General features: G+C 40.1%; 4 protein-coding genes, 1 non-coding gene and 1 pseudogene across 19 annotated transcripts; 2 read left to right on the top strand and 4 right to left on the bottom strand.

Annotated features, from left to right (window-relative positions):
* Positions 1–259: 259 nt before the first annotated feature.
* On the bottom strand, positions 260–117,149 carry Setd2 (SET domain containing 2, histone lysine methyltransferase). Of its 6 annotated transcripts, XM_074059457.1 has the most exons (22): positions 116,918–117,148; positions 96,084–96,099; positions 89,633–93,972; positions 85,922–86,053; positions 83,734–83,862; positions 77,266–77,389; positions 75,785–75,862; positions 72,734–72,831; positions 71,514–71,640; positions 64,012–64,146; positions 62,984–63,103; positions 60,733–61,392; positions 39,129–39,177; positions 35,262–35,445; positions 29,648–30,317; positions 22,979–23,113; positions 22,273–22,412; positions 18,450–18,561; positions 7,285–7,337; positions 5,216–5,250; positions 3,523–3,603; positions 1,401–1,502 (listed from the first exon to the last, which is right to left on the bottom strand). In XM_074059457.1, exons 1-21 carry the CDS (start codon positions 116,983–116,985, stop codon positions 3,560–3,562), a joined length of 7,449 nt encoding a protein of 2,482 aa, XP_073915558.1. In that variant the 5' UTR covers positions 116,986–117,148; the 3' UTR covers positions 1,401–1,502; positions 3,523–3,559. The 6 variants fall into 6 exon arrangements, 4 of the variants coding, with proteins under 4 accessions (XP_073915556.1, XP_073915557.1, XP_073915558.1 ...); XM_074059455.1 differs by lacking the exons at positions 5,216–5,250; positions 7,285–7,337 and adding an exon at positions 260–1,073 and having other exon boundaries at positions 116,918–117,147; XM_074059456.1 differs by lacking the exons at positions 5,216–5,250; positions 7,285–7,337; positions 96,084–96,099 and adding an exon at positions 260–1,073 and having other exon boundaries at positions 116,918–117,115.
* Positions 41,122–41,194, bottom strand: Trnat-agu (transfer RNA threonine (anticodon AGU)). Its single transcript has one exon. It is a non-coding gene; the product is annotated as a tRNA-Thr (tRNA).
* Positions 74,523–74,911, top strand: LOC109689471 (2-iminobutanoate/2-iminopropanoate deaminase pseudogene; annotated as a pseudogene).
* Positions 117,150–156,181: 39,032 nt separating the features above from the next.
* Positions 156,182–219,360, bottom strand: Kif9 (kinesin family member 9). 9 transcript variants are annotated; one of them, XM_074059735.1, is made up of 22 exons: positions 218,841–218,976; positions 217,665–217,888; positions 213,253–213,350; positions 210,787–210,952; positions 207,998–208,104; positions 204,894–205,118; positions 189,895–189,978; positions 189,695–189,787; positions 188,852–188,999; positions 187,788–187,852; positions 181,792–181,869; positions 175,172–175,240; positions 174,679–174,783; positions 173,400–173,455; positions 172,183–172,273; positions 171,658–171,791; positions 170,012–170,206; positions 167,896–168,110; positions 167,087–167,263; positions 166,684–166,799; positions 166,225–166,329; positions 156,182–161,545 (listed from the first exon to the last, which is right to left on the bottom strand). In XM_074059735.1, exons 2-22 carry the CDS (start codon positions 217,681–217,683, stop codon positions 161,495–161,497), a joined length of 2,397 nt encoding a protein of 798 aa, XP_073915836.1. In that variant the 5' UTR covers positions 217,684–217,888; positions 218,841–218,976; the 3' UTR covers positions 156,182–161,494. The 9 variants fall into 9 exon arrangements, with proteins under 9 accessions (XP_073915836.1, XP_073915835.1, XP_073915834.1 ...); XM_074059734.1 differs by having other exon boundaries at positions 213,244–213,350; XM_074059733.1 differs by having other exon boundaries at positions 217,647–217,888.
* On the top strand, positions 219,312–268,389 carry Klhl18 (kelch like family member 18). 2 transcript variants are annotated; one of them, XM_074059736.1, is made up of 10 exons: positions 219,312–219,447; positions 246,036–246,166; positions 248,882–249,022; positions 253,411–253,609; positions 256,493–256,653; positions 257,862–257,998; positions 259,349–259,586; positions 262,533–262,637; positions 264,228–264,339; positions 265,058–268,389. In XM_074059736.1, exons 1-10 carry the CDS (start codon positions 219,319–219,321, stop codon positions 265,442–265,444), a joined length of 1,740 nt encoding a protein of 579 aa, XP_073915837.1. In that variant the 5' UTR covers positions 219,312–219,318; the 3' UTR covers positions 265,445–268,389. The 2 variants fall into 2 exon arrangements, with proteins under 2 accessions (XP_073915837.1, XP_020018177.2); XM_020162588.2 differs by having other exon boundaries at positions 259,364–259,586.
* A 10,828-nt stretch (positions 268,390–279,217) lies between these two features.
* On the bottom strand, positions 279,218–283,233 carry LOC109685651 (15 kDa protein A). The gene is made up of 4 exons (XM_020162587.2): positions 282,974–283,233; positions 282,288–282,389; positions 280,429–280,530; positions 279,218–279,897 (listed from the first exon to the last, which is right to left on the bottom strand). Exons 1-4 carry the CDS (start codon positions 283,145–283,147, stop codon positions 279,763–279,765), a joined length of 513 nt encoding a protein of 170 aa, XP_020018176.1. The 5' UTR covers positions 283,148–283,233; the 3' UTR covers positions 279,218–279,762.
* Between the last annotated feature and the right edge of the window lie 5,125 nt (positions 283,234–288,358).

Here is a 288,358-nt window from a genome sequence, read left to right on the forward strand (position 1 = left end):
GCCTTTGGTTATACTTCCTTTGCTCTGGAATGCCTGCACAAATTGACCCAACCCCTGATCGCAGCCTCAAGATCTCAAATCCACAAGTGTCAGCCACCGGCAAATGTCTGTCTCAGCCACAGTGGGACCGCAAGACCTGTAGTAAAATCCAGTAGCAAGGATTAATCTTCACATACCAGTGGCCACTACTTCTCCTTTTTCTTTCCAGGCAATCAATACGTACAAACATGCCCGATTAACTTAGGGAACACACATACCATGTTCTGTAATTGATTTTATTTTTTACATAAAAAGTTCAGTAAAAATTGGATAAAGTAAAGTGATTTTAAGCAGTAAATCAATCTTATCAACATAGCACAAGGCTGGCCAAAACCACAAGGCAGCCTGCTTTGGAATATTTACATGATAACAAATTAAACCTTGCAGGAGAACTTAAACCATCCTTACAAAGTTTTCCTGTGATCCTAGCACATAGAGGCTAAAAGCAAAACAAAAACCAAACAAAAACCAGGAAAAAAACAAATTATTTTCAATATATTCACATATACATTAAAATATAATACAGATCGTCAGGGTAAAGGGTCTTGGATAGGGATGCGCATGGGTCTGTGCGCTGACAGCACCGCCAAGGAGACCCAGATTTGAGAGTGGGGTCAGGACTGGCCAGGGTCTTCCCTAGGCCATTGTCTCTAATGGCCTCTAACCATACCCCAGTAGCTCACAAGGGATCACTTGTAGATGGAGCTCTTTTTTATAGCTTTCAGTTGACACTTGCAGGTTTGAATTGCCCAGGGTGATGTGTAATCATTACCCCACAGCCCTGGCCATGGGGTGGGGAAGAGGCCATAGGATTTCTTCTCCCCAAAATCTATCCTACCTGATCGCCTGTCCTCCTACCCTGGCACCATAAGTCACTCTAATTCAGTGTCCTCTTTGGGTTTGTAAACAGCCCCAAACTTCTGCATGTACTTCTTAATATACTCCTTGGTTTTGTGTTTCACATTCTCATTGCACTCCAGGTCTTCAGGGTTCTTACAGTACTTTAGCTCCTTATTCATAACACCATGAGTCAGCTGTACGAGGCACAAGAAGAGAGACCATAGCCACCATTAGAGTAGAAATGATTCGAGGGGCAGAGTAACCCAGCCTGCTACTTGTGGACCCTTTTCAATGGGAATTAAATAATAGGTAGATTGACAGGCTGCGTGGGGCTCACCAGAGAAAGCTCAGCTCTGAAAAGTTCTTAGAGAAATACTTCTTTCAACAGGGTGTTCCCCTCTCCAAACCTTCCCTCATATTCCTGGGTACCCAGCCCTGGCACCTGGCATTGATGAAGGGAGCCATCTTAGAAGGTAAATAGTTTGCCAAGAGTACCAACAGACTAGAAGCATGGGGAGTACCTTGCGAGCGAGGTGTTTGAAATCTTCAGTCGTGGTGATTCTGCCCACTTTGCAGTCAGGTTTCCGGTAAGGATTCAGGCACTGGACGATGAACTGAGACATCTGCAGACAGAGGAAAGGGAAGACACTGCTCAACAGTGCAAAGGAGCCAGGGAGTGGTGCTGAGGAAATAATTAGAAAAGTTAAGTACAGCAACTTCTCCCCTTTTCTTCCTCAGGTGCTGGTCCAGAGAGCAGAATGCTAGTAAGTCAGTGAAAGATCAGAGAAAACCACCCTGGCTCAACCCTAGGGGGAAGAACACACAGACCAAGCCTTACTGGGAGCAGCTCCCAGTGAGGGACCCAGCAGCAGAACTCACAGCAACCTCAGGTTTCAGCAAACATACTATGTCCTCACATAAAGAGTTTGTAGCTAGGACAGGGCAGAGCAGGTGTTTCAGAGCCACTTGAAGGCTTTGCAACCCCAGGATCAGAAGGCAGCAATTTGCCCTTGAAAGTTACTTACTTCAAGTCTGTAAGCATTAATACTTTGTTTGATTCATACCACAGCCATAGGAAGCAGTTGGAAAAATGATACAACAGCCAGAAAAAGATGACTGGGGGCAGGGCCCTTTTTATTCCAGCACTTCTAATGTCTTCCTTGGGTCATCTCTATAGGGTCTATCTCAACCAGCGGTTTTCAAAAGAGACTCCAAGCACAGGACCTCTGAAAGTAATTATGATATAAGATCACAGGGGACAAAGGGAAGAAAAAGGCCAGTGACAGCTACTGCCTCAGGAAGCACCTTGAACATGGTCTACCTGTCCCTGAAACTCCATGAGCCTCAGGTGTTCAAAGAACAAAGTTGGGTCAGAAGATAGGCACTAAATAAGTAGCTGCTGACTGGCTGAGCTGAAACACCAACACTTTCACATAGGGACAGTGAGAAACTAAGTTTTATTTCTGGATACGCTTTTTGAACTAGAAGCATTCATCACCATGCCTGGCTGGATAAGCCTTTTACTCAAGTTATCTACAGTTGCCTGGCTTCCATACACTCTCCTTTCAATCTATCCCTCAAATATAGTCAGGGTTTTTATTACCCCCTGCTTAAAATCCTGTTGGTGGTTCCCTGAAACCAACAGACACAGCCTCTATATGAAGGGCACAATACTGTCCAAACTCATTTCCAACACCCCTCACATGCCCTGTGCTACAGTCCGCAGGACTACTTACAATTCCCTGGAAGAGACAACGCTTTCTCTTGCCTCTGTGCATTCTACTGCCTAAAGTTACATACCTTCCAGATCCTTCTTGACCAATTTCTATCCGATTCAAGAGCCCTCTGACACTGTGAATAGTGGTCTCCAGCCCTACCATGGCACACTCTTCACACAGCTCCCATTACTTAGTTCATGTCTGTTTCCTCCAACACACCATGAGCCCCTTCGATGAATGTTGACTGGAGTTTAGAATATGGGTGCCTTGAGGCAGGCAAGAAGTTCAGTGTACTGATAGCTAGAAACACACACTGCCAACAGCATAAAGAGGAACTGCTTTCTCTCCATCTCTTGATGAGTAGGCAGCCATCAGAGCAGACATCAAAGAAAGAGAACTCTGACTTAAGCCAGAAGGCCTGAAGTTCAAGTCTTTTGTGAAGAACTTGGCATTCTCTGAACCTGAGTTCTTCCACCTATATGAGAGAATAACAGTTTCTGTCTTGACTACCTTAAGGGCTATTATGGAGATAAAATGAAGTAATGGATATGAAAGTGCTTACCCAATTATAAAGAGTTATACCAATGTGTAATCATTTAACCACACAGTCAAATCACAGAACTAGGGAAGTACCCAAAGATAAGGCAGCCTAACACTTACATATAGTTTTTCTTTGCTTTAGATCCCAGAGAAGGCCCACAGTGAAACACATAAATGTGGCCTGCAGAGTGGCTCCTGTCAAGCCAGTAAGAAACAGTTGAGGAGTTCTTGATGGGTAAAGCAGAACTTCAGCAAGATACTCAAGCTAAACCTTATGTTCCTTCCCAAAGATGGGCAAGAGAGATGTACATATTTAGGAGAAGAAAAAAAGAGCAGCTCAGGTTTAAGCCTGAGAACCTAAATGCCCACATCTGCTAAACCTTACCTCTTTTCTGAATACTTCTTTGCTTTTCTTAGCCAGTTCACTGGAAGTGTCCGCTTCTGCTGTCTTGGGCTTTTTCGATGTCTATAAATGGAAGAGAAAATATAACAGTGCTAACAATGAGAAGTCAGCTTAGTGCTGTCCTACTGTCCTAAAACCCTCCTTTGTCCTTAGCTGGGTTACCCAACTCTTTAAATTAGGATCCACTTAGAAACCCTGACTCAGGAGCATGATCTGGAGTCAACTTGGCTGCTATGTTTCAAATCCTGTCATCTGGCTCTGGCCTCCTTTACAAGCCAAGTTCCAATCCTTTTCCCTAACTCAAAAGTTACATTCTTGGTATCGGTATACAATTCCAGATCCAGAGTCATTCTCTGCAGAACAACATGCTATATGATTTGGACCCTCAAGACCCTATCCTGAGCTTTATCTCCCCACATTATCAAGTGAGATCTGGACTCAAGGATCTTGACCTCTCCCCAGCTGACATTCTAGGATTCCAGGATAAAGTTAAGTGCTCTCTATTCTGAAGATCCTTGGTACTTATTGCCTTTCCTCCAAAGGTGAAGTTGCCCAGACTATAGAAGGCAGTCTCAGCATGCAGGAGACTCCTTAGAGGTTGGCACTTCTAATTCAGGAATGAAGACTATGGGGGTGGGCATAGGATCAGGGGAAGGGGAATGACGGTCATTCAAAGCCAGTGAACAAATGAGTGGATGCTAAGACACAGAAGATACTTTGTCCCAAGATGGTCAAGATTATAAACCCAGGACCACTCTCTTTTGGTACTGCTAGAGGACAGGCTGCCACATTCTTCCAAACCAGGCACTGCCAGGAGGTGATGAACTAAAAGCTGTGACATTCAGAGCACCTGCATGCAGGCCATCTCCTCACATCTTTGCCTATGACTCGCCATGAAGCCCCTTCTCAGGAAGTGTGCTTCTCCATGCAAAATAATCATCATGAGCACTCCCCTTTAAATACAAGTTGTTTCAGATGGATCTAAGGTTTTTTTTTTTTCTTTTAAATTGGTTGAGAAAGGATCTCTCAAACTTTTTGCTTGGGCGAGCATCACACCTCTATCCTCTCAATCTCTGCCTCCAGAGAAGATAGGATTACCGTTGCACCAGTACTTTGAAATGGATCTAGGTGTTATAGGTACTTCATACTTTTGCTAGGGGCCTAAAACAGAGAATTTTTTCAATTCCTCACCTACATCCCAGTTCTGTTTTCTCCATTTTCACAAACTGTACAAAGGCTTCAGTGCTGAAGAAGCTGTTCAACTCCTCCTGCTCTGGACTTGCCCCTGAGAAAACCAAGCACTTCCTTGGTTCTGGGTTGCTACAAATCAGCTTTTCTCTGATTTGTTATTTAAAAACTTTACATATTTTTCATTTTTTACTTTTTTTTTCTGTGGCAGTGGGAGAGTGTGGATGGGGTGGGGTTGGAGGATAGAGTAGAAAGAACATACAGATCCAACTTCTGTTTTCAGGACAAAAACCCACAAGTAACTATCTTCAAATGTTTTGAGATTTTTTTTTTTCCCAGTTGTAGAAAATATGGGTGTGTTTCACAATAAGACTTCAGATAGTAAGGGGTAAAGCTCTGAATAAGCTAAGAAAAATTCAATATATTCCCAGCTGTTCTCTTGTAGATCTCAGAAATAAGAGGCAACAGCAAGGAGTACAGAAAGTACCTTCAGATATGACAGCCATCTCCAGGATCCTGGTCCTATGGAAGAGTCCAAGCTTAGTGAGGGTACTGTGTACCTAGGAATGATTGTTCTATTTCCCTCTGAATAAGGTATGTATTTAAAACTAAGTAAATGCTAATTTAATCTTTGATTTAGTGAGGTTGGGAGAGCTTTAAAAACACTTATAAACCACAATCCACTGAGTTCTGTCTATGAGTTCTCTTGGTCCCTTTGAGTGCTAAGCAATTGGGATTAAGATAGAAAATGTTCAAATGAATGTTTCCATGACTTACATCATAGAAACCATAAATTAAAATGAAGTATTGCTGGGAGTACTGAAATTCATGAACCCCATTTTTCTTGGTTTGTGGTCTGCAAGTGGCATGGGAAATAATTTCAGAAAGTAGCTAACACTTCCTCAAGCCCAATGCCGAACAAAAGAGTCAGAGTCAGCGCCAAGGATAGTACTTGTTATCAACATGAACAACTTTGAGACTCCCCCTGCTCCACTCCCAAAAAGTCCCATTTAAAATTTTAGTTCCATTAAAATTTTAGCTTTTCTAATAATAAACTCCCAAGTCCAAGTGCTATTAACCCCACCCTCCCAAACCAATTGTCAATTAAAAGTCCTTTAGCGCCAGAAGACACTAGACTGGACCAACGGTCCCCAACATAGAACAGGCTACCTTCATAGGGCAGGGAATATCTCAGCAAGTAGCCTGAGATTTGTGAAAATCACCAGAGCAGGATGAGGACTATAACATATAAAAATGCAAAGTGTTCCTCCGAGGTTCTCTACAATAATTAGCTTGCTTTTTAAAAAAATTTTGGTTTATACTGTCAATGGAACATTCTGGTGGGAATCTATGTGAGCAATGGCCAGATGAGAGCACACAATGAAATGAGCAGGCAAAAGGGCCTAACAGAAAGTCAGAGCCTACTGCCTTTCGAAGTTGACCCTGCTGTCAGCCTAGAGCACATCTGGAATTGCAGAAAATCTGGTCTGGACATGACGAGGGAGGCCTTATAGCACCTTACACCTTACCCAAAGTAAGGCTTGAGTCCTTCTGGGTAAGTTGGCGATTGCCTTAAGCTTATTGAGTGGCTCTGGTACCTGTACACAGAATGTGTAATACGACAAATGCAAATTTGATACTTTATTATACATACAGACACAACCAGGTCACAAAGGCCATGTGCCTTAGAACTGAGGGTTGTGGCTTATTAAGCCATAGAAATGGGTTCTGAAAAAGGAAGGACAGAATATATTCAGCTACTACTTCTCTCTCCCTGATTTTAATTACTGTTTGTAATATGAAATGTAAGCAATTATTTAATGGAGAACTGTATTTTGGGGGACAACATGAATCCAGAAACAGAATAAGCTGAGCCATCAGAAACACAACACATTCAATTCAACCTACGTTTTCCAACACACAAATCTGGGTGTACATTAATTAAAATGTTAATATAATTTTTGAAAATAAAGTAAGCTTAGTGTATTCTGTTTTAGAGTTGCTGCCACTTTTAGAAACAACAAAAAAACATTTCACTGGGTGCTTCTAGACAAAGCTCTAAGCTGCAACTTCATTTGTTAAAAGAAAAAAAAAGGATAAGGTGTGGTGGGGAGGGGAAGAACAGGAACAAAAGGATCTCTAAGGTACATTCTAGCAATAGTGTTTCAAAAAAGCAGTTTACAAAAAAAAAAAAAAAAAAACAAAAAGGGGGGAACAAAAGTTCTTTAAGACACTACTAGAAACCAGTGGGCCTCCTATTCTGGAGGTGGTCCAGATTTGTGGATTATAAATGTACAGCAAGCCCATTGGTTTACTGCTCTAACTCCAAAACTGGTACCAGTTGAAAAAACTCTTGGCCCCTGATACCACCCTCTGCAACTTCCTGAATCCAACAAATACTAACATAACATACTTAGGGACATCTATGACTTGTGATGAATGTTAATCTTAAACCAGGAAGTAGCAGTAAATAAACTGCTCCTTCTCAATTGTGTCAACAATAAGCAATGATTCAGTTCTGAGGTTCTCAAAAGGAAGATTTGACTTAACACTCACCACATGATGGATGATGGAAGAGAGTACAAGATGATCAAGAGTAGGGAACAACACTGGAGGAAAACAGAGAAGGAAGGCTCTCATAGGTGCTTAGTCTCATCATCAAAAGCTTTTACTCTTGGACTGGGGACATGGCTCAGGTGGCCTTGGGTTCAATCCCCAGTACCACAAAAAAAGAAAAAAGGAGAAAAAAAAAAAAAAAAGAAAGAAAAGCTTTTACTATCACCCAACACTCTTCAAAGAATTCTCTGCCCATTACATATCTTCTCTTGGTCATTCCATACACTTCTGTTTCTAACAAGTACCAATTTACTGATATTCTAACCTAGATTTGATTGCCTACTGGTATTCTGAATCCTGTAGGGAGCTCAAATTTTACCTGGAATTATCTCCACATCTCCTCCTGCTCTTTTCTTCATTCCCTAGACTGAGTGATGGGATCTTCTCCACCCAAGCTAACAGTCAGGGTGATGGGCCATTCTTGCCTCTTTCTTATATACTAGGATTGCTAAATCCTAAATACTGCCTCTCACATATCTTCACATGACTTGTCAACATCTCTACTCTAAGTTCATTTGCCTTAACTATTAAAACTCTCCAATCCAATCTCCCTATCACTAATCTCACTATTTCAAACAGGCCTGTTTCAATAGAGAGAGACACAGTTGATTGTTTGACTCCTCTGCATTAAAAGCATTCACTGGCTCCCAAGTATCTGTCATACATTAATCACATTAGCAGAAGGCTAAGATCCCAAACAATTCATATCTGACTTACTTTTCCAGGGTCTTGTCTTTTCTTTTGGTGACTGGGATAGATCACAGGGTCTCTCACACACTAGGCAAACCCTCTACCACCAAGCTACATCCCCAGACCAACTTTTCCATATTTCTGTCTTACTCAGTACCCCATATGCACCCAAACTCTCACCATGCCAGATTATTTTTCACAGTTTGCAATTCTGACCTTATGCCTTTGTAAAAACTGTTTTAACTGCATCAGATACTCAATTCTGGTTATCCTTAACTACAGATACAACTGTGTTTTCTGCAACAGCTCTGATGCATCTTCTTACACCATGAACAGTATGCTCCCAAAGCATTTTACTACAGCAATTTACTACAGCTTTTACTACAGCAATTACCACACTATATTCTTGCTTTAAAGATCTATTTTACACTGATCTTCCTGAGAGACTGTTTGGAGGTTCTAGCAGGAAAAGTGAAGCTATTCTTACACTCTTGACCAAAGAACAGTCCTCCTCTATCAGGGAAGGTCATCCTCTTTGAGGATGCAACAGTTTTGGGAGGGACACACATGGAGCAGTGAGGGAGGAAGGGACATACACCCAGCCAGCCAAATCAATCCTGGCAATCAATGAAGTGAAAAATATTGCAGCCAGATCACCTTCACATCCAGATTGAACTTCCTGAAGACCAGAACCTAGTTTTATTTCTCTTTCTTTCTTTAAAAACTCATACAAAATCTGTGAATTAATGAATACTTGTTACAATGGTATAGCCTATATCTCTAATGGGATTATATTCTAAATGAAGGCCTTAAAGAAAAATGGAGACATAAAGAATGAAGAGTTTCCCCCAAAGGCATCTTTCTCCTATTATAGAGATGCTAGCTAGATGGATGCAGCTATAAAATGTGAAGAAGGACAGATGCAAATAAGTCCTAGCTGTCCAAATCAGAGTAGGACCTGTTGGTAGAGACAATGATCTAGAAAGGGATCCAAAGAACGACACCCAAAACCTTTGACTTGTGCTTCAGGGCAAGGATGGTTGGAAGATCAAAGCTCATTTGTTGTTCATCTACTGTGTCTGAATCAAAGGATTTGGTTTGGGTTTTTTTCATTAAAAATATAAGAAAAAGTAAAGATGACAATTTTTGCAAGAAGCACATTACACTTAAGAAGTTACTTAGGTATCTGTCTCTACAAATAATAAAAACTCCCCCACAGAACCATCATATACTGCTTGTAGAAATGTACAATGCTAGCTGGGTCCTGGTGGCTCATGCCTGTAATCCTACCTACTTGGGAGGCTGAAATCATGAGAATCAAGGCTCAGGGAAACAGTTCACTAGACCCCAATCTCCAAAACTTCCAGAGCAAAATGGACTGGAGGTTTGGCTCAAGTGGCAGAGTGCCTTATTTGCAAGTGTGAAGACTTAGTTCAAACACCAGTCCCATCAAAAAAAAAAAAAAAAAAAAAGTGTTATGCTCCAGCTATTTTGAAAAAGTGAAAGTTTCTTTATAAACTAAGTGTATTTATCCTATGACCCAGCGATTCCACTTGTAGGTATTTTGCCCAAGAGAAATGAAAAGGTATGTCCAAATAAAAACTTTGCACATAAATGTTCATGTAATATTATTCAAAACAGTCAAACAGTAGAAACAACCCAAATTCCATCTATTGGTAAATGGTAAACAAAATGTGGTATATTTATACAATCAGCTACTATTCAACTATAAAAAGGAATGAAATCCTGATGTAGCAGGGAGGATGACCAGCAGACAGACCTGTGTTCTGATAAAGTAGCAGGGGGAAAGGGATGGCACAGCAGAGATAAACCCTCAATAATCCAAACGTAAAGAAGATCACTTAGCACTAGGGGTAGAGGGGCACTTAAACACTAGGGTGAAGTAGCCTATAGAATTGCATATACCCATATATGGGTTAAACCTTGTTTTTTTTTCAATTATTATTTTATTGCCTCTGTAACCCGCTTGCAAGGGTAAAGTGAGACCCCTTTGTTCTCGGGGCTCAGCCTTTGGACACGAGTCCACTGAGTCTGTGCTGGGGCACAATAAAGCAATGCTTCCTTGCCTGAGTCCCGTATCTCTGTTTGAGTTTCCCATAACACTGATACATATACAAATGATAAACCTTAAATACATTAGGCTAAATAAAAGAAACCAGTTACAAAAGACTACATATTGTATGATTCACTTACATAAAATGTCCACAAAAGGCATATTTATCAAAAAAGAAAGTTGATTAGTGGTTGGATTGAAGAAGGGGATTAATTGTAATTGAGTATGAGAGATCTTATTGGGAAGATTAAAATTTTCTAAAACCAGATTATGGTAATGGTTGCTTAATTTGGTAAATTTACTGAAAGTCACTGAACTATAAACCTAAGACAGATTCTTTTTTTATTTTTAAATCTTAAATTTTTTTTTATTTTTTATTTTATTTTCAGCCATTCTGCCATCCCTTTTCATGTTGGTTATTTTTGAGTTAGGGTCTTGCTTTATGTTTGGGCAGGCCTGGATTATTTGTGCTTCCCTGTATAGCTAAGATGACAAATGCACACCACTGTGCTAAGCTATTGGTTGAGATGGGGGTCTCACAAACTTTTTGCCTCAAACCACTATCCTCCCAATCTGTGCCTCCTAGGTAATAGGATTATAGGATTATGGGCTTGAGCCACCACACACAGCTGACAGTTAAAATTTTGATAGCCATATTACAGCCCAATAAAGTTTTTGCTGTCCCTTCTCCCCAGGTCCTAACAGACTTTTGCTTCTTGCTCAGGCTAATCATTAAATGAGAAGTCCTCTCAGTGCTCAACAACTAGAACACTAGACAAAAACACACAAAGCAACATTTATCATATGCCGGACATTTGGCAGTACTGGACTATGACCTGAAACAAGAAGTAAAATGAGGTAAATCTTGAGATTAACTTAGCTTTCTACCTAGAAGCACTTATTATACTTTGGGGCAGAGAGAAAAAAACAAGCATAGCACAGTCATAGTGAGTCTGAGAAGAGTTAAAGCTAACAATTTCCAGACCTCACAGAAGGCTGAGAGACATGAGCTTGGGCCACCTGCAGTGAAGAGATCTGCATGTGAATCTGGAGCATTCAGTGGAGATCCCAGAAAGGCCAAATCTTAGAAGTCACCCTAGAGAAAAAAATTACTCTGGATCCAACTTAATAATGATCAAGAACAAGCACCTTGGCTGGCTGTTAGAACAAATGAAAAATAACAAAATTCCCAAGAGTTATCAATAAGTCATAATGTTCATTGTTCAACTGAAAATTGCAAACACATGAAGCAGGAAAACGTTACCCAAAAACCTTAAGAGAAATCAGTTAGAAGAAACAGGCCCAGAAACAGAAAAGAGGTTGGAATTAGACAACTATAAAAAAGCTGTTATAACTGTTCAAGGATATAAAGGAAAACACAGTGAAGAAATTTAAACTATACTTAAAAAAAAAAAAAAAAAGAGAGAGATCCAAGTGCTGGTGGCTCATGCCTGTAATTCTAGCTACTCAGGAGGCAGAGATCAAGAGGATCACAGTTCAAAACCAGCCTGGGAAAACAGTTCAAGAGACCCTATCTTGAAAAAAACCCATCACAAAAAAGGACTGGTGGAGTGGTTCAAGGTGTAGGTCCTGAATTCAAGCCCTAGTACTGCAGAAAAAAAGAGAGAGAGAGATTTACGGCTTGTCAGACAGTAACAACTAATCTAAAAATATGTATATAGATATGAGTTCTAGGAAAAGGGGCAATGGTACCAAAGAAATATTTGAAAAAATAATGGTTAAAATATTTCCAGATTTGATGAAAACTATCTATCTGTGAGATCCAACCAGGTGTCTGTGGCTCATGCCTGTAAATCCTGCTACTTGGGAGGCTGAGATCAGAAGGATCATGGCTCGAGGCCAGTCTAGGCAAAGAGTTCATAAGACCGTATCTCCAAAATAACCAGAGCATAATGGACTGGATATGTAGCTCAAGTAGAACAGTGCCTGTTTTGTGAGTGCCTGATTTGCAAGTATGAAGCTCTGGGTTCAAATGCCAGTGCCACAAAAAAAAAAAAAAAAAAAGAAAGAAAAAAAAGAAATCAATCTATGTTCCAAATAGTGCCAAGAACCATAAGCAAGTTAAACACAAAGAAAAACAAAGCATATAACAATCAAACTGGTGAAAATCAATTGTAAGTGACATAATTAAGATATGTGGGGGAACAAAGATAAAAATTATATTATTATTAAAAACAATTGTAATTAAAGAAAACAACAGAATAACATTGTTTTAAGTGCTAAAAAAAGGCAGGTGTGGTAGCACACCTGGAGACAGAGACAGGAGGATTTAGAGTTCAAGGCCAGCCAGGACAAAGTTAGCAAGACCCTTCTCAAAAACCAACTAAAAACAAAAGGGCTGGGGGCATCAGCTTAAATGTGAACTGCTTGCCTGGCAAGCACAAGGTCTTGGGTGCAAATCTCAGCACTGAGGGGAAAGAAAAAGAAAAAGGAAAGGGAAAAAAATGGGGGTTGGCAAAAGAAACAAATTTATTTATCTAAAAAAAAATTTTTTTTTTTGATGGTACTAGGGTTTGAACTCAGGGCTTATTCTTGTTAGGCAGGTGCTCTGTCACTTGAGCCACCCTGCCAGGCCTTCTTTGTGGGGTTTTTTTTTTGAGACAGGGTCTCATGAACTATTTGACCAGGGCTGGCTTCAAACCTTGATCCTCCTGATCTCTACCTCTTTAGGATTACAGGCATGTGTCATTAGAGCCCAGCAAAAAGTATCAATTTAGAATTCTATATCCATTGACAACATCCTTCAAAAAAAAAAGTAAGAATCTGGAAGTTTCCTACAAAACTAGACATACTCCCACCAAATGATCCAGCAATTATGCTCCTTGGTATTTGCCCAAATGAACTAAAATCTTATATCCACACATTCTGGAAAAGACAAAACTACAGAGAGAGTAAAATCATCAGTGGTTCCCAGAGACTGGACAGAGAGGAAAGGGACAAAAAGGCAGAAATAGAGGATTTTTAGAGCAGTGTAACTATTCTGTATGATATTATAATGATGGATAGTTACATGTCATTAGACATTTGTCAAACCCAGAGGTTTTGGGAGAGGAGGTAAAAGGATCTAGAGTTCAAGGCTGGCCTAGGCTACATAACAAGACCCTGTCTCAAAAATAAGCTCACTGGAAGGTAGAGTGCTTGCCTACACCACAAAAAAATAAAGAAAAAGGATAGTATATTTTAATCCCACAAACTAAGCCAAAGAGCCAAATAATGGTCAGCTATTAAGAAAACTCATTATATTATCTTCCCTTTTCTCTTTGTCATGGAAAAGTGTTCAGGAAAAACATACAAGAAAATTCTCAGATAATCCTTGGATTCTGGAAAAACAAACAAAATTCAATGGATTCTATTAGGACTGATGGGATCTAAGACTTTAAAGGAAAGTCCAAGAAGATCTTAACTCACTTTAGTCAAAGTCCAATTCAAGAATTACCTTCTCTCTGAAGTTTTCTTTGGTTTTCTCTTAATATTACATCTTTTCTCTCTACAAATGTATCCACCACTTATACTATATAATTTCCAAACCTTTTAGTATTAGGGTTTGATTTTAAGTGTCCCCCAAAGGCCATGTGTTGAAGGCTTGGTTGCCAGTTGGTGGCACTGTTAGGAGGAGAGGACTAACTGGAGGAAGTTAGGTCATTGTGGGTTTATCTTTGAGGGTATATTGGAACTGTGGCCCTTCCTCCTCTCTTCAGCTTCCTGGCCAACAGCTTTGCTCCACCATGCGCTCTCCTGACATAATGTTCTGAAGCCTTGCCATAGGCCCAAAGCAACAGGACCAACTGACCATGTGTGACAGGAAGGCAGGGAAGGGGAAGGGAGATAATGACAATGAGAGTTAATGAGTACTACAGTAAAGGAAGAAAAACCAGAGAGAAACCACTCTCCCCAGCTATGCGAAGAGCATATGGCTCCTAAAAACCTCTATTGTTGGGAATTCCTGTATCTCCCGTTTAAGAGGCTAATTCTCCACTCCGGTAGGGGACTTGATTTGCTTGGGACAAAAGTTTTATAATGACGCTACTCAGGAGACTCAGTGGTGGGGAGATCCCAATTACATGGCGCCCCAACCTCACCTGCTGGCTAACTTCTCTAAGCCTGTAATAGCCTGGAACAATCTAACCGAGGGCACAGAGTGGCAGGCGCCTAAGGGGCTATATTGGATCTGTGGGAAATGAGCTTACACAATCCTTCTCAACAACTGGTTCAGATCCTGTGTGCTGAGCACCATCTGGCCTTCTTTCTTTTTGCTCCCCCCCTCAGACAAGGTGAAAAATTAAGTCTCCGTATATGAAAAAAGGATAAACAGAAAAAGGCAAGATGCCCTACAAATAGGGGAACGGAAGGATGATGAATGGCCTCCAGAGCGGATCATTCAATATTATGGTCCTGCTGCATGGGCAGAAGATGGCTCCTGGGGCTATTGACCCCAATCTATATGCTCAACCACATCATTTGGCTTCAGGCAGTGGTTGGAATTATAACTAATGAAACAGCAAAAGCCCTTAACATATTATTAGCCAAACAACAAACTAAAATACACAATGCCATCTACCAAAACCGTTTGGCTTTGGACTATCTGCTACCTTGGAGGGTGAAATATGTGGAAAATTCAATCTGAGTAACTCCTGTTAACAGGCTGATGATGAGGAAAAGGTAATTAAAGAGATTACCAACAATATGAAAAAGCTTGCCCATGTACCTATGCAGACCTGGAAGGGATAGAGTCCCAATGACCTATTCGGGGACTAGTTCTCAATCCTAGGTGAGTTCAAGACCTTAATAGGGGCAACATATCCTTGTCTTAGGAGCATGCCTGATCCCCCTGGTACTACGGTCTTTCAGGACCCTTATAAAAGCCACTCTAATAAGAAAGACAACTGCTCATGCAATGGCACCATGGAAACATAAACCCCTAGATCAGATGATGCTCTTTGACCCAGAAGTGGGTCTGAGCATCAAAGGGGGGAATGTGGCAGGAAGGCAGGGAGGGGGAATGGAGATAATAAATGATGAGAGTTAATGAGTGCTACAGTGAAACAAAGAAAAACCAGAGTTGGGGAATGTTATCTGGAGACCAGAGAAGGGTGCCCTCGCCCCAGAGGTTAAAGCAGCCAATGAAATAGCATGTGACTATGTATGGGACAAGCTGTCCCCCGCCCCACACCCCATTTCTGTAACCTGCTCTAAATGGTATACAAGGAAGGCCCCCTTTGTTCTCGGGGCTCAGCCTTTGGACTCGAGTCCACTGAGTCACTGCCAGCCTGCCTAATAGACTTGCTTCCCGAGAGCTTTGGTGCCCTGTCTCTGTCAGAGCCCTCCTGCGACACATGGACTGAAACCTCTCAAAGTGTGAGCCAAAATAAGTTTTTACTCCTTTTAAGTTGCTTATCTCAAGTAATCTGTCATAGTAACAGAAAACTAATACACTTGACATTCCTGTTGTTCCTCAGAGGAGTAACACTGCCTTGAATCCCTAGGTCTGGGTGGTTACGCTGAACAGGAACTCAAATGTCTGATAAGCAACCAAAATGTAAAAAATGGTGGGATCTGTGTGATGTGAAATGTGTATGTGGGTAGAGAGTCCAAGCTACTATGACTCAGGAATTACCTTTGGTTGTGGTACTTCCAACACTCAACTCATGCAAAACACACACGCATTCATGTGGATTTGAATTTCCTAAGGATTTCTGATTCTGATGTAGAAGGTCTGGGGTAGGGGTTCAGATTCTACATTATTAATAGGTGATTCCTGGTACTGCTGGGCATTGAATAGACCCACTGCATGGTGCTCATTGGGAAGTCCCTGACTCCACAGGTCAGTCTCTTCAGTCCATCACCACCAGAGAGTTTTCTAAGAGGAAAGTCTGATTATGTCACTGCTCAAACCACTTCAAAGGACTTCTGCCACATACACAGTTGGCAGATATAATTGTTTAGCATGGGACATAGGCTTCCCTCTTACTTGGCTTCTACTTCTTAGTTCCTACTTTGTGCCTGGCTAGCTGGATTTCCTAGCACAAGGTCTTCATATAAGTAAGGGCTTTCTGGCTAGGCATGGTAACTCATACCTGTATTCCTAGCTACTCAGGAGGAAGAGATCAGGAGGATTGAGGTTCAAGGCCAGCTTGGACCAAAAGTTTGTGCAACTAGTCCCCCGCCACACACACACACACAAATCTCAACCAATAAAACCTGGGCATGGTGGCACACATCTATCAGCTACACAGGAAGTGCAAATAGGATTGTGGTGAAGCTAGCCTAGGTATTTGAAAAATAACTAAAGCAAAAAGGGTTGGGGGAATGGCCCAAGTGGCAGAGGACCTGGCTAGCAAGCATGATCATGGCCCTGAGTTCAAATTCTAGTACCATAAAAAAAAGTTTTCACTAAACATTAAATAAGCAATAGTAGACTTAAAAGACTGAATCATGATTAGTGGTTAAAGTGTGTATGAACTTGGCCTTATGCAGACTATTTCCAACATGCTTTATAAATGTGGCCCCAGAGTTCAGCTGTATTGCTGCACCAAAGATCCCAATCCCTGTTTATTTTTCAAAAGATGTAACTACAGAAAGAAGAGGGAATTGTGGGAGGTTTGTTTATTTTTAAGTTTATAGTTAATTTAAATGGCAATTGCCTAAACAACATCCTAGGCATATTCCTGTCTCAAAACATTATGGCACAATAGCTAGAGTAAAGTGGCTAAGAGATTTTAACACACACACACACACACACACACACACACACACACACACACACGTGTGACATGTGCTGGGTATCAAACCCAGGGCCTTTTGCATGGTAGGCAAATGCTCTATTACTGAGCTATACCCCAGCCCATAATTATGTATTTTTGGCAAATGTCAAACACATGATGAAGATTTCCTTCAAAAATTAATAAAATATGAAATGTTATGGATCTGTCTATACTTATCTTTCATTTCAGCTCCTTCCTTTCTTTCTTCTTCCCTCTTCCACCTATCTGTACTAACCTGACTAAGTACATCTTATCTTCATATGTAAAAATATACTCATGGTTTTTTGTTTGTTTGTTTGTTTGCTTGCTTGTTTTGCGGTACCAGGGCTTGAACTCAGGGCCTACACTTTGAGCCACTCCACCAGCCCTTTTTGTGTTAGGGTGGCTTCGAACCGTGATCCTCATATCTCTGCCTCCTGAGTAGCCAGGATTACAGGCGTGAGCCAGTAGTGCCAGCTAAAACTCAGGTTTTAAAACGTAAGGAATGGGTTCTGATTTCAGGCATGACACCTCATCCTTGGAGACAACAAAATCTTAAGAGGAAAAGGATAATTCAATCCCCAAGTATCTGATTTATATGACCTATAATCCCAATTACTGTCTTGTCAGAGAGAAATGAGGAGCAAGCTCTTTCTGCATTCTTTGTTCTAGTATTTCCATAGTAATTATCTCTATCTCAACTCTTAAAAGAGAATGGAAGGTTTATCCTCTTTTTTTTTTTTTTTTTTTTTGTGGTATTGGGGATTGAATGCATGGCTTATGCTTGCTAGGAAGGTACTCTACCACTTGAGCCACTTCACCAGCCCTCCTCCCCTTTTTTTGACACAGGGCCTCACTATGTTGTCCAGGCTGGCTTCAGCTTGTTCTTATAGACCAGGCTGGCCTCAAATTTATGATCCTCTTGCCTCAAGCATCCCCAGATGCTGGTATTACAAGTGTTCACCACTACACACAGCCTTTGGTGAGTTTTAACAACCAGTTTTAACTTAATTCTAGATCCACCAATACCAAAATAGCAGGACATCAAGCCACATATGTCTAAGTACATGTTCAATTTAAAGATTCAAAGCACATGTAGAAAGAAATCATCTATTCATCTCACCATCAAGAACAACACAGTAAATCAATTCAAAGAATTAAGAGGGAAAGAGTTAAGATATACTAGAAGAAGTTATAAAAGAGATGAATACTATGATGACTGTAGTTATAAAAGAAGATAAACAGTATGATTGCCACAGGGCCTCTCATGTTTTCTCCCTTTGCCTTCTGTTATCATAATCAGTGCCCCATAATATGTTTTCATGATCGCTTTATTCAGAATCCTTCTCCTAAATATATTCCTCAAATGAGTTAAATAGCTATTATGCATTTGAGTCCTTAAAAGTTTAAAAAAGGCTTTTCTTTCTTCCTAACTTTAATCTCCATTCATACATAGGAACTTTCATATATTTTTCACAATAAGGAAAAAGAATCCCAAGACCATGTGGCTACTGGCCTTACAGAATGACAGGAAACAGATTCCCAAGCAATTAGGAAATGTATGTGTAAGCCACACTCACCTTCATAGGGTTTTCATCATATGTTGGGGTTCCCAGGTCCATCTCAGCTTCATGCTCAAGGCTGGCATCGTCTCCTGGGCTTTCCCAAGTAGGAGGATCCCACTGAGTCTGCCTAGAAGGAGGTAAGAATAGCCATGCTGTCATGGCTAGAAAACAGAGAGCCCTGGCATAGGGGTTATAAAATACAACATGCAATGGGATATAGAATAAGTCAGCATTGTAAAATTGAGGCACACTTCTGATAGCTTCCAGTCAGTAATGATTCTAACTCAGACACAGGGTTACCCTCTTCACTGTTTAGACCATTGTATTTCTGAGGGTAATGATGCTGGGTATCGAAGACAGCAATAAAATCAAACATCTGTTTGCCTCTCACCTGACTCCATGTCCTGGAAATAGATTCAGCAAAGCCTAAAAAGTACACGGAATATGTGCCTGCTTTTGTTACCCTCTGCAGGTGAAGAGATCAATAGTAATTATGTACTTGGACCAAAATAAAAATAAAATAAACTACAACACAACTCTCACAAACTTTGACCATGCTTTAGTAGTCTGCTTGTTGGCAGTTCTGTTCCTTTGGCTTAATAACTGATAGCACAGAAAGATGTACAGGTTAAAAACTTGTGTCCTCTGCTAAAAATATCCTGAACTGACTGCCAAAAGAAGGGCTCAGCCATACTAACTCACTGAATGTTTATAGTTGTTTTGGAAATAAGGATATTCATGTAAAGGGGTCTGAAGTCAGCTGTCATAGGATATGTATGTATGTATGTATGTATGTATGTATGTATGTATGTATTTATGTATTTATTTATCTATCTATGGCAGTACTGGTGTTCGAACTCGGGCTCTACCACTTGAGCCACTCTATCAGCCCTGTGTTGGGTATTTTTGAGATAGGGTCTCAAAGTATTTGCTCAGACTGGCTTCAAACCATGATCCTCTTGATCTCTGCCTCCTGAGTAGCTAGGATTACAGGCATGAGCCACCAGGGCCCCACTTCATTGGGAATACTTTGAGGGCAGTCACTTAAAATGTAAAAGCCTCAAAGGAGTTCAAATTTGTCTGGCAGGTTAATACTGTCAATATAGTTTTATGCTTTTCTACCACACCAATTTTTAGTCAGCAACATAAAAGGCATTTGATGTAAACCAACTTTATAGATGATTGTGAAAATATGCTTAAAATCTGAATTGTGAAGCTAAATTTTTTTTTAAAAAGTCAAGATTTCTACTATAATAAAAGTACCACAGCAGCTATGGATTTAATTACAGAAACTAAATAGATATGTATGTGCGTGTGTTTTCTTAGGAAAACCTACAAAAACTGGAAAAGGTACACATAAATGTAAGAAATATGACCATTTTATTTTTGGAAGAATGACAGTATACTAAAAAGTTTGCTTTGAGCTGGGCATGGTGGCTCAAGTCTGTAATCCCAGTACTTGGGAGGTTGAAGCTGGAGGATTGAAAGTTTGAGTCCAGCCTGGATTACACAGTAAAACTTTATTGAAAGGAAGGAAAGGAAAAGAAAGGAAAAAAGGAAGAAGGGAAGGAAGGGGAGGAAGGGAGGAAAGAAGAAAGCAAAGGCTTGCTTTGGTGTGGAAAAACAAAGTCCTAGTTAAATTTGCAGACACTGATTTTTTTGTTTTTGCTTTGCAGTACTGGGGTTTGAACTCAGGATCTCAAGCTTGCTAGGGAGGCTCTACCACTTTAGCTATTCTACCAGCCCACAGACACCAATTTTTAAAAATCACTTCACAGCCAGGTAGTAACATAATAAGGTCTCATTTTATAAAGATATTTTAATAGGAGTAATGAAGGTATTTCTAAGCATAAAGCATAATGGGAAAATTTGTGACCACCTGATCTTTCCCTTAAAGTAGCTGGATTATGGGCATGAGCCACCAGAGCCCAGATTAAATTTATTTATCCTATAAGGCACTGCAAACAAAAATATTTGCAAAACCCTTAATGATGAGAAATAACAATGTGGACAGAAAATGAAAGATGCCCAAAACAACTCACAAAACAGTTAAATTAACCAATAATCTAATTAAGATGTTTTATTCAATAATGAAAGAACTGGAAATGAAAATGATCTCTCATCTATTATACCTACCAAGACCTACAAGATTGAAAGTTGACATGAGGGCTGGAAGAGTGACTCAAGTGGTAGAGTACCTGCCTAGCAAACCCCAGAATTGCCTTAAAAAAAAAAAAAAAAGTTGACACAAAGTCAACTGTGCATGTTTGTACATTTTTTTGGGAGTCTAGATCTGTAGGAACTACTTTTCGGATGGAAACTTAGAAAATTTCTCTATGTAAATAGTGTTTCTGTTTCACCCAACAATTCTACTAACAATCTACTTTGGATAAGTAGTAAAGTTAGTGTCCTTAAGGATGTCCAGGGTTAGAATTAAAAAAAAAAAGTGAGGCCCTCCAACCAGAGTGTGTTAAATAAAATTTGTTACAGATACACAATTGAGCAGAGGTTAGGAAACTTTTCCTTAAAAGATTGAGACTAAACTTTATGGGTCATAAGATCTCTTTCATGACTATTTCAAGTTTGCCACTGCAGTGTGAAAGCAACCAAAGGTAATTAATTACTAAACAAATTAATATGGCTGTGTATCAATAAAAATTTATTTATAAAAACAAGTGGCCCGTGGGCAAGGTCTGACAACCCTGCAACAAAGTACAAACAAGCATATAACATAGATCTATACAAGCATATAATGTAGTTGACAGAAGGTTCTACAAAACATGCATCATAAAAATTTACATAAGATCATATACTGATGCTCAGAAGACACACAGAAAGCACTGACACCCCATAGAAACTGGGGCCCCTCCAATGCTAAGCACACACTCTACCACTGAACTTCACCCTCAGCCCTGTCTAAAAAGCTATTTGAAAAAAAGTGTTGCTGGTGGAGTGGTTCTAGTGGCCTGAGTTCAAACCCCAGTACTACCAAAAAAAAAAAAGTATTAGTAATACCCAAGGATAACTCATTTAACTTTGTGTGTGTGTGTGTATATGTGTGTGTGTGTACTGGGCATTTTCAAGATAGAGTCTCATAAACTGTTTGCCTGGGCTGGCCTCAAACTTTGATCCATCTGATCTCTGCCTCTCAAGAAGCCAGGATTATAGGCATGAGCCACTACCTTTCTAACACTTCAGTTCCTTCTTAGTACTCTTGTACTGTATTTGCTTTGTACAATTAGCCTAATTAATTTATTTCAAAATAAAACATCCTCAAACAATTTTCAAAGAAAAAAATTCTCAGATATTACACACACACACACACACACACACACACACACACACACACACACACTCTGCAGAAGCTGTTAAACTATGGCTCACAAGTCGAATCTAGCCTACTACCTGTTCTATAAAGTCTAACTGGAACACAGACATACTCATTCATTTACCTATTTTCTATAGTTGCTTATACAACACCAGCAGTTGAATAGTTATGACAATGATAAATACTGCTTGGCCAAAAAAGTTTAAAATGTCTATTTTCTGGCCTTTTACAGAAAAGGTTTTGCTCTGATATATACCACATCAGAATTAAGTCACTACCATTTTTAAAAACTTCTTAGCTTTCTCCAAGTGTCTTGCAGAATAAAAGTACACCAAAATATGTTTTAGGGCCAAAGTCTAAGGTCTGACATACATTTTAAAATATGATTTGGGAAGTTCCATAGCCCTCAAGCAAAGTGAGCAGTCAGTAACTGCAAAATTCTCCTTATGGTAGCAGCTTCTTTGACCAAGTGAAAGCAGATTTGACGTATGGCCACATGGTTTCTCTTACCTTGTGATCACATGGTAGTAATAAATCTTCCCTTCTGGGTCTCGGGCTGTCTTCCAGTTCGGAGGTAAGACAATGGTTTTGGGTTTGGGAGGAGAGGGAGGTGGTAGATCCAGCAGATTGTTTGTCACAACCATTTCAGGCTAAAAACACACATACAACACACACATTTTTATCAGTGACACCTTTTTTAATCTGGATCAATAGGATAAAATAGCCTACTTAACCAATATAAAAAAATGTACATTTAGTTCCTCTTCTAAAAAAAGTAAAGGATCAGTATAATCTGGGAAATGACTAATAAGACAGTATATATGAAGAATTTCAGGGATCAGAAAATTGACAGTGGCTTCAAGTTTACTACCCAAGTTATCACATTTAAAGATATTCAGCAACTTACAACATTAAAAACACCAATGCTAAATGGCATATACCAACTCCAGGACAAATGAGCCTGAATGGACTTTAGATAGACCTTCATTTTTAAAACAGAAACAATTACAAATCCTGAAAAGCAAATATGACAGAATATTATCATTTAGCTATACATTTTTCAATAAGTTTGAAATTTCATAACTGTATTTTTTAAATCTTAGTGCCAAATTTTGAGAAGCATAAAAACCTCACAATCACTGTAATGAACAGAAAGAGAAAAGAAAAAAAGAGAATCTTCTAAAGACAACATAGGCAGCCAAAGAAAATTTCTTACTGGCTGTAAAGGCTGAGGCTGCCCTGGTGCAACTATTGCAGTCACGGCTGCAGTTGGCTGTACCACCACTCCTTGTGGGTGTGCTGTGAAAATCTGCTGACCCTGGATATATTGAAGACTTGGCTGAGCATAACTCTAAAAGACAAAATGAACAAATTAATTAACTTATACTTATCGAAATCTAATAAAGTAGTAACTAAATTCCAATCTGACAATTTTATTGGAAGATAAGTCCATAAACATTTTTAAACCTTTCCTGTGGATATTTGGATACGAATATGTAAAATAATGCCTTGTTTCCAAACAAAACTTTCTTTTTGAAATACCTCCCTATTTACTTTGATTTCATCATAAGAAAATATGAACCGTTTTTATTTTGCTCAAGAAAATGATCCAATTGTTTAGTTTTCAATGCAATTAGAGTAGCGAGTAAAGTGTTGCTCCTGGGATATCCAAAAAATAGCTTAATGTGGCTCTTTTCAGGAAACCACTGCCCTCTTTAAATTAGCTTTTTTTTTAAGTTTTTTTCAGTCTTCTAAAATATAACTCTACAAAGATAGCATAATTTAATGTACCTAAAATTCTTCCCATACACTGATTTGTATGTATGTATAAATATATATATATATATATATATTTATATATTTATATATAGTGTATTAGGAATGAAAAACCCTTTCACATGTTATTTAGACCTAACCAAATCAGAGGCAGGTACTGCCCAGGCCTGAAGTTTCAGAAGAAGTAAGTACCATTCCAGGACTTAAGCCTACTCTGAAATTATTTCCCAACTACAGAAAAACTGCTTAAATAAGAAATTATAGGAAGCCTGAAAATTAGCCTGCTGCTAATAAGTTGCATAGATACGTATCCTTTACTTAAGGATATATTTTGATCCTATGGACTAAGATTCTACCAGGTATGAAGCATTAATGTGTAAGTACTCCAAGTTCAAAAAATATAATAACTGCAAATGATACCAGCAAAAAAACCAACTAGTATGAAAAGGCCAATGTAGCTACCTAACCAATTTCTGAATTAGTGATTTGTGTAGGTAAGTAGTACTAGGGATTGTACCCAGGACCTCATGGAGTCTCTATTAAGCTACAGTCCCAGACCACAGATGAATGATTTTTAAAAGGACACAGAAAAAAGGAAATCAGAAAAAAATTGTACTTGATTCAGTATTATAAAATGGCTTAATCTACAAAGATAATAAACCACAGTCAGTGTTAAGTTCTTATGACTGAACTATCAAACAGGATAATATCAAATGACTAAAAAATGTATACATTAGAAAAGCACCCAGTGTTAACTGTTGACTGAATTATCAAACAGGATAATAGTACACAGCCTAAAAAACTATTTACATTAGAATTGCTTTAATTTCTAGGTATTCTGATGCAACATGGAAAATGTTTTAAAGTCTAGGAACTAGCAACCAACCACCCTTCCCCTTTTTTTGAGATGAGGTTTCACTATGTAGCCTATGCTGGCCTCAAATTCGTTATCCTCCTACCTCAGCCTCTAGAAGTGCTAAGACTATAGATACACACTATGATACCATGCCCTGAAACCAATTTTGAGAAGAATCACTACCAAATAAAGCAAGTTATTTCAGGAGTGACCAAGAAGCCCAGCATCCAAACCTACAACACAAAAAAAGCCAGTATTTTAAAGGCTAAAAATTCCTCTCTCAGTAACAGACACTGTATTCATAAAGAATTTGTTTGACAAGATTAGACAATTAAGTAAAGCTCATCACACAGAAATTTTAATGTGTCGATTACTGTGGAATAAAGCTTTGTTTTCTTCTTAGGGTACAGACTACCTCCAAGTATCAGCTGTGAGATCATTTCTGCAATGACATGGCATTATTCTAGCATGTTAATTCCTTGAATTTATAAGAATAGGCCCCAAATTTTACCTGTTTCTAAAATGTAAAGTATTGAAAGGATGACTATTTACCATCAGGAATAATACTAGGAAAATAATTCCCAAAGGACATGGTAAAAATGCTAAGCAACATCAGCACTGCTGGACTACTCATCCAAGACTGTAACATTCATTAAGAAACACTGCTTAATAGCTATCCTTATCTCAACTAGCAAAAACCCTTGGTCCTTCCTATTATTGCTTATACTCTCTCTTCAACAAAAGTTTCTGCCTGGTAGCAAGGAGTAGGGAGGCAGAGGGAGGGGGCGGAGGAAAGGGAGGGGGTGGGGGCAAGGTGGGAGAAATGATCCAAACATTGTATGCACATATGAATAAAAGAAATTAAAAAAAAAATTGCTTAAGTAAATGGAAAAGGACCTAACCAAACCAGATGAAAATCATATGCCAATGTCAAAAACAACAGTGGTATCTACTTATTTTTAAAAAGAAAAAAAATGGACATGATTTTGCATGCCTGCACTCAGGAGGGCTAAGACAGGAGGATAGAGAACTGAGCTACATGGTAAGGCACTGTCTCAGAAAACTAAAACAAACAAACAAAAGAAAACTTCTGGCTTTTAACAAAAAGTGCTTATTAGGTCTATATACTAAAAAAGGGGAAAGTAGTTGCAGTCCAAATGGAATAATGGAGAAGACACACGTATTTGTGAACACACACAAATAATACCACATACCTGTTCAATCTGTTTGTTGGGGAAAAACCTGTAGGAGACTGGCTTGCATTTTCAAATGACTTAAAATTACAAAAACATTGATTTCTCTAATATAAATCCTGCTAGAAATATTTTTGAAGTGTGTTCTTCCATGTTAATTACAAAAGAAATCTAAAAGAGTTCAATGCACTATAGAGAGAAAAACATAATTGTTCTGCTTTACTTTTGGGGTATGGGGTAGGAAATCACTATTATTTTATTATATCTGAGTCACTTCACTGTATAAGGTGAAAAATTATAGTCTAAGCACTCCTGTTTTTTGAGATGTGTAACTCTGTAAGAATAAGTCACTCCTAATGTCCCAAGAAAACTATAAATCCATATGACCTCTGTGAAAATTGACCTTTTGTTTATTATTCAGTTACAGCTAAAAAAAAAAAAACCCTATCCAATAACTTATTTGTTCCAAATGCCCTACTGAATATGTACATACAACAAATGCCAAAAGTTTACATTTTATCATGTTATATATTACTTTATCATCAAGGTTATGATAGTTTATGAACTCTCAGTACCCTGTTTGATATGGTTGATAATGAGCGTGCACCACACCGAACTCAAGGCTACATCCTGGAGAGCAGATCTTTGAGCCAGACAGCAGATGGAAGAACTTGACTGAGCTGTATTTCACAGTTCAGTAATGTCAATAATTCCCCCTTGGCATTATTATGGTAACTGAGTAATAACTACAATAAAATCTTCAAGATATATGGTGCTTTAAATCTATCCTTATTGGTATCCAATCTCAATCACTCTGAGGCATTCTGCTCATTTTATAGATGAGGAAACTTAACATTCAAGAATATAAGCATCTAAGAAGAAGGAAAAAAAAAACACAACAAAATATAAAAAATTTTTTAAAAGCATCTGTCTCCAGGACACAGTACATTATGACATGGGACATAATGAACAATATGTCCTATGTTTCCCATTACCCAAAGCTCAAAATTATCTCTGGTCAACTAAACTCATAGAAAGGGGAAGAGCATAGTCTGAGCCATCCTAGCCCATATATATATATATATATATATATATATATATATATATATATATATAAAATACGTATATTTTATATGCATATATAAAATGTAGACTAGGAAGCCAATAAGGACAACCCGACTCCCTGATAGGGACAGACTTAAAGACTGGAAACAAGTAAAATCATGATGCCTGAGTCTTAAGGCTGATAACTAAATCCACAAGAAAGCGCCTGCTTATTGGGATGAAAGAAAAAATAGATCGTATTTTATAAGAATAAGAATATAATCAGTATATTAAGGAGTCTTTTTTTTTTCTTTTGGTTTTTTGAGACAGGGTCTTAATATGCTCCTGCCCCAGCCTCACAAGTGCTGAGATTATAGACGTACATCACCAAACCTAGCTTCACTAAGGAGTCTTTAAAAGATATCTCCCTTGCTATTGCTTAGGCTCCAACACTAAGGACATACTTCAGGAACTGGAATGGGACAGAACTTTACTCTCTTTTGTGCAGTATATATGAACCCATGGTCTAATGCATGCTAGGCAAGCATTCTATCACTGACCTACATCCCCAGCCCAGAAGTAAATGATTTTTTATATCATTGATACATATTACAGAAACAAAAACTAATGGTTTACTCCAAGTAAGAATATGGCAAGACATAGCAGGACAAGACTTAAATAATTTGCTTAAAATTTCTAAACCATTCTATAAGAAGCAGAATCATATGAAAAAATTTGTATTTTTTATAATATATAAATTTATATTTATATATATAATATATAAACATATATATAAATTTATATAAAATATAATTTTATATAATGCCTATATTCTTACGAGCCTTATTAGCAATGTAACATCTATAAACAAATAAACAAAACCCCCATAAAGCAACTTAAGTAAGCTCACTGCAATGATTTGGAAAAGATCTTTCCATTTAAATGGTGACCCCAAGGAAATGGATAAATACTGACCTAATAAGCAAATGGGGTATTATATAGCCATTAAAATTATATGTATAGCACATGCCTATAATTCCAGCACTCGATAGGTTGAGCAAAAGAACTGCAAGTTTGAGGTAAGCCTAGGATACATAGACCGACCCTGTCTCAAAAATAACAAACAAAACAAGAACATATGTGTAAGTACATACACATATCTAAAAATATAATAATGTGGAAAACTACATTAAAAATCATGCTGAGTCCATTGCAGTTATCCATCCCTACACGTATAGGTTTCCTATAAGTATACCTCCCTCAAATAAATTCTGTCTTACCATCTTCAGAAGTCATAGTATGACGCCACTGGGCAAAAGTTCACAAGACCCTATCTTAACCAATAAAAAACTGGGCATGGTGACATGCACCTGTCATCCCAGCCACCTGAGAACTGCCGTCCAGGCTGATCTGGACATAAAAGTGAGACCCCATTCAAAAAATAAACTAAAAAGGACTGCAGGCGTGGCTCAAGTAGTAGTAGTAGTAGTGTGCCTGCCTAGAAAGCATGAGGCCCAGAGTTGAAACCCCAGCCAGCATTGCTCCCCACCAAAAAAAAAAAAATCACTATTTAATACTAAGTAATGTGTACAGTGAGTACTGATGGTAGTCTTCAACATCCAAAATAATTTCCCTTAAGGGGCTGTAGGGAGTGATGGGAGGGACACGACATGGGAATATGGCAAGAATGATATACATTTTTTTAAGCTTAAAACATACTGCTTTATTAGAATAGAGATTTAATTTAAAAACACACAAATAGCTTTGAAATTAAAAAAAATTGGTACACTGTTAAGCTTTAAAATTTAACATTACTATTTCTTACCAAAGTAATAACCTCAGGTTCTGGGTGCCAAAGTCATTCTGGCAAACATTATGATGATAATATTTAGGGTATGAAAAGTAAAGTACAAGCTGGGTCTAGAAGAAGGAAAGGGTAAGTCATCTCCTAACTCTGTAACTATACCAAAAGGTCCTATTTAGAGGAATATAGAACAAACTATATATAATTCATAAGCAAAAGGGAAAGTAGTGACCCAAAAGATAATTATACACTAATACAAGTTCTTTTCATTGTACATTGTAGTGGCCAAGGCTCCACAATGACCCCCCAAATAATCATCATTCTCCTGGTATTCATACTCTTAGGCAGTCTCTCCTTCTTTCCTGTGTGACCAACAGAATATAGCAAAAGTGGCTGTTGTATCACTCCCAAGATTATATTATAAAAGACACTGTGGCATATGTATTTGTGTACCTGTCTTATCCCCCTAACATTGATCACTTACTTTGGGGGAAGCATCTGCTAATATAGTGAGCAGCCCTAGTGAGAGGCCATGGAGGCAAGGAACTGAGGCTTGCTAACAACTATATGAAAAAGCTGCAAAGTGAGCCCTCCATTCTCATGCTAGCCTTCAAATGACTGCAGCCCTTGCTAACAGCTTGACTGTAATTTCATGGACAATCCTGAGCCAGATCATCCAAGCTAAGCTGCCTCTAAATTCCTGACCCAAGAAAAATCATGACATAATAACTACTTATTATCTTAAGCGGCTAGCCCTTATTTGGTAATATTTTGCATAACAAATAACAACACACACACATTATATATATATGATATAGCTTAGTGGTGGAGTGCTTGCCTAGTACATGGGTAAGGCCCTGGGTTTGCTACCCAACACAAAAAGAAGAAAACTGATCACTGGGTGCTGGTGGTTTATGCCTGTAATCCTAGCTATTCAGGAGGCAGAGATGAGAAGGATCGTGGTTCGAAGCCAGCCTGGGAAAACAGTTCTACAAGACCCTATCTCAAAAAACCCTTCACAAAAATAGGGGTGGTGGAGTGGCTCAAGGTGAAGGCCCTGAGTTCAAGCCCTAGTACCACAAAAGAAAAAAGAAAAGAAAATTGATCTATATATACACAAGTAATCAATGGCAGAACTTTTCCCTTTTCATCAGACTTAATTAACATCTCATGAATGGACTGTAAGAAAAGAGAGTTTCCAGAATTATTTACCTGTACAATTGGTGGAGCTGTTTGTGAATAAGGTGATGTCACACCATAGACAGTTGGACATGTCTGTCCTTGATAATATATGGTTGCTTGAGATTGTGCAGGAGAGTACTGCTGCTGTACATTGACAGACTGTTGGTTTGAATCCCACACACTGTAATTCTGTCCCTGGACTGGGCCTGGGGCTGGTACTGGCATGACAGCAACACTAGAGTCTTGGTGTACCACACCATCACTCTGAGTTACATACTGTGAGCTAGAAACTTCCACAGGAGCTGCCACATGTGGCACCACTGGCACTGGTGGAGGGGCACCAAGAGTTTCTGTAGAATGTCCCACCAAGGGCTGAGCATGATCATAAGGAGCAGGAGAACACACAGGGTCCATGCTGGGTGTGGGCAGAAGTACCTTTCCAGCATTAGGGTTGCTGGGATCCACATAGGCCTGCATGGGATAACCTGGTGGATAGCCAGCAAAGGGGTGATGAGAGGCATTATAGCCAAGAGAGTCATAGGGCAGTGGGGATGTCATTCCCAAGTTTTGCATCTGCTGTTGTTGTTTCTGAGCCTCCCGTTGGGCCACCTCTTGCTCAAACAATTTCCGGCGCTCCTCTGTAGAAAGTTTATTGCGGTCTTTAATTCGTACTTTCTTTTTAGAAGTTGGCGTATCATATCTAGAAAGAAAACAATAAAAGGACCACTAAGTTACTCTCTGAATCATGGACTTACCAAAGCACTAAAAAATATGTTTAGTGATCATTACTAAACCGTTAACTATACCAAGTCCAATTAGGTCTTGATTAAAAATCATACTTGAAAGTAGTTAAGAGTGTGCAAAGCCCTGGGTTCAATCCCCAGCACCACACACACACAAACAATTAGTTAAGGAGTCTTGCAGACAGAATAGATCCCCAAGGAAATCAACACATAAGTCAAAAATAACTCTCCCTGTGTTCTCAGATTCTACAATTTCAACTAAAAGATATACAATATAATAGTATCTTATTCTTCCTTATAGTTAGGGATGGTTCTATAACTACAGATTCTGGACCTTAAAGAAAATCCAGTGTCACCAGCCAAGAAATAACACAATATCAATCAAATTTGGTGCCCCTCAAATCCAAAGTATAGTTAAGCAGGAGGTTAGAGCTGAAGAGAATTAGTAAGTTGGAATATAAACTTCAAATTAAAAACTTTCAATGAATTCAAACCATGTAAAGAATAAGAAACCCATATATAATTAAAAAATAGAACAAGAGAAAAATCGGGTTACTTGAGGCATGTTAGCAATTAAACCAATAAATTTCACAAAAACAGTATGGAAAGCCAGGACAGACACAAAGAATACTGTCAAAGTATTGAGAAAAACTGTTAAACTAGCAAAACCTCCCTTTAAAAATGAAGTACTCATATAAGACTTGTACATAACAGCAAGCAATATTCACCACAGCAAAAATGTGGAAACAACCCAAATGTCTACCAAATGATGAATTTATAAACTATAGTACATGTATAGCAGAATACAATTCAGCAATAAAAAAGAACTACTCAGATATACAACATGTACAAAAATGTACAATATGGTAGGTGAAAGAAGGCAGATTCAAATACTATATACTATATGAGGCCACAAAAATGACTGGAAGAAAAAATTAGCAGGTCAGAAAGCAGATCAGCGCATGACAGGAGTTAGGAATATGGGAGGCACTGACTACAAAAGAGGTTTCAACTACAAGGGAATTCTTATTTGGGGGGATGTTGAACTACAATGGAATTTTTTGATATGATAAAAATGTATCATTACTGTGGTTGTGGTTACATAACTATGTGCATTTGAAAAAACTAATTTAATTCACTTAAAATGGTGAATCTTATTGTAATTTGTAACTACCAATTAAATAACTATGATTGTTAAAGATGAGAGTGAGCAATGCAAACAAAAATATGTAAGACTTTTGTTTTGTTCAGGATTTTAGTTTTAGATTTTGTTAAACTAACTAAAACCAGCAGTTAAAGAATTGCTACAATGTATTTAAAAAACTAAAATCAATTATGAACTATTTATCAGACACAGAAAGATTAAAAAGGAAGGAAAAGAGATACCAGCTAAATCCCTACCATCAGAATATTCTATTAATATCCAATAAGAGAATTTAAAACACACTAGTAATTAAATTAGAACTCTAACAAAAATATTTTAAACATACTCTGAAAATCATAATAGAAATCTGAAGCAAAAACATGCTGAAAATTAATGAGCTAAGCATTCACACAAATTAAAAATTTTTTTAAAAAAGTAAGACTGGACATGGTAGCTCACACATCTAATCCCAACTAACACGAGAAGTAGAGATTAGGAGGATCAAGCTTTGAGGCCAGCAGGGAAAAAGTTAGCAAGACCTCATCTCAATCAATAAGCAGTGGTGACATGAGCCTATGATTCCAGCTATATGAGAGGCCACAGGTAGGAGACTAAAGGCTGGCCTAAAGCAAAAAAGAGCTGGAGGGTGGCTAAAGTGGTAGAAGGCCTGCCTACCAAGTGTGAGGCTCTGAGTTCAAAACACAGTACAGAGAAAAAAATTTCAGTATAATAACCCTAAAACATAGAAGGAAATAAAACACCAGCAGCTCACACCTGTAATTCTAGATACTTAAGAGGATTGTGGTTCGAAGCCAGCCCAGGCAAATAGTTCATGAGACCCTATCTCAAAAAACACTTTATAAAATTTGGGCTGGTGGAGTGGCTCAAGATGAAGGCCCTGAGTTCAAGCCCCAGTACCACACAAAAAAAAATAAATAAAGAGTAAAAAACAATTATCAAGATAAAAGAAGAATAGTATCATTCTATAATTTGTATTAGAGATATTGCCTACAAAAAACAAGTACAGTACATAAAGATTAGAGAAAAAAGGAAACAAATTCAAATGATATGAAGTATTGACATACCAACACCAAAAAAAGGGGAAGGCACCCCATAAAATTACTGAAATTAATAACTTTTATTAGATCAATATATGAAAGTCAATTATACATCTAAACACCAACAAACCAAAAATCTAACAAAAACTTCAAAGTTCCTATAAATAAATACACCTCAGACACGTAAGTTTTATTGAAGACAATTTTAAATTTTATTAAAGAAAACTTTTATCTTTATTAAAAAAACATTAAAGAAGACCTAACTAGTCAGAGATAAGAATATTCCCAATTATAATGATGTCACATTTCCATATCTATCTCTCTTTCTCAAGGAGTACAACAATAAGCAGATTCTAAGGAAGAACAAAAGACTATACAAGCAAGAACAAGAGATCACAGAAGTCAAGAAGGTATGGAGACTTGCCTTTGTTGCTATTAACACTTTGTATATAAACTACAGTCATTACAAGCCCAGAAACAACTTCCCATATATGAAAATGTTTTGAATTAAGGCAGTACTGCATTATTAGTGATGGGCATTCAGGTTAAATGGTGCTAGAACAACTGGGCTATTACTTGGCAAAAAATGAAACTGGATCCCTACCTTACAGAAACATTAACTTCAAATGGATTTAGGACTTTAAACAGACACATACGAAACTACATAGACAGACAGACAGACAGACAGATAGATAGATAGATAGAAATGGCAGTGCTGGGGACTGAACCCAGAGTTTTGTGCATGCAAGACAAGCACTCTACCATTAAACTCTATCCCCAGCACTAGAAAGGATTTCTTAAAACACAATGAACACTAACCAGAAAGGAACTATACATTATACACAATACATTCAATTACACCATAATTAATAAATCCTGTATAGCAAGCTACAAAGAAAGTCAAAATACTACCCATGAACTGGGAGAAACCACTTGCAAAATTTATCACCAAAACAATATTTAGAATATATATATAAAGAACTTCTAAAACTTGAGAAGACAAATAAGTCTATAAATGAGTAATATATGTCACAGAAAAGGTAACAGAAATGTCCAGTAAATGACAAGATGTTCAGTCTATTCAGTAATAAGAGAAATGTGGATTAAAATCACAATGAGTTAACATTATATACCTAGAGAGCCCAAAATTAAAAATTCTGCTAAGTGCATAAAAATGGATGTTACACAGCATTTTTTTTAATTTTAAAAACAAATATAATTTTAAAACACCAGGCCTGCCAGGCACCAGTGGTTCATGCCTATAATTCTAGCTACTCAGGAAGCAGAGATCAGGAGGATGACAGTTTGAAGCCAGCATGGGCAAATAAAAAACCCATCACAAAATAGGACTGGTGGAGTAGCTCAAAGTGTAGGCTCTGAGTTCAAACTCCACTACCACCACAAAAAAAAAAAAAAGCCAGGCCTAATGGTGCATGGCTATAATCCTAGCTACTTGGAAGTGCAGACAGGAGGATTACAAATTACCAGCCAACCTGGGCAAAAGATAACAAGACCCTCTATTAAAAACAAAATAAAATCAAAACGACTGGATGTGTAGATCCAGTAGTACTACACATTTGCCTAACAAGCATGAGACTCTGGGTTCAAATCCCCTATGTAAATCAATAAATCAATAAGTCAATAATAAATATAAAAGAAAATAAAAAGAATTTCTCGAGAATGAATGTTTTCTAGCTCTCAATGGTTTGCTTTTCTACTAGCACAAGGGAATTTCTGACATTTTTAAATCAGCATTTTGGTTAATATGGAACACAATTCGCTGACTTTTGAAGAGTAACTTCCACTGTCCTTTAAAGAACAAATCTTCAGGAAAAAAAAAAAAAAGTTTAAAAAAAAAAGCTCTCTGCCTCCAGATCCCACCTGCTCCCTCTTTATTTCCCTTCTCTAACTTTCAATAAACTCCATTTACACCCACAAAAAAAATAAAAAAAAAAAAAGCTGGGTTTGGTGGCACACAACTGTAATTCTAACACTCTGGAGGCTGAGGTGAGAGGCACTATAAGTGTGAGGCATCTTGGATACATAGTGAGACCTGATCTCAAAAACCAAGAAAGAAGCCAGGCGCAAGAGGCTCATGCCTGTAATCCTAGCTACTCAGGAGGCAGAGATCAGGAGGATCACCATTTGAAGCCAGCCCCGGGCAAATGGTTTGTGAGACACTATCTTGAAAATACCCAACACAAAACAGGATTTGTGGAGTGGCTCAAGTAGTAGAGTGCCTGCCTAGCAAGCATGAAGCCCAGAGTTCAAACCCCAACACTGCCAAAAAACATATAAATAAATAAAAGAAGAACAAATCTTTGGCTCCTTAGAATAACATTTATCTTTTATTTTATGTGTTTATTTGATATGTGTGTGTGGTGGGGAAGTACTATGGCTTGAACTCAGAGTCGTAGGCTTGCTGGGCAAGTGCTCTACCACTTGAGTCACACCTCCAACCCCCTACACAGGATTTAAATGTCATCAATTAGAAACTATTCAATTACCAAAACTCTATTAATCTTCACATCCATTATTAGTTTGAAAAGAGAATCTATCTTAAGATATACCAGAAAAGCTTTATACTTATTCATTAAAAGATACTAATTCTAAAAACCACTATTGTCCAAAGCTAAAAGCAGGTTGGGAGGGACAAGTGCTTTTTGACCTACCCAAAAGAGAAAAACTCAGTCACTTACCTGTCATCTGGCCTTTTTGTTCCCCGTTCATAGGCAGAAGGAGGTGGTGAAACAGAGCCTCTTCGTTTCCTTTTTTCTTTATTTTGAGTTTGCTTGTCTGGGTCTCTCTCTCGTGATCTGTTAGGAGTCTTTGGAGCTGCTGTTTGATCTCTGAAGGCAACAGCATCCCTTCCTCGTTCAGTTACTAGGGTGAAAAGGTTTGTAAAAAATTTACTTGGTAGACTTTTCTCCACTGTAGTAGTGCATCAAATATATAATAAAACTTCTATCCAACAAAGAGACTTATGGGCTCTTTCTCATCCACCTAGTGCGGAAATAGGATGAAACGTCAGTCTTATGTGTGTACTCACTCTACTTACTACAACTCTATTCCATGAATGCTCTTTATTTTTCTTTTCCTCACCAAAGTTTCAGTCCAAGTTGTCAATATTTCTAACAGGTTCTGTAAGCATGCATGCATACACTGAGCAAGGCATTTTTACCTCATCAGTTCAAAATGAAAAAGCCTTCAACTGATCTACAACTCCCTTTATGTAACTAGTAGTAAAGAAATCTGACATGTTTAACATAACATCAATTAGAAGTTTCTTTTTCTTTTGCAATACCACTGAACCACATCCGTAGCTCCTAGAAAAGTCTCAATAATTTAGTCAGGCATGTGGTACACAACACATGGAGGCAGAGGCAGGAAGATCTGACAGTTCAAGCCAGCCCTGGCAAAGTTTGTGAGACCCAATCTCAAAATCAAAGTTTTGAGACCGTATTTCAAATACAAAATGAAAAAAAAAAAAAATTTTTTTTTTAATTAAAAAAAATTTAAAAGGGGTTGGGAGCATAGCTCAAGTGGTAGAGTACCTGCCTTGCAAGCAAGGGGCCAAGGTTCAATTCTACAATATGGAAGGAAAGAAAAGGAAGGAAGGAAGGAGGGAGGGAGAGAGGAAGGAGGAAAGAAATAGATTTCTTTAATTAAAAAAAGATTTATGGGGGCTGGAGGAGTGGCTCAAGAGGTAAGAGCACCTGCCTAGCAAGTGTGAGACCCTGAACAAATCCCAGTACCCCCAAAACAACCAACCAACCAACCAACCAAACAAACAAACAAAAAAAGAAAGTATTTATGGCCAGGTATAGTAGCTCAAGCATGTAATCCAGCTACTTGAGGTAGAGAGCAGGAGGATCACAGTTCAAAGCAAGGTCAGGCAAAAAATTAACAAGCCCCCATCTCAAAAACAAGCTAAGCATGGTGGTGTGTGCCTATCACCTCAGCTACATGGGAAGTGTAGGTAGCAGGACTGCAGTTCGGGCCCACAGAGGCAAAATTAAGAGACCCTAGCCAAAAAAAAGGCTAGGGATGTGGCTCAACTGTGGGGTCCTGACTTCAAAATCCCAGGAGTGGCAGGCACCAGTGGCTTGTATCTATAATCCTAGCTATCAGAAGGCAGAGATCAGGAGGATAATGATTTGAAGCCAGCCTGGGCAAATAGTTCACGAAACCCTATCTCAGGAATATCCAACATAAAACTGGGCTCTCAGAGTGGCTCAAGTGGTAGGGTGCCTGCCTAGCAAGTATGAGGCCCTGAGTTCAGTAATACCCCAAAAAATTCTTTTTATGAATACAACTTAAAACAAGGAAAATATTTCAAACATGGGTGCTAACTTAGGAAATTATGAAAACCAGAGAAGCACATGTCCTTTTTTTTTTTTTTTTTTTCCTTTTCCATTTGGCAATACTGGTTGTTGAACTCAGAGCCTAATGCTTGATAGGCAGACAATCTACCATTTGAGCCATGTCTCCAGCTCTTTTTGAGTTGGTTATTTGTAAGACAAGGTCTCACTTTATGCATGGGTCAACCTGGACTAGGATTGTCTTATTTGTGTTTCCTGGCATAGTTAGGATGACAGGCATATATCACGGCACCCAGACATTGGTTGAGATGGGGATCTCACAAACTTTTTGCCTGGGTTTGCCTCAAACCATGATCTTCCCAATCTCCATCTCCCTCATAGTATTTGCCACCACACCCAGCTCACTATTTAGGAGTCTCACTAATTTGGTTGGTTTGCAACAATCCTATCTCTACTTCCCAAGTAGCTGGGACTACAGATGTAAACCACAACACCTGACCTATACAGAATTTTCTACCAGCATATGGTATAAATGAGTTATTTTGAGGGAGAAAAATACTGTACTGAGAAAATATTGTACTGGTCCAGCTCAGAAAGTATCAACATTATACCATCTGTGAGGTACCATTATCCAGGTTCATTTGGATTTAGTCATGACCACTCTGTTTTCTCTTGCAAACCCATATTTCTTATTCTGATGTACATTTCCTTAAACTGTGTTTTGTTTTGGTTTTTTTTTTCCCCAACTGTACCTGGCAAAATAAAAAAGGATTCATACCAAGAATTCACATTCTGACTCTATATGTTAGAATATATGAGGCAAAGAAGTCATTCCATTTATTCAGGCTGATTTTTTTCATAAAGCCAAAGGAAATTACATATTTCCCAAAGCATTTCACAATTTTTCTGAATTTTAAAGGTCTAAGCTTTAATTGTTTGACATTGAGGGTAGAAGCCAGGTTTGTTTATAAGCATTTCCTTATTCTAAAAGCCTGATACTGACATAGAGGGTTCCATATATAAAAGAGACTAAAATCGCTACATAAAAGGTTGCCTCTTGAAAAGATTATCGCTGTCCATTAAAGACCATCCTTTGAATCTCCTAGAGGGCCATACCAGACCAGATATTTGGAAAGTAATGAGAGGAAATCCTCAGTGGTATTTAAGTTTTGCCTATAATGTTAATGGTTTCACCTAAGTGAGCCCAGATAGGTATCCTCTAATGATCAACTCTATAATGCTGCCCCTGGTTTTACAATCAGTAAAGAAAGCCCCCCATTGTCTTCTTTCTTATGGAAAGAGTTCTTTGCAGCCCTAAGCAGGACATCTGACTATGAAGAGAATAACCCAATAGAGTTTTAAAATATGCAAAGGATATAACAATGGTGCAAAGGATACCACACAGATCTTTACCAATAAGAATAGTTTAAGGTTATAAAAAGCTATACACACCAAAAATAAGGTGAAAGACACACAAGCTGCAGGGGTTCAACAAACCAGTGTCAGCCACCATAACTGTTTTACTTCCTAAAAAAAGCTTGTTAGAAACATAAGTGGTAAAAGTCTTATGAAGCAGGCTCCCATGGAATCCCTGTTATCTATTCTGTAGCAGTGATTTTTGTCTTTTGAGAAGTCATTGATTCCTTGAGAATCTGACAAAATCCTTTAACTTTCCCTAGAACAGTAAATACACACAAAGTATTTGGCAGATAAACACTCTTCCACAGACCTCTAGGACTACAGATTTAAGAATGCCTATTCTAGATCAGGTGTGTGGCTCAAGTGGTGGCAGAAACACAAGACCCTGAGTTCAAATGCCAGTACTGTCAAAAAAAAGTCTACTCTAGAGCTGGGGAACTAGCAGTAACTCAGTGTAGAAGTGTAGAGTGTTTGCCTAGTATGTGTAAGACCATGGGTTCAATATTCAGCATTGAAGTAAAAAAAGAAGAATGTCTACTCCAGTAGTGGAATAACGAATGGATGATGAACTACTCAAGACCAGAACTTAAAAAAAGCAGCAACATAGACAGTTTAAGGGAAGGGACATCTCCTTTGGCAAAAAGTCATCAAGAAGGAATAAAAGGACAAGTTTCCAAACTTTTACACCAACTATTTCATTTACCTGTCTATATGTTGTTTAGTTTCAAAAAATGAAAAAAACTGATAGTTTCTTATCAATTACTTCTGCATATACCAAAATAATACTTATAAAATCATTGACACAGAGTATCTTTGAATACCTACTTGTGCTTTCCTTTTCAGTTTGACTTTTCTTTGGAATTCGATACACCTCCTGCAAAAAATAAACCAAAAGACAGATTAATAATGTGGGGTGAAGTGAGATTGCTTTGAAACTGATTGATTTCAACAACAAAAAAGGGAGAGGGAATGGGCTGATATTAATTATTCTCCAAAGTTTAACATTTTTTGGCTTTAAATAAAAGTAAGTCCTAGCTCCGAAAAAAACAAGTAAAAATATACAGCACAGTTTTACTTCTACCAGGGTTGTATGGTCTCAATATTTAAAAAAAAGCACACTAAATGACTGAGGCATTTTATTTCTATGAGGAATCCACTTTTTGAGAACGCTAATTTTTGTATGCCTTTCTATATATGCATTGCTGCAAAAAAATCGAAATCATCTATAGTTCTTCTACTGGGAGTATTCATAAGTACAATTCCAATGTACTTACGTAACATAGTTAGAGAAAAACACTTCAGGCCAGGTACAGTGGCTCAGGTCTATAATCCCAGTTACCTGTGAGGCAGGGATCAGGATGACAACAGATAAAGGCCAGCCTGAGAAAAAGTGAGTAAGAATTCATCTTAACCAACAAGCAGGTCTTAATGGAGCACACAGGAGGTGTTAAGTAAAAGGACCATGGTCCAAAGGCTGGCCCTAGGTCAAAACACCATTCTTATGTGAAAGTAACTAAAGCAGAAAGGACTGAGGGCTTGGAGACAGAGCTCAAATGGTAGAGGTCTGGCCTACCAAGAGTAAGGCCCTGAGGTCAAACCCCAGCAACACACTCAAACACACACACACACACACACACACACACACACACACACACACACACACTTCAGAAAAATTACATGTATAAAGACAATTCCTTTTTTTTTGTGGTACTGGGGCTTTTTTGTTTGTTTCTGTTTTTTTTTTTTAATAAAAATAATTCCCATTACTCAGTATATTTTTATATTTTGTTTTTGTAGTGCTGGGGACAGAACACAGGACCTCTGTGCAATTCAGTCTATTTTCCTATAAGTACAAAAACAACTTGGCTAATAGCCAAGTGTAATATCTACTTTGCAGATGTTATTGTTACAAAAAAATTGAAAAGATAAGCACTATTAAATTATTGTCACCTAATACTATACCAAAATTCATCCTGAGAAATGTAAACTGTTTTTAAGCCTTAATGTACCTTTTCTTGCTGTGTAACTTCTAAGGCCTAGAACATAGTTTATTGCTCTGACAATTCCACAAAATTCTAGTCCATCAAGTAGTGCTTGAGCACAAGTTCTTAACCAGTCACTGTGATTGCTGTATCTCTAGCACCAACCATGTGAAGATTACTGTGACATTTCTTAAGATCATTATGTTAGTGACAAATCCCCACACTCTCAACAGTTCATAACATAATGCAGTCCTTTTATGGTAATCATGCAATGTTAATCACACCTGTGTGACCTAGCGATACCATTTTGGAAATTATTCTAAGAAAAAGAGTGATTATTTCCACATTATTGTTGGTTCTAATTATACAACTGAGGAAAGTTCAGTTGATATTGAAAATAGCAAACATGGACCATATTGATACGGGGAAATTTATATGGACGCAAATCTTTTAAAAATCTCCAATGTTATATGCATGCCGAAAAATTATCTAATAGATGGTTGTTACAGTTTTATTTATGCACTTATCCTATGAGCAGGAGTCATTCTAAATACTTCAACTGCATTATTTTATTTGAGCTTCAGAACAATCCTCTGAGACTAAGTACTACTATCTCCATTTTACAAATAGGAAAATATAAAAAGCTTAGCAACCTATTCAAGGCTGTAATACTATCAAAAAGTATTTTTCTACTGTACTAGATGACACACAATATGCCCAATTATTTTAAGATGGAAGTCTATTTTTGCAATTTCTGCACAGATGTAGTTATCTTGCATCTCCTTAAGCTCCATCCCCTCATTTCTATGTACAAGGACTTTGTTTTCTTTTATTTTTGGCACTACTGGGGCTTGAACTCAGGGCCTCATGCTTACTAGGCAGGTGCTCTACCACTTGAGCCACTCTGCCAGTCCTGTACAAGGACTTTCATTAGAACTGTGATTCTCTACTCTGGCTGCACAATTAGACAATCCCACAAAGCTTTTAAAGAAATATAACCCCAGACAAATTAAATCTCTAGGTGTGAATCAGACACCCTTCTTTTTAAAAAGCTCCTCAGAAAGTTTTGAAGTACAGAGCTAATAGCTTCTCTTAAATGTTCTCATACCTGACAGAATCTGGGAGAGGTAACTATACCAGTATGTTCTCAACTCAAGAGTCATCAAGATTCTCTTTCCTCTGCTATTCTGAGAGATGCCTGGGGTTGTGGAGCTGCCAACATCTAGCTGTGAGTAATACTGAATCAGGGATAAAGACAAGAAAGACAAAGCTGATACTCTTAGCTCTGACTTCTCTGCCTCTGATGTATTATTAGACATTAGGTAAAATAAGAATACACTCTTATTAGCTACTGCTAATAAAAGAAAAAGAAAAAGATATTCTGCTAACTTTAAGAAGCTTGAAAATGGGCTGGGGGTGTGGCTCAAGTGGTAGAGTGCTGGGTAAGCAATCTAGCAAAAGCAAGGGAACAGTCTGAAAACAACAGTCTGAAAACAACTGGGTACATTAGGTTACTCTGTGAACCTAGGCATTCTAAAAACTAACAGGTTCATTAACAAAGGATGCTTAGTATATATTGAGGGTCCAACTAACTACCTAGTTTCTTCAATCTACCTAGTTTCTTTTGCATAACATCTTGACAAGTATTTATTACAAATATCTAAAGTATTATACCGGTATCAAGCTGGGGACCCTTTCTGTGGAGGCAGTTAATGTACCGCAGGAAATGCTTCCCAAAGATAAATTCCTAGTTCCATGTGAAAGTTTAGATTAACTGCTAAAGTGAAAATATATTCGGATGTTCACAAAAGGAATGATTACTTCAGGGAAACAAGTTTAATAAATATGTACCCAAGCTCTTGGAATGGCGAATCTGATCTTCCTCTTCATAAAATCAAAGCATAAAAATTTAAAGTAGAAACTATGATTATCTACTCCTTCCTCCTCAATCTATACATTAGGAAATTTAGGTCCTAGAAATGCAAATGGAGTTTTCCTAAGTTCCACAGTTTTGAAAGCTAAGAAGGAAGTAGCCATGTGAAGATTACCGTGACATTTCTTAAGATCACTATGTTAGCCAGAGTGACATGAAAGTCTGCTGGAAATAATGCCACATCCACAGGTCACAGAATTCACTGTAGAAAATGTGTATCTAAGCTGGCTTCATTCAAATTAACCCTGGGAGACTGGCATATTATGAAAACATTGAACTATGGTTCTGAGTTCTAACTTTGCCCTCTGAAGGGCCTAAAAGAATCTTGCTTCTGCACTCCATCCAATATTCTTTACATAGTACTCCCTCTTTTACCTCTTTAGTGTCTACACACTGCTCACAACAAACACACATTCATGTACATTCAAGTTATAATTGTTATACATCAAGATTGCCTTATTCTTTGCTGTATCTCTAGTACCAGAAGAGTGTCTGGCTCTCAGTTACTTGTTCAGTGAACAAGTGAAATTCTACTTCTAATTTATAGAAATCATCTACACAGGGCTACATAGCCTCAAAGTATTGCTTATACTCCAGTGCTTTTTATAACTAAACCATCAATCTCTTCATCCTACACCAACAATTTTATACCTAGAAAGAAACCCTATAAAGGCCTCACTTATTAAAAAACGTTCTGTATTTCCAGGACTAGAGTAATAAATGTGCCTCTGCAATGCTTAGAACGCCTGCTGTTGGCAATCTCTCCCCTTTAGCTAAAAGCTCAAAATCAATCTTCAAATTGTTTGATAAACACAGAATCACTGATAAGTTCATGTAACACCAATGCATCCAACATCCTCTATTAAAATGTGTAAACACACTGGGTGTGGTACCATATGACTGTGATCCCAGCACTAAGGAGGCTACAACAGGAGCATCACAAGTTTGAGTCCAGCTTAGGCTACACAGCAAGACCCTCAAAAAAGAAGAAAAAAAAAAAGGTGCAAATGTGAGTGAAGATATTTTTAATATGTGGACATAAAAAGCGCATGAGATTAAAAACAAAAGAGCATGAGTTCTATGATAGCTACTTATGGAAGTATAATCTGCTTAACCATGTAACAAGATTTGAGTTATCAAATATGGGCTAAAATCATATATTAACACTCTCCTATGTTTTGGATGCTTCCAATAAACAGTACCTGCCATCAAGGAGTTCAAAAATAATTATAATGGTAGAGACTGTGTACTCTGTGCCATGTCCTTCAAGTACATTTCTATATACTGCTTTTTTGTTTCTTTGTAGGGGGCGGGGGGAGGACTGGAGATTGAATTCAAGGTCTCACATTTGTTAGGCCGGTGCTCTACCACTTGAGCCATAACCCTAAGTCCTTTTTTGCTTTATTATTTTCAAAGTAGAGTCTCATGTTTTGACCAGGGGCTGGTCTCAGACCATGATCCTACTACATACAGCCTCCTGTGTAGCTGAAACCACAAATGTACATCTTCATACCCAGCTTACTGATTGAGATGGAGAGTCTCACTAAGTTTTTTGCCTGGACTGATCTAAAACTGTGATCCTCCTCATCTGCTTCCTGAGTAGCTAGGCTTGCAGGTGTGATCCACTACAACTAGCCATTCTTACACTCTACTAACAGAGATATGACCATATCTACAGCACATATAAAACAGGCTAATAAAAGTTAAGTGACTATCCTAACACAACGAATTACATCCTGGATGTGAGATGCTAGCCTAGTTTTTAAAATTTTTATTTACTTATTTACCTATTTATTTATTTATTTATTGGTGGAACTGGAGTCTGAACTCAGGGTTTCGCACTCACAAAGCAGGCTCTCTAATGCTTAAGCCACATCTCCAGTACCCAAGTGAAGATTTTGTATGTCCAAAGTATACACCATAAGCCACTACTTCTATTCCTTCACAAGCGCCAATAAAACAGAAAGTGTTTGTGTGTGTATATTTAGATATATATACACATACACATTTATATATATATATATATATATATGTATATATATATATATATATGTATATCTACACACACACATATATTAGCTTATGACAGTTATATATAAAATGGTTAAGAGAAATATAACAAAAAGATACTAAAACTGGTTTGGGCTTTTGGAGAGAGGACTAGAAAATATATCCTAAAGGAAGAAGATATTTCAATTGTTTTGAAGGATGAACAGAAATACAAAGAATCCAGGTGCCAGTGGCTCACACCAGTAATCCTAGCTACTTGGGACACTAAGATTGGAAGGACTGAAGTTTGAGGTCAGCTTGGGCAAAAAGTTCACAAGAACCCATCTCTACCAATAGCAGGGCAGAGTAGTGCACCTGCCATTCCAGTGACAGGGGTAAGCATAAAATAGGAGGATCATTGTCCAGACACACCTAGGCAAAAAGCGAGACCCTGTCTCCAACATAACCACAGCAAAATGGGCTGGAGGTGTGACTCAAGCAGTAGAGCGCCTGCCTTGCAAGTGTGAAGCCCTGAGTTAAAACCCCACTACTGCCCCCCCCCAAAAAAAAAAAAAGAATTAGGTGCAAAACAAGACTGAACACACATATTTATACCAACTCCATGCTAAAGTCCTATAAAATGACAGTGAAAGAATAAAAATGGTGTAAAACCTCTGGATATCTTTTCTAAGACTATTAATCATATGTGGATTCTGAATGTATGTGTGAAGTTTTTTTTCTCCTAAACCATGACTAGTATCTTTTTTTTGATAATTCAGAACAATAGTATAGTTATGAAATAAAAGTGTTTTTAAAAAACAAAAGCAAAAAACACTACCAGGAATCAGTGGTTCACACCTGTAATCCTAGCTACTTGGAAGGCTGAGATTGGGATGATGGCAGTTCCAGGCCAGATAGGGCAAACAGTTCAAGAGACCCTCATCTTTATAACTGTGAAACCCTGAGTTCAAACCCCAGTCCCACCAAAAAAGAAAAAAGAAAAAAACTGAAAATAAGAATAAATTTTGGGTTAGTTGAAAACATTACAGAAAAAGAGGTTAAGAGTCTCCCAGAAAACTAGAGAGCATCATCTTAAGCCAGGCTCAGACGGCCAAAAATCGCATGTTCTCCCTCATATGCGGATTATAGACCCAAAACAAATACAGTAATATTATTGGACATCGGTCACACACTAAAGGGAGAACACACATGGGAGAAATAGGGAAGGAAAGGAAACTAAAACTTGAATGTGGTTTGCTCCCTGTTGAGGAGCAAATAAAGGTAATCTTAAATTGGCAGAGGCCACTATGGGAAAAGGCCCAGGAAGTACTGAAGAGGTCTGGTAGAAATGAACCAATGTGGGTTGCAATACACAAATGCATGGAAGCAACACTAGGAATCTCTCTGCATAGCTATCTTTAACTCAAACTAGCAAAAACGGTATGTCTTTCTTATTATCTCGTCTGTTTTCTCCTCAACATAATCAAAGAAGAGGGCAGAACAGGTTCTGCCCGGAAGGAGGGCGGGATTACACAAACAATGTATACACATGTAAGTAAATGTAAAAATGATAAAATAAAAGGAGAAAAGAAAAAGAAGTTTCCCAGAAAACAGAAGAAGAAAAATTGGAGATTAAAAAAAAGTAAAATTAAATGCTAAGTGCCAGAAGTTCTACATCTTATAATAGGAATTCCAGAAAGCAAGGGGAGAAAAAAAAAATGAGGGTAAGAAAATATCAAAGAAACAACACAAGAGAATAGCTTAGAACTAAAAGATATGAGTCACCCTATCTCATAGGCATGGAGAGGGCACAGGGCACCTACCACAACAAACGAACCAAAATTCTAACAGACTTCAGTAGATGCAGTAATACCCTGAACTATTTTTTTGCATGTGTGCTAAGAATTAGACCCAGGGCCTCAAGCATGCTAAATATACACTATGGACTGAGCACATCTCCAGCTACTTTATCTTTAACATTTTGAAGTCCAAATGATAATTATACATTTGACAAATTAAGAGGGAATAGAATAAAGGCATTTTTTAGGTTTAAAAGGTTTCAAAATTTTATCAAAAGAGAATGCTAAATATAGACTATGGAGTTTCTAAGAGTCAAGTTCTAAGTTCTACGTCATATATTTCATAACTGTCAACAGTGTACACTGTACAGTATTAGATACTTTAAAAAGACTTAATTTCTGAGTGATGGGAAAGCTTTGTAATGTTTATGCAAATCCAGTACATATTAATAAAATATTGATGTATATAAATTCAACAACTAGGCATTTAATAGAGGTAAAGCTTTGAAGCTTTACTTTTGGGTAATTATGTAAGAGGCGGTGGCTATTTAAAATATCTAAAAATCTTTAAAAAAAAAAAAAAAAACAGGATTTTTCTCAAACCGAGCATAATTTTGAAAAAGTTGCCTTCCAACAAAATCTTCTCTTAAGAAAATCTTAGTTATCTGGAAACTGCATTTTTAGTTAGTGCTATAGTTAGCAATAGTAACTATTTTAATTAAAAGAGTTGATGTGCTTTGGATGTTGGTTACTAGAAAAATGAAGCTATTGATACAAATTAACATTATAAAATGGATAACCAGTCTGTGGGAGAAGATTATGAGTTCCTTGAGTCTGAAGGGCAGGTGCAGAATGGTAAAAGAAAGCTGAAAACATACATGTCAAACTTAGGAAACAGACTAAAGCAAGGGATCAACAGTCTGAGGGAAGTCTTGAAAAACAGTAATTTATAATGAGGTTCTATAGGAATCAGCCTGATAAAGAGAAATGTAGGTTGATCTAGAGAAAGTAGCCTGATAGAGAGAAAAGTAGGTTGATTTGAAAGAAAATAAAACTTTGAAATACAGGAAAATTTTTATAGTTGATTCATACAGTTATGTTTTGTCCTTAAATACTTGAACAGTCATCTATTACTAGATTACATGGTCTAATCTGGAATATCTTGTGTGACAATCTCAATAAGTCTCAGTGGTGCTTGCCTAGTATGTATGAAGGCCTAGGTCAATTCCCAACACCGCAAAGAAAGATAAAAGGAAAAAAGAAAAAGTACTCATTGGGCTGGATGTGGTGGTGCATGCCTGTATTCCCGCTTCTTGGGAGACAGATAAGAGGATCTCAGTAGGAGGATCACAGTTCAAAACTAGCCTAGGCAAAAAAAAAAAAAAAAAAAAAAAAATTAGGAAAAGCCTACCTCAAAGAATCAGCCTGGCATGGTGGTGCATACCTGTAATCCTAGCTACTCAGGAGGCAGAGGCTAGCCTCAAGGCAAAAACATGAGACCCCATCTGAAAAAAAATAACTATTAAAAAGAACAAAAGTCAAAACAAAACAAAAAAAGCTGATCGGTGGAGCTTGAATGGTAAAGTGCCTGCCTAGCAAGTTCAAAGCCCTGGGTTCAAACCCAGTACCCACCACCACCACCACCCACCTACCCCCCCCCCACACACTCATTGGAACATACTCATTGGAAGCTTGTTGGAAAAGTAATGGGCATTTTTTTTTTTTTTTTTGAGGTTCTGGTGGAGGTGTGAGCCACTCCATCAGCCCCTTTGGGTGAAGGTTTTTTTGTTTTTGTTTTTTGATAGGGTCTTGCAAACTTTTTGCTGGGCTGGCTTTGAACCACAATCCTCCTCCACCTAATGGGTACTTTATTAAAAAATCACAAACAAGTTGCTAAAAAAATACAGAAACAGGATTAAAATGAAAATATGAAGCAATGTATAAAAGAACTTTTCCTGAGGGCTGGGGATATAGCTCAACAGCACAGTGCTTGTCTAGCATGTGCAAGCCTGGGGTTTAACTGCAATAAAGAAAGAAATTAATAAAAAGAAAAGAAAAATCTTTTTTGGAAAGGAAAAAGAATGCTGACTTAAGGCTGTTCCTGAGCTAAACAACATTAATGAGAACAAAATAATTTAGATTACCTGTTTTGTAATAAATAACACGTATGTTTTTAAAAAAAAAAACTAAGACTAAATTAGTTTTTGTTGGCAAACACAGATAAAATCTTGTTTGTGCCAAACGAACTTTTTCTTCTAAATATTTTGCTAAATAAAAGCAATACTAAAAAAAAGAAGGGAAGAAGAGCCTATACAAAGTTCCACTATCATAGATGGAAGAACCCACAAAAAGAGACAAGAGAGGATAAAGAGAAAGAAAATATGAAAACCAAGATAGGAGATATGGAGACTAGAAGGTCAGTACAAACTTCAGGTTAAAAAAAAAAAAGAATCCTATAAAAGGAAATATTTTAAGAAACAATGAAGAAGCTGGGTGTTGTGGTACAAGCCACCATCTGGAGGCTTAGACTGAGGATCAAGACTTTGAGGCCAGATTGAGCTACATAGTAAAACCATACCTCAAAAGAAAGATCAAAAGAGAAAGAAAGGGAAGGAAACGAGGAAGGGCAGGAGGAAAGAAGGAGGAAGAGCAAAAATAATGACAATAATATTTACAAAATTAAAGAAATATGAAATACTCAGTTTGAAAAGGCTAAGAGGGCCAAACAAGAAATTAAAAGACTACTACTTACTAAGTTTGTATCTGGTTAGTGGGAAATCTCCACTAGACAGATTTGGAAAAATTGGAAGGAAGATTTAGAAGATAATATACTTTCTAGAGGCTTCATAAAAGAAAGGAGAATGAAGAGTGACAGGGAGAAGGAGAGAGAGGGAGAACAGCATAAACTTGTCTATTTGTTTTGGTGCTGGGATGGAACCCAGGACTTTGTGCATGCTAAAGATAAGTTCTATACCATTGGGATAGTCACCTAGCCCGTTTATTTTTTTTAAAACCTTAAGGAAATATTTTTATTTCCAACTTCAGAGAGCTGGGCTCCCAAGAAATGAAAAACAGTAAGATCTGTTAATCAACTTTTACCCATATCTTAAAATAAGCAAAGAATATAAAGTTATCAGAATGCAAATAGAAAGATGTTCAATACCTGATGTGTAAGAGTTATACAAAAAAAACTATAATAATACACCATTTTTGCCCATCAGTCTGACAATACCTATGTTGACCAGGTTGTGGTGATGAGCATATTCACACATACACACACACACACACACACACACACACACACACACACACAGAGTGGATGACAGTTAAACTGGTACAATTAAGAACAATTTCGCAATGTCTGTCACAATTACAAATAACACAAATCATGACTCAACAATGCTACTTTTAGTAACTTATCTAATATGCATATTTTCCACATGTGTGTATGTGTAAAATTACTTAGGTAAAAATTAGTTGCTATTACAGCAGAGATATCTGCACATCCATGTTTGTTGCAGCACTGTTCACAATAGACAAGTTATGGAGTCAGCCTTGGTGCCCACAAAAAGAAGAATGAATAAAGAGAATGTGTTTGATAAAAGCGAGAGCACACAAGGGAGGGGTGAGGATAGGTAAGACACCTAAAAAACTAGCTAGCATTTGTTGCCCTTAACGCAGAGAAACTAAAGCAGATACCTTAAAGCAACTGAGGCCAATAGGAAAAGGGGAACAGGTACTAGAGAAAAGGTTAGATCAAAAAGAATTAACCTAGAAGGTAACACCCACGCACAGGAAATCAATGTGAGTCAATGCCCTGTATAGCTATCCTTATCTCAACCAGCAAAACCCCTTGTTCCTTCCTATTATTGCTTATACTCTCTCTACAACAAAATTAGATAAGGGCAAAATAGTTTCTGCTGGGTATTGAGGGGGGGGAGCGGGAGGGGGTGGAGTGGGTGGTAAGGGAGGGGGTGGGGGCAGGGGGGAGAAATGAACCAAGCCTTGTATGCACATATGAATAATAAAAGAAAAATGAAAAAAAAGAAAAAAAAAAGAAAAAAGAAAATCAACATTAAAAAAATAAAATTAAATTAAAAAATAAAGAAAATGTGTTCTATATATACACGATGGAGTTTTATTCATCCACAAAGAAGAAATTATGTCATTTAAAGGAAAATGGATAGAACTGGAGATGCTAAGTGAAATAAGCCAGACTCAGAAAGACACAAATGTTTTATCTGCAGAATGTAGGTTTAAAACAAACAAAGGGCATGAAAGTAGAAGGGGAACTATCTAGGAAAAGTAAGGGGATCTAGGGGGAAGGGGACAAGAGAGGTAATGGGGACTAAGTATGATCAAAATTCATTATATATATGTATGAAAATGTCATGATGAAACCCATTAAAAATACCCAAAATAATAAAAAAAAAAACCTGACTCTCAGAAAAAGAAAATACTTGCTGTTAAACCAAAGAAAGGAATCAATCTAAATGGCTATAATAGGGGATTGATTAAATAAATTATACTATATACAATCAAATATCATGCTGCCATAAAAAATAAAGAGATTCTCTGTATGCCTTTTGAATTTTTGTTTAGTTTTTGAAACTGGGTTATGCAATGTAGCCTAGGATGGCCATGAACTCACAATCCTCCTTCCTTAGCCTCCTGAGTTGTGAGGCTACAGATGTGCCCCACATATGCCTGGCTAAGAACTGCCTATATTTAAACCAAAGATACAAAGAAAGGCTCCTGCACAGAAGTAAGAGACTCCTGCTCACTGACCACATTCCTAGTGAAGACCTGTCTACTTACAATTTCTAAATGCTGCTCTTCAGTAAAGTGCTATACTGAAGTCCCTAGTTCATTATTATTCTGTTTAAATTTGTTCTTCCCACCCTATTTTTTTTTTCTTTTTTGCAGTACTGGAGCTTGAACTCAGGGTCTATACCTTGAGCCACTCCACCAGTCATCTTTTTTTTGTGATTTTTTTTTTTTTTTCCGAGATAAGGTCTCACGAACTATTTGTCCAGGCTGTCTCTGAACCATGATCCTCCTAATCTCTTCTTCCTAAGTACCTAGGATTACAAGTGTGAGACACTGGTACCCGGCTCCCACCTTATTTCTTCTCTAGCCTTGCTCATCTTGATGATGAACCAAAGCATCTCCCTTAGCAAGGATGAGTTTTATTCCATATACATCTGCTACACTTAGGCTAAGTACTAAAACATGAAAATCAACATCTGACACATTCCCTGCTTTCAAGGACCCCCTAAGTCCAGTAGCAAATGTGTGTGCAAAGAAAAAAAAAAAAAAAGAGGCGGGGAAAAAAGAACATTCATGCAGATTACTAATCACTAATGAATAATCAAGGTCGTAAGTAAATGTTTCACCAATTTCCTATTTGTTTTCTAGACAGTTAAATTCAGATCTAAGATTTTCCCTGATACATTTCAATTTTAACTACCTCCTCTATGTTTAAAATTTTAAAATTACCACAGCCCTCCAAGTGACTTCAGTGAAGTAACATATTACTACACTAATCAAGCCAACCCTTAAGTTGAGAGCAGAAGCCTTCCTGGTATCCAAGCCATCCAGAAAATATATTTTTGGACCATAGTTTATTCCTGTCCTACCCCACACATATAAATATTCCAGTTTGAGAAGCTGCTCATATTTATGGACCTTGGCCTCAGAAAAGCCTACACTCTTATATGTGATTTCAGAAGTTATGAAAATTCTTTGTTGTTCAATCATGGATTGCAGTTGAAAATCACCACAACATTAAGGAGAAAAGGATACACGAACAAAACATTAAAATGGTCCCTACAACTATAAAATTCAGACTTACTACAATTTTTGAATCAGTAGACTAAAAGAAACGTGAAAGATACTAATCAAAAATAACACAATTGCATGAACTGCCTTGCAAGGACAAAGAAATGACTATTGTTTTGGACCAGAATAGGGAGTTGAAGAATAGAGGATTTAAATCACAAGACCTAAGCCAATTTTCAATCCTCTCCCCAACTGGGCATCCGTGGCTCATGCCTGTAATCCTAGCTATTCAGGAGGCAGAGACTGTGATTCAAAGCCAGTCTGTGCAAATAGTTCACGAGACTCTATCTTGAAAAAACCCATTACAAAAAAAGGGCTAGTGGAGTGGCAGAGTGGCTTAAGGTATAGAGCCAGAGTTCAAACCCTAGTACCACAAAAAACAACAACAACAAAAAACAAAGCACCACCACATACTTCATGAGATTGAAAAGATTCATGTGCACACACACAAATATTTTCTGGCCACTACCAAACACAAGATATACTCTAGACACTCAAGAGGTAGTGTGGTACCATGGAAAAATATGACCTTTCTTCACTTTTTCATTCAATCATTTATAAAATGCCAAACTACCTAATAGGCTTTCACAGGGTTGAGGAAGTAGAAGTTGGGAAGGCTCAAGTAGTCAGGACAGAATCTGCCTCTGCCATCACACAATGCACCATTGTGAAATGTTATTTGCTATGACTGTAAAGAATGTTGTAAGAGCATATTCAAAGGGCACAGCAAACATGGTGTCCTAGAGGACAGGAATAATTTTCTGGGGAAAAGAATGAAATTTAAGTAAGAGACATCTAAAACAACAACAACAAAAGTGTTTTTAAGGGAGGCATAGTGCACACCTACAAACCCAGGTACCTGGGAGGTAGAGATGGGAAGATCACAGTTTGAGGCCAGCCCAGGCAAAAGTGAGACCCTATCCCCCAAACAAGTCAGGCCATGGTGGCACATGCCTGCGGTCCTAGCTATGATGGAGGTGGAGGTAGGAGAATTATGATGCAAGACTGGCCCTGGAGAAAAAGCAAAAGACCCTATGTGAAAAATAACTGAAACAAAAAGAGTCTGGGGTAAGACTCAAGTGGTAGAGCACTTCAACCACAATGCCCCAGTTCAAACCTTAGCCCCCCCCAATAAAAGAGGTGGGGGGTGTTCAGGAATGAGAGAGAATGTGTGTTCATTAACAGTAGACACTCACTGTTAGACCGGAACGGCTTGAAATGAAACTGCAGAAATAAATGTTGCAGCACACAGCCACATTAAGAAAAATTTAAAGGACTAGGAACAAAGCTCAGTGGCCAGGTGTTTATGTAGCATGTGCAAGGCCCTGGGTTTGATCTCCAGTACCACAAAAAAAAAACATTTAAAGATGGGCATTACGATACATGCCTATAATCCCAGCACTTGGGAAGCTGAGGTAGGAGAATCATGAGCTCAAAGCCAGACTAGACTACAGAGCAAGTTCAAGGGTGGCTTGGGGTACATGAGATCCTGCCTCAAAAGAAAAGAAAACAAATTTTACTTCAAAAGTACAATGTAGAACTGTTTAACATTTTTAAAAAGGAGTGCTAGGCATAGTGCCTCATGCCTGTAATCCTAGTTACTCAGGAGACCAAGATCAGGAATATCAAGTTTCAAAGGAAGAAAAGTTAGTAAGACTTGAATCTCAACAAAAAGTTGGACAAGGTGGCACATGCCTGTTACCCATCTACGAGGGAGGTAGGCATAAAATGGGAGGATCACAGTCCAGGCCAGTGCAGGCAAGAAAAGTGAGACCCTACATGAAAAATAAAGCAAAAAAGGGCTGGGGGTGTAACTCAAGTGGTAGAGCACCTGCCTAGCAAACTCAAGGCCCTGAGTTCAAACACCAGCAATGCCCCTCCCCAATTTTTTTTTTTTTTTCTTAAATAGCATTGGCATGAGCTGAGTAGTATTTCCAAAAGACTACTTTGGCTACTGAATACAGCACTGATTATAAGGGGCACATGGTAGTCTTACTATTGTTAAGAGATAAGTTATTATTTTTACCATTACTATGAAGACGCCACCATAATAAAAGTAACTCTTACTAAAAAGATTAAGTAATGATCTCTGCCCTTGAAGATCAAATGTTTAGGGAAAGGAAAGCAGCATTTAAATAAATAATTTTTCTATGTTACGATACTACATTGTAAATCAGGCATCAGTGGCTCACACTTACAATCCTAGCTACTCGGGAGGTTGAGGAGGATCCCAGTTCAGAACCACTGGGGCAAATAGTTCACGAAACCCAATCTCCAAAATAACCATAGCAAAATGCACTAGAATGTGGCTCAAGTGGTAGAGCTCCTGCTTTGCAAAGTGTAATGCCCTGAGTTCAAATCCCAGTCTGACCAAAAAGAGAGAGAGAGAGTGAGAGAGAGAGAGAGACAGACATTAATACATCAGAAGGAATGAAATGCAACCCTAAATTTAAAGGAAGGTATTTTAAAGATGATATTCTTAAGCAAGGAGAACTATGTTCAAAGAGAAGTACAAACAGACTGACATGACTCAGGCACTGAATATTAAGAGAAACTGTTGGCCAAGATTGTTTAGACATAGAAATAGCTTTGTTCTCTGAGTAAAAAGGGGTGTCTGCAATGCTACTAGATTCTTATTAATAACATCTGTGTTTTTAAAAGTTAATGCTGTATCATTATGAAGGATTACATGACTAGGGAAAGAACGAAAGCAAGAGGAGGTAGTTATAAGAGTTTAAACAAGAAATGACAACAGAGTCCTTAATTCAAAATGGCAAAGAGAGATATCATACATATTTAATATATATGATAAAAGAAACCTCAGGTGTTACAAGAAATACAAGTTTTTAAGGGATAGTCAGAGGAACAATAAGTAAGAATTACAGAAGGAAGCACAATAGATTCAGAAGAGGGTGTGGTCTCAGATTGACAGAAGAAAAGAGAAATAAAGAGTGACCAAGTACACTGTATATGCACACAATGAGCCTGGAACAGCATGTTATCCCAGAAGTTTAAAAAATAATAGAGACGTGTCAAAATGAGATAAAGGGGTTTACACTGGCCAAATATGGGACAGTAAAAGCATCCAATAACTGAATTAATAGATCATAACCCACTAAATAAAACAAGAACCCATAAATCTAAGCTAACATAAATCAACTTTGAATAAAAAAAATGCACAAACAGGTAAAGCTCTTGGTTTAAAAGAATGCCAACCAATAATCACAGAGATAAAAAGAATGATGGATTAGAAAAATCACTATTTGGGCCAATCATCACAATGTTTCAAGAAAATCACTGAATATTGAATTTAAGGGATAAATTTGATGAAAATGACATTTACATATTTCCAAAAGTGCTCAGATGTCACACTTTTTTTCTTTTTTTGAAGACAATGTCTCACTATATAGTCTAGGCTTGCCTCAAACTCATGATCCTCCTACCTCAGCTTCCAAAGTGCTGGGATTATAGATATGTGCCACCATGTTCAGCTATACTTTTTCATTATAAGGGAGAAAATAGTAATTCTACATTGGAGAAGCCTGGCAAACAATACTCCAATTGAGTGATCAAGGGTGACAATGTCAGTAATGGGACAAATTAATATCATACGAAGACTACTAATGTAATGTTCCGGACAAACATGCATAACCCTGAATCCAAACAAAAGAAAACTTCAAACCCAAAGTGAGGGATAATCTACAATATTCAAAAATATTTTTAAAAAGGTAAAGTTTACAAAAGACAAAGGAAGACTGAAGAACTGTTCCAGATTAAAGGACACTAACTCAACTCAATGCTGCTCTCAGACTAGATTCTTAGTCAGAAAAATAAATTATTATTGCCAAAAGGACATTATATTAGCAACGGGAAAATCTGAGTAAGGTATGCTGAGTAAATAATAGCTCTGTATCACTATAATTTATTGATTTTGATACACATACTAAAGCCACATAATAGAATGTCTCTGCTTTTAGGAAATACAGTATCTAGAGGCAATGGACCACCTTATTTGTAACTTACTCAGAAGAATTAAGAGATAATTGGCAAGATGTTAACACCGAAGAACACAAATGAAGGGGTTAAAGGACATTTTAACCAAATTTTCTCTATATTGCCACTAGAATACATACACAATATTATTCTTGGAGGTTTTGTAAGTTTGAAATTTTGTTTATAGTTAAAAGTTTAAAATAGAAGAAAATGTAAATGTTTTCATTATGGTTATATATAAGTCTAGAATATACCTCCTAATCTACACTAGAAGAGTCTCTTTTAAGTTTCTAACTGGGATGATCATGTCCTGAGGGAAGAACAACATTCCTTAAAAGTCTTTTCTAGCCTGGAAATTCTTTCTATAATATGCATTACCTTCTCACTTCTCATATAGTCTTACATCCAAATCACTTAAAGTATCTTTCCCTAAACAAAACCAAGACATTAAAAACAAAAAATAACAACACAACAACAAAAACTGTTTTCATGGGTAATTGAAACATAATCATTGCTCATCCAAAACGGTTAAGCGAAAATGACTTCTCTCAAAAGCAGAATGTGAAGAACAAGATTCTGTACTTTATCATTTAGATCAGGTGTTAGCAATCTTTTTCTAGAAAAGGCAAAAGAGTAAATTCCACAGGCTTTGCAAGTCATTCCATCTCTGTGGCAGCTGATTCTACCACTATAACGCAAAAGCAGCCAGAGAGGAATTAGCATGGCTGTGTTTTATTTGTTTGTTTGTTTTTAAAAAGGTAGGCTTTGGTGATACAAGCCTGTAATCCTAGCTACTTAGGAGGTAGAAACAGAAGAACCTCAGTTCAAGGCCAGCCCAGGTTAAGTTAGTTCAAGTCAAATAAAGAAAGCAAAAGGACTGGGTGTGTAGCTCAAGTGGTAGAGTGCTTGACTAGCAAGCAGAAGGCTCTGAGTTTAATCCTTAGTGTAGGGAATACAACTTTAAAAGAAAAAGCAAAAAAAAGACAGTGGGGAAAATTTGGCTAATTCTGATTTAGATAAAAGTATTTTATTTGACAATAAAACGAACCACAAAGTTTTAGACTATTTTGCCTTTTACAAAATAAAACATTTATTTTAAAAAATTTGAATGCAACAGTATCTAAAATAGCATTCTCTGGGGACAATTCTAATTTAAAAAAAAAAAAAAAAAAAAAAAAACCAGAGTATGTAATATTGATTTTCTCTTACTCTACTAAAGACTTCAAATTTCTGTGCCCAGAAATCTAAGGTCCACATAACTTCATTCTCAAATGTTGCATGGCATAGTTCACATACAACATTCGTGATGGAATGAAATTCCAAGTAGTGATTCAAGTATTTTCAGTTTAGATGGGCATAGCGGTACATGCTGTAATCTCAGCTACCCAAGAAGAGGAAGTAGGAATTCAGTCTGAATCTGGTCTGGGCAAAAGTACAAGATGCTACCTGAAAAACAAACTACAGTATAAAGGGCTGAAGTGTGGCTCAAGTGGAAGAGTACTTGCCTAACAAGCTCAAGGCTCTGAGTTCAAACCTCAGTACCACCAAAAAATAAAAAAATAAAATAAAAAATAAAGATAATGTCTAGATTAAGATGAAATAAGAGAAGAATAAGAGTAGTCATTAAGAAGAGCTCAATTTATCACAAATAGGAAGTGTTCCAAATCATCTAAATTTAGGTGGAAATGGAACTCCCCAGGGTTCATAGTAAGGAGAGACGCACATCCTATAATCTTAAGTGTTTGTAAGAGAGGCTCTGGAATCACTAACTACTAAAATCTCTTGGTGTTTAATAGCAATTGAGACTACCATATTCATGGGCACCTTACCTCCTTTTCACATGATCCAAATGAATAAAGATTTTCCAGTCAAGTTATAATTAGTAATTACTTGTAATCAGTTGTTTTGTGTTGTGTAATCTAGGCTACATTTTCAGCATGTGGAATGATGTACAATTCCTTTTGCAAAAAGAAGTATATGCACATGTCCCTGCTAAAAATGCAGCCCAGTAAATTTGCATTTGAAAATGAATAGATGTTCATGAGTAGTAACATATTAGGTGATGTTTCTAGTTAAGGTCTACTTTAGGAGTCAAAGTGTATAAGCCTTGTGAATTAAGGCAATGGTCCTGTGTATATAGGTATAGAAAAAGTAGCTCACTTAATCCTTGCCAGAAGTAGGGATTTTCCCGGAACGACATCCATTGTCGGCAATGGACGCATCAAAATAACGCCGGCGCCAGTGAGTTAACCACCTCTGTCCTCTTTTCACCTATTATATTTTTCATGCATCATCCAACTTCCCAACCATCTTCCTGTTTCTTCACAGAATGCACGCTAGGTTCTTGTTTTTCTTCAGCACGAAGTTGGAAATGGAGTTGAGAAAAGGAGACACATGGTCAGCTGGTGATGTTAACAAGCTCCTTGCTGCCCTGAGAAGCTAGATGGAAATGGTTCAAGTTACAAGGGGGATCATCATCAGATCTGGGAGGACAAAGAGTAATTCATGAAGCTTCATCCCATCCCTCCCACCCACTTTCATTTACTGATGATCCCTATAGTCTGCTTTCACAGCAAAACCAAGATTAAGGAATCTGAAGCAATCCCTTGCAGTTCGTCACTCCATCAAGTTTAGAAAGGTCAAGTGGAATGCATATCCAGAAATATTACAGTGGCCCCAGAAGGTCAGGGAGCATTAAAGTATCTAAAAAACCCCACAATCTTGGATGAATGCCTTTTTAGTATATCTTGGAATTAAGTATCAACAACTTAACAGGTGCTAAATAAGGTTGGTTGAACAAGACATTTTCTTTTCAATCTACTTGAACACATAGGTGGAAGTCAGACAGAAGTAGTTAACTCTTTCAATGCCGGGATAGTATGGATATACAGTGATCAAGTTAACTCAATGTATTTTCCTAAAAAGATGTTCAAATTATGGGTTCTTGATTTCAGACTTCTGGGTAAATGATATCCAAAGTATTGTTTGTGTTTGTTTTTAAAGGACACCTAGTCAGAGTTTAGAAATCAGAGCCTTAATAAATGTTAATTAGAATGATAGAAGCATTAAGAACCCCACAACCAATGTGTAACAAAATATCACAGTTAAGTAAAGATATTTCTCAGTAATGCAAATTCCAGAGCAAACTACAGTTTGAAAAAGAAGGGAGGATTTTATTTGATGGCTCCCTTGATGATAAGATTCAGGATAAATCCAAAGGCTAAGAAGGATATATTTTAAGTATAAGTAAAAATTTACACCTCAAGTCAAGAGGAACAGTAATGTACATATTATTGTGAAATTGCTTTGATCTTTCAGATAGGAGTGGAGAAAATAAGAAGGGTAAGAAATAATTATGTACATCTGAAAAATGTATGCCCAGAGTATGAGTCTGAATTACCGCAGTTATAGCTAATTAGGCTAAATATGTCTACAGAGTAATTCATACCATTACAATTACAGAAACAAACTATTATATACAGAAACAAAATATTTACTTTTCACAAATTTAAGACAGATTTATCATGACATCTTAGCAACCAGAGACTTCTCAGGCAAATTACTGAGTCTACAATGTCACTCACTCTCCTCCTATAAAACTATGATTACAAAGACTTTTTCTGTGTCTACTTGTGTACTTGTCTCCATCTCTACCTTTGTTACTGAGCTACAGTCATAATACAGGCTCCACCAGCAGCCTCCAAACACAAGAACTTCTTTTAGGGACTCCTGTACTGTCACAAAGCAGGATTTAAATAAAGACCTACCAAGTGACAATCCCATCATCTCTTTCAATTAACTGCAATTTTGATTCCTGCAGTTCACACACTGTATCATAAACAGATTTGCTATGAACATTTTCTTTCATATTTATTTTAAAAAGTCAGATTTCATAATACTTAACAAGGCTGAGTTTATGCTGAATTTTAAGTGATGAAACAGTAACGAGTTAAGAGCACTTATCAGTAAATGAAAGCTGAAACCACACCATACTAAACAAAGGGTCTCAACACAGCAAATAGGAAACACAGTATACAACCAAACACTACTCATTTTGTTCTGTGTAAGGCCAGTTCTACTGGGTCAAATCACAGAATCTAGTGGGGTGAACATTGCAGTTTTATTTTCCTGCAAACAAATCTGGATTGCTGGTTTATCTGAGTGTTTTCCCTCTGGCAGAAGAAAGCATTAACAGAAAAACAGGCCCACAAGGTCCTCAAGACCTGGATCCTAGGCCCAGATTACTTACAACCAAAATGTACTATGCCTCTCATAGCTTCATCTTGTGGTTATCCAAGACACAGAGTAGGTTTTCTGCAAGGCAAACCCTACACATCTTGCTACATTCCATATCAAAAGATTATGTATATATTAGGCATAAGGGTTCCAGACCTTTTTATTTTTCTTTTAGATAACAACTTTAGTCCAAAGAAACTGGAATTTAAAAGCAGGCCTATTTCAGAAACAATAAAGGAACTGAATGCCAGCTAGTTCCAGAAAGTAGTTTTTCAAGCTCATTTTTAACGAGAAGTTGCTAAATTACCTTGGATTTCCAATTAATTTAAGTAATATTTTCTGATTACAAATAGAATCATAACATTGTTACTCAAACAATTTTTGTTTGAAGAGCACTGGAATGACTAATGCCACTATTGTGATGTGCTTTTCTAAAAAAGGGAAAGGGGAACATCTGAATATTGGGTTTGACTGGTATGACTCTTGTCAAAACTTAAAGGACAGTTGAGACACATTTAACACTAGCTGATTGTAAGAAAGATCGTATTTCACTTTTCAGAAATACCCATGGTTAGAAAAACCTAGTCAATTTGACTTAGGGTTTATGGAACTAAACCTTAATTATTCATGTTAAAGTGAGCAAAATGTTTTCTTACCTTTAGGTCTTTCCAACTGTCCAGTAGCTTAGTGGCCAGATCACTTATGTCCACTGTTTTATCAGGCTGTTCTTGACTCCTCTCACTTTCTACATCAGACACACCCTCCTCTTCATCTTGGGATGGTGTTTCCTCAGCAATAGTTTCTTCCAGTTTTGTGCCATTGTTGTCTTTAGGCTCTATCTCAATGTCAGCCTCTAGTTCAGATGGTAGCTTACTGGCCTCAATGGTGGTTTCACTTTCAACTTTGGACTCGGGCAACTGTTGTGGGAGTAGCTGCTGCGACTGCAACTCTTCCTCTTCTTCTACAGTGATATTTTCTAACTGATCAAGGTCCTCTTTGCCATCTTTGCCTTCTAGCTCACTGGTTGCATCAGAGATTGCACTGTCCATGCTATTTTCACTTATAATTTTAAGTCTGCGAAACATGAGTTTCTTAGGAGTATCTGTGTCCACTTCCGTGGTCAGCTTGGTGGAAGGATCAGGTGTATTAAGTGGTGTATGAGCACGCGATGTATTCTCACTAGAATAACCATCTCCTTCACTCAACGGAGGCACAGAAGTCTTGGTCTGAGACCAACGTTGAATAATTGGAAGTACTTTGCTTTCCTCCAACATATTTTTAGTGGGAATGGGCAAGTGTTCCAATGTCTTTATAATCTGATTAAACATAATTAAAAAAATCACTTTGTACGGTTGATCTCTCAAACCTGGAGACTCAGATTATTTCTGTAGAAGTAGTGCATTTTAGTACTATCTTATTAAATTAAGACAAATCTGTGCAAATATAGACATATTTAAAGGTCACATTATTTTCATTGAGAAAGGAAATAAAGCTGTTTTAATAAGTCTGATCCACAATAATAAAATGCAGAGCGAGTAACTACTCACAACATAAAATGGGACTGATTAACAGTTTCTAAAGGAGTTCTCAAAACTACATAGCTGTGTACATTCATACACTCCTGGACCTAATACTGAGTTTCTTTTTCTACTAACTTCCCCAAGTGACTGTAATAGAGGCTTGGGAACTATACAACAAAATATATTTCAATTATGTCTCTTATGCAAAAACTGCAGGTATTTTCTTCTCAGCATAGGATAAGTAACTATCTAGTAAGGAGAGAACCTCTCTTCAACACATGTTTACAATGAAATCCAAGAATCTCTTACAAAGTACTCACCAGTGGAGTTCTACAGAAACCCTAAGACTTCCCCAATTTATTGCCAGATATCCTGGGAGAAGACTAGAGGCAAGAACAATTACTTCCTTGTCCACTCCAATGTTTTGTTTTAAAAAGTGTTTTATTAAATAAATGATTTTGGGATATCAGAAATAACGTGGTTTTTTTTTATTACATTTACTGTTAATTTCATGGGAAGGGATAAAAATGCAACTCCACTAACACATTGCCAATGAATCTTTACTTAGATTTCTTTTTATTTATTTATTTATTTTTTGGTGATATGGGGTTTGCCAGTACACAGATCTTGTAAAATACTTATTTGATCCTCAAAAAATTCTTACTCTTAGCCAGGTGTAGTAGTACATGCCTGTAATCCCAGCACTCAGGAGGCTGAGGTGAAAGAAATGCAAATTTGAGACTAGGCTGGGCTACATAATGAGACCCTGTATCAAAAAAATAAACAAAAGCAACAAGTCCATCCATGTTATGTACTTCACCAATTTTTAGAAACCCCAGAATTCAAGTTTTCTGTTACCCAACCATTTTAAAACTATGCTCTTCGCAGCAAACTGAATCATTCACTGAACTGTCATATTTTATCTTGTTCTTGTAGTTCCCAGGTATGAGGTACTAACTTTAAGAAGACTCTATGGGAAAAGGGCAAACTCATTTTAGCAAGGTATATGCAAGGTTATACTTATAGGAATGATACTGCAATAATATATTTTGATTATTTAATGCCAGTGGCAAATACAGTGCTAAATTCATAATTGCTGATAACAAATGTACTCAACTTAAGCAATTAACATAATTTTTGTTTTGTTTTGTCTTTTTGCAGTACTGGAGCTTGAACTCAGGGCCTACACCCTGAGTCACTCCACCAGCCCTTTTTGGTGATGGGTTTTTTTTTTTGAGATAGTCTCAAGAACTATTTGTCCAGGCTGGCTTCAAGCCATGATCCTCCTGACCTCTGCCTCCTGAGTAGCTAGGATTACAGGCATGAGCTACCAGCATCTGGCTAACATAGTAGTTTTAAGAAACAAGTGAAATGAATGTGAACTGACCTCTTCCTGAAGTTTCTGGTTACTTTCCCGGCCATCACCAAGTTCTGCCATCCAGATCCACAACAAAGACAGCCCATGACGTTCCAAAAAGGACTTCAGGCAGGATTGTGAATGTGTGTTCTTTCATGGGGGAAAGGAGGCAGGATGCAGAATGTAGTGGAGTAATACAAGACAGAATGTTACAGAAGGCCCATAGAAAGGAACAAGAGTTCATTACCAAAAAAACTAGAAACTCTATTCCTATTAATCCAACTAGAACAGTACAACTAACAAATGCTTTAAAGGAACAGATTACAATCTTTTCTGACGTGTAAAATGTATGTTGTTTTTTTTTTTTGTGATAGTGAACCTGGTCTTTACTAAAATAGAAAAATTTTAAAATATTACTAGATCACTTACAATGCAATTTAATTCTAAATGACTAAGTTAAAAAAATGCATCTACCATTTTTACTGAAAAAGCTAAAACCAAAAAATTAGTCTTTAAATAATTTCATTTTCTCAGTCATTCAAATGCATATTCAAAAGGCTTTTCCTTCCCTGTTAGGTTTTTTCTTTTCTTGGGGGTGGGGTACATGCTTGGAGTCAAATCCAGGACCTCAAGCACACTATCTTCCAGCCCTTCTGATAAGATCTTAATAAAAAAAAAAAAATTCCTATTATCCACTTTGTTATGGCATACTTAATGAACTGTAGTACATAAGATTATTGTTAAAATTCCTTGGTCTGGAATTATATAGTAAAAATATCTTTACCATACTAATAATTTGTGGAGGGAGGGCACTATAAAGTGCCATAAATTGTTTCACCATAAAAAAAAATCCCCCCAGTAGAAAAAATTCAAACCAAGTTTACTTACTACGAGTAATACTAAACTCTTCACCATTTTTAAGAGCATAAATTTTCAAAGTCATATAGAATGCATTTATCCATTTAAAAAATAAGATTAACCCTCCTCATCAGCTAGACTGTACCTTAAATGTCCCAACCCAAATTAAGACTCAAATAAGTTAACAGTAAAGCGTTTACCTGAATGAGCTCAAGACAGGTAAGTTTCTGCTCCAAAGTTTCAATTCTAACCATCAGCCGGGATAAACTGAGCACCTGATTTTTATCAGAGAGACCCTCACCATTTTCCATCAATGCTTCTAGCTCTCCATCTACCTACCACAACAAAGGAAAACATCTGGTTATAAAACAAACAAGCAACAAACAAAAAACCCCACAGACTTAGAAACTGAATAGCCTCCAAGCAAAAAACTGCTCAGCCTTGTAATTAGGAAAATAAAAAGTAAGATCACAGTGAGAAAATGTGTTATCAGACTAAAAAGAAAAAAGAAAAATTAAGCTAGGCATAGGGGTACACACCTGTCATCTCAGCTTGCAGGAGGCCAAGGCAAGAGGATCATGAGTTTGAGACCAGCATAAGCTACACAGCAAGACCCTATCTCAAACAAACAAACAAAACTCAAGAAGTCTCATATCAAGTCTAGTGCTAGAGACAATGCAATGAACCCAAACAGGAAGCAAAAAGGAAAAAAAAAAAAAAAAAAGTTGCCCTTACGGGAGACAAAAAAATAGAAAAAAAAATTATACTAGATGAAAAAATGCTGTAAGGGGGAAAAAAAAAAAAAGCATTAACTGGAAAAATAAATTATTTGCATCCCCTCAGCTCAGCAATTCCACCTGCAAGAATAAAGCCTAGAGAAACTTATGTGCATGTGAACCTGAAGATACAGAAGAATGCTCACTAAAGCAACATTCATAATAGCAAAAAACTGCAAACAACACAATTACTTGTGGCCCAAATAGATAAATGTGAACAGTCACTCAACCAAATCCACAGTGAAAGGGTAAGAGTACAACTAAATACAGTAACTTTCAATTTTAAAAACAATGTGATATGAAAAAGCAACTTCCATTCAATATATGAATCCATTTTAATACTCCTCTAAAACAAGTATTTTAGGGATACAAAAACAAAGAACTGATATAATGGCGGGGGTGATTTAACCAATCTACTAATCAGAACTGTCACTATGAATCCCCCACCCATATAACAAATATATCCTAATAAAAACAATTTTATAAAAAAATTAATGCAAAAGGACAAAGAAATAAGGATACAAAATTCACAACAGAAGTGTCTACACAGGGAAAGGGAATAAGAAAAGTGTTCACAAGGGTTTATCTCATAATTATGCTTTATAATTTACACTCATTGGATGCTTTAGTTTTAAATATTACATTTAAATAACAAGGTGGGGAGAGAGGGGTACCCGTTAAATATTACATTTAAATAACAAGGTGGGGAGAGAGGGGTAACCATCCTATCAAAGGTTGTTTCCAGCTCTTTTTCTGAAGCAGTTATAAGAGGATCTCACAGAACTTATTATTGGGAATATTAATTTTTTGTTACTTAACTGGCTATTTATATTCTAATGTAATATAATTGTAGGCAAGACACTGAACAATTCCTATTTTATATTTTACTTCAAAACTCACGTTTTGGTAAAGGGAAAGAATAAGTAAGAAAATACGAAATACTGCTTGAGAAAAGTTAAAGATACTGAAAAGTTAGTCTTCCATCTAAAGGGAAATATTTAAGATTCATTCTTTTTCATTTCTAACACCATTTCTTAAGATTTTGAATAGATTAAATTCATAAACGGAAAAGCCAATTTAGAGATTTTTTTCCTTGCATATGCTAAATGGAAAACTTCTGTATTTCAAATTCTAAGGAATTAGAATAGCAAAGATCAAGAGCTTTAAAATTCTATTCTTTCCCCGAGATATAACAGCCAGAATCTTGCTTTGATAGTCATAAGATATAAATATTCAATGGGCTAAGAGATGAGGTAATTTTTTCTAACTAAGCATGTTATGTCGCTGTAACTCTGAAAAGTATGCAACAAAAAAAAATGAGTTATTATACTACTTTCATTCTAGCAATAGATACTATTCAACCAAATAGATACTATTATTGTATACAAGGGTCTACTAGGTAATAAAGAAAATAACACCCTATTTTAAAGAAAATAAACAGTCAAAATAAAATTTTGCAAAAAATAAAATTAAGATGAATAACTCTTGAACATTATTCTTAATGTTTGTGTATTGTAATACACACACACATATATACACGCAAAACCCATAGTAATTTGGGGTAATTTTGGGAGCTTAAGTACAGCAATCAATTGTAGAATTAGTAACTTTTAGGATAACAAGGGAGAGGAAACAGAAACTGAGTTTTTTTTTTTCCTTTAATCACTCTACATTTACTAAAAATACTTATTTTTATTTACAGATCACCATCACCCAAGGATTTGTGGTAACTAAAAGTAAACACAGGGGTTGACGGAGTGGCTCAAGTGGTAGAGTGCTTGCCTAGCAAGCATGAAGCCCTGAGTTCAAACCCCAGTACCACAAAAAAAAAAAAAAGTAAACATACATGTGTATAAATGATAAGGATATATTTTAATAAATTACTAATTGAAAACTTTTATGTCTATACACAATTATATAGCATCTAAAACTTCTTTTGTTATGATTAATCAGTCCAAGATATGTATTTAATTAAAAAAAAATTGGTACTGGAAGTTGAACTGGACCACAATCCTCCTATTTGTGCTTCCCCACATAGCTGGATGACAGGTGTGCACCACCATACCCGGCCATTGATTAAACTTTTTGCTAGGGCTCACATCAAACCATGATCTTTCTGCTCTCTTAGTCACTGTGCAAGGTGCCTAAATTTTGTGTGTGTGTGTGTGTGTGTGTGTGTGTTTTGAACTCAGGGCCTCAGGTTTCCTAGGCAGGCATTCTATCACTTGAGCCACTCCACCAGCCCTGTTTTGTGTTAGGTATTTTTGAGATAGGGTCAAGAACTTTTTGCTCCATCCCTGCCCCCTGACTAGCTAGGACAATAGGTGTGAGCCATTGGTGCCTGTCAAAATACTTATTTTTTTTTTAAAACAAACACTACTCAACTTATAATACAGTTAGATCCAGATAAGTCTATCTTAGTTGAAAATATGAAGTCAAAACTTCTTTTAAGAGAGAGAGGTGAAAAAAGATTTAAAAAAAAGGAATAAAAAAAAAAGAGAGAGAGAGGTGAGGCATGATGGTGAATTATCATCAGCATCTGTTGTTTTGACTCCATGAATAAGAAAAGTGAGGTAACACAGGAGAGACTATATTCTGGAGATAAAGAGAGGAAGGACATCGGGAATCACAAAAGAGGTAGCAAGCTGGGAGAGAACCGCAGAGAAACTGAGTCAACAAAAAAGCAAAAAGGAGCTTCAAGCCTGTTCCTGGCTTCCCAGGAGGGGAGGAAAACCTGAAGCAGCCATCACAAGGAAAATGAATGAAATTGGAGATCATTATATTGAGCAAGATAAGCCAAGCTCAAAACACCAAATATCACGTTTTTGCTAATACGTGGAATCTAGAGTTCAAATGAGATGATAATGGGACTTTAGTGTAAAAGGGGACTGTACAGGGAGAAGGAGAGGGTACTGGAGGGTGAAGAGGCTTGAAGTACCATATATATGTATAATATATGTAAAATGAAACTCACCAAACATTGTTTGAAGGGTGGAGGAGAAAGGAGGGATTAAGGGAAAATAAGAAAGAAGATGAACTTGTTCAAAGTATACTATACGTATCTATGGAATTATCACAATGAAATCCCCTTGTATTATAAAAACCAGTAAAAAAATCCATTTAATGCACCTAATCTACTGAACATATCTTAGAAACTCAGTACACTGTGAATATGGTTGTTTACTCTTGTGACAGAATGGCTCAGATGGGGCTTCCTACCGCTGCCCAGCATCATGACACCATTGGAACATGTATCACTAACCTCAGAAAAGATCAAAATTAAAAATTCTGAAGTATGATTTCTACTGAATGAAGTATGATTTCTACTGCTTTCAGACCTTGGCAAAGTTAAAAAAAAATGTTACGTTGAAAGATTATTAAGCCAGAGGCTGACTGTACATTAGTACTTTTGACTTATGAGGTGACGTTTTTGTTCGGTATTTTTGAGACATCATCTTGCTATGTAGCCTAGGATGGTTGCAGCCTCCCAAATACTGGAATTACAGGTGTGTACCAAGCTAAGCCTAGCTATGAACTGTCTTCAAGGATCTAAGAATTATTTTAGATACTTTTGATGAAATAACACACACCCAAGAAAAGTATATAAGCAAATAGCAAATAAATGGGTTTGTTTTCAAATCAATGAGCAAACACCTATGGAACCATGACTCAAGTTTAAAAACAAACAGAATACTGCCAGAATTTGTGAAGTGCCTCTTATCTCCTTTCTAAATTATAACACCTTCCCTTCATGTGCTTCAGAGATAATTTATCCTAACTTTTTAGGAAATAGTTCTTTGATTTCTTCATAGGCTTATTCCTTGCAGGCAAATTCCTAAGTATCACTTAATTTTGCTATTTTTGATCTTTGTGGAAAGCTTTTTTGTCATGTTTCTATCATTCAACCTTACATTTTAACAAGTCATCCATGTTGTGTTCATCCACAACTCATTTTCATGACTATTTCTTTTTTACATGGTTATAGCATAATTTATCCATCCTAATGTTAATAAGTACTTGAATTCTTTCTACTTTTTCTACATTTTATAAGCAATGATTCTGTGATTCCTGATGCATGTTACAGATAGTTTCTCTCTGAATATATACCCAGGAGTGCAACTGCTGGCTCATATGGTTTATATACATTGTTAGTAAAAACGGTTAGAAAAAGGGTTTTCAAAAGTGGCTATACCCATGTACATCATCCACCAGCAGTGTATGGGAGCTCCTGTTGTTGTTATGAATCACAGGACTTAATTTTTATCAATCTGGTATGTAAGTGGTATCTAATAGTAATTTTAATTTGCACTCCCTGATTACTAATGAAGTTGGCCATCTTTCTATATTTTTTGCCTATTTGGATTAGTCAAGTGTCTGTGGAAGTTGTCTATCTTTTGTAATAGTTGTTTTTTTCTTATTAGTATGTTCTATATGTACATTCATCATGTATATTCTGAACACAAGTACTTGTTTTTATGTGTTGAAAGTAAATATTTCTTTGCATCCATGTGGCCCTTTACCCTTATTTTATAAATTACTTATTAAATTATCTCACAAACCGAAACATAAAAGAGACTTAGTGAAAGTTTCAGAATATCTGTTTCTAAGTTTACAAACTACAAGGAACAAGTAACTTCAGGTTATAATACAGACTAAATATATTTCTAGCAAGTAATTATTTAATTAAGCACCAAGACTAGGTATGGTGGTGCATACCTGTAATCCTAGCACTCAGCGGGGGCTGAGGCAGGATTGCAAGTTCAAGGCCAGCCTGGGCTATGAAGTCCTGTCTCAAGAAACCAAAAATTAGAATAAAGTAAAATAAATAAATAAAATAAAAATAAAAAATGGATTTTTACCTATATGATGATAAAAATTTAAAAATGAGAATTAAAAAAACAAATTACAGACATAACAAAATATGACATATAACATAAAATGCTACACAACTTTCTCTCATTTATATATATATGTGTGTGTATATATATATTTCAATGAATGTTTATATACATACATATGCATTTCAAACACAGTGCTCAGAATTGAATTCAGGGGCTTGCACATGCTAACAATATATTTTAAAATGCAGTTCAGTTTACTGGACTAAGATAAAAATATTTATTTAAGATAAGTTGAGTGTTTTCAGATAATAGATAGAAATGATTATTATTGATATTAATGACTTTATTTTATTAGATTTTGTTTCAAAGTCTGTAAGCTTAACATGTTAATTTTAATTTGTTTTTAAATCAACTTATGCAAAATACAGTTCTTTCCAAGTCTACCTACATTCTCGTAATTTGTAAGTTTCTTTTTTCTTTTATTCCATAAAATACTCCTTTTTCTTTTAAATACCAAAAAAAAATAAAATAAATTGCAGATCAAACTCCAGTACCACCCAAAACAAAGAAAAATGTGCTCTGAAATGCAGAAATATTTGACTATAATGGCCTCAGGATTGGGAAGAGATATAACTGCAATCTACAGTCTAACTGCACTATAGCATAAAGGTTAAGAGCAAGACTAGAGATCATTTCCATCATCTACTAGTGACCTCATAAACTCTGTGCCTCAGTGTGGTTCTTATCTATAAAAGGAAGAAACTACTGTTCTTGATTTAGGAGCTTATTTTAAGAATGAAAAGAGTAATGTGTTGATCATTTGGCAAAAAGTTAAAACAGATACTCTCTCTAAAAAGAGAGGTAAATCAAACACAATACTCAAAAGAATACTTGTTCACCTTAAGTGCCACACATTTGGTATTTTGTCACACAAAATATTTAAATACCCCTTTCCAATTCTTTCTATTATTTATATCCTCATATAGAAGAATGCTTTTGTTGGCTAGGCACAGCAGCTCACACCTTTAATCCCAGCTACTCTAGAGGCAAAGATCTCAATCTCATGCCAATCTTAGGCAAAAACACAAGACTATCTGAAAAATAAACTAAAACAAAATTGGCAAGAAGCGTGGCTCAAGTGGCAGAGAACTTTCCCAGTGAGTGCAAGGCCTGGACCACAATCCTCCTATTATACTTTCCCCACACCTAGGATGACAGATGCATACCACACCATGCCCACCTTTTACTGATTGAGATGGGGTCTTGCAAACATTTTTCCCTGGCTAGCTTTGAATGACAATTCTCCTGATCTCCAACTCTCTAGTAGCCACATTACAGGTTTAACCCACTATGCTGACCCAAGGACTGAATAAACAAATAAACAATAAACAGAAAGAAAAATTAAAAAAAAAAACAAAAAACCCTTGTTCCAGTTGAAAACCCCACCCCCGCCTTTTTTTTGGTGATACTGGGGTTTGAACTCAGGGCCTTGTGCTGGGATAAGTAGGCAAGTACTCAACCACTTCAGTCAAATTCCCACCAAGAATCCCTTTTAATAGGAAGTAACTCAGGTGAGACATGGTGGTTACAAATAGGTATCAACTATCAATTCGTTAAATGAAAAAAAATCACCTGAGAATATACCTTTCTCATTCTCAGGTTGCCTATTACCTGTCAAAACTCGTAATAGAGTTTTTAACTCCAAATAGAGTTTTCAGAACCTTTATGAACACTTCCATAGTTTAGAGTTCCAAACAGAAAATTAGCCAATAATAAAAAAAAAATTAGATCAGACTTAAGTGAGTTAACAGAGAGAAAAGATAGAATATTTTAGTTAAACTTAGTTTTGCAGGCTCAGAAAAACTATTAGCCCAGGTATTTTCAAGAATGCTTTAACAGTTTGCAGTACCCAGTTCTAATATCTATGTATATGAAATAAAAATAGCTAACCACATCTCTTTTCCAGTAATATCTCATCTGATTCTAGATTTCTTTGTGAATAGTATCATTTTTTAAACTTCATTCAGAAAAGCTATCTCCCTCTTAAAATTTTTATGAAAGTTAAAAATAAGATAGACCACTTACTGAATCCTTCTTGCGAGATCTCTCCTTCTTCATTTTCCCTCCTGCTGCTCTGATGCTGACTCTGTTTTCTCCTCCCAGGTAACCCCGGCAATTAGCTGACCCACAGAAACATTTTTGAGCTTCTTTTCTATTCAAGGAATATAGGAAAGAAGTTAATTATGTAGAAATAAACCATATAAAAATGTCAACAACAACAATTACATAAGAGTCATACCAGCTTAAAGGAAATGAAAACAGGAAAATAAAACTTTAAGAGATTCAAAAAAAAAAAAAATGCTACTACCTAATAGAAATTCCTAAAAATTGCTCTTAAAATATTTTTCTTTTTCCAATCTTACTTATTACACAAAACTAGCCAATAAGTTAATGAGTGATTTCTCCATTTTATGAGAATACTAACTAATGTTTGAAAATAAGAAATTATATATATATATTTGGATTGGGGGCATAGCTTAAGTGGTAAGAGTGCTCACCTAGGAAGCACAAGCCTCTGGTCTAGTCCCCAGTACTCCAAAAAGAAGGAGGAAGGAAAGGCAGCACTCATGTTTGAACTCAGGGTTTCACACTTGCTAAGGAAAGTACTCTACTGCTTGAGCCAAACCTCCAGTTCTACATGTGTTTGTTTGTTTGTTTGTTTGTTTGTTCTGGCAGTACTTGCACTTGGACTCAAGGCCTTCACCTTGATTCACTCCACCAGCCCTATTTTTGTGAAGGGTTTTTCGAGATAGAGTCTCTCAAACTGTTTGCCCCTGCTGGCTTTGAACTGTGATCCTCCTGATATCTGCCTCCTGACTAGCTAGGATTACAGGCATGAGCCACCGGTTAAAGAGTACAATCTGGGAGCATAGCTCAAGTGGTAGAGCACTTGCCTAGCATGCAACAAGGTTCAATCCTCAGTACCTCAAAAAAAAAAGAAAAAGTACTATATGGTAGAGTTCAAGACTAGTCACAAGTTGATAATTGTTAAAGCTAAATCATGATACACGAGTTGACATTTCCATAATAAAGGTTTTATATAAATAAGACAGCATGAAGTTCAGAGGAAAATGACCTAGTTCCTATCAAATCTCTCTTCATAGCTATGTTATATAGTAGTAAAATTACACAAATCTCCAAACAGTATACTATAGATAACAACTGACAGTAAATATAATTCACATCAAAATTTTATATCTCTAATTCTAAACAGCGCAGAAAAAGAGAGTGGAAATAATACTTACCCATATCTTTGGAACTGATAGTCAAATGTTAACTCTGAGCCTGAAGGAACCAGTTTGGTGGTAAAAAACCCAACTCTTAGTTGTCCATTCACAGTCCACTGAAATGAGAAGAAATGAGTAACTTGATTAATCTGTGTGAGTTTGACTGTGAGTATGTATGCAGAGATATCATTATCATCTGGGATTCAAACTCCAGTATTACCAAAAAAATCATCATCTGAATGAATTACACATGTGGCAAATGGGATTTTTTTTTCCTTTAAATAAACTACCATCTTTTTAAGTGTTGCTCTTACTTAATGAACTACCAGGTTGAATATACCTATAATTTGTCTTTTATTAATAAAAGTAACTGTTGCTGGGCTGGGGATGTAGCTCAGTGGTAGACTGCTTGCCTAGTATGTTTGAGGCCTTGGGTTCAATCCCTAGCACAGGCCAAAACAAGGGGCTAGGTATCTAGCTCAGTGGTTTAGTGTTTGCCTAACATGCGCAAGGCCCTGGGTTCAATCCCCAGTACCACGGGGGGGGGGGCGAAAAAAAGTCAGCTTAGCCAGGCGTCGGTGGCTCATGCTTGTAATCTTAGCTACTCAGGAGACACAGATCAGGAGGATCAAGGTTTGAAGCCAGCCCAGGCATAGTAGTTCTTGAGATCCTATCTCTAAAAAACCCAACACAAAAACAGGGCTGGTGGAATGGCTCAAGGTGTAGGCCCTAAGTTCAAACCCCATTATCACAAAAAAAAAAAAAAGGAAACTGCTACTTTATCTTAATACACATTTCCATATATAGATTCACTTGTTCTAACCAAAAAAAAAAAAAAAAAGAAGGGATGCTTGGTGTCACTGACTAGCACAAGCAAATCTACATTAATTTATGTTAAAAGTATAAGATAAGATGGGTCATGGAAACACTATTACCTAGGAGAAGAAAAGCTTTCTTTCATGAAGTTGTGGTCATATGATCGAGCATAATAAAAGGGAAGCAAGACATCAAAACAGATGCATAAAAGTCAAGAAATAAAATGGGTGCAGATACACAGGTGATACACTGTGTACCAGAAAATGCAAGTAGGTCAAGGACTATACAGCTCCATTCCAGACCATCTGCACATGACACTGATGAAAAACTCAGACTTAAATTAAGGACAAGGTACAGTTAGTCTCATAGTTAAACATGTGGTCACCAGCTGCAGCAGAACTAGAACCATAACTTAGGTTAAATAATTGCAGACCGGGTTCTCTTCTTTGTTGTATGATGTGGTTCTTAGAATAGCCATACATAAAATATATTAGCACAAATATCAAAGGACAAAAAATATCCAGGAGTTAAAAGCACTATTTCAGCATGAGAGGAAACCACTAATAAATATTTATCTATGGGTCAATAGCTCAATGATATATATTTATCTGGGGAGTGGGCCCATAGCTTTTTTAATGTAGAATTTCTAATCCCTCAACTTCAGCTATTTAATCCCTTATGAGTTATTAAAAGTCAAATTTCACACATGGGTATGACCTGATCAAGGATCTGACTGTGACACTACTCACTGGACTTCCTCATAATTAAAATTTAGTTTTATATTTTGGCATCTTTCAAATAATATTTAATATAATTATAAGTAAGGAAACAAATGTAATGTGAATCTGTGAGCTCCTAGCATCCCCTGCAAGCCCGCCAGTCACCTCAGGCAGAGATGTGGCATAGGGCCACTCAATAGACAGGGAGAGAGGCATAGGGTTGGTGTGGGGGCTACTTCTCCCCCTAGGGCCTGCACAAGAGAGAATTAGCCATGTTGTCCCTGATCAAAAAAGTAATCAGTACCACAAAAGCCCTAGGGGCCATTGACCCCTAGAGTCAGGCTGTGCTAGTCGACAGGACCATATACATTTTAGGACAGATAGGCATGGGCCCTCCAAAGTGGACAGAAATTAAACATCTCTTAAGAACATGAGTGAAATTCTGAAAGCTGCAAGCTGACTTCACTAATGTGGTAAAAGCAACTGTTTTTCTGGCTGACAAAAATGACTTTGGTGCTGTCAATGAACTCTACAAACAATACTTCAAGAGTAATTTTCCTGCTAGTGCTGCCCGCCAGGTTGCTCTTTGCCCAAATGAAGCCACACTGAGAATAAAGCAATAGCTATCATCCAAGGACCTCTTGCAACAGCATCACTGTAAGTGGATCCAGTGTTTGTCTCTGGGATTTCCATCTTGTCATTAAATTAACACCTTAATGTTGGGAAGTGTAAGTGTAACTAAAATATCTGGTTATCACAGAAATACTGTATCATATGGAAATTTAACAAGAATTGAAGATTAGACAATGAATCTAGTTACTGATGGTATAAATTATACTTATGTATACTCATTGTTAAATGTGAGAGAAGAGACACTGATTATATAGTTACTCAGAAAAAGATGAATCATTGTAGGAAAGATGAGGTATTATTTCTGAAAAATAATGTAATTCAATTAACTCATTAATCTCATGATATGAAATATTTAGCTCTCATGTTTGATATGTGAAGCTTGAATAGTACAGGTAAAATAAAAAGGAGTGGACCAAAATTTTATATAAGTAATATTTTTCCAGTGGAAATAAAATAAGCATGTTTCAAAAAAAAAAAAAAAAAATTCGTGAGTTGGATCTTGGACCTGAAAAGTTACAACCGTCAAAATCTGAGTAAGAGGCTAGTGGAGTGGCTTAAGTAGTATAGTGCCTGCCTAGCAAGTGTGAGGCACTGAGTTTATACCCTAGTGCCACTGGGGGAAAAAAAAAAAATTTAATAAGGTCTTTTGATTAGCCAACAGTACTCCCTGGGCATAATCATTGTATTATGATCATATATAATGTTAATATTAGGGGAAAGTAGGTGGTATATAGAAGCACATACTGTACCATTTTTGCAATACTGTATTTCTATAAATTAATAAAGTAGAGTAGGAAAATAAGACAAAATTAATGAGTACTTTTGACATAGGACCTAAAATTAATGGTCAGAAGAGGAATCTTCAATAAATATTCCAAACTCTAAATCTACCTCAACTTACTTTCTGGGTTTCACAGTTTGGTTCACAACTATGATTCATGAAACGGGAGCAATTTCCTTTCTGAGTGGCATCTATTATCTGGAGGAAGAAGGTAATTTAAAAGTTTTAAAATGAGATAAAAAATTCATGCATTTTATAAGATAAAAGCATTAACAAAAAATTAAGACAAGCATACACATACACCCCATTGCCCCCTACCTTAATTTAGATAACTTTCTCATACTAATTTACAGATCAAAGTGACAAATACCTATTTTTTTTCTAGAAAATTTGCTGAGTATAAGCATTTTAGGGGGCCCTGGATGGTGGCTCAGGCCTGTAATCCCAGCTACGGGAGGCAACGATCAGGAGAATTGCAGTTTGAGGCTAGTCCAGGCAAAACATTAGCTAGAACCCCCTACTCCCTCCCCATCTTAAACAACAAGCCAGACATTGTGGTACATATCTGTGATCCCAGCTACAACGGATGCCACAAAGAGAAAAATCTTGGTCCAAGGCCGACCCAGGGAAAAAAACGCAAGACTCTACCCAAAAAATAACGGAAAAGAGCTAGAGCCATTGTTCAAGTGTTAGAGTGCCTGCCTATCAAGTGTGAAGCACTGAGTTCAAACCCCATTACTACTTCCCCAAAAAAAGTTTTTTCTACAGGCAAAATAACCTCCACATTTGTCAATGTCTCTCCATTTTTAGCTGTATCTTATATCCTACTGCATTCCAATCTCATTTTGTATGTGCAATACTTCATTTTAAAGCATGTGCTATGCCACAGTCCAGGAGCTCTAAAACTTGAGTGTGCATCCAAATGCAATGGAGAGTGTGAAAATTTGCTGGGCCACCTCCAGAGTCATAGTAAGCAGGTCTGGAGGTAGATTCCTAGAATGAGCATTTCCACCTTGAACATAGAGATCATGAGAATCTAGCTGAACTCTATTAAGTCACACATTAAAGAGATTTGTAAAAATGCAAGACATGTCATTAACATGTCACTTTCTCAATAAAAAACTTTCAAATATTTTTTCATAACACTATATTATTTGTATTAATAAGTGATAGATTTTAATTGTTTCTTTTAAATGGATTAGTATTTCTAAATTCTGGGGGGGGGGGTTCTTTGGTTTTTTTTTTTTTTTTGCAGTACTGGGGCTTGAACTCAGGTCCTACACCTTGAGCCACTCCACTAGCCCTATTTTTGTGAAGGGTTCAAGATAAGATCTCACAAATTATTTGCCCAAGCTGGCTTCGAACTGTGATCCTCCTGATCTCTACTTCCTGAGTAGCTAGGATTATAGGTGTGAGCCCAGCTAAATTATGTTTTAATATGGTAATACTGATGAATGAAACACACAAATGTATTCTGGAGAACATAAATAATTTTTAAGGGTTGTGATATGAAGTATAAATGTGTATGTTTACATATAAATGTAAATACCACTCTCTCACCCACACTTTTGTTTCAAATTAAACACATCCACACTACTCACCTCATCATTCTTCAGAGCCATGAAATAGTAGTGGATGTTTTTATTTCGTGCATATTCCTTCACTCGAGCCTTAAATTCTTTATGATCAAGTACCTCTCCACAATATTCCAGGACAAAGGTGTTCCTGAAAAACAATAGTGTAAAAAAAAAAAAAGTTTTAGGGAAAATACCCAGGCAAAACTAATGAATTGAAAAAAACTTTTTGAAAGAGAGTTTCACTATGGAACCCAGGCTAGTCTCTCGTGATACACCTCAGTGGTAGAGAAGGTACCTTTACTCTAGATTTGACCCAAAGTACCACAAAAAATAAATAAATAATTCAAATATGGTTTACAACACTGAAAACTGTGATTCACAGCTGAACAAAAGATATGAAGAAATCAGGAAGCCTTGAAAAATCAGAAGCACTTTGTTCTAGGGGAAAAAAAAGAAAGCAGTTAAGTACAGCACTCATTCTGCTGTCTTTACTGTCAAAGCTCTCTAATAAGACAGATGATAATGTCAAATCTAGGGTCTGGCTGGATGGCTGGCCTTACCGCTCAGTGAGGAACACACTGCAAATTTGCATAAGACAGATGTACAAAATGGTACTGGAAGAGTCTTATTTGTGAGAATAACTCAAATACTCTCTTTGGTTTCACACCAGAAAATTGTAAGAGGATAGAGGTAACTGTCAAAAAAAAAAAAAAGTTTCACAAGTACCTCCAATAGAGAATATATGAAGTAACAACTTTTACAATGTATAATCTAAAGCTAACTGGAAAGCTGTCAGTTTCAGGTACTATCCCTTGGGGCTTTAAAACTCTGACAGCAGAAAAAGCTTAGAATAAAAATTATGGAGATAGGGCTGTTGGAGTGGCTCAAGGGGTGGAGTATAATGCCCTGAGTTCAAACTCTACTACTGCCAAAAAGAAAAAGAAAATTAAGGAGACTATACCTGACAAACTTCTCACACTTATAGAGGTGAGATGTTTGCAGGCACGTATAAAAGCACCAATGATTCAAAAACATGACAAACTACTGTGAGCAAATAACACCTAATTTCTTCTAGTGAAGAACTCAAAGCTAGCAAAATTCCAAAACTTGGGCTAAGAAGTAGTAGATGACTCATTCTTGTGAACCAGCTAGAAGTCTGACCGACCTCTTTGAACCATCCAAAGGACCTCCAAGCAGGCCTTTAGACTGAACTATAAATATGTCACTGGAGAGAAAAAAATATGAACCTATCTACATTTTTAGAAACACACATACACAAAACTAGTATCTTTTCTCTGTGAGTTCTTTAGCATTTATCAATAATTATTTGCTTCTCTCAGTTACCTTACATACTTGATTGCTCTGTCATTTGTCATTGGTTATTTACCAATTTCTTCTGCATTATAGTAAAGTCTCAGTCTCTTTCCCCTCCCTTTCCTTTATTCTCTAAAAGTTCATTCTCACCAAAGACTTCAAGTACTGGCTTTATGTAAACAAATGCTTCATTATGCTTTGCTCCCAAGTATTGACCTGAAACAGCCTGCCTGGGAGTTTACACCAAACAAAACAAAGATGATCTGTTACCAGAAAGAAAAAAAAAAAATTTTTTTGGTGGTACTGGAGTTTGAACTCAGGGCCTCACACTTGCTAGGCAAGCACTCTACCATTTGAGCCACACCTCAGCCTGAGATTTTTTTTTAATATAAGTCATTTGGTTTTGTTTATAACATATTAACAAATATCAATATACTTATTAAAGAAAGACTTAACTTGGTCAACTAAAAAAACTTTTGGAAAAATAAAGCAGTCAAAAATGATGAGAAAAGAAAACAAAGCAAACTCAGAAACAGGATTGGAAAAACAGCAGATATATTTATGCAGCAGCCCATCATATGTTTAAGTCTCAGTAATAAAAATCTAATTACTCATGACTAAACACACAGTTAAATTACTATCTTTATAACCAATACTTAAATTTTATTTTCTAACCCCAGAAATTTATCCAAAGTAATGTAGAATAACAACAAAATTTGAAACCCTACAATGTTTGATTCTATAGTTTTGGGATTACTTCCCTCCCTCAAAACACACATACACAAACACACACACACACACACACACAAAGTAACACATCACAGGTTGCCTTCTAAATTGTGACTAATGACCACAAAACACTCTTTATGTAGAAAATATTTCCAGTTCTTTCCCAACCAAAATTCAAATTCTCCTCCCTGAACTTCATGGCCATTTAACAGATGAGATGGAGTCTGAGGTCTGGGGATGTGGCTCAAGTGGTAGAGCTCTTGTCAAGCAAGTGCAAAGCCATGAGCTCAAACCCCCAGTACCACCAAAAAATGAAAAAAAAAAAAGAAAGGCATGGCTCAAGGGGTAGAGCACCTGCCTAGCAAACATGGGCCATGAGTTCAACTCCCAGTACCATAAAAAATAAATAAGTAAATAAATAAAAATAAAAAAGCAACAAAAAAAGAGAAACATGAAGCCTAAAGAAGTTAGGTGATTTGCCCAAGGTCATAAAGTTCCATTTACAACCCAAGAGGCGGACCTCACCTGAATAACTGCTCGCCCTTTTAACAGATGCTTTATTCCAATAAAATATTCACTTCTGACAATCATGCTCTGTAATCACCTTGTTATTTAGAAAAAGGTTCTAAGTTCCAGAACTTGACTAACTACTAAATTACTCAAGAGAAGGGACTTTACATTAGGAAGTCTGAAGGATATACAATACCCAAGGATCTAACAATTTAGGTGTGTTAAAGCAGCTGAGGGTAAAGTCTCAAAGTCTTTAGTAATTTAAGCAATATAAGAATGTCTAGACCATTCAGCTGCCTAACCTCCAAAATAAATAAGGTTAATAACATAAAGCTATCATGCAGTTCTCAAAATAGCAAAGTAAAATGTATTTGGGTGGTAGAACACTTGCCCTAGCAAGCTCACAGCACTGAGTTCAATCCTCCCAGTAAGAAAGAGCAGGGGAGTGGAGAGAGAAAGAAGAAAGGATGAATGAGGATAAGTTTGGGTTTCTTAGAAAAGCTACAACCAGCACCACAAGAAAAAACATCATACTATCTTGGCAGGCAGTGACTAAATCCCATGAAAACAGAGGCAATGATATTGGGGGGAGGAGGGAGGTTCCTCACTAACTTTTTGCCCAAGTTAATCCTTGGGCAAAAATCCTTCCATTCTCTACCTCCCAAGTAGTCATCATGCCCAGCTTACAGAATGATCTTATTCATTTTTTTTAAGTCTGCATTTTGCTCTCAATTTGGCTGTATGAGATCTCTTCACTGAACTCCTCAAAGTTTGTTCAAGGCAACAGGACTCTGTGGCAGGATGAAGGGGGCAGAAGTTATGGATGGTTAAAGGGTTAATAGCAATGTCTGCAACTTTCTTTCAACTTCATCAAAAAGACAGCTGGATAAAAATATGGACAGAGGATACAAAATAAAGAAAGTAAAATGTTAACTACAGAATATAAATAGTGGTTATACAGATGTTAACTATTCAACTCAACTTTTCTGTAACTTTGAAATTTTTCATAACGAAGAGAAAAATGGCTCCGTTTGCCCAACTATCCATTAGCTGATGAATGAATAAACAAAATATGGTATATCCAAACAACAGAATACTATTCACCTACGAAAAAAAAAATGAAGTGCTGATATATCCTACAACACAAACGAGAACTCAAAAACATGATGCCAAGTTAAAGAAGCTACACACACACACACACATATTGTATCACTTCATTTAAATGAAATATCCACAATAGGTACATCCATAGGAGCAGAAAACAGATTAGTGGTTGCCAAGCCTAGGAAAGGTGAGAATGGGGAGATTCTGTTTTATGGGTACAAACTTTACTTTTCAGATGATGAAAATGCTATGGAAGCAGACAATGACTGGGCAATATTGTCAATGTGCTAGTCTGCATGAACTGCTGTCTTTAAAATATTAATATTTGAGAGAGAAAAAAGTTACTATGCAAATTTCACATCAATTAAAAGCCACATTTGGTATCTATAACATTAAGTCAATCTGGGCAGCACTGTCTTGTATTCCTATAACTGGTAGACTTCCTAAAACTGAAGGGTTTTGATAGGGATTTGCTTGGTTTTTTTTTTTTTGTTTGTTTGTTTGTTTGTTTGTTGGTAGAACCCACCACTGTACTTTGTTTAGCTCTAACTCTGCATCCTATGAGATCTGACAAAATGTCCTTGTTAAATGGGAACACTCTACCCGTGAACATCTAAAAGGTTTTGAACTAATAATTTATAAAACTGGCATTATCATCAGTATGCAGAAATTCAAACAGTAAAAAGGAGTGGGAAACATAAAACCACTGAGGCCTAGTATATTCTACCAAAGCAGAGTTCTTTGTGAGTGGCTGAAAAAAGCTAAACAGCTTTAAGAAATTTTAACCTGCCATATGAACCAATCATATATTCTCTCCTTCCATCTCCATCCTTTCCCTTAATATAAGAGGGATCCTGAGCCATCAGTCTCTATTGTATGCAATGAGAATTTAGATAAGGTTTGAAGGTAGGTGTTTTAGCACAGACTCTGCTAAGAGCCAACATCCAGACATTTCACCCATTACTACTACCCCTGCAAGAGAGGCTTGTGTCCAAACAACAGTGAAAGAAAGAATGGGGAGGAGAAATAACAAGAAGGGATAAAAGAAAAAGAAAGTGTCTCTGAAAACATGCATCTGGTCTAGAGTTGGTGATTTTAGGAATGCACTAAGCTATCTTGGGAAGTACTGAGTTCTGTGCCATTAACAGTCTTATAAAGCAGTCAATAAATTGGATAAGGGACACAATGACATGATTTTGTGAGAAATCTGTTTCAAAGGAATAATTAAAAATCAATTTTCAATAAAGGAGATGATGGAGGGGGTAAATTTAACTAAGATATATTATAAGCACTTTTGTAAATGTCACAATGTATCCCTAGTTCAACAATAATGACAATAAACCCAATTTTAAGCTAAGATGTTCTGAAAGGGCTTTGTACAGCCCTATCGGAGAAATCTAGAATGTTCCTACTATCTACTTCTTAACATAAGAGAACATGTTTTTTTTTGGGTTTTTTTCTGGTGGGTTCCTGAAAGGGACAGACTGATATGAACATCACTACCTATCTTTATAAGAAAAAAACTTACTTTCAAAGATTTATGAGAATTCCTGTCAGAAAACCAAATTTTTATCTTTACCTGATTGCTCTGAATCCCCACAATAAACAGACTAAACCTTGTCTAACCTAACTCCAGTTTCCATCCGAGTGTGGCCATATGCTTAAGAGCATTCTGAATGAATAGTTAGTTGTCCCTGAGGTACTAGAATCCAATAAATGTTTAATTTTCTCCCTTTCTTCCTTTCCTATATTTAAAATTTTTTTCAATCACAAACACATGTATTTTTCATATATTTAACTTAAGTAAAAGGCACTCAACTTTCATAATGAGTAATTAAAACATGCTAAATATACGACAATCAGGAAATACTGAATATGGCAAAAAAACAAAGTGAACCACTACACTACATTAAAAGATACATGAGTCAGATGGAGTACACACTGTATTCATTCAGCAATTGTTTACTGAGTGATCTATCAAGTGTGCTTTAATCTTCTTCTGTGACATCCCTTGGATACTCTCTTCTACTCTTATCCCAGCTGAACTTTATGTCATCTGATATGTATTAATAAGATTTAGGGCTGTAATCTCAGCTATTCTGGAGGCAGAGATCAGGATGATCTTGGTTCTGGGCCAGCCCAAGCAAAAAATTGGTACAACCTCTTCTCATCCAATAATCTGGGCATGGTAGTATGACTATGCTCCCAGCTAAATGGCAGGTATAAACAGGAGGATCACAGCTCAGGCCTGCCCAGGCAAAAATGTGAAACTCTACTGAGAAACGGATAAAGCAAAAAAAAAAAAAAAAAAAACACGGGGGGTGGGGGGGGCGGTACTCTATTTGGGTATGGCTCAAGTGCCTAACAAGTGCAAGACCCTGAGTTCAAACACCAGTGCCACAAAAAAACAAAAAAATAAATAAAAATAAAAGATTTTTTTCTTGTTTTATTGAAGCCAGGCCCTGAGTGTGCTAGGCAACCCAGCCCTTTTATTTTTAGTTTGTTTAAGATAGGGTCCTCCTATCTTTGCCTGGGTTGGCTGCAAACTTGACATCTTGCTGCCTCTGTTCCAGAGTAGCTGGGATGACACCACACCTGGCCTTCTACTCCTTTTTATAAAGCTTCATAGACTTTGGGAATCTATAGCAAACACTTGATAATGGCTTAGAATTAAAGGAAACATAACTATATGACAAGAAAGGACCTGCCAATTTGCTACCAAATGGTCATTTTGTGCAATAATTATTAAACCTCAGTGCCATAAATTATTTTCCTACAAAACATCTAACCAAGTTCAACAAAAATGAAGTGAAAGGTGATTAAAACAGAACTCACGAAGGAAGATCTTTGGCAGCTCTTAAGCCCCAGCCTTTCTTTTCTGTAAGTATGACTTCCACATCTGCATGCTGTTTTCTCTGAAACCGTCGATTGGAACAATAATCCCCATTTGGACATCGAGAAGAACTGGAATGAGAAATTCATGAAAGTTAATTCTTTAAACAGAAGAACCAAAACATCTTCACTACAATGTGCTATACAACTACATATAACTACGTATTTTTGGCATAATCAGTGGATGTGTGTTAACCTCCAAGTCAGTCTTTCTCAGTAATTCCATCAAAAGGGACTCTTTAGAACTGAGTTTGTACTCTGTTACCTAAGTGAGTATATCCACAATACAACCTTATAATTTGGTGAAAAGGAAGGTTTGTCTATCACTCTGTGTCTACAATACACTTCAAGTTGCATGTAAGCTTGCAGTACATTGACAACTATGTAGTGCTAACATATTTAAGTGCACTTGTCCTTACATTCAAATCACCACTAACTTGAATGCAGTTAACTGTTAGTTCTATATTTCAGATACGCCAAAGTCATTAAATATAGCCTTGATTAGAGTAAACGCAACATAAAATGGCAAGGTTCTTCTCCCAATAAATTCCAGAATAAAAAATAACAAAATCAGTCACTGAACCTTAATATTCCAAAACTGGCAAATAAAAAGGATTTTAATAACTAGTTTCTATAATAGGAATTATCATTGCTAATACATTATTTATTGCCAAACCAGCAGTAAATAATATTTTTACTGATATTCAAAGGATGGTGAGTGAGGTAAGTAGAGAAAAGCTTTCATGAGGAAAAGCAGAATTGAAGTAGAATCTCTATAATCCATAGGGTATGGTTAGAAAAAAGACAGCTAGAGATACAACTATCCCTGCTTGTATGCAAAAATAGAAAACAAACACAACTGAGAATAAAACAGCTAAGGGTAATTGATATGAAAGATATATTGCTGGAAAATAAAAAGGCAAGCTAAAGATGCACTTATAAAGTACTCTGAATATGAAGCTAAATTTGAACTTAATCTTGAGGACAACAGAGAATTGCTAAAGCTTGAGTGTAAGAATGAAGAAATTCTGTATTTCATATCTGTTTAGCAAAGTTGACAGGAAACCCAGAAGGCAGAACATAGGGAGCAGTATCAATGTAGAATGGTGCTAATCCTATGTCTCCTCTTCTCACATCTATATTGTCATCTCTATTTTTAGTTTAAATAAAAGTATCCCAAAAACGCCTTCTTGTTTTTACTTTTCTTGAGGAGGTTTTATTTTACTTTTGCAATAAAACATGAACAAGAACAAAAACTGAGTTTTGGAAAAAAACCTTCATGAACATTAAAAATAAAGTACCTATGCTATAAATCACCTTAACCTTTTTCTGTGTTTCATCAATCAGATTGGTAACAAAAAATTATCAAACATTTTTAATGTACAAATGTCTACTATTTGTGAGAATAATATGAAGCAAACTGTCTATTACTAGATTAGTAACTATGGATTAACTATGAATAGGATACACAATGCAGTCAAGGGAAAATTTAGATAGGTTCATATGTACAACTCTGATTAGGTCTGGTTAGCAAATCCAAAAAAAGTAAATATAGCTAAGATTTTATTTCTAGGCATAAAAGGAGAAAAACATTGGACTGGTGGCATGACTCATGTGGTAGAGTACTTGTCTAGCAAATGCAAGGCCAAGTTCAAACCCCAGCACAGCAAAAAAATAAATAAAGAGGAAAACCTCTGCATACGTTGGCAGAGACATTAAAATTTTCCTGGGAAGACTATAAACAAAGGGATTGAGGTTTTGGAAAGGAAGGCGTTGCATTTTTGAAAGATAAGGATTTTATCTCATTTTATATTGAATGCTAAAAATACCACCTTTTACTTCCCAGGACACAAGCATTACAAGTGAAAAATGACCAAAATAAAAATTAGTATCAGCATATTAGAATTAGCAATAGAACTACTTTATAAGCCACTGAAAATGTGCCAGGTACTATAATCTACAAGGCAGGGGACATTTGTTTCCGTATTAATATCCATTTTTTTTATCACTAGAGATTTTATTATTCATCCATACGGTTAAAAAAAAGGCTAAACTTTACTCTATTATTTCTAATATTTAATGACATCTAATAGAAGAGTTGAGTAGAAGTAGAGCATTTTAATTTACTTACCATTCGATCATAAGGAGACGATTAAGACAATCTTCCCCACATGCTATTTCACCTTGAGCTCTTTCATCTTTGGAAAGAGGTGTACACTCACACTGCATTCGCTTAATATCCCGATGGGATTTATTCTTCTTTCTATTGAGTAAAATTTCATAACAACTGGTTAAATAAATCTGAAGATGATAAAACACACATAATCAAATATGTGCAAAATCTCATTAGTTTCACATTTAACGATTCCTATAAATTATTCAAATGGAGAACACTTGAGAGACAGAGGCTACGTAATGAGTTCAAGGCCAGCCCAGACTGCATAGTGAGATCTTGTCTCAAAAAGAAGAGGAGGAAAAAAAAAAAAAAGATGACAGAAGAAAGCTTAACCTTGGCAGTGGGAGGATAGATTGAGTCAAGTCTACCATTTTGGAACTCAATCCTTATTTCCTGGTCCAAGTGAGCTAAGTACCAAATTCTGAGCAATTTCAAGTGTCAGGTCATAACAAATTCAAGAGAAAATAGGAAAATTCATGAGTTTCAAATAATAACATGGCTGATTAATTAAAGTTTAAGAATCAGACCTCATGGGAACAAACAATAGTTGCGATTCAAGACTGAGGAAAAAAGGAAATGCCAAATATCAGTTTTTAATTAAGAGTTTTGAGTTAAGAATTTAATTCAACCAAATCTTCTTTATAAATCTTTAGCATTATCATACTTGAGTAAACCTGTTTAAAACAAAAGTGAATGATTTTTTTTTTTAAGACTGGGTAGAGTGGTTCCAGTGGTAGAGTGCCTGCCTAGCAAGTGTGAAGTCCTGAGTTCAAACTCCCCCACCGGAGGGGGGAAAAAAAACAAACAAAAAAAACCCCCATGAACTGTGACTATAAAATACTCAGAACCGGGTATGGTAGGGTATACCTGCAGGACCAGCTATTCAGGACATTAAGGCAGGAGGATTGCTTAATCCCAAAAGTTCTGGGCTAGCCCAGGTAAGATACTGAAACAGTCTCAAAAATAAACAAACAAATAAATGTAAAAAAAAATTTAAAAAGAAGAATCAGATAAAGATTTCAGAAGCAAAACTTTCTCAATGCAGACAAACTTATTTTGGAGAAAAACAAAACTGTTCAAAATAATTGGTGGGTGTAATTATAAACCCACACCAGAGTTTGTAAAGCAAAAGTGAAAATGTGGGTTTTTGCTTTTTGTTTTGCAATAGGTTCTCACTACATAGCCTAGGCTGGCCTTAAATTCATGATACCCCTGCTTCTGCCTTCTGAGTACTAGAATCCAATAAATGTTTAATTTTCTCCCTTTCTTCCTTTCCTATGTTTAAAATTTTTTTCAATCACAAACACATGTATTTTTCATATATTTAACTTAAGTAAAAGGCACTCAGGATTACAGGTGTGCACACCACTATGCCTGGCTCAAAAATGTGACTATTGTCTTTTACTGTACTCTTTATTTTTTAACACTGGTCGAAGTTTTTTAAAAAACCAAAAAAGATCTTAAGAGTAGAAAACTAAATGGGCAGAGTTGCTCAAGCAGTAAGAGCATCTACCTAGCACACGTGAGGCCCTGAGTTCAAACCCTAGTGTCACAAAAAAAAAAAAAATTAGAAGACTAACTCAGGGAAGAACACAGTTGTTTTAAGTGGCTATCTTAATCTCCTAACTCGAATCTGCTTTGATCTTCAGTAAGTGTTCCATTCTAGTCCATTTTATAAAGTACCTAAAAAGTACTGCAATAGTTTCAGCTAAGTTTAATTTAAAAGAATGATTCCTAGCCAGGCATGGTGGTACATACCTCTAATTCCAGCACTAGGAAGGCTCAGGTAAGAGGATCATGAGTTCAAGGCCAGCCTGGGCTATATAGTAACCATCTGCCTCAAAAATAAATAAAGCCAAGCATGGTGGCTCACATCTATAATCCCAACTACCAGGGAGGCAGAGATCAGAAGGATCACAGTTTGAGGCCAACCCAGGCAAAAAGTTATCGAGACACCACCTCAACAAAACAAACTGGGTATGGTGGCACAAGCCTGTCATTCCAGCTACTTGGAAGCTGTAAGTAGGAGGTTCAAGGGTTGCCCTGGACAAAAAGTAAGACCCTATTCAAAAAACAACTTAAAGCAAAAAGGGCTGGATGTGTGGCTCAAGTGTAGAAGAGTTGCAAAGCCCTGAGTTCAAATATTAATACTGGAGGGAAAAAAAAAAAAAGATTCTGTGGATCAACTAAAGATACAATTCACTAGTGAATCTATGAGTTCTACTTAACCTAAACATGCCTAAAGATAAACAAAATATCCATTTGCAAGTACTTGAGCTATAATTTTGATGAACCAACAGCAGCTTTATTTTGTATTGCTGTAGATGGCCATATTAGGACTCCTGTCTACAGATTTTTGCAGCTGAGTCTGTTTCCATTATTCTTTTCATTATGCTAATACTATTTTACAATAATTTGTCTTGTTAGCAGTTCCTAAGCACCTAACACATAACAGGCACTTTATACTGTTTTATAAAGACCCTGTAAATTCTACTAATCACAAGATTCCTAAAAGATACTACCTGAAGTATTCAATACTTTGAATTGAGACCTAGTTTTCAACTACCTATAAATGAACAGAACTATAAGAGGCTCTCTACAATACAAAAGTTATTTTGTAATAAGAAAAAACTTTTGGTGAAGTCTTACACTTTCCACACAAGTAAAATATTTCCTCCATTTAACAAAAACTTGAATATGCTTAAAGGGATGATAGCTGGGTTGATTCTTAACTAGGAGGCAAATTTCCATGAAGAGAGAATGGGAGGGTAGGAAAGTATACACACACACACACACACACACACACACGCACACGCACACGCACACGCACGTATGTATATATTTTATAAAGCACATTCAACATATATTTGTACCAAGAAAATTTTATAAAGGAGTGGAGGAACAGGAATAAGAAAGAGAAATAAGAGTAAATATGATAATACGTATTTATTATATGTACAGAAACATCACAATGAAACTCCCCACACTGTATAATTAACAGGGCACTAATAAAAGGGTGGGGGAATAAAAAAAGAAATTATCGAAGAGGGGTAAAAGTTAAAACAGACTGCAGACATCTGATCTACAGGAGTATGTTTCATTATCCCCTCTTTCTTTACACTTTGTTTCATGTTAGAGATTTTTAATCATCTATGTTACCATTCCAAAGTATTTGTTACACTATTGTTATGCTATTGCCAAATTTAATCCATTAAAACAGAAACTGTTTTAACCTAGTTTCAGCTTCCTAAAGTGCCTAAAGATACTTCATTGTACACATTAAAAAAAGAAGAAAAAATAGCACAGCCAGTTTTCTTCTTGCTGGGGTTATTTCATTTCTGTCACACTTTAACATGAAAAAGGAATTAAGAGAAAAATTCAGCTAGCCTAAATTATACTTTTACATCCAAAGAAGTAATAAGGGGGAAAAAAAACAAAACTAGGCAGGGGGTTATTAAAACACACATACACACACACACACACACACACACACACACACACACACACTAGAGGAAAGAATCTATTCTATTAAATTCAAATAGGTAAAAACACTATATATTTTTAATTTGCATTTTATCACACAACCCTTTATCACAGTTTGAATTCTTGAAAAATTAACAACAAAAAAAAGCTAAAATTTGTCAGACAAGTATTAATTAGGCTTACCTTTCTGTTAAATAAACATTTTCTTCAATAAGATCAAAGTAACAAGGCATCTTCCCCTGCTTGGCACATTCCTTCCATCGCTGTGGGTCCCTGAAGTCGTCCATGACACAGGAAGGTCCAATTAGCTCTGAGTGTGGAGGCACTGATGTCTCTTCCTGCTCCACCTCCACTCTAACTTTCTTTCTATCCTGAAGCTCACCATCACTTTCAGAATCACTCTCCAATTCCTGCCTCCGTTTTTTAGGAGGTCCTCTATCTTTGATATCATTTTTTTCAAAGTTTTTTGAAAACTCTTTCCTTTCACTTGCAGCCAAAGAGTCTTTAATGGAATTGCTGCTTATTTCAGGTGCTTGTACTGATCCCTTGTCCTTCTGAAGTGATAGAAGGTATTTATTGGACTGGCTTAAAAAGTGGGATCCACCTCGTTGATTCCAATTCTCCTCCTCTTCCCGGTCATCCGTTAAGGAATCTGGTACCTGACCTTGAATTCGTTCATAAGCAACCCCAGTTCCAGGAGGTCTACCTGCTGATCTTGGATCCCAGTAGCCATTGCCTTGCCAGTAATTACGGGTTCCACCATACTGTTCTGTACTTTGCTGATACTTGTGTGTACCACAGGCTCCATAGCTGCTGTCTGGTTGCTGATATGTGCTAGTAGGCCTTTCTTGTTGAGAGAAGTCCCATCCCAAGTTTCTGAGCTCTTCTGAAGAATGCAAGCCATCCATGCGAGAAATATCACAAACAGAAGAAAAATTCAGCCCCATTTTTCCCAGTCTACTATCTGGCCTGTTAGGGAAAGTGATCTGTTGCCGAGACTTACTTGGGACATCTTCAAAATCATCAGAAGAATAAACTGGCAGCTCTTCTTGCTGCCTAGACATTTTGGCTTTTACTGTATCCTCTGAATTTAGGTGACCTAGAGGGTCAGATTTCACATCTGTATGACTTGTACTATCAACCCCATCACTCTGAGGATGAGCAATGTCAGGCAAGTGCTTCTCTACTTGTTTTCTGTTGAACTGTACAAAAGAAAATTCTGGATTCTTCTCTGTTCCTTTATGAAGGAAGAACTTTTCAGTTTGAAGACATCCTTTACTTGCCATATTCTCGAATTTTTCCTCGTATGAATGTCGCCTTGACTCCACTCTCTCATCTTCCCAATGGTCAGAATAATGTCTGTAACTCTGACTGCTCCGAGAAGAACAAGGACTTGTTTCTTCCATGGGCAAAGTAGAATTCTTTGGCACAACCACAATGGACTGGAGACGGTTTCTTGGAACACTGCTATCATCAGACTCTGTATCTTCTGAATCACTTTCATCACTTGAACTTTCCGAAGAACCAGAATAATCTTCATGGACAGTAGACACAATTTCTGGAGCATGACCACTACTGTCACATTTTAAGGTATAAGGTACACTATCATTGTCTTCCATAGTTAAATTCAAATCATAAGAAGAAAATACAACTTCTGAGTCATCAGAAGTATGCACATGTCCTCTTCCTCCTTCTTCATCTAAAGAGATTTCTGGTCTTCTTCTGTCAGACAACACAGAATTCCCTTCTTCTTGAGCTTCTTGCAAACACTTCCCAGATAATCCATTATTATGCCTGTTTTCCCAAGAAGCAAATCCCTTTCTTGAATCTGGAAGGGCACTATCTATTTCTCTTGTTTCTTTACCTGCATGCTTTAAAAACTCTGTACTTATTTTACTCTTCAGCACTGCATCCAAAACTGGAGATGTGTCCTCATCACACTGCAAGAGAGTTAAACTGTCCACTTTTATTCCTGATGGAAAATTCTGAAGAGATGAAGCAGTACCTGAACTTTCTATAGGCTCATGTAGATCATCAAAATGGTTAATGCAAGCTGAACTAGTGCAACCAACATTCTGCTTAAATTCTTCACATGCAAATTTTGAGTGCTGATCTGTCAGATTTCTATTATCACATTTAACTGTTTTTGATTCCAAATGCATATTCATAAAGCTATTTGAAGAAATCTTCATAACTGAAGGGTCAATGTTTTCAGCTTCATAACATGAGGAAGAGTTACTCTCATTTGCAGTACAGTATCTATCCGAATCTTTGGTTTTGTAGCAAGGAACTCTCTTATCAACTGATTCTTTAACTACTGTTTTGGAATAATCTATAGTCGTAACTGACAAAGACATGAGTTTATCAAGGTGTGGTGACACTAGAGGTTCGGTTTCTCTAAATGGACTTTTTGACTTACTATCATCCAAGTCTTTTTCTTTGCATCTGCTAGTATTCTGAAATCCATTTGATGAAAGCATGCATGTCTTGACCAAAGGGGATACCTCTGATCCAGTCACACTATCATCAGAAGTCATGAAAACAGCATCAGTTTTAGAAGTGCAAAACGCTGCCACATCTGATCCTGCCCCAGGAGATCCATTTATATTTAATTCAATGGGACAAAAACTTTTTAATTCATCTTTCTTCACTTTTGATGAAGAGTCCAATTCTTTAATACTATCATGGCTATCATGTCCTATAAATTCAGACTTAAAAATAGGTGACTCATCTAGCTTTTTAAAAGTAGGTGAATCATTTAATTGATCTGATGGAGATGGAGACCCAGTCTTTTCTCTTTCAGGAATTTTACTATTTGTTCTTAATTCACTACCTTTTGAACAAGGAGTCTGTAAACCAAAAGAATGAGACTGTCTGCTTTCCTCATTTAATTCTGTGCAACAGAAAGAATTTTTAAATTTATCAGACTTGGATATATGCTTTGAAAGGGCAGATTTATGCCGGGAAACACTATTATCGTGCTTGGAATATGATGATCCCCGCCGGAATCCCAGGTCACTGGGGGGAGAACATCTTTTTATTGCTTCATGTTCTGAAGTCCTTTTGGATTCTCTTTCTAGTTTTGAAGAATACTTTCCTCTTCTCTCCGCCTCTAAGTAAGAGCTCTCAGTTTTGCACTCCCGATCAGATTTAGAGTAGGATGATGATGTCCTTAGGTCTCTGTAAGAGGAGGAATGAGATGAGTTGCGCCTCGAGTATGTCTTCTTATACTCATCTTCAGAGTCAGAACTCTCTCGTGCTCTGTTATCTATATATGGCCGAGAATAGCGTGTCCTCTCTCGATAAGGGGAACTCCTATGGTAGCGCCGATCAGACTCATAATAATGAGATCGTTCTGACCGGGAATAAGATAAACTAGTTCTAGAGCCTCTGTCAGTTCTAGAACGAGATCTGCTCCGCCTTCGCTCCCTTTCTGACCTACATCGAGAAGATACATACCGAGTATCTCTTTCAAGTTTTGAGTAGCTAAAATATTTATCATCTCTCTCTGGTTTAGATCGTGATGATTTCCCTAAATCCTCACTTTTTAAAGGTGCTGAGTTCTTTTTAAAATCTCTTTCCTTTTCAATGCTTGAAAATTTTAATTCATGTGATCTTTGACTTGAAGAAGTCCGTACAGAATCATCATCAGATTCTGAACCAAGAAATGTGCCTTCAAATTGTGAAGATTTCTTCTTAGAACCTGTTTTTTTAGAGCTCAGACTAATCTTAGAACTATCTAGAATTTCTTCTGCCTTCCCAATATGGGAATTTTCTTTTTGCGGGGGAGTATCCGCTTGTTCCTTCAAATTTTGAGTTATGTGTTCTTCTGAACTATTAGATACAGTAACCTGCTTAGGATCTACTTCTAAAGATTCTGGTACAACTGTAAGTGGTGGTTCTTTCAGAGGTCTAACTGCTACATCTACTGGTAAGGATACTGGTGCTGTCAGAACTGTTACTGGTGTGTGTGGCAAGGCCACAGGCTCTGTTATTGGTGCTGGTGGTGAGGGTGTTGTGACTTGAGGAGGTGGAGGTGGTGGAGGTGGAGATGAAGGTGGTGAGTCTATAGTTGATTCTGCTATGACTGCTGGTATCTGTACTGTAGGAGGAGATGGAGATACTACTGATATGGTAGTAGCCAGCTGTGGCCTGGATGTTACATGAAGCAGATGTTTCTTAAAATGAATTTTGCCCAATTCCACTCTTGATTTTGGTGGGGAAGATTCTTCTGTAGTAGATAAGGTATCCCCAATGTCCATTTTAATTTTAGGGGTTGAGTCTACTTGAAGAGGTATAGCTGGGGAGTTTGGAGTATCATTTTGTTTTTCACTGCCAAGTGCAGTGAGAAACCTATTCTGCAAAGTCTTCTTTGTAAGGCTGAAGCTGAATGACACCTTCTGTCGTCCCTGTTCCTCCAAATTTACTTTTGTCTTCGTGCCTTTGGGCAAAAACCGACTAGAAGCAACTTTGAACATTGGTCCTTTGATGAAACCTGTTTTCTGCACATTTTCAATCTTTGCCTATAAATGAACAAAACAATTACTAATACAACAAACAGCAGTTACTTTCAAATGACCAGCATCAGAGTTTAACATTTTTATCATTCAGGGAAATTTCTTCCATCACACTCAAAAGTACAGAGAATAAGCCACTAAGCATCCACAACTCCCAGCTCTGACAATTACCCATGGTTTTCCATTCTTATTTTCTCATACATAAATAATTTCATCCCTGGGGCTGGAGGTGTGGCTCAAGTGGTAGAGCACCTGCCTAGCAAGCCTGAGGCCCTGAGTTAAAAGCCCACTACCACAACAGAAAAAAGAAAAAAAAAAATCATCCATCTGGATGCAATGACTCATGCTTATAATCCCAGCTACTTGAGAGGCAAGATCAAAGTTCAAGGACAATCCCAGGCAAAAGGTTCAATCAATAAAAGGAAAAGGTGGGATTGTGGTACATGCCTATCATTTCAGCTATGCAGGAAGAACAGGAGGATCACAGTCCAGACCAGCTCAGATATAAATGTGAGACCCTATTTGAAAAATACCTAAAGTAAAAGGAGCTAGGGACATGGCTCAAGTGGTAGAGCACCTACCCAGTAAGCACAAGGTACTGAGTTCAAACTCCAGTACTGTAAAATTAACTAATTAATTATATAAATAGTCATCCAATTTTATAACTATTTTCCAGGTAACATTTTTCTTTTTTTCTTTTTTTGGTGGGACTGGGGTTTGAAGTCAGGGTCTCATGCTTGCTAAGCAGGCATTCTACCACTTCAGCCACTCTGCCAGCCCTCCAGGTAGCATTTTTCAACAAGAATTTTTTTTATGCCTGATGTTTATATTAAAGCTAGTAGCTACCATCTTAATATTCAAAACAATTTGTTCTTGTGTTATACCTGAAACATTAGAGATCAACAAACAAGCAGTTTCCTGGCATTACACAGAATCAATTAAGTGTGTGGTAGAAACAAAATCTGTGACCCACAGTCTAGGAGATACTGATTCAATAGCTCTAAAGTGAAGCAAGAATGTTTTTTTGGGGTGTTTTAATTTTGTTTGGCGGGAAGGAGCAATAAGCATCACAGGCCACAGGCAGTTCTTTTTGTTTTTTATTTGTGTGTGTGTGTGTGTGTGTGTGTGTGTGTGTGTGTGTTACTGGGGGTCAAACCCAGGGCCTCATGTATGCAAGGCAAACACCAGTGAGCTACATCCCCAACCACCAGAGGCAATTCTGATGAACTTCACAGGTTTGGGAAACCTCCGATACAAAGCAGCCTCCTACCAGATCATTTTATAGATAAAATAACCAAAGAAGGACCAGGCCATCTACCTTGCACACTGCCACCATCTCCACTTGGGCTACCACACTTGGGTAATGCCAATTTATAGGCTGATTCTACTGTGTGAGCAACAGTATATATCTAAGAAGACTTCTCCCTCCATTATTTGCCAAACTGCCAAAGGAATGGTGGGAGTTAGAAATCATAACCTAGGTTGTAGAAAAATCTACAGAAATTAACAAGCTTAAAATTAAAGATGGTATGTTTACCATCCACAAAATTTTTATAATTGATGTTTAAGAGAGTAATTTCCCCTAGAACATGATGAAATCAGAAATCAGTTTTCAAAAGTATGAAATACTATGCAAGTGGGAAAGTAAAAGTTTCACATGTTATCATAGAGCAGTGGTTCTCAATTATTTCTAAGAAACAAAATCCACTTTTCAAATTAAATCTTATATGGAAGTTCAATACATAAAAACAGATAAAAGTTGTCTTTGAAGCTGGAAGTGTGGCTCAAGCAGTAAACAGCCTGCCTTGCAAGCTCAAAGTCCTGAATTCAAACTCCAGTACCAACAACAACAAAAAAAGGGTGTCTTTGGAGCTGCCAGATTCCTCTAGCTTTCCTAAAGTTTCTGAAGCTTTTTAAAAGCCATTTTCTTATGATACATAACATTCCTTACTGGAATGAGCTATTGTAGCTCTAAAAACAAAATTAAGAAAAAATATTACATTACTTCACATTCCAAATGATAGCTAAAACTTACATGTTTTTAGCTTTTATGTAGTCTCTAAAATGTACTTAGGTCAATCCCATAATCACTGAATGACTAGTTAAATTATACTTACCTCATTTTCTTCTTCTCTATTTCCATTCAGCCAAGAAAACATGCAAAAGAACAAAACGAAATCATAAATACTTAAAATGAAATGAAAGTTGTTTTTATTAAAACAGAACACTAAGTACCTACTATTCTATATGAACTGTCCATTCTTTCAGAGCCTCAATTACATTTCGTTTAACAAGTATTTATTGAAGACAGTGGCAAGCTGTGTACTAAGTGCTAGAGATTAAATGCAAATAAAGCAGAATCCCTGCCCTTAAGAAGTTTACAGAAGCCTGTAAATTACAAAATTCTTGTTAAGAAGACAATTCCAACAAGGTTAGAAATATGTACAGTGTACCAACAAACTGAAAAATAAACAACTCAGTTTTGTAGATGATAGGAATGTAAAGAATCTTATCTAAAGAAAGGATATGTTTTTGAAGGATGTATTTATGGGAAGATCCAAGCAAAGGGACAGAGATTAAAATTTAGAGGAATATGTATAAGGAAATAACAATTCAATACTACCTGAGCATAAGATAAATGGCAGAAAGAAGCCAAAAATCAAGTGGAATAAGGGCAAGTGGCCAGGTTTCTCATCAAGAAGAATCATAATCTGAATTTTTTGTAGCAAGTCAACATCAGCTTTCATAAATGCAAGATATACACGGTGCTCCTTATAACAGTGTATTTGCTCCATGTATCAAGGCACCTGGCCTTTGAACTCAGTTATGTTCTAACAAAGGTAATCACACAGTATTCTAACTGTGAAGAAGGGAACACCAAAAGTCTTGTGTACACTAGTGCACCAAGGAATACTGGGGGACATTTTACCTAAGGAAGGGAAGCTGGATGCTGGTGGCTCACATTTGTGATCCTAGCTACTCTGGGAGGCAGAGATCAGAAGGATCAAAGTTCAAAGCCAGCCCAGGAAACATTCAAGACTCTATCTTGAAAAAACCAAACACAAAATAGCTGGCAAAGGGCTCGCAAGTATGAGGCCCTGAATTCAAAACCCAGTTTGAAAAAGACGGGAGGAAGGGACAGGACATGACAGCCAGATTTATATTTCAAACAGGTTATTCCTGTAGGCTATATGGCAAGACTAGAATACATCTATTTTAACTGCTCTTTAAAAATTCCTCTTCCCAGCTGGGTAGCAGTGGCTCACATCTGTAATCCTAGCTACTCAGGAGGCAGAGCTCAGCAGAATTGCTGTTCGAAGCCACTCCAGACAAATAGTTCTCAATACCCTATCTTGAAAACAGTCAACACAAAAAAGGGCTGGCAGAGTGACTCAAGTGGTAGCAAACATAAAGCCTTGAGTTCAAATCTCAGTACCACCAAAAGAAAAAATCCTCTCCCCAAATGTAGGCCTAACTCTATCATAATTCTGTCAAGTCCGTTCACAAATGATTGTGGTAGTCAAAACAAAGTAATGAAGAGAGTAGGATGAAGGCAGGGAAGCTGGCAATTTACAGATAAAATTTGAAGCAGTGCTAGGTTAAACTTTTTTTTACCTGTCCCCAAACTGTTAAAAATCTCCTATGATGCCAGAACTACTGTACTTCATCAATTCTATGATGAACAACTTCCGCCATATGTAGCACCTCTACAGAATGCCTCATACTATCAATGACAATGTAGTTTAACTACTGTTTTTCCTAGCTGATTGTCATAGTGTTCATTATAATCCCAGCACTCAAAAGGCTGAGGCAGGAGTAAAATGAATTCTAGGCCAGACTGACAACATAGCGAGACTCTTATCTCAAAGCTAAAACAAAAACAAGTATTTTTCCTTTCTCAATGGTTCTTCATAAAATAATCTTTTAAAATTTTCCCCTTTTGGCTCAAACTAGTCTTAATTTTTTTTATTATCTTCCATGAAATCATACCTCCTTCAGTATTTATTACTTTGCTTATAGGATAACAACAGCAACAACAAAAAAAACTGAACTTTGCTGGGCGCAGGTGGCTCACACCTGTAATCCTAGCTACTCAGGAAGCAGAGATCAGGAGGATCACCGTTCGAAGACAGCCCAGGCAAATAGTTTGCAAGACCCTATCTCAAAATAACCCATCACAAAAAGAGCTGGTGGAGTGGCACAAGGTGTAGGCTCTGAGTTCAAGCCCCAGTACTGCAAAAAAGGAAGAAAAAAAAAAAAAAAGCATGAGTCATCGTGCCTGACCTCATTAGCATTCTTTCTATCCCTGAGACATTCCAAGCCATTTCTTTTGCCTAAGGCCTTTTCATTTGCTGTTCCTTCTTAGAGTACTAATACCTCTAGATTTTCAACAGAGAGCCACTTCTCAATAATAAGAGAGCATTCCAAATATTATCTACTCTTACGTTTGCTGCATCATTCAATCTTACAGTACCTTAATTTATTCCTAGCATTTATCAATGAAGGTGCTAGTGGTGTTATGTTGTTGAGACATAGTCTTGCTCAGGCTGGACTCCATCTCTCAATTCTCATGCCTCAGTCTCCCAAATGTTAGGATTACAGGCATGAGCCATGCCTAGCAAAAAGGGGAAATTTTGTTTGTTTTGTTTTAATATAGTGTCTGTTTCCTCCCAGTAGAATATAAGCTTGTTTAGGCCACAGATTTAGTTTTATCTTGTGCAAAAACACCAATTAGAACATAGGTAATCAATAAATATTTGACAATATCATTACTATTTTCCACCTCACTCACTTAACAATTATCTGAATGCCTATCATGTACTGAGAACAATACTGCCTTTTCCTATTTGTTTTCTTACCATTCTAGATAATACTACTACTTGTCCATTCCTAAAGCATAAACTATACAGTCTAACAAATCCTTTACATTCTTGATTTGCATGTACTATTTTCCCTATCCATCTAGAATTTACATTACAAAGAAACAAAGGCAACTTGTTGCCCTTACTGTAAAATCTCCTCTACTCCTAACATTCCCATTCCTATTATAAATTCTGATTATATTTTGAATCAAAGAAATTCCTGAACAACAATACCAGGCTATACCTTTCTCATTTTAAGCAATTATCAAAGGAAAAGAGGGAACACCTCAAAACTAATCAACAGGAAAAACAAAAAGTAGGTCATAAATTAATTTATAACATTTAATTTTTTGCCATGTTCTCATTCATGAAATAGGACCCATGAAGGAAAGTGAACTGAAACACCACAAGAAACATATGTAATTTGTGTGGACAATAAAGCCATGAATACTATACTATTCTTTATCAAAGGCCTTTAAACTTTAGGTAAAACAGTCTGGGATGAGTATATTAATCTGAACTACTGTCAATGGACTTGATGAACACAAGACTACTTCTCACTTGCATTAAGTCTATATCTTCAACATACACAAGTGCCTACTGATATTCATGCATACCAATGACGTTTAGAAAAATAATTTGACAATAAAAACAGATGTTCTGATATAGCTCAAAATTGTAGTTCTCTTCCCCAATATCACACCTATCAACTATCCTTATACCCCAAAATAATTGGAACATCATTTTAATATGGAGTATCTATACAGTAATGAATAAAGCAATTTTTTCTTGAGGTGTAGCCCAGGCAGGTATAACACTAACACTAACACTAACACTAACACTAACACTAACACTAACACTAACACTAACACTAACACACACACACACACACACACACACACACACACACACACACACACACACACACACACCTCTTTCCCTCCCTCCCCTCTCCCCACCCCATGGTACTAGGGTTTGAACTTGGCCTTGTGATTGCCAGGCAGTCGCTCTATCACTTTAGTCATGCCCCTAGCCCTTTTGCTTTTAGTTATTTTTCGATTGCAGTCTCATTTTTATACCAGGGTTGGCAATCCTCCTATTTACACCTCCTGCATAGGTGGGATGATAGATGGAGCCTCCATGCCCTCCTGAATCTCTCCCTCCCAAGTACTAGAAGCATAGGCATGAAAACTTTTTCTTTAACAAAAAAAAAATCACTTTAACAATTATCTCAAACGTATCAGTGAGGCAAGGTAAAAATATCTCAAATGTTAACAATTATCTTTATACCTGAAACTTGTTTCTAAACCTGTCTTCCAAATTCTTTTGCAAGAACACTTGCATAAAATAAATTATGTTCTCCTATGAAAGCAATCTCCTTTTCACAAAACTCATACTTAGGGATAGAGTAATCTAATATGAATATTTTAGGGTCTAGTGTTAAAGACCATTGTATGCAACTGAATTCCCTTACTTTTTATTCAGTATTTTGAGTTAACTATTAAATTATCCTTTTTTTTTTTTTTTTTTTACAATGCTGGGGTTTGAACCCAGGGCCCTGTACATGGTAGGTAAGTGCTCTATCCCCAGAGAATTACCCATTATCTTTTCCCCATTACTGAATAACTCTCAGAAGAAAGATATACATAAATACCAAAACCAATAAGTCACAACAGAGTTAAACGTAAGTTCTTAGTGAACTGATCATATTATCCTCTGGCCCCAATTACTAGGCTACCCATCACCATGACAGCAACACACAATATTTTTTTATTTTTCAGGTACTGGGCTAAATGCTTTATATACATTTAATTCAATTGATCTCAAAATCTATTAAAGGTATATTATTTGTGTCACCATTGTACAAATGAAGAAACCTAAGTTCATAGCTAGTGATGTTTCAGGGTAAAGCATCAGGCTGTTTACTGTAGAACCCTTACTCTTTAAATCAAATATGTATTATATACCACACAGAACGGAGACCAAAGGGTAAAGAAGTTCAGAGACTCAATACACTAATAAATGTATCTGCCTCGTAATAGAAGGGGTATTCACATGGGGAAAAATTGTTTTTGAAGTAAGTTCAAAATACAGTCCTGATGATCATGTCAGTACTATAGAAGAAACTCCTAATCTGGGTATATGAAATCACTATTGCCCCCACCCACCAGTTTTGTTTTTTCCAACTTAGGACTAGATTCTTTTATGAGGAACAGACTCATAAAAGTATCCTAAAGCCAGTGTGGAATACAAAGAAAATACATATATGAGATAAAACCTTGACCCCCAAATGCTTAAAATCTACTTGTAATAAGATACTTATACACACACATATTGCCATTTATGGTTGCCAAGTAATCAGTGCAACAAAGCAATCAGCACTAAGTCTAATGTAAATGGCTTATTATAATCAGACTGTAGGACAGAAGATCATCTAGTTAAATGTTTTGTTAGCTGTCCTGTACTTTACTGGACTGAGTACATATGCCAGCCTTCCAGTCCTACTCTTATTAACTTTACATTAAATAGGAACACAAAAATAAGTGGTCAGTTTTCTCATGTTAATATTCTTTAATGCAAATAAGCTCTTAAAAACCCACCTTCAAAGTAAAAACAATCAAAGTAAAACATGTGATCAAGCCTAAACTGATGAAGTTGAGGTTTCTGTTTTTATTCACAAAAATAATAATTTTAGGTCTCTTTCCTTCATAAATATGTTTATTTGGTGTTAATATTAAAAATGCTTCTGGGGGCAGGCAGGGAGGGGGAGAGTGACCCAAACAATGTATACACATGTGAGTAAATGTAAAAATGATAAAAAAAAAAAAAAGCTTCTGAAGCCAGGTTTGGAGGGTCACATCTGTGACCCCAGCTGAGGCAGAAGAATCACAAGTTTGAGGCCAATATGAGCAAAATTAGCAAGACTCTATTTCAAAAATGAAATACAAGTATACAAGTTGGTGGAATGGCTCAAGCGGTAGTGTGCCTACATAACAAGCATAAGGCCCTAAGTTTAAATCACCAAAAAACAAGCAGAAAAATTAACAAAAATACAAACAAAAAAAGTTGGGAGTGTGGCTCAAGTGGTAGAGGGCTTGCCTAACACGTACCATAAGGCCCTGAGTTAAATCTCCAGCATTGAAAAAAGTGTAATATAATTGTATATTAATTATCTATAGATTGCATTAGAATTTTTTTTGTTTTGTCTTTTTTGCCCCCAGTGCTGAGGACTGAACCCAGAGGCTAGGTAGGCACTCTACTACCTCAAATATCAAGTTACACTAGAATTTAAGAAAATGCAGTTGGTCCACAGCCCTAGCTGTCCAATCCCTAGCCACTTCAATCACCAAAGGAAGTCAAATATCATCAACAGCTTAATAGGAGACCAAATCTAATTAGCTAGCATTTGTTGCCCTTAACACAGAGAAACTAAAGCAGATACCTTAAAAGCAACTGAGGCCAATAGGAAAAGGGGACCAGGAACTAGAGAAAAGGTTAGATCAAAAAGAATTAACCTAGAAGGTAACACACAAGCACAGGAAATTAATGTGAGTCAACTCCTTCTATAGCTATCCTTATCTCAACCAGCAAAAACCCTTGTTCCTTCCTATTATTGCTTATACTCTCTCTATAACAAAATTAGAAATAAGGGCAAAATAGTTTCTGCTGGGTATTGGGGGTTGGGGGGGAGAGGGAGGGGGCAGAGTGGGTGGTAAGGGAGGGGGTGGGGGCAGGGGGAGAAATGACCCAAGCCTTGTATGCACATATGAATAATAAAATAAAATAAAATAAAAAAATAATAATTCTCTTATAAAAAAAAAAAAAAAAACAAGAGTGGCAAAGTTATAGAACAATGGCAAGGAAAAAAGGAAGAGTCCAGGCAAATTTTCTATAAAGAACTACACAGTAAACATCTCAGGCTTTTTAGGCCATGCAGGCTCTGTCACAACTACCCAACATTGCCATTGTGCAAAAGCAGCCATATATGGTATATAAATGAATGAACAAGGCTATGCTCCAATAAGACTATTTATGGGCACAGAAATGTAAATTTCTTATCATTTTCACATGTCACACAATATTCTTCTTCTTCCAACTTATTTATGCCATTTTTAAAAATTAAAATCATTCTTAGTGTGTAATAATATTTACTTTGCTGGCCAGGTTGTCAAACCCTGGTCTAGGTCATACATTTTATAAAATCAAAGTATTATACTCTGTAATAAGCTTTAGAAAAAAAAAAGTACTTTAGGGCTGGTGGAGTTGCTCAAGTGGTAGAGCGCCTGCCTAGCAAGTGTGAGACCCTAATTTCAAGCCCCAGAACCACAAAAAAAAAAAAAAAAAAAAAAAAACCAACTAATAAGCCTAGGCTTACACCTATGATATTATTTAACTAACCTACAACTTCATAGAAGTAGAACAATGTTATCCTGCCCAAACTTTCTTTTAATGAAAATAAAAGATAAGAAAATTAGCTAACAGGGAAATTTCCAAATATGATCTGGGTTCAATTCAAGAGTTTTCCAACCTTTTATACCTTCTTTCTACTTATATACTACCATAAAAATGAGCACTGGAGCTGGACATAGTGGTACACACCTGTAATCCCGGCACTTGGAGGCTAAGGCGTTAAGAATTGAGAATTTAAGGCCAACCTAGGCTTTAAAAAAGAAAGTAAAAACTACTGGTTTTTAAATTAGTTTTGAATCAATGTAAAATTCTGAAATCAAAAAATCATTAATTAGGGTCATAAATTAATGATGTCAACTTAAAACTGGGGTTAGAATAATAATGATCCCGTTTCCCAAACAATTCTTCAACTAGGGAAAAAATTCTAGATATTCAACCAAGTTGCATATAATTTTCTTATTTAAAAGTAACTAATACAGGGCTGGTGGAGTCACTCAGGTGGTACAGCATCTTCCTAGCAAGCGTGAGGCCCTGAGTTCAAACCCCAGTGCCTCCAAAATTAAAAAAATGACTAATATAGTAAGGATCTGGAATGTGCCTCAAAAACCCATGTGTTAAAAACTTGGTCCACAGCTTGGTGGTGTTGAGAGTTGGTGGAAACTTAGAGGTGGGAACTAGTGGGAGGTTTTAGGTAGGTCACTGTGAACATGTCCTGGAAACGTAGTGTGGGACCCCAGCCTTCCTCTTCTTTTTTTCACATACCTATCATGAGATGAGCATTTTGCCATGTGCTTCCACTATAATGTGCTACTTCACTATGGGACTGACCAATGGACAATGGACTGAAATCTCAAACTGTCAGCCAAAATTAATCTTCTCTTTAAATGTTGTTGTACTATTTGTTACAGTAATGGAAAGCTAACACTGTGACGATGATTGTATAAACTCTCCTGCTAATCCACAACTACTTGGACTTCCCTAGTGTTAGGTATGAAGAATCTATTTAGCAAATATGTTATTATTGCTATTTTCAAACTTTGTTCATCTTTCCTAACCATGAGCTTAAGGCCCAGCAGCACTCTTCAACTTTGGACTATCCCACTACTTAGAAACAGCATGTAATGATAAGAAAACAAAAGCAGTATAAGCAACAGGACTTTTTCATATATAGGTGACATGAGAAAAGCATTTTTTTAAGTGCCCCTCTGGCCAAAATAGCAAATTACTTACATATATAATTCAATCTCCCTTAGAATGACAATGAATGAAGGTTGAGTTTCATATGGTATTAAAATTTCCAGAAAGCTCCTTTCCAATGAAGATTTCAGAATACTTAAAAAAAAGCTGGCAACCCAGCCTACTGGCTCACACTTGTAAACCTAGCTACTCAGGAGGCAGAGATGGGGAGGATCAAGGTTCAAGGCTTGCCCAGCCAAAGTTAGTCAAATCCCACCTCAGTCAATAAAAGCTGGGCATTAGGGCTGGTGGAGTGGCTCAAGCAGTAAGAGTGCTTGCCTAGCAAGGGTGAGGCCCTGAGTTCAAACCCCAGTGCCACAAAAAAAAAAAAAGGCTGGGCATTGTAGCAAGCACCTGTCTTCTCAGCTATGTGGGGAGCAGAAAGGAGGATCACTAGCAAGCCCTAAACCCTGGGGGGGGAGGGAGGGGTGGGAAGAAGAGAAAAAAAAGAGATGAAGGAAGGAAGGAAGGAAGGGAGGGAAGAGAGGAAGGGAAGGGGAGGGGAGGAGAGGGAGGGAGAAGGGAAGAGAGGGAGAAGAAAAGGGAGGGAGGAAGGAAACCTGGCCAGAGGGGCAGATCTGGACAGTCCAAAATGCAGTGCCCCTTTCACACAATTCACACTTCTAATAATCACTAGCATACACATTCACTATGTCAGAAGAATTAACTCAAATGATCCCCTGAACCCTCCAAACTGAGCTATCATGAGCATACCAAGATTAATTCTGAAGACCCCTAGGAAAACTCAGAATACATTAATCCAGCTGTTCATGAATACCAGCTAGTCCTTAACATAAATAAAAAGATAGTGTTTGACAAACTGGCAAACGAAGACACCTTCACTGAAGTTCTGACACTGCCACTAAACTAGCAGTAAGCACAGCCTGAATTTCCATGGACCTCCTTTTCACTCCTATGTAAACTGACAAGGCAAAAGCCACTCTGCCCTTTAAAATAATAGCCACGGGTAAGTCAAACAAGTTAAAGGGGGAAAAAACTGAAAGCCACAGAAATCCAGTACAATAAGGACCCCCTATACCCCTCAGTTGTTGGGCAGCAACTGTAGAGGAATGTACCTGGAAATGGACATGGGCTAATTTTCCCTCTGAACCCCCCTTCATAATACAGCCCTTGAGTACCCTCTACCATCTGCCTACCCTACCCCTCCTTAATCTGACTCACTCCTATTCTTCCAGACTAAGTTTCAAATACACTTCTGAGCAGCCCTCCCTCATTAACTACCCCCTCTAGTTCCACAGTCTGCATTAGATGTTCCTGCCATAGCAAACTGTGTCAGCTGAGGGCCAATGGCTCACACCTGTAATCCTAGCTACTCAGGAGGCAGAGATCAGTAGGATGGTGGTTCCAAGCCAGCCCAGGCAAATAGTTCAAGACCCTATCTCGAAAAAAACCCATCACAAAAAAAAAAAAAAAAAACCGGCTGGTAGAGTGGCTTAAGATGTAGGCCCTGAGTTCAAACTCCAGCACCGAAAGGAAAAAAAAAAAAAGAACTGGGGTAAAGTACAGTTTAACCTTAGTTTAAATAAGTTTCCATTCTAGAAAATACAAAAAAAACACAAAACAACTGAAAAGGTTAGGTAAAAATTTTGGTCTAGCACAAAACACTATCCTACATAAGGAAGCTTCTTATAAGGTCTCTTTGAGACCACCATCATGAAATTTCTGACTTACATGTCTGCCTACACCAGTACCAACAGAAGTATAAATAGTACTCTGAGCACTAAGGAGGCACTACCATTAAACACAAACCATTCAATTCCCTGACTCCTCTGTGCTAATCTAATAGTTACCTAAATGTCTTACAGGCCAGGCACAGTAGCTCATGCCTACAATGCTAGGTACTTCTGATGCAGAGACTGAAGCACAGCAGTTCAAGTTCAGCCCAGACAAAAAGCTCATGAGACCTCCCCCATAACAGCCAATAAAAAACTGGGCACAGTGGTGAGCACCTGCCACCCCAACTACACGGAAAGGTAAATTTTTAAAAATCATAGTCCAGGCTGGCCTGGGATGAAAAAACGATATACTATTCAAAAAATAACGAGAGCAAAAAAGGTCTGGAGCCATGGTTCAAGTGGCAGAGTGCCTGCTGCCCAAATGCAAGGCCCAGAATTCAAACCCCATTACTCCCACCACCACCAAAAAAAGTCTTACAACACATATAATATACAATCATTAATACTGCTAGGAAAACATTCACTCTATCAGCAAATTAGAATGATAGTTATGAAGAATCAAGGCACTTGTAACACTTACTAAGCACATACTACTATATACCTAGATGCTAGTTACTAAGATCCCTCCATTTAAAAGAATAACATAAGCCAGACATACTGATGCACAACTGTAATCCCAGCACTTGGGAGGCTGGGGCAAGAAGACTGTAAGTTAGAGGCCAACATGGTGAATTCAAGGCCAGCTTGGGCTATATAGTGAGACCCTGACACAAAAGATAAAATAAACAAACAAGGGGTTGGGTGGTAGCAAGTGCCTGTAATTCTACTATTTGGGAGGCAGACATCAGAAGGATCATGGTTCAAGGCCAGTCAGGGTAAAACTTTAGCAAGACCCCATCTGAACAAACAAGCTGGTCATGGTGGTTCATACCTGTAACCAGCTATGCAGGAGGCATAGGTAGGAAGATCATGGCCCAGGCCAGTCCCAGTCAAAAAAAAACCAAGATTCTACCTGAACAATAACTAAAGCAAAAAAGGACTGGGCATATGGCTCAAGTTCTAGAGCACCTGCCTAGCAAGTTTGAGGCCCTGAGTTCAGATGTCAGTACTGCCAAAAATAAATAAATAAGTCAACCTATGACATATTTATTATGGTCCCTGAATTTTCTAGTACATAGATCTACAAAATCCCTTAGGTCTACAACAAAATCAAACAGGTCTAAATCACCCAAGAGAATTAATGAATGCTAAGCCAAAAAGGCTTCAATGAAATGTTAGCTTTTTTACTACTTGTATTAGTAACCATCCAAATAATCTTAAAAATTAAAAAAAAAAGTAGGGATGTAGTTCAGTGATAGGGTGCTTGCCTAGTATGCATGAGGTCCTGGGTTCAATTCCCAGCACTAAATAAATATGTACTTATACAGAAAAATGAAAATAAAAATGCTTAATGGGTACATTTCAGAAAAGCACACAGCTAACAAAAAATTTGCAGCAAGAATATGCTCAACTGAAAAAAATATCCTACTATAGGTTCTTACTCCTGCCCATAATGTCATATCCTCAGATATTACCATTATCTTCTATAATGTAAGAAAAGTATTCCAAGTAAGAACACAAGTATTTCTTGGTAGTCTCACTGTCTCTCTAATGCACCAGACCAATACTATAGTATCAGTGTGTGGGGTGGGGGGAACTCCCTTTACATTCAATCATCACTGTTTCAATGTGTCCATATCCAGCTAGTAAGTAACATTACAAGTTGCTTTCATGTGCCAAAAAGACTACACAGCTATAGTGTTCATAATTGTGTTAAGTGGTTTTCTTAATAATTGTACAATAAAAGTTTTGCTTTGGTGGAACTGAGCTTTAAATTCAGGACACTGAACTCAAGAGTTCTGCACTTGCAAAGCAGGCACTCTACTGCTTGAACCATACCTGCAGTCCATTCTGCTTTGGGTTATTTTTGGAGATGGGACCTTGGAGAACTATGAACCATTTACCCAAGCTAGGCCAGAGTTACAATCCTCCAGATCTCAGCTTCCCAAGTATCTAGGATTTCAGGCATGAGCCACCTGCACCTAGCTGGTGGGTTTTTTTTTATTTTGTTTGTGGTACTGGGGTTTGAACTCCAATCCTCACACTTGCTAGTCAGGTGCTCTACCACTTGAGCCACTCCACCAGTCCCTTTTTTGTTGGGTATTTTTGGGATAGAGTCTCTTGATCTATTTGCCCAAGCCCTGAGCTCAAACCCACTACCACATAATAACCAATTTATTTGCTCAGTTGCAAAAGACTAAAGTAACCATTAGCCTGACCAAAATAAATGAAAACATTATCAAATTAAACATAAAGTACATTATACACGAGTTTCAAAAAACTAAGGGACTCAAATCAACATTTTATTGACATATGACAACCAAAACCACTGCACAAGGTAACTGCCTCTCATTTGAATCCATAAAAGTAGAATTACTAATATAAACTTGCATTATGAAAAACAAACTTACCTAGCTTTTTTGGCTAGCTTCAGACCATTTTCAAGAGATTGCCCTTAAATGCCTTCAGTTTTCACTTTAAAATAAATAACTAATCAAAGTAGCTATATTAAATATAATCCATGAGTACTATACAAAACAAGTAGGAATAAACATAGTAGTCAAACTCCAGAGTTGGGTGTGGTGGCAGAGAGGAGTAACCCAGCACTCAGGAGGTAGAGGCAGGAGCAATTCAAGATCTAGGCTATCCTGTTCTATATAGTGAGACTCTCTCCTAAAAACCAAAACAAAACAAAACAAAAAATCACCCTCTAAACAAAATCCCCAAAACACCATGATGAATAGCCAATAAACTTGCACTATGGAAAAACAAATTTGGAAGAGACACCTTCCATATACCAAATATGTCCTAAGAACCTTTTGAACCATGATAACCAGACAACTTGATATAATCTATCCACAATATAGAATTTTGTTCAACTATTATAAAAAAGATGAGTTCATCTTATATATAAATTGAAACATGAAGATGAACAGTACAGAGAAACAAGGTAGAAAAGATTATGTGTAGTAGTGTGAGTACACTTTTGTAAAAAAACAAAAACCAAACAAAAGAAAAAAGTCCGGAAAGGTACACAACTAAATATTAGTAGTGGTTACCTCTTGCGTGTGGGATTTGGAGAGAGGTGGAACAAGGAAGAAATATACATGGAGGATTTTTACTTTTACCTCTCTAAACATCTGCATCTTCTGATCCTTTCACAATAAGCATTTATTGTTATGGTAATTTTTTAAAAAATCATTTAAAACATACTAGCAGACCTTGCTACTGTTTTTAAACTATCACATTTATGTTCAGTAAAGAGGTAATCATAAAGTACCTCTAAAACTAAAATATAGGGCTGGGTAGCTGAACACCTAGGGCGCTGGGCAGGCATGCTGAAGGGTGGGAGGACTGGAGTTCGAATCCCAGCAACAAGTGAAAAGAATAAATAAATAAAACTAAACTACAAAGATCCCCAGAGATTGAAAAAAGATTAAGAAACATGACAATTACATGCTTTGTGTAATTCTCTACTGCAAAAAAGAGAACACTTTTGGGACAATTGGCAAAACTTAAATGTGAACGATATACTAAGTAATAGTATGATTATAAATGTTAAGATGCCTGAACTGATTACCTAAGAGAATGTTTGGTCTGATATATTATGAAACATTTAGGGAAGAAAGGTCATGATGTCATGATGTCTCTTAAACCTCTCAGTCAAAAAAAAAAGTTAAATACTTTTATAGGAGAAGGCCATACAAATATAGCAAAATTTCAATTAGTGGCTATCTAGGTTAAAAATTTGTAGGAACTATTCTTGAAAATTTGAAATAAAGTTTCAAAATAAAAAGATTTTTTTAAAGAGTAGGTATCCCCCACCCCTGCTTTAAAAAAAAAAAAAAGAAAAAAAAAAAGGAAGGGCTGAGTGCAGTGGCTCAAGCCTGCAATCTTAGCTACTCCAGAGGTGGAGACTGGTAGGATCATGAATTGAGGCCAGCAGAAGCAAGATCCTTTCTCAACCAACAAGCTTCATAGGAGACACAGGTAGGAAGGTTGCAGTCTAAGGCCAGCTCCCTACCCCCAAAAATGTAAGATCCTATCTGGAACATAACTAAAGCAAAAAAGGACTAGAGGTGTGGCTCAAGTGGTAGAGCACCTGCCTAGCAAGAGGAAGGTCCTGAGTTCAAATTCCAATACCACAAAAAAAAAAACCCTACAACACTAAGAGTGGATTTTCTCAGAAAGAAAAAGGAAGAAAATTCTACACCTTTTTTTGGTGATTCTAGGTATAAATGGCTTCATTTTCTAATATGAAATGTTTCTCAGGGTCTTAGATATAATAGCTCTTAACAGTTCCCTTGAATTAGTGGAAATTATGGAGCTGGTCATCTTTTGATTGTCTAGCCCAAGCTGGCCATCTTCTGCTGTCCAGCATGGCTATTCTAGTTTCTCTGCAAAATTGACATAAGATTCATGGAACATTATTTTGGTGGGGGCGGGGGGATGACTAGAATTTGAACTCAGGACTTCATGAATACTAGGTAGGCCTCTATGAGTTGAGCCATGCCCCCAGCCCTTTTTGTTCTGGTTATTTTGAAGGTAGGGTTTTACCTTTTGCCCAGACAAGGCTGAACCATGATCCTCCTATTTTATGTTTCCCAAAGTAACTAGCACGACAGGTGCATACCACCAGCCCAGCTGCTGGTTGAGATGCGGTCTCTCAAACTTTTTACCCAGACTGGACTGGAACCATGATCCTCCTCCCAATTCTCGGCCTCCCAAGTAGCTAGGATTACAGGTGCAAACATCTGGCACACAGCTTATGAAACATCATTGAATATTAGGGTCAAAAAATTTACAAACATTTGTAACGAAGAAATCACATCAGGCATGGTGGCCCACACCTGTAATCCCAGCACTCAAGAGGCTGAGCAGGAGGATCTCAAGTTCAAGGCCAGCCTGAACTAACACAGTGAGTCCCTGTCTCAAAATAAATGACATTGCATTTAAATGTCTTTAAAAGGACTGGGCACTAATGGTTCACATCCTAGCTACTCAGGAGGCAGAGATCAGGAGGATCATGTTTGAAGCCAGCCCCGGGGAAAAAGTTCAGGAGACCATATCTCAAAAACAGGATGGTGGAATGGCTCAAGTGGTAAGAGAACCTGCCTAGTAAGTGTGAGACCCCAAGTTCAAACCTCAGTGCTGCCACAAAAAAAAATAATAAAAGTTTTAAAAAGGAACAGATTAAATCAATTAGTTACGACAATGAAAAATGCCAGATCTCAGAAGAAACTAGGAAAGTATGAGTTTTAGAAAGATAATCATATAAATATATATATATATATATATATATATATATATATATATATGGCTTGGCAATTTTTTTAGGAAAACAGTTGCTTGGTACTTTTCTAAAGTCATAATGTATCAATAAAGGAAATTTAGAAATGAAAGAACAAAAACAGAACATGAATACTGAATGAATACTGAAGAGGCATGCCTTATCCTAAGCACTAGAATAGTTTATTTGGCAGTCTAATGAAACCCTCCAAGTACTATTTTGGGCTCCCATGTACTTCAGCAGCCCAAAGAGGATCCCCTAAGCCTATGGAACCATACCTCATCACTACAAAGCTATCCACTATCCCTTATAAAACACAAAAGTTCTGATTCGTGTACTGGCTACAAAGCTACTAAAGGTACAGATCATATATATGGAATCTGGAGACTACATTATGACACTTTCTTTTGGGTGGCTTCTCCCCACCCACTTTCCAGTGTTGGAGATCAAATTCCCAGAGCCTTGTGCATGCTAGGCAAGCACTCAACCACTAAGCCACATTTCTAGCTCTGAGGTGGCTTCTTATGGCATCACTATCTCCACTCTAAGGCAAATTATGACAATATGCTATCTTTGCTGCCTTATATTTTATCTAAAGATGCTGAAATGTTTTTCTCAGTTAATGAACTTTCTGCTGGCTAAATTCCTCATGCTTTCACATTATGGTACCTCATAAATACTGTTCTAGCTGAATCTTACATCCAATACTAATAAAAGAACTAACACTATCCTCATTCTTAAAGTCTCAAAAAAATCTTTACAGAAGATATTATCATGATTCCCACTTTATAGATAATGCCAAGGCACAGAGTAAGAAACCTACCCACAAACTACTAAGTTAAAGAAGACAGACCCTAATCCAGGAGTTCAGACCCTCTATGAAGAATTTTAACTTTTCTGCCCTGGACCATTTTGGCAGTCTAATGAAGTATATAACATAAAATACAGATGATTTCAAGACACCAATTATATTAAAGGAAAAAAACCCCACACTGTGATACAGTTATGTATATGCTTCTTTAAGATCTAGTGGTGGATCTCATATTCACTGTGATTTTGATGGTAAATGTAAACATTTTGAGATATTTATAACCATATTATTAATATAGCTGTGATTTGTACAGGTCCTAAAATCATAGGTACTATTACTACTACTATATTTCCTTATTTACACAAGTAACTGAAAAAACGCTAAATTACAGTTAGGGATTACTGAAGGGGTCACTTCCCACCCAAGTTCTTGTACCCATATCAGAGCTTTACACTACACACTAAACTTTTTAACACTGGAATTTCAAAGGACCAATTGTTGCTGAATGTGGTGGTACACTCCTATAATCCTAGCACTCAAGAGCCTGGAGCTCGAAGCCATTCTGGGCTACATAACAAGACCCTACCTCAAAACAAGTAAACAAAGGACCAATGTTTGGTCCTTTCCTCTTTCTACACTAGATCCTTTGGTAATATCAGCCAGACTCATGGCTTTGTATACTACCTAAGTACCAGACCTTTCCCCCAAAGTTCAGATTTGGACATCAGTTCAACTGAAATGTCTAACAGGTACCGCCAACTTTATCTAATACTAAACTACAAATCTAGTCCCCAGACTCTCTTTTCACTGTGATCCCTGTATTAGTGAATGGCAAATTTCTAACTTCTCAGACCAAAAATTTTGAATCATCCTTGGTTTCTCTCACATGCTACATCTAATCTATCAATAAATCATATTTCTCACACTCTCAACAAATCATCCATTTCTCATACTCTTCTTTTTACCACCTAGGTACAAGTCACCAGCATCTCTCTTCTGGATTACTAGCTTCCTTACAAGTCTTCCAGTTTCCACTGTTTGTTCCTCTCTGCAATATGAGTGACCCTTCTCAAAACTGAAAGAAGAGTTTATCATTCACTCCTCTGTTTAAAAATCCTAGTGGCGTGGCACAGTGGGGTATACCTGTAGTCCCAGCTACTCAGAAGGCTAAGACAGTAGGAACACATAAGCCCAACAGGAGTTTGAGGCCAGCCTGGGCAACATAGCAAGACATCAATCTCAAAAAAAAAAAAAAAAAAAAAAACAAAAGGAAAAAAATTCCCCAAGTCTTTGGAATGGCTCTACAAGGGTCTGCACCCCCCCAATCCCCACTGTGACCAATTTACTACCATTGTTCATTCCATTCTAGCCAAACTAGAAAGAGCTCACAGGTTAAGCCTCAGTACTTTAGCACTATTCTCTCTGCTTGAAATACTTTCTCCCCAGATATTTTCATGGTTACTTCCCCTTTAAGCCTTTGCCTAAATACTACTCTCCCAAGAGGACTGACCAGTCTACCCCATTCTATATTACAACCTCTTTCTCAACAATTCCGAATCCCCCTTACCAATTGTGCCATTTTAACAAGGCTCTTATCTTTGAACATCCTATATAATTTACTGTTTATCACCCTCATTAGTATGTACACTCCACAAGGCCAAAATTTTGAATTATACATCAATCACCCCTACTGTACATATGTTTAGCATGCATTAAAAAAAATGGCTGGCAGAGTGACTAAGTGGTAGAGCACCTGTCTGGCAAGCATGAGGACCTGAGTTCTAACCCCAGCACAACCCAAAAAAATGACTGGAAAAAAGCCACTTATCACTGTAAAGTACTTGCTCTGTCATTAGGAAAGGTCCTTGAAGACTTTGTAATTTGTAGTGCCTCCCAACACCTGTCTCTGGCCTGCAATGGACATCTAATACACACTCAAAAGATTACAGTTATTTTCACCTGAAACACAATGTCCTCTATGCTCCAAGGAAAGCCATGACATACATCTGTGTCTGATTAAGAGTGAGTGCAAAACAAATATAGACTATCAGGCCCTAATTGCAGCTCCAAACTGAATTCACATTCTCGCCTCAACTCCTTTACTATCTGAGAACCATTTCAAACTATCCAAAGTCTAAAAAGGATATTTGATCATTTCTCCCACCATGTTGCCTGCCCCCACTTAAGCCCACCTAATCTTTCATGTTCAGTTAAATCCTACCTCTTAATTTTCCCCTATGATCCCAACTAAAGCACTTACACATGTCACATTCTGTGCCAAGTGCTTTTCATGTATCATTCCTTTCAATGCTCCAAAAAGCCCTAGTAAGTTGCTACCATTAGGATAACTATTTCAAGGATGAGAAAACCCAAATTCAAGAAGTAGTCACTTGTTCAATTTTAAACTAGTATTCAAACCCAGGTCTCTCTGACTCTGAAATCCAAGTTCTTTAACCCTGTACAGCACTTCCTTTCTCCAGGGTTAGACACTAAGTAGCTCATAAATATTTCCTCATGAGGTACGCTGTCACTTCTCATTTTCTTCTCTAGGCTTCATTTTCTTTGGGTGAAACAGGTGATATTGTTCAGGGTGCCTACCGAGATCTTGTCTAGTCCTTAAGAGTATTATGAAAGACATTTTATGATTCTTTACAGACCCCGTGCAGGTTAATAAACAGGAAGAAATATATATATCAGAACTTACTTAGTCACTGTTAGAAATCTGAAGCAGTACAGGGAGAAAGCAGTAAAAATAAAAACTCCGAGTCCTTGTGTAAAACAAGTTAACATTCTTGATTCCTTCCTCACTGGTATCCACCAAAAATGCACTGAGTCCATCTTCCAGGATATTATGAAAAACTCTTTTACCCCAAGAAAGGAGAGGATATGATCCTTAAAACTTCTGAACTTCGCCATACAACCTAGTAAAAGGAACTGAGAAAAAGGCATTTTGCCCATTCAGGGGCTAGCGAGTTACTTTGTACTGGATGTGCTCAATCAGCATTTATTGAATCATGATACAGAATTTTTTGAGGTTTTTCAAGTCTCAAACCAAAAACCCGTAACATGAGCTTTGCTACTGAACTGATTTTGCAGTAAATCAAAACAATCTAATCAAAATAATGTTAACCCATGTTATATCCTTTCATGTTATATCCTTTATAACATGTTATCCATGAAAGGATATAAAGCCTTGTTGAATTAACTCACTACTCCAAGCGAGATGGGGTTTTGTTTTAGAAAGACATGATTTCTCTTTTTGTGTAGATTACCAAATTCTTTCCTGTTGCAATCAGACCCAAGAAAAATCAAGTAAGAACCAGACACTCTGGACCAAGATGCAAAGATTTGACAAAGGGCTCCAGGAAAAAAAAAAAAAAAAGGTGTAAAATGTGTCACAAGAGCAAAATTTTTAGATCATCCTGGTCATAAAAGTTTGACAGTTTCACTCGAAATCCCCATCAACTGCTGACGTTGACATGAATCGTGTATATTCCTAGGTGTAGACTTCAACACCAGCAAATGGAGTTTAAGAATGAGCTTCCAAAACAATGATTTTGTAGGAGGACTTAGGGAAAGAACTGACTCCAGGCTCTGGAGTGGAAGCTTCCTGAGGAGACGTCAACAAAAATGTTGAAAAAGTACTATATTTCGGTTCACGAGAACGGTCTTCTTTCGAGAGTCCTCAAATGATTCTGGGGTTTTAACTAAGTCTTCACAAGTAGTAAAAGTCATCTATTTAGGTAAGAGGTTCCTGTTAGCCAGGAAATAGTGTCCGAAAGTGTGCAAACCTCATCATCTGCAAGAATATGTATGCCCCCGAGGCGGCTTTCATTTTCAGGTGAAAAACAAACCCGGTGTCACCTCCACCGCGGGGCCACCTAAACCTCGCCACCATTACAAAACCTAAGTGCCAAAGGTGCAGAATGTGAAGCCGGAAGCACTCCGGGGACAGGACAGACTTCCCAGGAGGAAAAAAATACAACCCCAGAACGCAGCGCGGGCCCGGGCCGGGTGACGCGCGCTAGGCCCTTCCGGTCGGAGCTGCCGTCGCCGTAGGCCGGGCGACGGGCCGAGCTTCCACCCGAGCCCGGGGATTCTCGGCCTACACACACCGGCGCTCTCGTGCCGGCCTCGGCCACGGCAGCTTCTCCGACTTGGTCTCGCTGTTTGCAGAGGAGCTGGACACGCTGCGGGGGTGTCCGTGAGGAGCTCCGCACCCCCTGAGCTGGCCCTGTAAGGACGAGGTGGCGGCGACGGCGGCAGCGGAGGCCTTGGCCGCCCCTCCCCCACCGGGCCGACCCAACCGCCGCTGCGACGCGAGCCGCGGCGCCGACGCCGAGCGCAACCACCCGCCCGCCGCTGGGCAGAAGAGGCGGCCCGCGGTGGCGGCGCGGGCCTAAGTCCCCACCCCGACCGCGCGAGGCCGCCTTGGGCCCGTTACTCCTCGCGCCGGCCCGCGCCGCGCCACCCGTCAGGACGCGCCGCCCTCGGCCCAAGCTGAGGCGACCAACAGCAACGGGAGGCCGCCGGAGCTGAGACTTACTCAGGGGTCGGGTGCTCAGGGTCGTAGAAATCCATTTTTGGAGGCGGCTGCGGCCGCAGCTGCTTCATCGGGAGCGACTAGAGGCGGCGACGCGAGCCCCCTCCCCGCGGCAGGGCGACGCGGGGGAGGGGACGGGAGGGGAGGAGGCCGCAGGTCTGACCACGGCGGCGGCGGCGGCAGGGGCGGCCCGCGTCGCTGGCTCGTCCGCTCGCTCGCTCGCTCGCTCCCTCCCTCCCTCCGGCGCCCGCCTGCCGCTCTCTGCCTCACACACTCACACGGGAGCGACGCGCACCCCTCCCGCCCCGCAGCCTCACAGGCCCGGCCCCTTAAAGAGACAGGCACAGGCCAACGACCCTGCCGCCTGCTGGCTCGCTTGCAGCTGCCGGCAGGCCCCAGGCGGGGGCGGGGTTGCAGCCCGCAGGCTCAGCCCTGCCTACGGCTTTCCGGAACAATAAACCCGGGGCTTAAGTGCTGTAGGCGGGTCCCGGAGCTGGAGGGACCGCACCGCGACCCCCCTCGGCGATGTCGAGAGAGCCACTAGGACATCTGCCTTTTTGCCCTGAAGCGCTTCAGGACTTGCGGCCCGAAGCCCTGGAGTACGCGGCAGCGACGAGGGCGCGTCCTCCCGGGCCTCCGGGCTGTGAGGTAACGCGGCTGCCGTTCCTCCCGGACCTCTCGCCCCGCCAGCCCTTCATTTCTCCTCTCCTTCTCTCCTCTCTTTGCGTCTTCATTTCGTCCCCTTCCGCCTCTCACTGAGCTCGGAAACAAAGCTAGTCCCGGGGTGCTCTCAAAGGCCGGGGTGCCTTCACCCGCACCCCTCTTCCCTCCAACCCTCCCGCTGGGTCCTCAGCTGCCACCGCCCGCCCCGGGCCGCGTCCCCACCACCTCCGCCTTCCGCCTCTGCGCGGTGTAATGCCCGCACCCCAAAGCCTAGACAGTCACTGCTCCTTCTGCCTGGCCTCGGAGGAAGTGTCCTGGGGCGGGGGAAAAAAGTTATTCATCATTTTTTCTGCAAAAATGACAAGACGACATGCCGTAGGATAACCTGCCCAGGGTCTTAGTTGTTTTGCGAAGAAAAAAGATTGCGTAAAACTGTCAGACTTTCAGGACGTTAAAGATTTTGTCGTAGTTGGTCTCTTTAAGAACGATGGTTCGTTCATACGGTTAGCTCTTTAATGGATTTTTTTTAGGGGGTGGAGTCCCCACTAATTCTGAATCAAATTTTACTAATAAACAGTTGGCTGGAGTATGTGTCATAGTTACTGAAATGTGGGCTAAAAGAATAAGCGTCTTTCACTAGCTAAATTTTTATAGATTCTTGCTATATATGTAGGGTAGCAGGGTTTGCTTTATCACCATTGTTTCTCTTAATGGTTATTTTGGGTTTTTTTGTTGTTGTTGTCAGGTACCTATAGGTTCAACATGGAGGTTTAGGGTCCATAAGAAACCCTAGGTTCCAGTCTCCCATGGGCACTTCTTTCAGAGCATGAATGTTACTAATTTCCCTGCGATTTTCTCATTGTGAGATGGCAATATTGATATGAAGCGGTCCTCTCATTGCTGTGAGGATAAATGAGATAATACTTGGAAAACCTAAGTTTTCGATGAATGTCAGCACTTTTTAAGTTGTTACAGTGCTTTGGTTAAAGACTAGCTCTACCTAACATTGTGTATCGGCACCACTTTCTGGCCATATAACATTAGGTATCGTTGCTTCCCATACTTCCATTTGGGGTATCATCAGCATACAGATACTGTCCAGAGCATGCTTGCACAGTGCCTGGCAGTGAGTAGGTGCCCAGTGAGTGTTGCCTCCCAGGGTTTAAAGGAATAGATTGAAGCCCTGTGTCTTAGATGCCACATAAGACATCTGCAGTCACTTGATGTTGGACAGACAGGAAAGGGCTATTTTAGGTGGAGGTATGGGAGTGGCTTACACAGTGTAAAGAGAAAGGGATCTAAGCTGAGGTGAGTGAGAAAAAGCAGTCAGATACAGGTTTATGGTACCGCTTCTCTCATGGTAACATTGGTCTGGTCAGAACCTAATACAGTAAGCATAGCACGGTCAGTGGAGAATTCAAAATCCCAAACAGTGATCCTGAGTTTCAGCAGTTCTTTGAATTCTGGTTTTGTTTTGTTTTGTTTTGTTTTAGGACAAGGTCTTGCTCTATAGCTCATTCTGGGCTGGTTTTTTGTTTTCCTTTTTTTCTTTTGTTTCTTTTTTGTTATGTTTGGTGGTGCTGGTGTCTTCAGACCTGACCACTTTCTAAGAAGATACTCTACCACTTGAGTCACACCTAGGCTCTCCATTTTTGCCTGGGGCTGCCCTGTACTATCTCTTTTTTGTCCTGGGCTACCCCTGGACCTGAATCTCCCGATCTCTACCTCCCTGTACCTCTCAAGTAGGTAAGCTTACAGGCAAGCTCTCCACTGCCACCTCTGGCTTAGTTTTTTAGAACAGGGTCTTGCTATGTAGCCCAAGCTGCTCTCAAACTTTAGATACTCCTGTCTCCCAAGTACAGGGATTATAGGCATGCACCACCACACTCAGCTCTGAGCTTTTTTTTTCCTGGTTTTTTTGAGACTCATTATCACTGTATAACCAATGTTAGTCTTGAGTTCTATATGTAGCATAGCTAGTCTCAAACTCATGGTCTTCCTTCCCCTACCTCTTGCGTTCTGGGATTACAAGTGTATACCACCATGCCTGGCTTAGACTCCCATTTTTTAAGTCAAAAAAAATTCATCCTTAGTGGGGCACCAGTGGATTACACATGTAATCCTAGCTACTCTCAAGAGGTAGAGATCAGGAGAATCAAGGTTTGAAGCCAGCTGGGGCAAATAGTTCCCAAGACCCTATCTGGAAAAAAATCATCACCAAAAAATAGGGCTGGTGGAGTGGCTCAAGGTGTAAACCCTGAGTTCAAACTTCAGTACCACAAAAAAAATCGTTCTTAAAACACATAGTTGAGTCTAGCTGAAATAATAAATAATAAATAATAAAGCTGTGGAATAATTTTTATCAATAATTATTACCAATTATTATTATTAGCAGATGTTATCCCCTGCTTTCTTACATAAAGCCTTCCAAATGTGTTTAAAGGAAAAATGTCTAAAAACCTTAACATGAAACCTAGGAGGCATTCTACGTGTAGAGTACAAAAAAAACAAAGGCTTTAGATTGTTTCTGCTCTTAATGTCTCCCATGGGTCCAGAACACCTGCTTCCCAGAGGATCCCAGGGTGGCAAGTAATGACCTTCAAAGAAACTTAAATTGAGATTCTCATGCCTTACGGAAAAAGGCCAAAGTTTGCTCATTTCCCACAAGTAAGTTCCAGTGCTTTGGTAAAGGGATGGGAAAAAAAAATATTTTAGTTGGGGCAGGGAAGCACCAGTTGATCTCCTAAGCACATTCTCCAAAACTACTATTTGTGAACAAAAAAAAAAAATTGTTTTTGGTGCTGGGGATTGAACACAGGACTTCACACATGCTAGGCAAACACTGTGCCACTGAACTACATCCCCAGCCAATGTAAACAAATTTTTGAACTAACAGATTGACTGGATAGTTCTTGGGACTGACACAACACAATCAATTAAACAAGGTATTCTAAAGTATCAGTGGGTGGTGCCTTTTTTTCCAGCTGGCACCTTTTTTCTATGTACCCAGGCTAAAGTTCTGCTGACCCAAATGGAAACCTTCTAAGACTGTAGGAAAAAGGAGAAGGTCATTTCCCTTGAGTTCACCGCTGGAGCTAAGTGGGGAGACCACACTCTACCCACTTAGTTTTGCCTTTCCCATTGCACTCTCCCCACACCAAATCCTTCCCCAGATGAAGATTGTCAGAGGATGGCTGAGCTCCTCAAGAGATGCCAACCTTATCACATGAATGTATTCCCAGCATTCTGCAGACTGACGAGGACGACAAGGAGGCCAGCTTGGGCTACACAATAAAACCCTGTTTCAGAGAAAGAGAGAGAGAGAGAGAGAGACAGAGACAGAGACAGAGTAAGAGAGAGAGATACCAACTCTGGTGAAACAAGTCCCCAGGCCTTCAGGGACTTTTTTTCTTTTTTTTTTTTTTTTTTTTTTTTTTTTAATTTTTTGGCAACTTGAAGTTTGAACTCAGGGCCTCATGCTTGCTAGGCAGCTCTTAGCACTTGAGCCACTCCACCAGCCCAGTCCTAGGACTTCTTGAAGTCCCTTCCCTTTTCAGAAGGCAGGCAAAAATAGCAGTGACAATAAGGTCAGTTCAGCCTGGCAGTGTGGAAAACTATCTCTGTACATGTGCTCACCACACAGACACCTTCACCTTAACAAAGTCAGACCTTTTCCAGGTGGTCATAGCCTGTGGTTCATTATGGTCTGTTGATATATGAAAGATTGAATTTAGTATCAAAGAGGCAGTTTGGGAGTCTAAATGAATAGTGTCACAAGAATGGGTTGTAAGCCCGGGCATCCGTGGCTCACACCTGTACTCCTAGCTATTCAGGAGGCAGACATCAGGAGGATCATATTTGAAAGCCAGCTCCAGACAGTTCATGAGCCCCTATCTCAAAAAACCCATGACAAAAGGCTGGTGAAGTGACTGAAGTGGTAGAGCACCTGAGTGAGGTCCTGAGTTCAAGTCCCAGTTCCACAAAAAAGAATGGATTGTATCAAGTCAAATGTTCGGAAGTTGAGGTTTACCACAATAAGGCTTTATAAAGTTCACAACAATTTGTGAAACAATTTCCTTGATTATTTAAACACTATTCCCCTTGAGTCTCTTGTCTGCTGTTAATGATCTTAGTTTATTTGCTTTCCCAATATTCTTTTGCATAGAGGAATAGTCGATATCATATTCCGAAATGCATTCTTCTTTTACTTGGTATATTGGAGACCAAAAATTGGATGTTACTAAAGTTGTATATTAACCATAGAATCATGAATACAAGTAGATCCATCCTAGCATTAAAATAGAGTCATCATTTGGATGACTTTATTTTTTTTGAGACAGGTCTCATTATGCAGCTCAGGCTGGCCTTGAACTCAGTCCTTCCGTCTCAGTCTACCAAGTACTAGGATTTCAGGCATATACCACTACACTCAGCTTTTTGGATGTCTTTAAGTAGGAAGCTATTATATACAGTTTTAGTGATGATTTATTGCTTGATTTTAATAGATCAGAGTTGTAAATGAAACTGATTTCTTTCCAGTAATCAAAAATATAGAGAGGAGGGGAGGTTAAGAAAGTAATATAGCAAATATATTATATGCACGTATGTAAATATCACAATAAAATCTCTTTGTACAATGAATTTATGATAATAAAAATACTTTAAAATACAGTGGGAAATGTGGTTTTTCAAAATAAAGTATATTAGTCTACAAAATGAAAGGTTTGGAACAAGTGGTTGAAATGTGTATTTTCTCCTCTATAGCATAAAATATTTACTACCAATGTCTTAGCATTTTAGAGCATAAAATGAGATATCTGAGAAAGTACCCAGGCTGTGTAAACTAATAGCTATGCAATAAAAAATTAGCACCTTATAAATTTATGTAGCTGTGGCTCAATACAATTGAAAGTTACTTTAGATTTAACTAATATATAGAATTAAAGCAGCATAATTTAGAATAATGATCATTTTTAACTTCTACAGAAATGCATCACAATCTCTGGCCTTAGAACTACTTGAGGGGGAAAAGTATAATTACATTTGATTATTGTTCATGTTCATTCTGTATATACTAACACAAGGTAAAAGGAATATAGAAACCAATGTACAACTTACATTGAATCTCCTACAACTTCTGTTAATTATATGATCTGTATCCAGTCAGCACCTTTCTATACATTATTATCATACTCTATCATTTTATTTATTGTACAGTCACCCTTTCTGTTTCATATTGCTTTCTTCTTTAATAGAATAATACATCTATTGTCCCAACTCTTGTAAGTTTTGTTTTGTTTTTTGTTTTTGAGACTGAGTCTGCTATGTAGCCTAGGTTGTCCTCAAACTCATGCTCCTCCTGCTTCAGCCTCCTGAGTACTGGAATTAAAGGTGTGAACCACTGGCTTTGTACCTAGTATGGTATTTAATGAATAATTATTTTCCTACTTTTTTTCACCAACTCTTTTTCTCTTAGAAACTATAAAGTATTCACATTAGTTTATGTAAAGTCTCTTTCATGAACAAGGCAGCTATTTCACTGGGCTTGAAAGTACTAATTAAAATGAACCACACACTACCAGGTGCCAGAGTCTCATGTCTGTAATCCTAACTACTTGGGAGGCTGAGATGGAGAGGATGGTGGTTCAAGCCAGCCTGGGCAAAAAGTGATACCCTATCTGCAAAATAACCAGAGCTAAATGGGCTAGAGGCATGGCTCAAGAGGTAGAAGCCCTACCTCTCAAGCTCAAAGCCCTGATTCAAACCCCAGTACTACCAAAAAAGAAAGTGGGGGGAGCAAATCTAAAATATATTGTAAGGTCACATGTAAATATCACAATGTATCCCCCTGTACAACTATTATATGCTAATAATTTAAAATTTTTTAAATTAAAAAGAACAGCCCACATGCTTAAATGCTCAAGTATACAGAAATGTTGTTATTAGGTAATTTTTTTCCAGTATGTGTTAACCTTATCTTCCCTACAGTTATCAAACATTCCAGGAAGTGATTGCAAAGTATATTTGTATAATTCCATCTTGTTTTGAATGTTGGTACTCTTCCAGAGAATTCATCTCCTCAGGAGCTTTTCCTTGGATCTTTGCTCCCAGACTTGCTGCTCTCAACAGAGATGAAAGTGATCAAGAATTATCCCAATTTTGAAGCCAGGCACCAGTGGCTCACATCTGTAATCTGAGCTACTCAGGAGGCAGAGATTAGGAGGATTGTGGTTCCAACACAGCCTGGAAAATACCCATGAAAAAGGGCTGGTGGAATGGCTCAAATGGTAGGAGCTTTCCTAATAAGCATGAAGCCCTGAGTTTAAACCCCAGTTTTAAAAAAAATAAATAAATGAAGGGCTAGCAGAATGGCTCAAAGTGATAGAGCACCTGCCTAGCAAATGCAAGGCTCTGAGATCAAACCCCAGTACCACCAAAAAAAAAAAAAATCCCAGTTTTACAGATAAATAAACCAGTAATTCCAAAGATTAAGTACAAATGGGTCATAGGAGTAAGGAATAGTGAAGCCAGGATTGGAATCAGGTTATCTGATTCAAGATATTTTTAAACAAAAAAAAAAAAATTACACCTGATACAAGAAGGAATGATAAGCAAAAAATTTGGTAAATAAGTGTTTGAAACTAAAAACTACTTATCATAAAGAGTAGTAATATTACATAATCTGTGTGGTTAATGAATAAAGCAATATAGAACTAGTATCCTGTACGACAGTCATATAATTTGGAAGCAAAATGGGTGGGAAGTTGAAATTTTCCAAGGTACATGTATTGTTTAGGAAAAGGGAAAAATACTAAGTTTAATCTTTATTTTAGGGCTGGTGGAATGACTCAAGTGCTAGAGCACCTGCCAATTTTTTTTTTGGCAGTACTGGAGTTTGAACTCAGGGCCTTGTGCTTGCTAGACAGGTGTTCTACCACTTAAGCCACATCCCCAGTTAACCTTTATTCTTTTAAATGTACAAGTTAAAATATATGGTAAGTACTAAAAAAGTAGATAATTTTCAAATTAATAGAGGAACAAATTAGAATGAAAAAAAATGTACAATATGAACATGGAAAAAAGCAAATAGCAAGATAAATAGAAATCACAATATAAAACTAAATGCAATTACTATTTCAGTAATCACAGTAAATATAAATGGAATAAACACTCCAGTTTAAAGAAAATGCAGGGCTGGGGATTTGGTTTGGTGGAAGAGTACTTGCTTTGAGGCCCTGGGTTCCATCCCCAGAACTGAAAAAAAGAAGAAATTTGAAATAAATTTGAAATAGATAAGAAAATAAAATTTAGTCATATGCTACTTATGAGATTTTTTTTTGTATCTGTGGAAAATTTGAGAAGACAAAAGAATTCACAAACTAAACTGAAAGCAAAGCTTCCATGACATTTGAACAAGTGCAGAGGTATTATAGTAACGTCAAGTTTTCACATAGTATTATCCAGTGGAGGCTCTCTGCAAATCTCAGTGCTTTCAGATGCCTAAGGAGGAGTCCAAGGTAGCCTTAGTTCATCCTGCACTGGCCCAAATAATGTGGAATTGCCTCTGGCGGCAGTGGTAGCTCCAGGGACAGTAGTAAGCTGAAACTCAGAAGGGTCTCTCAGACAGAAGCCTCAGGACCCTTGAACAGTGACCAGACCAAGAGAGGTGTTGAGGTGGGGTTTCAGCCAGTCAATTTCTTGATGTCTTGATGTCTTATCTGCCTCTTGTGGCTGCACCTGTGTCACAGACATGGGGGTTCAGAAGTGGCAGCTGTCTGCTCTTGGAAAGTATTTATGAGCAGTTCCAGCTAAGAAGACCATCTGGAAAGCAGATTGGCTGTTGCAGGGGAGCTCATACTGTTGAGGACAGTAAGAGAGCACCCAGGACACACAATCTACTGAGCTCAAGGCTGGCGGCTTCTGGGGCTTGTACATCCTCTGAAGAATCCTCAGCCTGCCAGACACTGCTAGAGAATGCTGTTCCATCACATCCATCTCACCTCAGATATCTGGGATATATGACACTTTCTTAAAACCAAGAACAAAGAGATGTGAAAGAATGGAAAAAGAGGTCAAGCTAATATAACCATGGAAACCTGGTACACTAAAAGTAAATGAAAATTACTGAACTGACAAAAATTTTAGTACACAGGACTTTGGAATTCTAAACATGCATGTACCTACTTTTTAAAATGAGGGAAGACTGAAAATTAACAAACTGTGTTAAAAACTAAAGTAAAACAGCCAGAATTATACTTAACGGTGAAAAAAAAACCATTCCCTCTAAAATCATGAACGAGACAAGGATGCCCACTATCCCCACTCCTATTCAACATAGTACTGGAATTCCTAGCCAGAGCAATTGGCAAAAAGGGGGAATAAAAGGAATACAAATAGGTAAAGAAACTGTCAAAATATCCCTATTTGCAGATGATATGATCCTATACCTTAAAGACCAAAAAACTTACTCAAAAGCTTCTAGACACCATCAACAGCTATAACAAGGTAGCAGGATATAAAATCAACATAGAAAAATCATTAGCATTTCTATACACTAATAATGAACAAACTGAGAAAGAATATATGAAAACAATTCCATTTACAATAGCCTCAAAAAAAAATACCTAGGTGTAAACTTAACAAAGGATGTGAATCGAGAGGGTGTGGGGGCAGGGGGGAGAAATGACTCAAGCCTTGTATGCACATATGAATAATAAAATTTAAAAAAAAAAAGGATGTGAATGACCTCTACAAGGAAAACTATAAATTCCTGAAGAAAGAGATTGAGGAAGACTATAGAAAGTGGAGAGATCTCCTATGCTCATGGATTGGTAGAATCAACATAGTAAAAATGTCTATACTCCCAAAAGCAATCTACTTGTTTAATGCAATTCCCATCAAAATTCCGATGACATTCATCAAAGAGATTGAAAAATCTACCGTTAAATTTATTTGGAAACACGACAGCACGAATAGCCAAGGCAATACTCAGCAAAAAGAACAACGCTGGAGGTATCACAATTCCCTACTTCAAACTATATTACAAAGCAATAACAATAAAAACAGCATGATACTGGTGCAAAAACAGACACGAAGACCAGTGGAACAGAATAGAGGACCCAGATATGAAGCCACACAACTATAACCAACTTATCTTTGACAAAGGCACTAAAAATATATGATGGAGAAAAGACAGTCTCTTCAACAAAAACTGCTGGGAAAACTGGTTACCAGTCTGCAAAAAACTGAAACTACATCTATGTTTATCACCTTATACCAGTATATTAACTCAAAATGAATCAAGGACCTTAATATCAGACCACAAACTCTAAAGTTGGTACAGGAAAGAGTAGGAAATACTTTGGAACTAATAGGTATAGACAAGGACTTTCTCAATGGAACCCCAGCAGCTCAGCAACCAAGAGATAGCATAGATAAATGGGACTTCATAAAACTAAAAAGCTTCAGCTCAACAAAAGAAATGGTCTCTAAACTGAAGAGACCACCCACAGAGTAGGAGAAAATATTTGCCAGCTATACATCAGACAAAGGACTGATAACCAGAATATATAGGGAACTCAAAAAACTAAATTCTCCCAAAATTAATGAACCAATAAAGAAATGGGCAAGTGAACTAAATAGAACTTTCTCAAAAGAAGAAATTCATATGACCAAAAAACACATGAAAAAATGCTCACCATCTCTAGCAATAAAGGAAATGCAAATCAAAACCACACTAAGATTCCACCTCACCCCCGTTAGAATGGCCATCATTAGCAACACCACCAACAACAGGTGTTGGTGAGGATGTGGGGAAAAAGGAACCCTCTTACACTGTTGGTGGGAATGTAAACTAGTACAACCACTCTGGAAAAAAATTTGGAGGCCTCTTAAAATCTAAACATAGATCTGCCATATGATCCACCAATACCACTCTTGGGGATATACCCAAAGGAATTTGACACAGGTTACTCCAAAGGCACTTGCACACCCATGTTTATTGCAGCACTATTCACAATAGCCAAGTTATGGAAACAGCCCAGATGCCCCACTATTGATGAATGGATTAAGAAAATGTGGTATTTATACACAATGGAATACTAACCAGCCATGAAGAAGAATGAAATCTTATCATTTGCAGGTAAGTGGATGGAACTGGAGAACATCATCCTGAGCGAGGTTAGCCAGGCCCAGAAGACCAAAAATCATATGTTCTCCCTCATATTCGGACTTTAGATCAAGGGCAAACACAACAAGGGGATTGGACTTTGATCACATGATGAGGCGAGAGCACACAAGGGAGGTTGAGGATAGGCAAGAAACCCCCCCCCAAAAAAAACAAGATAGCATTTAATGTCCTCAATGCAGAGAAACTAATGCAGATAATTTACAGCAACAGAAGCCAATAGGAGAAGGGGACCAGGAACTAGAGAAAACGTTAGTTCAAGAAGAATTAATTTAGAAGGTAACATACATACATAGGAAAGCAATACGAGTAAACTCCCTGTATAGCTATCCTTATCTCAACCAGCAAAAACCCTTGTTCCTTCCTGTTATTGCTTATACTCTCTTTTCAACAAAATTAGAGATAAGGGCAAAATAGTTTCTGCCTGGTAGTGAGGGCGTGGGAGGGAGAAATGACCCAAACATTGTATGCACATATGAATAAAAGAAATTTAAAAAATTTTTTAAAACATAAAAATAATACAGATCAAAGTACAAAATTAATTAAAGAACTAGAAGGCATACAATACAGAAGCTACACAAAGCCTTTTAAAAGACTTGACCAAGTTTTGGTGAGTTGGAAGAATACAAAAAAAAAAAAAAAAAGTGAAAAGAGGGCCCAAATATGGCAATTGCAGAGGTTATTGAAAATTAATAACAAAAATGTTAGGAGAAATTTGGTCCCAGTAAATCTGAAAACTTTTAGGTCAATGTAAACAATTTTCTAAGAAAATATCAAAATAGAAAACCTGTCTTGTCCTTGAAACATTAAAAAACAATTAAGTAGTCTGGATTTCAGGCAGGTGCCTCCAGCTACTCAGGAGGTGGAGACAGAAGTATTATGGTTTAAGGCCAGCCCTGGCAAAGAAAAAAAAAATTAGCCAGACTGGATTTCGAAAAATAAAGAAGTCTGGTGATACATGCCTGTAATCCCAGATACACCAGAGATGGAGGTAGGAGGATCATGGTTGAAGACTGCCTGGGGGAAAAGCACAAAACTCTACTTGAAAAATCAAACTAAAGCAAAACAGGCTTGGAAAATGGCTGTAGTGATAGAGTACTTGCCTAGCAAGTGCAAGGGCTCTGAGTTCAAACCCCAGTATTGCAAAAAAAAAAAAAAAAGGATAATGAATCAATAGTCAGTGTTCTCACAATAAAAAATGAAAAAGGATGGGCACATAGATAAGGATAGAACAAGAAAGGAAAATAACAAAGCTGGGAGTTATCATTTGGATATGAAGCATTCCCCCACAAACTTCATGTAATAGAAGGCTTGGTCCTGATAGTGGCACTGTTGAGAGGTGCCTGGATCAAGAGGGCCTTAACTTCATCAATGGCTTAATTCATTGATTTCATAATGAATGAACTCTAGAAGTTGGACCTGGTTGTAGGAAGTAGATCACTAGGGCTATGCCTTTGAAGGATATACCTTGTCCCCATTTCCTCCCTGTCTCTGCTTCCTGGTTGCCATAAACTGAGCAGCAGTACTCCGCCATGGGCTCCCTGCCATGATTTTACCTCACCTCAGATCTAAAGCAATGGAGCCAGCTGATGATGGACTGAAAACTCTGAAACTTTCAGCAAAAATAAGCTTTTCCTCCTTCTCTCAGGTATTTGTCACAGCAACAAAAAGTCTGGCTAACACACCAGGTGGAGTAGCACACACCTGTAATCTCAGCACTCAACAGGCTGAAGTAAGAAGATCATGAGTTCAAGCCCAGCCTGGGCTATGTAGAAAGACCCTGTCTCAAAAAAAGAAAGAAAGAAAGAAGAGAGAAGGAAGAAGGAAGAGAAGGAGAAAGAAAAAGGGAAAAGAGAGAGGGAAGGAGGGAGGAAGGGAGAGGAAAGAAGAGAAGGAGGGAGAGGGAGGAAAGGAAAAGAAAAAGAATAGAAAAATATTTAAAATCAGGGACTGGGGATATAGTTCAAGTGGTTAAAACACTGTGAGGCTCTGAGTTCAAGCCCCAGTATGTGGGATGGGGGGATGGGGGGGTAGCATGTGGTAGTTCACATCTATAATTCAGCTGCTAGGGAGGTGGACATTGGGAGGATTGAGGTTTGAGGCCAACCTAGGCAAAATATTGGCTCAAACCCACTTAATAAAAACCTGGGCCTGCTGGTACACACCTGTCATCCCAGCTACACAGGAAGCATAAATAGTATTGCAATCCAAGCCAGCCCTGCCATAAATTCAAGACCTTATTCCAAAAACAAAAGCCAAAAGAACTGGGAACATGGCTCAACTTGTAGAGGACCTTCTTGACAAACACAAAGCCCTGAGTTCAAACCCCAGTACCACCAAACCAAAAAAAAAAAAAAAAAATTAGGGAAAAACAGACTTGAATCTTTTCTACTGATACAGATTAATTCTAATCTTCCATTTTAGGGATCTCAGTTGAAAGTAATGTAATATTAGGATTCTGTATTAGGTAAGACCAATAACATGTATGTACATAGTAATATAACTGTGTGTAAGTACATCTTAACAATGAGAAAGATGCCAAAAGATGCACACTAATCTGTCATGGGGTGAGGATAGAAAACAAAGATAAATCCTACATTTTTTGTCTGAATACTTGGGGAATTCATTAAACTTAGACAACTGAGGGAGAAAGAAATAGGTTAGGGGATGTGGTTAGCATTTACAATTAGAGGATGCTGTAAATATTCAGATGGAAAGCAATTTGTTTATACCAGTCAAGCAAGTAATTCAAAGCATCAATCAAGACTTAGAGAAATAAACATAAAATGGGGAGTCTTCCCCATTTACAGTTGATAAAGCTGTAGGACTACATGTGATCTAGAAGTAATAACTAGAGAATAGAAAAGGAAGCTAAAAAGACAAGGCCCATTACTGAGCACTTAGGAAGTTCCTAAGTTATAGGTCATAAAGATGGATAAGCCAGCAAAAGGACAAAGGTGAAGTTAAAAAGCAAAACAAAACAGGAGAGTGTTCTTAGAAGCCCTGAGTTTAAAAAACAAAAATTCTTTTAAATGAAAGAAACAATCAAAAGCAAGGTGCTGCTCACTCTCATCTACTTGTCAGATTTATCACTGTATCAGTTATTTATTGCTAATAGAGCAGTGGCTTAAAACAAAAACAGTAATTGTGCTCAGACATTTTCAGTCTAGGCAGGTGAGTTTTTTCCACATGGGATCAGCTGAGGTCATGCTGGTAAAGGCTGGGAGACCACTTTGCAAGGTGGCTCATTCATGCTGCTGGCAAATCCATGCAGGCTACTAGCTGGCAACTTAGCCAGTGGTGAAAATCAGGGTGTATGGTTCCTCTTGTTTGGCCTTTCCATGTAACTTCGACTTTGCCGTAACGTAGTGGCTGGTTCTAACAATGAGCCTCCAAAAAGAAGAGCAAAATGAAAGCTCTGTCACCTTTTAAGATCTAGCCTTTACCAGGCACTGGTAGCTCATGACTGTAATCCTAGGTACTCAGAAGTCATAGATCAGGAGAATCATAGTTTGAAGCCAGACCCAGGCAAATAGTTCTCGAGACCCTATCTTGAAAATATTCGAGCCAGGTGTTGGTGGCTCATGCCTGTATTCCTAGCTACTCAGGAGGCAGAGATCAGGAGGATTGAGGTTTGAAGCCAGCCCTGGGCAAATAGTTATTGAGACCCTATCTTGAAAAAAACCCATCATAAAAAAAAAAAAAAGGAATGGTGGAGGGGCTCAAGGTGAAGGCCCTACGTTCAAGACCCAGTACACACACACACACACAAAGAAATAGATAGATAGACAGATAGATAGATATAAAACCTGAACAATGGATTAAAATCTTGGAAAAGTGAAACTTTTCAAATTTAAAAAGAATCAGAAAGCTTGAATAACAACAGAGAAAATAAAAGGTACTCAAAATTTAATGCCTAAAAAGATGCCAAGCTCTGACTACTTTATTAGAAAAGAAAAACATAGTAAGTGTAAAAAAATTAGTGAACATTAACACTCATTACTGTAAATATCCTTAATCAGCTAGGAGTAGGAGAAAATTTCTTTAATATTAAACTGTCTAGCCAGGCACCATAATCCTAGCTATTCAGGAAGCAGAGATCAGGAGGATTGTGGTTTGAAGCCAGCCTGGGCAAACAGTTCTCGAGATCCTGTCTTGAAAAACCCCATCACAGAAAGGAGTGGTACAGTGGCTCAAAGTGTGGGCTTTGAGTTCAAACCTCAGTGCTGAAAAAAAAAAAATTAAGCTGTTTAGCAGAAAATTATATCAAACATCATAGTTAATGACAGAACATTGGGAAGTTTACCATTAAAACCAAAAATGATAAGTACACTGCTATGCAGCATTGTATTAGAAGTTAATACAACTGCTGTTAATTCAACTAGTAGTTTAATTAATTAAAACCATTAAATTAGATGAGTGTGGTGATACATGCCTATAATCCAAGGACTCAAAAGACTGAGGCAGAAGGATCCCAGAGTTTGAGGCCAGCCTGAACCCTGTGCACACCCCACCCCCCGCCAAAAAAAAAAAAAAAACTGAATAGTGTTACCCAGGACGGGGGAAAATATTAGACTTTTTTTTTTTTTTTTGGTACAATGGGGGTTGAATTTGGGGCCTTGCACTTGCTAGGCAGGCTCTACAACTTGAGCCTTTTTTGGTTATTTTTGAGATAGTGTCTTGCTTTCCTGGACGACAGTGATACTGGATTGTTGATCCTGAATTCATGTCCTGGCAAAATCGATGATGGAAGACTCTGGACCAGGAGTTAAGAGTAAAGCAAAGCTGGGTGCCGGTGGCTCACTCCTGTAATCCTAGCTACTCAGGAGGTAGAGATCAGGTGGATCGTGGTTCAAAGCCAGCCCAGGCAAATAATTTGAAAGACCCTATTTTGAAAATATCTAACACAAAAAGGGCTGGTAAAGTGGTTCAAGGTGTAGGCCCTGAGTTCAAGCCCTGGCATCACACAAACACACACAAAAAAAAACCAAGAGTAAAGCAAGTACAAAGTTTATTGAAAGGATAGCAAACTTCCCTGCATGGGAGGGGCTTAGTGAAAAGAGCTAAGCTGTAGTATACCTGGAGTCTAGGAGTGATATAGGGCTCTTGCCTGGCTTAGGTTCAGCTATTCTTCCTTGAAACTATATTTGTGGTTGGTCGATGCCTAGTCAACTTCTCATTGAGCCCAGCCACCTGCCCATCCTCCTCATTGAACAGAACATTCTGAGAAGGTCTGGTCAGCTCATCCTGGCCTTGGGGCCCATCAGCCACATCTTGCAGCTGCATTTTGTTATTTTGGTGAGAATCTTGTTATTTCTCTCAGAAGCCTTTTGTTTCTCACGCCCCTTTAGATGTCTGCATCATCCAAAATGGAGTCACCTCTGTTATTGCTTCCCTTACACTGGTTCTATTTATGATCCCAAATAGCTGAGATGACAGGCACACATCACCACACCTAGATTTTATTGGTTGAGATAGGGTCTCCTGAACTTTTTGTCCCAATTGGCCTCAAACTGCAATCCTCCTGATTTCTGCCTCCCAAATAGCTAGGAATACAGGCTTGAGCCATTGCTGCCAAGCCAATATTACACATTTTCTGCAGACAGTATGGTTATTTATCTAGAAAGTAAAAGAAAACCAACTAGCAAACTATTAGCTTTGATAAAATGTTAACATCAATTAGGTTGGCTGGGTGCCGGTGGCTCACACCCATAATTCTAGCTACTCAGAAGGCAGAGGTCAGGAGGATCATTGTTTGAAGCCAGCCTGGGCAAATAGTTTGTAAGACCCTATCTCAAAAAAAAAAAAATCACAAAAAGGTGGCGGAGGGGGTGGGGGGACGGCTGGTAGAGTGGCTCAAGGTATAGGCCCTGAGTTTAAATTCCAGTACCACACCAAAAAAAAAAAAAAATAGGTTGGATATAAGATGAGCCTGTTTTAAAAAATGGCAATCTGGTCCTTACCTGAGCTGTTCACCTCACCTCTCAAGGTGTAATTGCACTTTGCAAATAAATCACTTTTTCTATCTTCTTAGTCTTTGTGGTTCTTTTGCTGTACCTGGGGCAGTATCTTAATCTTAGACCTTATCCCCAAGAACCAAGGAACATCTGGAACACCCCATCCACCAGTAACATTTGGTGTCATGATTCAGATTGCCTAAACCTAGAAAGTTAAAGAAAATCAACTAGCAAACTATTAGCTTTGATAATTTGTGTGTGGAGTGGGTCAGTCCTAGGGTTTCAACTCAGGACTTTATGCTTGCAAACCAGGCCCTCTACCATTTGAGCCATACCTCTGGTCCATTTTGCTCTAGTTATTTTGGGGATGAGGCTCTCACAAATTATTGAAGTATTTGGGGTGGCCTGGAACCATGATCCTCCGGATTACAAACGTGAGCCACTAGCGCCTGGCTAGGTTTGATAAAGTTTTAACATCAATTAGGTTGGATACAAGATTAGCTTTTTTTTAAATGGCACTGGGGTCTGAACTCAGGGTCTCACACTTGCTAGGCAGGCACTCTATCACCTGAGCCACCCCATCCGTCCTTTTTGTGTTATATAGTTTGGAGATAGGATCTTGTGAACTGTTTCCCTGGACTGGCCTTGAACCACACTTGATTTTCCTGATCTGTGGCTGCAGAGTAGTATTACAGGATAAGCCACTAGTGTCTGGCTAGATTAGCCTATTTTAAAAAATGAGCAACTAGGTCCTTACTAACTGCTTATCTCACCCCTCAAGGTGTAGTTGCACTTTGCTAGTATATTACTTTTTCTGTTTTCCTGGTCTTCATGGTTCTTTTGCTGCACCTGGCATCTAATCTTAGATTTTGTACCCAAGAACTGAGGAACAGTGGAACACCCCATCCACCAGTAACATTTAGTGCCAGGATTCAGAACTGCTAAAAGGGGAAATTTGGATTCTGAAACTTCATGTTGGTAACCAGCAGTAAAGGATGAAAGAAGTACACCTTCTAACAACACAACCTGAACAGCATTTTGAGATAGTAAGACAGGGCTGGCAGAATTAAACTTAAGAATGGACTCTAGGCTACAGACACCTTTTCACCTTTGGACATGAAGGCTGCTTCATTCCATGACAACTATAGGCCTGCTGGCCCAATATGGAAATGCCATATCCTCACCACACTTGAACCATTTTCTCTCACTGCCTAAGCTCAATCAGCCTTCCTGTGTCTGGACTGAGAACTGAGCAAGACTCTGGACCCTGAGTAACCCCTGTCCACAAAAGCATCCAGATCAATCTTGCCACCCATACCCCTGACAGAATTCAGAGTGCTGAGCTCTTTGGGAGAATGTTAGCATAAGTAAGCATGAATAGGAAAGAAGAAATGGGCCTGGCTGCAAATTCAATTCTGAAACTCCTGATGCCCATCCACACCCTAGGTCAGAGATTAAGGTAGTGGCCCTCTCTCCTAAATAGAGCTCACTCCCCATTTCAAGGTCAAACAAGGTGACAGGAAAATGAAAAATAATAAAAGGCCAGATCCCAGAATTAAAATAGAACTAGGAAGTAAAGGTTGAAGCAGCAAGCTTTCCGCTCATCACCCTTCTTTTATTTTTTTTTAAATATTTATTTATTTGGTGGTACCAGGGTTTGAACTCAGGGCTTCATGCTTGCCAGGCAGATGCTCTACCACTTGAGCCACACTTCCAGCCCATCACCCTTCTTTTAGATGTTAAGTAAATTGCAATCTCACTGGAACAGAGAGACACAAAATAAAAGTCATGTCTGCCTTGTTTTAGATGTTAAGGCTTGTCTGGCAAGTTGATATTTTTTTGGATGTACTGGGATTTAAACTCAGGGCCTCACACTTGTTAGGCACTCTTCACTTGAGCCATTCTGCCAGCCATTTTATGTTGGATATTTTTGAGATAGGGTCTCACAAACTATTTGCTGGGGCTGACTTTGAACCTTGATCCTCCTGATCTCTGCCTCCTGAGTAGCTAGGATTACAGGCATGAGCCACCAGTACCTGGATGAATGCCTTAATATTAAGGAACCTATTGTCTCCATGTTTTGAGTAATAAAAGACTCTAAGTCCCTTGACTCCATGTTTTGAATAATAAGTCCTCTTCTAGGCCCTTTCTCTCCATATTCAAATGATAGCAAAGAACAGGAATGTAACAAAAAATGATTGATGGCTGCTAGGTGTCTTGACTATGGTGTCTAGATGGGGAGTTCAAATTAGAATCCCTTCAGCTCAGAGGATATATACCTGAGTTGAAAAGCTCCATTTTGAGCCTCTGTCTCTTTTGTACTTTTATCCTGCTTTGCTAAGCAAACTTTTGCTAATTTTCTAAAATAAATAAATGTTTTTAGGAATTGCATGACCTCCCTTGAGGGAGATGATTCACTGGAGTGTTTTATAAGACTCAAAGCTATGCCTTGGAAAGTCCTAAGAAGTCAGTCATAGTCTTCCAAGAATCTTTTCCTTCCTGAAGCCATACAGGACACTGTCTTTCTTTCTTTTTTTTTTTTCCTTTGGCAATACTGGGGTTTGATCTCTGGGCCTCACGCTTATAAGACAGGTGCTCTATCACCTTTTTTTGTGTTGGATTTTTTTGAGATAGTGTCTCCTGAACTGTTTGCCTGGGGCTGCCTTCAATCCTTAATCCTTCTGATTTGCGCCTCCTGAGTAGCTAGGATTGCAGGTGTGAGCCACTGGCACCCAGCTAGGACACTTATCTTTCTAGCAACAAACTATAGAGATGCATGTGAAAAGTCCCTGCCAATGGAAGCCCACTCCAGTCCAAGGATATTCATATATATTATTCATATATATATAGCTATATATATTCATATATAGCTTTTATCTGAGGTTGGGTATGTAAGTAACTCTTCTGACTACATGACCATCCACAGTAACTGAAACCAGGACCCCAACAGTGAAGAGAAGCACATCATCAGTCTGGATGTTCGTGCAAAACAATCGTGATAAGCTGATACAGCATCATTTACTGCTCTGGACACACAAAACAATATTATCAGTAAACAAAAGCACATTCCAGGGAGAAATGAGGGGGTGTTGGTCAAGGGTGAAAAATTGCAGATGATTAAGTCTACAGCCCTAATATACAGCATGTTAACTATAGTTAATGAATTGTATACTTAAAATTTGCTAAGAGAATAGAGCTTGTTAACACAAAAAAATATAACTCTGACATAACAGATAATGTTCATTAGCTTGGTTGTGGTAAACATTTCACATAAGTGTGTATATTAATGCATTACATTGTACACCTTAAACATATACAAATGCCATCAATCATACTTTGATAAAGTGGAGGGGGGACACACATTCTGAAGGCCACATTCAGGAGTTTGCCAAGGATGAACAGAATTCCATGCACCTTTAAAGACAAAGATTTGCTGTATTAACTCTTTCCTCAGAAAAAAATAATAGGTTTCCGAATTTTAACCAATTTTAAAAGGTAATAGATAAAAAGAGAATCTCATTCATAATGACAATAGGAGTTATAAACTTAGAAACTAGCAAATCCTATGTTATGAAGACTGAAAAAGTTTTGAGAGATGGGAAAATGTACATTGTACCTAGGTGGAAAGACAGTGATAATTTCTGGTTTTGATTAAAATGGAGTAGATGCACATACCTGTTCCTCCACAAAGTGCAGCTAAAAAATCTAGACATGAAGAAAAAAAAAAAGAATAAAGAAAAAAAATCTAGACATGATAAGAAACCAAAATAGCTGAAAAGTGGAGAGAAGGCTATCTGGCATGAGACCTCATGGCCACTGGATAATACAGTGGCAAGATAACCTGTTTTCTCTTTGTGCCCTCATAGACCCTAAACTGGGAGCTGGAAAAAGACAAATGGGAAATAACATCCAAAAAAGGCCCAAGAAAATCCTTTTGTCTCTAGCCAAAGAGCCAAGAAAAGACAACCTAGTAAAGGAGAAACCTTTTTGCATTAGTCAACTTTTTGCTATTATGACAAAATACCTAAGAAAATCAACTTAAAGGGGGAAAAACTGATGTTGGTACATGGTTTCAGAGGTCTCAGTCAGTGGTCACTTGGCACCATTGTTTCTGGGCCTGTAGTAAGGCAAAGCATCATGGTAGGGAGCATATGGTAAAGCAGTCAGAAAGCACAGAGAGAGGAACAGTCCAGGGACAAAATAACTCTTCAAAAGCATGCCCCCAATACCTGTTTCCTCCAACTAGTCCCCATCTTCTAAAGTTTCCAACCACCTCCCAGTAGTGCATTAAACTATGAATCCAGCCAAGTGTGATGGTGCACCCCTGTAATCCTTGCACTCCAGAGACTGAGGCAGGAGGTTGGCAAATTCAAGGCCAGCCTGGTCCACATAGCAAGTTCAAGGCAAGCCTGGGCTACACAGTGAGACCCCTTTTTAAAATAAGTAAACAAACAGCTGGCAGAATGGTTCAAGTGGTAGAGTGCCTGCTTAGCAAGTGTGAAGCCCTGAGTTCAAACCCCAGTACAACTGAAAAAAAAAAAAAGCTATAATTCCATCAATAAACTAATCCATAGATGAGGTCAGAGCCCTCATGATCCAATCACCTCAAAAGGCTCCCACTGCTGAACATGGCAATACTGGGGGCCAAGCCTTCAACACATCAATTTTGGAGGACATTTCATATACAAACCATAACCCTCAGATAATAACCAAATCCATGAAACAATCATGGCTCCTCTATATACTGCTGTCAGCAAAGTCTGAGGAGTAGAGAGACGAGAGTTCTACTCCTCCTGAGTTGTAACAAGGCACCCTTCTTTGTCTCCAGAGGGATAGTACCAGAGAAGATTGAGTGAAGAACCAGGGTTTTTCATTCCTGCCTGGTGGTAATGAAGCCCTCTACAGCGTCAATGGAAGCCACATGGGGATTCTGGACTTTCACTCCCAACCAACAAAGGAAAAATGTACCCTTCCCTTTCTCATCTGGTATCAGAGAAAGCTGAGTGTGAAGATGGAACTTCCATCACCATCCAGCAATAATGATGCCTCTCGTGCTGTAGAATAATCTCAGTACCTAACAAGGTAACCCTCCTTCTCCTAACCAAGGTGGTATCAGTCATAGTGGGAGGCCAAGGGAGCCTAAACAAAGGACTCCCTTTGTTGAGGAGAGCCCACAACAAATTTCCCCTCCCCTCTGGGGTATAAAGAAACTCAAATGAGGGTCCTCCAAAAATTATATTAATCCTTTCCTAATCATCCACAATGACTTATGATGTTTCACTAGGCCTCACTTCTCATTCCTCCACCACCCAACATTGCTACACAAGGAACTAAACTTCTAACACATGAACCTGTGGGAAACACACTCAAACCATAAGCAAATCATAGCAACCTTTATGCCTAAAGTGTTTACAATCTAATCCATTTTAAGAAGATTGCTAACCATGGTGATTTACACCTATAATCCCAGTACTCTGGAGACTAAGAAAGGAGGATCATGAGTACAAGCCCTACCTGTGCTACATAGTGAGACCCTATCTCAAAAAACAAAAACAAAAGGCAAAACAAAAAGATTGCTAAATTCTGAACTAGAAAACATAGAAATTGTCTATTACATAAATGTTAATAAAGTAATTAGCTCATGTGATTTTTTTTTTTTTTTTGGTGGCACTAGGGTTTGAATTCAGGGCCTTATGCTTGCTAGGCAAGCACTTTTACTGCTTGAGCCATTCCCTTTCATGTGTTGGGTATTTTCAAGATAGGGTCTCTAGAACTATTTGACCAGACTAGACTTTGAACCTCAATCCTCCTGATCTCTGCTTCCTGCATAGCTAGGATTACAGATGTGAGCCACCAGCACCTGATTAGTTTATGTGTATTCTGTAAATTTATATTAAAACTGCATCTAGATAATGATTGTCTACATAAACAATCTCAAAGAATTTAAAAGAGCTACTAGAATAAATTCAGTAATGTTATAGGATACAAAACACATATAAAATCATTATAATAATACCAAAGATACAAGTAAACTAAAGGAAAAAAAGAAACATTATCTTTGTACATGGCAATGAGCAATTAGAAAATTTGATTAAAGAAGGCTGGAAGTGAGGCTCAAGTGGTAGAGTACCTGCCTCTCAAGCTTAGTTCAAACCCCAGTAGAACCAAAAAGAAAGAAAGAAAGAAAGAAAATTCAATTAAAGCAAAAGTAGTGTTTACAAAAGCACCAAAAAACACTACATGAAATACTTGCATATAAGTCTAGCAAAGTGTGCAAAAGATTTGTGTATTAGTCCATTTTCTATTGCTATAACAAAATAACTGAAGCTGGATTCTTTACAAAGAGATTTATTTAGCTCACAGTTTTAGCAATTCAAGAGCATAGCACTAGCATCTCCTTGGCTCTGGTGAATGCCACATTGACTACATCAGATGGCATCATGGATGGAATGTGTGTGAGGACAGATTTACATGGCAAGACAGGAAACCAGATAGCATTCAGAGGCCAAGCTGGTTATTTTAAAACAACTTGCTTTTGGGGAACTCATTCCATGAGACTAGCATTAATGCCTTCTATGGGTGATGCCTACAATGACATAACCAGATCCCACTAAGTATCACCTCTTAAAGGTTCCATAACTTCTCACTACTATCACATCAGGACCAAGCATCCAGACCATGAACCTTTGGAGGACAACCCACGTCCAAACCATGGCAACCAATATGATAAATGCTGTAAAATACTAATGAAAGAAGTCAAAGAACACTGAAATGAATAGATCGCCACTTAGGAATTTAATTACATATATTCATTCATATTCATATATGCCATTCTTCCATATTTACTTCAATAGATTAAGACTCAATAAATATTAAGTCAGTTCTTCCTTACAAATTGACCTTGAGTTCTTTTTGTAGAAATTGACAAAGTGAATCTAACAGTTATATGAAGAAGTCAAAGGAACTACAATAATTTGTAAATGTTACATGACAGATATTTTAAAGAGAATGAAAAGGGCTGGGAATTTAGCTCAGTATTTGACTTGCCTAGCATGCAAGCCTCATGGAAAATATTTTTAAAAAAATGTACTCAGATAAAAGATCAATATTCAAAGCACATATAAAGAACATTTCAACTCAAGAAAACAAATAGCCAAACGTTTTAAAAAATGGACCAGCCAGTAGAGCGCATCCTGTTTTGTTTTGTTTTGTTTTTCAGTAGTAGGCTTTGAACCCAGGGCCTAACCTTAAGCCACTCCACCAGCCCTTTTTTGTGATGGATTTTTTTCTGAGATAGGGTCTCATGGATTAGCCACCTGGGCTGGCTTCAAATCATGATCCTCCTGATCTCTGCTCTTGAGTAGCTAGGATTACAGGCATAAGCCACCAGCACCTGGCAAGAGCACCTGCTTTGTAAGTGTGAAGCCCTGAGTTCCAACCCCAGTCCCACCAAAAAAATTAAAAAATGATCACAGCCTGTGATCTCAGCTACTTGGGAAGTGGAGATAGGAGGATCGCAAGTTTGAAGTCAACCTGGGCAGAGTTACCAAGACCCTCTCCGAGTAACTAAAAGGACAAAACCAAAGGACTAAGCTTGTGGCTCAACAGGCAGAGCAGTCGCCTGGCATATGCAAGGCCCTGGGTTCAATCTCCAGTACAAAAAGAGAAATGGACCAGAGATCTGAACACATGTTCTACCAAAGAAGATATGCAGATGGGAGATAAGGACCTGAAAAGATATTCCACAACAAAAAAATAATTACAAAATGCAATTGAATGCAAATTAAAACCACAATGAGATAACATTACACACCTCTTAGGATTGCTAAAATTTAAAAAATAAAAAACTGACAATACATTCACTTGTCAGATAACTCATCAATACCACTCCTCCCAGGTATTTTACCCATTCACACAAGAGTCTCTAAACGAAATACTTAACTGTTTTATTATAGTCATCCAAACTGGAAACAATCTAAAAGTTCTTCAATTGATGAATGAACAAGTTGTAATACCTCCAAACAATGGAATACTACCCAGCAGTAAAAACAAATTACTGATATACAAAGAACATGGGTGAATCACAAATGTATTATGCTAACTGAAAAAAAACCTGTCAGACTATATACTGTACAATTCCATTTATATAACAGTTTGGGAAAAGGCAAAAAATATAAGGACAGAAAACATGAGTTTTCCCCAGGCACCAGTGGCTCATGCCTATAATCCTAGCTACTCAGGAAGCAGAGATTAGAATCCAGCGGTTCGAACCCAGTCTGGGCAAATAGTTGGTAAGACCCTATCTCAAAAAATCCAACACAAAAAAAGAGCTGGTGAAGCAGATCAAGGTAGAGGCCCTGAGTATAAACCCCACTACCACAAAAACAAACAAACAAAAAAAAGCAAAAACATGAGTTTTCTCATCAGGGACCAATGGTGGGGCAAGAAGGTGACTACAAAGGGGTACAATGTAACTTTTTGTAGTGATTAAACTCCTCTATATCTTGATTTTTGGTGGTGATGTCTAGGGGTACAATGTAACTTTTTGTAGTGATTAAACTCCTCTATATCTTGATTTTTGGTGGTGATGTCTACATATCTGTGCCTTTGTCAGTGAACTTAATTGAAACTAATTATGCTTTAGTAAGTCTGATTTAAAAAAATATATATGCATTGCAGAGCTGGAGATGTAGCTTACATGGTAAAGCACCTGCCTAGCAAGCATGAGGCCCAAGTTCAAACTGCACTAAAAAAAAAAAAAAAAGAAGGAAAGAATAGAACAGAAATGGAAGGAAGGAAGGAAGGGCTGGTTTGTTGTGGCTCACACTGGTAATCCCAGGACTCAGGAGACTGAGGCAGGAGGATTGCAAATTCAAGGCCAGCCTGAACTACATAGTGAGTTCAAGGCAAGGCCAGCCTGGGTTGTATAGTGAGGCTCTGTCTCAAAAAAAAAAAAAAAAAACCTACATCACTATCCCTTATGAATATAAGTTAAAGCATTTTAAACAATTTTAGTAAATGTAATCCAACTATATTTTAAAAGTACAAAATATCATAATCAAATTGGCTTTATCCTCAGAATGCAGTATTGGCTTAATATTTAAAGTCAGTGTTCTGGGCTGGAGGTATGGCTCAATGGTTTGAGTGCCTGCCTAGCAAGCAAAAGATCCTGAGTTCAAACCCCAGTACCTTTAAAAAAAACAGACAAACAAAAAAAAAGTGTAAAGCCCTGAGTTCAAACCCCAAGTCCCACTAAAAAAAATAAATAAATAAAAGAGAAAGAGAAATAATAAAATATCAGTGTTGAATGTTCACAAACAAAAGTTAACTGAAAATGGATCTGTAATCTAAATGTAAGACAGAACCTATAAAAATCTAGAAGAAACCATAGGGATGATCTTCATAACAGGAGATTTGGCAATGATTTCTTGGATATGACACCAAAAATATAGATAGCAAAGGAATAGACAAGTTGAACGTCATGAAAATTGAAAAATTTTGTTCATCAAATGACATTATCAAAAGAATAAAAAGTCCAGGTGTGGTGGCACATGCCTTATAGTCCCAGCATACAGGAGGCTGAGGCAGGAGGAACTCTGGAGTCCAGGAGTACTAAACCAGTCTGCACAACACAGTAAGACTCCATCTCAAAGAAATAAAGGAAAAAAAAAAAAGCCCTGGGTTCAATCCCCAGTACCACAAAAATAAATAAAATTTAAAATTAAAATAATAAGACAACCCATAGAATGAAAGAAAATGTTTGCAAATCAAATATCTGATAAAAGATTAATATCCAGAGTATATAGAGAACTCCTGAAATTCAACAACAAATAAGCAATCTGATCACAAATAAGTACATTAAAAGATGTCCAGTCAGTGGAGAAGTAAATCAAAGTTATAATGAGATGTAACTTCACATGCATTCAGTTGGTCTTTGATTTGAATGTTGGTGACTCCCCTCCCCCTATTCAAATGTTGGAACCTATGCCCAATGTGATAGTGTTGAGAGGTGGAGGCTTTGGGGCAGTGATAAAGTCCTGAGGGCTCCACCTCATGAATGGGATTAGTGTAGAGGATGAAGGGATCTAGCTTGAAAGTACTGTAAAAATGGGACAGAATGCTAAAGGAAGAGGAAGTGCCCCTCTCCCTCTCCCTCTCCCTTTCCCTCCCCCTCCCCTTCCTTCTCCCTGCCCTGGGGAGTTGAGAAAGTAGTAGTCAGTAGATAAGCTGAACACTGAATAATGAACAGTTATTTGTCTGCCAAAAAGGCAGGCAGGTGAGGACATTTTTAGGCAGTGATCATTAACTATAGGCAGGTTTGTTAGTAACTTTGAGACCACACTAAAAGCCAAGAGAGATGTTTCCTCCTGTCCTACAGAGAAATCAGCTGTGGTCAGTCAGCTCTTTGCCATACATTATAAATATCTCAAGGTAACACAGGCTTCCAACAATGGAACAGCAGCTGGCCAAGGCAGGGGCTAAGATGAAAAACTGCCTGAAATCACCATGAAACATATGCTTATGTGAGAATGTCTGACTCACCTAACATGTTTGACTTCCTGGAGTTTGTACTATGGTGTAATACCACAGCTGCCCTCAGGAAAGAACCTTCCTCTCCCTGGAATACATTTTTGCACGTTTTTTATTTTTGTTTTTATTTTGTTTTGGTTTTATTTTTCTTATTTAGTCCTTTACAATTCTATGAAGGATCAGGAATGCAATCACAGTTTAGAGTTGGGCTCTAAAGTGGAGTGAGGAGAGCTTTTATACTCAAAGTACACTACTTAAACAATGGTCAGTTTGGATCATCACAGTTGAACACTATCAAATTATAAATTTCAAAAAAGTTGGTAGAGTGGCTCAAGTGGTCAAGCGCTTGTGAGGCTCTGAGTTCAAATCCAATTTCCACCAAGAAAACAAAATTTGGAAACATAACTCATACAAATATAATATGAACATGTGTCAAAGTTTCATATATTATTAAGTAAGGTGGTAAAGGTAGTTAAATAGCATGTTCAGGAACTATGTATTCACAGATATTTAAGAAGGAATGGAGAATGATGGAGGGGGTGAATTCAACTATGCCATTATAAGAACTTTTGTATAGCTATAGCAAGGTAGCAGGATATAAAATCAACATAGAAAAATCATTAGCATTTCTATACACTAACAATGAGCAAATGGAAAAAGAATGTATGAAAACAATTCCATTTACAATAGCCTCAAAAAAAATCAAATACCTAGGTGTAAACCTAACAAAAGATGTGAAAGACCTCTACAAGGAAAACTATACACTTCTGAAGAAAGAGATTGAGGAAGACTATAGAAAGTGGAGAGATCTCCCATGCTCATGGATTGGTAGAATCAACATAGTAAAAATGTCAATACTCCCAAAAGTAATCTACATGTTTAATGCAATTCCCATCAAAATTCCAATGACATTCATTAAAGAGATTGAAAAATCTACTGTTAAATTTATATGGAAACACAAGAGGCCACAAATAGCCAAGGCAATACTCAGTCAAAAGAACAATGCAGGAGGTATCACAATACCTGACTTCAAACTATATTACAAAGCAATAACAATAAAAACAGCATGGTACTGGCACAAAAACAGACATGAAGACCAGTGGAACAGAATAGAGGACCCAGATATGAAGCCACACAACTATAACCAACTTGTCTTTGACAAAGGAGCTAAAAATATACGATGGAGAAATAGCAGCCTCTTCAACAAAAACTGCTGGGAAAACTGGTTAGCAGTCTGCAAAAAACTGAAACTAGATCCATGTATATCACCCTATACCAAGATTAACTCAAAATGGATCAAGGATCTTAATATCAGACTCCAAACTCTTAAGTTGATACAAGAAAGAGTAGGAAATACTCTGGAGTTAGTAGGTATAGGTAAGAACTTTCTCAATGAAACCCCAGCAGCACAGCAACTAAGAGATAGCATAGATAAATGGGACCTCATAAAACTAAAAAGCTTCTGTTCATCAAAAGAAATGGTCTCTAAACTGAAGAGAACACCCACAGAGTGGGAGAAAATATTTGCCAACTATACATCAGACAAAGGACTGATAACCAGAATATACAGGGAACTTAAAAAACTAAATTCTCCCAAAACTAATGAGCCAATAAAGAAATGGGCAAGTGAACTAAACAGAACTTTCTCAAAAGAAGAAATTCAAATGGCCAGAAAACACATGAAAAAATGCTCACCATCTCTAGCAATAAAGGAAATGCAAATTAAAACCACGCTAAGATTCCACCTCACCCCTGTTAGAATAGCCATCATCAGCACCACCACCAACAACAGGTATTGGCGAGGAAGCGGGGGAAAAAGGAACCCTCTTACACTGTTGGTGGGAATGTAGACTAGTACAACCACTCTGGAAAAAAATTTGGAGGCTACTTAAAAAGCTAGACATCGATCTACCATTTGATCCTGCAATTCCACTCTTGGGGATATACCCAAAAGACTGTTACTCCAGAGGCAACTGCACATCCATGTTTATTGCGGCACTATACACAATAGCCAAGTTATGGAAACAGCCAAGATGCCCCACCACTGAAGAATGGATTAAGAAAATGTGGTATCTATACACAGTGGAATTCTATGCAGCCATGAAGAAGAACGAAATGTTATCATTCGCTGGTAAATGGATGGAATTGGAGAACATCATTCTGAGTGAGGTTAGCCTGGCCCAAAAGACCAAAAATCGTATGTTCTTCCTCATATGTGGACATTAGATCAAGGGTAAACACAACAAGGGGATTGGACTATGAGCACATGATAAAATCGAGAGCACACAAGGGAGGGGTGAGGATAGGTAAGACACCTAAAAAATTAGCTAGCATTTGTTGCCCTCAACACAGAGAAACTAAAGCAGATACCTTAAAAGCAACTGAGGCCAATAGGAAAAGGGGAACAGGTGCTAGAGAAAAGGTTAGTTCAAGAAGAATTAACCTAGAAGATAACACCCACACACAGGAAATCAATGTGAGTCAATGCCCTGTATAGCTATCCTTATCTCAACCAGCAAAAACCCTTGTTCCTTCCTATTATTGCTTATACTCTCTCTACAACAAAATTAGAAATAAGGGCAAAATAGTTTCTGCTGGGTATTGGGGTGGGGAGAGGGAGGGGGCAGACTGGGTGGTAAGGGAGGGGGTGGGGGCAGGGGGGAGAAATGAACCAAACCTTGTATGCACATATGAATAATAAAAGAAAAAGGAAAAAAAAAGAACTTTTGTAAATGTCACAATGTACCCCCAATACAACAATAATACAATAAATAAAATATAAAAAAAAAAGATTGAGGGATTCCATAGGATAAAAAAAGGAAAGTGGCAAGGGTTAAGAATGTTAGAATTAAACTGCTAGTTTAAATATAAAACTGGCACATGTTCTACAGAGCATTAAAGTCCTGTTTGCTGAATGTGGTGGCACACACCTGTAATCCCAGCATTTGGGAGGCTAAGGCAGAAGGATGGCAAGTTCAAGGCCTGCCTGAACTACATAGCAATATCCTGTCTTAAAAAAACAAACAAAATACTCATAAAACTCTAAACTTTGGCCAGGCATGGTTGTACATACTTGTAATCCCAGCACTCTATAGAGACTGAGGCAGGAGGATCTCAAGTTTATGGCTAGTCTGAACTGCATAGTGAGACCCTGTCTCAAAAACAAAACAAAAAACCAGGCACCAGCTCATACCTGTTATCCTAGCTACTCAGGGGGCAAAGATCAGACAGATCATGGTTTGAAGCCAGCTGGGGCAAATAGTTTGTGAGACCCTATCTCTAAAAAAAAATCACAAAAAAAAGGTCTGGCAGAGTGGCTGAAGGTGTAGGCCCTGAATTCAAGCCCTGGTACTGCAAAAAAAAAAAAAATACTACCATACCTGGTTTGAAATAATTTTTCTTATGCCTGCATAGTTCTTCAGCCAGGCATTTGACCCTCTATCCTCACCATCCATCCCAGCATGCCTTTGTTAAATCCATCTGCCTTCAATACCTTTCCATACTCCTCCACCTCTTCTACCTTCTTTCCTCAACAGGAACCCTATGGCTCTTTGCTGAGGTCAAGGTACCATTTATCCTCAAGTCAAATGCAGTTGGCATCTCTCCCTCATAATCTATGCTACAATGACTTGAATCATCCTTGACACTGATCTAAATTACTTAGCACCAATCTTTGTTGCCTTGTATTTAAAAAAAAAATTGGTTTCTTGGGATTTCACCATTTTATTTTCTCGGAACCTCTCTAGAGACAGCCTAATGAAAAAGTAAGTCTTTGTTTAATTGGATTTGACCGCTTGGCCACACCTACACAAAAGCTTTCAAATGAAATGTGCATTTTTGTTGTATGAGCCTAATTTAAAATTGTCCCAAGGGGACATTTTCAACAATTGCAAGGAAATTTGCCATCTCAGGTTGAGACTTAAGATGACTAAATTCAGCATTGATTGAATTTTTTGATGCAAAAAAATCACAAAACCTTGAAAATTGGACCAGAAAAAAAAAAAAGGATGATAGACCACCATTAACTGATAGTCTGTATTTCTATCATCACAATACTTAATTGTGCTAGGGTAAATTAAATCTGTTGACTTTCAGTAATTAAGATACCCTGAGAGGAACTGAACCTCATAGATCTTGGTTTCTTGAGTAGTGTAATTAAGTGGCCTTACAGGCTGGCTTTCTGATAATGCCAGAGAATGAGATGTGTAGTGTAACTGCTGATAGCTCTAGGCGCTAGGAGATAGAGGTAGTATTTTTCCCAGTTTACAGAGTCATGTACCTTATATGTGATGTGGAAGTAAATGAAGGCCAACCAAATGAAAATAGTAAAAAAGTCATTAATTCAGAGCTTACGGTAGTAAGCTCCCATCATGCAGTGTGGCTTAAAGCTTTCATAAGGGCTTTGGGTATGCCCTGATTGGAGGCTGTTCACATGAGGGGAACTGTGAGCAGGCTAATTAGAAGTAGGAAATCCCATTTGGATATCGAGCATATTTGGCTTTCTTCACGTGGTCCTAAATTGAAAGGGACCAGGTATGGTAGTACTAGCTTGTAATCGCAGCTACTTGGGAGACAGAGACAGGAGGATTGTGGTTCGAGGACAAGCAAAAGTTAGTGAGACCTCATCTGAAAAACAAAACTTAAAAAGAGAAAAGCAAAAGGACTGGGGGTGTGACTCAATTGGTAGAGCTCTTACCTAGCAAGCACAAGACCCTGAGTTCAGTCCCTAGTACCTCAAAAAAAAAATGAGGACAAAAATAAGGGAAGTTGTCAGTTATTTATCAAATCCTTGTTATTTGGGGCTGATTGTTACAGGAGTTATTTGGCTTCCTGGACTGATTGCTAAAGATAGCGACCTAGCTTCTTACAGTAGGCTGTTTATTGTAGATAATGGGTTGGTTTCTTGGCCTGGGAGGGACAGAGTATGGATCAGAGGTCCATTCTTATATCTGGCCTGGCCATTATCTATTTATATTTCTGTCTCTCAGTGTTAATGTTACTGTGACTCCAGGAGTCCCAACAAATGAGGCTCGGCTCAGCCACCTGTCATATGCCAATTAAAGAGATGAGTAGTGGTGAAAGATAAAAAAAGGAGCCTATCTATGGCTCACATCTGTATTCCCAGCTACATGGAAGGCTGAGATCAGGAGGCTCACAGTTCATGGCCAACCCAAGCAAATAGTTTGGGAGACTACATCTTCAAAATTTAACCAGAGCAAAATGGAGGTGGCTCAAGTGGTGGAACACCTACTTTGCAAGCGAGAATCCCTGAGTCCAAACCCCAAGAAAGAACAGATAAAGAGGTTCAGTAACCCCAAGTCTGAATTTAGGGGGCTCATGGGAACTTTGAGGTTTTATATAAAAGGGAGAGAAGGAAGGGTTGAAGTGTGTATAGGCTGATAGCACAGGTAAATTTGGTCAGGCCAGTTATTGGGTCAATCCTTATCTCAATTCTGGTTTTTTCTGTTGCTGGGGATAGTGTCCATCTCTTATCCCAATGATGTTTATTGGTCACTCCTGTCTTCTCTGGAATCTAAGGTGACCACAGGAGGGAGAGACAACAGAGGAAAAAATTAAAGATGCAAAACAATCAGAGCCAGGCACTGGTGGCTCGTGCCTGTAATCCTAGCTACTCAGTAGGCAGAGATCAGAGGATTGCAGTTTGAAGCCAACCCAGGCAAAAAGTTCACAAGACCCTATCTCGAAAAAAAACCTTCATGAGAGAGTTGGTGGAGTGGCTCAAGGTGTAGACCCTGAGTTGAGTTCAAACCCCATACCACAAAAAAAAAAAAAAAAAAAGAGTCAGATAGGGAAACAATAGTCCAGTGACCAGTGGTGCCCTTTTTCGTTAAAACTGTTAAAATTGTGCTCAGCCTAGGCATCATGGTACATGCCTCCAATCCCAGCACTTGTGGGAGGAAGGCCAAGGCAGGAGGATGCTTAATTTTAGGCCAGCCTGGCTACATAATGAGAGGTAGTCTCAAAAACAAACAAACAAACAAAAAAAAAACCCAAACAAAAAAGCCCCAACAACAACAAAAACCCAACTGTGGCTGTAATCCTATCTACTCAGGAGGCAGAGATCAGGAGGATCATGGTTCAAAGCCAGTCTAGGCAAATAGTTCGAAAGACCCTATCACAAAAAAGGGCTGGTGGAGTGGCTCAAGGTGTAAGCCCTGAGTTTAAAAAAAAAACTGCACTCAAATCCAGGGTTTTTTGTTTTGGGGTTTTATTTTTTGTTTTTGAAATGGGGGCTCACAGTGTTGCCCAGGCTATCAGACTCTAGCAATCCATCTCCTTTGGTCTCCCAAGTAGCTGGGGTTATACCTAGAGTCCACCATGCCCAGCTAAAATGTTAAATTGTTTTTGATGGTACTGGGGTTTGAACTCAGGGCTTCATGCTTATTTTGGCAGGCACTCTACCACTTGAGCCACACTTTCAGCCCTAAAATGTTAAACTTTTTAAAACCTGGCTACCAAATTTGTTGTGTGCTGGGAATTGATACTAGGATCCCATGAATGCTAAGCATGGGCTCTACCACTTAGCCATCCCCAAAATTTTTAATAAAAGCAATAATAATTAAGTTTGGAATTTGAGCTAAATGCGTTTATGAATAACCTCCGGTATACACAACTTAAAATCTTAAAAGATATCGCCAAATAGTTATCCAAAAAGTATATACTAATGAATAAAGTAGGTACTGCTACATACATTTTTAAGGCTCTGGGGATATACTGCCTAATCATTCTCCAGAGAACACAAACCAATTGATGCTGTCTCCAACCTTGAAGAAGAATGTCCATTTATCTGTTATTAAGGGATAATTTTTCAAAGAAGTTATAATTATGACTATCATACACATAAAATGAATATGAGTTAAAGATTTTATTTCACGTATTAACTAGAGAACCAGCAAGATTTTGTGAGTTTAGAGAGGAATTTAAAGTATAATACTTACATAGTAAGCCAGGCACTGGAGGCTTACTCCTGTAATCCTAGCTACTCAGGAGGCAGAGATCAGGAGGATCACAGTTTAAAGCCAGCCTGAGCAAATAGTTTGCAAGACCCTATCTCGAAAAAACCCATCACAAAAAAGGGCTGGCAGAGTGGATCAAGGTGTAGGCCCTGAGTTCAAGCCCCAGTACTGCAAAAAAAAAAAGAATGCTTAAAATTTGGTGGAAGAGGGGGGTGACACTAACTAAGATATATTGTAAGCACCTTTATAAATGTCACCATGTACCCCCAGTATAACAATAATATGCTATAAAAATTAAAAAAGAGATTGCTTGTTGGAGGAGTGGCTCAAATGGTAGCATGCCTGTTTAACAACCGTGAGGCCTTGAGTACCTCAAAAAAAAAAAACCATCTAAAAAAGAATGCTGAAAATAGTTTATATTTATAAATACTAGATTTTTTTTCAGGAGGGGTGGCTGGAGGAATATAATTTGTATGTCTATGGACAAATATTTGCATCTCTATCCATTATCTACCTTCACTGGGCTATAAAATAGTTCAAAAAAACAGTGAAGAGTCAGCGCCCCCTCAGAAGCTCTTGACTGAGAAGAATCTGCTAGATACCACAGGCATTTTTCCTAGCATACACAAAACCCTGGGTTCCACCCCCAGCACCACAAAATGACACCCAGTCTTCAGTCTTTTGGGCTATTTCAAAATCTTTCATAATTTTTTTTCCTACACTGTTGGCTAACTTTTCTTCTGCAAATCTTTATATTTACAGATTTGCAGATTTTATATATATATAAAAGCCCAAGCAACTGGAAAAACAGTTATTAGCTATTTCTGAACATTGGGCCCACACATCTAGACAATAGCAGCATTTTACCCACGGAAATTTTTTTTTTTTTTTGTGCTACTGGGGTTTTTTTGAGATAGGGTCATGCAAACTATTTGCCCAGACTGGCTTTGTACTGTTATCCTCCTGATCTCTGCCTCCTGAGTAGCTAGGATGTGAACCATTAGTGCCCAGTCCTTTTAAAAACATTTAAATGCAATGTCATTTATTTTGAGACAGGGACTCACTGTGTTAGTTCAGGCTGGCCTTGAACTTGAGATCCTCCTGCTCAGCCTCTTGAGTGCTGGGATTACAGGTGTGGGCCACCATGCCTGATGTGATTTCTTCGTTACAAATGTTTGTAAATTTTTTGACCCTAATATTCAATGATGTTTCATAAGCTGTGTGCCAGATGTTTGCACCTGTAATCCTAGCTACTTGGGAGGCCGAGAATTGGGAGGAGGATCATGGTTCCAGTCCAGTCTGGGTAAAAAGTTTGAGAGACCGCATCTCAACCAGCAGCTGGGCTGGTGGTATGCACCTGTCGTGCTAGTTACTTTGGGAAACATAAAATAGGAGGATCATGGTTCAGCCTTGTCTGGGCAAAAGGTAAAACCCTACCTTCAAAATAACCAGAACAAAAAGGGCTGGGGGCATGGCTCAACTCATAGAGGCCTACCTAGTATTCATGAAGTCCTGAGTTCAAATTCTAGTCATCCCTCCGCCCCCACCAAAATAATGTTCCATGAATCTTATGTCAATTTTGCAGAGAAACTAGAATAGCCATGCTGGACAGCAGAAGATGGCCAGCTTGGGCTAGACAATCAAAAGATGACCAGCTCCATAATTTCCACTAATTCAAGGGAACTGTTAAGAGCTATTATATCTAAGACCCTGAGAAACATTTCATATTAGAAAATGAAGCCATTTATACCTAGAATCACCAAAAAAAGGTGTAGAATTCTTCTTCCTTTTTCTTTCTGAGAAAATCCACTCTTAGTGTTGTAGGGTTTTTTTTTTTTTGTGGTATTGGAATTTGAACTCAGGACCTTCCTCTTGCTAGGCAGGTGCTCTATCACTTGAGCCACACCTCTAGTCCTTTTTTGCTTTAGTTATGTTCCAGATAGGATCTTACATTTTTGGGGGTAGGGAGCTGGCCTTAGACTGCAACCTTCCTACCTGTGTCTCCTATGAAGCTTGTTGGTTGAGAAAGGATCTTGCTTCTGCTGGCCTCAATTCATGATCCTACCAGTCTCCACCTCTGGAGTAGCTAAGATTGCAGGCTTGAGCCACTGCACTCAGCCCTTCCTTTTTTTTTTTTTTAAAGCAGGGGTGGGGGATACCTACTCTTTAAAAAAATCTTTTTATTTTGAAACTTTATTTCAAATTTTCAAGAATAGTTCCTACAAATTTTTAACCTAGATAGCCACTAATTGAAATTTTGCTATATTTGTATGGCCTTCTCCTATAAAAGTATTTAACTTTTTTTTTTGACTGAGAGGTTTAAGAGACATCATGACATCATGACCTTTCTTCCCTAAATGTTTCATAATATATCAGACCAAACATTCTCTTAGGTAATCAGTTCAGGCAATTTTTTTTTTTTTTAAATTTTGGCAGTAATGGGGTTTGTACTCAGAGCCTTGTACTTGCCAGTCAGGTGCTCTACCACTTGAGCCACACCTGTGTCCCTAAGGCAATTTAACATTTATAATCATACTATTACTTAGTATATCATTCACATTTAAGTTTTGCCAATTGTCCCAAAAGTGTTCTCTTTTTTGCAGTAGAGAATTACACAAAGCATGTAATTGTCATGTTTCTTAATCTTTTTTCAATCTCTGGGGATCTTTGTATTTTAGTTTTATTTATTTATTTATTTATTCTTCTCACTTGTTGCTGGGATTCGAACTCCAGTCCTCCCACCCTTCAGCATGCCTGCCCAGCGCCCTAGGTGTTCAGCTGCCCACCCCTATATTTTAGTTTTAGAGGTACTTTATGATTACCTCTTTACTGAACATAAATGTGATAGTTTAAAAACAGTAGCAAGGTCTGCTAGTATGTTTTAAATGATTTTTTAAAAATTACCATAACATTAAATGCTTATTGTGAAAGGATCAGAAGATGCAGATGTTTAGAGAGGTAAAAGTAAAAATCCTCCATGTATATTTCTTCCTTGTTCCACCTCTCTCCAAATCCCACACATAAGAGGTAACCACCTTCTAGTGCTTTTTACAGCTTTTCTGGTCAGAAATTTTCCTTCAAGGGGTTTGTTACAGGAAAATTCCACCTGAGTGCAGAAATCAGTTTCCTATAAGCCACTTAGTCATGGAATCACAGTCATAGCAGGGTCTTAAAAGTGTGCTTCTTCCTTACATGTAGGATTCTCCTTTCTATAACCTGTGTAAATGGGCAAGTGGGCGACTCTCTATGTATTGTTGGACAGTTGAACTGGTAAAAATATTTTTCATCTGTTCATAGATAGGTTGCTTTTCTTAACAAAAAAACCTTTTTTTTGGTGGTACTGGGGTTTGAACTCAGGGCCTCACACTTGTAAGGCAGGCACTCTACCACTTAAGACATTCCACCAGCCCACAAACAATTCTTTATAAATTGTTATTTTTGTCAAAAAAAGTAATTCATATTTAATGGGAAAAAAAAACATTTTAAAAGGAAAAAAATCACTTCTCGTTTTACCCAAGAACAACCACTTTTACATTTTGGTCTTCTAGTTTTCCTTCCTCCAATCCCCCCTTCTCCCAGTGCTGGGAATTGGTCTCAGGGCCTGTACATATACGGCAAAAGCTCTACCAAGGAGCTATACCCCTAGCACTAACATTTTGGTTTTCTAAATTCATATTTATATGAAGATATGTTATTTTCAATTTATAAGTTAAATAACTTTCCCAAAACTGCTTATGTAGAATCACAGAATTTGGATTTTAAAGGAATGTAGAGGCATTCAAACCCTTTCTTCCTGTTGAAGAGTTCTTGTTCATGATCCTTGACAGGGGCTTGCAAAGACACTGCTTGTATCCTCCAGGAACTAGGAAGCCCAATTTACACCAAGATCATTCATTCCAGGGTTGGAAAATTCTCATCCCATTTTTTCCTCCTGAAATTATAGAATAATCTGCCCCTTTGGACTTTACATTTCAGATTAAATTTCACTAGTTTTGGTGACCATTCCTTGCTTGACAATTTTCAGAGCCTTCCATGTTGCTGGGGGTTTGTCCACTTAAAAACTGCCTCCAAATCCCCAAGTATGGCCAGCAGATGTGGGCTATTATTTCCCTGAGCCAAGATATTTGACATCCATTGACACTGTCCAAGATGGCATTACACATATTTTTGGCAGCTACCTGGTCTCACAAAGTGAGACCCTATCTCTAAATAAATAAGCCAGAAAAAAAAAAAAAAGAAAGAAAAAGAAGGAAAACCATCACAGTGAGCATTAGTTGGAGATAATGTCATTCTAAATGTTACCTTTTCAGATCCAAAGTCTTTTTTGGTTGGAGAGAGAATAGAACATTGATTGTATGTGTATGTATGTGAGCTCACTATCTAACTAATACAATGCTGAGCACATTCACATCTGTATTATAGTTATTGTTACTGTATTACTGTCATGGCTGTTTCAGTTGGTTGAGGACTTGCTGGGCATTTTACATACACTCATTTGTTCACTTCACAGAGTCATGGAGCTTTTATCCTTGTTTTACACACAAGAAAAGGAAGGTAGAGAAATTAGATAGCCAATAAGAGAGTCCCAATCTAAATTCAGATGTCTTTGACCCAAAGCCCATGCTCTGTACCTATTTTGTATTGCCTTAGAAAAGAGCAATCCACAACCAACACTCAAGTTCAGAGTGGCACTCCCTGCACCCAGCTGGTGGTGTGACAGGTGGATTGGAAACTCCATTGGATGCCAGAGGAAATAGTAACAGAAGAATCTGAGCTGATTGGATTAAAGACAGTGGAACAGAGGGAGGACTTCCAGAACTCATTGTCCTCAGAGAATTTTAATCTCAGACCTTTTGAAAGAAACCTTGGGTATTATACTGGTTCAACCGTATCCTTTTCATTATACTTTTATTATCCATATTATTAATAATTATAACATTAAAATGACTAAATATTTAAAGAGGTTATCATTTTATTCATAATCCCATTAACAATATAACAACTATTTTTTCTTTGATTCTATTTTAGCTTTTTGTTGCTGTGACAAAATACTTGATAGAAACAACTTAGGGAGGAAAGGTTTGGTTTCAATGTATAGTTTGCTGGCTCCATTGCTCTGGACCTGAGGCAAGGCATCATGGCTGTGAAATCATGTGGTAAAGGAGGCCACTCACCTTATGGCATCAGAAAACAGAGAGAGAGGGAGTAGAGGGGGACTTTTCAAAGGCATAGTGACCTCCTCCTCCAACTAGGCCCCACCTCCTAATAGCCCATTAAAGTATAAACTCATCAATAGGTTAATTAGGGCCCACCCTGAAGCAGATGAGCACCTATGTTAAAGACATCTTTATGTAGAATGTTGCAGATAGCTTCAGTAGGAAGCCATTAGCAGAAATAGCAAGTGCAAGGGATTGTGGTCAAGGCATGACAGCATCTATTGCAGATGGAGACATTTAAGCAAAGACTTAAAATGAGGGAGTCAGTCACATGGATGTCTGGGGAAAGAATATTTCAGGCAGATGGAATAGCCATTGCAAAGGACCTGTGGCATAAACTGTCTGGCATGTTTGAGAAAAGTAGCTGGAGTAAAGTGAGCAAGGAGGAGAGTAGAGGAGATGATGGTAGAGAAGTCACAGCAAGCAAGAACAGGCAGGGCTTTGTGAGCTGTTTTAAGGACTTGGCATAAATAGGGAGCCATTAAAAGTTTGAGGAGTGTAATGTGATCTAACATATTTCATAAGGATCAACCAGGCTGCTGTTCTGGAAGCTGGGACAAAGGAAGATGTTGCAATATCCAGGCGAGATATTAGAGTAGGGTAGAAGTGATCAGAAGTGGTCAGATTTTTGAATATTGTATGAAGGTAAAGCCTATTGAATTTCTTGACAGAGTCAATGTGGAGTGTGAGAGAAACAGAGAAGTACAAAACTAATGATTTTAGCCTGAGCAACTGAGTTAAGGGAATCTGTGGATAGAGTATGCTAAGGATCAATTAGACATTCAATTTTTTGTTTTGTTTTTAGCAGTACTGGGGATCAAACCCACAGCCACACTCATGCTAGGCAAGCACCATCACAGGCATTCAGCTGTGAACATGTTGATTTGGAGATGTCAATTAGACACTCAGCAGTTGAGCAAGCAGTTGACTATGTAGATTTAGTTTAGGAGTATGGTCTAGACTGGATATATAAAATTGGAAATTGGCATATACATGGTTTAAAGATGTGAGACTGGGATCTCTAATTAGATATATACTAATATATAATTTTCCATCTTTTGGAAATGATGGATAAAATGGGTAATTTTCCATCTTTTGGAGGAAATAAGATTTGGGGCCATTTTTTTCACTTCTAGAATTTCAACTTTTTAAAGACTATGAAACTTATACTGATAACCTCTCATTTTTCATTTCCTACTTTTATCTTTACTTTAAAACATATATAAAAATATATATAGTGTGTGTGTACGTATGTGCTTAAATACACGTGCACATGCATATGTTATATATTCTCCAATAACTTAAGTCCAATTCTTCATTCATTGTGCCTCTCCCATGGTAGGTGGTTTTTCTCTGTATGATTAATCTCTTTTTAAAAAATTCTTTGAGACAGAGTCTTGCCATGTAGCCTGTCTTGGCCTGGAACTATGTAGCCCCAGAGAGGCCTTGAACTCATGATCTTCCTGCCTCTACCTCCCACATATTGAGATTACAGGCATTCATCACCATGCCTGGCTGCCTAATCTTTGAAACTCATATTTACTAGGGGTTTGTCTGGGGAACTGCTGTTTGGATGGGTTAAAGGCCACAGCATATACAGTAGACAATTTAATTTGATTCTATCAAGTGCTTTAAAATTGCCAGCCTGGGGGTAATTTTTACACTAATTTCTCAGATTGGTGGTTCCTGGGACCACACAGTGTAAATTTTAATCTCAGAATTCTCATGGTTTCAAATGCTCATGGAACCTGTTCTCCCTCATCCCTGGGGAAAGTTTTATTTCCCCATGGCAGTAAGGGAACTTTTTATAGCTTAACTCTTCACCATGGATGAAGCCTTCAGGGTGCCATCTTTATGTAGGGAGTCCCATTTCAACTTCCTCTGTGGTATGGGCCAGTCTTATTTCTCACACTACTGTGGACATTGAAGTGCAACAATCCACTCACCCACCTTCTCCTGGTGTGTTCACATGCTAGTGAATTCACATGCTAGCCACTCTGGTCTTCAGTCCCTCCTTTATCTTCAGTTGCTGCTAGCTCCTTCTTTGTTACAAAGTTAACTTTGCATTTAAAAAATGTTATACTGTTGCTAGCCTCTCTGTTGCAGGAATATGTTCAGGTCATCTCATCTGTCCCATTGATGGAATTGGAAATCCCTTCAAGGGGTGATCTGGATGTCACATTATTTCAGCAAGAACTATCTTCTGGAATGACAGGCCCAGGTAGCAGGCCAATTTGACACAATGCCAAATTGCCCCTAGTTCCTGTCATGTTGGAAGCACCTGCTTCTGCAGGGAGTTTGTGTGGAAGGGATATTCAGTGCCATCCTAATTATTTCTATGGCTCTGCCCATCCTAAGGAGTACTTGTTTCACTTTGTGCCAGAACTTACCAAACAGGCAGAGTGATGACATTTGTCTCTGATGACATAGTACATTTGTCTATGTGATGACAAATGAACTAGAGACAAATGTGACAGTGACAGCAACCAGGACCAATTGCTATTACAGAGACCCAGCTTGACCTGGCCAGCAGACCTTAGAATTGGGTGTCTCAGGATTCTGGTGGGCACGACATTCCAGCCACTGATTGGACCTGAAGGCAAAAAAGATTGTGGATACCACAAATAGCTGCTTCCTGTGGCTCCAAGATGTACTACCTGTTTGCTATGTCCTATTTCCTGAGAAACCCCAAAAGACTGAGGAGCACCAAACAAGTAATTGTAGGGGCAGAGGCAGACAGGAAGAGAAGGAAGAAGAGCTGTCTGCCCATAGTCTCTGAGAGCTGTTTCAGGACCATTATCAGTCAGTGAAAGAGAAAGAGGGCAGAGACCTCAAGGAAAGCCTCTCTGCTTTCCCTTTCTTTCACAAATCACACATCCATCTGCTTACTGATGGGCTGATGAACAGAATCATAGATGGACACCATCCAAGTAAACCTTCCCCATGAGCAGTCCCCTTGCCAGGTGATCTACTGCTCTGGGGCTCTCACTAACCACTTCATACTACAACTGCTCTCATTTTAAGCCTTATATTTTGAGGTCACAATCTGCCATTCAGCCATTTCCACCTTTTTGGAAAATGTCTGTTTCTGCCTCACATTTGGGGACCACATAAATCAAATACTATTGTTTCCATTCCACCTGGGATGCTGCCTCATTGCTTTTCCTCTTCAGGTAAGACTTCGTTCCTTCTATCTTTTCTCATGTAAAGTGGTCCAGGGCTAGACATCAACAGTAGAGGTGATCGGGAATTTTTTCTCTCATGGCTTCCCATGACAGGGCAGCCAAGTGACCAGAACCTCCTCTCCCACTGTCGGCCCCAATCACCACAGCATTCTGGGCTCACAAGGATATTAGACAGAGAAGCACTCATAGGATACATTAAGGCCAAGGCACTGACTGAATTCCAAGTACAGAGATGGGTGTGAAAGACTGAAAAGAAGATCTGAAACTTATCACCCAGTAAAAACTGTTTCCCAGCCTAGGTGTACATCAGGCAGCCTGCAAGCCTCCAGAGGGACTTGGTTTGTCCTGAGAAAATCAGTGAGCTCTTTCTCTTTGCTACACCAAGGGCACAAGCCACAACCTGAGAATGTGGGTAATGTCTTGTGCTGGAAGAATGGTTCAAGTGACACAGCATCTGTTTAGCAAGGACCTAAGTTCAAATCCCACTATAGCCAAAGGAAAAAAAAAAATTCAGTGGCTTGTCTGGCCCCTTCCTGTTTTCCCATTTTGTAAGAGAGAGACAGACAGAGAAATGTCTCATCTTTCATGCTCAACCCTCAATGTGATCCTTGTTCCTATCCAGGGTAACCTGGCCACTTTCACTTATACTTATCTGCAGTCATACAGTTTGCTCAGGACAAACTCAGGCCCTCTGAGAGCTTCTTGTCTGACCAGTGCTCTACTAGGCTGGGAAACAGTCTCTGCTGAGTCAGAAGTTTCAGAACATCCCTATAATCTTTATCTCACACCATTTTTTTTTTTTTTTTTTGCATTACTGGGGTTTGAATTCAGGGCCTACACCTTGGGCCATTCCACTAGTCCTTTCTTTTGATGAGTTTTTTCAAGATAGGGTCTTGCAAACTATTTGCCCGGGCTGGCTTCGAACTGCAGTCCATCTGATCTCTGCCTCTTGAGTAGCTAGGATTACAGGTGAACTAAGCAGCTTTTGTTTGTGTTTGCTTGTGGTGGGCCTGGAGTTCTCATTCATAAAGTAGGCACTCTACCACTTGAGCCACACCTCCAACCTCACATCCATTTCTGTTCTTGTAGGCCAGGGCCTTCCTTGGCCTTGGATATATTCCATGAGTGCTTCTCTTTCTGACATCTTCATAAGCCCAAGAGGGAAAGGGAAGTGGGGAGAGACAGAGAGAGACAGTGACACCTAGCATATGCATGTGCTGGATAGGGAAGGCTATGGTGTCGAAGGGCATATCCCTCAAAAGCTGCTCACTCATTTCCAAACACATGAACCAAACTCTTTCTCATTGTTTTCTGGAGTCACTGGCTAGACCTGGTTGCCAAGGAAGGAGGACCTCCTCCTGCCTACACTGGCCTAGGAACCAGAAAGAATGCCCTGAGCGAACTTATGGTCTAAGGGAGCTGAGAGAAGCAGGGCTTCTCAGACCAACTCACTCCAGGAGACCCATCCAAGAGAGGAAAGAGGCTGACAGAGGGATAAAGCCTGGTGGGAGGAGCCTGGCTGAGCTACCTTTTTGCTTTCCTACTCGAAACTCACTTCTAACCCAACCTATACATTGGGAAGATATCCTTTCAGACAGGAAATAAAACATAGTTCTTAGATGAGCCCTAAAGTAAGTCCAAACTAGAAAGGAATTTTATCCTGTTCCTCCATAGAAGACAGTTGAATCAAAACCAAAAGCATTTTATGGAGATGAGCAAGGATGTCCTTTGAAGGATGCTCTTCGTAGCAGGCAAGCCACTGTGTGTTCTCTGGGCTGGGTCCAAGTCTTGGAGCCAAGTGGTTGGAGCTCTGTACAGAGCAGGCTGGAGTTGCTGGTCTTGTCTTTCAAGGTACTTGCAACAAGACTATTTTCTTTGTGTCTGCTGGAGGCCCATCATCGTTTTCAAGTAATTGTGCTGGACAAAGAAAAAGAGAGAAAACAGGAATTAATCAGGAGATGTGGACTTAACAAGGACTCAGAAGCTATTTCTTTAATATTCACTCCATCATTCTTCCTGCAAACACCACAGGTTTTTGATAAAAAAAATTACCTCTGAATAGCACCAATTATATGAAAAATAACATTCCATTCAAACACTTTCATTCTTCCATTGTAAAGAAAGTGTGTAAAACTGTTTTACAATGGTCTAGTATGGGCTGGAGATGTAGCTCAGTGGTAGTTTGTTTATCATGCTTGAAGCCCTGGGTTCAATTCTCAGTACTACCAAAGAAAAGGAATAAAAGAAAAGAAAGTCTGGCAGATATGTTTAAAAGGAGGCATGCATGTTTCAAGGACCTACTTGAAATTTTCTGACAGGGAACAGGCTCAAAAAAGAAGAGGGCTGAAGATGTGGCTCCTGCTTTGCAAGCAGGAAGGCCTGAGTTCAAACCCCAGCCCCATCAAAACAAACAAACAAAAAGAATGTAAGGCCCTGAGTTCAAAATACCCAGTACCACAAGAAGAAAAGAAGAGGATTCTATCTCCAGAGGATTGGGGCTGTGATACTCTGAAAGGCCTTCCCTTTGCAAATGTAATGTTCACAATGTCTACCATTTTATTTATTTAAATTTTTGAAGGTAATTTTTTTTGTGGTGGTAGTATTGGTATTTGAACCCAAGGCCCATGCTTGTTAGGCAGGCACTCTATCATTTGAACCATGCCCTCAACTATTTAAATTTTGCCTTTAAGAGCATTGCTAGGCTCTTAGAAAGAAGGTGGGAAATGTGAGCTGAAACATAAGCAGTGGGCAGTAAGTAAGCCAATGCTAAAGCCAGCTTGGAATATGGAAAGAAATCCTAGATTCCCTACAGAATACCAAACCTGAAGTTAAGTGCCCACATTAAGCTGAATTTTTTTTTTTTTTTTTTTTGGAGACAGTGTCTGTGTAGCCTAGGTGGTCCTTTATATAGCTCAGGCTGGCCTGGAACTTTCCATCTTCCTGCCTTTACCTGAGTTTTGTTTTGTTTTTGTTTTTGTTTTTGTTTTCTGTTAGGTGGTCACTGGTCTCGAACTGTTTGACCTCTCGCTTGCTAGGCTGGTGCTCTAGGATCTGAGCCACCCCACCAGCCTTGCCTCTCTACCTGGCACGTTGGAATTCTTTTTTGGGGGGGGCAGTACTGGGATTTGAACTCAGAGTCTATACCTTGAGCAACTCTACCAGCCCTTTTTTGTGATGGGTTTTTTGAGATAGGGTCTCATGAACTATTTGCCCGGGCTGGCTTCAAACTGTGATCCTTCTGATCTCTGCCTCCTAAGCAGCTAGGATTATAGGTGTGAGCCACAGCAACCAGCTCCTAAACTTTTTGTTTGTTTGTTTGTTTGTTTATTTTTGCAGTACTGGGGTTTGAACACAGAGCCTCATGCTTGCTAGGCAGGCACTCTACCACTTGAGCCACTCCACCAGCCTACAACGGAATCCTTGATGGGCATTAAAATGGTCTTAGGTTAGTAATAGCCCATGGCTAACTGCAAAAATCAAGTGCAAACTGTGGAGGAAAGCAAGTTTAACCAAATTTGAGCTTTGTGGTTGGGTATGGTTGCACACACACATAATCCTAGCACCCTGTCTGCTCCCCCACCACAAAAATAGGAAACCTATTTTAACCTTGAAAATTCTGATCCTATATAGTTCATGTATAAAGGCTTAAATGAGAGAGAGTCAAAATATCATGGAATGGTTCAAATGTAACATCTTCATAAAAAGTTAGTGCAAGGGCATGTCTTAAATGTTAAAAATGGCCAATACAGAGTTCCCCCAGAGAATGGTGAATGGTAAAAGAATGAAATTTGACCTGTAAAATTTTATTATTATTATGTTTTGAGACAGGGTCTTGTTATGTCTGCCAGGCTGGCTGTAAACTCTTTATTCTCCTGCCTGTCTCCTGAGTATTGTGATTATAGTCTTGCACCACCAAATCCTGCTCCAATTTCTTCAACTTAAGGATGTAGAATTTAAATGTTTATCTGAGTTTGAAAGCAATTAAAGAAAATGCAAGGTTTGTCTGAAATATCAAGAGAGAAATTCAGCTGGAGGAGTAGCTGAGAGAGGTAGTGTCCACCTAGCAAGTGTGAGGTTCTGAGCTCAAACCTCAGTACTGCCACACAAAAAAAGAGAAATTCATGGTGGTAACCATGAGTATCATTTTGGTTTACTTTTTTCTATGATTTGAAATAGCTTATGCTAACTAAAGCAAATTTAAAATAATAAAATTTGTGAAGCTCTTTCTACAAAGTTAAAGATATGTTATCCTCTTACTGAAATCACATTAAGACCTTAATCAACTGGCCAAAATTAGCCTCAACAGTAATGGGACAAAGCAACAGCATGTGCCTCTTGATAACAATGTACCATGGAAAACATAACATCATTTACGTTATGTTTATGCCAAAAATGTAACAACTTGAATTGAAATAATAAGAAAACTTCAGAGAATGTCAGGGAAGTAATGGAAATGGTAAACTGAACCTTTTCTTTTTTGTTTTTTGGTGGTACTGGGGTTTGAACTCAGGGCTTCATGTTTGCTAGGCAGGCACTCTACCACTTGAGCCACTCCACCAGCCCAGTTTTGTATTGGGTATTTTTGAGAGCGGGTCTCTCAAACTATTTGCCTGGGCTAGCCTTGAACTTTGATCCTCCTAATCCCTGCCTCCTGAGTAACTAGGATTACAGGTATGAGCCACCGGCACCCTGCTTAATGTATGGTCTCAGACTATGTTTGGGACCAGAGCAAGAGGCAAGAATAGCTCTTAATGGCATCATCAAGATACCAGTCAAAAGTTGAATATGGAGGCTGGGTATGGTGGTGCACACCTGTAATCTCAGATACTCAGGAGGTGAAAGCAGAAGGATCAAGAGTTTGAGGCCAACTGGGGAACATAATGAGACCCCTTTTTTGTGATGAGTTTTTTTGATATAGGCTGGCTTTTTGCCCCAGGCTGGCTTTGAACCACAATTCTTCTAATCTCTGCTCCTGAGTAACTAAGATTACAGGTGTTAGCCATTAGTGTCCAACTAATAAATTTGTATAAATTATCCAGTGTAATGTAGTTTGTTATGTCAGCCTAAATAGACCAAGTCAACCTGATTTCATAAAATCAACAAAATAACTACCCCCCCCTCAAAAAATAGGTAAAGTCAAAAGACAAATGACAAACAGGAAAAAGTAGTTGCAACTCATACTATGAAAAGCTGATTTCCCTAAATACATAAGGAATTTCTACAAGTTAAAAAAAAAAATAAAAACCACAACGAATACAAAAATAAGCAAAATACTGGGCATAGTGGTATGTTTCTGTAATCCCAGAACTCTGGGAGGTAGAAGCAGGAGGATCTTGAGTTCAAGGCCAGCCTGGGTTACATATTGATACCCTGTCTCAGAACTCACATGCCTCCTGATACAATGTACCAAGGAAAACATAACATCATTTATGTGCAATTCCTGCCAAAAATGTAGCAACTTGAACTTAAATAAGAAAACATCAGAGCAACCCAAACTGAAGAGATCCTTCCAAATACTGGCCTACAGTCTTCAAAACTATCAAAATCATGAAACACAAAGAAAGACTGTTAAAAACAAACAAACAAACAAGCAAACAAACACAGATGCCCCTATAAGTTGGCATGGAATGATCCTCAGGATGTACTGCCACGTGTTCAAGGCAAGAAGCACAGAAATGTGCAGGGAACACTAGCATCCAGTGCCTGTCAAGGAGGACCTCTCCAAGGAGGCCACCAGTGCAACTGGCAGGGACAGAGGACTCCATGCAGCCAAGGTGGAGCTAGACACAGTTTTAGTCATAGGTTGGGCTTGACTCTCCTCCCTGAGAAGGTTGGGCTAGAGTAAAGTGTCTTCACTCTGCTAAGGCCCAGCCTAGAGCCAGAACACAGAAGGCCCTGTGGTGCTCTGCTGTGCCCAGAGGCACTTCTTATACAGCAGATGGCAGATGTAGATGGGGTAACTGTCCAGGTGAGTCCATTCTTTTAAAAATATTTTAAAATATTAAAAATAATATTTAATATAAATATATATTTATAACATTAATATAAATATTAATATAATTATAATTATATATTTATAATATATTAATATAATTAAATATAAATATTTAATATAAATATTAAAAATATTTTCATAAAACAAAAATGAGAGTGTGTACCTGTAGTCCCAGCTACTCTGGAAAGAGAAATAGATTGAGTTCAGTTCAAAAGCCTGCCTGGGAAACATTAGCAAGACTGTATCAAAAAATTTTTTATAGTTATTTATTTACATTTCCCTCTGTTCCTTGATAGGCAGTGGCCTCAGAGGACACCTGGGCCTCGTCCTAGGCTATGAACCACACATTGGTGGGGGGAGCAGCTAGCACTCATTAGCCATGGTGATGGTCTGCCATGGTCTGTGTCACCTCCCTCTGTAGTTCAGCTTATCCCAGTGTGAAACTGGCAGAGGACACCTACTGACTATGGGTGATCCTGGACCCCCCTAGTACCATTCCTTCTCTGCCTCTCTGAAATAGGGAGTATAATTCTGAGTATCCTAGTATTGGGGTTCCTGAAGCCCCTACCCTTGGAGACTGACTGAACCCCTCCTGAGTTACCTTCTGTTCTGTCTTGACTTTGGCATTGTAGAAGGAGATAGAATCAGGTCCCTCAGGCAGCACCATCTGTTGCAGCTGGCTGAACTTGTCTTGGTCATCTTCTCCCTGGGGAAAAGACCAACCCCTTCAACCTCACATTGTCATGATCCACCCTAGCAGGGCCTGTGTTGGGCATTGGGGCCCTTGCTGGGCTTGCAAATTCACCCATGGTATCCCCGTGTCTGTTGGCGTCCTCATGGATCCCTGGGCAGTTTGAGCACTCTAGAAGGTTGACAGTAGCAAGAGTAGGGTTTTCTCTGTCCCCATCCCTCAATAACTAAAGACAGATCTGCACCTGGCTCCCTGTCTGGGCTACCCACAGGAGAGGCTGGAGCACCCCACATCCTGCCATGTGGACAAGGGGCACTGCTACTGCCTTATGTTCAACTGTCACCACACTCCTACCGTTTGGTCACTCACCAGAGACACGAGCCTGTTGACAGGCACCATGCCTGGCCGGATGCTGCCACCCAGCTTCAGTGCCACCTGCATGTCCTCAGGGATGATAAAGGACTCATTGTACCAGATGTCAAATTCTGCAAGGAGGCAGGAGACAGCACCATGAGCGGGGAGAGATCCCCCAAGGAAGCAGGTCGAGGTGTGTATACCCATCTGTTCCGTACCTCCTATGGGCTCATTCCAATTCAGCCCTTGCCTCATCTCCATCTTCAACACTTACAGCCTTGGAAGCCATACACCTGAAGCCCCTGCCCTAGCCTGCTTCTGCCAGTGGCTCAGAGGGCACTTCCAGAACTCAGCCTGTAACTTTGCCCTGAGCCTCACTTGACCTCAAGGAGCCTGCCAGTCTTCCCAATTGGCGCACCCATGAGCAGGCGGTGGCGGCACTGATCCACCAGGCGCTGGCAGTACTGGATCTCGGCCCTGAGGTCCCGCAGTTCCTGGTACTCGCTGCGGTACTGCTTCTTGAGGTCTTTGAGCTTCAGGATCAGCAGAAATTCTTCCTCATCAATGATCATCATCCCTTTGTTCTCATACTCACCTGTAGGGTGATGGAGGATGTTAGGTAATAAGTAAGGAGGTGGTCAACTGTGGTGGGGAAGGAAGGCATTCCAGAAAGAGGGCACATGCTGGCAAATCACAAATGACAGGAAGCTGGAGGCATGGCTGGGCATGGCAGGGAAGCAGGCAAAGAACAAGGTCAGGCTGCTAGGGCAGTCCATGGGGAGGGGGCACTCAGATCCATGGGGCCCTACTGGCATTTTAGGACAAACAGGAGGAGCGGGTAGAGCAGGTAGAGGAGAGAGCAGAGGAGGGGGTGGAGATGGGCCATGTGACCATGCTTACTTTGATCTTAAACCCATCAGCCAAAGATACTTAGTAAGTGACTCTATTTCAAAAATGCTTCTTTTTCTTTTTCTTTTTTGTGGTACTGAGGTTTGAACTCAGGGCCTGCACCTCAAGTCACTCCACCAGCCCTTTTTTGTGATGGATTTTTTTCGAGACAGGGTCTCATGGTATTAGCCTGGGCTGGCTTTGAACTGAAATCCTCCTGACCGCCGCCTCCTGAGTAGCTAGGATTACAGGCATGAGCCACTGGCACCCATCACAGCACCTGAAAGCTGAACACTTGTTGTGCACCAAATCCCCTGTTCATCTTCCCTTCACATTTACCTTGCTTCTCCCGTAGTGACTTCTGGAAATTTAGTGCCTCCTTGGTCACATCAATCTCCTGCTTGATAGCATTGATGCGCTGGGTGGTCTCACTGGCTCTTTTCCTCCGTTCATTCAAAATGGATTTGTTTTCTTTGAAGATGCGGTTGATCTCACTACCTCGCTCATTCTTAAAGTCCTCAAAGGCCACAGGCTTGGGGGGTGGTGTGCTGGGCCTGAGGACAGAGGAGGAGACCAAGGAAGAGAGAGAAATGGGGAGGTTGCCTTGGAATCAACAAGCACTTCCTTCATCTTTCTTCCCTGAGGCTTCTGTGGGAAGGAGGCAGAAGTCCTAGGCACCACCTAGGAACTAATTGTAGGAATATTCTCTCATCTTTGTTCTGTTGAGCACACACGGCCCATGCCCACTGCAGAAGATGAGGAAAACAAAGATAAAACACAAAACAAAACAAAATCACTACTGCTTACTAGCAACTGCACTTTGGTGAATCTCCTAGGATTTCTTTGATATATTTTTTAACAGGAGGCCATGCAATATGTTTCATTTTCCGTCTTTCTCATAGAAGCATTCTCTCATGCTATTAAATACTCTCTGAGAACTCCAGTTTAATGATATAAAATGAAGTGTTGGGGTGGGGGAAGTGGGTTGATGTGGGCAACTTTGAAATGCATCAAGAAAAAGAAAAGAGCACATATGAATAAAATAAAAGAAAAAAGAAAAAGAAAAGAAGAGGGATAGATGCAAGATGAAACAAGTATAACGTATTAATTGTAGAGGTGGGAGGGTGCTCAGTGTGTGAGTGCTCACATACAGTTCTTTGACCTCAATGTTTGGAAATGTGAATAAGCTAGGGAAAAAATTCTTATGCACATCCTTGCACAACCCAAGGGTAGAGATAATTAATGCCTTTTTCTTAATGTTCATGATTGAAAGTGTTTAATTAATAATTAATAATGTAATGAACATCTTCTTTTTGTTTGGGGGTTTTTTTGGTGGTCCTGGGGTTTGAGGGTCTCATACTTGCTAGGCAGGTGCTCTATCATTTGAGGCACACATCTCAGTTCTTTTTTGCTTTCATTATTTATTTGGTGGCAGTTTGAAGTTTGCAAGGCATGTGCTCTTACCCCTTAATCATTTCGCCACCCTTTTTTGTGATGGGTTTTTTTCAAGATTGGATCTCATGAACTATCTGCACAGAGCTGGCTGTGATCCTCCTGATATCTGCCTCCTGAGTAGCTAGGATTACAGGCACAAGCCACCAGTAACTGGCATGCTTTGATTATTTTTGAGATAGGGTCTTGCTTTTATGTCCAAGCTGGCCTGGACAGTGATCCTCCTATTTATATTTCCCACATAGCTGGGGTAACAAGTATGCACCACCACACCCAGCTTTTTGTGGTTGAGATGGAATCTTGCTAACTTTTTATTCTGGCTGGCCTCCAACCATGACCCTCCCAATCTCTGCCTCCCAAGTAGCTAGGGTTACAGGAGTGATCCACCATGCTTGGCCTGCAATGAACATCTTTTTGCATCAATCTTGTCCCCAACTCTATTCCTAAAAACTCAATTACTGACCCATCATGGAGGTAGGTGAAGGAAAAAGGAAGGAATTACACTCTTTTATACCTGAGGATCTGGGGTTGGCAGAGTGGCTCATAGTAAGAGTGCTTGCAAGGATGAGGCCCTGAGTTCAAACCCCAGTACTGCAAATATATATACATATAGCTATATATGTGTGTGTGTGTGTGTGTGTGTGTGTGTGTGTGTGTGTGTGTGTGTGTGTGTGTGTGTGTGTGTGTATATATATATATATATAAAATTTTGTGCCTTGGGATGCATTACTTATACAAAAGATATATAACTTTATTTAAGTAATTGCTAGGTAGAGGGTCTAAAATAATTCCATGTTTAACTGCATATCTTGAGTGAGTTCCAAGGTGGAATCATTTTGCATATGTATAAGTCACCATGTTTCTTGTTTTTGGACTTGCTCCTAATCTTTCCAGTGATCCTTATTTTATTTATCATCTATCTACAGGTACTCTTTATGCAACATGTAAGGGTCACACTCTAATTTGGGTTGGGCTGGTGCAAGAGCTACCTTTAAATGGTTACCTGGGTGGGCGTGATTCTTCTTTAGGGGAGTCTAAGGGAAGGGGCTCAATGCTGGAAGTTTCCCGGTCCCGCGAAAGCACATCTTTGACATCCCCATCCCTAGAGGATGGGACCAGCTGGGTCTTGGAGGTTGAAGCTGCATCCAGGTCCTTGCCACTCAGAGGGCTGCCGGCACCTTCCTTTCTTGCTGAGGTGCTGGGAGGAGACAGGGAATCCAAGGGCCAAGTCATGGCAGTGAAGTGACCCAGATGTGAGGTGAGTGACCTTTCTCAGCCCTCACTATACCAGGTGACTCACCCCACTCAGCTCTTATCTTTTTGTTTGTTTGTAGGTGCTGGGGATGAACCCAGAGCCTTGTGCATGCCTGGCAAGTGCTCTATCATTGTCAGCTCCTATTTTGATCATATCTCTAGGGCAAAGAGTATGACCCTAAGCCACGCAGATGGGGAAGAAGAGGAGAGCATTTTTCTCCTTTTATCAAAACAAGGATTCCTCAGCAGTCTTAGCAAGAGACACAGGAAGAATGGGTACAGTCTCCATGACTTAAAAGTGTATGGAGCTGTCTGTGTGTGTGTGAGGTACTAGCCACACCCTGGGCAGGATTGGCAGATCCCCCACCCAGGTGTGCCTATGGACAATGGTAAAGGAGGACATATCTGCCTTGTAGCTCTGACCAGTCCATGCTCTATGCTCCCCCAGTTTGCATCAGTGCCCATACCATCTCTCAGAAAAGAAGCTTGCCATCTCTTCTCCAAGTGATGGCATTTGGTGTATCTCCCCTTCAGGAATAGCACATCTGAACAAGACTGAACTGAAAGGAAGATGCCCATGGCTCTTTATACCACTCCTTCCGCTTTTCTTTTCTTTTTGAGACAGGACCCTGTTATGTAGCCCCAGGCTTACTTTAAATGCAGGATTTTCCTATCTCCGTCCGCTGGGTGCTGAAATTATAGGTCTGTACAACCACACCTAGCCTTTTTTGACTTTGATGCTATTATTATTATTATTCCCATTTTTAGGGATGCAGAAACAGGCACAGACAATTCTTGTGCCTCACACAAGGTGATCCCATCACCATGAGAAGCACAAAGCAGGGAGATGAGCCCAGCCCACAACTCTGAAACTTGTGCCCTTGTCTACTGCTACCCAGCACCGCCTGGGTGTGGAGTGGGATGGGTTCAGTGAATGGACCTAAAAACTTTTCCCACCTTGCATATACAAATGAGTCTTGCCTGAAAGGTGAACTGGGGATTTAGGTGACCTGACAATAGTGAAGTGGAAGTGGGGAGACTGGTGACCACAGGAGATGCCATGGGCACTGCAGTGCTGGCCAGGCTTTTCACTAAAGCTTTTCTATTCAGCAGTGGTGTGACTTTGGGAAATTACTTCCCCTTTTGGAGCCCCTCAGTAAATTGGAGACATTAACTCCCACCTCACAGGGTTGCTGTGAGAGTGAAAGGTGAAACTTGGGCTATGGCTAGTTCTGCATCTGGCCTGAGTGACACAGATTTGCTAGTACTGGCAGCAGTGATGTCCGCTGGGACCATCCCGTAGCTCAGACACCAGGGGAAGATGGGGCAGCTTGTGTCCTCTTTCATGCACTAAGGATGCTAGTACTGAGCAGGTGGAGCAGGAAGATCTCTCACCTGAGCTGATCTTTCAGTGTCTTCTTGGACTTGGATTTCTTCCCAGGTTTTGTAGAAAAAGGGGCAACCCCGAGTCCAAAGCTTTGTCCATCAGGCTCACCTACGAGGTGGCCATCAACATCCACGAGCCCTGCCTAGATACAGAACTGGTCTAAAGATCATGGGGTGGGCACATTCACTCACACACCAAGTGTGGCTGCTGCTCATGAAGCTGTTCAGGCCATCCTCAGGAGAGCTTTCCCTGGCCACCCGAGCAAAAGCCCACTTTCCACCTCAGGCTCTCTACTATCCATCCCTGAAGTTCTTAAGATCTATTTCCAACCTATTTTCAGGAATTGGTGTTATTTATTAGCCATACCTCTAATTTATGGATATCATTTTCAATTCAAAAGTGGCTATCCCATGCTCATCCTGGTGCTACATTTACCTGTAGCAATCCCAGCTCTGGTTTCATGCACGACACTTGCTCCCTCTGCAAAGGTCTGGCTGAGGACGGAAATCTGAGGGGAGTGCAGCTGTGCTTACCTTCTGGACAGCAGAAATAGCTGCAAAGTCATTCTTGTCTATGAGAGTGTACTTTCTGCGCAAGGCAGACTCCACTTCCCGTTCCTGTTGGCTTGGGAGAGAGAGAGAAATAGTTTGTACTGGCGACCATGTGGAACCCACTGGGGCAAGAACCAAGTACTGAGATTAGAAGTCATTTGGGTAGAGGTGGGCATGGTGTTTCACTTTTAAAATCTCAGCTACTCAGGAGGTGGAGACAGATCAATCCTAGCAAAGTTAGCACAGGATCCTACCTGAGAAAAACTAAAAGCAAAAGGACCGGGGAGTGACTCAAGTAGTAGAGCACTTGCCTGGTGAGCACAGGACCTGAGTTCAATCCCCAGTACCACCAGAAAAAAAGAAGAAGAAGAAGGAGGAAGAAGAGGAGGAGGAGGAAGAAAAAGGAAGGAAGGGAGGGAAAGAAAGAATATGAAGACAGAAAAAGACAAAGAAAGAAAGAAGAAGAGAAAAGAAAGAAGAGGAGAAGGAGAGGAAGGAAGGAAGAAAGGAGGAAAGGAAGGAAGGAGGGAGGAAGAGAGAAAGGAGGAAGGGAGGGAGGAAGGGAGGAAAGGAGGAAGGGAGAAGGGAGGGACGGAGGAAGGAAGAGAATAGCCACCCTATATGCCAGTTGCTTCTGCTCCAAGGTGAAATTTAATGACTATAAGGTTGCCTGGTGACCATGCTCCCACCTAGGTTCTATCTCTAACAAGTGACCAGTCTGTGACAGCACCCAGCAGGAGTTGCTCAGGTAATTGATAGATCTACACCCAAACAAGCCCTAAATACCTCCTGAGGTAGAGGGTGGGGAAGATTCATGATGCCCTGCTCTGGCACTCCATAGACTTCCTGTCCAATTTTTTTTTTTTTAATTTCAGGCTTCATGGAAGGCACTCTACCACTTGACTCACACATCCAGTCCATTTTTCTCTGGTTATTTTGGAGATGAGGTCTCAGGAACTATTTGTCCAGACTGGTTTTGAATCATGATCCTCCTGATCTCAGCCTCCCAAGTAGCTAGGATTATAGGTGTGAGCCAGCAGTGCCCAGCTCTTCCTCTTCAATTACTGAACTCCTTAAACATTTACCCCACACACACTGATCTGAAAAAAAGTGCCTCTTAGAGGCACTTGCCTAGACCATGGGAAATGAAAATGGCAGCTTGAGGTAAGCATGAGGAGGGTTTGGGAGGGATGGCTCACCTCAGAACCACCCGGAACTGGTTGAACACCTCCTGGATCTGCCTAAGGTTGATTATCTGAGGGAAGAGATCAGGGCAGAGGTGAGTGGGCACCAAGGAACTAGGCTGTGTCTATGTTAGTAGAGAAATTAGGATCCTCTGACTGATAAGTGACCATCTGTCTCAAGAATGGGACATCTGCAAAAGAGCCTCCCAGTAAAGTCCTATCAAGCCCTTCTCGCGAGAGCAGAGAAAATCTGATCAATAGCTTTAAAGCTAATATTTGCTGAAGCTACTTTTCCAAGTGGAGATCTCTATAAAATCTAAGTGGAGACTTCTAGTTCTTGGAAATACTTTGTGTGTGTGTGTGTGTGTGTGTGTGTGTGTGTGTGTGTTTCTAGTTCTTGAAAATACTTTCTAAGAAAAATATCTTAATAAAATTTATTTAATTGGCTTGCTCCTCTTCTACAAGGTTCAGCCAGCCATCCTCAGATGAACCCCATTTATGATCTTTCTGTGAGGGCACAGGCACATACACATCTGTTGACCTCCTCCTGGCTTGTAAACCTATGAGCATTACCCCTAATGAAGGGTTAGTTTGAGACTGCCCCTGCTGGAAAGGTCACAAGAGCTCACCCTTAAGTTGTCCCAGGCCTGCCTCTTGCACCTGGGGGGAGGAATGTTAGCCCATATGGTTCTCTGATGAGAGGTTTGATAGCCTGTACTATAAAAAAAAGGATGCATTTTCCCCTGAAGGCCCTTCTTGAGTGGCTGTTTCCCCTCCTCTTTGGTTTACTCCAACATGGCCCTGGGGGGTCTTCCTTATAGATAACTAGCCTGAACACCATCTTTTATGAGTTTCCTTCTACCAGGCACAGCCAAGCACCTGAGGAACAGCAGGTCAATTCATTCCAGCTTGGTTTCTCTCTCTACTGCAGAGGTAAAGCCACTGAAATATCATATGCTGAGCATTTTGCCCAAGGCCACTCATCCAGGAGCAACTGCATCCAGTCAATCTGACACAGGGCCCATGCTTATGACTGAGACAGACCACCTCCTGTACAAGTGTGGATTCAAGACCACTGGCCACTCTGGGCAGTCCCACAACTTTGTAACACTAAATATGAAATCTAACGCCATGGTAGGCTGAAGGGTCCTTGACACCAGGATCCAGCATTGCCCCTCACCCACTGCACCAACTCCATAGGAGGTTCTGGGGCTAGCATCGCCACCCTGAGAGTGCCAAGGACAAGGAGGTCCAAGCCAAATGAGCATGGTAGTTCTGTGGAGGGGCTCCTTACATCAATCTCATCCAGCGTCCCATCCAGATACCTCCGAACCTGGGAGTTGATCTCAGCAATCTGAATTTCATCCATGGGGTCATAGGTCACAAAGGTACGGTTGGTCTGGAAGGAAGATGAAGAACATGTGGTAGATACACAACATGGACCTGAGTCCAATCAGGAGCAGCAAAGGCCATTCTGACCGTCAAAGGAGGGAGTTTTGGCATAGGCCCTGGCTGCCTAAGCTGGTTCTATTTGCTTCACCATCTGGTCCTGGCAGAGAAAGCCTGACACACAGGCCAGGTATTTGGGTCAGACAGGGACAATGGGGTAGGGGAGGGAAGGAAAGACTTCTGGACAGGAAGCCAGCTACTGCAGACTGGAAGGCACTGCAGACTGGAAGGCTCTGCTGACTAAGTCTCAGCAGACAACAAGGTAGGGGAGCAGAACCTCTGCTTTTAGGACCTTAAGGACCATGGGCATCAGGCCCTCCCCTCCTCCAGCCCCTTACCAGGCTGTCATGGATGGCCAGCTCCTGTTTGAGCAGTGTCAGCTCCTTCTCCAGGTTCTTGACCATTCGCTGCCAGGGAAACATAATGCAGGGAGGTCATCAGAGAAGCTTCCTTGCCTTCTCCATGTCAAGCGCGCAATCCCTCCTCCTGCACTCAGACATCCTGGCCATTCCAGGTAATCCACAGGTGTGCTCTCAGCTTCTGGGCCATTTCCTCCATGCTTGTGACCCCCTTCTGGGTGACTTTAGGGTCTGAGAGGACCTCTGCAGTCCCCGTACCTTTGCCTCTTCCAGCAGAGGAGACTGGGGCAAAGGGAACATAGGCTCCCAGGGGCTCCAGCTGCTTCCACATTTCCCAGGATGACGACTCTTTCCTTGCAGCCTAAGGACTGGAGGGCGCTTTCTGTACATGGTCATCACTCTCATTCTCTCCAACCACTGTTAACATTCCCCAATAATAACCACGTCACCTTCCATTTTTTGCTACTATAAACAAGAATATCTTTGTATTCCTTGTATTCTTATCTCCATATCCCGTAGATTTCTGTAGGATAACAGTGATCCATGAGGCTCTATGTGATATGTCCATTATCTCTTTTCTAGCATTTTCCCTGGCCCAGTCCACTCCCACCGTACTACTGCCTCTGCAAGCTTGTCCCTTCTGCAATAATGCTTTTCTTCCATGTATTTCCATGGCTTGTTCCCAAACTTCCTGAAGATCTTTGTCCAAATGCTTCTAAATTAGGTTGGGAGCCAATGCCTCACATCTGAAATCCTAGCTACTTGGGAGGCTGACATTGGGAGGATCACAGTTCTAGGCCAGCCCAGGCAAATAGTTTGTGAGAGCCCCATCTCCAAAATAACCAGAGCAAAATTGACTGGAGATGTGGTTCAAGCAGCAGAGTACTTGCTTTATGAGAACAAAGCCCTAAGCTCAAACCCCAGTGCCACCAAAAACAAAAACAAAAAGATGAGAAGGGGCTAGATGTCTAGCTCAAGTTGTAGAGCACTTGCCTAGCAAGCACAAGGCATCAAACAGTGATCTTCCCTATCTCAGACGTCCATGAACCTTGATTTTTTAAGACCAGGTCTTGCTATGTAGTACAAACTTCAAAGGTGACTCTTCTGCCTCAGTCTCCCAAATGCTGGGATTACGCATACATCACCACGCCCAGCCTCAGGTATTTTCTGATAGTGATGGAAAGCTGACACATATAAGAAGCTCAGATAGATTTGTGTTTCTGCTCCCAAGTGCTCTAAAAATGCTTGGCACACGGGAAGCACTTCAGAGATTTAGGTAAGTGCATAAATGATACACTTTAAGAAACAGAATTGTCAAGCTATTAATATTTAATCTGAGTGTCCTTCCATAGAAGAGGCACAAGGGACTTCATTCTGAGAACCCTCACTGTAAAGCAACAGGATATTCTTTAGTTGTCACAAAATGACCACAAGAGGGAGCACCTGAAACCTGGGATCCTGGGACTGACACAAAGCTGTGTCCAATCTCAGACCCAAGGTCTGCTATACTGTAGCTCTCATCCAGCCAGGTCACCTGGGCACTGAGATCCACCTGCCACTGTACCTTTATGTATCAAGGGGCAATAGACCCCTGGCATCATGGTGCCTCTGCGGCAAACTAGACAAAAAGCCTGGGATTCAAGGTACCTGATCAGAATTCAAATCCTGACTTAGACCCTTAGAAAGTCCCAAGGTCTCCCTCAAGTGTGAACTTTCTGTAGGGTCAAGGGGAGAGGCTCAGTGGCCATCTCCAACATCCCCACACTTCTTTCTCCCAGTTCTAGAAAATGCATCATGCCCCACCTAGGGAAAGTCTTGCTGAGCTGTCGAAGGCCCTAGCTGGATGACTGTTCAGTTTAGCACAGAGAAGCCAGGCTTAGACATCTGGGCCAGTCAGAGGGTGATGTGGGGAAATGGACCATCTGCTCCCATGGGGTACCAGCCTCCAACTCACACCATGAGAATGAGGAAGCTGTTTCTCCTAATGCCTAGCAGGTGTAGCAGCCTCTTCTACTACCTGGAACAAGGGCAGAAGCAGCAGAGCCCACGATTCAGGGGCTGATATATCTCTTGTTTGACCAACTGATTTATTAAGTTAGGGGCATAGGAAAATGCCTTGGAGGTGGACGTGGCATATGCACGTAATCCCAGCATTCCGGGGCCAAGGCAGGAGAATCAGATTTGAGGCCAGTTTGGGCTGTCTGGAAAAAAAAAGGGAAGGGAAGGAAAGGAAAGGAGAAAAGAAAAGATGAATGCTTTGGAAACAACAGTGACTTACATAAGTTCCCTGCTGGTCAGATGTTTTCCTCATAAATGTAATGAGGACAATTCAGAGTTCTGCTTCAACTGCACCAGGCTACCAGGCAGCTCTTGGCTCAGGCACTTCCCCATTTTGTTTTCACTGCAGCCTGCAAGTATATTTTCTCTTGGCAGAGTAGGATACCCTAAGACTACCTCTGTTGTCTGTTTATGTCTGTAGGTCACAGCATCACACACTACTGAAAGATTCACAGACTGACAGAGCAGAAGGTCAACTGGGGGTCATCAACCCAACTTCTGTGTTCACAGATAAAGACTCTGAGGCTCAGGAAGTATGAGCAATTCACCTCAGAAAGCTGGAGGCAGAGGCAGCCTCACAGCCAGTCCCACCAGCCAAGGAAATTCTATAGCTCTTCCTTCTTTGAAAATAGCATCAACACTGAAGATGATGTGCTGATGGAATGACTCAAGTGATAGAGCAGCTGCCTAGCTAAGCACAAGGCCCTGAGTTCAAAGCCAAATACTGCCAAAAAAAAAAAGACTGAAGATGATGTTGCAGATAACCTGGGAATGCTGGCTACACTTTAGGAAATACAGCAATCAGAATGTATTTCCATGTCTATCTCAAGACCTCATGTTTGCTGGGCACCAGTGGCTTACACCTTTAATCCTAGATACTCAGGAGGCAGATATCAGGGGGATCGCAGTTCAAAGCCAGCCCAGGAAAATAGTTTGTGAGACCCTATCTTGAAAATACCTAACACAAAAAGGGCTGGTGGAGTGGCTCAAGGTATAGGCTCTGAGTTCAAGCCCTGGTACCACACACACACACACACACACACACACACACACACACACAAACCCTCATGTTTTTAAAGAAAAATGCTTATTAGAAAGATGATAGACTAGGTGTGGTGACTCACACCTGTAATTCCAGCTACTTTGGAGGAGAAGGGAGGAGACTGGAGGATCATGGTTCCAGTCTAACCCAGGCAGAAAGTTAGTGAGACCCCCATCTCAACAAATAAGCTGAGCGTGATGGCACAGACCTATGATCCCAGCATAGGTAGGAGGATCATAGTCTAAGGCTAGCCTGGTCAAAAAAGTGTGAGACGATCTGAAAAATAACCTAAAAGAAAACAGGGCTGGAAACATGGCTCAAATGGTAGAGTACTTGCTGAACAAGTGCAAAGCCCTAAGTTCAAACCCCATACTGGAAAAAAAAAACAAAAAACCAAAGATGATAAACACATTCACATTGGATGACATAGAGATGGCTGTTCAGGGCCAATAATAAAGATTTCAGAAGTTAAATTACAGCACATGGAGGCTGGGCACCGGAAGCTCACACTTGCAATCCTAGCTACTCAGGAGGCAGAGATCAGGAGAATTGAGGATAAAAGCCAGTCCGGGCAAATAGTTCTCGAGACACTATCTTGAAAATATCCATCACAAAAATGGCTGGTGGAGTGGCTCAAGGTGTAGGCCCTGCATGCAAACCCCAGTACCACAAAAAAAAAAAAAAAAAAAAAAAAGCACATGAAGGATTTTGCTGTTAGGTGCAGTGTCTACCTAGCCAGGTTCCCATATGAAAGTACTGAGCCAAGAGACTATCAAGTTAACAAAAGATAAGAAAAACTTCAGGACTATAGAAACGCATAGAAAAGAAAAGAATGCCGTGAAACATGCACAGGCTATGCCAAAATCTGACTTTGACAGTTGCAATATTGGCTTCAATTTTTTTCTTTTCCTTTTTTTTTTTGAGATAGGGTCTTACTATGTGGCTCAGACTGGTCTTGAACTCTCAATCCTCCTGCCTCAGCTTCTCAAGTACTGAGATTACAGGCATGTACCACCATGCCCAGTTTAGTTATTTTAACTAATTAATTTCTTGTTTGCGATGCTGGGAATCTAACTCTGACCCAGGACCCTGGACATACTAGGCAAGCACTCAACTACTGAGCCACATTCCCAGCCTTGGTTTTTGTTTTGGCAGCACTGGGGTTTGAACTCAAAGCCTCACACTTGCTAGGTAGACACCCTTTATTGTGATGGGTTTTTTCAAGATAGGGTCTTGTGAACTATTTTCCTGGAGCTTGCTTTGAACCTTGATCCTCCTGATCTCTGCCTCCACAGTAGCTAGGATTATAGGTGTGAACCACTCTCACTCGGTTGAAGAAGAAATAGCAGCAGCTTCACAGAACTTTCTCTCTCTCTCTCTTTTGGCAGTACTGGGGTTTGAACTCAGGGCCTTACACTTGCTAGGCAGGTGCTCTACCACCACTTGAGCTGCTTCACCAGCCCCAGCCTTGTTTGTTTTTTTTTTTTTAAGAAAACCTGTTGGAGAGGTGGCCCAAACAATGTACACACATGTGAGTAAATGTAAAAATGATAACATTAAAAAAAAAAAAAAGGAAACATTTAGGATAAATATAAACCTCCTTCATAGCCCACTCCAAGCCCACTCACTTCCCAGCCATCCCAGTGGGAACCTCTGGCCTCAGATGGTCTTTTCACTTCATACATTTTCCTTTTACTGCACACCCCTATCTGTCAATGTCATCAGCATTGCTCTGCATGTTTTTACACTTGGTCTAAATGAGATGCTGTCATTCAGATCTCTCCAACCCTCAAGTAGTTTCCCCTTGAGAGTGGCTCATGCTGGTAGCTTTAGCCGTGGCTCCCTCATCCCCCAACTCCATGGCTCCTCACCTGTGAAAGGGTACTGATTTATGTTTTCAACTTGTCACTATTAGTGAGCACTGTGAGCAACATTCTGCTGGAAGTCTCCTTTCACACTCATGAGGGACTGTGTCTAGTCCACATGCCTAGAGGTGACACTACTGTTCAGTATACAGGAGGAGTGCCAGCTCACAGTTATTGACAGATCTGTGCTAAGAGGATTCTACACAGTAATTTGCTCTTCACGAGATTTTTTTTTTTTTTTTTGCAGTACCAGACTTGAACTCAGCCTATACCTTGAGCCACTCCACCAACTCTATTTTTGTGATTTTTTTTTCAAGATAGGGTCTCGAAACTATTTGCCCAGGCTGGCTTTGAACCGCTACCTTCCTGATCTTTGCCTCCTGAGTAGCTAGGATTACAGGTGTGAGCTACTGGCACCTGGCCACTCTCTGTGAGAGTGAATTCTGTCATTTCTTCCATTTACAAATGAAGAAACTAAAGGGTATTTTGCCAAGACTATACAGATAATGAAACAGCAGGTTACTGAACCTGGAATAGGACAATCCAGGGGCCAGGGCTCTTAACAACTATGCCAGTGGTTTTCAAAGTGTGGCTCACAAAGTAGCAATAACAACAGCACCTTCACCTGGGAGCTTATTAGAAATGCAAACTCTCACTAGGCATAGTGGTACATGCCTATAATCCCAGCACTTAGGAGGCTGAGGAAGGATTGCAAGTTCCAGGCCAACCTGGGTTATACGGTGAGACCCTGTCTCAAAAAAACAAAAAACAACAAACCACAACAATGACAAAAGAAATGCAAATCCTCAGACTAGACAGTCAGACTCAGGACCTGTGTGGTTCAGTGAGCTGGCCTGTTCAAGTTAGAACTACTGCTGTAAGTGCCACTCTTTCCCCGTTCATGGGTTAGTTCCACAGAGTCATAGGGGCCCTTATTTTCCTTCAGGATTTAGAATCTGAAAGTTTAACTGCTTTGTCATGAGCACAGGGCATGACAGGCCTCTGCCTTCAGTAACTGTAATCCTGTGAGCATCTTAAAGCCAAATTATCAGTAAATGTGTTTCTACTCTACTAGATGTTAATAAGATGCTCCCCCAAATGGTTGTGTTAGTTACACTCTGGCCAGGAATGGCTGAGTTCTGTTTCTCCACATTCTTGTCATCATTTTACATAACTGGGAAAAGTCTAATTTTTGCTAATCTGAGCATTTCCCTGGTTAACGGTGATGCTGAGAATTCCTCTATGTCAACTCTGCTTGTGGAGAGGGATAACTTGGGTTAGGAGGAAAGAGATTCTGTAGTGGCACAGCCAGGAAACTGAAAGATGGTCCACACTTACTCAGCCCTAAGGCAATCTCATGGAGAAGCTCAGGGTACCCAGTGTTCCTGGAGCTCCACATGGGCACTGGGAGGTAGACTGATCTCCCTTTTACCTCTGTGGCAGCCTGGAAGGGCCTCCAAAAACTCTGAAGACTCTGGCCTGTGCCAGAGAGGAAAGGGATTGACCCAGGGCATGTGGATATCTTTGAGAGAGGCAGGAAGAGAAGCCAGGCTTGTATGACATGATACCCATGTGGTAGCAAGTCCCCATATATCTCCCCCACATTGGGGAGGCTGCCCATAGCCCCTTACTACCTCAGCATCATACTTCTCATTGATGGCAGGCTCCGTAGTGACCAGCTTCATCCTGCTGGCAAACCGCAGTGAAGATAACTGAAAAACAGACCAGGAAGATGTCAGATGGCTCCCCCATTCAAGTGAGACCCCAAAAGATCAGGTTTCTCAGAGGCCCTGCCTGCCTTTCCCTGTGTCTTCAGGCTGCTTTGTCAACTATTGTGGGTTAACTTCTCTGAGGGGAAGTCAAGAGGGTGTTTAGGGGTCTAAGGATATATGTCAATGGTAGAGCAAGGCTGTGCGTTTAATCCCCAGCACCAAAACATAAAATAAGAAATAAAAAAGGGGAATCTTGGCAGTGCAGTAGGGAGCAAAGCAGAGGGAGCAGGAAGTTGGCAGCGGGCACATACTGCAGCCTGGTCTTTATCTTATACACTATGAGGATACACATTGGTCTATATCTTTTGTTTTTGTTTTTTAGATTTGCTTTGGTGATACTGGGGTTTGAACTCAGGGCCTTGCACTTGCTAGGCAGGTGCTCTACCACTTGAACCATACCTCCAGCCCTTTTTGCTTTGGTTATTTTTGAGATAGGGTGTCATGTTATATGCCCTGGCTGGTGTGGAGTATGATCCATTTGTGCTTCCTGCATAGTTTGGCATACCCAGCTTCATTGGTTGAGATGGAATCTCATGAACTATTTGAGACTGGCCTCAAACTGATATCTTCCCACTCAACGCTTCCTAAGTTGCTATGATTACAGGCTTGAGCCATCTTGCCTGGCTCATACTGGTGCATTTCTTTTTTTCTTTTCTTTTCTCTTTCTTTTCTTCTTCTTTCTTCTCCTTCTTCTCCTTCTTCTTCCTTCTTCCTTCTTCCTTCTCCTTCTTCTTCTTCTTCCTCCTCCTTCCCCTCCCCCTCCCTTCCCCCTCCCCCTCCTCCTCCCCGTCCTCCTCCTCCTTCTTCTTCTTCTTCTTTTTTTTGTGGTACCAGCACCCATTTTTGTCAAGGGTTTTTTCTATAGTTTTTGAGAACCATTTGCTTGAGCTGGCTTCGAACTGTGATCCTTCCGATCTCTGCTTCCTGAGTAACTAGGATTACAGGGGTGAGTCACCAGCACCCAGCTACTGGTCTATTTCTTCAACCAAACCCGGCCATCTTCTATTTCTAGGCCTTTGCTCAAGTCACCTCCTGCCTGCCATGCCCTTTCCTCTCCTTTTGTCCTGTCAGCTATCCCACTCTTCAATGGCTGTCCAAGGCCCAGCTTCCAGCCTGAATTCCTTGCTCCTCTTCAGAGGAAAGGCCTCTGCCTTTGCTAAAATCACAGTGCACCCACCTCACAGTGACCCCCTTTACATACTTCTTTGGGTCTAGATCAGTGAAGTATAACAAAAATATAATGCAAGTCATATATGTAAGTTAAAGTTTTCTAACAACTATATTAGAATAGGTAAAAATAAGTAGGTGAAAATAATTTTAATATATCTTATTTACAATATAACCTAATATATTCACAACAGTATTTCAACATTGAATCAATGTTTAAAAATTGAGACACTGTACATTTTTTTTGTACTTGGTCTTTCAAATCCAGTGTGTATTTCATACGTTTGCTATATCTCAATTTGGCCCAGCCACATTTGAGTGCTCAAAAGCTACATGTGGTCAGTGGCTGTCATAGTGGACAGTACAAGTCTAGATTCTGAACAGCATCTACTCAGACTTAATCCTGCTAAAATTTCCCTGAGCTACTGCAAGGAAGGTAGATGTTCAAGCAACTATAGAGTGGATTCAGGAATCCATGTGGGCGTAGGTGGTTATGCTGCATTTGGAATCTCCAGTCACATGTGCTGAGAAACACTGCTCTTGGGCATGACTGTTCTGGGGTGATAGACAAAGTCTGGACGAAGCCCCAGACTCAGCCAAATGCATCCTCCCTGCTCTTCATAGAATTTGGGGTAAAAGGCCTTACTGTTAACACAGAGAGTGGACCCTGACACCCTTGTCCTCTGTCCACATTTCCCTTATATCCTTCACTGCTGCTGAGCCACGAGGCCAAGGCAGGATAGGGTGGGATACTAGACCCCTGCTGTCTCAGCCTCCATTTAGCAGAGCTAGTACATCCAATCTGCATGAGGTATCTGGGGCCTGAACCTCCATGAATGTTCACAAAAGGGCCCCAACTTGTATCTCTCATTCTGAGAGATAATGGGCAGGTAATGAATGCCAAGTTACATACAGCCAACCTTTCCTCAGCTCTTGCTGGGCTCAGTTCTGTTCTAAGTGCTTCATGTGTATTAACTCATGTAATCTTTACAATTTCCCTTAAGAGAGGATCATCATCAGCCCCGTCTTATAGATGAGGACATTGAACCACAGAAAGGTCACACACCCACAGGGCTGGTCAGTGTGAGTACAGGAATTCAACCCAAGAGCTCTGGCTCCCAAGTGTGTGCTCTTTACTGCTGCGAGGAGGAGGACCTATAGGAAACCTCTTCTAGTACCCTATGTTGAGATTGGAACAGGGTCTGGGAACAGCCAGAGAAGCAGTTTGCCTGGTAATAAGAGAAGGGGTAAAGGTTTCCTGACAGAGAGACAGCTTGCCCAAGTGTAAGGGAGGCACGCCAGATCAACATTTGGGGGAAATGAGACAAACAAGGAGAGGATGTCACAAGAAGAGTTCCAATGGGTGCTGGTGGTGGAACTAAGAGCCTTGAATGCCTGGTGAGTGATGGGTACATGGCACATATTGAACTTGAGTACAAGCAGGTATCAGAATAGTTTGCTTTTGCTACTCAGTGAGCCAAAAATTCAGCTCAGCAGAGTTAGAAACTGTGTGTGTGTGCGTGCGCGCGCGCGCGTGTGTGTGTGTGTGTGTGTGTGTGTGTTTTCTGGTTGACCTCTGTCTTTAGACAACCACTTTCGAGTAGAGATATTTGTAAAATGGGTAAAAGGAGACCACTAAGAAAGATGAATCCTAGCTATGTAGGAGATGTAAATAGGAGTACTGAGATCCAGGCCAGCCAGGACAAAAACATAAACATGAGACCCTATTTGAAGAATGACTAAAGCAAAAAGGGCTGGGGTCTTGGCTCAAGTGGTAGAGCCCTGCTTAGCAAGCACAAAGCCTTCATTCAAACTCCAGTACTTAAAAAAAAAAAAAAAGGAAGAAAGTTTTAGGGTTGTGGGTATGGCTCACACAACCTACAGTGTGAGAGCATCTACCACCTACAGTGGTAGAGCATCTATATAGCAAACACAAGGCCCTGAGTTCGAACCCCATACCACCAAAAACAAACAACAAAAAAGGCAAACCTCTGCATAGAAACATGCTCCAAATGGTCTGTGGAGTCACTAAGTCCACAGAGTGACATCTGGGGGGCACTGTCAGAGTCCCTCTGGAGGGACAGCCAGGGGTAATTATGGCTGGAGGCCATGAGGCAGCCATATGAGCAGGCATTTGGAAAATGGCCTCACTGCATGGCTGTAGATGAGAGGTGAAGTGTTTCTCCTTGGCAGGTCCTGAGATTCCAGCTTCATATCATGCTGGGCTATTTGTCAGCAAAGGGGCCCTGAAATTGGAAGCAGGCTGAGCAGGGGGAATGGGTCACTCCTATTGGCCCTAAAGAAGACTAAGGGCTCTTCAGTGGAGGCTGATCTAATGGTTCAGAGCTCTGCCACTGACCGTCTAGGTGACCCCAGACAATCTCACCACTTCCCTTTAAAGTAAAGCAAAGGGGATCTGCCTTGTGGGGGTGTCTCATCATTATTGATGGTGTTTTTCTCCTCTTTTTTGTGGTTTGAACTCAGGGTCTTGCTTGCACTTCCTCTTCCTAGACAAGCATTCTGCCACTTTAGCCATGTCTTCAGCCCTTTTCATTTTAGTTATTTTTCAGGTAGGATCTCAGACCATGATCCTCCTACCTATGCCTCCTAAGTAGCTTGGATTACAGATGTGCACCTATCACAGCCAGCTTGTTTGTTGAGATGGAGGGGGGGGTCTCACTAATTTTTTGCCCAGGCTGGCCTTAAACTGCAACCCCTTCCAATCTTTGCCTCTAGAATAGCTGGGATTACAGGTGAGAACCAATGCACCCAGCTGTCACATTTCTTCTTTGAAGAGCCAAATCAGACCTTCCTGTTCTAAGCACAGCAGCAAATATGGTTTCTCTCTCTTTGTCTCTCTCTCTCTCTCTCTCTCTCTCTCTCTCTCTCTCTCTCTCTCTCTGTCTCACACACACACACACACACACACACATACACAGAATCACTGCATAAAGCAATAGTTTTTGCCAGCTTTAAAACATCTGGAGATGAGACTCATTAGCCTCCACACCCCTAATACACCTTTGTTTCAAACCCATGAGAGACCCAGGTGCAGAGACCCTGTGTGGGTGGAGGAAGGGGAAGGAGGGCTTCCACTGTATTGGAGGGCATGTTTCTTAACAAGGCCTCCAGGAAGCCCAAGTTTCATATGGTTCCTCCTGGGGGTTCACCTGTGCTTTGCTGAGCTGAGGGAACCAAGAGGTTCCTGAAGCCTTCCTCTTGGGATGCTGCCTCACGTCAGCTGGAGCTTCTTGCCCCAGCCTCCTAATCCCAGGGCACTGGATGTGTGGCAGGAACACTGTCCCTGGAAGCTAGGACAGTCCTCAATGCACACAGCTGAGAGGCCTTGAAGGCCTGCCTTGCCACACAGCATGCCTGGAAATGATCTGCTTCACCTGAGTGTATTCTCCAGGTAACTGAAGTTTGCCTTAAACATCCACACTTGAAAAGTAAAATGTGTGGTGACAATTTTCCAAACCTGTCCTATGATGAGGGCATTTCAGAGGAGAGGGTAGAACCCCAGCATGGAGGAGTCCAGCTGTGTGGACTCATCTCTGTCTTTATCCTTGCCTCTGATTTCTCAAAGCTTTTTCCTTCCCCAGACCACCTGGATCCTGCCAGGTGCTGCCAGGTGCTCCGTGTCCTGCACGGAGATTGGGTTAATCTCCGTGAATGACACCTGTGGCCCTGGTCCTCTCCTACTCAAATTTTATGATGGCTCCAGACACTTTGAGGAGAAAAGCCAAGAGCTCAGCCTGGCCACCAGGGCCCATCTTATCCTAGTGGGGCTCTTCCGTTCCTGAGCCCTCCCCTTCAGTAACCACGTTCCTGGTATGAGTCACACCTTTAGTCCCACCATTACCTCTGCTCATTTACCATCTATCCACTAATGCCAACCAGCTCCATGCTCACCTTTCCTCACTCTAGCTCCTGAAAAAATTCCCCTTCTCCCTCCTTCCCTGGCCTCCTCTGAATGTCTCCTCCCTGTGGGCCTCTCACATTACTTAGGGCAATGGCTTCTCTCTCTTCCTGAGTCAGGAACTCTGACTCACCTCTACTGAGATGCTGCACCCCCACCCCGACTACCTTGTACTGGCAGGTGCTTAACACTATCTGCTCATACTGGTCTTAGAACTGCAGCCTAGAAGCCTTAGTATTCTCAGATATTCAAGCACATATGATTTTTTTTTCTTTTTGCCATGCTGGGTATCAAACCCAGGGTCTCATGCATGCTAGGCAAGCACTCCACTACTAAGCTACATCCCCAGCCCATACATGTGGTTACAAAGACTAAGTAATTGCGCTGGGGATATAACTTAGTGAAGAGTGCCTGCCTCATATGCATGAGGCCCTGGGTTCAATCCCCAGTACCACACACTAAAAAGAACAAGTAATCAACTGTCCTTCTCAATCCCAACTCACAGGAGCAGCACCCCAAAAGTATGTACCTTACCCCCACAAAGCTGGCTCTCAGCCTAACCTCCTTGAATAGGCCCCTAAGCCTGCCTCCCACCTCACTGTCACAGCTTAGTGTTTGCATCCTCAGCAATTTTGGCTCAGACTTATCCCCTAGATCCCTGACAATACCTATGGATAATGCGACAGGTAAGCCAGTCTGAAGCCTGTCTTACCCAGCCCTGGCACCTGTGAAGAAGGAATCCCAACTTGGTCACATTGGCTGTTTTATTTACCGTTTCTTCTAACTGGGCAGCTTCTCCATAAATGTTTGTCACAAGAACCATATTGCAGTTTCCCCCTGTAGAAAGAAAGACATAGAAGGGTGGTGAATCATGTCAGCTATCTGCCAACAGACTCTCTTGGGACTGGTAGGGTTCCGTTATGGACTGAATGTATCCCCACAATATTCATGTTGAAATCCTAACCCCCAAATCTCACCTCCACATACCAGGTGTGATGGTATTTGGAATAGGGCCTTTGGGAGGTAATTAGGTTTAGGTGAGGTTATAATGAGATTACTCTCCTTATAAGAGCTTTCTCTTTCTTTCCATGTGAGGTCACAGACAGAAGGCAACTCCCTTCTGGATCTGCTGGCACCTTGATCTTGGACTTCCCAGCTTCCAGATCTATGTGAAATATATGTCTGTTGTTTAAGCCACCTGATGTATGGTATTTTGTTTTAGCAGCCAAGCTGACTTAGCATCAGAAAGGACAACCCAAACTGGTATGAGACTGAGAGGCAAGGGGAAGAGGGAGGGAGGGAGAGAGTCTAACAGACTCTGTACCTAAAAGGAGCCAGGAGAGAATAGCAGAGGTAGGAGGAAAGGATCAGGAGAGAGGATGTGAGCCAGGGCATGGCTCATGGCATCACTCAGCTAACAATCAGAAACCAGTGACTATATGGTTTGCCCCAAAGCAAAGGCCTGGGTCATGAGAATGATGAGACAACCCCCAATGCTCTGCCCAGGAAGCAGCAAGGGGAAGGGAGGACAGGATGGGAAAGGCCCTCCCTCTGGGTCTTCAAGGCCAGAAAGGATTCTACTAGCTGGCTTAAGGACAAAGGGAAAAGAAAAGGTATTCCCATCAGAGGTAAGAGCTTAAGTAAAGGTTCTGGAGAATGAACAGCATGGTGTGTCCTGGGTGCAAGAAGAGAGCTTGATTCTGCCTTTTCAGGTGCATCTAAAATCACTGCCAAAGAACTGCAGGAAGTCCAGGTGCCCAGGAGGGAACAATTCTCTGATCCCCAATGTCAGATACCCCCGGCCAGCACATGGACCCTCACCAACCACACCCTCACCTAAAGAATCCTTCAGGGCATGGGTAAGCTTGCATTGCCGGAAAGGGATGTGGTCTCGCTTCTGGTCCCCAAGAGCAATGATGGCCTGCTCCAAGAATGACAGCGACTTGTTGATGTAGGTGGCTTCCTTCAGGACTCGACCCTCAGACTATACAAACCAAAGGTCAGTTCTACTTTGGTTGGAGTGGAGAGGCTGCCCCCCTAAGAACAGCTACCCTCCTAGTTTGGGATGATACTACAAAGCTGCAGTCAGGCCAGAGCCTCTTTCCCAGAACCAGGATATTCTCACAGTGTTGTGGAATTGTACCTCATCCTGAGCTAATAATGGGATTACAAATACCTATATATTCATGTGAATACTCAAAGATTTACGTTAATATAAATGCACATGAAATACCTGTACACAAGCCCAAAGCAAGGAACCCTGTGAATATTCACCCAAATACACTGCCAACCATGGGGGAATGCCCTGGGAGGACTCTTGTGAATAGTTGTCCTAGCACACTCACACTGATATTTATTTGAAGTAAAATATTCATGCACATACTCATATTTATACACACAGAAACATTATACTAGCACAGAGCATTTACTGAGCACTGACTACAGTCAACTTGCTAAGAATTTAGGGAGCATCATCTCATTTAATGTTTAGAAAAATCCTGTAGCTACTGTTGCACCTCTGCTAACTGTGTTCCTCCAGCAAGCCCATGAGCTCCACTTCTCCCAGCTGGAACCCATGCTCTCAAATAACAAATGAGAGACAGCTCACACGCAGAGACACTTCATAAGACATAAGGCCTGTGCCTGGTTGAGAAGGAACCCCTTGCTTCCCTCACTTACCCCTGACTTCCCCAGCCTCTCTGAGCCTGCCAGATCCACCAAGTTAATTTTGGAAGTGATATACTTTTCATCTGATAAAGTCCGGGAATGGGCCTGCAAAACAGCACATAGGCGTTAGAGTGTACTCTAACTTCAACGGAGCTCTGACTGGGTAGTCTCTACAGGAACCAACTGCTTCTCCCTATTGAGCTCGCACCTACCTCCATGTAGATGGTGAAAATGCAGTGTGACCTCGATGAGTTCTTATTCATGGTGTGGGAGGCTATAATCCTGTTGGTCTCTCCCTGAAGAGGACGGGAAATGAATGCAACATTTTTGAAAATTAAAATAACAAGGCTTTGAGTCATTTTTCAATTGCACCAATAGCTATACAAATGATCTCATATCACTGCAACAAGCAGTTGTAGTGAGGCAAACCTCTTTTGTAAAGTAATAGAAAGGGAGACACATGGAGTCTGGACCTATACTTTCACCTGCTGCCAGGGGTGTGCAAATTGGTATAGCCTTCTGAAAAGCGAAGTGACAATAAGAATCAAGAACCTTACCATGTTCATGAATGTAGAATTGGAATCAACCTGCATATCCAACAAGTAGACATCTATCTGTACACAGAAATATCAGGCAGCCAGGAAAGTGTTGGCAAATAGTTAATAACTTGAAAAATGCAAAATCTAAAATCATACTATGGTATGCATTTGCAGAAAAAAATGAGCAGAATGCTGATACTAAGATGTTAATAATATTGTTAAAACTGGTTAAAAAAAGATGTTAATAATAATTGCTTCTGGGATGAGTTTTGTAAGAGCTTTTTTTTTTTTTTTTTTGCAGTACTGGGGTTTGAATTCAGAATTCAGTAGTAGAGGCAGGTCCTCTACTACTTGAGCCACTCTGCCAGCCCTGTCTTGTGTTGAGTATTTTTGAGATAGAGTCTTGCAAACTATTTGGTTGGGCTGGCTTTGAACTGCAAAGCCAACCCAACCAAAGGCTTTACTACAAAGCAAGCCTCAGCAAATATAAGAAAATAGTAATATTACCATGCATTCTATTTGATCACAATGCAATAAAACTAGAACTCAACAACAAAAATAAAGACAATCCTCCTAATCTCTGCCTCTTGAGTAGCTAGAATTATAGGCATAAGCCTATAATTCCTGACTGGCTAGGATGTCTTTTCTTTGATACAAGGGGGTCTCCTCAATTACTAAAGAGGCAGAGATCAGGAGGATCACTGTCCAAAGCCAGCTCCCACCAAATAGTTCCTAATATAAAACAGGGCTGGCACAATGGCCCCCGAAAACAGCAGGAGTAGCAATACTTATCTCTGACAAACCTACATTGATCAAACGAGATAAAGAAGGACATTCCATACTACTAAAAGGGGAAATAGACCAAAAGGAAATAACAATTATCAACCTATATGCACCCATTGTCAACGCACCCAATTTCATCAAACATACCCTGAAGGACCTAAAAGCATATATTAATTACAACACAGTGGTCGTGGGAGACTTTAACACCCCATTATCATCAATAGATAGGTCATCCAAACAAAAAATCAATAAAGAAATCCTAGATCTAAAATATACCATAGATCAAATGGACCTAATTGATGTCTATAGAACATTTCATCCAACTTCTATACAATATACATTCTTCTCAGCAGCCCACGGAACCTTCTCTAAAATAGATCATATCCTAGGGCACAAAGCAAGCCTCAGCAAATATAAGAAAATAGTAATATTACCATGCATTCTATCTGATCACAATGCAATAAAACTAGAACTCAACAACAAAAATAAAGACAAAAAACATGCAAACAGCTGAAAACTGAATAACTCATTGCTTAATAAACAATGGGTCATTGATGAAATAAAAGAGGAAATTAAAAAGTTCCTGGAAGTCAATGAAAATGAAAACACAACCTACCGGAACCTATGGGACACAGCAAAGGCAGTCCTGAGAGGAAAGTTTATAGCCATGAGTGCATATATTAAAAAGACTGAAAGATCTCAAATCAATGACCTAATGATACATCTCAAACTCCTAGAAAAACAAGAACAAGCAAATCCCAAAACAAATAGAAGGAGAGAAATAATAAAAATAAGAGCTGAAATCAATGAAATAGAAACCAAAAAAAATCATACAAAGAATTAATGAAACAAAAAGTTGGTTCTTTGAAAAAATAAACAAGCTCGGCAGACCCTTGGCAAACCTGATTAAAATGAGGAGAGAAAAAACCCAAATTAGTAGAATCAGGAATGCAAAAGGGGAGATAACAACAAACACCATGGAAGTCCAGGAAATCATCAGAGACTACTTCGAGAACCTATATTCAAATAAATTCAAAAATCTTAAAGAAATGGACAGATTTCTAGATACATATGATCATCCAAAACTGAACCAAGAGGATATTAATCACCTGAATAGATCTATAACACAAAATGAAATTGAAGCAGCAATCAAGAGTCTCCCTAAAAAGAAAAGTCCAGGACCTGATGGATTCTCTGCTGAATTCTATTAGACTTTTAAAGAACTGATACCAACCCTCCTTAAATTGTTCCATGAAATAGAAAGGGAAGGAAAACTGCCTAACACGTTTTATGAAGCCATATTACACTTATCCCAAAACCAGGCAAAGACACCTCCAAAAAGGAGAACTATAGGCCAATCTCCTTAATGAACATTGATGCAAAAATCCTCAATAAAATAATGGCAAACCGAATTCAACAACACATCAAAAAGATCATTCACCACAACCAAGTAGGCTTCATCCCAGGGATGCAGGGGTGGTTCAACATACGAAAATCAATAAACGTAATAAACCACATTAACAGAAGCAAAGACAAAAACCACTTGATCATCTCAATAGATGCAGAAAAAGCCTTTGATAAGATCCAGTACCATTTCATGATAAAAGCTCTAAGAAAACTAGGAATAGAAGGAAAGTACCTCAACATTGTAAAAGCTATATATGACACACCTACAGCCAGCATTATACTTAATGGAGAAAAACTGAAACCATTCCCTCTAAAATCAGGAACTAGACAAGGACGCCCACTATCCCCACTCCATAGTACTGGAATTCCTAGCCAGAGCAATTAGGCAAGAAGAAGGAATAAAAGGAATACAAATAGGTAAAGAAACTGTCAAAATATCCCTATTTGCAGATGATATGATACCATACCTTAAAGACCCAAAAAAACTCTACTCAAAAGCTTCTAGAGACCATCAACAGCTACCAAGGTAGCAGGATATAAAATCAACATAGAAAAATCATTAGCATTTCTATACACTAATAATGAACAAACTGAGAAAGAATATATGAAAACAATTCCATTTACAATAGCCTCAAAAAAAATCAAATACCTAGGTGTAAACTTAACAAAGGATATGAACAACCTCTACAAGGAAAACTATAAACTTCTGAAGAAAGGTATTGAGGAAGACTATAGAAAGTGGAGAGATCTCCCATGCTCATGGATTGGTAGAATCAACATAGCAAAAATGTCTATACTCCCAAAAGCAATCTACATGTTTAATGCAATTCCCATCAAAATCCCAATGACATTCATCAAAGAGATTGAAAAATCTACCGTTAAATTTATTTGGAAACACGAGAGCACGAATAGCCAAGGCAATACTCAGCAAAAAAGAACAATGCTGGAGGTATCACAATATCCGACTTCAAACTATATTACAAAGCAATAGCAATAAAAATAGCATGGTACTGGCACAAAAACAAGACATGAAGACCAGTGGAACTGAATAGAGGACCCGGATATGAAGCCACACAACTATAATCAACTTGTCTTTGACAAAGGAGCTAAAAATATATGATGGAGAAAAGACACTCTCTTCAACAAAAACTGCTGGGAAAACTGGTTACCAGTCTGCAAAAAACTAAAACTAGATCCATGTATATCACCCTATACCAATATTAACTCAAAATGGATCAATGATCTTAATAACAGACCCCAAACTCTACAGTTGATACAGGAAAGAGTAGGAAATACTCTGGAGTTAATAGGTATAGGTAAGAACTTTCTCAATGGAACCCCAGCAGCTCAGCAACTAAAAGATAGCATAGATAAATGGGACTTCATAAAACTAAAAAGCTTCTGCTCAACAAAAGAAATGGTCTCAAAACTGAAGAGAACACCCACAGAGTGGGAGAAAATATTTGCCAGCTACACATGAGACAAAGGACTGATAACCAGAATATATAGGGAACTTAAAAACCTAAATTCTCCCAAAATTAATGAACCAATAAAGAAATGGGCAAGTGAACTAAACAGAACTTTCTCAAAAGAAGAAATTCAAATGGCCAAAAACACATGAAAAAATGCTCACCATCTCTAGCAATAAAGGAAATGCAAATTAAAACCACACTAAGATTCCACCTCACCCCTGTTAGAATAGCCATTATTAGCAATACCACTAACAACAGGTGTTGGTGAGGATGTGGGGAAAAGGAACCCTCTTACACTGTTGGTGGGAATGTAAACTAGTACAACCACTCTGGAAAAAAATTTGGAGGCTACTTAAAGAGCTAAACATTGATCTACCATATGATCCAGCAATACCACTCTTGGGGATATACCCAAAAGAATGTGACACAGGTTACTCCAGAGGCACCTGCATACCCATGTTTATTGCGGCACTATTCACAATAGCCAAGCTATGGAAACAGCCAAGATGCCCCACCACTGACGAATGGATTAAGAAAATGTGGTATTTATACACAATGGAATTTTATGCAGCCATGAAGAAGAACGAAATGGTATCATTTGCAGGTAAATGGATGGAATTGGAGAACATCATTCTGAGTGAGATTAGCCTGGCCCAAAAGACCAAAAATCATATGTTCTCCCTCATATGCGGACATTAGATGAAGGGCAAACACAACAAGGGGATTGGACTTTGATCACATGATAAAGTGATAGCACGCAATGGAGGTATGAGGATAGGTAAGACACTTAAAAAACTAGATAGCATGTGTTGCTCTCAACACAGAGAAACTAAAGAAGATACCTTAAAAGCAACTGAGGCCAACAGGAGAAGGGGACCAGGAACTAGAGAAGAAGTTAAATCAAAAAGAATTAACCTAGAAGGTAACACACATGCACGGGAAATCAATGCGAGTCAACTCCCTGTATAGTTATCCTTACCTCAACTAGTAAAAACCCTTGTTCCTTCCTATTATTGCTTATACTCTCTCTTCAACAAAATTAGAGATAAGGGCAAAATAGTTTCTGCCGGGTAGCGAGGGGTAAGGAAGGGTAAAGGAGGGAGCGGGGTGGAAGGGTAAGGGAGGGGGCGGGCGGAAGGGGGGAGAAATGACCCAAACATTGTATGCACATATGAATAAAATAAAAATTAAAAAAAAACAGGGCTGGCAGAATGGCTCAAGTGGTAGAGTGCCTGCTTAGCGAGTGTGAGGCCCTGAGTTCAAATCCCAGTACCCCCAAAAAAGAAAAAGAAAGTAAAGGAAGTAGCCAGGGGCTAGACACAAAGGGAATCAAGAATCTAGGAACCAGTTGGGGATTTAGCTCAGTGGAAGAGCGCTTGCCTGGCAAGTGTAAGGCCCTGAGTTCGGTCCCCAGCACGGGAAAAAAAAAAAAAAAAAAAAAAAGAATCTAGGAACCGTAAGCAAGAACCAAGTCCCTTAGTGCCCTGAAGGCATCTGCAGACTGATGCTGAAAAGCTCTCTCTGGAGGTCTCCCTGTTGTTCTGAGCAATGAAAGTGACATTATATTAAAGCTGCCTCCTTTTCCCCCTAGAGCATTACTCTCATATTGTAAGGGAGGTAGACCTGGAGCCACTGTCTCCTTTCCCAACTTCCTCCACCACTAGCTCCCCCTGCCACACTCAAACCATCTGTTCTCACTCAAAGGGTGATCAAATCTTTCTCTCTCAGAGCCAAATATTTACATTATAAGATCAAGACTTTCCCTTCTTTTCCCAGGAGAGGATTTGCTTACATTCCAAAATAAAAGCAGGCTGGGGGCATGGGAGAGGCCCTGAGTTCAATTTCCAGCAACAAAAATGAAACAAACCCCCAAATTCCTCCTTGCCTCATCCTCTTTGAATTTGCCCATAATTTACTATGGCATACACACTCACATTGCAATGGCTGGCTATTCCCAAAAAATGACATGCTTCTTTGGAGAATCTCTGATTTTTTTTTTTAAAGATTTTATCAAAGGTAATCAAAATATGAAATGAAAAAATTCTTTCAAAAATGGCTAATAGAATTTAAAAAGAACAGAATAAAACTTTTTTCATTTTAAGCAATATTGAAGTTTCTTTTATTTATTTATTTATTTATTTATTTGCAATACTGGGTTTTGAACTCAGGGCCTTCACCTTGAGCCACTCCACCAGACCTATTTTTGTGATGGGTTTTTTTGAGATAAGGTCTCACAAACCATTTGCCTGGGCTGGGTTCGAAATGTGATTCTCCTGATCTTTGCCTCCTGTGTAGCTAGGATTATAAGTGTGAGCCACCAGCACCCAGTTAAGATTCAAGTTTATTAAACCACAACAATTTTTTTTATGGGGTTGGGAATCTAATCCAGAGTCTTGTGCATACTAGGCAAGTGCTCTACCACGAAGCTACATTCCTAGCCCCTACTCAACAAAATTTTTACAGTATTATAAAAATTTAATTTCATCAGCTTCAAGGTTTATCTGCTACCAAATTTTGCATATATCTGAACTTTTAAATCTGCTAACACTCACTGAATTGATTCCTCTTTGTATTTTAAGGGGAAGGGAGGGGAAGAGAAGGGAGCAGGGGACGGGGAGAAGACAGGAGGGTAGAGGACCGGACAGGAGAGGAGAGGGGAGGACAGAGAGAGAAAGGGAGGGAGGGGAGATTGAGTAGAGATTAACCTGCTGAAGAGAGAATTTAAAAAGTAGAAAAAAATTTGAAGAGAAAGATAAAGGCAAGAGGGTAGATAACAAGAAAGAGATATGGAGGACAAAGTAAGAAGACAGAATTCCAGGAGATGACACATAAAAAAAATACAAGCAATGCTCAAAAGAATTATGGCTGAAATTTTTTTCAGTTGACAGGAAAAAACATGAATCCACAGATTCATGAAGCATAACAAATCAAAAAAGGATACCCTGCACAGCATCTATATCATAGAAAAACTGTAAATGCCAAAGATACAGGAAAGACCTAAATGCAGTCAGAGAGAGAAAGACAAATCACTTAGAAAGAAACAGGAGATATATTAAAAGCTGGCTTCTCAAGAACAGCCATGGAAACTAAAGATGGTGAAACGATAAGAAAAGCTGGGCACCGGTCGCTCATGCCTGTAATCCTAGATACTCAGGAGGATGGCAGTTCGAAGCCAGCCCAGGCAAATAGTTCTCAAGACCCTATCTCAAAAAAACCCATCACAAAAAAGAGCTGGTGTAGTGGCATAAGGTATAGGCCCTGAGTTCAAACCCCAGTACCACAAAAAACAAATGTGATGAGAAAAAGAACTCAATCTCAAATTATATGCCCTGTAACAGTCTTTCAAATGAGTTCTGTCTCCTATAATAGCAGACTACATTATATAGTTGGAAAACAAAACAAAACAAAACACCATGAAGGTGCTGGATAAAATATCCTTAAAATGCTGAAAGCTAACGAGATAGTAGAAAAATGCCAGACTTAATTCCAGGAGAATCCTGTACTGAGAAGTGATGAAAATATCAGAGCACTAAGGCTATTTTTGCCCTGAGGGCATGTGTCCATCCCAGAAAACTTGGGTTTTAGTTTAGCTATATTAGGTAAGAGTAATAGAAGTCAAAGATGAAGAATCGGTGGAGAACCGCCCCCCACAACCTGCCCAAACATACACTCATTAACCTGTGACTCCAAAGACTACCCTCTGGAACTAAACCTATCCAAACCTACAGGGTTTTAGGGAAGGCTGCTTTATTACTAGACAAGGAAGAAACAGGACAGGAAAACAAAACAAAATCAAACTATCCCAAGAAGTATGGCCCAGCCTAGTAGGCTAGAGAACTTAAAACAATGATCTTGGTTGGAAAACTATAAAATGAGCACTTTTGAAAAAAAAACTAAATATAACACAGAAAATTTTTAAAAAACAATAAAATAAAAACTCAATGGATATGGTAGGCAGATTAGACTGGATGACAGAACTATCAAATTTAAAGCAAGGTCACAAAAAGGCATCAAAAATATATTATAGACTAGGCTACATAGCAAGACCCTGTTCCAAAAAATGCATCATGGGCTGGGTATGGTGGTACATGCTATAATCCCAGTACTCAGGAGGTTGAGGCAGAAGGATCCTGAGTTCAAGGCCAGCCTGGACTATATAATGAGACCCTGTCTCAAAAAACCAAAAACAACAGGGGGGAGAAATGACCCAAGCATTATATGCACATATGAATAATAAAAAAATAAAAATAAAAATAAGCATATGGTTGAGTTCTGGCTATACTGTAGCACCATGCAAAAATAAATAAATAAATAAATAAAGCCAAAAACAAGCCAGGTGCCAATGACTTGGGAGGCTGAGATTGGGAGGATCACAGTTTGAGGCCAGCATGGGGAAATAGTTCACGAGATCCCATCTTCAAAGTAATCAGAGCAAAATGGACTGGAGGTGTGGCTCTAGTGGTGCAGCACCTGCTTTGCAAGCTCAAAGCCCTGAGTTCAAACCCCAGTCCCACCAAAAAAAAAAAAAAAAAAAAAGCCCAAAACAAAATTATACCAAAAAAGTGGAAACAGGACTTGTATTAGAATTAAGGAGATGAATAGGAGAGTGAGAGAGAATACTGAAGAAAGCATGGCTGAAAATTTCCCCAAAATGATGAAAATTCCAGTTTCAAGATTAGGGATTTGTTCAAACCCAACAAAATGACACACACACACCCCTTTTCAGATAGTCATATCATTCATAGTGATACTGCATTAAAAAAAACCAAACACTAAGGCCGGCACCAGTGGCTCACGCCTATAATCCTAATGTAATCCTAGCTACGCAGGAGGCAGAGAGATCAAGAGGGTTCACAGTTTGAAGCCAGCCCCAGCAAATAGTTTGAAAGACCCTATCTCAAAAAAAATCCTTCACAAAAATAGGGCTGGTGGAATGGCTCAAGGTGAAGGCCCTGAGTTCAAGCCCCAGTACTGAAAAACAAACAAACAAACAAAAAACACACTAAGATAAACTTTTTAAAGCAGTCACACACAAAAATTACTTGTGGTGGTCACATGACTACACCACAAAGCTCCTCCTTCACTAGAGCACAGCTGACCGACAGCCTCAGTTGCTGTGTTCTAAACTGCATCATGACATTTTTTTATGGGAAGTTATGTGTGACCTCCAATAACCCATGTCTTCTATCTAGTCCTTTTTCATGTGGTCAAGAGCTATAGTTTGTTTCTAAACAACAGAATACAACAAAGGTAAAGAGATTTGCTGACTAAAAATGAAATCCAAAGGAGATTCTTCTGACCAGACTTGACCTGACCTTAAGAGGCAAACTTTTTGAAAAAGATTCTGCTATTGACCTCGAGGAAGTAACTGTTATGTTGGGAGGGTCCTGTGAGAGGGTCACCTGAGCAGACTCTCTGAAGCTGAGAGCAACCCTTAGCTGACAACTAGTATGTTACTTAGCTTCTGTGTCACTGTGACAGAATGCTTTACATAAACAATTTTATTGTAGCTCATGATTTCAGAGGATTCGGTCCATAGTTTCTTGGCCTCATGCACTTGGGCAGAACATCCTGGCCGCCTTCTTCACCTCATTGTGGATAGGAAGCAAAGAGGGAAAGAGGTTTAACATTTAAAGGCACCCCCCAACACACACCATGACCTACTCCCTACAGCTAGGCCCTATTTTCCAGTTTACACAACCTCTTAAAATAGTGCCACCAGCGGGAGACCAAGTATTCAAAGCTTTAGCCTCTAAGGGACATTTCACATTTAAACCATAATAACCAGCAAGCAAGTAGGACTTCAGTTCTAGAACTGTAAGAAACTGAATTCTGCCCACAGTCACACCTTGTGAGGCCCTGGGCAGAGGACCTGGCTTGATATACCTGGACTCCTGACCCACAGAAATGGAGATAGTACATGTGTGTTGTTTAAGTCACTACGTTTGTGGTGGATTGTTATATAGCACTGTGCTTGCAAGCACTGCTTCCAGGAAATGACTGAGTATGGCAAGGGTACTAATCCAAGTCTGTCGTTTTGGGTCAATTTTGCCTCAAAGACTTCCAACAGCCCTGTTGAACCTCCTTTGTACTGTACAGTAGTCTGGATATTCCCCTCACCCTTCCCTTCCTTCTCTTGTGAAGGCTCCCTTCATTCTTACCTGATTCTCTTCCTACAGGAATGAATCATTTTTGTACACTTAATCCTAATTCGGAATCTGCTTCTTACAGGACCCAGTCCAACATACTTTTTAAAGGGTGATAAGTAGGCTGACGGCTGAATTCTCATCATTAAAAATTGTTAAATAAAATTTTGTAGGAGAAGCTGGGCACAGTAGCTTGTGCCTATAATCCTAGCTATTCAGGAGGCAGAGATCGGGAGGCCAGCTCTGGCAAAAAAACAAAACCCAAAAAACTCATGGGACCTCCATCTCAATTAATAAAGTAGGGTGTGGTAGAGCACATCTGTCATCCCAATTACTTGGGAAGCTTAAATAGGAAGATCCCACTCCAGGCCAGCCAGATGAAAACTTGAGACCCTATTCAAAAACCACCTAAAGCAAAAGGGCTGGGTTGGGGTTTGGGTTGACTCTAGTTTTAGAGCTCCTGACTAGCTAAATAGCACATTCATGCCCCAGTACCACAAAAAAAATTTTTTTAATTGTAGGAGGCCAAGGATCTGACCCCAATAGACCAACCCAATATTGATTTTAATCATAGTAATGGTGCTTTGGATTCTTGTTGAAGCTAAGCTTGTTAATTGTGTACAATTATAATCAACTAATTGAGTGCTTGACTGACTAGGCTGTAGCCAATTAAGTTGCTTTCTATGCTTTGCTCTGAGGTTTGAACTCAGGGCCTCATACTTGCTAAGCAGGAGTTCTACTACTTCAGCCACTCTGTTAGCTCTTTTTTGTATTGGGTATTTTTAAGGTAGGGTTTCAAAATGGTATAGTATACTATAATGCCTAGTGGAATTAAAAAACAAAAACATAAAAGACAAGGCAATAAACCTAAGGTTTTTGTAAAATCCAGAAGGAAGGAAAAGGTTTTGATGAACAATTTATTTTCAAATAATTGTAGATTCAAAGTACATTACAAAGAAATGGGCAGGGAGGTTCTGTCCACCCTTTTACCTGGCCTCCCCTGATGGTAACATCTTGTATAGATGTTGTACTAGAGCATAGTATCAAACCCAGGAGCCTGACATCGGTATAATCCAGAGCTTTCTCAGGTTATATATGCACTCATTATTTGTGTGTATTAATTAAATATGCACATTCTTATTTCTAGGGTAAAACAAAATGAGAGGGGTACAAATATCAATAACTATATATATATTTATATAACTTCCAACTAGTAAAAGGGGAAGCAAGCATAATGAAAAACATTCAATAAAAGATAGCAAAACACGTTAAGAAAAATAAATGTAGAACAGATGGGACAAAAAAAAAGCATACAGTAGTATGACAAATTTAAACCAAATATATCAGTAATTATATTTAAGTGCAAATTAAATGAATATTTAAAAATCCTCCTATGAGTTCTTCACAAAAAGCCAAAACACACAGCTGGGGATGTAGCTTGATGGTAAAGTGCCTGCCTAGCATGCTTGAGCATCTGAGTTCAATCCAGTACTGAAAAAAAAAATGGCAGAAGCCAAAGGAAATAGAAGACATTTGAAATACATAAAATTGAAAAATTATATGTAGAAATCATATAAATAAGAGAAAAAGGATATCTGCAAAGAAAATATACTTATGAATAAAAGCAAGACATGAATAGGGAAGTCCAAATGGCCAGTAAACATATGGAACACTCCTTGGTAGATCAGGGAAATGCAAACCAAGACCACACTATACACTAAACAGATTGGCCAAGATTTTAAAGTCAAATAATGGAAACCCTGTTTCCAGGGTTTCCTGGAAGTGGCTGTGGGAGTGTACCATTAGGGAAAATGGTTGGCGTCACCTACGAAAGCTGAAGACATATCAGATGACCCAGTAGTTGGGGGTCCTTGGCTTTACCTAGATAAATCCATGATTATGTGAACCAGGAAATACATACAAAGAAAGTTCCCAGTGCCATTGTCTGAAATAACCCCGAACTGAGGAAACCCAAATGTCATTAGAAGTACAATGGATAACAAAATTGTACTGTATTCACATAACAATACAATGATGAAAGAGAAAAAAATGTAGTTGAATTTCACAAAAAAAGTAGGTAAAAGAATTTAAAAAAAGAATAAAACATTAGCTAGGCCTAGAGATTCATGCTTGTAATTTCAGCATTTGGGAAACTGAGGCAGGAGGACTGAGAATTCAAGGCCAGCCTTGGCTACAACCAAGATTCTGTTAAAAAAAAAAAACTGAAAAGAAAGAAAAGGGGAGAGAGTGAGAAGGAGGGAGGAAGAGATAGAAGAAGGGAGGGAGGGAGGGAGGGAGGGGCTGAGGTGTAGTTCAGTGGTATAGCACTTTCCTAGCATGCACAAAGCACACACACACACAAAGACAACAGAATTCATCCTACATGATTCTTTTTATATAAAATTTTTAAAAATAGGCTGTCAGAGTGGCTCAAGTAGAGTGCCTACCTAGCAAGCACAAGGCCCTGAGTTCAAACCCCAGTATCACCAAAATCAAACAAACAAACAAAAAATTCAAAAAAGTTTTTTTTGGCTGTTTGGTAAGCATATGTAGTATGCTACAGGTGGTAAAGCTATAAAGAAGACCACATTAATAATTGCTATACTAGTCAAGATAGTATTTCTAAGGAGTAAATATTTATTTATGATAAAAAACAAAACAACAAAAAAACCCTTCACAACTGAGGCATGAGTTTGAGGCTAGCTTGGGCTCCACAGTGAGACCCTGTCTCAAGAAAAAAAATACAAACTCTTCCTAAACTTGTACCTTCTTTAACCCTCCTTTAACCACTGAAAACCTATAAGTAAACATTCTTCATGGTGAAATGTTAGAAAAACAGTAAGATGGGAATGTCCCATTGCTGCCACCAGGGCAATTTCCTGTAGACTCAAAATATCCGGGTATAAACCACCTAAGAATACCCATGTGACTTTTTTAAAAAGTAGACTTTTTTTGGTGGGCCAGGGGTTTGAACTCACAGCTTCGAGATTGCAAAGCAGGTACTCTACCACTTGAGCCACGCCTCCAGTCCATTTTGCTTTCATTATTTTGGAGATGGGGGTCTAGTGAACTATTTTCCCATGCTGGCCTCCAACTGTGATCTTTACAATCTCAGCCTCCCAAGTAGCTAGGATTACAGGCATGAGCTACTAGCACCCAGCCCTCTGTTTCTTTTTATTGCTAGGTACTTTTCCATTGTATAGATGTTTATCCATTCACCATTTGACAGATATTATGGTTATTTCCAGTCTTTGGCTATTATGAATAATACTTTATAGGTACATATGCCTTCATTTCTTTGGGGTAGATACCAAAAATAGAATTGCTAGGTCCTATGATAAAATTTATGATTAACTTTTTTTTTTTTTTTTGTGGTACTGTGGCTTGAACTTAGGGCCTACACCTTCAGCCACTCCACCAGCACTTTTTTTTTTTTTGTGAAGGGTTTTTTTGAGATAGGGTCTCACTAAATATTTGCCCAGGCTGGCTTCCTGATCTCTGCCTCATGAGTAGATAGGATTACAGGTGTGAGCCACCAGTGCCCAGCCTGATTAACTCTTTTAGGAAACTGCCAAAGTGGCTATAGCATTTTACATTTCCACCAGTAATATATGAGTTCCAGCCTAGCCAGCACAGTGCTACACACCTGTAAATCTCAGATACTGAGGTTGGCCTTGAGTTCAACGCCAGTCTGGGCATGATGGTGAGACTCCAACACATAAACAAAAACAAGCCAGACATGGTGGAATATACCACTAATCCCAGTATTCAGGAGGCTAAGGCAGTGAGTCTGAGACCAGCCTGGACTACATAATGAGTTCCAGGCCAGACTGGGTTGCAATGCAAGACCCTGTCTCAAAAAAACAAAAATAAATAAAAGAATTCCAGCCTATCTGACTTTTAAGAGTAACATACATTTGACTGATTTGTAAGCTCTTTTTATATTAAGTATGTTAATTCTTATTTTCTCTTTTTCTTTTTTTAAGGAGGGTCTCACTTTGTAGTTCAGGCAGGCCTCAAATTTGAGATCCTCCTGCCTCAGTCTTCGAGTACTGGGATTACAGGTGTGCACCATCATGCCTGGCAATTCTTATTTATTTACTTATTGCTTTTGGTGGTACTGGGATTTGAACTCAGGGTCTTACACTTGCTAGGCAGGCCTTCTACCATTTGAGCCACTCTGCCAGCCCTCTTATTGTTTTTTTTTAATGCTACAAGTTCTTGGGACTTAATGTTAAATTTAAAAAAAGGAATGGACTGGGGTATGTAGCTCCGTGGTAGAACGCTTGCCTAGTATGTGCAAGGCGATGAGTTTGATCCTCAGTACTGCCAAAGTATAAGGAGGAGACAGGAATAATTTCAATGATATAAAGAAAAATCTAGCAGGGCTCCAGTAGCTCACACCTATAATCCTAGCTACTTGAGGCAGAGATAATGAGGATCATGGTTCAAAGCCAGCCCAGGCAAATAGTTCGCCAGACCCTATCTGAAAAGTAACAACACAAAACAGAGCTGGTGGAGTGGCTCAAGTGGTAGAGCACCTGCCTACCAAGTGTTGAAGCCCTGAGTTCAAACCCCAGTACCACCACAAAAATAAAAAATGCATAGGAGAAAGGACTGGAAGGAGGTAAACTAAAATATGCATTATTGTTGTTGTCTTAAGTAAAAAAAAATTTTAAGAACTTTTTGTTATTTTTCCAGTGCTATCTGAACTTGCCAAATAAGCAAATATTACTTTTTATTCTGATTATCAATATAAAAATCTAAGGAGGAAGGAGGGAAAGGGAAGGAGGGAGGAAAGGCAGGGAGAAAAGAGCAAGGGAGGGAAGGAAAAAAAAGGAACCCTTTGACTTGATCACCTCACCTCAAAAAGGAGACTGAATGCATCTTCCTCTTGACTGGTGAGGTGGACCGACAAACCCTTAATGAAGACCCCTTGAGGGTTTTCCACGACGGTCATTGGTGTGACTGAAGGTCCAACATAGGGCAGAGTGGACAGGAGATCAAACAGGTTCTCATTATAGATTTCCAAATAGGAAACACGCACAGTGATGGCATGTGTGGGGCGTTCTTCAATCATCCTAAAAACCTAGAGATTGCACAACGATCACTAAGAACTCCAGCAATCACCTAGTGTTAGAGGGTTCTTACCTCAGGAGAGAGCATTAAGAAGTATAATTCTGTCCTGAAGGGATTTACAGTCTAGCTGGTGTGATGGTTATCATCATAAATTATCATCACCTGGGTGATATCAACTTGTAGGGTTTGTCTTTTTTTTTTTTTTGGTGGTGGTACGGGAATTTGAATTCAAGGCTTCACACTTGCTAGGCAGGTGCTCTATCACTTCAGCCACTCTGCCCAGCCCCATTTTTGTGTTGGGTATTTTTGAGATAGGGTCTCACAAACTGTTTTCCTGGCCTGGCTTTGAGCTGTGATGCTCCTGATTTCTGCCTCATGAGTAGCTAGAATTACAGGTGGGAGCCACCAGTGCCTGTTTCAACTAGTAGTTTTTTGAGGTGACTTCCAGGCCCGGTAACACTTGTCTAGTCCCAATAAGTAGAGGCATGATGACTGGAAAGGGCTTTGGAGTGCTTTTTTTCCTTTTATTCTATGGGGTTTTTCCATTTATGTACCTCTTTCCCATCTATGATTTAATTTCATCCCCATAAATTTCTTGGGACTGAGGCACAGCTGGGGAAATACCCATTTGTGGAAGACTCCAGCTAGTGAGAGCAGAAGTGATGGCAGAACTCAGCTTTCTCAACTGCTAATAACCTCCCAATTACTTGGACTGATCTTGTCACTCTTTTGACCCTAATTTTGATTTATCAAATGGGGAGCTGGGCTGCAAAATCCCTGAAATCTTGCCTTCCTCTGATGTCAAACCTGGGCTGTTTACAATGGTGGATGCTAGCTACATGTGGCTGTAGAGCACTTGAAATGCGGCTACTACAAATGAACTGAATTTTAATTTTTTTTTAATCAGGGTCTCGCTATGTAGCTCAAGCTGGCCTCGAATTCTTGATTCTCCTGCCTCTCCCTCCCAAGTGCTGGGATTGCAGTTTTAATTTTAAATTTCAAGAGCTAAAGGTGTGGCTTAAGCAGTAGAGCACCCACCTAGCAAGTGCAAAACCCATAGTTCAAACCGCAGTACTGCCAGAAAAAGTAATTAAATATTATATACACTAAATTAAAGTGGGACTCAGTTCAGTTACTGGTAAAGTTTTTTTTGTTGTTGTTGTTTTGGTTTTTGTTTTTCTTTCTTTTTGTTACTGGTAAAGTTTTAAGTATGTTTGGAACAACTTGGGAATGTAAATTTTTTCAACTCTGAATTTTATGAAATCTAACTACAGATACAGTATTTCTGACAGATTTTTAGATCAAAATTGAAATGTACTCCAAATGTAAAGACTTCAAAGACTTAGTATGAGAAAAATAATGTAAAGCCAGGTGCTGCATACCTATAATCCCAGCACTAAGGAGGTTGAGACAGGAAGATTGCAATTCAAGTCCAGTCTGAGCTACATAGCAAAACCCTTATCTATAAATAAATAAATAAATAAAGTTGAGATGTAGCTCAATGGTAGAGCATTTGTCCAGCATGTGCATTGCTCTGGGGTCAATCTCCAGTACTGGGGGAAATAACTCTCAATAACTGTAGTATTGATTGTAAGCAGAAAGAATATTTTAGATGTAGAGTTGAAAAGTTATGTTAAAATTAATTTCACCTTATTTTTACTTTCTAAAATGTGACTACAGTCAGGTGTGGTGGTTTGTGCCTATAATCCCAGCACTTAGGAGACAGAAGCTAGCCTGGACTACATAATGAGACCTTGTCTCAAAAAGGGGGGACTGAGAGTATGGTTCAAGTGGTAGAGCACCTGCCTAGCAAGTGTGAGGCCCTGAGTTCATACACTAGTACTTCCAAAAAGAAAAAAACAACAATAAAACAACAAAAGTATGGCTACTAGAAAACTCAAAATTGCATATGTGACTTACATTGTTAGGCAGCACTAGTCCAGACTAAGATGTTGACAAATTTTCTCTTCCTTCCTTCCTTCTCTTTTTTTTTTGCAGTACTGGGGCTTGAACTCAGGCCCTAGACCTTGAGCCACTCCACCAGACCTTTTTTTGTGATGGGTTTTTTTGAGATAGGGTCTTGAGAACTACTTGCCCGGGCTGGCTTTGAACCTCAATCTTCATGATCTCTGTCTCCTGAGTAGCTAGGAGTACAGGTGAAAGCTACTGGTGTCCGGCATTCAGGCTAATCTTGAATGGGAAGATTGGGGAATCTTCCCATGTCTGTCTCCTGATTAACTGGGATTACAGAATGTGTACCACCACGCACAGCTACGTCTACACTTCTTATAGGACAGGGCTATAAAACCACAAAATGCTTTGGGGGAAAGGCCTTTTGCTTCCTACCTCTACCCAGGGGGTCCTACAGAACCCAGGGTAGTGGAAGACTCTCTGCTTTGTTTCAGTCATACTGCCGATACTTCCATGGCTGACCCAGTCCGGAAAGCTCAGGTCATGCCGTTTCTTGCCTTTGCTCTTTCATGGGCATGGGATGGAAGCAGCCAGAGCAGGCCAGTAAGGAAGCTCTAAAAGGGCCACATTCCCTTCATTAAAACCAGGAACGAGCATGATTGGGACCTTCAAATCTTTAATTACAGGATCACAGGCCATTGCAATAGCAAGAGGCTGAATAGCCTGCCTGCTCCCTCTCTCACAAATGAGGAAATAGGCTCAGTGTGGGCAAGGTCTGAAATCTACACTCCCAGTTTCCTCAGGCTTCTGGCCCCACTCCCACCCCAGTCATATGTATCCTGCCTCTGGCACCAGTACTAGCTGTAGATCTTTGAGGGTTCGACCCCACTGTCTCTAGTAGCTGACCTGGGGTCAGCAGCATCTATGGCTGAGATGAGGGGACTTGTGCGGTATCCCACCCACGGGCCCACTCTCTACCTGCTGCAGGGCACGAGGGAGGATCCCTCGGTGCTTGTAATTCTCAGTTGCCCCCGTCATGGTGTATGTCTTGCCAGCTCCCGTCTGCCCATAACACATGATGGTGCCTGCAAACATTTCAAAACATGTCTTGGTGACATCCAGGATAATAGCTCCAAGGACAGCTCTCCTATCCCCAGCATACCTGGTGCCAGCCAGGAGACTTGGTGTGAAGGTAGCCAGTGGAAGCAGACAAGGACATTGGGAATTCCACCCAATGTGAGTGGGCAGGGGAACAGGGACATGAATGGTCAAAACACAGACATCTGCCCTGAATCTGTGATCTACATAGTGCTTGACTGTCCCCTGTATCAAGAGATGATCTTGTTCTAGTGCTTGTGAGAACAGGGAGTCCCAGGAACAGAGGAACTGGAACTTATACTGAAAAGATGAGGAGGGAGACAGGAGCATTCAACTCTAGCCTTCTCTAGAAAGGCCATCAACTGCCTGGGTCTCAGGGCTAGCAGGAGGCATCAATTATCCACAGAGGCAAAAGGGCTTTCCAAATCTCCAGGAAGAGATGGAGTAGGAAGGGCATTTCCTGTCAATGGTAAGAATTCTTTGTAGACTGCAAGGTCCCACAGAACCAAACAGGGCTCCTAGTTGGTCCCATGCCACTTCCAGAAATGGACCACCATGATTGGGTCCTGATCTGTGCCCATTGCCCACACCCTGGGAAGACTTCTATTTGAAACTCTCACATTGATTAGGTCTACCATCATCACTAGGCTCTGGGACACACACCACATCACCCTTGTGGGCTACCATCTGCTCTTCCTTCTTGGCTTGGAGCCAGACCCCATCTCAATCTGCTGGGAGATTACACAGCAGACCTGCAGGGGCACACTGGGCTGTGGAAATGTTTGCTTTTGTTACCCAGATGCTACAGTTCTGAGACTGGCAACAGGTTTTACACAAGGGGCTCTAATTCAGTACTTAGGTTGGAGTCAGACCCAGTGTCTATTAGCAAAGGAGCAAGACAAAGTCACTTCAGCAGAGACTTAGAGCCTATTTGTGGTTTCACAGCACCCAGTGCTGTCTGGGACTTAGTTCCTCTATCTTTACATTCTCAAGGCCACAGCCTCTCAGGATGTCATAAAAACCAATGAGAATATCCTTGGGTCAAGGGGGACTACATCTATATATAACATGCAGGATATATTACAATGTTTGGGGTGTGTGGCTCAGTGGTATTAGCCTTGGCCTTGGGGCCTAGCGTGCATAAGGCCCCAGGTTTAACCTCCAGTACCACACACACACACACAAAGGGTTTTAGCCAGGTGTGGTAGTGCATGCCTATAATTCCAGCATTTGGGAGGCAGAGGCAGGAGGATCATGAGTTTTGAGGACAGCCTGGGCTACATAGAGACCCTGTCTCAAAAAACAAAACAAAAAAATTACAATGTTTGGATATCAGTAGTCAACAGATTTTTCTGGGGGGATGACAGGGCCTTACTATATATCCCAATCTGGTCTCAAACTCAGAATCCTTCTGCCTTCATCCCAAGTGCTGGGATTACAGGTGTGCACCATCATGCCTGGCTTTCTGCATTTTTTTACAGTACTGGGGTTTGAACTCAGGACATCACAGTTGCTAGGCAGATGCTCTGCCGTTTGAGCCACTCCACTAAGCCCAATGCTGGGCTCTCAATGGACTTTAAAATAGAAAACCTAAAACTTACAAAATTGGAGCTGGGGATGTAGCTCAGTGATATTATCATGTGCTTAGCATGTATGAGGCCCTGGGTTTGATCCCCAGCACCAAAACAAAACACAAAAGACAAAACCCTTGGAAGACCGGGAACATTCTAGTCAGCTGCCACCAGATGGCAAAGTCTATAAACTGTAACTTTTATCTTTTTAAGAACTCTTCAAGGCTTTTTAAGATTTAAAAATAATCTTAGATTGAACAAGGTTAAATAAAAAATTCCCAATCAAGCTGTTTTAATTTTATTAAGAAAATCAAACAGTACTCAAATTTTAGTGATGATGTAAATAATTCTACACTAGAATATATGAGACAGTACATTGTGCTGGTAGAATTAATGGAGAAAAGCTGGGCATGGTGACTCACACCCATCATCCTAGCTATTCAAGAGGGTGGCTATCAGGAGGATGGTGGCTTGAGGCCAGCCCAGGCCAAAAGTTCATGTGACTCCATCTTGATCAGTAAGAAGCTGGGCACAGTGGTGCGAAGCATAAATAGGAGGATCACGGTCTAGGCCAGCCTGAGAATAAAGGGGAAACCCTATTCCAAAAATACCTAAAGCAAAAAAAGCTGGCAGCATGGCTCAAGCTGTACAACACCTACCTAGCAAGTACAAGGCCCTAAGTTCAAACCTAGTACCACCACCAAAAAAAAAAAAAGAAAGAAAGAGAGAGAATGAATGGAAACAGCTCTTAGCAGGTAGTTGAGAGAAAAATGTTTGGACTCCATGAAATTCATCATAAAGACATATATTTAAAGTTAATGCTAGAGAGAGTTGAAACAGGATTATAGTCAAATCTCTGTGACCTATAAAAAGCCTGGTATTTTCATTAATCCTATAAAGGTAAGATCCTAGGACATTGGATCAAGTCATGCCCACAGTGTTATCAAGCAAATACCAAGTTTTCCACCATAAGAACATGAAGACAGACAAAAAATCATACAAATATTAGTAAGTGAGTTTATATTTTATTTTATTCACCATAAAATATGTGTACCTCTCAGGTTCTTAGATAAGACAATTGCTAATTAACTAAATTACCATTATAGCCATCGAGGGCCTGAGCAACCACATCCTTTGCGACTGTCTCATAAACCAAGTCCTGGGAGGCATCATGAAGAACTCCATCCAGCTTGAATGACCAGTCAGTCTGCTGGTTATTGACAACTCCTCTCCGAGTGTCTTTTTTTAAGTGAATATCAATGCTCTAGGAAAAAAAGAAAGAGAGAAGCCAGGTGTGGTGGCACAAGCCTGTAATCCTAGCATTTGGCAAGATGAAGCAGGAGGATCTTGACTTCAAGGCCAGCCTGGGCTACGTAGCAAGACCTGACTCAAAACAAAAAAAAAAAAGAAAGAAAGAAAGAAAAAGAGTGAGGGAGTGGGAAGAGGAGAAAACAGAGAGAGTGGAGGGGGGAGAGCAAAATGGGGAAGATGGGGAGGAAGGAAGAGAGATAACTTCTTCTTTAGGAACTACTGTACAAAATCACTGATAACTGAGGCCTGCCTGGAGAAAGTAGAGGAAGTGAACTTTAGCATGAACAGGGCCTCCCATGTGTATAGACTGATATTCTGTATGAATTCTTTGGGATGAAGACGGAAGCTCCTGCAAGGAGGCCACATGACCCTATGTTGGGAAGACAAGACTAGCACACTTACTAGTATCAGTAGCTCTCACCCTTGTTTACATTTACTGTCTATCTTGGCTCCCCCCACACTCCCATCTACAACTTGGGGTCAAGCAAATTTAGTATGTTCTTATTAAACAAGATTTAGCCATATCCCATATGTACAGAGAAGCCTTGAATTAGGCCAGAGGGAGTAGTCAGCTTGGTGACAGAGGCCTGGGCTCAAGCCCCATCTCTCTGGATACTGGTGGTGAGGTCTCCCCCAGTTCTGCATTAAGGTAAGTACTACTTAAACACAAAATGAGCCAATATGAGTAATAATGACATAGCTACAGAAAAGGCTCTGGACTTCTCCAACATGGTTACTCACTGGTGTTAGAGTAAACTGAGGGTGCCCAACCTACTTGTAATCAGCCGATTTTCAGATGCATGCACCTTCAGAGCTATCCACTGTAGCAGCTGGCTTAGGGACATAAAGGGTAAAGTCAGCTGATTCCCAGTAAGATTCCAAGCTTTTTTTTTTAGATGAGGTCTCACTATGTGGTCCAGGCTGACTCAAACTCAAGATCTTGCTCAAACTCAGCCTCCAGGGGCGCTGGGGTGACAGGCATACACATACACCACCATGCCTGGCTTATTCCAACCTACTTGATAAAGGCTTCTCAAGTAAATAGACTCTCACTGAAATCTCATATACTAGCTCCTCTAATCCAAGAGCTAAGACCTTAGGCACACAGGGAAAAACCTGACCAAGAAAGACAGTTTGGTTTATTGACATATCGAAAGTTCTGTGCTCCTTTGGTTATCGAAACCACATGTGTCTAAACACATTTCACAGGGCTGCATCTCAGCACTTTTCTGACTGCTAGGACCAGCTATGAGCAGCCAGCCCTTGAATTCCTCCTTTTAGTAATGTCTCAGGCCAGTTGAGGTAGTACTTACCTGTAATCCCTGTACTTGGGAGGCAAAAACAGGAGGATCATGGCCCAAGGCTGGCTTCAGGCAAAAGCACAAAAGCTTATCTGAAAAATAAACTAAAAGCAAAAAAGGGCCAGTGTGTGTGTGTGTGTGTGTGTGTGTGTGTGTGTGTGTGTGTGTGTGTGTGTGTGTGTGAAGCCATAGAGTGCTTGCTTAGTAAGCGCAAAGCCAGTGTGTGTGTGTGTGTGTGTGTGTGTGTGTGTGTGTGTGTGTGTGTGTGTGTGTGTGTGAAGCCATAGAGTGCTTGCTTAGTAAGCGCAAAGCCAGTGGGCCTATGCTTGTTATTGTTTGGTGAATGCTGGTGAATGAAAACATCTAGCTGAGTGTGATCTCAGCACTCCAGGGCTGAGGCAGGAGGACCATGAGTTTGAGGCCAGCCTGGGCTACATAGCAAGACCCTGTCTCAAAAAAGAAGAACCAATAAATAAATAAGTAAATAGATAACATTTAATACTCTCATGCTGTCACAGGCCTGTCAAAGGCTTCAGAAGAGTTCTCAGGACAGTAGTGATGATAAAGTGTTAGAAAAATCTCTCCAGTTTTCATAATGAGAATTTCCCCCACTGCTTCGATATGTTTAACAGTAATCAACTCAACACATTCTCACTATGAGAATAAACTCTATAAGATTACATAATGGCAGATCTGATCACCAGAATTTTACGACTGTGGGAAAATGTAAGGTCAAGGTAAATTTTATTAACAGTAAAATTATTAACAGGCGATTAAACATAGGTTCCTCATTCATAGCACTGTGAGGGCGTGGCTTGGACTTGATAGATCTAGAGTCCACTTGAACATTTACCAATTCCATTTTGGTTCTTAAACAGTTGTTTGGAAACAGGGTGACACCAGACATACAAAGAAAGGCCCAGGAAGGTGAAAGGAAACATACCACACTTACTTTGTTGTCATCTCCATATTTGATCATTTCATGAGCAAATTCATCAGTAGGTTTGACACGGACAAATGCGTGAACCTTTTTCCTAGAACCCATTCTAGCTAAAGAGAAAAGAAAAATGAAATTTTCAGTAGGCATCATCAAACAGAGGGGATGAATCATTCATCAAGAAAAGAGTGACATGCACTCCACAGTTTCCTGTCCCTCTGAGAGCCAGTCTCCTTTTCCCCCTGAGCATCTCAGTCCTCTCTCCACAGGACACTCCCCAACAAGTATGAGTACTTTCTTATTTTCTATCACTGACCCCAAAGAGACTAAAATGCAAAGCAAAAACAATGCTCCTTTTGGTGGCTAATCTTAGCTGTTGTTTCTAGAAACATTCTACATCTAAGATAAGCTTGCTTATGCTTTGCTTTGTTTATTATATTTTCTTCTGACATATTCACTTTTTAGTTTTCTTTCCTTCATTAACATACCCTGCTTCAGATGGAGTATCCCTTCATCTACATCCATCAGATTAACTGGATCAGAAACAGATACCCTACAAGTATGCTTACTCTGGTCTATAATCAAATAGTCTTTCGTCTCTCAGCCCACTGAGAGAAATATCGGTTTCCTACCTCCTCCTCTTCTCCTACAACCTAACCACATTTTTACTAATTTCTTTCACGTGATCACACATGTACTTGTCTTTACTCATTTATACTATCACAAATAATTACTATCTAAAAGTATAATAAAATGTTAAACATCTGACATGGCTTTATGGAAAAGGATGGAATCTAATAGACAGAAGTGATAGATTTAGGCAAATGACCCTTCTATTATGTAGTTATTCCATAATGGAGGAGACCTTGTGCTGCAAACACCATAGTCGTCAAGTCAAGATTCTAACTAGCAGAGATGCTGCAAAGGGGACTATCGCACTGAATGGAGGGTTAATTGGTCCTTAAGATCTTACCCAACTAAAATATTACATTAAAACTTTTAAATATTGAATTGCATAAACCCCTAAAAGAAAACTAAGAAATATCATATTTTATTAGAGATTAGTGCAATTGGTCAATAATATCTGGACCTCTCTTGGGAGTGCTTGCATAAGAATTATTTAATACTGATTGGGACACAGCTCAAAAGGTAGAGTGCCTGCCTAGCAAGTGCAAGGCCCAGCACCACCCCCCAAAATATTTAATACTAATTAGACAGTGAATTTTGGTTCTAACATTAACATACAGTAGAGAAACAAAGAAGTGATTAAATAGAGGTAATAATTGAACTAATTTTTGTTGCTGTAAGGGGTCTTAAAACTTGACCAGCTTTTCAAGGGTTTCATATATACAAGGAAAAAAATGCCAGGAGCTCTAAGGAAAGCTAAGGAAAAATCTACCTATAATAAGCATTAATTTTGTTAAATATAACTAAATTATACTAAAAAAGATAAAAGTCTGTGAAAAAACATTAAATAACTATTATTTAAAATTGTTAGGAAAATTAACATAGTAAAAGTTTAAATTGTGTTAATGTGGAACATTTCTAGTTTTACATATAAATTTTTCTTCCTAAGGAAAACATTTTCCTTTCCTTCTTTTTCCTTTTTTTTTTGTAATTTGACAATAGTATCACCTGGTTTATGATCTTATAGACTAGGTTCTCAAATTTTAAATCTTTCACTTCTGTAGAACCATACTGATAATAAAGAATTAAATACTGAGGAAAAAAATGAAAGACAAAGAAATAATGTTAAAAATCCATATGCAACTAGTATTTCATAATGTACAAAACAGAATTTGAATAGAGAAAAGGCTCAAGGGACAGGGTGTGTGTGCATGTGTGTGAATCATACCTTTTTTTTTTGTGGCACTGGGGTTTGAACTCAGGTCCTCATGCTTGCTATGCAGGCATTCTTACTTCTTGAGCCATTCCACCAGCCCTTTTTTGTGGTGTTTTTTTTTTTTTAAGATAGGGTCTCATGAACTATTTTCCTGGCTGGCTTGAAACTTTGATCCTTCTGATCACTTACCCCGAGTAGCTAGGATTATAGGCATGAGCCACTGGCACCCTGCTGTACCCTTCTCTTTTGATCTCCCCATCAGGGTTGGGCCAATTCAATAAGGAATGAAGCATTTGCCCCTAAATAACCTGTACTTTCCTGGGAGAGATAGAGTTGAGGCTAAAGAAAACTGGAGACACTTTTGAAAAGGACAATTGGGCTGAGGGTGTAGCTCAATGGCTTAGCACTTGCCTACAAGGTGTAAGGCCTGTGGGTCGGTTCCCAGCACCACACACACACACATACACAAAGAGAGGCAGCAAAGGAACTGGCTGAATTTATGAGAAGTTAAGAAACACAGTGCATAGGAAGCTGACTCAATTTCAATGTTTAATTTGGAAAATAGCAACCTCAACACAGTTATTTAGGAAGAAATAGCTTGCTTACACTTCCAAATTATTCTTCACAAACTGTTATGATATTTAGTATTTTTTTAAAAAACCTAATTTTTGAGTTATTGAAAAAACACTCATGGATAACGGATTTCTTCTTTTAACTAGTTAATCATTTTGTTTTTTTAAGCACATTAAATGAATGATAGTAACATTTTACATGTAATTTTCTAAGAGAGGTTCAGTGGTGTTACTTAATGAAAATTATTCTAGATTTTAAAAGTCTTAATGTCCTTCCACATTTCCAGGCACAAATTGTGTTATCATTCGATTTCCTCTTAAAATTACATTAACCATCATCTAGTGGTATTAAGTATTCATAGAGAAACAAGTTAAATAGAAATAGCTGCTTCTCTTTGAGCTTACAGTTTCAATGGTGTGGGAACAATAAAATCCTGATCCACTATAAACCCTTCAGCTGTCAAAACAAGTAAGCAAGCCGGGCGCTGGTGGCTCACGCCTGTAATCCTAGCTCCTCAGAAGGCAGAGATCAGGAGGATCATGGTTCGAAGTCAGCCCAGGGAAATAGACCCAGAGACCCTATCTTGAAATAACCTAACACACACACACACACACACACACACACACACACACACACACACACACACACACAAAACAGGACTGGTGGAGTGGCTCAAGTGGTAAAGTGCCTACCTAACAAGCATGAGGCCTTGCGTTCAAACCCTAGTATTGCTAAAAAAAACCAAAAAGTAAGCAAACATAGTGGTTACCTATTTGTCTATTGTAGAGCGTGTGTACGCGTCCTACATTCTTCAAGTCACTATTTCATGGGAGTCTTTTCCTAGGAACTATGGAATCATTTAGACTTTTCTTTTGGTGCTACTGGGTGGATATCAAGCTTGCTAGGTAGGTACTTTACACTTAAACCACGCCACCAGCCTTTTGCTTTTTAGCTATTTTTGGAATAAGGTTTTACAGCTATGTCTGGGCCAGCCTAAACCGTGATCTTTTTATTTAAGTTTCCCATTATAGCTGGGTTGACAGACATGACACCACCATGCCTAGCTATTGGTTGGGATGGGGTTTCACTAACTTTGACTGGGCTGGCCTCAAACTGTGTTCCTTCCAATCTCTGCCTCCTGAGTAACCAGGATTATAAGAGTAAGCCACCATGCCCTGAGTCATCCAGGCTTTTTGATTTTTAGAAAATTAATCTGAAAAATATTGGGGTGAGCAAAGATAATGGCCTGTAAGATTTAAGACCTAACATTTTTGTCTGTGAAATTGAGCTCCAGAAATAAAAAAAAAAAAAAAACACAAACAGCTCTAACACAAATCCCAAAGTGAGGAAACTGAAGAGAATATCTCATGAATATCTCATTTACAAATTCACTTTGATTTATGCTACTGAGAAATTGGAAATAGAGGGAGGTGGATTTTTTGTTGTTGTTGGTGGTGTTTATTTTTGTTTTGAGATAGGGTCTCACTATGTAGCCCAGGATGGCCTCAAACTCTCTATCCTCCTACCTCAGCTTCCCAAGTGCTGGGATTTTAGACATGCACCACCACACCCATCTAGGTAATGTGTTTTTGACTCACACTCAATTTCTACAGTTCAGGGAACCATCTCCACACCAGTCCCAAGGGCCCATCCTCTTGCCTAAGGAAGTTCAGGTGCCTTCCAAAAGGAACCATAAAGAAGCAGGGAGTTCTGGGAGCAGGTGCACAGGTCTCCCTTCCTGGAGCCCATACCCATCAACAGCACAAGAGAAGCAAAGGCTAGCTCAGAGTATCCCCCTGAACTGCCCATTCTCTGCCCAGATATTGCCAACATGCACCTACACATGCAATCACCTCTCTGTACTTCCCAAGGTCCTCTTCATGTTTATGTCACAGTACCAAGCATGCCAGGGGCTACACCCAACCTGCAATAAGCTTTTCCTACACCCTTTCTGTGAGCCTGCTACTGGGACCCCATGCCATTTTGCACTTACTGAAATACTGCTTGTTACCGTTCTTATGCCGCTTCATTTGTGTGGGTTTCAGCTCCCAAATTAAATTACAAGCTGCTTGAGGGCAACGATGTGACTCTTATCTCTTTTGAATCCCCCCACAATATCCAGAACAGTGCCCAGCACACAGCAGGTGCTCAAGAAATGATGACTGGTGGTGATGGTCATGGCTGGATGTCAGAGGGTGGCTGAATCTTCAGATGAAGGTCCATCTTCAGTTACTACTGAGAGAGCCCCAGGGGTATATGATGTCACTCCCCTCCCACACCACCTTCAACCCTGGAATCACAGCCCTTCTAGGAGGACACTTGGTTTCCAGGTACAAGAAGCCATGTTCAGCACCTCACCACACCCTCCCCTTCAGTAGTGCCCTTCCTCAGGACCTGTGGGGGATGCCCCTCCATGGTGGGCACCATCCTCAGATACTTCTGGTGTAATAAATTGAGTCCTAGTTGTTACCAGATGATCTCGGTGCTGAGTGACTCAGGATTTCCTCATTTGCTTTAGGGTGGGAATGAACAGAACAGGCCTAGCACTCCTGCAGGCCTGACAAGAGGCAAGGGAGCTTTTAATGCCATGGTAGGCACCGGGTGGGTCCGTATCTTCCACTGCTCTTGCCTAGACCAGGAGCAGCAGCAGCATTTGAACCCAAAACACAGGGTCCTACTGCACCAGGCCTTAGGCTGAACACACAACTGGCATCCAGGCAAATTAGCCATTATCCTTTTTTCCTCACCCAGTGTGCTGGAGCCTTGTGTGCAGTGTGGGTGGCAGCGGAGCTTGGACCCATTGCAGTCCCTCTCTGGGGAAGTTTGCTCATCTGTAAAGATAAGGGCTCGGCCCGGTGATCCTGCAGCCCCCTCCAGTTTGAAAACTGACAAGAGTCTAGACAACTTCTGGTGCCCGCCCTCGCCCTCTATGTCTAGAGCGACATGTAGGACCCTCGTGCGACACTTGTGGGACCAGGGAACATTAGTTCCTTAGACTTCCAAGTCGAGATCAGACTAAAAGAATCCCCGTGACCACCGCGCCTTCCTCTATCTGGGTTTCACAAATGGAGCCAAGCAAGGGACTCTACGATACAGCGGTGTTCGGATCCCAGCTACTGTGTAAGGGAGCACACCTCCATGGTGTCTCTACTCTTCCCTAACCCCACGGCTCGCGGTCCCTGCTCACCTCGAGAGGCAGCAGCGCTACCCGAGCGCGACCGGTAAAACTGCAGAGACCGAAGCTCTGCACGCGACTCCTCATCGGCTGTGCACAGTCGCCATGGCAACAGACCGTTTCCGGGGACTCCGGAAGTTACCGTGAGTTGTTGGCGGAAATGAACTCCGCAATACTTCCTGGAGGATATGTGTAAGATTAGGGCAGAATCGGAAAGTCGGGATATGGAACCGATTAATCGAGAAAGACTACAGCAGCTGTATGAGCGAAGCCGAGATCGACGCTGCCGGGAAACAACGGTTGTGTGTGAACCAGGAAGCGAGGCGGAGAGACTTCCGGCGCAGAGGAGTTTGCGACTACGGCGGCCGCGGAGGCCCGTCCTTTCCGACTTCGCGCTCCGAGTTGCAGTCGGCGTGCTCCCTCGCCCCGCCCGGGTTAGTGTGGAGCCAGCCGGCTGGCCAGGCCTGCGCAGTTGCGGCGGCCGGGGAAGATGGTGGAGGACGGCGCGGAGGAGCTGGAGGATCTGGTGCATTTCTCTGTGTCGGAGTTGCCTAGTCGCGGCTACGGCGTCATGGAGGAGATCCGGCGGCAAGGCAAGCTGTGCGACGTAACGCTCAAGGTACCGCGGAGCTGAGTGGCAGCTGGCTTAGGGGATAGGGACCGGGCGGGAAGAAAAGAAGGGTGGAGGACAGGGAAAGAGAGGTCAAACAGACTGAGGTGGTTGGCGGGGAACCGACCGGTGAGGAGAGGTGCGGAACGGGAGAGGGAGAGCCGAGGCCAAATTGGGAGAGGTCAGCCTTTCAGCCATTGGAAGGAGAGGTTGAGAGGTGCGCTTCCGAGGCCCTCAGAGTGGGAGACATAGGGATGTCCGCCTTCTTTTTATGTCACAAGAAACAAAAATGTACGTACAACCTTTCTATGAAGGAAGGGGCGGCGGCTGGCTCCACATTCCGATGGGCACCACTGAAGCATCTTGTCTTATCACATAAGACGCTTCTCTGTGCCTCTCGAGAGGCACAGCCTTGTCCCCGGGAGTCATTGCCTGCCCTTGATTTTTCGATTGCTACCTTGTCTCTTAAGCGCTCCTAGAATCATATCTGGAAGTCCCACACTGGAAGGCTCCCCACGCTGCCACCACCAAAATGTCCAGGAGGCTGGGCTGATGGGCAGTGCGGGGACAGAGATGTATGTCTTAACCACCGGTGCCCTGCCAGCATTCTGGTCTCAAGGGCCAATCGCCCTCCTGTCTTTTCCTGTGCTGCTCCCTGACCAAGCTGCTGAGCCATGTGGAGCCCTCCAGGTGGGAAGATGGGGCTGCCAGTGGTGTTCCCTGTTGGGCTTCGGCTGGAAGTAAAAACAACTAAAGACTATGCAAGGATCGCTTTGCTTTTATTTTCTACCATGGTTAAGGAAACTTTGCTTCTTCCCTAGATTTGAGTCAGACTGCCAGATTGGGTACAGTAGGGTGGTTAAATTTGGCTTTGGAGACAGAAGGATTTGGATTAAAATCCTAGTTGTAACCTTGGGCATGTGACTTAATCTCTCTAAGCCTCACTTTTCCAAATGTAAAATAGGGATGGGTTCTAATTCCCACTATTAGTGTGAGGATCAGAAAATGCGCGGTATTCTTTGCATTATTCCTGGCATAACTTTTTCGTCACTCCACACCCCTTCTAAAGGAGATGGTATTCCAGGAGAGGATATTCTCAAGTAGGGGAGGGGAACCAAGAGAATTAAGACAAGTAAGTGGGGTGGAGGTATGGCTCAAGTGGTTGAGCACCTGCTTAGCAAGTGCAAGACCCTGATTCAAACCCCATACCTAAAAAAAGCTGGACTAAAGGAGGCAAAGGTAGTAAAAATAATGGAGAGGTTTTTGTCTACAGTGATTACATGTCAAAGATGCCTCAGACAGGCCACTAGAGATTTGTAAACAGAAGAGTGATCTAGTTGTGGCAATAACATTTGGTACAAGTCAAGACAGGTGAAAAGGGAGAAGTTCTGGTTAAGGTTTAGGCTGTTAGGGTGAGCCAAGGAAAGCTTGTGAGACATAAAAGCAAAAAAGCAGGGTGGAGTGGTCATACTTTTACATAAAAGTATTTGATACAAAAAAAAAAAAAAACAAAACCCCACATATAGCAAACCTATAGCAGAAAATGCTTGTATGATTTTTTCCATTAAAATTTTGTTTTAAATTATTCAGCTGTAGTTCCAACTCAGAGTGTTAGTCCAAATGACTTTGTTAGTTTTAAGGGTCAGGGACATAAGGACCAGTACAAAGGCATAGGCTAGAGGTAGACAGGACTATAGACAGCATTTACTTCTTTGGTTCTCAAATTGTTCTGTAAAGCTTGCAGAGTAGCTCAGCAGTGGTGAGGGCCAAAGAAAAGCCAAGCAAACCAGGTTTGCTGCTTTTCACTAGCCTTCATAAGAGCTGCTCTGTGAAATATGTTTTGGTCTCTCTCTCTCTTTCATGATTTAGTCTTTCCTCAAATTTCTGGTGATTGTAGACTATTTTGTCAATAAACAGGTACTGAAAATCTGGTTCAAAGCTTAATGGAGTTTGTGATGATTTATTGACTAGTGAACCTCCGTGAAGGGCAGTGGTTCTTAAAACTTCAGTGGGCATGACAGTCACCTGGTAGCTTTGTTGATTGTTAGAGCTTACCCCAGAATTTCTGACTCAGGACCCAAATGTGCATTTCTGTCAAGTTCCCCAGTGGTGCTACTCCTTGTCTGGGATCCCATTTGAGAGCCATGGCTATAGATTAATGGACTGTCCTTTTCACTGGGATATGTTCATAGTCCATAAATCTTTCTTTAGGATTCTTCCTAGGTGGACTAAGTCTAGCTATTATCATTCTGGGAGCCTTATGGTGAAAAGGGACTGACTGGGGACTCTCCCTTCTGTACACAGACCTCCACTTAATCCCTGTGAATGGTGCCACTTCCTTGTCTCTAGTGATGCCCAAGTTCCCCAAGTCTGGAGTCACTAGTTCATCCTGTTCAGAGACTAGACCTCCAATCTCCTGCTAGGGAAGTGACAGAGCAGTGGCTTGCCTGATGGAAAAGACCAGTACTGCCTGTTTTCAGCCCCTCCTCTTGACACACCTTCAGAAAAACTGGTGCCTCCAACAACAGGTGTTGGCGAGGATGCGGGGGAAAAAGGAACCCTCTTACACTGCTGGTGGGAATGTAAACTAGTACATCCACTCTGGAAAAAAAGCTAAACATTGATCTACCATTTGATCCAGCAATACCACTCTTGGGGATATACCCAAAAGACTGTGACACAGGTTACTCCAGAGGCACCTGCATACCCATGTTTATTGCAGCACTATTCACAATAGCCAAGTTATGGAAACAGCCAAGATGCCCCACCACTGAAGAATGGATTAAGAAAATGTGGTATTTATACACAATGGAATTTTATGCAGCCATGAAGAAGAACGAAATGTTATCATTCGCTGGTAAATGGATGGAATTGGAGAACATCATTCTGAGTGAGGTTAGCCTGGCCAAAAGACCAAAAATCGTATGTTCTCCCTAATATGCAGACATTAGATGAAGGGCAAACACAACAAGGGGATTGGACTTTGAGCACATGATAAAAATTGGGGCACACCAGGAAGTGGTGAGGATAGGTAAGACACCTAAAAAATTAGCTAACATTTGTTGCCTTTAACGCAGAGAAACTAAAGCAGATACCTTAAAAGCAACTGAGGCCAATAGGAGAAGGGGACCAGGAACTAGAGAAAAGGTTAGATCAAAAAGAATTAACCTAGAAGGTAACACACATGCACAGGAAATTAATGTGAGTCAACTCCCTGTATAGCTATCCTTATCTCAACTAGCAAAAACCCTTGTTCCTTCCTATTATTGCTTATACTCTCTTTTCAACAAAATTAGAGATAAGGGCAAAATAGTTTCTGCCAGGTATCGAGGGGGTGGGGGGGAGAGGGAGGGGGTGGAGTGGGTGGTAAGGGAGGGGGTGGGGGCAGGGGTGAGAAATGACCCAAGCGTTGTATGCACATATGAATAATAAAACAATAAAAAAAAAAAAAAACTGGTGCCTCCAAAAAATGGTTGAATTTTGAAGGTGGTTCTATAGTGACTTGACATCTGTGTTCCTCAGAATTCTCCATCTAAGTCAGTTACTACTCATTTGTCTGCTTTTCATCTTCTAACATGTTGCTGACTTTTGCTTCTATTTCCTTGGGAGCCTTGCTGTTCCTTCATGATCATTCCAAAAGGCAGTATGGCACAAACTCTACCTGCATTTCAATCTTGGCTCTGCCACTTCTGTCAAAACTTAAACAAGGGTGGGGGTAATCCAACGAACGTACATATGTAAGGCTATTTGGAATTGGCACAATGAATCTCCCCTTGTACAATGAATATATACTAATAAAAATTAAAAAAACAACTTGAACAAGACTGGCACAGTGACTCATGTCTATAATCCTAGCTATTGTGGAGGCAGTGATAGGGAGGTTCTTGGTTTGAGACCAGCCCTGACAAACATTGGCTAGATCTATCGCAACTAATAAAAAGGTGAATGTGGTGGTGTGCATCTGTCATTGCAGCTAGGCAGGAAACATAAATAGGAGGATCGTGGTCCAGGCTGGCCAGGGCATAAATGCAAGACCATATTAAAAAAATAACTAAAGCAGAAAGGGCTGGGGACAGAGCTCAAGTGGTAGAGCTCCTCCCTTGCAAGGCTCTGAGTTCAAGCCCCAGTACTACCATTAAAAAAAATTCATTAAGTGCTAGTGATTCAAATTTTCATCTGTAAGATGGGGATCATCACCTACCTAAGTGTTGCATGTTCTATTAGTTAATAGACTTCAAATAATCGTGTAGTAAATGCTCAATAAGTAATAGATATCAATAATTTTTTTAAAAAGGTTTTATTAGTATATGGTGGTTGTACAGGGGGTTTCATTGTAACAGTTCTATGTATACATATATTATATCCCAATTTGGTTCATCCCCTCTGTTATTCTCCCTGTCTCCCACCCTCTTCTTAAAATGACTTCAGTGGGTTTCAATGTTCCATATTCATACATGTGCACCCTCCTTTACCCTGTTTATTTACCTTCCCCTCCTGCTATTGCCCTCCCCTGTTTTACATTCCTTGTTTAAGTGTCTGTTCATTGTTCAGAGGGATTTTGCTGATTTAATAAGTCAAACCCCTTCTATTTCTCTTTCTTATCCTTTCCCTCCACCCTGTATTGTTCAGTAGTTTTCATTGCATTTTATTGTGTCTTCTTCCTACACAGATATGATACATTTCAATATTATTCACTATCATTCTTTTCCTCTTTTCCTTCTCCCTGGGTCTCCTCTAACAGTCTCACTTTTGGAAACATATTCTCTTGATAGATAGATAGATAGACAGACAGACAGATAGATTCTCTCTATAGATAGATAGATAGACAGATAGATAGGTAGATTCACTCGATAGATAGATAGATCTTCCACATATGAGAGAAAATGTGACCTTTGTCTTTCTGAACTTGGCTTACTTCACTTAACATGATGTTTTCCACTTACATCCATTTACCGCAAATGACAAAATTTCACTCTTATTAATAATAATAATTTTTTTAAGACATGAGGTTTCAGTATGTTGCCCAGGCTGACCCCAAACGCCTGTGCTCAAGCAATCCTCCTTGCCTTGGTTTTTTGAGTAGCTGGGACTACAGGTACACATCACCAAGCCTGGTTTATTAATAATAATTTGATGAAGTTTCTAGAGGGATTGGTAATAAATGCCTATGCTCAATCTGCAGTTTGGAATATATTTTAGTGCCAAATGAATTTCGGATGATTTATTTCTGAACAAAATGTTCCTTACCTTCAAAGACTTTGTAGAACATTGCTGTACTTCAGTAGTTTGCATTTTACAGCTGAGGACCCAAACTCAGAAGGGAAAGGGACTTGTTCAAATTGAATTAGGCAGACTAGTATTAAACTCATAGTCTCTGTATTCACTAGTCTTTGTATTCAGGGTCAGGTGTTCTTTCTTGCTCTAGAGTTGCCTTCTTTGTGACTGACAGTGATGAAACTGATTTTAGCTACCATGTGAATTTGAATTAGTCTACCCCAGGTTAACTTGTACTCACTTCTAACACATGTCATCTTTTTCTGTCTTCCTTAGATCGAGGGAGAGTTTGAAAGCCAGTATTCACAGCATACCACATTATCAAAATTCAATGCTAAAATTTGAACCTAGGCTTAATTTTCTTTTTGGAAATACTTGAAATTTAAATTACCTGGATGTTTGTTGGATAGTTAAGTAGAGGCATGACAGAAAAGAAGACAATAATAGTTTTATTATAAAATCATGAATCTCTTATTAGAAAAAAAAAAAAAAGTCCTTCTCCTTATCCAGTCCTTTATCTTAAAGGCTAGGAGGATAGTAGAGCAAGACTTCTTGGCAGCCTGTGGCACATGAGTTGGTCGGGGTAGAGAGGTTTGTATCTCTGGAGGCTCTCTTCCCTCTTCCCTCTTCCCATTTTACCTCTGTTCCTCTGAGCTAACAGAAGCAGCAGCTATCAGGTTCATCTGGGTCCAGCCAGTCAGTCAGACGGCAGATTCAGTGAGTGTCCTCACACGAGATCTCAAGCCACCAGTTTGTTTATTTCAATTTCCCCTCAATTCACATACTCCCTTCCTATTTCTATGTTTGCGAGCAGAACTGGGGAGAGTATCACGAAACCGGCATATTATTCATAGACCTGCAAGCTTAGAGGAGAAAGAGAGAGGGAGAAAAGGGAAGAGGAGGGGAGGGAGAGAAGGAGAGAGGTAGAGGGGGAGAGAGAAACTATATGCACACACCTATACACATTCTTTATTTTGTAACCATTGATAAATGGTTTCTGAGATACCTACTGCCATCAGCCTTCTCAGCATTTTCCCAAGGTCTGTGGTGAAGTTTTGAACCAGGATCTGAGAATTAAGCCTTTAGAGAAACTTTTTTTTTTTTTTCAGTAGTAGGGAGTGTGCAGGCTAGGCAAACACTCTGATCAATCAAACTATACTCCCTAGTCCTTTTGTTTTTGAGACATGTCTTGCTACCTTGGGCTGGCCTCGAACCCTCCATCCTCCTTCCAAGTACCTAGGGTTACAGGCATGTACCACCATATCCAGCCCCAGAATATTTTCTTTTGATCAACTAAATTCAGGTATAGAATTTTCACCAAAACTGTCCTCAGGAGCTGCACATTTGCCAGCACTGGTGGCTCGTGCCTGTAATCCTAGCCACTTGGGAGGCAGAGATCAGGAGGATTGCAGTTTGAAGCCAGTCCTGGTCAAATAGTTCAAAAGACTCTATCTTGAAAATACCCAACACAGAAAAAGGCTGGTGGAGTGACTCAAGTGGTAGAGTACCTGCCTAGCAAGTGTGAGGCCCTGAGTTCAAACTCCAGTACCACAAAAAAAAAAAAGGTTGCATATTTGAATCTGGAATTTTGGCCAATTTTTTGTCATTGCTGGCTTTGTGATAAAAGAGTAAGTGGAAAAGGATATTGGGAAATAAAGTAAGGACATGTGGGTGCATGCCATTTTTGTTATGTGTAGTGTAGAGAGTTACACAGGGATAATTATAGAGCTAGAATAGTCATATTAAAGGAGCCTGTAGAAGTCCCCTATCAAAGCCATTAATTTTCTAGATTAAAAAAAAACCCTGAGGCTTACAGCTTTTAAGGGATTTGTCCAAGGCACAAAGCTATATTAGCTAAGATCCTACATAGCTATTTTTGTATTGGTGGAAGCAGTGCTTTTATATTCACTGTCGGATTACTTGACATGCCCTCTTGATAGTATGAGGCAGAGCAGGCTACAAACGAACCATCCTTAGTGTCATCTTAGAGCATGGAAGACAGTGAAATATATGTCCAGGTGCCACATGACTGTTCTATTTCAGCAAAGGAGAAAATGTACTTTTTCAACTGGATTTTTAGGTGTTCATTCTTGACTCTTTTTTTCCTTCTTCTTGATGCCTTTTGATTTTAAAATGACATAGTATTGGAAAAATTGTGCATCTGAATACTCAAGTGTTCATTCCCAGGGTTTTCTACTAACTTTTTTTTTTTTTCTTCTGGTGGTTGAGACAAGTTTTCAGCAGCTTTGTCTCTTTGAAATGAACAGTTAGAACTGAGATGAAGAATATTCTCAGCTACACATAGTGACTCACACCTGTCTTAGCTACTTGGGAGGTGGAGATCAGAAGGATTGTGTTTGAGGCCAGCCCAGGCAAAAAGTTTGTAAGACCCCCATCTCGACCAAATAAAAAGCTGGACATAGTGGTATACACTTGTTATTCCAGCTATGCAAGAAACATAAATAGGAGAATTGTCATCCAGACCTGCCAGGGCAGAAATACGAGATCCTATTTGAAAAATAGCTAAAACAAAAAAGTCTGCGGGGGGGATGTGGCTCAAGTTGTAGCGTGCCTGCCTAGCAAGTATAAGGCTCTAGTTCAAACCTTAGTAAAACCAAGAGAAAAAAAAAATCAGCTTTGATTTTTTTTCTTGTTCATAATATACTGTGGGTAATGCTGTTAAGTTCAGACACTGATTAAGTGAGTGAGAGAGCTTGGTGCTACCTCCCATGTGGGCAGGCAAAGACTGGGAGATGCAGTCTGGAAAATCTGTTAGCAGCAGACCAGCATTGATGGGGCCTACCCTGAAGCTTCCTAAGTGTGGCTGGGTGAATGTCAGAAGCCTATGTTGTGGGGATGCTTCTGTTTTTGTTTTTTTTTTTTTTGCACGTTACTGGGGCTTGAACTCAGGGCCTGCACCTTGAATCACTCCACCAGCCTTTTTCATGTTAAGTATTTTCAAGAATTATTTGCCAAGGCTGGCTTTAAACTGTGATCCTCCTGATCTCTGCCTCCTAAGTAGCTAGGATTACAGGTGTAAGCCACTGGTGCCCAGCTGCTGGGGATGCTTCTTACTGTAAACAGTTTCTTTATTGTTCTGTACATGAGACTTCCTTTGTTTGCCCATTGGCCCCCTGGTTTAGCTTGATGATGGAAATTGAGATGATGTTGTTTCTCTGAAGGTGTATTCCTGGCCCTTCCTAAATTACAGGCCTGGCCATCTACCTTCTTACTTTCAACTTTTAGGTGTTGGCACTCTCAGTGCCTTTTTGGCATGGAACCAGCCAGCTTCTCTGTGATTAGCTTAAGAAGCCCCTAGGGAGAAGTCAAATAGCTGACTACATCACCACTGGTTTCTAGTTAGGAACAAATGGAATGAACCAAGGTATATGTGAACTAGAAGTTGACAAGCATAGTAAATATTTTAGAATTTGTGGGTAATACAGTTTCAGTTGCAACTACTCAACTTTGATGTAGTGCAAAGGCAGCTATGCACAGTATATGAATAAATTGATGTGACTTTGTTCTAATAAAACTATGAAAACAAGTGCAAACCAAACCCAGTGTGCTGTATCTTACTGACTTCTGTTATATTTTAATACAACATTTGTAAAGTTTAAGGCTTTTAGAGTAGGTTACAGTTAACCTACTGCAGTTATTGCCCTGCACAGTATCTAGGAATTGGAAACATCTCTTGCTAAAAAGTATAGATGAGGGGCTGGTGGGGTAGCTCTGTGGTAGAGCACTTGTGTAGCATGTGGGAGGTCCTGGTTTCCATCCTTAGCACTGCAAAAAGAGTACTTATGAATCAGAAGTAAAGAACCCTCTATTTACAGCCTATTGTAGGTGATGAACATACGTGAAGTTACTGTTGAATTTTGCATTTCATCTTTAAAGTCTTGTAGCGCCACTTGAGCTTGAAACAGAACATTTTGAAAGTGTTAACTGAAGATACTGTGCTCCCTTTCTGTCTCAGTTGAAGTTGAGAATGCTTAGCTGCTTGCAGAATGGAAGAACAGAGGAGAACATGGTGGCTCCTGTTTCCAGTAAAACAGACCATCTATGTTTAGGGCCTTGAAGGTAAGGGTAAGAGTTTGGACTTTGGGCAGGAAAAGTAGAGGATTAGTAATTCAAATACGGCCCGGTATTGTGGTGTATCTTGTGAACACACAGAGGTGCTTTTTAAAAAAATAAGCTCAAGTATTTATGCACCACTGTGCATAGCAGCATTATTCACAATAGCCAAAAGGTAGAAGCCACCCAAAAGTCTATCAGTGGATAAAAGGATAAACAAAAAATAGCATATATGTAATATTATTTCACTTTAAAAAGGAAGGAAAGTCTTACACATTCTAAAACATAGATGGACCTTAAAGACATTATGTTAACTGAAATAGCTATCTGCAAAAGCACAAATGTATGATTCCACTTATATGAGATACCTAGAGTAATGAAATTTATAAAGGCAGAAAGTAGAATGGTGGTTTCCAGGGGCAGAGAGGAGGGAGAATAAGACTCCTAAAAAATTAGTTAGCATTTGTTGCCCTCAACACAGAAAAACTAAAGCAGATTCCTTAAAAGCAACAGAGGCCAATAGGAGAAGGGGACCAGGAACTAGAGGAAAGGTTAGATCAAGAAGAATTAACCTAGAAGGTAACACACATGCACAGGAAATTAATGTGAGTCATCTCCCTGTATAGTTATCCTTATCTCAACTAGCAAAAACACTTGTTCCTTCCTATTATTGCTTATACTCTCTCTTTAACAAAATTAGAGATAAGGGCAAAATAGTTTCTGCTGGGTGTCGAGGACGGAGGGAGAAAGAGGAGGTGGGGTGGGGGTAAGGGAGGGGGTGGGGGCAGGGGGGAGAAATGACCCAAGCATTGTATGCACATATGAATAATAAAAAAATAAATAAATAGATTTGAAAAAAAGAGAGAGGAGGGAGAAATGGCAAGTTATTATTTAATGGGTATAGCATTTCGGTTTGGGAAGATGAAAATGTTCTAGAGATGGGCGGTGGTGGTTATAGAACAATGTGAATGTACTTAGTGCCACAATACTGTATACTCAAAAGTGGTGAAGGGGCTGGATGTGGTGGCACACACTTATAACCACAGCTACTCAGGAGGCAAAGATGGGAGAATTGCAGTTCTAGACCAGCCCTGGCAAAAAAGTTAGCTCAAAAACAAGTTGGGCTGGGTGCCAGTAGCTTATGCCTGTAATACTAGCTACACAGGAGGTAGAGATCAGGAGGATCATGTTTTGAAGCCACCCCACACAAATGGTTCACGAGACCATTACTCGAAAAAACCCAACAACAAAACAGGGCTGGCAGAATGGCTCAAGTGGTAGAGCGTCTGCCTAGTAATCCTAGTAATGGTGAGGCCCTGAATGCAAACCCCAGTGCTATAAAAAAAAAAAAAGTTGGGCATGGTGGCACATGCCTGTAATCACAGCTGTGTAGAAGATGGAGGTAGGAGAGGAGAATTGCAGTCCAAGGCTTGCCCTGGGCAAAAGCACATGACTCCATCTGAAAAATAAAGAAAACCACAAAAAGTGGCTGAAATGATGTTTTGTGTTATATTTTATCACAATAAAAAAAAGGGAGATAATAAACTCAAGAAGGCTTATTACCAGGTGGGCAAGTGAGAGTGCTTGTAGTGCTTTGTGAGACTAAAACAGAATTTGTCTCTGGATCCAAACTCACTGATCAGTAGCATTTGAGGATACTCTTTATTTTTTGTAGTATGGTACCTCAGGTGTTAAGTGCCAAATTGTATTAGTTCACCCTACAGTTGTACTTCAGCTGGTCACATAAAAGAAATTGACTTCTATGAGGTGACATACCTAAGTGATGCACACATGCTGTGAGCTTATTTCTCTTGGCTGGTTTGTAAAATCTAAATGTCATGTTAACTTGCTATCCTGGTGACCAGGAAAACACACTGTGCTAACGTGCCTTCTAAGTAAAGGTGCATTGGCATGGTCTACAAAGCACAAATAGTTCTCAAGTCTATATTTCTACACTTTATTTTGTTCTCAAATAGTAGACCTTCATTTCCATTTGCTCTGCAGATCTTCATACTCATTACATCTAAAGTGAATTATTTTGTCCTCTAAACCATCTCTTTTGTTTCCTTTATGTAAGGATGGCACCATCCCATCTAGTCATGCACAATTGGAATCAGAATTGGCTTTGGCTTATATCCCTGCCCCGTACTCCCTATGTAGCCGAGGCCTGCCTGGAACTCAGTCCTCCTGCCTTACCCTCCCAACTGCTGGGATTACAGGTGTTTACCATCATACTCAGCTTTATCCTTGCTCTTTTATGTAAATTTTGTGGTATTTAGCACAATAGCAGTTATGTAATTGTTTATAGTTTTGTAATTCCATGAGAGCAGGGCCTGGGATGGAATTATTTACAAGGTGTCTGTATAGTAAGTGTTTAGTAAACCACTGTCCTAATTGAGATCCTCTTCACCCTTTACTTAACCCAGGATTTATTTCCCTTTACTAGCATGTTGAGAGAATTCTTGTAGACTCTTGAAGGAATGATCCTGGTGCAGTCAACAGATTGTTTTTTGTAGGCTTGGTGCTCATCTTACCTGCTCTGAGTGGCTTCCCATTTCACTTAGATTGAACAGTATACTCAGGAGATATGCCTGTGCCTTCCATGTTCCAGCCATGGCTCTACATGCCAAGGTTGCAGCAGTGAGCAGAGTAGGTCAAACATTTGTGAATGTGAGCTTGTGTTCCATTGGGCAGCAGACAGTAAATAAGTAAACTATTAGAAAATATCCAGTGGTGATTAAGTGCTATGAAGAAAAACAAAGAGGATAAAAGAACTGAAAATGCTGTTTTTGTTAGAGAAACCTGAGCAGCCTCTCTGACTAAAGGCCCAAATGAAGGCAGGGAGTGATCCATAAGGACTGGGGGAAGTGCTATTCTAGGTTCAGGAGCTAGAGGCAGGAACATACTTGGTATTTTGGGGAAACAACAGGAAGCTGGCATGGTAAGAATGGAGTGTCAAAGAGAAAAGTAGAACACCAGGTCCTCCCCTCCCCCAGCCAGCATAGTTCCTTGCTTAGAGTGGAATAGTTGGTGTAGCTCGGTGGTACAGCATGTGCTTAACATGCTCTGGATTAAAAAAACTTTTGTTTTTCTCCCCCTGGTACTGGGGTTTGAGCTTTGGTCCTATACCCTGAGCCACTCCAAAGGTGGATGTTGGGTTTTTTCGAGAAAGGGTCTCACAAACTATTTGCTCAGTCTGGCTTCAAACCTTGATCCTCCTGATCCGAGTAGCTAGGATTACAGGCATGAACCACTGATGCCCAGTCTCGAAAAAACTTTATGAATGAATCAAGAGTGAAGCCAAGTAGTAATTAGTCGTGTATTAATCTATGAATGAAGACTCAGGACAGAGCATTAGTGGTGTAACTATTGCATAGAAAGATAGGATGCGTGTTTCACAGTTCATGAACAGAGCACAGGATTTCATTTGTACTTTTCCCCATTTGGTTCAGGAGAGGTGATGCTAACAACCAGAGCAAGAGAGACTAATTCTGGCTGGTTCTTAAAGGAAATCCTATTCTTCTGTACTCAGTGAAAACCAGACGTTTGAGACTCGTGACGGAGCAGGAAGTACAGCAGAGCCTCTTACTCTTAGTGGTTCAAAAGGTGCCTCCACCGCATGTTGGGTAAAGCTTATCTTTTTTTCTGTGTCTGTGGATTAGCTCTTTAAGTCATCAAGCTATCGGGGTACTGGGGAATGTAGGAACAGCAGGTGGTGGCTAGTTTTTCAGGAGGATTTAGAAAAGAACTGCTGATTTGACTGAATCTCTAATTATTCTAAGCTGCTCATAGAAATCCATCACTATCCCTGCTGACTCAGATGCAATCAGGAGAAGTTTAAGGATTTCTGTTGTTGACAGCCAGTCCTCACTGACTTTTCTATCCTTTTTTAAATCCAGAGACCTCTATACCCTCCCCTCTCTGCTTTCCCCCTAGTTGCCTATGGTCTGCTGTATCAGCTAGCTGTCTCTTTATAACCTGTATTCGCCATGTTCTGGGCCTTCGATCTAATATTGCTTTGGTTTGGAGTATCTGCTCACCTTGCTGGGCACAGTCATGTCCATGTTTCAGGGCTCCTTTCGTATTTTCTCAAGGGGAGAGAAATGACCAAACCCACTCTCTTCTGTTCTCCTAAAGTGCTTTGCATTATCTTGTGGTCACACATCTCTTTCCTGGCCCACCTATGTGTTTCTGTTTGGCAGAGACCCATGCTGTCTTTTTTCTTTTGCCCTATTCTGTCACACTGGGGGCTTGTGTGGAATCTTTCCTCTGAGGTCAGTCATCAGGTGTAGTTGCTCCTCCTTCTTTTGCTGCACCTTAATCATTCATTTCTCAGAGTGTGATTACTGAACAATAGCATCAGCATCGCTTGGGAGCTTATTTGAAATAAAGAGTTTCAGGCCCTACCTCAGATCACCTGAAGCAGAATCTGGTGATTCTTGCATCCTGTGCACATGAAGGTTTGAGGAGCAAATTTTGCTCCTGCTCCCTTAACCATACTGAGCACAGTGTAGATGGGTTTGTTTTTTTCTTTCTCTCAAGAGGATGTGATGCTCCTGAAGCATGTGAGCCATCTAGTATAGTTCTATATACTATATACTATATATATATATATATAGTTCTATGTACTATAGTATAGTTCATCTAGTATAGTTCTGGGAATGTTTCAAATGCTCAAAAGGGTTTGCTGATTACCCTTAAGGGCCCTGGCATTATGTTTGAGATGCTCCTTCAGTCAGCATACTAAAGAACTATATTCACTTGTGCATGATGCACCATACTGCAAATAGGACTCAGCCTCTGTCTTTGATGCTTATAGATTAGTGAGATAGATAACTCATCAATTAGTAATGAGGCAAGACAGAATGTGATAAATTCTATAATTGTACCTGTAGAAACCTAAGGTGACACCAGGGAGACAAGCAGCAGATATTCAGAGGGTTTGTGACAGTTTCGTGGAAGGGATGGTATTTGATTGGTATATTGCAAGATAAGTAGGACTTTGACAAACAGACATGATGGGAGGAGGCATTCCAGGCTGGAGCAGAGGCTGTTCAAAGACCCAGGCAGGAAAGTAAGGTATGGTTACTTCTCAAGTAACTAAGATATGGATGAACAAGGTAAAAGGTGAGATTGGAGAAGTAGGTTGGATGCAGACTATGAACCTGCGCTCTCATGGTGAGCACACTAGACTGATAGGAAACAGGTCACGTGATGTTGGCCCAATTAGATGTTCAGTGATTACTGAGGACTCTGCCCTCCTGTCTACCTCCTTCTCCTCCCTTTCCGCCTTGCTGATGGGAGTGGAGGGAGGATTTAGAAGGAATTGAAATAGACCTGAATGCTTTAATCATCTCTTTATAGCCCTGGGTCTTTATTTTTAGCATCAACTGTTCAGCCACTTCTTCTTTTACCCTCTCCTGAATCACTACCCAGTGGGGCCCCCTAAAGCCCCTAAAGCAAAGAGATCAAAGTTCCATCAGTAGTGGGTTTAGACAGTGTGCTCTAAAATATTATCAAAACCTCATACTGAACCCTGTGTATTTTATTATACTTGCTTATCAGTTTCCCAGCCTGATGGGTTTGCAAGGACTGATCATTTCTTTACTTTTGTTTTGTTTTGTTTTCTTGGCAATAGAGGGGTTTGAACTCAGGGCCTTGTGCTTGCTAGGCAGGCACTGTACCACCCAAGCCACACCCAGTCCTTTTTGCTTTACTTTTCAGATAGTATCTCACTCTTTGCCCAGGCCAGCTTGGATGACTCTCCTCCTATTTATGCTTCCTGCATCACTGAGATAAGTGATGCATACCACTTCACCCAGCTGTTGGTTGAGATGGAGTCTCGCTAACTTTTTGCCTAGGCTGATCTCAAACCAGGATCCTTCCAGTCTCCACCTCCTGAGTAGCTAAGGTTACCAGTGTGAGACACCACACCCAACTAGGACTGATCATTTATGCTTATGGTGGGAAGGACAAATTTTCCTCTGGACTGGCCAGTAGGCCATCAGCATTTAAGATGAAAGGACACATCTCTCTCCCTTGTCATTTCCTTACTTTGTTAGAGACCTACTTGAACAAGGTAGCTAGCATGGCTCATTTATTTCTTCAGGGCTGGAGTGTATTGTTACCCTGGAAGTCAAGCATTTTTGTCCTGAAGCCTTCCCATCTTTTTCTCAAGCTTTTTCCTTCAGCCAATTTAATTTTCATATTAAATTCCCTATGCTTTGCCATCTTTAACTCCCACTTTGACAAGTTCCAACATTGCTGAGCCAGAAGAGCAATAGTTAAAAATTTTGTTACTTGCTTGTGTCTCAGATGTAGGACATTTTAGATGAAACAGGCTTTAGGATTCATTGTGCATGAAGCACTGAGTTAAAGAATAGATACAACCTTCCCGTCTGTGGGAAGAATATTCATCCTGGATGGATGGACATTCATTAGGCACAACATAATGTGTGCTGTGATGTAGACTTGTCCCAGGTGCTACAAGAAAGGGAGAACTGACTGCGTGGAAGTCAAGGAGCCCTTAGAGGAGGGAGCACTTGAGCTGGATCTTCAGGGTTGACGAATAATTCACTAGTCCGAAAAATAGGGGATAAGCATCCAGGCAGAGGGAACAGTGCAATTTGGTGGAATTGCTAGCATCTTAGAAGAGAGGCATGGCTGGGGATAAAATGGAATGAGGTAAATTAGGGGCAGTTTAGGGTTTGGATTGGAATTGAATTGAAAGAAGTAGGGAGCTCAAAATAATGGGGATTAACATGACCAGACTCAATTAGATGTTGCGTGTACTCATTAGAAACTTCATTCATTCAACCATATTGAATGTTAATTGCCAGAACTTTCCAGGAAACTGAAGCATACAAAGATTGCTTTCTTGGTGAAACTCCTATTTTAATAAAGATATAGGTAAGTTTATTATATCAGGCCACTATCATTTACCTTAGCCAAAATTACTATCTCCACTATACAGAATATTCCATAACCACAAAGTTCTCCCTTGTGCCACTCCTTTGTAGCCACACCCATCCCCTCCCTCGTTCCTCCATCCGAAATGGCTGGCAGCCACCAATTTATTTTTAATTTTTATCTATCTCTATCTACATCTCATCTATCTATCATTTTTGAGACAGGGTTTTGCTGTGTTGCCCAGGCTGGTCACCATCTCCTAGGCTCGAGTGATTCTACTATCTCAGCCTCCCAAATAGTTGGGATTACAGGTGGGTACCACCACACCTGGCTCCATTTATTCTTCATCTGTCATTTTGAGAATAGTTTGTAAATGGAATCATAGAGCATTTGACCTTTTGAGATTGACTTTTTTCACTCAGCATAGTGCCCTTGAGGTCCATCCAAGTGTGTGTGTGTTGATAGTTTTTTCCTTCATATTTTTGAGTAGTAGTCCATGGTTTACCATAGTTCATTTAATCATTTACCTATTAATGCACTTTTGGCTATACAAATAAACTGTGGGAGTCTACTCCCATTTCCTGCATGGGGGACAGGGAATGTTTCTTCCCTTTTTTTTTTTTTATTTCTCCCCACTTTTATATTAATTTTATTAATTTTACTAAATTTATACTAAATTTCTTTCTTAATAAACGTTACTATTACTTTTACTATGCTGAAGACATTAACATATTGGATTTTGCATGAATTTAAGTTTTCATTTTTCTGGGATAAATGTCCAAGAGTACAATTTCTGTGTCTTGCTAAGTGTAATTTAGAAGAAATTGCCAAGCTATTTTCCAGAGTGGTTGTATCTGCATTTCCATTGGCATATGTGAGTGTGGTGGTTAATTTTATATGCCATTTTGAGTAGACTGTGGTGCCCAGTTGTTTGAAGATACTTTTTGGATGTGACTAACATTTTAATCAGCAGACTTTGAGTAAAGCTTCCATAATGTGTATGGGCCTCATCCAGTCAATTTAAAGTCTTAAGAGCAGCCAGGTATAGTGGTTAAAGCCTGTAATCTTAGCTAATTGGGAAGTGGAGATCAGCAGGATTGAGGTTCAAGACCAGTCCAGGCAAAATATTTGTGAGACCCCATCTCAATCAACGTCTGGGTGCCATGGCAAGCATCTGTCATTCCAGCTATGCAGGGAAGCACAAATAGGACCACTGTTCAGGCCAGCCCATGGCTAAAAGAAAGACCCTATCTGAAAATTAACCAATGCAAAAAAGACTAGTGGAATGGCTCAAGTGGTAAAGCACCTGCCTAGCAAGTATGAGACCCTAAGTTTAAACCCCAGTACTGCCAAAACCAAATAAATAAGTACATGAATAAAGATTAAGAGCAAAAACAGGTTTCCCAAGAAACTATTCAGCCTCAAGATTTCAAGAGGGTTGGGGGCTCTAGCTCAGTTGCAGAGTGTCTGCTTAAAATGTGTGAGACCCTGGGTTCAATCCCCAGTACCACACAGAAAAAGAAGAAGAAAACAAAAGGGAAAATTTGGAGTGGGGCTAAGGAGAGGCGTAGCTCAGTGATAGAATGCCGCCTCAGCATGTGTGAAGCCCTGGGTTCGATCCGCTGTGCTTCAGGGGGTGGAAAACTGCCTGAATTTCCTGCCTTCTTGCCTGCCATGTCTATTTCCTACTGGAGACTATAACGTCTAATCCTTTTTTTTTTAAAGTTTTAGCAAGGAGTTATTATAGTTTACTTGGATAAAGTACAGAGAAGTGGGGGAAAGAAAAACATTTCCTGCAAAGACTGAGTAACATCAAATCTTATCAGCCCACCCTACAGATTTTAGATTGCTAATCCCCACAAACTCATGAGGCCAGTTCATCAAAATAAATTCCTCCTGTTTCCATGGTACAGTTGACTGGCCCTGTTCTTTTACATCCTCACCAGCATTTAGTATTGTCACTATTTTTTATTTTGGTCATTTTGTTAAATGTGTAATGATAGCTCATCATTATTTTATTGTGCATTTCTCCAATGGGAACATTTTTTTCATGTGTTTATTTGTCGTGTGTGTGTGTGTGTGTGTATCTTCATGTCTTTTTCCCATTTTCTATTTGAATTTTTTGTGGTACTAGAATTTGAACTCAGGCCGTCATGCTTGCTGGGCAGGTGCTCTACCCCTTGAGCCATACCCTCAGTCCTTTTTGCCTTGGTTATTTTTCAAATACGGTCTCATGTTTTCCCCCAGTGCCAGCCTGGACCTCAGTCCTCCTATTTACACTTCCCTGTAACTGGGATGACAGGTGTGTATCACCATGCTCAGCTTTTTTGTTGAGATGGGGGTCTCACTAACTTTCTTCCTGGACTGGCCTCAAACCTTGATCCTCCTGAGCTCCACCTTCCAAGCAGCTTATAGGCATGAGCCACTGCCCCTAGCTCATTGAATTATTTTTTTGTTTGTTTGCTGTTACTGTTGAATTTTTAAAGAGTATATAGTTTTTTATGAGTATATAGTTTGATAATATTTTCTCCATGCCATAGATTGTCTTTTAATTCTAACAGATTCCTTCACAGCAAAAAAGTTTGTAAATTTGATTTAATCTGTTGCCTGGTTTTTGTCCTCTGTGAACTGTACTTTGGTGTCACATCTATAACTCTTCACCAAGCCCTAAATCCTTACAATTTTGTTCTATGTGTTCTTCTAAAAGGTTTGCAGTTTTAAGTTTTATACTTCAATCTGCGATCCACTGACCTAATTTCTGTATCATCCATGGAAGGTGGAGAAAGAGAATAATTGTGTAAATTTGGTTAAGAAATAAAAGGGCACATTAACTGTGAATCGCTCTATTTTAGGCTCTGCTTATTTGCTTTTATAAAGCAGCAACCATTTTGTATAGGACATGGTAATCTTCTCTAGAGAATGTGCTCACTTCTCTCTTCACAGTATTTGTTTCCTGTAACTTTAAGCAGAAGTCAGCAGTTTTTTTTCTATAAAAGGACAGTATTTTTGGCTTTGCAGGCTATTGGTTACTGTCACAGCTACTCAGATTTGCCACTGTATAGGAATGTCTTTGTCCCAATAAAACTTTATATATGGACACTGAAATTTGAATTGTATATAATTTTCATATGTCTTGTGTGTTAATTGACTGGTCACTGTGACAAAATACCTGACAGAAACAACCTAAGGGAAGAAGGATTTGTTTTGGCTCACAATTTCAGAGTTTAGAACCTCTCTATTTAGTGCCACCAACTGGGGCCAAGCCTTCAACACATGAACTTGCAGGGGACATTCTGTATTCAAACAATAGCATCTTGAAGTATTAGCCTTTTATTTCCCCCCAGCCATTTGAAAGTATAACAACTATTCTTAATTTATGGGCCATATAAAACAGGAGGCAGGGCAGAATAGGCCCACAGATCACGGATGCTAACTCCTCCCTAACAGTCTTAAAATTAACATATAACACTCTAAACTTGAGGACATCCTTTTTATTTATTTATCAAGCACTTAATATGTACCATGCATTGTTTTAAATGCCTTTAGATGTTAGATAATTTTATCCTCATAATAACCCATGAGGGAGGTACTGTTTTTCCTACAGATGAGTAAATTAAGGCATAGATAAGTAACTAGCCCAGTGTTATCTATTAAACAGTGGGACCTGGATTTGAACCTGAGTAGTTTGCTTCAGAGTACTTGTTCTTATCCACCATGATATGCTGTCTCTCTTAAAAGAATTTGTATTTATCCCTAGAAAGAAATTTTAGAGGGTAATCCATCCATATGACTTCTCCCTTTCATTTATTTTTGAGCTGAGACCTGGCTGTATTACCTACCTTGGTTATGTTGACCACATTGGTCTTGAACTCATGGGCTAAGGTGAACCTCCCACCACACCCTCCCCAGGAGATGGGACTACAGGTACACACCACCACACCTGGCTCTTTGCCTTTCCATTTTATAGACTCATTTTTACACAGCAACTTCGTAGCCTTTATGATTCAGTAAAATTATAGGTTGTTTTTTACAGTGCACTTTTGGCATCCCTCTGCCTACCTAAAAGCTTATTCTTACCCGACCATTCCTAACGGTATTTGTTCTGGCTGTTTACTGTTTTATGTTTGTTCATTGTGAGCTCCTTGAAGGTAAGAGCAGTAGTATCAAAGTGTTTTCCATCAAAGGGACATCTATTCTGGGTGTATCTTTTGCTTTCTTTGGGAACACCTATCTCAGATTACTCCTAACTCAGATTTTTCCCATCTGCCTTTCCTGCTTGAATAAGCAGCTGCTTGCATGCTGAGCCCCACCTGCCTATGCCAGGGAACAGAATTTGTGGTTTCACCTATATTATCCCTGTAATCCAAAGATACCACCAAGGCATGGCTGGGAGTGGAGAGTTTTCAGTTTTTCCAAGAAAGAAAATGGGAAGAGAGAGAGAGTGTGTGTGTGTTTTAAAATAAGATAATTCTGAGTCAGTGGACAAGGTGCTCAGGATTTCTGGTTCCTTTTGTTTATTCATAGTCTTAGATTGTACTAACCAGGTGGACCTCAGAGCATCTCTGATGCAGGGATTCCCATGCCTCAGGGATTCCAGAGTTATTGCCCTCATATCCGTATGTGCATCAGTCTGTAGGCTAGATAAGCATCTTTTACATGTTTGTACAGATACTTTTCAAAGGTATATAGATCCCTTCACAGTGGGTGCCGATGGCTCATGCCTGTAATCCTACCTACTTTGAGAGGCTGAGATCAGGAGAATGGAGGTTCAGAGCCAGCCAAGGCAGATAGTTTGAGAAACCCATCTCCAAAATAATCAGAGCAAAATGGATTGGAGGTGTGACTCAGGTGGTAGAGAGTATTCTTTGCAAAGGTGAAGCCCTGAATTAAAACTCTAATCTGTAGGGGGTGAATTCAACTATAATATATTATAAGAACTTTTGTAAATGTCACAATGTACCTACCCCCAGTACAATACTAAAAATTTTAAAAATCCTACCCCCCCAAAAAAATTAGAAGAACTTTTCTAATTTTTAAAATTTGTGTTAAGCTATTGTTACTTAGCACCACTACTATCTACTGGGAAACCTGATGAGTGAAGCCCCTTACTTTATAGATGAAGAAACTGAGGCTCAGAGGTGAAGGGAAGATATTTGCTCTGGTTGTTCAGAAAGCTCACACCTGGCTTGGAAACTGATGTGGTCTGTATGTATCACATGGCTTGTGGTCTCTGTCTCTTTAGGATAGGCATAGGGTAAAGAGGGTGGCAGCTATTTTGACATTTAGTACTGTGCTATACATTCTGATATTGTCTAAAGTGTGATTGATTGTGTAACATTTACAAGTATTCATAGTACTTGAGTTTCAAAAGTTTTACTTATTCCTTGTATGCTCCCACTAGTAATAATTCTGTAATATTCTAACATGGAAACCTGAAGCATGGTAAAATTGGGAAGCTTGCTTCTATCTATGGTAGAACTATACCTAAACTTCAGAGTTTTGACTTCTGGATTAAGGTTCTATTCATCAGACTGAACTTGCAAGAATTTCAGTTATTTATGTCTTTGATGCACTCAGTCAGATGCAACAAAATCTTTTGTTAAATCTCTGCCAAGTTCCTGTTGCTGTGCTAGGTATTTTTACATGTATTTATATGATTTAATTTAATGAGGCCCCTCTCAGAAAAAGCTAAGTAGCTTCAATCTGCTGCAGAGTCCATCTGTCCAGTCATGTATTCATCCATTCACCTCTGTGTGTCAGATTTGAAAATGTGTCTCAAGTCATAGCCCATTGGGACAAATTGCTGCCTCTCCCACAGACCCAGGATTGGCAGCAACATCAGCTTGGTCTGTACAGCATGACACTTTTTATTTCTGCTGACGCTTCAGGAATTTGGAGTGGCCCTGGTGATTTGGTTAAATGATGTTCATATCAATCATTGTACACTTTTATATTTGATCTTAAAAACTCTCAAGGGACCAGATGAATAGGAACAGTCTCATTTTATGAGCTGAGAAGCCAAACTTGGAGGAGGCCCCTCTAAGTAACATAGCTAGTTAGGGGCCTTCTAACTCCTGTGTTTATGACACATTATTATTGCCTGTCTGACTATCGCTGCTCCTGTACCCTTCTCTACTTCCATACTATTCCTTACTTCTCTTCCATTTCCTTCCTTCCTTCTTTCTGTACTCCCCTTCTGTGTCTTCTTTTCAAACGCATCTTCTGTTAGGTGATCTTTAGGTGTTGGAGTTCCTCAAGGCTGTTTTATGCTCCTTCTCTTTGCACTTGGAGCTCTCTCCCTCTCTATACTAATGATTCCCAGAAGTGTCATTTGAGCCAAGACTCATCTGTGTTCCAAATTTATCTATCTTCTTCCTACATTGTTTCTTTGTTTGAATGTCTCCCAGCTGCTCCTGTCAGTTTGTCCAAAACTACTTGGTCTTCTATCCCTAACACGATCCAAGTAAGTAGTACCTCCACATACCACATTAGCACTAGTAACCTGGAAGTCATCTTGACCCCTCTATTCCCTTACTCTCATATCCAAGTAGAAAGTCATAGTTATTCCAAGTTCAGTAGCTTTCTTTTCTTTTGTGGGGAAGGCAGTACTGAATTTAGGGCCTTACACTTGCTAGGCAAGCACTCTACCACCTGAGCCATACCTTCAACCCTTTTTCCTTAGTTATTTATCAGATAGGGTCTTGCATTTTTTTTGCCCAAGACCATGACCTTCCTACCTATGCCTGCCTCTTTTATAGCTGGGATTACAGGTATGTACCATCATACCTGGTTTGTTCTTTGTGAAAGGGTCTTGCTAACTTTTTTTTTTTTTTTTTTGCCCAGGCTGACCTTAATATGTGATCCTCCTATCTCTGCCTCCCTAGTATCTGGGATTATAGTAAGCCACCATGCCCAGGCTTTTTCCTGAGTCTGACCTCATTTTCCCACACTACCATCCAGACCAAGCTCTTCTTTTCTTTCCTCTGGACCAGGCAATGGGCTCCTGGTTATACTCCTTGCAGCAACTTCTGCCTTTCTGGTTGATGCTCTGCCTCCACAGAGTGGCTTGATCAGCTTGGAATTCCTTCCTTAGAACTGTTCCCTGGATTCTTAACATTCTACAGTAAGACATAGAATTCTTGAGGACCTTACCTACTTCGGCTTTACATCATATCACTTTCTCTTTCTTATCTGTACTTGAATGCTTTGATGATTTTTTTTTTTCTTTTGAGTCAGGGTCTTGCTGTGTTGCCCACATTGGTCTTGAACTTATGATCCTCATGCCTCAGCCTCCCAAATGGCTGGGATTACAAGTACACAACACCACCACTTCCAGCTTTTACCTTTAACATTTGCCAAAGCAATACTATGTTCATGATTTTAAAAACCAAGTATAGTGGAATTACCTTGCATGTGCATGTAAGGTACCCATTGATTTTAGAACCTAATCAGCCTCCCCTTCATGTAACTCCATCACCTTTTTTGGACTCCAAACAGCATTGTTGACAAGTATTAAAGTTACAGTGGCTTAATAATAAATTAAATAAATAAATAAAGTATGAAGGAACTCTATAGGCAGGCAAGCAGGAATACTTCAGTTTTAATCTTCAGAGCATCTTATGCAGAGACTTGCTCAGAAAGCGATTCTGTATCTACTCTTTGCAGAAGCCAGGTGGCAGGAGTGCTGAGTCTTTGCTGTAGTTTTAGTGGGAGTGGTTTGGGCTTTCCAGTTAGACTTTTTTTTTTTTTTCTCTTAGAAACAAATGAGGGGTGTATGTACCTAGGAAGTCCTGTGATTGCCCCTAATTTGTTTTTTAGGTGTTATTCACTGAAGATCATTGCACAGTGGCTAAGTGGCTGGTACTGATACGTGTGCTGGTTAAGTGCTAGTGTGGGCACAGGCACTAGGTACATGCTATGTACATGAGGAGATCTGTATCCTGATCCTATGTGGCAGCTTCCAGCTGTGTTCATGAGCTTAGCTCTTTCAGTTCAGAGTCTGCCAATACATCATAGACTCCTTTCCTCCTTCCTCCCCCATCCATCTTGGACTTTAAACCTGCCTCTTTCATTTCATTAAGAATACTTTATAAGTGAGGGACTTCTTTTTTCTTTTCTTTTCAGCGGTACCAGAGTTCTAACCCAGGACCTTATGCATGCTAGGCAAACACAGAAGTACTGTTTTAGAGGTGGGTGTGTAGCAAAGTTTGATTAAAGATAGAGATACATACCAAATGGCCCAAGTTTTCTGACCAACCAGTTACATGTTTCTTATTGATGATTTTTTCCTAAATTCTGTTGTGCTAGTTTGTGTTTCTTTGCTACCTTAGGGTTGGGGAAGAGGAAAAGTTAGCAAGACCCCATCTCAACAAATAAGTGAGTATGATGGTACAGTCTATGGTCCCAGCTATGCAGGGAATATAAATACAAAGATCACAGTCTAGGCTGGCCCTGGGCAAAAATTTGAGACCCTATCAGAAAAATAAAGCCAAAAGGAACGGGGAGCGTGGCTCAAGTGGTAGAGTGCCTGCCACTCTCAGGGCCCTACTCAGGGCCAAGGTTGAGGCCCTGAGTTCAAGCCCTAGTACCACCAAAAAGAAAAAGGGAAGAAAGAAATTACAGTGTCTCTTATTGCTAGCTTTAAAGATCACTTCTTTATTCTTTGGTCACATAGACCAACCCTGATACATTGAGGGAGAAGACTGCACAGGGTGTGAGTGTATCTGGGGGAGGAGGTCATTTGGGGGCTGGGTGCCACAGAATAATTCTAAGTGAAAATTCAAGAAGTAATATATAGCTGGGCATGGTGGATTCTGTCTATAATCCTAGCACTTGGGAGGCTAAGGTAGGAGAATCAGGAGTTTAGAGCCATCCCGGGCTACATAGTGAGACTTTGTCTCAAAAATATAAAAAAGTAATATAAGGACATATTATTTAGAAAGATGGATATAAATCCCAGAAGAGATTTTTCCTGAGAGCTGGACATGGAAATGGGATCAGGGGATCAGAGACTAATGTTTTTCATTATAAACAACTTTAAGAAATATGTACTTGTTTTACTGTGATTTTTTTTTAATGGATTCTTGCTGTGTTGCCCATGCTAGCCTCAAACTTGCCATCCTCTTGCATCAGCCTCCTAGTACTAAGATCACAGGCATGCACCACTGTGCCTGACTTTACTGTGATTTTTTTAAAAATTATGATGACCTCCCCAAAGCATGTAGCCTTTTAATGGCCCCAGTATTGGTAACAGGGCAATACCTGGGTTATATGAGGAACTACCAGAAATTAAATCTGGTAAGAATTGTCATTTGGAAGATCGTGTGATCTCAAAGGAATGTTTATGGGTAAGAAACCTGAAGTTAGTGAAAGAAAACATAGTGATGGAACTTGAGTAAATGTGACACAAAGAGATGAGCATGAGGTAGTCAAATGGCCTGGCATTCCACTATTATGGAACCTGAGCAAAGGGGAGTGAAGAAAGGCTGTTTTGATCTTTCTGGAGAATGGAAAGTTCTTAAGTAGAAATGTTTATGTAGCATGGAGCTATAAATGGCAAAGATTATTGAAGGGAATAGCCTTTTGGCAGATAGTTGGAAATCACTTTATAGAATTCCTCAAGCATGTGTCATTGAGGGTTTGATACAAATTGGAGAAAGAATTGGCCTCTGTGTCTTTGGGCCATACAGAGCACTGGCCTGTTTGCAGTACCTGTCATTCCTCTTGACTGCTGCCAAGGTCATTTTCCCCAAAAGAGCTCTGGGCTGCCTGCTGCCTACCTCAGCCTGCTTGGTACCCAAGCACTCCCCATTTTTTGAGCCCATCTTGCCTGCTGTGTCCTTGGTCTCCCCTGCAACTCCCTGCCCCATTCAAGTTCAGTCCCTTTTCTCCCCACCTTTTCCTACCATGATGTATTTACTTCTCTTGGGAACACCAGCTCCAGTGTTCTCAGGCAGTTTGTTTGTATATTTCATCTGCCTTCCAATAAAACTGGGTTTGAGGTAAAGTATTGAAGTATTGGGTATTTGAGTTTGTGGAGGAGTTGCAAGGGGTGCATTGGATGCTATCAGATAAGTAAAACCCACTTGAAGCTTTCAGGCTTATTTTTTTTAACTGTTTTAACACCTCATTAAAATGTAGTGTTTACATTCTTCTGCTGAATATAGACTGAGTATATTGAGTTTAAAATAATTTAGGGTGTCTGTGATGAGCCTTGCTGTCATGCCTGGGATATCTTTGGTATCATTGCAGTGAGCAAAGGGGTAAACTGTGAAAGGGGAGATTGGGTTTTTATGTTTGCATTCCTCAACATCTATCTTTGTATTTTCCTTTGCCTACAGATCGGGGACCACAAATTCAGTGCTCACCGGATCGTCTTAGCAGCCTCCATCCCATACTTCCATGCTATGTTTACAAATGACATGATGGAGTGCAAGCAGGATGAGATTGTAATGCAAGGAATGGACCCAAGGTACTAACTTAAGTAGGCTTCACAGGCTGCTTTCCATTTGTAGTTTCATCCTGTGCTTGGGACCACTTGAGGGCCTGTATCCAGACACAGTATCATTAGCTCAGCTCCACACCCAGTATGGGACTAGTAAACAGATTAGAACCTCAGCCTGAGATAGAGTTAAAATGAAGGGTGGTTTCTTTTGTGTGTGTGTTGTTTGTTTGAAATGGGATCTTGCTATGTAGCCAAGGCTAGCCTCAAATCTGATCTTTTGGCCTCAACCTCCCAGTGCTGAGATTAGGGAGTTTTGATGCTGTTTTAATTCTACTATTAAGATAACACATTTAACAGCATCTAGAGTTTAAGATTTTTTTGTTTTGTTTTGTGGTGCTGTGCTTGAACTCAAGGCTATACCTTGAGCCACTCCACCAGCCCTTGTTTGTGAGGTGTTTTCAAGATAGGGTCTTACAAACTGTTTGCCCAGGCTGGCGTTGAACTGTGATCCTCCTGGTTTCTTCCTCCTTTGTAGCTAAGATTACAGGTGTGTGCCACCAGCACCCGGCAGTTCAAGATATTTCTTTAAACTTAGGCTGGGTACCAGGGTGGTGGTTTATTACTTGCTCTACTTTTCTGGACTAGCCATTTTAGCTGGCAAAATAATTTTTCCAATAAATGTCTTCATTTACTTCTCTTTCTCTTCCGTTGTCCATTAGAACTTTCTTCAGTGATGGAAATGTTCTTTTTGTAAAATGGAAGTCATAGTCACACTTGAAATGTGATTAATGGGACTGAAAACTGAAGTGCAAATTTTATTTAATTTTAATTAATTGAAGTTTAATTTAAATAAACGTATGGCTAATGGCTTCTGTATTTATTGGACAACACAGGTCTAGAATGTGATGGATTTTATGGTTATTTGACGGATCAGAAAATTGGAGCCCAAGGAGGTCAAGCCCAAGGTTATCCCATTGGCTAATAGTTATTTGTTGCCTAACCTCTTAATCTCATTGTGGTTAACCCTAGTGAGAAAGGAGCTAGGTACCTTCTGGATGACTGAAGGTGATCTGCCCCAACACATGGAGAGGTTTTTACCCACTGCAAGGCAGAAATCTCAAGTCAGCTACTTGTGAGGGAAGACTTAGCAGTGGGACTCCAGGGCAGTTGTGCCCTCTTCTTTGAGGCCTCTTGGAAGGAGCTGTGCTAATCACCTTGCATATGCAGGTGCTTCATTTAACTGAGATTAAGCACCTATGATGTGCACAGCTCAAGGCAGACACATACTGGTATGGCTGGGCATGAACATAATGTGAGAAAAGTAAAGCAAAGTAAAAGCTAACAAACGATGGTAGGGTCTGCTATTTCAGGGTGTTCAGGGAAGGCGTCTGTGCTCAGGTGGCATTTCAGGTGAGACCTCAATTGAAGTGAGGGAGAGAGCTATCTAGAAGAACAACCCTCCAAACTGAGGGAACAGCCAGTGTGAAGGCCCTGAAATGAAAGTGTGTTCAGAATGTTGAAAAACAGTGAGAAAAGGAAAGAAGAGTAGAAGGTAAGGAGGTCAGGGAAATAAAGAGGGACCAGAACTCCAGGCCAATGGCTGGAATTTGAATTTCATTCTCAGTGTAAATTGGAAGTAAAAAAAAAAAATTGGAAAATCTCATTCTAAAAATTTACTCCAAAGCAATAATAATTCCAACACACATAATGGCAATAAGGTGGCGATACCTAGGATGCCTACCAAAAAAGGCAATAAATTACAGACTACGTCCATATTAGAGCATCATATCACAACCACCAAAATAATAGTAAACATGAAGCCAGTGTAGCAACATGAGAAGAGACTTGCTAAGTAATTTATGTTCATACTAATATAAATTATGCGTGAAGATGAACAGAGACTGAAAGTGAACCTAGAAAAATGATCAGCTAGGTGCTGGTAGCTCAATCTGTGATCCTAGCTACTTGAGAGGCAGAGATCAGGAGGATCTTAGTTCAAAGCCAGCCTGGGAAAATAGTTCAAGAGACCCTATCTCAGAAATACTCAGCACAAAAAATAACTGGCTAAAGTGGTAGAGTGCCTGCTTAGCAAGCACGAGGCACTGAGTTCAAACCCCAGTACTAAAAAGAAAAAAAAAACAAAACAAAGACCAGTACTTCCAAAAAAAAGAAAAATGAGTACTATTTACCTTTCCTTCCTTCTTCTCTCCCTCCCTCCCTCTTTCCTTCCTTGTCTTCCTTACCTCCCTTCCTCCCTCCCTCTTTCTTTCCTTGTCTTCCTTCCCTTCCTTCCTCCCTTCCTTCCTTCCTTTCTTACTTTTTTCTTTCTTCTCTCTTATGCTCTTTGCAACAGGGTCTCACTGTTTAGCCTGAACTGACCCAAACTTACTACGTAGCCCAGGGTAACCTTGAACTGCAATCCTCCTGTCTCAATCTTCCCAGTGCTAGGATTACAGGTGTGTGGCACCAGGTCTGGCCACTGTCTTCTTTTTTAAGAATGAGTTTGTGGGTGGCTGTTTTCTTTCTGCAGTAAAATTATTTAGACAGTGAAGAGAGCTTTAGTAGAATAAATCTGGCTGTGATGAAGTAGTTACTCCATTTAGACTCTCAAGGGACATGGGTTAAATGGATTTTGGAGCAGGGCCCATCTGTTTTCCATGTTAGTTCAGTTGGGGCCTGAGTCACCTGTGGGCTAGGACTCACCTCTGAAGGACTTCTCACTCTTTTTTGTCTTTCCTCTAGTGCACTGGAGGCTCTGATCAACTTTGCTTACAACGGCAACCTTGCCATTGACCAGCAAAATGTCCAGTCACTGCTGATGGGGGCGAGCTTCCTGCAGCTACAGAGCATCAAAGATGCCTGTTGCACCTTCCTCCGAGAACGGTGAGGTGATGAGGAGCATGACCCTCCTCTCTGGAATACTCTGCCATATTGCTGAGTCCTTGGTGTATCTAGAGTTTTATGAAGGGAGTGAGCTGGGAAGGTTACTCTACAGAGATGACATTTCCCTTGAAATTAGTGCTGAGCAGTGCCCACTGCTTTGGGCATTTGCATAGCCCTGCTTACCCTCCCTTGGTGTGACATGTACCTCTTCTGATCTTCGCTGTCCAATCTGACCACTAATTTAGATGATTTCTCACCACATTGCTTTATTCAGCATTCCCTAATTGTTCCCTACCCAGCTTCATCTTTGTTTAGATACCTACCTCTACTTGAATTTCTTGACCTTCCTTTTTGTACTTCAGCTTTTTAGGAGCCCACCCAAATTTCACCTCTTGGAATTCTCTACCCTTCTCCCTCCACTCCATTATATGCTCTTTTAGGATAAGGACCATGGATTATATCCTGTTTCCAGTGCTTGGCAAATGACTTCACAGTTCTCCCATGACCTTTTAACTGAGCAATAAGGTTCTTCTTCCCCCTCAGGAGACAGAACTCCCATTGTAAGGTAAAAGCATTTAACTACCAGCGGCTTTGGGATAAGGGTTGGTGCTGTGCCGCACATATGCAGGGAGAAACCAGAATAGCACCTCTATGAGTGTGGTGCTATCCTTTGATTGCCTGGCCTGATGATCATCAGCATTTCTTCTACCTCAGCTGTGCTCTCATGAACCTCATCCCCTCTTAGAGTTGACCTCTCATCCCCCAATTTCCACTCCACCAATCCAACTGAGCAACTGAGCTGTGGCCCCTTCCCGTGTGGTGCTCATGGGCGTCACTGAGCACTGCCATGTGTGTTGCTAGTCATAATAACCATGGTAGTGACACCTCAGACACAGGGACATTCATCAGCTAGGCACAGGGTGAATGGTTTCATCTTTAGGTTGGTGGTCCTGTGTCTGGTTTTGCAGATGAAGACCTTGTAGTGACAGTATAGTCCCAGAACCAGGCATCCTGGGATGCCTTCTGAACAGTTTGGAGGGTTACATGTGGAGATGTGTGGGGTAACACACTGTCTTTCCTACTCATTTGTGGGCTTAAGGACACAGACTAGATTTAGTTGATCTCTTTGTTTCCATAGAATCTGGAGAATGACTTTCTGAAGTAGGCAAAGGATTAAGTTGGCTATTCTCATACCCTCATCAAGGGACAACAGCTCCACCTACGGGACATTGCGTTCATCATTGTCAACCCTCAATTCAGGCTGTCCTAAGGCATTGTTACCTAAAAGATGCTGAATAGTGATTTTTAGACCAGTGCAGTTTTTACATGACTTAGTAACATGTTAGGAATGAGTACTTAAAACATAAAGCCTAGTGTTTCAAGTTTATTTTTGAGATTTTTTTCATTCATCCTGCAGGACCCCTTCTGAGACTAAAGTCCACACCTCATTCCTATCTTTTTTCCCTGCTACAGGCTGTAAACGCTTAGCTTGCTTTCTGTTTTTTCTCCAATAGTTATCATTACTGCCTCTTGGGGTGGTTCTCCCGTGAGCCTGGCTGCAGAATGTGGTGGGGTCTTCCAGCTCCCCCTTCCATGAGCCCTTGAAGAGAAGCATGTAGGCCCTTCGGTTTCAAGGCTTGATTGCCAAGGAGTTGAGGAAAACCCCTGTGATTAGTAAGGAGAAATAGAGGGCACGACAGCACAGAAAAGAGACAATGTCAGCACAGCTCTTAGAGCAATGACTTCTGAGGTCCCTCAGACTGTCTTCTTCAGCTTACTGCTTTTTTCTCCAGTGAGGCTGCAGTTGATTTTCTGTCTTGTGGCCTTTTTCCCTGCCTTCAGATATATGGGCCTCCTTGCTTTTAGGTGAACACTGGAGTTGTATATTTCTGAAACTCTTCTCTCAGAACTAGATTGTCTTTTTTGGCTGGGGAGTGGGGTGGTGGAGGTTGTTTCTATTTTTGTGGTGCTGGAGATAGAACTCAGGGCTTTGCACTTGGTAGACTCTACCACTGTGTTATACCTCCAGCACTTAGGGCTAGAATATAACATGAGATGCATCCATAAAGCAAGTCAGTAACTTACTTAATTCAAGACCCTGCTTCCTGCTGCTCATAAAGAATTATATATTGCGCAGCCTCCTTGCTGACTAAGTTGAGCTGTATCAGTGAAGAAGAAGGTTGTGCAGGGTCTACTGAAAGATGTGGATCTCTTATCTCCCCTCTAGGATTATTGTTCTTCCTGTCTCCCTCCTCCTGAATGGGCCCCTTTTCTGTGTGGCAGTGAAGAAGTGTTTTAGGAGAATGGCCAGATGACTGACCTTGAGCCCTGTGTTCCTCACTGGCCATGCTGCCTTGTCCATGTGCTGCCCCCTGCTCTTGTTTCTTGGCCTTCGAAAATTCAGTTAGGTTTCCAAAACAGTGGACAAAAAACAATAGCTGTGTAGAATTTAGACTAGTCATCAAGCCAGGTACCTCAAGTACTCTTGCCCTTTCAGTCCTTGACAGGTTTGCTGCTGGGAGACATTGGTGAATATTGCTTAGTAAATAAAACTCTGTACCTATAACTATTAAACCACCCTAAGGGAAAAAGAGAGAAAGTAATCTAATGAACAAAAGTAAGCCTGGGAAGTTTTTAATCTAATACCATCTCCTTCCACAGATTATCAGTCACAAAAGCAAAATGAGAAAAGGTCTATCCCCCCCAGAATCTGCCATGTCATCAAGATTTCAGAGCCACACTGGGTTCATTTGGAGTTAACAAAAGCAACCATAATAGAAATTAAAATAGCAGTTAACTTCATACAAGGAACCTTGCTGAATGCTTTTGCCTACATTCTTTTTTTAAATTTTTATTTAAAAATTTTTTTTTATTTTTTATTTTAGAGACAGAGTCTCACTGTGTTACTGTGGCTGTCCTCAAACCCCTTGGGCTCAAGTGATCCTCCTGCCTCAGCCTCCCAACATAGCTGTTGTTTCTGTCCATTGCTTTAGAATCCTAAGTAAATTTTCAAAGACCAAGGAAACAAGAACATGGACATGGCAGCATGGCCAGTGAGGAACACAGAGCTCAAGGTCAGAATGTCACTCAGTCATCTGTCATGTAGTTGAGACTAGATGCACACCAGCTCACCCGGCTTCTATGTTCCTTCTTAATCATGGCCCAGCCCTAGGATGTGGATAGTTGTTGTCATCTACTTTTTCCAGGTGAGGAAATTACTGACGCTTAGGAAAATGTAAGGAACCCACCCAGGCTGACCAGAGGGCAAGACCAGGATTTCCCTGACCCTGATGAGTACAAGTTCCTGCTGGTGCTGTAAAAATGGGCAGAGTCCTGGTTCAATCTCAGCACTACTATTTGCTTGTCATTCCTTGCGTTGCATTTCTTGGTTTCCTTGAGGCTTCTTTTCCATCTATGAAGTGAGTGCAGTTTTTCAGAGTTATTAAAAAGATTTAGGAAGGGGATCAGGAACTAGTGAAAAGGTCAGTTAGAAATGAATCTACTTGGGATGTAACACATGTGTACATGGAAGCAATGCTAGGAATCTCTCTGTATAGCTATCCTTATCTCAACTAGCAAAAACACTGTATCTTTCTTATTATTGCTTATATTTTATCTTCAACAAAATTAGAGATAAGGTCAGAACAGGTTCTTCCTGGAAGTGGGGTGTGGGGGAAGTGGGAGAGGAGGAGAGAAATGGCCCAAACAATGTATGCACATCTGAATAAGTGGGCTGGGTGTTGACCAGTGATAAAGCACTTGCCTCACATGCACAGGGTCCTAGGTTCAATTCCCTAGCACTATATGTATATGATTATGGAGAATGTATATAAAAGACCTAGTAAAGTGTTTGATTCACCGATGGTGTTAGCTGCTGCTGTTATTTCTGGATGTCTAAATAGTTACGTTCATGGATCCTCTTTCTGCCTAAAAAAGTAAAAAAAGTATAAGGTCCCTATGTTAGAGAGGCATCTGTCTCTGTGGTGTAGACTCATTCTATAACTTTGGTATGTTCCTGATGAGTAGAGGTGGAATGTGCCCTAAATAGTAAACCAGGAACAGCAGTGTAGAATGTGGCACATGTTTACCTGTGCATGCTCTTTTGTCCTCTGATAGCTACTACACAGGACTTCCCGAGAACTTGTTCTTCCTTGACATGTAGGGCCCCAGATCCAAGAAGCAAAGACTGGAAGATAATCTGTCTTAATTTTGTACCAGAAGAGTCCCAGAGGGGAACACATGGTGTCACGGGGAGTTTCCAACAACTCTAAGGACAAAATTTGTTTGCTTTTGTTCTGTGACTCAACCTAGAACTATTCTGAAAATTACTGAATATAACTTTCTTCCTTCCTCTATTTGTTTCTTTTCACCTTTTCTTATGACAAAAGGCTTCACCCAAAAAATTGCCTGGGTGTGCGCCAGTTTGCTGAGACAATGATGTGTGCTGTGCTATATGACGCGGCTAACAGCTTCATCCACCAGCACTTTGTGGAGGTGTCCATGTCAGAAGAGTTCCTGGTCCTGCCCTTGGAAGATGTGCTTGAGCTGGTGTCTCGGGATGAACTGAATGTGAAGTCAGAGGAGCAGGTCAGCAGCAGTCTGTAGGCAACATAGGGGATGCTACCCTTCCCCATTGTTTTCTACTAATTTTTTTCTTTTCTTTTTTTTTTTTTTTTTTTTTTTTTGTAAAATTAAGATTTTTAGCCAGGCATAGTGATGTACATCTATAATCCTACGTACTTGGGAAGCAGAAGCAAAAGGATCTTGAGTTTGAGGCCAGCCCAGGCGAGAGCCTGTCTCAAAAACAAAACAGTAACAAAAGGCTGGGGGTGGAGCTCAAGTGGTAGAGCACTTGCCCAGTGTGTTCAAGGCAAAAAAAATTAAGATCATGACATGTATGCAGCTAGTATGTATTACGGGGTTTGTTTTATTATATGTATTTTTCATAAAACTTCCTTATATTTTAGTGTGCAAATAATACTCTATATTTTATCAGCCTCACTTCTCTTATTCTTAGATGTTTGGGTTAATGCCAATATTCATATTAGAACTAACTGAAAATAGCAAGTATGGATAACTTTTTGAAGGATCTTGTTTCAAGAGACAACAGAGCACTGGGTAGTTGATAGGTCAGGAGGGGTTTTGTTTTTTGGTTTTTTTGTTTTGTTGTTGGTGTTTTGAGATAGGGTCTTGATATGTATCCCAGGCAGACCTGTAACTCTTTTTCAGTGTGGGAGTTGTGGGGGCACTGGTGGTGCTGGGTTTAAAACCAAGACTTCCAAGCCCCCAGCCTGGAACTCTTGATCCTCCTATCTCAGCCTCTCCAGTGCTGGACTTTCAGGCGGATACCATCCTATCTGGTGGCATTTGGGTAGTTTTGGGGTTTTGTTTGTGGTGGTGGTGGTGTACTGGGGTTTGAATCCAGGACCTCATACTTGCTAGGCAGGCACTCTACTGCTTGAGCCACACCCCTAGGTGAGAGAAATTATAACATACATGTCTGTTGGGACTTTTCCAGAGGAGAGGGTTGAATCAGCAATGCAAGATAAATGGGAGAATAGTGACTGGATGACTGTTCTGAAGTGAAAAGAGTCAGTCTAGGGCACAAAGGGTGTGTATTTGAGGTGTTTTGGTTTGGTTTGGGGGGGTATATTTGATAGCTTAAGTTATTTACATCCATGGCCTCGGGAGGGAGAGCTACATGTTCTTTTGTGAGTTGTGTTTTCGGCTGAGAATGAATATGAGAGAAGAGTACTAAAAATTTGAGGAGAGGTAGGACGGTATGAAATACTGCTCTAGGGGGGGAGTAAATGGACAATGCTTGGGAGACGGAGAGGGCTTGTTTGGGAGCAGGGCCTGATGAGATTAGTAATCAAGTGAGTGTGACTGAGGGAGATAGGAGCTTGGCATGGGAATGGAGGGCACCTGCATAATTACCATGGAACCCATCCCAGAAGAGAGGTGAGGAAACAGGCCACATGTGGGGAGCTGAGAAGGTAAGAGGGGCATTGTGAAAGACTAATGGGCAGTCAATTCCTGACCTGGGAGGGTTGAAGGTGGTGATGAAGTACTAGCCAATGTAAAACTGTGAAAGAGGCAAAGCTCTTGATAAACCCAGTTATAGTCATCATGGAGGGTGCAGCTGTTGGCTAAGCAAGGTTTAGGTGATGACAGGATCTTCTAAGAACAAAGAAGACAGATCTCGGGGTGACCAAGCAAAGTTAAAATGAAAGTATAGGGTGTTAAGTAGCCAGAAAAGAGGGAAGGGTGATCCTTTCTGATCAACAAAGGTCTGATACAAGTGGTCTTATGAAGATAGTAGGTTATTTTGGGCAGAGTAGTGAGGGCTGGCAGTGATATTAGTTCCAGAGTCATTACCTCTGAATAGTAGTGCCCAGTGGAAAAGTGGACCCTGGGGTTGGGTTGGGGATGCAGCTCAAGCTGCAAGCATGAGGCCCTGAGAACAAACTCCAGTACTACAAGGAAAAAAAAAAAAAGCTGAGCACAGTGGCTCAAGCCTATAATCCTAGCCACCTCCAAGGCAGAGATGGGGGGAATCGAGATTCAAGGCCAGCTTGGGGTCTTGAGACCCCATCTCTGCCATCTTCAGTGGCTGGGCACACACATGGTAGTGTGTACTTATCATCCCAGCTACATGAGGAAGCACAAATAGGAGGATTGTAGCCTTGGCCAGCCCAGGCATAAAGCAAGATTCTATCTCAAAAATAACTGATGCAAAAAGGGCTGGCAGAGTAGCTGAAGTGGTAGAGCACTGGCTTAGCAAGTACCAGGCCCTGAGTTCACCCGCTACGGTACTGCCAAAAATTAAAAAGCAAGTATACCTTGAGCTTGGCAGCATGGACACTGATTTAGAAAGAAAATGCCTCATCTCAAGTTCCTTGCTCTTCCACTAATTATTATGACCTGGAGCAGTTCATACTGATTTGAGCAGTACATCTGTAAGGGCTGTTGGATTTTAGAGGGAGATATCCTTGTGACTGGAGCCAATGACTGGGTGCTTGGAGCCATGCCTTAGGGAAAGGGAACTAGGCTTAGATGAAGAGGAGAGAAGGGCATTCTAGGTGAAGACAGTGTAAACTGGGGAACTGGCACAGCTTGACTGGAATAGAGGATGATTTGAAGTGATAGGGTGCAGGAGCAACAGAAAGAAAGAGAAACTGAAATTTTGTTGTGATACAGAAAGGAATAAGGTACCATTGGTAGGTACTCATTAGGAAATAATGAAAGCTAGGGAGCTGAAACAGTAACCCAGACTTACATTACAAAAGACTGGATCTACTGAGATAACTGGGGATGTGGAGAGAAAGCTCTGGATTCCAGACTCAAATAGGAAAAATTGGTAAGCCCAAGGGATTGCTACGATATGGAAAGTGGCATACTTTCCATATCGTAGCAATCAGGGTGTGGCCTCTGGCTTGCTGCCAGAGCATCTACTCTTTGTCTTGGTAGGTCTTTGAAGCTGCATTGGCCTGGGTCAGATATGACCAGGAACAAAGGGGACCCTACCTGCCTGAGCTGCTGTCCAATATCCGCCTGCCCCTCTGTCGGCCCCAGTTCCTGTCAGATCGAGTGCAGCAAGATGACCTTGTGCGTTGCTGTCACAAGTGCAGGTGAGCAAGGATGGAGCAAGTGCTGAGGACCTGGGTAGAGAAAAGGACTTGGTCACATGTTCCAACTCAGGGAAGGAAGGATTTGGAGCATTTAGTCTAATTCATGGCATATGGATTGACCAGTCTGTCTTAAAACAGAATAGGAAGTCTTGGGTAAGAACCCAAGACTTAGACCAGGAGTAGAGATATGCCATGTGGCAGAAAGGACTGTTCTCTAAGTTACCTGAGTATGTTCTAGCATCTTCATCCACGGAGATATTTGTTAGTGTACGAGTATCTGTACTGTCTGCCCTGACCCTTTTCACACTAGCAGTTGACCTGATGGTACAAATGGAATTTCCTGAGGTTCCTCATCCCCATCAGTAAATCTGTGCATTAGCCTCTAGTAGCTTTGCAATGACAGTGATGGGCAAGAAGAGGATTTGTTTACAGTGTGTGAAACTTCTACCCAGAGAAAGTCAGTAATGACTTGGCATAGTAGAGCTACCAACATAGTTCAGAACATGGTAGCCCAATAGGATTGTGATAAAATCAAAGCAGCAGAGAATAATGTCCACCCTCCAAATTCCTTGTCATATTCACAACAGTGAAATACTTTTCTTCTCTTTTGCTGACAAGATTCTTGCACATATTCAACTCTCCTTTACGTTCTCATCTCAATTGGGATCAGGTGGTTCAGGAGGAATTCAATGGCTTGGTGCAGGCAGGAAGGAATAGAGCTGTGGCTAGTGGTAGCTGTGACTCTATGGCCAGCAGTCCCAAGGGTGCTATCCCAAGAAATGTGAGCCTTTGATCAGCAGTGGGTAGCCATCAAGAACGTACTTAGAAAAAACAACATGGGTTATGGCTTGGAGAGTAAGTTGGAAGGGCAGGCTAGAGTCAAGAAAATCCATGTGAAGCAGTTGGCAACAGCAGCCCAAGTGCATGTGAAGGATGATGGATTACAGTGGTCATAGGGACAAAAAGGAAGATAGTTTTGGTTACACTAGCTGAGGTAGGTTCTGCTTGACTTGCCCCTTCACTTTGGAGCATGTCTCAGTAGCCCTGCAAGGCTTCCCACATCCCATGGGATTTCTGAGACCAAACCTTTCAGAAGGCTTCTTCCAGATTTTCCCTGTGGTTGAGGGTGGAGGAGCCAGGCTCAGAAGTGCAAATATGGACCGAGGAGGAGGATACCTCCTGTCCTAGCATCTTGCACCTTATTCCAGGGACCTGGTAGATGAAGCGAAGGACTATCATCTCATGCCAGAGCGCCGGCCCCACCTGCCAGCTTTCAGAACCCGGCCTCGCTGCTGCACATCCATCGCTGGACTTATCTACGCTGTGGGGGGCCTCAACTCAGCAGGTATCTTGCAACTCCCCTTTGCAGAAGAGGCAGTCAGTCTAGCGTGGCCAGCCTAGACTGGTTTCTCTGCTTTGTGCTGTCTCCTCTCTTGCCCCTCTGTATTTGACATCATTGCCCTACAGTTAGAACTTGTCATGTACTCATACTATTTGCATCAGAATGTCAGTGCTAAAAGACCATAAAGAATTAGGTTTGAGATTACCATAGCTAAAATTCACAGATAAGGAAATGGAAGCTCAGAGAGCTTGTGCTATGTTCACACAAGTTGCTTTGGGCAGAGCAAGGACTGAATTTTGGTGTCCAGGTTCCTGAAGCAGCACTCTCCCCTAATATTACATTAGCTACAACATATACTCAGCCCTAGATAGGGCACAGTCAGAGACCCAATTCTGTGATCAGACTATTCACATTTGGTCATATTGAATTCTGGATCAGACTGTGAGAATGTCACCAAGAGAAGAAAGATTATCCACATATACTAGGTGTGCCACTATCAGTATTATTCTTCATATCCCCCTCTTTTGAAGCACATACATTCATGTGTTATCAGCAGCTCTGGCAGCATATGGTCACTTTCCAGCAAAGCCTGCCCAATGTGCTCTCTCCCCTCCTGGGGAAGTTTGTGGGCAGACCTGCATAGTTTTGCTTTAAATTGAAAGTTAATGAGAGGTGGGTACTAGTCTTCTGCCTGTTAACCATATGACCTAGAAAAAGTTAAATCCTCAACTCAATAAATGCTAGAGTATAGCAAGTGCTGAGTGACCTAAAGCGACACATAACAAGTAAAGGAATTATTTTAACTGATCATTATAAAAGCTGGTGAAAAAGGTAGGGTTAGAATTATTCCTTGCTTCTCTGACTAATATTTATTGAGCACTAAGTATATTCTAGAACTGTACTAGATGCAATACCTATCCTGCCATTTAATTCTCATGATTGCTGTGCTTTAAATTTCACTTGTGAAACAGAGGATGGGGACACAGGGCAGCTTGCCAAAGGTTACTCACTAGTAAGTGAAAGATGGCATTGGGACCCTTGCCCTTCCCTCTAGGCATGCCTCCTGCGTTGGAGAAACTCTGCATCCATTTGCCTTTATTGTTGCTTTAAGCAGAGGAGGTAGAGGTACCTGATTGTAACTGTAAACATCTTCTCTCAAAAGTAAATGCCTCCTGCCTCATGCTGACTTTCCTAAAAGAAGTAGGGTTGAGGTTACCATGGCTGAAATTTCTTAGTGGGCTCTCATGCCCTGGGTAATTGAAGAACTAATAGAATCAGCTCAAATGTTCCATATAATCAATGCCCAATAGCTGTGATCTAAACAAGTGGTCTCATTTGTTTTAATTTGAGTAGCAAATTTTTATGCAGGTGATTCCCTGAATGTGGTGGAAGTGTTTGACCCCATTGCCAATCGCTGGGAGAAGTGCCATCCCATGACAACAGCCCGAAGCCGTGTGGGCGTGGCTGTGGTAAACGGGCTTCTCTATGCTATCGGGGGATATGACGGCCAACTGCGACTGAGCACTGTGGAGGCCTACAACCCGGAGACGGACACATGGACCAGAGTGGGGAGCATGAACAGCAAGAGAAGGTATTCTGGAAGCTATGTGCAGGCTGTGCCCCTACACTCAGTGTCTGTGGAGCGCCATGCTCGATAAGCAGAGGCACATAATGAAGTAAAACACAAGCTTTGGCCTGGTTATGCCTTGCATTCAGGTCAGCCACTGCCAGCACCTCCTGAGGGTGAACCCCTACCTGCTCAAACGTAATTACCTGCCTTGTCCTCTGAGGAACTTGGGAAGACAAGACATGGACATGAGGAAATTGTGTTGTTATTTAAGTGCCAGATAAGAGCTGAAATTGTGTGTTGTGGAAGATTTAAAGAGCAAAAGAAAGTAGACTGGAACATCTGGAAGATTTCAGGGAAGAAGTGGGATTAAAGTTGAAACCTGAAAATAAGGAAATTTTAACTTTATTGATTATGAAAGGAATCCAAGTGGGTTTCCTTTTTTGCTTTTTGTGGGGGGTTTTTTGTGGTTCTGGGTTTTAAACCTAGGGATTTGCACTTGTGAGCCATTTTTGTTGTAGGTATTTTGGAGATAGGGTCTTGCTTTTTGTCCTGGTCAGTCTGTACTGTGATCCTCCTATTTTAAGCTTCCTACAATCAATAGAATGACAGGCACACACCACCACACCCAGCTTTTTTCTTTTTCTTTCTTTTTTTTTTTTTTTGTAGGGGGTGTAGGGAAGAATAACTGGGGTTTGACCTTAGGGCTTTGTACTTACAAAGCAGCTACTCTACTGCTTGACCCACATCTCCTGTCCATTTTTCTCTGGTTATTTTGGAGATGGGTGATATCTTGAAATATTGCCTAGACTGGCCTTGAACTGCAATCCTCTTGATCTCAGCCTCCCCAAGTAGCTTGGGATCATAGCTGTGAGCCACTGCACCCAGCTATTGGCTGAGGTGAGGATCTCACTAACATTTTTGCCTGGGTTGGCCTCAAACTGCAGTCCTCCTAATCTCAGCCTCCTAGGTAGCTAGGTTTACAGGCATAAGCCACCAGTGCCCAGCTCCTAGGTGTTTTGTTTTTTTTTATACCTTCCCCTCTATCCCTGAACTCTTGCTACACATGTGCTCTTACTACCCAGGGACCACCTGCAACAAGGGAGTGTGTTCTGCACTTCAGGGTCACACACATTCCCTAGTACATAGGTGTTTGCAAAGTAGACCAAATTTATATGTCACTGAATACACTCTGGCTACTTGTTTCCTCAATAAGGTGTGGGATTAGAGGACATCCCAGTAGTGCCTGCATTTAGCCTTCCTAGTCCAGAGATGACAGGTGTCATCTTTCCTTACATCAAACATGTGGTGTGGACAAGTTCCACTCTTCTGTCCCTGGGAGGCCAAAGCAGATGAGTGGTTTCAAATGGCATGCTAATATTTCTCCTCAGAGGACTGACAGAGGAGAGGAAACAGTCCTAGGCCTCCTGCCCATTTAACCAGAGCAGCTCTACATTTATCTTTTGAATTTCCTTGACATATGCCCACTTTTAAGGGGGAACCTTACATAAAATTTTTAAAGAAGCAGTTTGAAAACCACTGAACTAATTGGTCTTTAGTGGTTTATATAATGCTGTGATCTAAGTATTCTCCTTACAGACCCATTCATTTTGCCATGCTCCAGGGTCTCTCTAAGATTAAGTGACAGATTGTGTGGTGAGGAAGTCCTTTGCCACATAAAAGTGATATACACGGTCCATATTCAGCAGTATTAGCATATGGTCATGAGCCAGGAGGAATCTGCCTTTGTAGCAATAAGACCAGATTCATAAAAGGTCCAAGTAGGTTCATGTTGAAAGAACAAAAAAATATTCACATAAAATCTCCCAAGAATGCTCCCAGTTCTTCCCTCTCTCCATCCTCACCCTGGTGTTTCCCCCTCTGCCCCTTGGACACTTTGCAGCTTTCTGTGATTAAAGGACTCATTGCCCAAATCCCCAACCATAAGTACCTTTTTTGCTTTGACTGCAAGCAGTTGGCTTTCCTTGTGTGTCTGCTCTGGGCCATTTCCTTGCTTTGAGTCAGTGGATGTGGAGTGTTGTCTGGGAGGAAAGTCCTCTGAGTATTCCTTTATTTCACTGTGGTTAATGCCCTGGTATTAGCAGCATGGACCCAGTCTCTTTTAAATTATAGGTTACCTTAAAATGTTCTTAAGTCAATTCTCTCCTGAATCCCACACAGCTCTCCATCATGCCAGTTAGTGACACCCTCCTTTCTGCCCTCTTTCCTTCCCATCTCCTCTCCTCTTCCAGGCCACCTTCTTGGAGCTTTCTTGCACTGGACTATTCCAGTCCACACTGATCAGTACATTCCCTTCTGTCTTCATACTTACCATTACCAGTTACCAGTCTCTTACAGTTTGAGAGCACTTTTTTTTTTCTTGCAGTACTGAGATTTGAACTCAGGGCCTCATGATTGTTAGGTAAGCGCTCTACCATTTGAGCCATTCCACCAGCCCTTTTTTTGTTGGTTTTTTTTGAAATAGGGTCTTGCTTTATGCCTGGGCTGGCCTGAGCCACCACACCCAGCTTGGGGGCACCTCTTAATTCATTCTCATATCATTGAATGAATGGCTGTCATCAATACTATAATAAAGAAGCCACTATGGAGGTGGATTGGGAGAGAATAATTCTTGGTGAGAAATCCAGCAAGTTTCTTGAGGAGAAAAGGGAATTTAACCTGCACCTTAAAAGTAAAGTAGACCCTTAGCACAGTGAGGTAGGAGGTAAGCATTTGGGGCATATCAAGGACTAAAAACAGATGGGATGGGAGGTAACCCATGGCAGAGCCATGTGGGGCAAGAGAAATTACAGAGCAGCTTCTGTAGCCTTAATTTTAAACTTTTACCTAGTCACATAACTGGAATGTAGGTCTATTCTAAAAAGAGGCACTTGAAAGGTTAATTTCTCAATGGGTATAACAGGCTGCCCCACAAAGGTCAATCTGGGATGACAGCTTTGTCTGTTTCAGTGCCATGGGGACAGTTGTGCTGGATGGGCAGATCTACGTCTGTGGAGGCTATGATGGCAACTCTTCACTCAACTCTGTGGAGACCTACTCACCTGAGACAGACAAGTAAGGACTCTAGCAACCCAAAAGCTTAAAAAAAAAATTAAAACTGCAGATTTTGACTTAAGATGCTTTCATTTTGTTTGGTTTTGTTTTACGATTGGGTCTTGCTTTCTTGCTCAAGCTGGTTTCAAACTTCTGGGCTTCTGTTATCCTCCCATCCCAACCTCCCAAATGCTGGGACTACAGACCTGCACTACCATACCAAGCTTTATTTAAGCTTCTTAAAAGAGTAAAGAGTGTCTTATTTTTTTGCCTCTATAATACTTGGCAGGTAATAGATTTAACAACCTCTTGGTTAAATGAATCTTAATAAAAATTTTAAAATAGGAACATTTATTTAATGGTCTATACCTCTTATCCAGATCAACCCATTTTAATGGAAATGCAGACAGAAGAGGTTAAGAGGTGAATGAAAGTTCCAGAGTGGGTAAGGTATGATTTAGAAAAAAGAAGAAAAAAGTTGTATGGTCAAATAAGCCTAGGAAACGTTGACATCTATTCCCCCAGAGTCCTTGTTTCTCTATAATATATGTTAACAATGCAAAGGGTCTGGAAAATTCTACAGTAAGTAACCCTGTTTAATCTTGTTATTTCTGTAACACCTGTCACCACTTTGTGGTGTGATTTTGTGAAGAACACTAACAAGATTAGCCTGATTTTTTTTCATTTTGGTATTTGAATCCTCTCATCTAATGTAACAAAATGTAAGAAAATTAGTTGGGTGGACTCAGGATGCTTTTAAGCTACTGTTCTATCACTTAACCACTTATTATGTATTAAACAGCTGAGTGTGGTGGGGTACATCGAGATTATCCTACCCTGGAGACCTCTTATCTTCCCTGGGTCTGGGGGTGGCAGGATGTCTTTTGAAGTGAAACCCATCATGAATAGATAGTGTGAGATGCTTGTTGTAGGCAGGAAGACATCCTGCCTACAAACAAACAAGAGGCTCTCATAAGAAAGTGCTTATCACTGTGGTTCAGGACAACAGTTAAGATCTAGTGGGTTGGAACACAGAGTGTGGAAGGGCGGCAGAGCAGGCATGGGAGGTACGTGGTACAAGGGGAAACTGGAAGATGTGTGAAGATCACATGATAAAGAAGGACACTAAGGAACTTGGACTCTGCCTTAGAGGAGAGAGTGAGAAGCCACTGAAGGGACATGGTACAGCCCCTGGAGGAGCAATTCCTCCAGCTGTGTGGATCTGGGGTAGAGATGGCCTAAAAAAGCCATGTCACCTGTAAGGAGGCTATTGTAGTGGTCCAGGTGAGAGATCAGAGTCTAGCAACAGAGGTGGCTAGAGGTGGTCCCATTAGCAAGACCAGGGAGTACACATCTTGTAGATGTGTAAGAGAGGCCTTCTTTGAGACGTGCTAATTTGCGTGCCCATGGAGACAGGTTGTAGGCTGAACCTTGGGCAAGAGGCAGCAGTGTCATCAGTAGAAATGGAAGGAAAGGTGATAAAAGGTGGGGAGATTGTCTGGGACATAAGAGGACACAGCACAGTTTACCCAAACCTTGCTAAGTGCTCTTGGGAGAACAGGAACCCTGAATCTCATGCCCTACCCCTCCTATTTTGACCTTTTTCTGAAGGTGGACAGTGGTGACTCCGATGAGCTCAAACCGCAGTGCTGCTGGGGTTACAATCTTTGAGGGCAGGATATATGTGTCAGGTGGCCACGACGGTTTGCAGATCTTCAACAGTGTGAGTCTGGGCTCCTGGGCTAAGAGTACCTACTCCTTCCATCTTATTTTCAAAAAAAAAAACATTCAGCCCTGTCATTGCTGGATAAAGCATCATTTAGTGAGATTCCAAGCTGTCTCCTATACCCACTAAAATTCTTAACTTTTAGAGAAGTGCCAGAATGTACAAAGAAGAGGTAAAGGAAGTGTAGTCACCCTTGTCCCCTCATTCAAGTGTACATGGCATGCTGCAAAAGACCTTTTCAAATTACTGCCAAAAGTAAACTCAAAGTACATATCAAGAGTGAATTGCAAGCAGTTATATTCTTCTGAACACTGCTTGAAATTGTATTTACATGGCTCAGCAGCCATGTATTAATGTTTTCCAGAGTCAGTCAGTGCTGTGATGCAAAGTTCGGGACAATCACAGGAGACCCCACTCTCATCCCAGCTCTCTGTCATTACCTAGGAACACATCCTTAGGCAGATCCTTTCTTTATTTCCTTGAATGTACACAGAAAGGGTCAGATTTGGTGATCTCTGGCTGCTCTTATGTGCCTAAGAGCACGTGCCAAACTGAGGAGATGGCATTGAACCAGAGCACACACTGGCTGAGCTCCTCATCCGCAGGCCTCCCCACTATTCTGATGCCATGTGGATGTCTGTGCCTTGCAAGGTCACCCCATGGACCAGACTTTGGCTCTGACTGTCTTATAACTGTGCCTCTCTCCCTTCTGCAGGTGGAGCACTACAACCATCACACAGCTACCTGGCACCCAGCTGCTGGCATGCTCAACAAGCGCTGCCGGCATGGTGCTGCCTCCTTGGGAAGTAAGATGTTTGTCTGTGGAGGCTACGATGGCTCTGGCTTTCTCAGCATTGCTGAGATGTACAGCTCTGTGGCAGACCAGTGGTGCCTAATAGTACCTATGCTCACTCGCCGGAGTCGGGTCTCCCTTGTGGCCAGCTGTGGGCGCCTCTATGCAGTAGGGGGCTATGATGGACAGTCCAACCTAAGCTCAGTGGAAATGTATGACCCAGAGATGGACCGCTGGACGTTTATGGCACCCATGGCATGCCATGAGGGAGGGGTTGGTGTGGGCTGCATCCCTCTTCTCACCATCTAAGACAGGGTGGGATGTGGTTGGGTAAGGGATCTGGTACAAACGTAGGCACTTCCTTCCAGGGAGCAATCCCTCTCAGGAGAGGTGGTGGACCACTGAAGATGGGGTGAAATGTGAGCTTGCTGGAGGTACAGTTTTTCCAGGTGCTTAAGTCCTCCTTCACTGTGTTGCCCTGGTGACCTTAGGTCATCAAGATGCACAGCACAGGACAGAAGCCCCTCTGGTTCCACAGCCAGTGACACAGAGCTGCTTTGCTGGTCCACATGTCCACAGGCTCCCTCCAAGCTCAGCTCTCACCTGCTGCAGCGCTCTGATCTACCCATTTGCAGAATGCCTTCCATCTGATGCTCCTCTTTGCCTGTCTGTTCATGACTACAGCCATGTTGTAGTCAATTTGCCATTGGGAGGCTGCAGAGGCCATGCCTATTGAAAACTGGGGTATAGCTGGGGGGGAAAGGACACCCCAAGTGCTATTACTGCCTGTGGTAGTGTGGCTACAGCAGCATGCTGGTGGCACACAGCCTGCTCATTCTTCCATCACAGGGTACAGAGGATTTTGTCCTTGTCTCCAAATAAGCAGGGAGAACAGAAGTCTTTCCTATGTCTGATTTTGGGATTTAAGTGAGGCCTTTTGCATCTTGTCCAGGAGTAATGGGAGAAACAAAGATACTTGAAAGAAACTAAGGAAATTTTAACACTTGAAAGAAACTGGAAAAAAATGCTTTTTTAAGTGAACATTTTTTATAGGAAGAAAACATAAAAGACACTAAAAGCAAATACAAGTTTAAATGGAACACCGCCCAACATGAGAATGGTGGTATCCACTCCCGCTTTTGGATCCCAGGGTCCTGAGGCCTCATAAAGCAGTTGGGGTTCCCTCTGAGCCCCAGCATGTCTGGAATCAGTGGATTTTCAACTGGTCCTGTAGCAAGGTGCTCATGGGGTTTTTCTTCACACCCAACATCAGAGGACTTTTTAAATTGTAGGCTTAATGAGTTGGCTGAATTACTGCCACTCTTCTAGGTGGGAGCTCCCACTGTCACTAGAGGCTCCAGATACCCCTGTGATTACCTCCTTCTGCCACCACGGCGCTCATTCAGGACCCCACTCCCACATACATTCCTTTTTTTGACCAGCAGGAAACAGCATGTCTGGCCAGATTCTCACTTGCCCACCTATCATCCTTAGATAATTCTCCTCGTGTTGCTTCTGGGGCACATTGATCATTTGTACCTCTAGAATCTAACCAGGGGCTTGCTCCTACCAGCCATGGGCTAACTTGGTATGGTAACCAGGTCTGCCCTGCCATTCCACTGCTCCTCCATCCACTTGCCAATTCCAGGGGTCTGGCTTCCCTCCAGCCCTTGCCAGACTGACCAGCAAGGTGGACCTTTACATTCAAGCAAAGCTGGCTTTATGACACAAAGAACTAAAGTCTGAAAGAAACTTTTGCTGCTGCGAAGAACAGATTTTATACTTCTTCCTCTAATCTTGGCAGATGACCTTGTGAAGAGTCTCCATGCTCCTTCCTCCTCTCTGGATGGGACCTTAATGTAGCACAGCAGGACCCAAAAAGGAGGACCAGTGCACTGGGCAGTGGGGCTGTCCTTCAACTGCTGCCGCCAAAATCTGGTTTTCTAAAATTCTTCCATAGAGACTAAAAGAAGATGCAATTCCTTTTAGCCTAAGACTGTGTCTTAGGGTGCCACTCTCCACCTGGTTGATTTCTTGTCCCTTGCTGCCTGCCTGGAGTAGCCTGGAAACCTGTTCAGAAAGGCACAATGTAGAGCCCCGGGTATCCCCCACCCTAGGACTGTCAGGTTTACCAGTGTGTGCAATCGCCATGTATTCAGAGGGAAGGCCCTTTGTTACCTACAACTTAGGAACTGGGCCTCTGCTATAAGCACTTGAAAATTATGTTTTTATTTTTAAAAGACTCAACAATCTGATAACTGATATAGTTTAGCCTGGGTTCCTGGTGGAGCTCCAGCATTTCTCACTCCCCTTCAGTTACCTACAGAGGTAGACTGAAGGAGATTGCCGGGGCGGGGGGGTTCTTATTTCCTGTTAAGAGGAATATATCAGTGCTCGTCTTATTATTATGAGCCCCTTTCTTTTGTGAATTTAAAGCAGCACTGACGAGCCTGAATTGTGAAGCCTGGATCAGTCAGTGGGCTTACTGAGTGGGCCTCCTAGGTCCTTAGGATGCCAGCCAGGTTTCACCATTGAGAATGATAGATCATTTTCCCATGGTCTGCTGCTCTTGTAGTGGCATTCCTGAGTCCACTTGGATCAGTCAGTGGGCTTACTGAGTGGGCCTCCTAGGTCCTTAGGATGCCAGCCAGGTTTCACCATTAAGAATGATAGATCATTTTCCCATGGTCTGCTGCTCTTGTAGTGGCATTCCTGAGTCCACTACCACCTATACTGTGCACCTGAGGCTTTTTCCAAGTAAGATCAAGCCAGTGTTTTAATCTGGGCTCTGAGCACAATTGAATAAACACCAATATTTTCACACTCACCTACTCAGTTCCTCAGTCTGAGGACAAATGGCTGGTCTAGCTCTTCAGTGCTGGAGCCTTTCCAATATTACCATGACAAGAAGTGGAATTACCAAAGTATATTGTGGAAAGGATATAACAAGGATAGACATTGTGCTTGGTAGGCTTTGGGATCTAGCCCAGCTCAGAGCAGAGGACAGTGTTGTTCACTGTTCTTGGGCGTTTCACCTTCTTGGATGACACAGAGCCTTCCCTTCTGGGTTTCACCTGAGATCATGACCAGATGGAAAGCTGAAGACCAGCCTTTTGACTTGACCACAGATCAATTAAGTAGAAATTCTGTCTTCCCCATACACAATTTACTGTTTCACAGAAAATCTTTTATTTATAGAACGCATGTCTTTTGTGTTAAGAAACCAAAGAGAAATAAAGAGAACACTCCTAATACTTTTGCCCTTTCCTGACTTATTTTTAAATATTAGAAGTAGATCATATTTTACTGTGATTCATTAAAAATTCATATGAAGTACAAATATTCCTGTGAAAATAAGGAGAAAGCCAAATGTACAGCAAAAGTCCTAGTGAAAAATATGTAGAGACTTCATTTTCTTGTTGCATCTTCATATTTGCTTCTGTCCCAGACTTCCCTACTCTCAAGTTTCCCATTTTCTTCAACTGCCCAAAAACTCCATAGTTCCCCAATTGAAGAGGCTACCCTGATGACTACCTGCAACCAACACCCCCAGCTCCTTTCCTAGGCACTTCTAAGTGCTTTATTTTGGTGCACATGAAAGTTTATGGAAAATTTTAAGCCACAAATTCATTTCTAGGTCCCTTCCCAGAGGTGGAGGTCTAGGGTACAGCTCGGCACTATGGGGCTGGCCAGTTTGCTCAGTGTATGAGAGCTACGCTCCTGCTGAGTTTCCATTTCCCAAAATACAGCTATGTTCCAGATCAGCCTTCCTAAGGTTTCTATGGTTGTGGGAATTCAGAAACTCTTCAGACAGAAAAGTCAGCTTGTGGGTTGCAGATGTAGCTCAGTTGTACTGAGTCTGCCTAGCATGTGCAGACCTCTGGGTTCAATGGCCAAAACCACAAACAAACAAAAATTACCAAAGTCAGCCTGTGGTCTATCTCATCCATTGGGTAATGGTTATACTCTTGGGTGACAACTTTTATTTATTTATTTATTTGTGGTAGTGGGGATTAAACTCAGGGTCTCATGCTTGCTGGGCAAGTGCTCTACCACTTGAACAACACCCCACGGGCCGTGGTACTAACCTGACGTATCAGCTGGTCTTCTATATTCTGATACTAGCTATCTATACTCAGAATGGTCCAAGTAAGAGGAGCAGTATCTTCAACCTAGGGCACAGCTATCACACCCAGGAGGTTTTGGGGCAGTGAAGGGAAGATACAGAAGCACATACCTTTGTGCTAAAACAGAGGCAGTTAGATTTATCTGTGAGCTCTGCACTGTGGGAAAATACAGCTGTGAGATAGAAACAGCCCTTTGGATGTAGTCTACAACCCCCCCCCCCCATTCTGAACCAAAGAGTCCCTTGTGTGAAGAGTGGTGAGCTTTAGCTAGACTCATCTGCTTTGTTTGTTTTTGTTGTTGTTTTTGTTCTTTTTCTCCTCTCCCTCATGACTAGCAGCAAAAACCATTCCTCTCCACCCCAAAGTCCAGAACTACTGGTTTTCACTACAGTTAGGTACCATTACCTAACCAAAAAAATACAGGATTATCCAGTTCTCATAGGAATTATCCCAGGCATTGTAGTACACAGATGTTTCTCTATTTTTTTTCTTTGTTTCTTTTTCACAAATGTTTTTCTTGTTGGCAAAGCTAGTTTGGTTCCCTATCATTTTTTTTTCTACTTTTGCAGATCCTAAAAAAACCTAAACTCCATGTCAAGCAGGGAAGGCCACTATAATATGGCATTTCTTCACACTCAACCTCCCTGAAACTGTCCTTCACAGTCTCAATTTAGACATCAGCCCTTAACAGGAAAGCATCTGTGGTCTACCTGGTGTCCTGTTCTGCTTGTCCCTGCTATATCCATCCCTGATAATGGCCCGTTTGCTGCTCTGTTGTACTTACTAGGTGGTGAAGAGTCTCCATTATTGTGTGCCCAGCATTGGGTATGAAGAAGAGGCTCAACAATTTCTTGAAATCCCTAAGGACATCCAGGTATATCAACATTCCTACATCACCAATTCCTGCTTCCCTAGTCTTTCTCCATTTCACATCACTGATTTTCCAATCCTTTTATTGTGGTACAATTTACATACTTTAAAATTAATCAGTTTCAAGTATTCAATGATTTTTAGTAAATATAAAGAACTGTACAATCATTACTGTCACTCAAGTGAGGACCAGTTCAAACCCAGAGACTTCTCAGCATAAACCTCAACCTGGGTGCCGAGCTTGTAACATAGGGTGCCACATTCATGGCACCAATTGCATTGTCAGAAAAGAATTTATGGACAAGTCTATTTAGGTGAGAAGTCTATAGAAGTTTTATTTAGTAAAGCAGAAAAGCAGGATACAAAACGTATCCCAGGAGGCTGGAGATGTGGAACTGGGTGGTTTGGGGTTTTTTTGTTTTGTTTTGATTTTTGGTAGGACTCGGGTTTAAACTCAGAGCTTCAGACTTGCAAACCAGAGACTCTACTGCTTGAGCCACACCTCCAGTCTGTAACCCAGTAATTTGGGTTATTTGCCCTGGCTGGCCTTGAACCAAGACCCTCCTGATCTCAACCTCCCAAGTAGTGCCAAGTCCTTTGTGTAAGTCATATTTATAAGGTTCAAGTCTGGGCAGAGGACTGCAGGCCCTTGTCTCTGCATGGTTTTTTTTTTGTTTTGTTTTGTTTTGTTTTTTTTGTGGTACTGGGGCTTGAACTCAGGGCCTTCACTTGAGCCACTCCACCAGCCCTATTTTTCTGAAGGTTTTTCAAGATAGGGTCTCACGAATTATTTGCCTGGGCTGGCTTCGAACTGAGATCCTTTTGATCTCTGCCTCCTGAGTAGCTAGGATTACAGGTGTGAGCCACCGGCACCTGGTTTCTGTGCATGGTTTTTTTTTTTTGGACCATCTGATATATTAATTCTTTGCTGTGACAACCCTTCTCTAATTGCATCTTATGTTTTAAAAACTGTTTAAGTTTGGGATTCCCAGAGACCACATCTCCTTAATTGACAAGTGATTCAAGAATCTGCCAGGTTCTTTTTTTTAGATGTTTATTTAGGGCAGAAAAGCCCATCATTAGGAGATAATTATTTTCCTTTAACAAGGTCTTCTTTTAGTACAAGGGTAAGCCTTATCAGGTGTATTTTTTGTTTGGTTGTTTTGTTTTTCTTGAGCTGTTTACTCAAGATGTGCTTAGCTAGAGCTCTGGGCAAATCATTAATGCAAGGTTAAAAGCATGGTTCAGTTGCTATAGCTTAATGGAGAGTATGAGACTTCAAAGTTACCTATTAATACAGTGTTTGTACTTAGCTCCTGGTTCTTAGTTCACTTTGATTTTTTTTCATGCTTTGATTTTAACTTGTTTTTTAAATTTTTTTATGTCATCTGTCTCTAGGTTAGTCTGCTCCACTACCATCCTATTTTAAAATATTTTCATCATTCCCTCAATTAATCTCCTTTGTAGTTAATTCCGTTTATTTCCCCAATCCTCAAGCAACCACTATTTTTGCTTTCTGTCTCTATAGATTTTCCAATTCTGGTCATTTTATATAAATGAAATCATACAACATGCAGTCATTTTTGGTGCTAGGGATCAAACCACGGCCTCGTATATGCTTGTTACTGAGTTACACCTTCCTACTTTAAAATAATATTTTTGAGGTTCTTCCATATTGTAGAATATATCAAGAGTTTGGTCCTTTATTTTTGAATTGTATGCCACTGTATAGATCACCACATTTTATTTTATCCACCAATTGATGGATATTTAGATTGCTTCTAATTCGAGACTATTACGAATAACACTGCTATTAACATTCATGTACAAATCTTTGTGGACATGTGTAGAGTCCTAGGAGTGGAAATGCTGATTCACATGGTAAGTTTATGTTTAACTTTTTAAGAAATTGCCAAGGTTTTTCAAAGTGTCTGTACCATTTTACATTTCCATGGCAACATAAGAAATTTCTCCCCATCTTTGCCAATATTTGTACCTATCTTTTTCTTCTTCTAATTCTTTTTTTGGGGGGGGGGTGCGGGGGGAGTGCTGAGGATTGAACTTAGGGCCTTGTTCATGCATTAGGTAAAGTGCTCTGCCACTGAACCACACTCCTGTCCTCCTTCGCCCCTCCCCCCATTTTTTTTTAAATCAAAATTAAAATCCCCCACAAATTCTGTGATGCAAAATGGCATCTCCCTATGGTTTTAATTTGTATTTCTGTAACAACTAATGATTTTAATGTGCTAGTTAGCCATTTGTATCTTTTTGTTGCTGGGTTTTTTTGTTTTGGTTTGGTTTTTGGTTTTTTTTGAGACAGTGTCTCACTGTGTATCCCATGCTGGTCTCCTGCCTCCACCTCTCTAGTGCCTGGGATTATAGACCTATGCCACCACATCAGCTATCCATTTGTATACCTTTAGTGAAATATCTATTCAGATCATGCCCATTTTTTAATTGGGTCATGTGTCTGTCTGATTAATGAGTTGAAAGAATTCTATATTAATGCTGGAAATAAATCCTTTATCAAATATTTGACTGGAAAATTTTTTTCAAGTCTGTGTCCTTTTTTAATGGTATCTTTTGAATTGTAAAAGTTTTTAACTTTGATGAAAGTCAGTTTATTACTTCTTTTATGGAACATCTTTTTTGTTTTTGTTTCGTTGTTGTTGTTTTGACCAGGTTCTTGCTACATTAGCCCAGGTTGGCATTGAACTCATTATGTAGCCCAGGCTGTTCTTGAACTCATGATCCTCCTGCCTCAGTATCTTGAGTGCTGGGAGTACAGGCAGGCACCATTACACCCATCTAAACTGGTTTTTTCCATTGATTAACTTTTTCTTTTATTTTTCTTGTGCTGGTGGGGTAAATTGTGGCATTTACACGATTACCTTTTTCAAACTGAGGAAATTCATTCTATTCTTGGCTTGCTGAGAGTTTGTATCATGAACAGGTGTTAGATTTCATTAAACTTTTTTTTTTTTTTTTATCTTTTGAGGCAACCTTTTTTCCTTTAGCCTATTCATATGGTGATAATATTAATTAGTTCTTAAGATGTTACTAAACAAAATTAGAGATAAGGGCAAAATAGTTTCTGCTGGGTATTGAGGGGGTGGGGGGGAGAGGGAGGGGGCGGAGTGGGTGGTAAGGGAGGGGGTGGGGGCGGGGGGAGAAATGACCCAAGCCTTGTATGCACATATGAATAAAAAAAAAAAAAGATGTTACTACAACATTACATTCCTGGGATAATCCCACTTAGTCATGGTATATAGTCCTTTTTATATTGTTGGATATAATTTGTTGGATGTAAGTATTTTTAAGTATTTGTTAAGTATTTTTGCATCTGTGTTCACAAGAGATAGTTCGTGTAGTTTTCTTTTGACATATTTGGTTGGTAATACTAACTTCACTGAATGAGTTGGAATGTTTCTTACTCTTTTTTCTGAAAGAGTTTTTGAATGATTAGTATTTTTTCTTTCTAAGATATTTTATAGAAGTCACCAGTAAAGCCATATGAACCTATTTTTGGAGAGATTTTAAATTCCTAGATTTAAAATCTAAATTTAATTTGGTTTTATACTAATAAAATGTTTTTAAAAATTAAACATAACTAATACATTTAAACATTCAGACTTTTCACCCTCACCCTTACAAATAATAAGTCCTGCCCTATTTATTGCATAAATGTTTAATGTAATGTTTGTTTTTGTTTTTGTTTTGTGGAGTGGGGTTTGAACTCAGGGCCTACACCTTGAGCCACTCCACCAACCCTTTTTTGTGATGGGTTATTTGCCTGGGCTGGCCTTGGAACCACGATCCTCCTGATCTCTGCCTCCTGAGTAGCTAGGATGACATGTGTGAGCCACTGGCACTGGCTTTAAATATGTTTTATAGACTTGAAGTACTATAGAAAAATACAGCTTTTTTTTTGGTGGTACTGGGATTTGAACTCAGGGCCTCACACTTGCTATGCAGGTGCTCTACCACTTGAGCCTCTCCACTAGCCCCAGCATTACTATTGTTACTGTGAAATAGTTATTTATTCTTAGTATTATTTGTTTACTTTTATCACTGGAATTTTAGATCCTAAGCAGGAAAATCTGTATGCAAACATTTATGAATCTCCCTTGCATAAAAGATGCTTAAATTGTGCTATGATTTTATTATCCCCATTGGAGACATATGAAAATTTGAAGATCAAAAACATTTTATTGCTTGTCCCAAGCCTCATTAAAATGTGGAAGAATAAAAAAAGATTTAACTGGGTGTTCCCTGATGGTGGGCACCTGCTTCTCCTAGGGAGTTGAACTTTTATGGATAGGGGAAATCTTACCCCACCAGCAGGGATTGAGATTATCAGAGTAAGTAATCTTGGTCTTTGTCTTCATAAGCCCCTCACTTACTTTCTGTCTCTTGTCTGAGGGTGCTTATCTCCCTACTCTCCAGTCATACTGCCCCCTTTACCTCTTTCTAACTTCCAAATATAGGAGACCTTGGAGGTTAGCCCTGGATTCGGATATCACTCTGGATACTCTCCCTAGTTGACATCACCACTTCCCATATGTGAGGAAGGTGTCTGGAGTCTTATTTCTGAACCACCCAGATTCATATTTTCACTTGGATATGACCCAAAATGACTATACTCAAAATAGAAACTCTGAACTTACCCTCAAACCTGACCAGCCCCCTAGCATCTCCCATCCTTACAGTTCAGCTCTCACCTGCCCAGTTGTTTATTCAGGAAGTCAGTGGTGAGTTTTAAAGTGGGAAGAGATGATATGATAGTCATTCATTTCTTCCTCCTGTCCAACACCCAAGCCATTGCCTAGCTCTGTTGCCTCTACTTTCAATCCAACTCTCTTCTGCCTCCCCACTAGTTCACACCATGAGCATATTTTTTAGAACCTAGGCTACTACAGTGGTCTCCCTACTTCCACCCTTGTACCTCCTGCCATCTATAGAAGAGCAACCAGAATTAAACTTATAAAGCTGTAAATAAAATTATAGTATGCTCAGACTCCTCAAGGCCTCAGGCCATGTTCTGTCCGGATGGCTTGGGGGAGAGTTCAGATACATCCGCCTAACAGATAGGATGTGTAGCCCCAAGAGATGGAGGGTATGGGGCACTTAGTCCTTCCATTCCAAGCAGAGCTGTCATTGTTTTAGAGGCTTTGTCTCATTAGATCCTTCCTGATGGCCTAGTTAAAGACACAGCATTTCTAGATGCATCTTCTAAATGAGCAAACAAAGCAGAGGAGACATATTTGTGGTCACTCAATAAAGTGGCCCCCCAAAAAAGCCGAAAAAAATAAAGAAGATCAACAGGTAGATAGATGACAAATTGTGATACATAAATACTCAGCAATTATAGGAATGGACTGTTGATAGACCCACATGAATGGATCTTGAAATTATGCTGCTCAGTGAAAGAAGCCAGGCGAAAGAATACATGTATGATTTCATTTATATAAAACTAGGTGATGCAAACTTATCTGTAGTGACAGGAAGCAGATCAGTGGTTGTCCAAAGACAGCAGGATTGGGAGGGGCAGAAGTGCAAGCAAGAGGCAGGATTACAAAGGGCATGAGGAAACCTGGGGCTGGTGAGGATGTTCACTTATCTTAATTGTGGTAATTGCTTCACAGGCATATATAGCAGACTCATCAAAGTGTACGCTGAATATGTACAAGATATTGTACATCAATTATAGCTCAAAACAGCAGCAGAACACTGGTTCTCACAGTGACTCCTGGGTCCCCCAAGGTCTGCTGTCTCCTTTCCCAAGTAGATGGGTCCTTTGTGACCATCTGGGCTCCAGGTACCAGGGTGGAGATCATGCTGGAATGGTAAGGGATCCTGGGAGCTCCAAAAGTTTCTTGTTCTTCATCATGTTGGGGCAGCTCCAGCTCAGCAGCTTCTGTGCTGGCATCTGGTATGCTGAATCTGATGGCTGATCATCTCCCATGGGTAAACTTCAGGATCCTACCTTTATCATATTAAACAAACACTTTTTCCTTGTTCTTACATGGTCCAAAATTCTCCCCATGTTGCAGTTTTTATTTTCTTTATGTGTATGACCACCTCATACATACCCACATACCACAGAAGTGCAGAAATATGCCTCATCATCTTGCTTTGCTAAAGTGAACACCCCACTTTTAGATTTCCTATTTTGCTTGAATCCCTTCTTGTTTTCCACCACCTGTATCACTAGCTCCCTACACTAACACTTGTTACAAATGTTGTCTTTATTTTTCCCTGTGTTCATATAAATCATTTATCTATATACATGCATGCATGTCCATGTTTGGATGTTTTTGTCCATTTTCCCTACACCTTCTATCAAAGATCTAATCCATTTTTAAAGCCATGTCAAGTCCCTGGGTATATTTTTCCTAGCATTTATTCTGTCATTCCTTAACTAGGTTGTTTCCAGGTTTTGGCCATTTGGTTTTTTTGAAAGATTTTATTATCTTGCGTTTCATATGAATATTTCATCCAGTTAGAATTGTTCTCAGCTGGTATATATTTTTTCCACTAGGTAATAAACCAGTTAGGCCTTCTCATTTGTTAAAAATTCACCTTTCATGGGGTGTTGTTATGCATGGAGGTAGGAAGATCCCAAGTTCCAAGACAGTCTGGGCTACATAACCAAACCTGTCTCAAAAAAGAAAGAAGGGAGGGGGAGGAGAGAGAAAGGAAGGAAATGCTCTCATTCATATATTCCCTTCTCATATATATGGTGACCTAATTCTGGGTTCCACAGTCACTTTGTCCCAAGTCACTGCTCCTTTTCACAACTTTCCTGGCTATTTCTGGACAATTATTCTTCCATGTAAATTTTAAGATTAATCCATTGACAACACACAAACACTGTTAGGATCCTAATTCTTTTTTTTTTTTTTTTTTTTGGGTGGGGGAGTGGAGATGGAGGTTTTGTTTTTGTTTTTGTTTTTTTTTGAGACGGTGTCTTACTGTGTAGCCCAGGCTAGCCTGGAACTTGCCATTCTCCTGCAGCCTTCAACTGCTAGGATTACAGGATGTGCCACCATGCCTGGCTGGATCCTAGTGGATTTTAATGCATTAAATGTATTCATTTTGAGGGCTGTGTAGCTCAAGTGGTAGAGTGCCTGCCTAAGAAGTGTAAGGCCCTGAATTTAAACCCCAGTACTGCAAAAATAATTATTCATTTTGAGAAAACTGACTTATTCATGATAGTAAACCTTCCCACTGTTCAAGACTTATTTTCAAGTGGGGCTGGCAGAGTGGCTCAAGGGGTAGAGAACCTGACTAGTAAGCTTGATGCTCTGAGTTTGAGCTTCAGTACTGCCCAAAAACCCAAAAAGACTTTATTTTTTTAGCAATGTTGGGAATGGAACCCAGGGCAAAATTCCATCTCCAGCCCCTGAAATATTTCAATTTGATTTTTTAGGGATCAACTCTATGGCCAGGATTTATTTTTAATCAATAGATACTGAACTTTAAGTATGGAGCAGTGAATAAAATTGATAAAAGTCCCTGCCTCTTAGAGCTTAGATTAGAGCATGGCTTGTTCTATTTTTCAGATCTAATTTTGTATCTTTTATAGAATTGAACTCTAATTTGGTTGAACATAAACTGTAAGAAACTAGAAGAAGTGGGGATTTAGGGTAGGAAAGAATGTGGTATAGAAAATGTGGGTGAAGGAAATATATATATATATTATAAGATATACATTATCTTATATGAACTCTTAAAATTTAAATAATGTTGGAATTTTCTGTCTTTTAAGGCTTGTTACTTCAATTATTGACCGGACCAGAGCATCAGCCAGAATCAGGGCCTTGTGGCTGGTCCTTGCAAGCCTCTTCTTGCAAGGGACAGCATGGCATACCAGTTTCCCCAGGCCTTGTGTTGAACACAATAGAAGGGCCTTCAGCATCCTGGGAGAAGTGGCTCAGGCCCATGGTGTCCAAGACCCACAAAGGGCTGGGTGTGGTGAATCCCACAAGACATGGATAGGGCTATCAAGCACTCTTTCAGTAGTGTGGGTCAAGTTAAGTATGAATGAGATGCTGTACATTCTGTAGGGCTGACCCCCACAGAAGAGTTCAAGTGACCTCTTCCAGCTGAACATCATTTCCCCACTATGAGGAAGAGGGTCTAAACATCTCTGCTTATCCTGCTTAGCCCATTTAACAACCCCACTCCAGATCACTCCCTGCAGTTTCCCCTCCCCCTCCTCAGCAGTGGACACCACCCAGGATTTAGGTGGCAAGGGGGTTGGACTTTGGACTATAGGCAGTGAAACAGTTTCCTTGAGGCTTGGTTTTTCCCACATAGAATGCAGCTAGCGGGGATATTCTGAGAACTAAGTGAAAGACTGTATGGAAAGTGGCATTAAGATAATGTTAGCTATTATGAATGAACATGGATCCTCTCCCCCTCCCCAACTATTACTAAAAAGTCCATTTCCTCAAGAAACTCTACACCATAGCCCCTGGAATGAGAGTTTGGGTCAGTAGTTTCTGTAGCCAGCACTTGGAGATGAAGCATGCTAATGAAACAAAAAAGATACACACACATCTGTTCAACAAGAATTTGCTGAGCCAGTATGCCAGAGTTGGTTCTCAGGGCTAGGGAGGCATCCATGACCTGGACAGATGGTTTTCTGGTGGACCAATGATGATTGCAAAAAGAGTGAGGAAGCAAGGATGACAGGTTTTGGAGTAGATGAAGTTGCCAACAGCTGACTGGGATGGGCTTCAGGAAGGTACTGAGTGTGTGACGCCCTTTTGCAAATCCACAAGAAGGTATCCAGGAGGCAGTCTGTGTGCAAGTCAGAGTTCAGAGAATTCTGCCTGAAGCTTTGTGATAAAGTTGGGGGCATAATGGAACTAAAGGTAGCTGAGGTTGGGGACAAACTACTCCACCTTCCTGGGCCTCTCTTCTTGTCCTTAGTTCCTCTCCATGGTCCCTACCCTGACGTCAGGGAGTCTTGGGTCTCCCCAACAATCTACTAAGGGCCTGCCCCATTGGTCTCCTCACCCTAAGCACAGCTCATTCAGCCTTTAACATGTTATTCATTTGCTCAGTCGTGTAGCCATTCATTTCAGAAACATTTTATTCACTCAAGGATTTCACTCAAGGATGATCTGGTCCCCTTAGAGGTGCCTGGATAGGCATTTGACTAGGCAGGAAGCAGGGGTACTCAGGGTCTTGCACAAAAGGAATCACCCTCCCAGAAGGCCAGAAGCACCTCATTGAGAGACCCATTCCACAGCCACCACAGCTGGTCTAGGAGAGCCCAGCTGTGAGTAGACACAGTGCTGCCAAGATGGTTTGAGGATTGTTAGTGAACCAATGAGGGATGGACACTTCTGCCCTGGGAGAGCAGGAGGTGACTTTTGAACTGTGTCTTGAAGTATGAATAGGATTTACAGACACAGGACGGGACAGGAAATCCAGGCAGAGGGAAGCAGGTGTGCAAAGGCAAAGGAGTGTGGCTGTGCTCTCAATTTGGACGTCCCTCTAAAAGAGGTCACCCTGGACTATGCAGGAAAGAAGGTGCAGCAGGCAACAGAGGGAGGTGGACTGTGGGGAAGGGGAGGTCATGGTGGAGATTCAGGGCCTCCCCTCCCTTCTCCAGTCCTAGAAATTACTCAGAATGTTGTTGATGATGTCGTACTTGGCTTTCTCATATAAGTCCCTGGCCGCAGGCGGCACCTGGGGGTCCTCAACCTTCTCTGCCTCAGGGAATTCAGCAGAACGCCTCACGCGGGGGACCTGCAGAAGCAATGTTGGATAGTCAGTCGTCACCATCACCATCATTGATCAGCCCATTCCTGCCCCGCCTGTGACTCCTCCCTCAAGGCGGGAATAAGAAGCCTGAGGCACAGCCAGGGAAGGCGAGATGGGGCCCAGACGCCCCTGACTAGCCCCCAACTGCAGGAGCCCATACAGCCAAGCCCGGCCTGGATCGGAGGGAGGTGACTTTCCAAGCTGGGGTCAGCCCCAGAGTGCTGAGTTCTCAGGGTCCCATCTCCCCTCCCACCGAACAACTTTCGGATTGATTCGGGAAGGTCTGTCCCTTCCTCGTCCCCTCCCCCCCCGCGACAACTTGCTGAGAAGAGCCTGATAGTCCCATTTTCCAGGTAAACCAGAGGCGCCATGGGCTACCTCGGTGGGCACTTCAGTGTCGGGTGGTACCCTGGAGACAGGGTGCGGGAGAGGCCCCGTGCGGCGGGCTGTGGGGTGCAGGCGGCCGCAGGGAGGAGGAGCCGGGCGGGGGGCAGAGCACAGGGAGGGGTGGCTCACCTGCGAGTCCCTCCCGTCCCTCTGGCAGTCTCGGTCGCAGGTGAAGGTCAGGAAGTGCCAAAGACGCCGCCTCGAGAGCTCACCGATGCAGGTCCGCTCCTCCTGTAGTTGATCAGGACAGGAGCTGGAAGTGTCCAGTCACCCTCCCGGGGAGCACCAGAGGCTGTACTGGTCACCCGGAGGACACCGAACCGCGCCTGCGCCAGTCTCCGGGGCCTGAGCCTGGAGAGAACCCCAACCCGTCCCTAAACCGAGGTACAGGACAGAGCCAGGACAAGAGGCCATCCCAGAAGGACCTGGGAGAAGTGCGTGCACAGCCATTAAAGGACATCCGCGTAAATTATTAAATGAGAAAAGGTATCCACGAATTACCATGCCCAGAGAAAATCGTAGCTGTTTAAAATACATGTGTGTGACTAAGATTCCACCTCACCCCTGTTAGACTAGCCATCATTAGCAACACCACCAACAACAGGTGTTGGCGAGGATGCGGGGTGGCGGGGGGGACACCTCTTACACTGTTGGTGGGAATGTAAACTAGTACAACCACTCTGGAAAATAATTTGGAGGCTACTTAAAAAGCTAAACATTGATCTACCATTTGATCCAGCAATACCACTCTTGGGGATATACCCAAAAGACAGTGACACAGGTTACTCCAGAGGCACCTGCACACCCATGTTTATTGCAGCACTATTCACAATAGCCAAGTTATGGAAACAGCCAAGATGCCCCACCACTGATGAATGGATTAAGAAAATGTGGTATCTATACACAATGGAATTTTATGCAGCCATGAAGAAGAACGAAATGTTATTATTTGCTGGTAAATGGATGGAATTGGAGAACATCATTCTGAGTGAGGTTAGCCTGGCCCAAAAGACCAAAAATCATATGTTCTCCCTCATATGTGGACATTAGATCAAGGGCAAACACAACAAGGGGATCGGACTTTGAGCACATGATAAAAGCAAGAGCACACAAGGGAGGGGTGAGGATAGGTAAGACACCTAAAAAATTAGCTAGCATTTGTTGCCCTTAACACAGAGAAACTAAAGCAGATACCTTAAAAGCAACTGAGGTCAATAGGAGAAGGGGACCAGGAACTAGAGAAAAGGTTAGATCAAAAAGAATTAACCTAGAAGGTAACACACATGCATAGGAAATTAATGTGTGTCAACTCCCTGTATAGCTATCCTTATCTCAACTAGTAAAAACCCTTGTTCCTTCCTATTATTGCTTATACTCTCTCTTCAACAAAATTAGAGATAAGGGCAAAATAGTTTCTGCTGGGTATTGAGGGGGTGGCGGGGGAGAGGGAGGGGGCGGAGTGGGTGGTAAGGGAGGGAGTGGGGGCAGGGGGGAGAAATGACCCAAGCCTCATATGCACATATGAATAATAAAACAATTAAAAAAATAAATAAATGAAATAAAATACATGTGTGTGCATAAAGATACAGAGGACATCGATGGTTAATGTTGCCTGTCCCTGGAGAGTGGGGTAGCAGATCAGAAAATAACATAGTACATTTTCTGAATTTGAAGAAGCAGAATCAAATTAAAAGTATGTTATTTTCTGACTTTATTTTTTAAAAAGCAATTATCTCTAAGTGAATTATGGTCACACTTTGTTCTTTTATATATCTGGTAAATTTTTTTAGCAGGTTTTGCTTTTATATAAGGATTTATAATAATTTATAACAAGGAAAATCTAGTGTTGGAAAAGGCTTCCACATTCAAAGCTCTGGTAAGAAGGTCAGGTGAGGGGGCTGGAGGCAGACACACAGTCCCTTGAGGCCAGAAGAGAGGGGAACTCCCATTGTCAACTAAGGGGCTAGAACTGGAAGAAGATGACTCACCCCATCCTCTCGGAAAGCACATTCTCTGGGCTGTCTCTCTGGGGCAGAAACGCACACTGTCTCTTTAATCCTGAAATTGAGTGGGATCCTGCTGGTGGAGTTCTAAAGATAAGGGAACAAAAGCATAGAGAGGTTAAAGTTACCAAGTAGGCAGTGGCTTATCCCACCAATGCCCACGGCTTGATAAGTGACTTCAGCAGAGTTAGGGGCCCAGTCCCTTGGAAAGAAGGCAAAATATTGCACTAATAACTGTATGATCCTCCTGCCTTTGTCCCTCAATAGCCTCACCTGTGAAATAGGAACAAGAATCCCTAATCCACATGTTGGGCTGCCAGGAGAGAGGGATGGGGGCAGGAAGGAGAAACCAGAAGCCCCTGAAGAAGACCCAGTGAGACCAGTACAGTTCCTTCCTGTCTGTCCTTTGAAACAGTTCTTGCATTCCCTCAAGCCCAGGGCCTAAACAGATTCCCAGCTGCAGCCCCAAATTTGCCAGTCAGGCAGCTGTCAAACAGAGTATTATCTTATCCTACCTTCATTAGGTAGAATAAGATAATAAGAAACATTATAATGATAAGAACAATAGCTAATGTTAGCCAAGCACTTTGAGCCTATGTCAGGCACTCTCTCCCACCTGTCATCCTCACAGGTGTAAAGTAGCCAGTGGTACCTGCTTCCCAGACACTCACTCGAGGTGGCGGGGTGGACTCCAGCAGACGGAAGAGAGGTCTTCCCTGCTGCACTTCATTGTAGAACTTCAAGGCCTTGGCAACAATATCATCATAACTCGGGTGGCGACGGGCCAAACAGGACACCACTGCCAAACCCACCACCAATATGAGTGCCTTCCAGGTCCTTGCCATTGTCCTCGCTCTGATCCACTGCCACTTTCAGCCCCTTTTAGGTCCTATTGGAGCTGCCTTGCCCAAGGGCTGTTGCCTTCCTGAAAGAACCACTCCTTTCCTTGGCTAGAGACCAAGTGTTGACCAATGTTACAAAACACAGTTGGCCAAGAGGGGACTTAGTTTGGGCAACAGACCAGGACCTAGGAGTGATCCAAGAGCCCTGAGCTATAAGAAAGAGACCTATGTGTGTAAGCTGGAAAAGTCCCTTCACTCAGCCTCAGTTTCTCCACTGGCCCCTCTATCTCTGCCAGTCCAGGACTGTGCTGTCTCCACCTGGCAGTTCTGCTTTGATCTCAGAAACAACTGCCCAGAACCCATGGACTCAACTATGGACAGTTCCTCAGCCAAGTTTACAAAGAGATGATCCAATCTGAGGCTGCACTCAGACTGACATTCACTTTTTTTTTTTTAACTGCATGTCAACTTTGAAAAATCTGGATGCCTGACTTCGGAAAATTTTAAGATCTCCCAGTATATGACCCACCAGTCCCTCACAACTATAAAGTTGGTTGCCCCTCAAAGGAGGGACTCACTGCCCATCTACCCTGGCAAGGGGTGAGGATTCCTGTTTTCTAGGACAGGCAACCCCAGGAAGCAACTAAGAAAGGGGACAGAGAGGGCCTTGCCTTTCCTTTGGAGAGTCCCATTTCCCTTGGCTCTCTTTCTAGTGGGAATTGACCTTAAGTTTTCCACCTGGCCCTTGGATTGAGGAGCTCTTGTTCCCCTAAAGGAGACTTCAGAACCAGGGAGGAGGGGAGCAACTGCAGGTCATTCCCACTGAAGTCCCCCAGTGGGGAAACTGAGGCACAGAGCAGCTTATGGTAGTTCCTCTAAAAGGAAAGGGAGAGCTGAGAGAGAACTGGAAGTCAGGGTAGGGGGCAAAGCCCAGAGCAGTGCTCCACAGACAGAATGGGTCCCTGAAGGCCTATGTCTCATCTTAAAAATCCATGTAAGTCCATGTTGGCCTTCCAATATACATCCCTGCTTTTTCTAATGGTACCAATAGTTACTCCTCTTCCAATGATGGTTCTACCTCTAGCTCACCTCCAGAATCAAGAAGAAAGCACAACTGTGTGATTTGCTTTGAGAATGACATTATTGCTGCCCTAGTTCCATGTGGCCACAACCTCTTCTGCATTGAATGGGCCAACAAGATCTGTGAAAAGAGAATGCCGTCATGTCCAGTTTGCCAGACAGCTGTTACTCAGGCAATCCAAATTCACTCTTAACTATACATGTATTTATGTATATATTTATGTGTGTGTGTGTATATATATATATATACACACACACACATAAATACTATATCTCTATATGGACTCGTAAAGGCATGGATAAAAAGGTACCCCCAGTAAACTTCCTAATGAATTCTTATGACTGTTATCAGGCTTTATTGGGATTAGGCTAAAGCTGTTAGTAAACTTATAAAAGGCTGCTATGGTAACACTAAACCTAAGTGGTCTCTTGTCTATTAATTTGGTTTGAATTATTAACACTATTCTGTAGACCCAGAGACATAGCTTGTGTGAGAATTGCTTAAGCTGAAATTCTTCTTGGCTGAGTGAAGATCATAGGTTGTATGACCTATAAGAAAAATGTGTAAGTCTGAGATTCCAGACAACTGGTCCCAAAGCCTAACCACATCAAGAGTTGATGTAGGGTATTTGGCATTACAGATGACTCAGACACTTCCAGTGCTGCCTTCTTTACACTGCCAGTTTTGACAGAGCAGGTTTGTTTTTTATTTTGCACAACTTATGCCTAATTCTGCAGGATTACAAGTAACTTTTCAATGCATTGTGATTACTTATTGGTAATAATAGGGCTGATGGCCGCTTACTAGATCACTGGTTATAATTTGGGACAAAACTGCTACATTGACCTTCATCTTGCCCAGAGTGCTCAAGGCTGGTATGATCAGTGGATCAGGAATGCAATGGTTTTGATTGTGAATTCCTGCCCGTTGCCTTGGTGAATGTGGAAATTACTGTCGGGTTTCCCCATTTCAGGAAGGGCTTTGGGATGCATCTACATTGGCTGAAAATTGAGGATGTGAACATTCCATTCATTGGTCTAATAGAGCTATTAATTAATTTTAGACTGTAGATCAAAATGTGAAACATTTTATGTTCAATCCATATTGTCTTGCACATTATAAATATATTTTTATTTTTTAGTAATGTAGGGGAGAGGGAGGGAGATAATAATGCACTGGGCATAACTCACGAAAGCAGCTGTGACAACCTCCAATCAGTTTACTTCATATCAAAACTGTTTCCAATAATAAGGAAGGATTTCTTTAAAATACATTTATACATTTCACCTGTGGATGTCCACTACTTCATCCTCAGTATATTCCCAAATCTCTGCTGGCATTGAAAGGACAAAACATTATACTAGTGGGTTTTTCTAGTAATTATTTTTTTGAAATGTTATTTTCCCAACATAAAAGAGCTTTTTTCTCAGTACGACAAAAATTGAAATCCTATGTATATTCAATAGTAAATAGACAAATTTTATTTTTTATTTCCATTTGAAGAGTTACATTTCGTATAAAAGTTTACAGATAATGGTTTTTATTTTGATTTTTTCAGTGTGAAAAAAGTTGCCTTGATGGCATATTATGATGTAATGCTAATTGCGTGAAGGATAGTTAAATATGTCAGTATTGAAACTTAATCTCTAGCTGCCATCTTGTGGATATGAACGAATGTTCACCAAGCATGTATTTTGTATTTTGTTGTATTGTACACTGCAACTAATAAGTCAAGGAATTGACATATATTAGGTGCATGTACTGTTTCTAAAAACTACAAACTAAGAATGATAAATTATCAATATAGTTTAGTGTTTGCTAAATTTAGTACACTCTTTTGTTATGTATATGTAGGGAAGTCATAGGGATTATAAATACAATTTGAGTAAAGTTTAAACCATATATTTTATGAGAAAGGGCCTTTAACTTAAGATGGCCAAAGCATTGATATTATATATTTGCTGTAAAGAAAATTATAAGTTTTATTTTTCTGATATTAAAAGTTACTTAATAAAGACTTGTTTCCATTAAAAAAAACAAACATGTAAGCACTAAGAATAATGATGGGAAATTAGAAACAACCTAAATCTCCAGCCAAAGGGGATCATTAGTGCAGATGTGGGCTGTGCACCATGGACTGCTGCTACAACTTAATGGAGTACAGATTCACTTATTGATAGACAATTATGCTCATCATAGGTTCTTAGCTGAAGAATGAGGCTTCTACTGCAGCAGGTCCTGTGGGAGGTCAACTGGGGCAGCCTTGAGACACTGCCTGGTCAAATAAACCCTGGGCTGGCCTCAGGACCCAGCCTTCCCACTCTGGACCACAGTGGTGTTTATTACAGCACTGTGTGTGTAGCAGGAGCTACAGCAAGCCCATCACAGGGTGTGAATAAAGGAAGATGGCAGATATGATCCAGTGATAGCACTCCTGGGCATATACTCAAAGGAACGTAAATCAGGATACAACAGAGACACCTGTACACCGATGTTTATCGCAGCACTGTTCACAATAAACCAAGGTATGGAAACAACCCACATACCCGACAACTGATGAATGGATCAGGAATATATATTCAATGGAGTTTTACCCAAACTTAAGGAATAATAACAACATGTGGTTTGAAGGTAAATGGGTGTAATTGGAGGACATCATGTAAGCCAGGAGACAAAGGCCACATGTTTTCTCTCATACATGGAAGATAGATCCACAAGATAAATATATACACAAAAACAAACATGATCATATATAAACTCATACGTAGAACATGTTTGTTATAGTGGAACTCAGGAAAGGAGGGAAAGGAAAAGAGAATGACAGAGCATCATCAATATTGTAAAACATAACATCTGTGAAGATAGAGAAAAAAAAAGATATGTATTAAAGCTAGTGAAAACCGGGGGTGGGAGGTAAAGGGGTAAGGGAGAATGTTGGAAGGGGTTGAACAGACCAAAGTGAAGTATACATTGAGAAACCCCTTTGAACATCAACTTAGATATTAATAACGAAAGACAGGACTGTAAAATAGGTACAGTGCATAGGGGGTATACTTGTGGGAGGAGGGAAGGTGAATGAAGGAGATTAAGGTGAGCGAATAATGGTTGATGGACTTCATATACTTAACAGAATAAAACTTGCAATAGTTTTAGGTGGGGCAGGGAGAGGTTGAGGGGGGAGAGACAGTAGGGGTTATCTAACCAATGTACAATATGAGCCTATATGGAATTGTCACAATGAATCCCTTCTGTACAAAGAACATATCCTAATACAAAAATAATGGGAAAAAAAGGAATTCCATAGATGGAATTCTATGCAGCAGAAAAGCAATGGTTCCCAATGGTGGCCAGGACAATTGTCAATATCTAGAGACTTTTTATTATTTTTGATTGTCATAACTTGGGAAAATCATGCTGCTGGCATCAAGTGGATAGTGGGCAAGCATGCAACTAAACATCCTACCAAGCACAGGACAGCCCCCAGAACAAAGATGCCTCCAGCCTCAAATGCCAATGGTGCGGGGGTTGAGAAATCCAGCCACAGAGCAACAGTCCAGATGAACATTCAAAACATACAGAAATGATGGAATGTTTTTGTTTTGTTTTTTCAGTTCTGAGGATCAAATCCAGGTCTTGTGCACACTATGTAAGCATTCTACCACTGAGCTATACTCCAGATGATGGATTGGTCTTAAACATACCGTTCTTGTAACAAAGGGAAGTAATAAAGACATATGTAACTCAGTGATGCATGCCTATAATCCTAGCATTCCACTAGGGAGGATGAGGCAGGAGAGTCTTCAGTTTGAGATCAGCCTGGGCTACATAGTGAGATCCTGTCTCAATAAAACAAATAAACCAAAAAAATAAAAAAGCCACACAAACAAAGAGAAATAGTGAAAGTCAAGCATGCCGGTTCAAGCCTGTAATCCTAGCACTCAGGAGGCTGAGACAAGAAGATCAGGCGAACCTGTACTACATAGCAGGACCCTGTCTCAAAAAAACCGAAATCAAAAAACAAACAAAAAAGTAATGACTTAAAATAAAAAGTACCACTTCATATCCACTAGAATGGCTATTTTTACAAAAGAGAGAATAACCAATGTTGGCAAAGATGCGGAAATATTGAAACC

This window comes from Castor canadensis, chromosome 17 (genome assembly GCF_047511655.1).
Source record: "Castor canadensis chromosome 17, mCasCan1.hap1v2, whole genome shotgun sequence".
Classification (NCBI taxonomy): Eukaryota; Metazoa; Chordata; class Mammalia; order Rodentia; family Castoridae; genus Castor; species Castor canadensis.

Bases quoted from the DNA above. Each gene is read 5' to 3' on its own strand.
- Setd2 (XM_074059455.1), bottom strand. From the start codon at position 116,985: ATGAAGCAGCTGCGGCCGCAGCCGCCTCCAAAAATGGATTTCTACGAC. The intron at 30,318-35,261 runs GTAAGTGACTGA...TTTTCTTTCTAG, and splicing joins ACAAAAAGGCCAGATGACAG to ATATGATACGCCAACTTCTA. The intron at 18,562-22,272 runs GTAAGAGAAACC...ACCTCCTTCTAG, and splicing joins TACTACCATGTGATCACAAG to GCAGACTCAGTGGGATCCTC.
- Klhl18 (XM_074059736.1), top strand. From the start codon at position 219,319: ATGGTGGAGGACGGCGCGGAGGAGCTGGAGGATCTGGTGCATTTCTCT. The intron at 246,167-248,881 runs GTACTAACTTAA...TCTTTCCTCTAG, and splicing joins ATGCAAGGAATGGACCCAAG to TGCACTGGAGGCTCTGATCA. The intron at 249,023-253,410 runs GTGAGGTGATGA...TTATGACAAAAG, and splicing joins TGCACCTTCCTCCGAGAACG to GCTTCACCCAAAAAATTGCC.
- Kif9 (XM_074059727.1), bottom strand. From the start codon at position 219,360: ATGCACCAGATCCTCCAGCTCCTCCGCGCCGTCCTCCACCATCTTCCC. The intron at 210,953-213,243 runs GTATGTTTCCTT...TTTTTTTCCTAG, and splicing joins ATGACAACAAAGTAAGTGTG to AGCATTGATATTCACTTAAA. The intron at 187,853-188,851 runs GTGAGGGTGTGG...TTCTTTCTACAG, and splicing joins TGCCCTGAAGGATTCTTTAG to GGGGAAACTGCAATATGGTT.
- LOC109685651 (XM_020162587.2), bottom strand. From the start codon at position 283,147: ATGGCAAGGACCTGGAAGGCACTCATATTGGTGGTGGGTTTGGCAGTG. The intron at 280,531-282,287 runs GTGAGTCATCTT...GATCAACTACAG, and splicing joins GTGCTTTCCGAGAGGATGGG to GAGGAGCGGACCTGCATCGG. The intron at 279,898-280,428 runs GTGAGCCACCCC...TTGCTTCTGCAG, and splicing joins GGGACGGGAGGGACTCGCAG to GTCCCCCGCGTGAGGCGTTC.